Source organism: Oryzias latipes, chromosome 1, assembly GCF_002234675.1.
Source record: "Oryzias latipes chromosome 1, ASM223467v1".
Classification (NCBI taxonomy): Eukaryota; Metazoa; Chordata; class Actinopteri; order Beloniformes; family Adrianichthyidae; genus Oryzias; species Oryzias latipes.
In genome coordinates, this window is record NC_019859.2 from 10,105,524 (window position 1) to 10,387,677 (window position 282,154).

General features: G+C 39.8%; 15 protein-coding genes and 2 long non-coding RNA genes across 42 annotated transcripts; 8 read left to right on the forward strand and 9 right to left on the reverse strand.

Annotated features, from left to right (window-relative positions):
- Window positions 1-11,037: 11,037 nt before the first annotated feature.
- On the reverse strand, window positions 11,038-14,929 carry LOC101173766 (transcription elongation factor 1 homolog). 2 transcript variants are annotated; one of them, XM_004065688.4, is made up of 4 exons: window positions 14,828-14,929; window positions 14,419-14,553; window positions 14,260-14,330; window positions 11,038-12,609 (listed from the first exon to the last, which is right to left on the reverse strand). In XM_004065688.4, exons 2-4 carry the CDS (start codon window positions 14,532-14,534, stop codon window positions 12,545-12,547), a joined length of 252 nt encoding a protein of 83 aa, XP_004065736.1. In that variant the 5' UTR covers window positions 14,535-14,553; window positions 14,828-14,929; the 3' UTR covers window positions 11,038-12,544. The 2 variants fall into 2 exon arrangements, with proteins under 2 accessions (XP_004065736.1, XP_020557887.1); XM_020702228.1 differs by having other exon boundaries at window positions 14,419-14,550; window positions 14,827-14,902.
- Window positions 14,448-18,622, forward strand: pld6 (phospholipase D family member 6). 4 transcript variants are annotated; one of them, XM_020702205.1, is made up of 4 exons: window positions 14,448-14,674; window positions 15,872-16,047; window positions 16,558-16,787; window positions 18,077-18,622. In XM_020702205.1, the coding sequence occupies exons 2-4, from the start codon at window positions 15,881-15,883 to the stop codon at window positions 18,295-18,297; spliced, it is 618 nt and encodes a 205-aa protein (XP_020557864.1). In that variant the 5' UTR covers window positions 14,448-14,674; window positions 15,872-15,880; the 3' UTR covers window positions 18,298-18,622. The 4 variants fall into 4 exon arrangements, with proteins under 4 accessions (XP_020557864.1, XP_004065734.1, XP_020557857.1 ...); XM_004065686.4 differs by lacking the exon at window positions 14,448-14,674 and adding an exon at window positions 14,935-15,039; XM_020702198.2 differs by lacking the exon at window positions 14,448-14,674 and adding an exon at window positions 14,939-15,039 and having other exon boundaries at window positions 15,858-16,047.
- Window positions 18,623-19,352: 730 nt separating this feature from the next.
- LOC105353949 lies at window positions 19,353-73,281 on the reverse strand. Its single transcript, XR_002289940.2, has 3 exons — window positions 73,176-73,281; window positions 44,735-44,862; window positions 19,353-19,548 (listed from the first exon to the last, which is right to left on the reverse strand). It is a non-coding gene; the product is annotated as an uncharacterized LOC105353949 (long non-coding RNA).
- Window positions 19,429-30,264, forward strand: LOC101174001 (ras-related protein Rab-3D). The gene is made up of 5 exons (XM_004065689.4): window positions 19,429-19,591; window positions 22,197-22,430; window positions 27,277-27,395; window positions 29,334-29,458; window positions 29,555-30,264. The coding sequence occupies exons 2-5, from the start codon at window positions 22,197-22,199 to the stop codon at window positions 29,740-29,742; spliced, it is 666 nt and encodes a 221-aa protein (XP_004065737.1). The 5' UTR covers window positions 19,429-19,591; the 3' UTR covers window positions 29,743-30,264.
- Window positions 30,600-35,371, forward strand: LOC101174246 (tetraspanin-1). Its single transcript, XM_004065690.4, has 8 exons — window positions 30,600-30,730; window positions 31,760-31,843; window positions 32,420-32,632; window positions 32,764-32,838; window positions 32,961-33,068; window positions 33,223-33,357; window positions 33,443-33,535; window positions 34,818-35,371. The coding sequence occupies exons 2-8, from the start codon at window positions 31,787-31,789 to the stop codon at window positions 34,872-34,874; spliced, it is 738 nt and encodes a 245-aa protein (XP_004065738.1). The 5' UTR covers window positions 30,600-30,730; window positions 31,760-31,786; the 3' UTR covers window positions 34,875-35,371.
- Window positions 36,675-43,017, forward strand: LOC101159320. The gene is made up of 2 exons (XM_004065799.4): window positions 36,675-42,233; window positions 42,432-43,017. The coding sequence occupies exons 1-2, from the start codon at window positions 41,646-41,648 to the stop codon at window positions 42,729-42,731; spliced, it is 888 nt and encodes a 295-aa protein (XP_004065847.2). The 5' UTR covers window positions 36,675-41,645; the 3' UTR covers window positions 42,732-43,017.
- LOC111947534 lies at window positions 69,307-72,888 on the reverse strand. 3 transcript variants are annotated; one of them, XR_002873399.1, is made up of 4 exons: window positions 71,324-72,888; window positions 70,164-70,238; window positions 69,809-69,862; window positions 69,307-69,731 (listed from the first exon to the last, which is right to left on the reverse strand). It is a non-coding gene; the product is annotated as an uncharacterized LOC111947534 (long non-coding RNA). The 3 variants fall into 3 exon arrangements; XR_002873398.1 differs by lacking the exon at window positions 71,324-72,888 and adding an exon at window positions 71,054-71,313; XR_002873397.1 differs by lacking the exon at window positions 71,324-72,888 and having other exon boundaries at window positions 70,164-71,312.
- LOC101159559 (nuclear factor 1 X-type) lies at window positions 73,044-183,782 on the forward strand. Of its 12 annotated transcripts, XM_023955588.1 has the most exons (14): window positions 73,044-73,626; window positions 79,189-79,272; window positions 104,188-104,719; window positions 156,167-156,229; window positions 156,350-156,424; window positions 156,670-156,793; window positions 158,109-158,144; window positions 158,461-158,588; window positions 160,833-160,907; window positions 166,028-166,156; window positions 169,454-169,620; window positions 171,079-171,226; window positions 174,511-174,599; window positions 179,219-183,782. In XM_023955588.1, exons 1-14 carry the CDS (start codon window positions 73,624-73,626, stop codon window positions 179,231-179,233), a joined length of 1,668 nt encoding a protein of 555 aa, XP_023811356.1. In that variant the 5' UTR covers window positions 73,044-73,623; the 3' UTR covers window positions 179,234-183,782. The 12 variants fall into 12 exon arrangements, with proteins under 12 accessions (XP_023811356.1, XP_023811359.1, XP_023811374.1 ...); XM_023955591.1 differs by lacking the exons at window positions 73,044-73,626; window positions 79,189-79,272 and adding an exon at window positions 83,255-83,415; XM_023955587.1 differs by lacking the exons at window positions 73,044-73,626; window positions 79,189-79,272 and adding an exon at window positions 100,456-102,105.
- Window positions 183,783-183,887: 105 nt separating this feature from the next.
- LOC101174483 (vegetative cell wall protein gp1) lies at window positions 183,888-186,827 on the reverse strand. The gene is made up of 4 exons (XM_020702222.2): window positions 186,635-186,827; window positions 185,524-185,688; window positions 184,781-184,936; window positions 183,888-184,707 (listed from the first exon to the last, which is right to left on the reverse strand). Exons 2-4 carry the CDS (start codon window positions 185,677-185,679, stop codon window positions 184,648-184,650), a joined length of 372 nt encoding a protein of 123 aa, XP_020557881.1. The 5' UTR covers window positions 185,680-185,688; window positions 186,635-186,827; the 3' UTR covers window positions 183,888-184,647.
- A 226-nt stretch (window positions 186,828-187,053) lies between these two features.
- On the forward strand, window positions 187,054-191,434 carry LOC101174724 (RING finger protein 11). The gene is made up of 3 exons (XM_004065692.4): window positions 187,054-187,491; window positions 189,330-189,496; window positions 189,592-191,434. The coding sequence occupies exons 1-3, from the start codon at window positions 187,393-187,395 to the stop codon at window positions 189,761-189,763; spliced, it is 438 nt and encodes a 145-aa protein (XP_004065740.1). The 5' UTR covers window positions 187,054-187,392; the 3' UTR covers window positions 189,764-191,434.
- Window positions 191,435-191,525: 91 nt separating this feature from the next.
- On the reverse strand, window positions 191,526-193,327 carry LOC101174976 (heme oxygenase). The gene is made up of 6 exons (XM_004065693.4): window positions 193,219-193,327; window positions 193,032-193,088; window positions 192,634-192,745; window positions 192,336-192,551; window positions 191,980-192,252; window positions 191,526-191,904 (listed from the first exon to the last, which is right to left on the reverse strand). Exons 2-6 carry the CDS (start codon window positions 193,079-193,081, stop codon window positions 191,737-191,739), a joined length of 819 nt encoding a protein of 272 aa, XP_004065741.1. The 5' UTR covers window positions 193,082-193,088; window positions 193,219-193,327; the 3' UTR covers window positions 191,526-191,736.
- A 973-nt stretch (window positions 193,328-194,300) lies between these two features.
- Window positions 194,301-200,030, forward strand: LOC101175216. Of its 2 annotated transcripts, none has more exons than XM_011474193.3 (7): window positions 194,301-194,593; window positions 195,855-195,938; window positions 196,649-196,679; window positions 196,849-196,952; window positions 197,155-197,502; window positions 199,645-199,767; window positions 199,873-200,030. In XM_011474193.3, the coding sequence occupies exons 2-7, from the start codon at window positions 195,855-195,857 to the stop codon at window positions 199,915-199,917; spliced, it is 735 nt and encodes a 244-aa protein (XP_011472495.1). In that variant the 5' UTR covers window positions 194,301-194,593; the 3' UTR covers window positions 199,918-200,030. The 2 variants fall into 2 exon arrangements, with proteins under 2 accessions (XP_011472495.1, XP_011472509.1); XM_011474207.3 differs by having other exon boundaries at window positions 194,304-194,593; window positions 195,855-195,923.
- Window positions 200,031-201,378: 1,348 nt separating this feature from the next.
- On the forward strand, window positions 201,379-210,997 carry LOC101159796. Of its 3 annotated transcripts, none has more exons than XM_023955583.1 (8): window positions 201,379-201,834; window positions 203,592-203,920; window positions 204,081-204,191; window positions 204,654-204,776; window positions 207,946-208,465; window positions 208,558-208,617; window positions 208,715-209,049; window positions 209,181-210,997. In XM_023955583.1, the coding sequence occupies exons 2-8, from the start codon at window positions 203,594-203,596 to the stop codon at window positions 210,573-210,575; spliced, it is 2,871 nt and encodes a 956-aa protein (XP_023811351.1). In that variant the 5' UTR covers window positions 201,379-201,834; window positions 203,592-203,593; the 3' UTR covers window positions 210,576-210,997. The 3 variants fall into 3 exon arrangements, with proteins under 3 accessions (XP_023811351.1, XP_011472520.2, XP_020557327.2); XM_011474218.3 differs by having other exon boundaries at window positions 201,379-201,830; XM_020701668.2 differs by lacking the exon at window positions 201,379-201,834 and having other exon boundaries at window positions 202,548-203,920.
- Window positions 210,998-214,558: 3,561 nt separating this feature from the next.
- On the reverse strand, window positions 214,559-219,740 carry LOC101175459 (T-cell acute lymphocytic leukemia protein 1 homolog). The gene is made up of 4 exons (XM_004065695.3): window positions 219,239-219,740; window positions 216,897-218,305; window positions 215,851-215,948; window positions 214,559-215,352 (listed from the first exon to the last, which is right to left on the reverse strand). Exons 2-4 carry the CDS (start codon window positions 217,652-217,654, stop codon window positions 214,835-214,837), a joined length of 1,374 nt encoding a protein of 457 aa, XP_004065743.2. The 5' UTR covers window positions 217,655-218,305; window positions 219,239-219,740; the 3' UTR covers window positions 214,559-214,834.
- Window positions 219,741-243,450: 23,710 nt separating this feature from the next.
- LOC101160044 (forkhead box protein D1-like) lies at window positions 243,451-247,229 on the reverse strand. Its single transcript, XM_023955700.1, has one exon. The coding sequence runs from the start codon at window positions 246,325-246,327 to the stop codon at window positions 245,473-245,475; it is 855 nt and encodes a 284-aa protein (XP_023811468.1). The 5' UTR covers window positions 246,328-247,229; the 3' UTR covers window positions 243,451-245,472.
- Window positions 247,230-247,467: 238 nt separating this feature from the next.
- zglp1 (zinc finger, GATA-like protein 1) lies at window positions 247,468-253,797 on the reverse strand. Of its 6 annotated transcripts, none has more exons than XM_020702277.2 (5): window positions 253,610-253,797; window positions 251,223-252,451; window positions 251,036-251,148; window positions 250,314-250,407; window positions 247,468-247,956 (listed from the first exon to the last, which is right to left on the reverse strand). In XM_020702277.2, the coding sequence occupies exons 2-5, from the start codon at window positions 252,290-252,292 to the stop codon at window positions 247,824-247,826; spliced, it is 1,410 nt and encodes a 469-aa protein (XP_020557936.1). In that variant the 5' UTR covers window positions 252,293-252,451; window positions 253,610-253,797; the 3' UTR covers window positions 247,468-247,823. The 6 variants fall into 6 exon arrangements, with proteins under 6 accessions (XP_020557936.1, XP_004065851.1, XP_020557930.1 ...); XM_004065803.4 differs by having other exon boundaries at window positions 251,223-252,563; XM_020702271.2 differs by having other exon boundaries at window positions 253,558-253,797.
- A 109-nt stretch (window positions 253,798-253,906) lies between these two features.
- On the reverse strand, window positions 253,907-257,183 carry fdx1l (ferredoxin 1 like). Its single transcript, XM_004065696.4, has 5 exons — window positions 256,962-257,183; window positions 255,977-256,025; window positions 255,181-255,287; window positions 255,024-255,111; window positions 253,907-254,950 (listed from the first exon to the last, which is right to left on the reverse strand). Exons 1-5 carry the CDS (start codon window positions 257,146-257,148, stop codon window positions 254,794-254,796), a joined length of 588 nt encoding a protein of 195 aa, XP_004065744.1. The 5' UTR covers window positions 257,149-257,183; the 3' UTR covers window positions 253,907-254,793.
- Window positions 257,184-282,154: the final 24,971 nt, after the last annotated feature.

The window sequence follows — 282,154 nt, forward strand, 5'->3', positions numbered from 1 at the left end:
AACATTTTGCAAAAAGAACACTACATTTAATTATTGCAGCTGCTCAAATCAAACAAGTTGTGCCATAAAAGTGCAAAAGAGAATTGAGTTGTTTTCCTGTCTTTGTGTCTCAAAAGCTAAAGCTTGAACTTCCTCTCAGCTGCACACTTTGTAATCATTCTGCTCAGTTAGTTCACACAACAATAAAGAAAATAAACTGAAATAAGTGGAAGATCCTTTGCTTGATATGACTTCTCATTCAGTTAATGAGGATCATTGAAAGCAGTAAAGAAGCTGCAGGCGGGCAGAAGAATCAGATTGTCACTGAGCCCAATTTTTTTTATTGCTTCCAGCTATTAAACGTAGCATTAACGGGTAACATAAGAATTTGCTTGGCAGTATTGTCAGCTGATAATGTGCAGATGATTCAAGTGTTAGTTTGTTTTCACAGATCTCTGTTTATCAGCTGCAGCTTCTTGTGCTGAGAGACCCACTGTTGAATTGAGGAATAGTGAAAAAGGGAAGAAAACATAAAAAAAAAACGGCCAAGGTTAACAAACATGCCAAGCCTTTTTTAGAATGTATTTTAAAGGGTAACTGGGATGTCTCCAGTTAAAAGAAATACACTTCTTTCTTAGTTTAATTAATATTGAGGATAACTTGATATTAATGCGACAATATATACACATTTTTGTCACAATAAGAGATAAACAACTATGACTTTTTGACCTTGTTTGTGCAAAATCTGCTAAAAAGACTAATATTACTGTTTTTTCTCAATGAAAATAAATTATAGACCCCAAACCATGACAATACTTTAAAAAGATATAACACATTTTATCAAAACTGTATACTCTATTTCATTTCATCTTAAATACAAAATGTGAGCTCAAAAGGAAGCATTGGCTGAGCACAATGTGCATTCCAACCACATCATTGATTTAGATAGTTTTCAAATATAGCTGGAAGCGGTGCTAAAATCACCTTAATGAACAGTTTTGGTCTGCTTGTTTAAAATTTCTTTGTTAATGATGCAGATAAGGAAAAACTGTTTTTATAGTGTTCAATTTTCCTTCCAAAAGCTGCTACATCCAACATACGATAGTGAAAAAGGAGAAGAAAAATCCCTGAGATCAAAGATCTCGTTTTTAGTTGAGGTGCATTCAGAAAGAGAAAAAAAGAAGAGACACAAATAATGTCTGTAACACAAAAATGGGCTTTCCAAAGAAAACAGAGGTTTTCGAGCTTTCAGCTTTCCTTTCATGGAGAAGAAAAGTCCCTCCATCACATCTATTCAGGTCAAGTATAATCTCCTGGAGACAGATATGTCATTATCCAATTCTGCTGTTAAAAAAGGACTTCAAAAGAACATGTCCAAAAAAGTCGGATATGAGTATTTCTGTTTTCACGTTTGCTCAAGTGTGGTCTCTGTATCAACAGACTATATTTCCTTTTAATGTTTGAAACACACACTAAACATCACAACTGTTTGAAAATTTCTGAATAATTCATAGTGAAAATCTAAAACTTTGGAAGAATTGTGTAGTGCTAAATAGGGATGCAACATTTCACTTTCCCCACGATTCAGTTCAAAACTCAATATATGATTTGTGTTTTACAAACCAACAACAAAAACAAAAAAAAATGATTCTGGAAAAAAATTTTTTTTTTTTTAAATTTACAAATAAACAAGTAACAATGAACAAATACCTTTTAGTTGGGTTATACTAAGGGTTATACTACTAAGCCTGTTGTGATGTAATTAAACAATAAATGATAAATCCTTAAATTTAGCATGACACTGTTTGACACTTTCGACGGAAACACGTGTAAACGTATGAAGTGAAGATGCAGCGATTCACTTTCCCCACAATGCGGTTAAATGGTGTAACATAACCTACTGTTCTGTTTTAAACCAAGAATTGTGGCAGAGTGTTAAATACTAATAAATATAAGCAGACAATGTTTAAGGAATAACAATTTGAAATGTTCCACTTTCTTCTAAATGTTTGGAATTTTATAAATCGATAAAAATGAAAAGAAAGCAAGAACCTTGTCCCATCTGTGCTCCCCTGCAAGCTTATAGCCCCTCACAACAGCAAGCTGACAGTAGGATTGCAAACAAAAATGTCGAACTATCAAGTTTTGAGCCAATTGTCAGCTCAGATGTAGAAAAAAAAAGACATACATGAATCTATTTGTTAGAGGGGGATACATCTGCAAGTGGATGCATCAGATCGGGGCTTGATGTAATAGCATTGACATCACACCTGCAATCTTTTTCCAAAGGATTTTTCCGTCTACTCCTGATTCACAATTATTTGAAAAAACGCATATTTGGAAATGCAAGTTTAATCATATTTTTCTTTAGATACGCCTTTTATCATGAGGGAAATGCCTCAAGAACATGTTAAAAAAACAATTTTCATCGGAGTGGATCTATAAGGATCATTAATGTGGACCCTGGTTGACGCTGAACACACTACAGCTGAGATAAACCAACCTTTGCCCTATGACTCAGTGTTCATCAGTATTCTAACCCTTTTTGTCACACGAGCACTCCGTGTTTGTGGGAAAGAAAGAAAGAGAAGAAAGAACGATCCTATCCAAAAGCTTCTTTCTAAGAAAGACATACAATGTTTCATAGTCAATTACAAGTGCTAGTTTGTGCCTTGCTGCAATCTCCCAATTGTTCTCAGTGGTCTGCCTCAGACAATTATGAAGCTATTAACCCTGAGAGTGAATGTGACAGACAGAAAGAGAGAAAGACAATGAGAAACTGTGTGGCTGCTGATTTGAGGAAATGTTGTCATTTATTTTTGTGGCCTCTGGCTCCAGTGCGAGTGCTGGCCCCTGTGAGCTTTAAAAGATCAGCATCACATGTCTGCGCCCCTGTCACTCGTTAGAAGAGAAAATAAATAATGACCAAAGTCACTAGACTGCATGAGGTGTTTACGAAAGCCAGTAGTGTGGACTTTAACCGAGCTTTCAACCTCTCTGTCATGCACACATTTCTGGTTTCAGGGAGAAGCTCCATTATAGACCACCGGAGGAGGAGAAAATAATAAAAGGCAAAACCACTGATCCTGTGCAGTACTTCCACTAAGGGAGAAAATCAATTGAATGCAGAGGTCCCATTAGGAGTAGGATTAGGTGTGGGATCACACGTGGACACCGGAGGGAATGCACAAAGCTCTGCAGGGACCCTGGAGGAAACACCCTGAAAGACAAGGCTTTTATGAGTGCACCACTAATGAAATATGTGTTTGTGTGTGTGTGTGTGTGCATGTGATGCAAAAGGTCACACAACTAAGCTTCTACTTCAACAAGATCCATCTATTTTCTAATCTTCTTTCCAGGTAGGTTTCAGGTGGCGTCAAACTCCAATGTGGGTATGTCAAGTAGGTGGTGTAGAAAGAAAACTGTGCAAAAACAGGCTTCTTAGACATAGATCAAACTTTTTACCCCATTAGCAGATTTTCTGTAACCCTTGTGCTGTCCTAGGCACTTTAACGTTGGGAGTTGGGTCATCTAGACCCACTAGACAGTGCGCTGAACCTTTTTTCCTCAATGATTTGTGATCTTCACTGGTGTCCATGGATTACATGAAATCTTTCCACCTTTATCCACCTTTGTCATGGTAGGGAGAACACGTCAATGCAAGGGGGGGGGGGGGGGTCATCTAAGATAGCACAAGGGTTAAATGTGCAAAAACATAACAAATAAAAAAAAGAACAATGGAGTAGAAAACAAAACAGTCTCGCCAAGAAATCTTATTTTAAGAAAAAAATGCTGAATTGTATTCCTATTAAAAAACCTTCTTGCAAGACAGTCTACTGTTCCTTGAAACATGTTTTGGTTTTTTTTTCCGTTTTTTACAGTGGAAATAGAAGAAATAAAACAGGAACAAAAATGATCAGAGCTCTGAAAGATCCATGATTTAGACGTACAGTAAATGTAGTTTGCAAAAGATTTAGATGCTAAATTACTTCATCAAGTACTACTTAATGCAAAACATAAAAATCTTAAAGTTGTATGTGTCGCTGAAGCAGTACCTCAGGAAGCTGCAACCACAATGTTGTGGAATAGAAATCTGTCCTTTCTGTCCCAAAGGAGGATCCAAAGTTTCTGGGATTTAAGAGAAAAATAATGGAAGCACTAAACTTCATATTCAGAAAAGCAACATGAGGAAAAAACAAAGATAAAAAGGCAACAGTTGCAGTTCTGATCCCCCTGACCATATAAATATCTTTATATCTTGATTATTAAGATTTGGGGCAGTTGGAGTGGTGGCAGATCACACACAACCTAGACTGTTCACTTGTTCAAAAAACACATGATTGTAAAACACTGGTCATCCCTGCTCTTCATCCTCACAGATAAATTGCTTGTTTTGTCTAACAACAGAGGATTGTACACCATGACACAAAAAAAATTATTGCTTGAACTAAAGTCAACAACTTTAGAAACCACTAAATTCCATTTTTTCCAGCCTGAAACCATCAACAAGTAGAAGAAATAACACAACATTAAGTGTCTTAACTAAGACTATCAGAGGAAGTTTACTCGACCGTGGAAAAAGGGACACTGTGTGCAGTCAGAGAGGAAAATCAATCAGCATTCACTGTGTTAGTGCCAAAATCTTTGTCTTGACGCGCCTACCAGAGCTCCAACGTGACTTTTTTTCAGTCCTCGGATCCCAGCTTGGGAAGAGCTGCACTACGGGGCATGCTCTCCGGTGGCAGGGCTTGGAGAGAGGCAAAAAGGAGAGAAAGAGAAAGGAGGAGAAGGCGATTAGAGGAGGAGGAGGTGGAGGAGGAGGAGAGGAGAGGAGAGGTGAGAGGTTGCGGATGAGCTGCACAGCGGAAGGGATGCTGCCGCCGCTGCCTCTGCTGCTGCACAGGCTCCATCCCAGCATCCCTCCCTCGAAGAAAATGGAAAAACAAGGAGTGGTTATGTGATTCCCCACACAAGCGGGGAGGCGAGGCACGCACAGCGGAGAAAGGAATAGCAGGGAAGGGGTGGAGGAGGGGGGGCGTTTCCCTGTGCAGCATAACCCATTCTCACACTTCAGTTTGGATGCAATCTCTGGCATATGGAAAGGCTGCATCAATGGTGAGTAACATTTTTGTTTGTTTCCTCATCAAGACAAAATGATCATGGTTCAGCTCACAGCTGACCCACCTCTCATCACTTTGGTCTGCTGTGACTATAGCAGAGTCTTTGTTGAGAACCCCCAAAGTGAGGAAAACATGACTTGTAGACTGAGAGGAGGTGGTTTGATGAGGATTTAGTAGCCAAACAGGTTGCAGCTTCCGCGCCTCTCATATGACTGGTGACTGCAGCCGCTCAATGCTTCACCGCAGTCCTCCTGAGCAGCCTGTTGGATGAATAGAAAAAGATGCTTCAAGCCCCTCCAGCTCTCCCTGCAAAGGGTTAAACATTCAATCCACGCTTTGCCACTCTGAACTGGGTTCTCCTTGTCAGTGGGAGCGGATGTATTTACAAACAAAGAAAGCTTCATATCCAAGTCTGTCACGTACAGAACAGGTGCTGGCTATCTGCAATTTTACAGTGTGTGGTTGTCTGCTTATCTGGGCCAGTAGGCCAGCCGGAGACATGTGCACCAAGGCTAGGCTAGATTAAAGAAAGGAGCTTTGTTAAGTTTGTCACTTAAAGTTTCAAAAAAGCTTCAGGGTGGTTTCATTATGCACACCAGTATGATTTTTGTTGCAATAGATATAACTTGTTCATTTATTTTTTGAGGGAGTCTTTTTAGTGGCTATGAGACTATTAGGATGGCAGAAATGGCTGGGAAGATTTGCCATTGCAGGCAGAAGCATAAACATCCTCATAAAAGGACATTTAGTTCCGAACAATTAAGCAGTAATGTGCGAGCAGCAGCTCAGCATCCGCTCAGTTTCCGTTTCCATCCCAAGCCTGTCTTGTCTGCGCCTCTGGCGCAGCCACTTGTAATTCCACGTCCTATCCCAAACACCAGGTACATAAAAGGATTGATAAGTCTGTTTGCGTCAGACATAAATATGAAACACAGACAGATTTGGTTTCATTATGCCCTCAAGCTGGAGCCAGTCCACTTTCCATCAGGAAATGAACTTTCTTACAAATGCAGACCAGATGTCTTTCATCATCAAATAAAGTTCTTACTAGTTTATAAAGCTGTTATTGGGGATGAATGTATAATATGTGGCTGCAGGATGGGTTTGCATGAATGAGATGCGCTCTCAAAACTGTGGCTGCAGGCACACCCTGATGAGTTCATGCTGTCACAGCTTAACCTCCAAGTTCTCAAGGGGAATAAAAAAGGAAAAGAGGGGAAAAAAAATACACTGAAGCATGTCTTCAGATCAGATGAAGGCTTTTCCATGACACAGAGCACACCCAGGCTGGTCCTGTGTAGTTAGCAGGGCAGCAGCAAGGTGTATTTTTACACCAAATCTCTGACACCTCCGTACATCTCTTCACAGCTCGTGGTGAGAACAGAAGACACGTCCACTTGAGTTGTCATCATCTGCAAGCCAGACATGGACAGTTGGGATGGAGGAAGAGGGCGAGTGGGAGGGAGACGAGGAGAGAAGACTAGAGGAGTGTGGGTAATGAGGGAGACGTCAAAACCTTCTCGACTTGCTTTACAGTGACAGCGGGTTGAGAGGGGAGAGGACTGTCAACGGCGAGTGAATTTCCCGTGTCAAGTTTCATGGGTTCAGCTTTGAAGGCACACAGACAGGAATGTATGCTTCATGTAACGCAGGTGTCTGAACGGTTAAATGAAGCTGATCTGAGCACCAGAGGGATGGGCAGGTAGGGATGAAAGGGCAAATCTTGAGTAAGAGTGGGAGAAAAAACATGCAGGAAGGGTTTGTAATGATGAGGGGGGAAAGGTTAGGAGGGAAGGCAAGAGGAGGGAGAGTCAACTCCTGCTTGTAAACTAGCTTTCAGTTTTCCACGAGGAGCTGTCTGTGGTGCTGATCCGACCCCCTTCTGTTTTTTCAGATGACCCTCCTCCCTTTTTTGCTCCACAGCTGACAGCCACACACCCTCTAATTGGCAAGTGTGGACTGGGAAGAGTGTGTCTCATTCTCCGTGGGACAAAGCAAGAAAGACGAGTGTGTTTTCGGGGGGGAAAGGACATTTGGGACGTATTAAGAACAGAAAGAGGCAGACAGATAACAGAGGGGGCATGAAGGAAGACAATGAGTAAGGAAGAACTGATGGAGGTGAGAGCTGAACATCTGTGCTTGGAAATCACTGCCTCCTCTCCGCACAGAGTAACACACACTGACACTTATTTGATAATTGGTAAGGCTGGCCTCTCCCTGAGCGCCTGCCTAAATGACTCCTTGATAGCAAAAGGAACTGGGCTGTTGGGAGCCTCCTCCGTTCGTTCAGTCCAGATCAGGTGAAGAAGAAGGAGAGTTTTTGTGTTTTGACGCGTTTGTCCAAAAAGCTCACAATAAAGTTGTTAGTCTGACTGTGAGCTCAAGTTGAAACTGCTTGAATAAGATGTGTACGGTGACCTCAGCGAAGGTGCCGCGTTGCCATTTCAAGGATAAATACCATCTCTTTTGTCTCCTTGGTTCTAGGTGCTGTTGTTAAAGATTCGCCTCCACACAGACCTCCTCCCTCTACTCTGCAGTCTCATTCAGAGGAAAGCAGCTGAGAGCACGAACACAGAAAAAGAGCTCCAGAGCCGAACGGAGGGGAGGTGGGCTTTATTGCTCCGGTCTCGACCACGGGTATTCTTGGGTTGATAATACAGATATGGATGTTATTGCTTGAGAATACGCGTAGTCGAGTGGAAGCTCCAACATCGGTCAAAAGTGCTGTTCTTTTGTGTGAATATCACTCCATTCTGAGGATTTCTATAGTCTGTGCTTTCCAAAAGTCTTTTGAATAAAGAAAGATGCATCAAGGCTAACCAGATTCCTAATTCAAATTAAGCCAGTGGCAATTATTTTTATCACAGATCCATCGCTGTAAGTTAGTACACCTGTGGAGCAAATGAGTTTGTGCAGTCAGTTAGACTCGAGGTCTCCTGCAGAGAGCTGGCATGGTACAGGACATCCTGCTGGCCTTGCACCATGCCACCAATCTAAACCTTTCTGCATTAGTTCAGGGAGTTTACCACGAAAAGTCCGCAGACTCTGACATAATTTCAAATTCCTGATTGCATACCTTTGTTAGTTCCAAGAAATCCTATTATTTTATCTGTTGGTGGGTGTCTTTCAAAGCCCTTCATACAATTTCACTAAGGCAGAAAGATCATTTTTTAGTTTAAAAAAAATGGTGGCAGATGGATTGGTTGCAGGTATTGTTTTTTGTTTTTCAACAGTGGACTAAAACTGTGCCTAACTATCATCCCTCCCCACTGATAACTTTGTGTTTTTGACTTCCTGGCTTCAAATGAGCACATTAGGGCTTCGTGCCCATAGCGGTGACCGAAACCTGCAACATGATGACATGTAAAGGCTTGCTCTGGTGGCTGACATTTCAGCATTAGACTCAGCTGACTGCCTGTTAGGATGGGGATTCAGGCTCACGTGCAAACAGGACTCATGTAATCAAAATGCCGGTAGGGATATAAGAATTTGATGGATATCATGAAAAACTGACAAAAAAAAGGACATTTAAATGCACTTAGATTGCAGCCTGGAGGTCCTTTTGCCAATGGGGAAATAAGGGATTGAGTGCTTTTATGTGTTACTATTTTTGGTCCAGAATGATGGATGTTTATGCTTTTTATTGATCACTTTGAGCTGAAGGTTTGCAGAGTTTCTTGGACATGCATGTGCGTTGCTTAATCAGGTGGCAATCACGGATGGAACAACAAAATAAACGAATCCTGAGTTATCCTTTCTTACATTCGCATTAATGCCAAGTATTATAAATTATAAAATCAACATATTTGCAATTTCAGCAATAAATTTGCATTGGGTAACCACTCAGGACAGATTACACTTTTATCACTTACTCTGCCACGATTGCTTACTACTGCGTAAGCAAATCTGTGACAGTACGTCAGGATAATTAATACAATTTTCCCTCTGACGTCGCATGAACTTGTTGATCGGGCAAATGCTCTGTTGATGTGTGTATTTATACGAGCGTGTATGTGTGTGCTTCTAAGCAACAAAATGACTATTGTGAGCACAGCTCCAGGTGCCTAGCAACCCAAATCGCTCTGTTTCCCTGGCAACAGTTGCCTTGCACTCACTGTGTGGGTGATTGGCAGCCTTGACAACGGAGACGGAGTGACACTTGACCTCGCGTGCTGAATGGGAGAGCAGAAAGGAGCGGCGAGAAATAGAAGAGAGGGGGAGGGAGTGGGAGGGGACAGGCAGAGACAGAGGAGACACTAAGTGATAATCATTCTCCATTGTAATCATCCTCCAGCATGTTTCATAAGACGTCGTCAATACCTCTCCAGCTGGGGTCCATCATCAGACACAATACACAGAGCAGAGCGCACATGCATGGACACACTCCTCCTGGGTGGAGAGCCCAGGCAGGCACTCCACATCTCATCTATTATCACTCAGCTCCGTCTGGTGCATAACCTCGCTACACTGTGTCTTCTTTTATTTGTGGTCTGCTACATACTGTGCTCTGCAGGGATGACGGGGGGCTGGACTGCTAAAACTGTCTCATGGTCATACATGCCACAAGACAGCAGATTGGAAGCTGGAGACAAAGATGCTCTTCAGCACTTTTAAATATAATTATAGTAATTATCGCAATGAGATTTTTTTTTCCCCCCCAATTCTCCCATTAGCAGGCTGCGGGTGTTCCTCCTAACATTACTGTTTTTGTACAAAAAGCATGTTTTTTATCGCTGATAGATAAGTAAAGCAGATTTTAGTGTGTGCTGTTGGCATTGCTAAGAAAAAAGATTTTTTTTCATCAATTATAGTAAAATTCAGAACTAACTTTATTAATCGTTGTTAGGTTGGTTAAATAGAAACCCCCACCTCCCTAATATCAACTTACCAGCTGGTAACTCCCTTTAAATCAAGACATTTACTGTTTAAGTCAATAATACTGTATATAAATAACAGATTAAAATGACAAAAAAGTTTTATTTGAAGTAAAATAGAAGTATTGACATTTTTAACATAACTTTCCAATATTTGCTACATTAAAGTCAAGCTTTTCTACTAAAATGGTTAACCACAAATTAGGGAAACATTGATAAAAAATCTGGAGTTTACTAGAGGTGTAATGATCAATTGACTTAATTATTGAATTGATTTCAATTCCAACAATGCAACCAATTTACATATGTCTGAAATTGTTAATGAAATTCCCTGTATCATTGTTCCCAAATGAAATAACTCAATTACGTCGACATTGGAAAATACAATTTAGGCTGTGTCACAATTAGTTTATTTCACTATAATGTCAAAAGGACTAATTGCCTCACAGCAGACAACACAAATGGGGTGGCAGCAAAAAACTGATCAAGCTATGAGTGTGTGGAAACACTATATTTTGCAAAGACGTGACTAGACAGTGGTAGAATGTTCTAATAAAGTTCATTACAAGAAACACAAGGAATCTGGGAAACTTCACCTGCACTGTTCTGCACCCAGGTGATTATCTCTATTTAAAGTTTTGGTTTAAGATGTCCTGGATTGATTTTAGGTCAATGATTCAGATTATTCAAAATGAAACCAAAGAACTACTATACTATGAGTCTCATCTGCACCCACAAATGATATGAATTGAATTGTCAAATGAATCATTACACCCCTAGTATTTACCCATTTTGCACAAAAAAAAACAAAACACATTGCCTGTTCTCCAATTTACTGGATTTTTTTCTTTTTTCTTTAGCAAACCTGTATTTTTTTTAATCCAGTCTAAAAACAGCTTATTAAGATAAAAGGATGCTATGAACAAAACGACTCAGAAATGTCTTCATGATTGGCTTTTTACATATAAAAATGTGCAAATGTCCCTGCTAAATTCAACTAAAAGGGAAAGAGATCTGCGCACAGAAAACATGAGATTCAAATTAAGTCAAATTTCTTTTATTTCTTTGATGAAAATTGAAGTTATATGTTTACAAGCGAGCTTCGTTTGATGTCGCTCTTGTAGGAAAATAGCATTAAAGTGTTAATTAAGATTACAAAGTGTGCACTTCTGTACATGCATGGTTGTTAAAAATCATTAATCCCTCTTTCAAATGGTTATTTCATTACATGGTAATATGCAATCACACCAGAAGCTCAATGGAGTATGAACAATTCAGAAGCTCAGCATAAACCCCGTCCATTTTTCTGCTACTTTCTATTGTGGGATGATCTAGAAGTTGATACAATAGTCTGAGGACACAGAGGGTTTCTAGTAATCATGAATAAAAGCAGCAGGGCAGCGCTTCACTGACAACCAACAGTATGGATTGTTTCACACTTGCACAAAAGACTAGGATCAATTGCTGCTTTTATTTGAGATGCTTAAAGTAATTGCAGCGCATGACTTAATCCAGCTTTATTGGTGACCTAAAATGCATCAACATTCACCCTGAGAAGCCCCCGTCTGTCATGATTTTATAATTGACACAAAATATGCAGACTGTCTGAATGCAATTGTAGTCTGAATGTACACAAGTGGTAACATTTTGAACTTTAAAATCAAGGTGAGGTCATGAGGACAAACAGCGTTTAGCAAAGGGAATAGAGAAACAGCATGACCATATACAAAAATACTGCTTAAATGTTTTAAAAATGTCACATTTGTATAATAATTTAGCAAAAATGAATCATATTTTCTGTATTCTTTGATGTGTATCATCGTTTTGCATCAGACCCCTTTGCGTGATCACCTGTTTATATATTGCTTCAGTTAAATGTTTCTATTTAGTTATTGCATATCTAAGTGACCAACAAATAAAAAGTTACTTTTCCTCAACTTGTCTGACGAGTGTTTGTTTCCCACTGAGTGAAATTCGGATTCTTTCATGCAGTTTTGGTGCAGTCAACACTTTTAAATGAAACTAATAGAATCTGCTGTCTGGAAAATCAGTTTGAGCACTGCACTCTAGCGACCTTTAATCAAAAATGAATGCAGTCAAAATTCACTTTTTGCAACAATTAAAACAGTGATATCAATTTGGCCATAGATCTACAAAATAAAAGCATGTTTGTCTAGGTCTACTTAACTTTACCACAGCCTGACATGGACAACTATTGTAAGCTAAAAACCAGAACCTAAAAACTTGAATCCAAGAGATCTAAGAAACTATTACAAAAAAAATAAGATCTAAAGATAAAACAGGCAACGCAGCAAAGGGAAAAATGATGGAACACATCCTAAGTCAATGTGGAGCTATGGGTCACAACCTTTCTTAGGGAGAGAAAAACTCTTCAATTAGAGAAATACTTCTGAGCATTTCTGTGCTGTAAATCTCTAAAGACCATAAAAATCTGTCAATAACATAATTGAAGGTCTCAATTATGTTCTGACTCGCTCCAAGTGGGTGCACCCCCTTCATCCACATGCTCATCCTCTCCACGTTCACGCGATGCCTCCAGCTGGATGAGGACTACTGGTTGGCTGCCTCGCAGGCGTCTATCCAATCGCTGTACACGTCCACCGGCTCTGACAGATCTGAGGGGAGTTGGATATAGGAAAAGAGGACTTCTGCCATACAGAACAGGGGATCATATTAAAAAAAAACAAAAAACAAGACAGTAGTCGGATTAGGGTTAAACGTAAACCAAACAACATGTCATAAAATACATAGTAAAGCAATTAACATCTTTTGATTTTCTGTACACAATTTTTTTTCTTCTGTAACAGAACATATTTTGCAATTTGTGTTGCTGTTGATAGATTTCCGACAACCAAAGTATGATGCTGTTAAACTCCTGTCTAAGGGCTTGTAACGGATGCAACATAAAGGCAAAAGGAACAAATTAGACGCCACAACGACTCGATCAAGCCTTCATAGGATCAGCCTCAAATTCCTAAATGTCAACTCCCGTTTGAAGTAATGTGATCGGGTCAGAACCCGTCATGAACTCTACCTCCAGCCACACCCTTCAGCAGGGTCACAGCGGGAAAGGTCTGACCACACCCCGTTCACCAACTGACTAAACAAAAGGTCCCTTATCTCCTGTTTACGGCAATTACCGGGTGTGTAAATATCATGACGGGCATTTGTCAGTAGGTCAGCTGTTGTGCACTTTTCCAACTCCTAAAAATATGGTGCCTCGACAAAATCATCAAAATCGAAAGCCATTAGCATGTACTCTCACAAAAAAAACTATCAACCACACAAAAAAGCAAACCCCAAAGCCATATATCATGAGATGAAGAAAATTGGCTACCAAATATGTCACAAAAGCCAGTTAATATCCCGGACGAGCCCCCAATGTGTTACACTCCTGTCTAAGGGCTTGTAAAAGGATGTAACATAAAGGTAAAAAGGAACAAATTAAATACAGTGACTCAAAAACTCACAGACAAACCCAGGCTGAAAATAGGCTGGGAATTTTTACAGAATTATTTTTACAGAAAAACTCAAAGCTACACTAAAACAACCAAAACACAAGGACCAAAGCCTCAAACAACCAAACAAACTAAAGCTCTGCTGCCGCCACCCCCCATCCCAACCCCCAGCTGTGGGGGGGGGGGGGGGTCCTCAAAAGATGATGTGGCAGTATTTAAATCTGGAGCTGGACGTCCTCAACCAATCAGGTGCTCCAGACAATTTGGGAAAAAGTCTGCAAACAAAGACAGGAGGGGAAAAAAAATAAAGACAGCTCTTTAGCCAGTATTTATGTCAGTTCCAAGAAATCAGGAAGACACACTAATGATTTAGTACATTTTGTTTACATGTTATGACATAAATATCTTAATCCTGCATTTTTCTTTTTAAACCAAGTAACGTCACGCAAGTCACCAACGTAGGTTGCACATATTTAGTATAGAAATGCAGGAAGATATCGTGATAAAATTCTCTACAGCAACAAAGTTATATTAAGTAGTGTTTTGATGGCGAATGTGTAAGGGACAAACAAATAAATAAGGAGCACTGATGACTACAAACAAAAAATATGAACAACTAGGATGATGAGTTGTTGCTCAAAAACTTTGTACTTCATCTATACAAACTCTGTAGTTCAAAATAAATATTTAAAAGGACTATCAATTAATAGTAACATGTAATGCTGACTGCTTTGCTCACCTTTTGCAACTCTTTTCTCGAATGGGAAATAAGTTTCACAGTTTATAAGAAAGTGTGAAAAAGGATACAAGTGATGGGAGTTTGGAACTCTTCCAAACACACAGAACACGATATTATCCCAGTATTTCTGCTTCTCTCCCTGCAATAGCACAAACAAAACAGCTGGTATTCAGAAAAGCAGTCACTTTACCTGTTGGGTTTTCATTAATTGTAATTAATTAAATTACATTTTAACATCACATGACTTCTCGTGGTTGCAGAAGGGGCAGGTGAACTGAGATTCCAGGTCCCCAGTCATCTTTTTCTTAGGAGGAGGCTTTCTTTTTGACTTGCGTCGACCCATCGTATCTAAACTGTAAAACCTGAATGAAAGAGACAAACGGGAAACACTGTTGGCACATGCTCTGCCTGACAGAACATCAGCCAAGTGGGAAAACTTGACTGAACAGACTTATAAGCTGGCAGCTGGCTGCTCTGCATAAGGTAAGCTAGTCGGCTAACGTTAGCATGTTTGTTGTTAATCTTTAAAACTTAAATCACTTTAGTCGTGATCCAGGAAATTTACTACAGATAATATAACTCCTAAACCTTTACTAGTGAACGTTCGGTGTTTATTTTGATATCTCTTTTTTTTACCTTTAAGTGTTGGTCGGAAATACACGTTGTGCTAAGCGAATGCAACCCCTAACGTCCGGCACACTGGTAAAACCGTTCGACGTACCTGATTGGACGAGAGAGTGTGCTTTGTAGCTTCTCATTGGCCAATTAGAATGTCAATCAATTTGGTTGGCTGTGACGAAACACTGTGGTGATTCAAAACACTACTGGAGACAGAAAACTTAGTGAAGGTGAGCCTTTCTGAAAATCCGTTACAGTTTGACTGAGATTTTTGTTGTCTGTAAACTTTCTTGATGGTGCCGTTTGACGATAGCAAATGTTTTCCATTTGTAGTTATATTTTTGAGCACAGAAACAATGAGTTTAATGTGATTTCCCTAATCAGAGAAGACATTCATTAACGTTTTGTGAAACTACTACTCACTGTGTTAGATTTTTAGCCAGCCGCCAGATTAGTTTCATCAAACTGACATATTGATTATTGATTAGATGAGAAAATCACCGACATCCATTTTTAAATTTTGTTTTACAGTTTGGATCTGCTAGTTCTGAACTAACAGTCCTATAAGAAAGAAGTAAACATGAAAAATGTGAAAAAATGAGTGAAATTATTAAAAGTGCGCAGTGAGACATCTATTCAAGTCTTTAAATTTAATTAAATTGGCTATCCTTTACAAAAACAATTAAAAAAACACCAATGTGTCCATCATTTTTTGTGGATACTACTATAGCAACATATTGCCAGATTAAATAATTAATATTGTTCTACAGTTTTAATTTAGTTTCAATGTGAAATTCAAATGACAAACTTGATTACACAGAAATACCTTCATATTTTTGAAACAACATTTTTAATGGTGTACTTTTGCAATCTAATATCAATCCAAACACTGAACACTATCCGTGGATCAAAAACCTGACATCATGCCAAATTCTTCAGGTTTTTGTTTTTTTGTCCATCTTGTGTACATAGAACAGTTTTTTTAAGTCCTTTGATAATAATCTGTGCTAATAAATACTAAAATGCATCTAAATTTCTAAAATTTTAGTTATAATTTGTTAGGTGTCAAGGATGTGGACGTTGAAGGTGGTCGGCCTGGGAGCTGTCGCCGTCTCTCTCAGTGTGGAACTTCTCAGGCTTTTCATTCACTTCAGGGCTAAAAGAGCCATTAACAAGGTCCTCTTCTTCCCTTCTGAAGTCACCTGTGTGGAGCACTTCTTCAGTCCCCTTTCAACTCAGTAAGAAATGACACAGATGTGTGGAAGTTAACTTTTCTCTGTCTTTTCAAAAGTGGGATTCACAGATATTCTCCTAACCGCCAGAGACAAAAAATACATAATATCCTGTCAGTACATTTAAGTTTTTTTCTCTGTTTGGCATAAACAGGATGGATAATTTTGGGGATTTGATACATTACATTTGGAGAAAAAGAAATTACTAAACCATTAGCATATATATCTATACGGACAACTGCATCTAAAAGAGAACACAAGTGTTGTCCTCAACAGTCCTGCTCTACCAAAATTATTCAATCAGCTCTCATAGATTTGTTTAAATACTGAAAACATAATAGTCATTTCTTAGGTAAGGGTTTATGCGTGCACATTTGGACACAAACAAGGAACAATTTAGCATATTTTAACAACACTGGAAAACTGACTGGACATTACTCTAAAACCCATAATTATGTGATGATTATATGAGCACTTAGCACAGTTTATTACATTTCTTTTCCCCCACATTTCTAGTTCCTGTTTGTGCCCGCTGCCTCATGGTGTAGAGACATCTTTCTCTCGTCTTCTTCACTACATCCTGTCTGCCTCCTCCTCCCTCAACGTGTGTGTCTTCTCCTTCTCCGAAGTGAACCTGAGTAGGGCCCTACTGCTGCTGCATAGCAGGGGCATAACCATCCGAGTCCTCACTGACAGAGATTACTCTGCCATCAATGGCACCCAGATAGGGGTCCTGCGTAAAGCTGGTGAGAAGAACCTTTTCTTTTTTCGCAAAGTTTACACATGTCTTTAATTTCTCTATGTATCCAATTGCAAATAAATTTTCAGAGAAAAATGGCAAAGGCAGACAAACATGTCCTTCTTTGAAATATCGTAAAAACAATATAAAAAGTTACACCAACCTTTGAAACACCAGTTTAATAGACAGGTATGGCTGAGATACGGGAAAGATGATGCTGGTCTTATTCAACAGGAGCTCTCTCTGTGCTCTTAGACCTCAAGTATCATTGTCAGTAAGTCCCACAGGATCCATACTGGTTAGCAGTGACAAGGGATGTCAGGGTCAGTGGAGGTTGTCTGTGCAGGGTAATGGCGCTCTGAAAGATTTGTGCCTGACTCATGCTGTCCCACTCCATTTCTCAGCCCTCTCTGCATTTAATAAATCACTGCAAGTCGGTTCGGAAAGAATTAAGTAAGTACAAAGCTGGCAACCAGACAGCAAATGTTATTAGGCAGAGTGTTTCAGAGTGGGAATGTTGACTGCAAGAAAAAATAAAATCCCTTTTTGTACCCAGATGCAATTCATAATTATCTTGCAGAAACCATTTTTTTCTTGCTGAATGGAGCTGGCACCAGTGCAGTGTGTCTCAGTTTCCGTCACTGGTGGACATAGCTCAGTGGTTGTGACACGTGTCTTTTGTGAAGGGAGACATTTGTTAATGTGAATGATGGCTTTAAAAGGGACATCCTAAGGTCAAAATTGGAATGCCATGGATCTTTTGTTGCCTCTTCCATTTATTCTTTTTTGTCATCTTTGTCTGTCATCATCTTCCAAAAAAAAAAGAATTCTCCTACGGTTCTCATGGTGTCTCCAGTCCAAGCTTTTTTTTTTTTTTTTTTATAAAATAAGGAAAATTTTGCAAGTAAAAAAAAAGTTTTCCACTTTTTTTCATTTTGAAAATTTCTGATCATCTAAAAATTTTGTTACAAGACTTTTCTTAAACACAAATTGGTTTGCTTTAAAATATAAAATGAGATGCTTAAATCCTACTAGTGTAAGTCATCTATTTTGTTTTATTTGTTCTTATAGCTTCTCTGAACATCCTCTTGGAGTTGATATCCAATTTTCAGTCATCGATATCAACCTTTTTCCAAGTTCGTTTATGCTTCAATGAACATCTAAATTCTCCTTGTTTGTAGCATCTAAACACATGTGCACATTTTACAGTTGGTCTGAATTGTTATGAACGTTAGTTGACACATTTTTTTTTCTTCCACTCTCTATTGATTCTTCTTGTGACTAATCCCCACCCAGGGATCTGTGTGCGGTGTGATCGGACATCTGTTCACATGCATCACAAGTTTGCAGTGGTGGATGAGCGGCTGCTCATCACAGGCTCCCTCAACTGGACGCAGACAGCAGTGCAGAGGAACAAGGAGAACATTCTCATCACTGAGGACCCAGAGTTGGTGCAGCCCTTCGTCAAAGAGTTCCAGCGCTTGTGGCTGAACAATAATCCAACTCAACTCAACTAGAAGCAGTGATTGAATATTATTTTCAGAAATTGAGAGTTTGTGATGTTTCACTGTCAAATTAACTGGGCCAATTTGGCCTCAAAACAAGATTGATGTTCATATTAAGAGGCTGGGTTAACCTTTAGTTCAGGAGGACAACGTTATGTCAAAACAGCTATGTTACAATAGAAATTCATTGGTTGTTATTGTTGTTTACTGTGTGAGTCCATGGGCCTGATAATTCTCCAGTATGTGATTTATCAGGCAGACTGGCATTTTAGAGTTCTGTAAAGCACTATTGATGTTTTGTTGGCTGTTGGTTTTAACAATAAATAATTTAACACAATTATTGTCATATTTCATTTAAGGAAACTTGTTAGATCACGTTTTTTCCCCCCTCTTTTTATCTATCTGAAAACTTTTTACATTTTTATTTCCATTATATTGTTGTCACTTGAGACAATTGTCACACATCTGCTTGCCACTTCCTGTGCGGATGCATTTAGACAAATTTAATGAGCCCACAGAGCTTTTTGATTTTACCACCTGCAATTCTTTTTGGCAGTAAGTTAGTAAGGATTTTATTTTTAAGTGTTTTTTGTTCTGTTGTCTTTTTTTTAGTAATTGTTGTTAAAACAAATAGCTGGTCATGTAATATAAAGGTATATAAGTAAAAAAAAGGACTTACTTTAACTTTGCGTAACGTATTATTTTCCATTAAACAAAGTTATCTGGAGGAGGATGCGAGGAAAGGTGCGAGACTACTCCGGATGTATGGCCACACGAGAACCCTTCAAAGTAAAATCCATATACTTTTTTTCTAGTTAACAGCAAGAACAAATGTTAAAATGTTTGAAAAAAATGTTGTATAAAAATAGAACTTTCAATTAAATGCATCTTTGACCTAGATATAACCTTGACTTAAATGCTATTTAATAAAATCAAGATTAAGCAGGGTTGGGTGCTCACACACAAACAGGACTGAAACAGAAAAGTGAAATTTAGAATCTTCTAAAAATATTCAACGGTGGCCCAGAAATTCGATACAAGCACATTTTCATTTCTAAACAGAGAAGAACGATGTCAAGTCTTTTATTTTGAAAACGTCTACCGGAAACACAACTGTAACGTTACTTCTGGTTTAAGCACAGTCCTGTTGATGTCCCAGCAACAGGCACGTGCCCAGTTGTGGAGATCCGGGAAGGAGCACCTGAACCGGGGAGGCTGGCGGCAGCAGCAGACGGCCTTCGACTCTCAGGTGGATGTGGCAGGCTGAGGGAAGGACGGAGGACACAGACTCATAAGTGCATCTGAGGTAAAGGATTTGTATAAGTTAACCGAAGAAAAGTTAGTGCTACAGTACTAACGCGCCGTATGGCGGCTCATTCATTGGACCCAGGTGACGCCAACTATTACTTACTGCAATCCCACTTTAAATCAGTATTTTTGGTAAAAAAAAAAAAAAAATCCTGTTCTTCCGAGTCAGGATAAAAAACAAAAGTAAGACCCTGATTCTTTGCACAAGTTTATTTGCTACCTGAGTAAGTTTATGCGTTTTAGTTTTAAAAAGTAATTGTGTGAACCTCCACCCAAACAGTTGTAGGCAGTTTTTATTTGTGCATTGTCTGGCGCATGCGTGGATGTTAGTGTTTGCTGAGTGTACACAGCTGCTCCATTCCTCCTGGAAGGGGTATAATGCTGAGCTGGTCTCCAGAGACAGCTCATCAGCAGACGGGGCATGGGGGAGGATTGCTAGCCCATCTCTCAAGAAGGAAAATGGTGGTGGTGAGGGGGTCAGGGGGTGAAGGGATGTGTGGATGAATGGATGGTTAAGCCTCATCATGATGCAGGGTGAAGGTGGTGATATATTAGCTGGAGTATGACAGGGATGATGTATAGATGGATAAACGTGGGTGAGTTTAGGGAGATTGATGAGAGTGTGTGTGCGTATTTTTGTGTGGGTATAAGTGGGAGTTTCATTGAGGGGGGGGGGGGGGTGTGTGGATGGTCAGACGGGTAAAAGATGAAATGCACAGGCGGGCTAAGACAATATATTTCTCCCGGTCCGTCTGCTGATGCGGTAAGGTTCTACAGAGACTTTTAATGACAGATGGATGCTGGCATAGATGACTGATAGTGGAAGATACAGCTGAAGGAGCACCACCCTCGCTGTCATTCACCGCTCTGTGATGAGCCCTACGAAGAGGGAAACACAGACAGTATGTCTTCTAATTAACCGTTAAGCGACCCTGCATTAGATCTGTGAGGTACTGCAGCTAAATTATAGTTATTTATCACTTCCAGAAGGACGTTGTCAAATATGTCAGTCCGGCTTTGCTGAATAGTTCATTTTAAATTGAAACAAGTTCATCAAGACTGGAGGAATGGTAGAACTATTAGGGACATATTGTAGCTTTATCTTCAGCTGCTGACACACCTCATTCAAGCTGAACACACTTGAACGCAAGTTTAGCCGATAGTACTGACACTGGAAAAGCAGGGATGGGCTTCCTCTTCTACTGTTTACTAGGACATGTCCTACAGTTGGAAGAGGCTTGGTGAGAAATATTGAAGCCGTGCAAATCTTGCACAAGGCTTTTTCTTTCCCTGCTCTATTCCCATGTAAGAATGTATTCATTTCTACCCCATGGCCACTTTACAAATGGTTTGCACTTTTGTGAATGAAAAGAGATGCTATCCATACGTCACTACCAACAGAATCTACCAGAAATTGAACACAGAATCCCTAAACATGTGTTTTTGCCCCTTGACATAGGCTATTCATTATTCGCTTGAACGTGCGTTGCTAAGGGCGATCACGGACATTATGTCCAATCAAAATAAAGATAGCAACTAAAATAAAAACTACATGTTCCTCTCCTTTCATCTTTTGATCTATTTTAAAAGGGGTCTTTTAATTATGCTGATTTTAGCTAAAAAACAATACTGTTTTCTCGGACAATGTTTCTGCAGAGCGGCAGGAATTAGAAATGCACTTTTGAATTGTGGACGGAGACTTTTCCGCTAAATAAGCTCCTCCCCTGGTTCCTGTCAACACTCCGTCCCGCTAGCTTACAGTTCCTCACAACCCCAGGCTAACATTAGCGGTGGAACAAAAATTGCGAGCAGTTCTGAAGCTATCTAGCCGTACAGTTCTGAGCCAGCTACCAGCTCAGGCAAGGAAAATGAAGGCGTACATGGATCTAATCGTTCATAAGTGGATGCATCAGAATGGAGCAGAACAGCATGTGGAATGCACGTTGTATTTTCCATTACATGACTTCAACCTTTTGCAAATATCTTTTTTGGTCTGCTCCTGATTCACAATGATTTAAACAAAATCAACCCTCAGAAATCCAATTTCAGTCTTACATTTTTCTAAAGGAAATGCCACAAAAACATGCTGGAAACACCAAAAACACAATTTTCATTGGAGTGGGTCTTTAAGGCAAGCAGTTCTCCTGTCTCCTTTTAAAACAAAACAAATGCTCTTCATTTGGTTCTTTATCATTATTAAAGCGAACCTCCTGGGTTTTGGATCTGACCCTGCACACATCAAACCGTGCAGTATTGAAATGAGGAAAACAGAAGCATTTTCGGGATGCACTCATTTGCATGTCTATTGCCTTGATGCTGCTTTCTGCTGAATTTATCCGTGGCTTTGCAGCTTCACCCACACAAGTTGGAGATTTTGTAAATGTAGCTTGACATCTGCAACTAACCTCAGCTTTTGTTGCATACGAATGGAAGAAAGTAAATATTTAAGTTTCTCACTGGAACGTCTGAGAAAAACGATGCAAATCAATTTGATCTATTTTTGATCCTTTTTTTTTTTACGCCTGGCTAAAATGTAAGAAAATACCGCATCCAATGCCAGTTTGAGATCTATCATTTCTGTTCTGTCCCCCTTTGTCCGGCAGATGGCTTTAGCCAAAGTTCCAGTGGCGGTCCAGGAGCAGAGAGATGCCGCCGATCAGAACTTTGACTACATGTTCAAGCTGCTGATCATTGGCAACAGCAGCGTAGGAAAGACGTCTTTCCTTTTCCGCTTTGCAGATGACTCCTTCACCTCGGCGTTTGTCAGCACAGTGGGAATTGATTTCAAAGTCAAAACGATCTACAGAAATAACAAGAGGGTCAAGCTGCAGATCTGGGTGAGATGATGAAATGCATAAAAAGTATGTTTGCTTTACCTCTCAGGCAGTCTGGGATCAGTGATAATTAGAATTTAGATGAGTCCTTTTTTGGTGCCACATACACTTTTGCCTGCAAACAGTCAAAAAGGTCTGTGAGGAGGATTATGATGAACAACTCATATCTATCTATGTTTTAAATGTATTCTAATGTATTCCCCTGTCTTGTTTTTTTTTAACTTGCATGAACACAACAAGATCACCGGTTGATTATTTCGAAGAACAAAGGTGACTTGTATACTTCTCCACCTCAACCTGCAGTTTTCTGCATGCATACCAAGCAGTCTCCAGGTTTTTTCTCTACTCAGATCCTGAGTGTTTGAAAAAGTTCAGGAGTTTACTGCAGGAAAAACCTGTCTTCTCATGTTGGTGAAGGTTCTCATTTATCCGTGACGTTGTCTTGAAGATGACTCAAGGCGTCTTCTCATGTTTTCACTCCAAAGGTTCACTTCTTCTTCCTAAAACTCTTTTCCTGAAGCAAAAAGCAAAAGTTACCGGATCCAGATCAGTTCATCAAGTAACCGTTAGATGGTTTATTACATTAGCTCGCCAGTCCCCATGCACTTGTATGTAAAACAAGAAATAAACATACTTAAAGTCTTCTGGACGTAAAATCTAATTTCATCAAAGGTTTGATGAAAATGTTTTAAGAAAACAGATTTTAGGACTCAACTTTTAAGATATCTCTTGGATGAATGAAAACCTTCACAGACAGATACTTAAAGTCATTTCTCGTCTCTGAGATTAGATTTGAAATACAAATTTAACTGTACTGGGAGAGATTTTTTTTATGAACTTCATTGTTTTACCCAAAATTTCACTTAAATGATGTTTTTACTGACAGGTGGTCAGCGCTATATCGAGAGTTTGTGTATCTTTTCTTCTGACATGATTCGATACACATCTCAATGTGTTCCATGAATCAATGCATACAAGATTTGACAACTTTGTGGTGATACAATACAGTTCATTTCTTTTACCTTCCTGGATAAAATCTTCCTTTAGCATTTAAAACTATAAATGGAAATGCCTTTTAACAGAGAAACAATTTTTTCTTCTTTAAACAACAAAAAGTCGTTGACATAACAGCTTTTAACATTCAAACCTGGGATTTTGAGTCTTTTAGACTGTTTACTTCTTAAAAAAAAGTGTCATCATATTTCTTTAGTTTGCAGTACAGTGATCCCTCGCTATAACACGGTTTACTTTTCACGGTTTCGCTACGTCACGGATTTGCATCGTGCATTGTGTTCTGCATTCTGATTGGCTAAAAAGTCACTCCGCTTCTTCTCTACCTGTGCGTCAATAATGTTGCAGTTTAATATGTACACGTTTGTAAATCAGGGCGCCAAATTAACAACACGTATGTGCAAATCATCTTGCAATTTCGAGTTTCTCTAAAACCCATAGAAAAAAGAGCGACAACAACTGCCAATCACCATGTTCTTCTCCCGAACAAACACAGCTGCACCGCGGGCTTCAAAAGGAGAAAACACTGCAGAGCAGAGTCAGGATGCAGCAGCTCAGTCTGAAGAGCAGTGAAATAAACCTGAGTCACTATTTGTCTGACTGTACTTTGTATTTTTTTCATAATCATTTTAAATTTTCTCCCGTTTAATCCAATACTCGGGTCGCGGTGGGCGGGGCTAATCTCTGCGATTTGAAGCCTTCTGTTCACATCTATGATTAAAATTATTATTTGACAGTACAGTACAGAAGTTATTTGTTGAAAAAAACATTTCTAAAGTACTTTTTTTTTAAACAAATGCTTGAGCCCGTAAAATGGTTTGTTCTTTCTTTTCAATGTATAATAGAGTATTTAATTGTAAAAAAAAATGATTGAGGTTTCTACTTCACGGATTTTGCCGATCACGGGTTCTCTTTGGAACCCCCGCGAAAAACCAGGGTTTACTGTATATAAAAAAAATAAATTAAAAAAAATCAAGATTAAAATTGTATTTGAGTATTTCTTTATTCAGAAAGCTCAAAGTTGTGATGCACATCTTAGTTTTTCTCGTTGAAGCTGGAATCTGCCTCAAAACTTGACGGCTGGATAGCTCCAATATGCTCACTATTTTTGTTGCACCTCTAATGTTAAGTTGGGGTGTGAGGGGCTGTAAGCTATGGGTGTCGGGAAGTGGGGGCGGCACTGCTCCGTGTCAACAGTCCGCCCAAAGCTCAGAGGTGAATTTCTAATGAACTACTGCTGCTCTGCAGAAACTATATCCTAGAAGAAAACAGTTTTTTGTTTCGTCTTAAAAATGGCATCATCCTAATAATAAAAGACCACTGGGAACGCTTTTAAAATAAATCAAAAGATTATCCAAGGGGGTCATTAAAATTCGCAGACATGAACATTTTAAAGTTAAACACCGTAAATAAAAACAACAAGGAAAAAAAACAGGTTTAGCTTGTTTGGAATTGTTAAAAGAACCACGAACCACCAGTGGAGATGTTTGGTCTCAATACACAGAGGCATGTTTGGTGAAAACAACGTTTTAGCAGGAAAGGACTGAGGAGTGACGATGTGAGCTTTTCTTATGGCCAAAAAATGGAACCCTCCAACACCCAGGAAGCTGCACACGGCACCCTTCATTTCAGGGTTTTGTCAGCTCGAATACAAGACGGATGCTAAGGTTAGAGCTACATGTTATGAGAAAAACTTGTTTATGATTAATATTGCGATGACGGTATAACCTGCGATACACGAGCAAATAGCAAAACAACCAAAAAAGTCATTTCCATTTCACTGCAACAGTTTAATTTAAACAAGTGTCAACATGCCTTAAATTATACTCCAAATGACGTTTGTCTACATCTAACATAAAAGGGCTCCATCCGATTTGTCTGATGCATATTGCACAGCTTGATATCGCAATAACAATAAATTTTTGATTTATTATGCAGGCATAGCTAAGGTTATAAACCTGAACATTATTAGTGAGAACAACAAATTCATGATAAAATCTCAACCACTTTGAAACCTCTAAAAGGAGCTGAAAAACTGTAATGAGCAGGTGCATTACATGGAGGAGGTCTAAACTGCTTAGCAACAAGGTTAAGACATAAAAATAGAAATAAATATAGATTTTTTTTCCAAATGTGCTTCAGAGTCTGAAGTTGTTTTCTTTTTGTAGTTTTTGTTCATTACAGGATATTTCAATCTATTTACCCTAATTTTAAGACCTAATCTTTATTTTTTTCTCATCACTGCAGTTAGATGCGTTTGTAAGAAAACATATAGATGCTGAAATGAAAAACTAAAATTAATCTAAAGAAGAAATCAAATGGTTAACAGGACAGGAAAGGAAATGTTAATCATCGCTGCACCTCAAGTGACCCCTCCCATCAGCCGCCTACATCGCCACTCCCAGAAGACACACAAAGATGCAATGTTTGTTCTTGGTCACACCATTGGATACTTTTTCTTTTCTTTCCTTAAAAAGAAGAAAAAAGAACACTCTGATCTCCGTGTGCTCTAAAAATGGAAGCTCCTTCCACCAACATTCAGAAACAGATCCGTCTCCGTGTCATTCCGCTGCACAGAAAGCACATTCATGCATCTTTCATGAAGCCCGCCGTCTGGGGACAATGTTAAACATCAACTGTCATAAACTTCAGAGCGTGAAAAATGAGTTTACATTCATGACGGGCAGCTGCTTGGAAGAGGACAAACTTGGGAATGAGGACCAGGATAAAGAGCTGTTTGTGTAAGGTGACAACCCAGCGCTGTAGGCCACTGCAACTTTTGTTCAAGATTGATGTCAAATCATCTACAAGTCAACCCCATCAATTATCCAAAATAAATTACAGCTCAGACTCTGATTAAATGGAAGCATTACTTTCTAACAGCTTTGATCACTAACAAAACAATATTGTATGTTAGAATGTGGAAAAAAAGAACTATAAGTGTGTTGCTTTATAGAAAACAGTGTTGTAATTCTAACAGCCTCATCTGCAAGTTAGTCTCTAACATGCTTTAAACTTTTCTTTTCCCCTTAAAAATGCTCACACAAATGTCAACAAACTATAGAAACACGTATACAGTATATGTTTTGGAACATGAGAAAAATGCCACAAGAACATGTTAAAAACACCAAAAACATGACTGTCGTTGGACTGGGTCTTTAAAGAAGGGACGGAGATTCATTTCTTGTTTGCGTGTTTCTCCACGCATCGTAGGCTCAAACCATCGGCTAGAGCTTCACTGTTCAGAAGAGCAGCAGGTGTCTTTTACTGATTTTCATCTGTGTTTTATTTTTTTATTTTAACAGTAGAGCGATATCGCTTCCTACATTGATACTTCAGATCAGCCAAAGGTTTGCACATCTGAAGATGATCAGCTCATCAAATGCATTTGATTAGCTGCACCTGGCTGCCACTGCTTCTTCCCTTGATTCACATGTAAACATGTGGACCAAAAACACAATCACGGCATTGCTTTGGATAGTGGCGCATATTGGAATCAAAAGGACATGCAAGGTTGCCATGGAAGCTACCGAAAAGGGTGGCTTATTGATTAATCAGAGGGAATAAAAAAACAGGGAAAGATGGCAGACGAAATGTGTTTAAAAAAATATTTTATTTCTTTTTTTAAGCCAAAAGACTGAAGAAATGGTCAAGAACGGACAATAGTCTGTTTTAGATTTGTCCACCATGCAGTAATATAGTTGCATGAGATCACATCATGTTTAGTTGCAAAGGAGACGAACTAGAATTAACGCTCTTAGAACCAAAGCTAAAATAAGACATTGAGATCCTTCCCCTTTATTGGATAAAAGCTCACATAGAAACGCTGTGTTTGCAGGACACGGCAGGGCAGGAGCGCTACAGGACCATCACCACAGCTTACTACAGAGGAGCCATGGGATTCCTGCTCATGTATGACATCACAAGCCAGGAGTCGTTCTGTGCCGTCCAGGACTGGTATGTACCTCTGATGGTAGAAATGGTAGATATATAAAGTTAAACATCATACTGAACAAAAAGTACAAAACCTACAGGAAGAAAAGTCTTGTTTGGGTCATTATGACTAAATACATACACCATGTTTACTACAACTACACTTTCTGCCAGCCCCCCATCTCAGAATTGAGTTTAAAATCCTTCTCCTCACTTTTAAATTCTTCACCTATCTTTTTGATCTCTTCCAGTTTCATCTTCCCTCCAACACCCTTATGCTCCGCACACACCAGGCATGTGACGCGCATTCAAAAAAGCTCTATACGGCATTCGTGAACACGCTGTCAGCATAATGGCCTTCACACTGGATGAGCTGGGAGGGGCTTCTTCTTCCTTTCTTTTTCTCACTGTTTACCTGTACATGCACAGTGCACCTACAGTTGGAAGAGGCTTGTTGTAAAATACCAAAGCGGTGTGAAACTCGCTCCAGGTTTTTTCTTTCACAGCTCTATTCTGATATATCATAAAATTGGTGTCTCATAACTCTGGCTGGGCACAAACAGCAATTATTAAATTCGTCCCCCCCCCATGATCAATTTTGAAACGGTTGGCAGTTCTGTGAACTAAAAGGGTCGCCATCCATACATCACTAACAAATCCGAGTCCCTGATTGGGACTGCTTCAACTTTCAATGTGCAGTTGCATACACTTTTCATTGGAAGTGGTCGCTCAGACGCATGTTTGAACGTAGCTTCACCTCTTCCTTAAGTTCTCTCCTTTCCAGCCCATCAGCTCATCTTTCCACCAGCAGAGCTGCTCCTCAGCCTGGAACTGTCTACCACATGACATCTGCACCATTCACCCCAACTTAGTGTTTAAATAAAGGTTCCCCTTTTTAGGCTGGCTTTCAACACTGAACGGAAAAAACAAACCTTATTTACTTTTTTTCACATTATGTATTTATTTTCAACATAATTGTATGCTGTAGTCAACCTTTAGGGCAACAATTTCATAAAAGGCTATAAATAAAATGCATTATTCTTATTATTCATTGTTGTTTTAGAAGATTTGTTTGGCGTCATTACCTCTGGGTTGCATCACCCCCTTTAACAATCTCCTGCTTTTTATTCATGCTGAACTCAACATTTACAGTGATGAGCATTTGAAGGTTTTGATACTGTTTCTGTCATTTTGTACGTGAAACCAGTTAGCCCCAGTTAACTCCTGTAACCGAGCAGTACAATGCATCCATTATGTGGTTTAGCATTGGCTATTGAAATAATCAAGGCTTTCCGTTAATGGTCCAGTTCTAGGTTTATCCTAGACTGACTGAGTTTAGAGTTTAAGTCCTCAGGTTTATGACCTTACCTTATGAACTTAACTGCCCCCTAAAATGTGTAAAAACATGACAGAAATAAAGACGAGGAATACAGAGGTTTTATCAAACTTTCATCAGCTGATGCTGCACGCCACGTCACAGCAGCAGCTGAAAGCTGCCATTTAGCAGGCTGAAGAATAAAATCTGCAATTTGTAAGTCTTTTAAGGTCTTTAAGGCATTAATCAAAGTTATTTGATGCAAAACCTCTCTTTTCAACTTGAGTCACCTAGACTTTATTTTATTAAAATATGAAATATGATTTTCTTTCTAAGAATGCATATTAAAATGGGGAAAAATGCCTAAAAATGCTCAAAAATCTGTCTTGCCACATTTTTGATTCTGTATAAATCTTTACAAGTAAATTCAAAAGTTATTCACCATAATTGTTTCTCTTCCTCGATGAATCGTAATTATTAATCATTGTGTATAGAGATAAATCTTTTTCCTTTATACCTCAACAAACTCATTTCTTCTTTAATATCCTCCCACGGCTCTCAAACATGGCTGTTTATTGAACATAAACTGCATGTGAGAGCAAGTGTGTGAGGCTTCAGAGCCATCTCAGACGTTGCTGTGTTTCCAGGGCAACTCAAATCAAGACGTACTCATGGGACAGCGCTCAGGTGGTCTTGGTGGGGAACAAGTTGGACTTGGAAGAGGACAGACAAGTCCCGAGACAGGATGGTCAAAGAGTGGCCACAGAACTGGGTGAGCACTCGAAACTCGTTTGTCTGCAAGAACATTCAAAATTGTTGCATCAGTTGGTCCATTTTAAAAAGTCTCTCTTCTTCTCTTGCTCCACAGGCTTTCAGTTCTTTGAGGCCAGCGCTAAAGACAACATCAATGTGAAGCAGGTCTTTGACAGGCTAGTGGACGTAATCTGCGAGAAGATGAACCAGAGCTTCAACGGCGATGCCAGTCCATCAGTGAGCCAAAAGGGGGACGGGCTGCAGGAGCAACCCCCTCCGAGTCAGGGTGGATGTGCATGCTGATTTTTGGAAAAAAGGTTTCTTGTCCCATGCCAAACAAAGATATCCCCAATCTGTAGAAATATGTCAAAGTAGTTCTGTTCAAAAGCTAATTTATTCTTTTTTTTTTTTTTTGCTGGTATACCAAAAAGCTGCAACTGTGCAGTCTCCATAGCATTCAACATTAGCAGATTTAACTGCAGTTGCAGTGGGAGCACTTGTTGCAAGTCATGAAACGGCACTGGGATTCACTGCATCTGTGTCATGCTGCCCTCTTGTGGACTGTATAGGAAACGCTCCAGTATGACATCATTTCTTATCTTTTTTTCCCCCAAAAAGTCAAACATACTTCAACACTGAGGTCATTCACATCCCTGGTTGACCGATATCAGCAGCCATAAACCACCTTTTTGTCTGTTTCCACATGATCTCTTCATTCACACGTCTTGTTTTTTCATTTGTATGGTTGTTATTTCTTGGTGGTTCAGTGATTCCTCTGTTGGGTTCCTTCAGGGCTTCTCAGAATCAAGATTAAAAGACATAAATCTAAACACCATGTGTCTTTATCTGCTTTTATAAAAATCTTGTTTTGGGTATGTCAGTTTTTTCTAAAAAAAAAAAAAAAAAAAAAGTACGTAAATCAAACTGATTAATTATTTTTTTTTCTTCTTTTTATGGGGAAAATATGTTAATTCTGTTGTTGACCAACTTAAAAAAAAATACTCATCACTTTCTGTTGTTTTCCACAGTTTATAAATGTGTTTGAAGCTCAATGTGAGAATATATGTTGGTCATAAAAAGCTTAGATGGTAAATGGACTTGGGTCACCAGGAAACATTTCTTTTCCTGCTATCAGTAATAGGAGTCTTTATGGTCAAGCTTTGTGACGTGTGGAGGTAAACTCCTGGATGATTGTGAAACCCATGGGGAAGATAAAAGGGGCAATCATCAAGCTGTTGAGCAAACACTCCTCTGAAATAGCAGACATCAGTGGACAGTACTGCAGTAACAGGTATGTATGTCATCCTCTTTCAATCTTTATCTTAAATGTCCAACAAAATGTCATCTGAACATAGTTTTCTTTACACTTAACAATGTAAACTGGTAGAGTTTCACCATCTTTAAGTACAGTCGGGTATATTTGAGTCCCTTCCTGTCATTTTTGCGTCTTACACTCACATTCTATTGGTTTTGGTTGGAAAATTATCTGACATTTAAGTAAACGTGATCATTTTTACCAATTGAGTTTTTAGTGAAATTTTCGTTAAATTATGCTGAGGTGTTTTAACAAATTAGGCTGATTTAAGGAAAATTTTAGCCTAATTTATTTGAGTCCTCATCCAAAATCATCTAACATCACATTGAAGAACACGTTTTATTGTCTTTTGGAAACAAGTTGACACAGATGAGCAAGAGCAGGTTTGATAAGGGAGGTAAAAACATGCCAATAAATGTATAACGTGTTCCGGGAACAAGCAGAAACTGTGTTGTGCAAGGCTGGGGTCAAAGGTTTGTGTGATGGGGTTTTCCTGTACACCGAGGAAGCTTCAGAGGGTCATATGATTTACCAGAATCAAATTATACACGCCTCGCTTTTGAAAGATGCTTTAATCCTTAGACAAAGAAAGCCACACCTCTTCATAAAACTGTGTGTTTACAGGGGAATACTTTATTCAGAGATAACCAAATAGATTTATTTCCTATTGCAAACCCCTATATAAACGGAGAGATCTAGCATCCAGGAAAAGCTATTTTAGATATCAATATTTTGAGTTATTTTAGAGTTTCAGCAGAAACTCTAGTTTCATTTTTGAATATGAGTTTTGGTATTTATCTAAGATTCTATTCCTGTCTGCCTTCTTGTTGGTCAGTTTGGTTAATGAATAACCAAAACAAATGCAGTTTGAACCACACTGGTGCTTGCTTGCACTTTCAGTCAATTTCTGTCTGACTGGTTAAAAAGATCACCAAATACCAGGAAGAATCAGTCCCTTTTTAGTGTCTTGTCTACATTAAAAACCTTTTTTTCCTGCTTTTACAGTGTAGTGAAGAACAGAAATCAGCCAAGATGTGTTGCTCCGGCTTTCTCAAAGTTATGATGTTCATCTTCAACGGCGGCATCTTTGTAAGTTTGGAAAAAAAACAAAAACTCCACTGTTTTTTCTTTGCCCTCCTGTATTTCCTCACCTCAGATGAGATGCACTCGGAGGCTAAGCAGCATTCATGTCCTTCTAAATGAAACATTTATTTTATGCAAAAATTCAGCTGTGATGTTTTCTGGAGCACCGAAAGTCTGAAATGAGGAAATCAGCAGTTTGTTACAGGAACCATTGTTGATTGTGGATCATTACCTACATTTAAATAAATCTATAAAGTCATTTTCTGCTTTAATAGAGTAGAAATATTTTCAAAGTAAAAGAATAGATAAGAAGAAATGGTTCTATTTATTCAATTTTTATTCATAAATTATGAATCTAAACTTTATAAAAGTACTCTGAATACTATTAATCATTACAGATATCATGAAACGTTTCTGGATTTTACCATAGTAGTCCCTGAATCTCTTGTGGCAGATCTCTTCATTGTTATTTTAACAGTCTTTTACTAGCTGATAACTTCAGCACAGACTGTGGATCTATAATATAGAGGATTTTAGTTTGTAGTGGTTTTAAATGCTTGCTCTTCTTCTGGTTCTCTGCAGCTAGCAGGTGCTGGCTGTCTGGGTATGGGGATTTGGTTGAAGGTGGACAGCGGTTCTCTCCTAGGATTACTGGAAGGCATTGAAAATGGGGACGGGCTGGACCAACTGGTCCATGTCGCCTATGTGCTCATCGGGGTGGGAGCTGCTCTCGTGATCATCGGCTTCCTGGGCTGCTGTGGAGCCGTAAAGGAAAGCAGATGCATGCTGCTGACGGTGAGTTTTCTGGGTTTGGATCAGAGGACGGACTCAGGTTCTGTCGTGATTCAGTCCCTGTTATGTCAGGAACTTCTATGAAGTGGTAATGCTGCAGCCATTCTCTAATGAGGGATCTTCTCCTCCTTCAGTTCTTCTGTATTGTGCTGGTCATCTTCATTGTGGAGGTTGCAGGTGCCATTGTGCTGTTTGCTTTTGACGGATTGGTAAGTTTTCCAGAAAAGTCTTTTTCAGTGACTTTGATTAAGATCAAGTTTAGGATTTGGAAAAACTACAAGCTTCAAAGACTTTGAAAGTCTGAATAATAATTGCGTTACCTCCATGCTAGGCTGATAAAATCCTGGATAATGTGGAGAATGAGGTGCGCTCAAAACTTCAGACAGAATTTGGGAGAGATGAAAGTCTGACTTCAGTCTGGGGCTCCACCATGGAACAGGTATAGTAGTTTTTACACTTAAAATAAACCTATTTGTTTAAAAAAAACTATGGATTCCTTGCAGTTGTAGCCTTAAGGTCAACAGGTCCTTTATTTTTGTAGCGCAGGATAAAAAGAAGGGTCAGGAATGAACATGTTACCGTTTTCTTTTCAGTTCAAGTGCTGCGGCTACAGGAACTACACGGATTTTACTGGCTCCCCTTTTAATGTTGTCAGCGGAGAGTATCCGTCTCCATGCTGTGGCAGGTCCTCTGATAGCTTCTGTAGTTTAAACGAAGTGGAGACGTCGGTGAGGAACTAACTTTTTCGTTTAGAGATCATTTTTCTGTCCTGTAGTCTTCTGGTCATCACGAACAACGATTTTGCTGCTGCAGGACATTCCTGGCTGCTTTGAGAAGCTGAAAGAGTTCCTGGAGGAGAACGCTCTGATTGTTGCAGGAGTGGCTCTGGGAATCGCTGCACTTGAGGTAAAAAGCAGTATATTTGCAATATAATGCTATTTTTCAAAGTATTCTCTATTTTTAAACACGCTTAGCTCACGTTCTTGTTTTTCATACTCATTTGTTTAAAGAAAATATTAAATCTCTTGACCTGTTTGACCTATCTGTCAAACTTTGGTTAAATATGAAGGTCATTTTTTAGAAAAGTTCAGCTTCTAAAAGAGATTGAGACGATTTATGGATCTACAAATAAAGGCTGTGTCGTACATTTTTTACATTTTTCCACGCATGAAATTCGGTGTTCCGTGATACATGCGTGATGCACGTCATTCACAAGTATTTCTTGCGTTCGTCATTCGCTGATGAGGGCAGATGTCCGTCGAGGGTTTCAGCCGACAAGTCTTTGCATGAAGCAGTTTTTCAGCTGCTCTAATTTTTTGATCGGTTGAAAATTACGCAGTTCATGCACATTTTACGTAGTTTATATGCAATTATCATGTAAATCTTATGCAATTGTGCAGGATTTTTCCAAGATGCAGATGCAAATTTTTGGCTTTCCACTTATGTCCAATGGACTTTTCACGCATGTACTATAGATGTATAACTTTTATATCACGTATACGGCGCACATATCACATTCAATTTACCGTAATTGACGCACGAATTATGGACCAGATTTGGCTTTTGTGTAGATTTGCACGGTTTATTCGTACTTCTTCCGTGGTTTTAACGTGGTTCATTCGTGATACATCTGTAAAAAGTTCATGTAAAGCGTTCAACCTGTCTCACTTTTTGCACTTATATTCACGTATGACCAATTTTCATACATGCAAAATGTACATAGCTGTTTGACACGGCCTTAAGAGTTTGTTTCACAGATAACATTAACAAAAAGTTTTGGTTTGACACTTATAACTGGGATTAGACTGAGAGACAAGCATAAAATAACACAATTTTTGAAGTCCCTTGTCCTTTTATAAGAAGAACTTTTGCCATAGTTTGTTTTCCATTTACTTCTTCCTGCATAGATGTGCAGATTATTCCACTATGCTAACTTGGTACCCAAATAAAAAAATAACTTTCATAACAAAGCTGTTTTATTCCCTGTAATAAATTAAATCTGATGGATTTTAAAACAGTTTGTTTCGTTTGTTTAGTCCTAAAATAAATTTATTTTCTAATATTCACAATTTGTGTAATTTTGCAGATTATTTTCTTTCTTTTTTTTAACATGTCCTTTCCAAATACAGATTATATTCAACATTTTTTTTTTTTTTTTTTATAATTTGTTAATTTTTTCTTTTTTCAGATTGCTGCCATGGTGGTCTCTATGATTCTGTACAAGAAAGCCGGAAAGAGGGATTAAATCCATTATGTGGAAAAACGTCAAAGCACTTAATTGCTGTAATAAAAAAGGAAAACCTTTATGCACATTTGCAATTTGTAAAACTTCCACAGAAAGATAAACATTTGCTCATTTGATGCTCCATATGCATTCAGACCTAAACTGTGAGAGATGATTTTGTTCACCATTCAACTAAAAATGTTTGTTTGTTCACATTTATTTAGGGGTTTATTTATACTTGTCAAAGGATTTTGGTCACCTGATGTCATGTGTGCTGATGCATTTGATAGAAATATGTCATGACGCACAGTGTGATGCACAATAGTGACTTTGTGTCAGTTGTTTAGCATAAATCTTATTATTATTGTAAATTTATTTTTGTATTTGTTGATTATGTTGGGGCAAAGAATAACAGAATCTGGGGTTATTCTGTCAAATCTGCCATGCTTGTGTCTTTTATGCACATTGTTTATAAAAATGCTCTTACAAAAGTTAAGATTAAAAACCTGAAAAACAAAGTTCCACTCATTTATAAAAGGATTAAGAAGAAAAAGAACTGTTTGCTTTTATTTTAAATTAGAATCTTTTGAGATACCAGTATAACTCACATATCAATGAGTTTACTCCAAATTGTATCATTTTCTTCCAGAAATGTCACTAAGTGTTTATCATATTTCTCCAGAATTGCATTAACTTGTTGACATTGTGGCTCATAAAAACTAAAAGTTCATTAGTTATTTCCTCAATCGGCGTTCTCCAAGAGTCAGCATGCTTCTGAAAAACTGCTTCAGGAAGAAAAAGTATTACAGACTGTGAATGATTTCTTTTGGCAAACAAATCCCACGCATGTGAAAACGACTCTTATTGCAATAACTTTTACAGGGTTTCCATCAAAAGTTGCGGCTGCCGCTTTTGAGGATTAGTTTCTTCTGATGTCAGACTAAAGATGTGTTAGTCTGATTTATGGTTTAAAGCAGGAAGTTGTAAACATGGATTAGCCTTTCTTGGAACGATCTTCTGTTTGACTCTATCGTCTAACTGTACAAGAAAACATTTGTCTACACAAACTTGGAGTCGTTTGGTATGTAGGCTAGTTTTATCATCATGTTAGGGCTCATTCATTTGACACACAAAAGAGAATCATTCACAAAAAAGCCTTAAATATGCTACTAAGTCGCAGAAGTCTTATTAGGCTGGAATGTCATGTACCCACTCATCTACAGTAACTCGAATAACTCAGCAAAAATTGTGAGGATGTGACCCAGCATCTGAACTTAGTTTCTGATGGTGTTGATTCAGAAAAATGTAGTGCAGCAGGACATTTTCTTGAGTGGTTTTGTCCATCATTCAACTACTCGGAGCAATTTTTATTGCTCAATTTAAGTTGTCATGATGGGTGGGTCTGTATGCCTTCCTGTCAAAGTAAACAGCGGGTTATTTGTTCATCAGAAAGCTAAGAGGTTATAGTGTATTTAAAAGAGAAGGACATCACAAAAGACTTTAAAGACCCAATCCAACAAAAATGGTGTCTTTGCTGTTTTTAACACGTTCTTGTTGCATTTTTCTTGTGATGGAGGACATATTTAACCCTTGTGCTATCCTAGGCACTTTAACATTGGAAGTTGGGTCATCTAGACCCACTAGACAGTGCTCTGAACTTTTTTTCTTCAATGATTTGTGATCCTCACTGATGTCCATGGATTACATGAAATCTTTCCACCTTCATCCACCTTTGTCATGGTAGGGAGAACACGTCAATGGAAGGGTGGGGTCATCTAAGATAGCACAAGGGTTAAAGAAAATTAAAATTTAAACAGTGTTTTCGAGTATTTCTTTATTTAACTCGGAGGCAAATCAGGAGCAGATGAAAATATGCAGTTTAAAAAACATTGTAGTGGTACAAACTACAATCGGCAGGCCAACAGCTCCCTTCTCCACCCCATTCCGAGGAATCCGCTTGTAAAACATAAATCCATGCACGTCTTTGTTTTCCTCGTCTGACCAAGCATCTGGTTTAAAACTGCAGCTGGATAGCTCTAATATTACTCGCCATTTTTGTTGCATTTCCAGTGTTATCTTGGTGTTGTGAAGGGCTGTAAGCTAGTGGAAGAGAATGTAAGCAGAGAATGTAAACGGAGGAGAGATGGGAAATGAGTGCAGGCTTACTCAGTACCAACAGTCCCGCCCACAATTCAGAAGTGAATTTCCAAATGAACTACTGCTGCCCAGCAGAAACTATGTCCTAGATAATGACAGTATTTTTTTTTTTTTGGCTAAAAACAGAAGAACCATAATAAAAAGACCTCTTCTCACAGTGAGAAGGCCCTGGTTGGGATAAAGGCTGGGATGTGCCTTTATGTGTAGAGTTTGCCTTTTCTCCCCATGCATGTGTGGGTTTTCCTACAGTCCAAAGACATGCTCCATAGATTAATGGGTGTCTCTAAATTACCCCCTAGTTTGCCCCTGAGTGAGTGTGTGGCCCTGCAACAGACTGGAGACCTGTCAGGGTGTATTCCGCCTATGCCCAATAGTAGCTGGGTTGTCTCAGCAGCCCCATGCTCCCAGCAGGGATTCAGCGGGTTCTTAAGATGTGATCTTTCTTATTTTTTTCTATTTTGCAAAACTTCTGAGCATTTAATAAAATAAATGGAATACCTAAAATCTGTCAAAATCTGTCTAATCTGTCACTTTGCTGCTGTTTGGTTTTCATTATTAAGATCTCTTGTATATTACTTTATCTTTACATTTACTAAAAAATGTTTTTTTTTCTCGCTTTTTCATGTGCAAAATACATTGAAAAACTGAGATGTTCTTGGCACCCAAATGTTCAGAAATAATTAAACACTAAATTTGGAATGCCAAGCGTTTGTGTTTTTACGTACATTTCTGTTAATTCAGGCTCTCCGTGCTCTCTCAGCTGGGATTGCTGCACATGTGGCAGCCAATTAGTGCAGTTAGTTCAGGTAATGAGGTTGGACCTGTGCACTAAATACTCTCAGTGGAAGTCAGCTGGATGCAAATGAACATGTACTTTTCGTCAGTACGGTCCTGCCATATGGTCTTAGTTCAAATTATGCCACACAAGGTTAATTTGGTACACTTCATGTAACATTAGCCAGTTCTGACTATGCTGTGCAGTGAGGGTGTGGGGGTTATGTTAGAGAGCTGTCATTGCTATGCTGCCAGTATTTCATTGCTTGACTTGTTCCATCATCAACTGATAAGACTACATCTTATGGCTGTGATAAAACAGAGACTGCTCTGAATTAAAGCATGTGACTGACTTGACTTGTGTTTTCTCCAGTGAAGTCACGGTGTGCATCCATTTAGGTCACCGAAGGTCTGCCACTTTCATTATCATTCATTTTTCCAGAGCTGCATACCTTTGGAAAACATTTTTCTAAAGTGGTAGACGGAAAGTGATTTATTAATTCACTACGTGAAGATTTTATTATTCCAATGCCATAGCTTTAGGTGACACACACAGCTGCTTTTTGCTGGTCCTGCCAATGTCTATTGGTTACTTAGACAACCTAAAAAAATGAGTTCTCGTTTCCATAAATACTGCTCTCTTTTCCCTGTTTTGTGTTTTTGCTTTTGTGCAGGTGTTTTACATTCAAAGAAACTCTTCACTCTGTGACCAATGTCTAAAAACACCTCAATAATTGAATGATAAATGTATTCTTGTGTGTTTTTACTTGGGTTTCACTGTTTCTATTTCTCCACTATACACCTTTTTCTCCACAATGCTCTTTGACATATATACACAGCGGGGTTGTCTCTAAAAAATAAAGTTGAAGTCATCTGTTAATAGTTCACCAGCTAGATAGCAAATCTTCCGTAGTGTGACGCAATTGCGTCATTTTATGACGTGGAAAAAATAATGCATTTCATTCAGCGTATATTTATGATCTTTTTACCTAGGAGAGTAGATTATAGTAAAAAAAAGGGACCCATAGGTTTGCTTTTAAATTCAAATTCGGCTTTATGTGTAGAGCACTTTTTCTACAGAACACCTCAAATTGAGTTACATAAATAAAATAATAATAATATTCTAAATAAAAGTGTTCATATTAAAGCCCCTGAACACACATGTACATTGTCAAAAAAAAAAATCCCAATAGTGCATAAAATCAAACTGCAACACGAGGAGATGTTCAAAAAAGTTACTTAAAAGCTAAGCAAATAAGATGAGTTTTTCATTTTTTGGTTAAAAGGCCAAAAAATGGAGGCCCTGACCTCCTCAGGCAGGCCGTTCCACAGACGAGACCCACGGTGCTGGAATGAGGCCTCACCGTGGGTTTTTTGTTCTTGAAGACAAATCCTTCTGTTTTTGTTATGTTACTTTCCTAATGTTGGTTTTTCGTCTTTTTGCTTTTATTTTGTCCCTTTGTTTTCTAAACCACTTATATTAACCTTGTGTATGAATTGTGCAATAGAAAAATCTCTTGCCTGTGTCAATTTTCATTAAATCTGACATCACGGTTTCCCTAAAAATTCCACGTCAAGTGTTAGTTTCTTAACGACATAATTTGTTCTCGAGGGTCTCCAAGTAACCCATTTTATATTATAAAAAGAGTCACTGAAGCTGAAAGAAAAACAGAAAGGTCTCATGCTACTAAATGTCATTTTAACCCTGCCGGAAATACTAACACCACAAATGTAAACTTAAAGGATAATGCTCTAAAAAAACCAGGTTGGCTTTCAGAACTTACTTTTTCATGTCAGGAATTGCAAACTTGTAAAATTTGTTTCACCATATTTGACATTTTACAAGGACAATAAAAGGCACGAGGATAGCTGCATCCAGAAATTGTTTTCATGACGTTTACTGCTTGGAAAAAAATAGAAGCATTTTCTTGTTTCCACTTCCAAGTTCAAAGTCGAGGTTAGGAGCATGACTGGTGTTATTTTTATTTTATTTATTTTGATCTGATGTACTATTAAGTAAGTCGGGACTTCTTGATTGCATTATCAAAGTGACCTAAATCCAGTATAACCATTTCCTGTTCTTTAAAATGTTGCCAACATTTATGTTTTTAAAATTCTCAAAACAGTTAATAATTTAAGGGTTTCATTAGAAGATACACTTGTATAAAAAAAACACAAATACACCTAATTCTAAGAGTACATTTTTCTAATTGTAATCTCTAGAAAATTTCTGTTACTGATCAGTTTTTCTCATTTTAGATATTTATTTGATGTAATTTCTACATGTCAGCTGGGCTGTTTAATAATAAGGTTATACAGAAAGCTCAACCAGTCTGTGTGATCTTAATAAATTAAATGAAATAAAGAAATGAACGTGTGTATGACTATCACAATGTGTTAGTGTTCAATCGTTTGTAAAAAGTGCCCCCTTGTGGAGACAAAAAAGCCTTGCTTCCAGAGAAAAAGGGCTCTTCACATTAATAATCAATGCTTCATGTTGTTTAAGTGTGGGCTCAGTAGATTTACAGATTTTAAACAAATACAATTAATTTAAAATACTAAACAAATAAAAAAATGTAAAAAATTGTTTACAATTTTTTTTTAAGTAAAACTAACTCATTTACAGTTGTCTATGCATGAACTTTCATTAAGCTTTCATTTTTAAATCTGTGCTGCAAAAGAAATACAGTTCACTAAATAGATGTATCCACTAACAGCTCATAGTTGATGGTTTGCACACACACTTATATGGTAATTCCTATTAAATGTAATTGAACTGTAACAATATTTGCATAATTCTGAGGCTTTTCTCCAAAATATTCACTTCACAATTTAAGATAAATTCTTGTTTTTACCTCAAGTCAGCCTCAAGTCCCCCATTTTAATTTATAGTTTAACAGTTTAAAATCTAATTTTACATTTTTAATAAATGAAGTTTTAAATTTGACCATATCCAAGGGCTTTGACACATTAACATTGGCTGGTTTAAATAATGTTGTTTTCATGCTTTTCTTTGAAACAATCACCAAAAATATATCTTCAGTGAAAATAATTTTCCTCAGATTCAAGTAAATCTTGCATCTTTCTACAGCTAACTTTAACAAAGCAGTAAGTCTGGGAAACAGAGGAGTGTAAACAAGAAAAAAAAAAGTGCTTTGAACACTTTTTGGGTTACACGAGAGTCAAACACTAGTCCCCTTGCAGCATTGTGAAGCCCGTGTGTGATCATGTCGCGGGTGATGGGGCACAGTGAAGTCTAACGGCATGGTGGCCGGGACTTGGAAGCTGCTTGTGGGAATAAATGAACAGGACGCAGCTTGTTTACATAGGAAACATAAACTCATCATTGCTTTACAATAAAAGGTAACAGGAACACCTGCCAACAGAGAAGCCCAGTTGATTCAACAGCAGGCTTCCTGGAATTGTTCTGAGGAACTCGGCTAACGTGAGGCTGCCAGGAGCTCTCAGTTTGTTTCTTCTGCTCTTTTAAACATGGCTTAAAAAAACTATTTATAGTAGCTGATCTGTATTAAAGAGGCAATTAACAGGAAAACACCAATTTAACATGTGAAACGCTAAACCTCTGATGCTGAACTGCAGCAATTTCCTAATAATCTAAAGAAAAAAAACAGTTTAGTAAATTTCCTGAATTTGCCTTGTGGAAGTTTTAGAAACAAAGAAATTAGATTTACCTTTCAGGTATTTTTTTTACGACTGTGTTTACGACACTTACCTGAGACGCACTCTCATCCACAACCTAAACTTGTAAGTTTGGTGTCATGTCTGATCCGGTGTGGGAAATGTGACACCTTGTTTGCATTTAAACGCGGGTGAGAACTGACAGCTTGCGGCATAAAAAGGATGTCTCCGGGACAACGTCAAAGCACTGACAGCAAGGTTGCCGTTTGGAGCCTTGGACCACAACCAGCAGAAGAGTTTCAGGATTTCTCATTAGTTTCTGCATTATTTCTCATCAAAGACATGACTATCATCATTAGAGTCCTTCTTTTTTTAAGCTTAACCTCTACAGCCCTTTTGTTTCCTTATAATTCTCTGCAAAAGGAGCCCAGGGTGGAGTTTGAGTCATCTGGCAGCAGCTCAAATGAACCTGTTCAGGGAATAATTAAAGTGGTGCAGCTGGACCCAGGTAGGATGAGTCCGTCCATGTTCTTCAGAAGAGGACTACCCCATAGGAGAGCAGTTTCCCCACGCTCCAGAGTCCCTTTCCCTGCCTTCCTGTCTCGTGGGCGGCCAGGCCTGGCCTCGGCACCAAGGGCCCCTGTGAGTCCGCTCCACAACCTGAGCCCCCAGAGCACGTCGGAGATGGAGCTGAAGAAGAAGCAGGGACTCCACATGTGGCAGAAAGTTATCGATAAAGGAGACAAGATGACACTGCCTGTTAACCTGAAGGATACCAAGCAAACCTGCACCGCAGTGTCTTTCGAGCAGGTGAGTGTTTGTTTTGATTCGATTGTCTTTCTCTGGATGCCAAAATCCCTGCAAGATTTCATTCACGTGGATAAAACAATCAACAAATGTTCCCCCTGTTGACAAATGTTTACTTTGCAGGGATGATTAGAATGATGTTTACTCGTAAAGCTGCTTCCATGTTTATCTGAAACCTGACCGCGTCTGTCCTCCTCCCAGCATGTGACAGCAGATGGATGCCAAACAGTCAGAGTGCACAACAAGCTGTGTTTCGGCCAGTGCAGCTCGCTCTTTGTCCCGTCTGAGGGGGAGGTTGCGGAGCCGGGTCCCGGGACTGGAGCCTTCCACCACCGGGCCCCCTGCACCCGCTGCGCCCCTGTCAAAGCCCGCACTGTCACCGTGCCTCTGAGATGTGGGGCTGGGGTCCGGGAGAAGCGAGTGATGGTGGTGGAGGAGTGCAAGTGTGAGACAAGCCGGGAGCAGAGGGCTGCCGAGGCTGCAGCTTCCACACACCTCTGATTGGATCTTTTGCGTTTAACACCAAATTACTGCCAGAATGGACTTTCCGGTATCTAACAAATGTTCCTTCATTTGTACGTAATTTTAGATATTTGACTGTCTGGACATTTTTCAGACCTCAGAATGAACTCTGGTGGTTTATCCCACCTATGACTGTTGACAAATGACCTGTTTTAAAGTCATGCAATTTTCTGTTACAACAGAAGCTGTCCACACTGGATTTTGAACTTGTTTAGATTAATCTAAACTTTAACTCTTGTTATTAAAAGTGTTTTTATCCTTCAAACCTTTTTCTTGTTCATTTAAAAAAGTTTAATTTAGTTTGAAGGCACACTTCTGGGGGATTTTTTCCACTTCGCGTTCAAGCTTTCAAGTGTCCGAGCCTATATTTTATTAAAAAGCCATGTTCTTTTGACTTTTAGCACACAGCACTTACATGTGAAAGCACCAAAACTCCAGAGCAAACGAGCTATTGAGCGTGGGTACTTAGCAGTAAGCAAACATAATTGTTCCAGCATGGACTGCTGAATTATGTATAGAAGTCACCTATTCTCATGCTCAATGCCTTTTCAGAGTGGTTGTGGGAATTTGAACATCCTTCACCACAGATGCACTTGAGCAAGCAAGCATGTGTGATTATGTGCGTCGGAGCTTTTTTTCCAATTAGGGCCCATAAAAGCTATTATTCATTTATATCCTGGCACCTGGGCCTGGTAAAGTGAACTCATCCCACACACCCCAACGTACATTCCCAGAGGAGCTTAAAGGAGGGGGCTCCTTACGTTGCCTTGGCATGCAGTCAAAATAACTGCTTAGATGGTTATTTGTATTCACGCGGGTTTTCTGAAAAAGCGCTCACTCCGCTATAGGGGGCTTGCATTGAGTCTGTTGGCTGCCATTAGCATGTGATTAGCATCTTGGTTTGATGGCTATATTTTCTGAGATTGATGGGACAAATATTTGTCTAGGTCTTAACTGTGGAAAAATCGGGGGCCACTTTTTAATTAGGAACTTTTCAAAATGTGTATCAGGATGAAGGGTTTAGTAGCGACTGGAACCGCAGGGCCTCCTTATTTAAGTCCATTCACAGAGAGAATACGTGCCTGTAAGAGTCTGTCTCCAGGTACGGTCGCACATTGAAGAAACGGTTCTAAATCTTCATCCTTTAACATTGCCGAAGGAGCAGTGTTGAGCGAGCAAACCAGGTCCACAACAGACTGCATCACTTAGCAAGACAGATGTTAGCCCCCTTCTCAGTGTGGGATTCAGCAGAGCACTCCTGTGGCTTTAAGGATGGCCTGGTTCCCATGGCGAGAGGAAAGAAGGAGCAAAAGAAGGAGGGCCCGCTGCCAAGTTCATCGCCTCAGGGATCAGATCAGCGTCACGGGGTGCTAAGTGGCCTAGTTAGCGCTTTAAAACACACAATGAGCTGCCTCCTCTTTCACTGTGTGAGCAGGCCTTTTAACTGTCAGAAATGGAAATGCTCAGGAGATGGGACGGGGTCAACCTCATTTTCAATCAGAGAGAGCTCAAAGCTTTAGTGTACATTAAAACGCTCATGCTAGATGTATTAATGCAAGAGACTTTGTACCACCAATTTTCTGCACGTTTGTCGGCGATTACACTTATTTTAGGTTGTCAAACAATCACGAACTAACCATCTGAGCGGCATTGGAAGGGTTAGGCCTTCCAATGTTTCATCAGCCACTCGGGGCTCTATTGGAGCTTAACCATGGTGATACTTTGGACCAGACTGGACTGCAGATCTGGCAGCAGCTAGAGAGCGAATGGGGGCCCCTCATGTGCTCTCCGAAAACAAATCTGGATAATGGCGGGGTTTGCCAGACTGAATCTATGCACGTATCATTATGACTTGTTAATGACAAAACCAGACAGAGTTTTCTCACCTAAAAGAGGACAGGGCTGCTGCCGATATGCGAGAGGCGCCTGCTGCGCGGCTAACATCCACCTCTCGTCTGACTCGGTGGTACACACATACTCACTGTGTGGCGTTGGTCTGGACCAGCTGGTCAGAGCTGGCTCTGCAGGAGATGCTGCCCTGGGCTACGCCTGCCAGCCTACTGCTATTCTGCCTGGCTGCCAGCCCACCTGCCAGGCTGTCTGCTGGATACTGGGGAGAACAAAGATAGGTGTAGACTTATCAACATCAAAGTCTGTCGCTGCAGTTTTGGTGTCTGGTCCTGCAACATTGCAGACAGCAAAATATTGTGTTAAAATGGAATATTGGAAGAAAAAAAAAGTTCCAGTCTGAGAAAAACAACAATAAAAAGGGCGACAAAGTGAAATTTATGGAGCAAATGTGTAAACATAAAAGCTCTGCTGTAAATTAAAATATATTTCTCTGTCATCAGCTGATTGGTCCTGAATACTAACAGAGCAGGTTCTTGCTTTAAAAAATGTTGTCTTCTCTAGTAGAATGGGCACATTCCAATACGGCAATTCCAAGATTCATCATCAAATTATGGAAAAACGTCTTAGGGAGTATGAATTCCACAGGTGTTGGTAACCTCAGAAGCCCGACCTCAACTCCTGGGAAAATATCTGGGATGTGTTATACAGCAGACCAGCTCCCTATGCTCTTTAATCTCACATGTGCTGAATACTTTAACTAAAATTAAGCAAATCAAAGGTTGACAGATGCGTCTGCACAAGTGATCCTGAGGAATAACACAAAATTGCTGGGTTTTCCTAACTCTTTTTTTAGAATTTCTGAGCAAAAGATTTGAAACATTCACTTTGACTCCCATTATAAAATGGAGAAAACTGCTGAAGTCAGTAATGCTACATAATGTATTTCAGTTTAACTGATATTCATTTTTGTCCAGAAATATTTTACTGCACCTTTAGGATTAAAGAAAAAAGTACCTGTTAGCGTATTTTATGCTTAAAAAATTGTGAGTTTTAACTTATTATTTTCCTTGCAGCTACTCCTTTTAGGGATCCCCACAGCAAATTACCCCACAGTTCACAATTTTATGGCAGATGCCCTTCCTGACCCAAACCTCTGCATTTACCCAGGCTTTTAAACCACAATGTGAAAATACTGCAAAGTGTGTCTACGTGGTTGCAGTAACATGGTGGTCCCAGCCAGTCTTCCATCCAAACCCCAATCCTGCCTTGCTTCAGAGATCAGATGAGATGAGGTGTGTCTGGGCTGTGAATGTTAAAGGCTTCAACTTCCAAAACATTCTGCTTTTGGAGAGTTAACTACTGCCAGCAAAGAAAAAACTGCTTAAACTTGTATCTAGTTTGCACACATTGTTTTGATTTTTAGTGTACTTTTTCTCGTTATGGTTTTTCAAAATTTACAGTTTTAGTTTTATTATGACTTCTGATCTTTTTTTATTTTTATTTTAAAAACTGTTTTTTCAGTGGCTTTCCTCACAACCATTTTTACTAATTTTCCAGTGGGGACACCTTACAAGTAAAGCCAGTTTTAATCATTGCCATTTTCTGCTATTTTAAAAAAATGTAGGACTTTCCTCCGTTGGTTTTGCATTAAGCTCAAATCTAGGCAGATTGAGCTATTTTAGGTTAAGCTTTAAAAGTATCTCAAATTCTCTTTTGCTAATTTAAGATTTAAGAGCAATACCTGAGCTAATTTGAATGTTTTGCTTTATTTAGCATTATTTGATTTTTATTTAATTAGCAATCAGTAAAACTTCTGAAAGTTGAAGTTATTCTTCTAACCCTTTAAACATAATTGAAATGCTTTCTGTGATTCTGTGACAATTTCGGTTTTAAGCATTCATACATTTAAAATACTTCACTTTTTAAATCTCCTGATTCAGATTTTTGTTGCATTTTCTCCTTTTAGCACTTGCATTTTAAAACAATGCACATCTTTGATCAAATAGCTCTGGGTTGACCTTTTTTTTTTCTGTCTTATATCTTTCCTAAATGTGAAATTCTTTCAGGTTACGCATTCAAAAAAGGATCCCCTGTTAAAACTTCCTGCCATCCCTAATCAGACAGAAGGGATGCTTGCCAGGTCTAATTCTGGTTACCCTTATAGTTGTTAATTGTGGTTATGCCGTTAATAGGTGTGTTACTTTTCTTCTACTTTAGCTCAAGAGTCCCTCTGATACTTTTGGAGTTTTTTCATGTGCCTTTTGATGCAGAAAGTCAGAAAAGCCCTTGATTGAAATCTATTTAGATCTCTTGAAATCTACTCTTTCATTTAATTTTTGCCAGAGATACTTTGGAGCTTAACCCCGTAAAGCCCACTACATCAAAGTCTTGAGAGAAAATTAAATTTTTTGAAACCTCCGGTAAAAACCACAAAAACAATTTTGCACTGTCGTTTTTCTAATGAGATGAGGATAAATAAAGACCAGTAATAATACATTTGGTTATTGCTTTCAATAATGCTGCAAAAAATATTGACAAAATTGTCAATACAGTATAATTTTTCATAATAAATTAATAATAGATAAGTTATTCTTATCATAAAGTGTTCAAAGTTAGCTAAAGTTTCCCTGCAAAAAAAGGGTTTTTGAGTTTTCATGGATGCAATGATTTTGTAGGAGCAAGAAAGCCCTTCTACTGCCTCAAGTGGAGTGAAAGGGAACTACAGGGAGTAAAACATTGACCAAGTTGTGTTCAATGGGTTTACAAGGAAAGTTTTGATCATTTTAATACGATAGGGATCTCAGAAATGCATGTATCAAACATTATATGAATGGTATTTAAGGGTTATGATAACATTTTTAGCAAAACAATCGAAAACCACATGTTGAAGTCAACAGCAGAAAAGAAATGGACTGTCCGTCGTACTGCCCTGAAGTTTTATAGGTAAAGAAGGCATGAAGAACTCTAATTCTAAGTGTATTGTATTGATGAAGGCCTGAATCCATATCCAGTTCATGTCTTCTGCATTGAAGTAAAACTTGAGAACGTTTTCTGTTGTAACACTTTTTTTGTTCAAATTAGATTAGCAAATTAAATCTGTGATTCTTTGTATTTGTTTGTCCTGTGAGTGTAATTGTGTTTTCCGTGATTGCAGTGTCGGGCTCTCTGTGAACTCTATGCTGGGGTGTGATGATAACAGTGAGGACACTGTGGCAGGTGTGGTTCTGCGTGCCATGCAGGTGATGGCTCTCATGCTCAATCAGCTAATGACTTCAATTAAAGTAATTAAGAGCTGGCAAGAGGACTCCTGCTTTCCCTCCGTCTGCCAAGTTATCCATTTCCCATCCTCTTCAACCACCATTTAAAAATGCCCACCTCATTCCGCTAGATGCAATTATCCGAACCAACACTACTTCTTTTCTCTCCCATGCCTACTCTTGACATTTCGCCACATCTGTCCTGCCCGTGTTCCTTCTGAGACATTTAAAAGAATCATGAAGCCTAAAATCAGCTAAACACTCCATTCAAGAAGCACTTAAGAGACCCTCAGCTCAACCCCCCATCACAGCTATGAACTTGGATGAGGTGGGGGGTAAAAGAGGAGTTTAAGAAGGAGAGAACCAAAGCCAGACCCTAACGAGGGATGGGATGACTGTTTTGTTTCGTCAGGGGCTCTTGTTCAGCAAGGAGAGAATTGAGATGACATGTCGCACATGGTTCTTAGATTAGGAAGGAGGAGGGGCCGGACTTGATGCAAGACTGGTGAAACTGAGGAGGGGGATGGGGGGAGAGGCCGCTGAATGTACAAAGAAGAAGGAAAAGGTTCCCAAAAGATGCAGTCACACAGGAGAGCTTCATCTTCAAAGTGAATTTTCCACCAACAATTCATAAGCTCCCATGAAACTTTGATTATGACCATGAACATGGCTTTGTTGCTGCTACAGGACTTCCGTTAGATTTCAATGTCAGAATGCACGTTCTACAAATTCCAACAGTGGGAAAGACTAATGTGAGCCAAGTTGGAGACACAACTTTGGCTACTGGGCCTGGTTAGATTTATCAAGATTTATGAGACGGCAAACATATGAATCACTGGTGTCTTGGTGTTCTTTTCAGCCATTGGAATCCCAGATACACATATGATGTGCCTGGATTTGTTACTGGCGTGGCCACACCGTCACTTTTCCAGAACCCCATATCGTTTTCTGTGAGAAAAAGAGCTTGAAACAAAGCGCTGGCCTGACTCTCCTCATGTTCCTCCTGTGCTCACCCGAGTGCACTTCTCCTTAATTCATTTGAGACGGTTAATCAGAGGACATGTAATAAATAAGATATGGGAAATATGTTTAAAGCATCCTATATTCTTTTCTTGGTCACTTGAGAACCATCAGTGATGCTATTGAGTGCGAATTGAGTGCAGACGCCTTGCCTTGTAAAAACCATCAGCATCAAATTCACAGCTGAGAACACTTTGCAGATCTGGCTTCAGACAGCATCAAGCAAATTATCCTGGTGGACTATCTGTTAGAGCCAGACTAGAGAATCACCTCCAGGAGTCTGTCACCACTTCCATGAAGATAAATGGTATCATTACACAGTGTCCATCATGCATTAGCTGGTCTGGAATTCACTTCTCTCATAAAAACTGGAAATGGCTGCAGATCACAGTCCGCCATCGGGCAAGACAGCAGCAGAATGCATGGCACACACGGTTTCCTCTGTTTTTCGCTGCGCTTGTAGGACTATTTATAACTAAACACTTCCTCATCTTGAGTGATGCTCACAAAGAGCTAATTTGTGTTCCTTCTGCCGAGTATTTTCCCCCGCTACCGTCAGAATTTGCAAACAGTCGTCCTCACAGTGGGCAAAAGAAGAAGACCACGATCTCAGTGTGAGAGAATGTGAAAGAGGAAGAGTGATGGTAAGATGGGGGGGGGGGGGGAGACAGACATTCACACAGGAGGCGGGGGCACAAGGAGGGGAGCGGTGAGCCAGTGTTCAGGGGAGATAGTCCAAGTGAGGAAGAGGAGGGGGGAATTTGTGGATGTTTATGCGGAGGGGTATACAGAGGAGAGGTGCAGGTGGCATAGAGCTGGCGCCGGCCTGGCCCACTGTCCCCTAGCAGTGCCAGGCTCCATCTGTCATCAGCAGGAACATCTGCAGCCCAAGGTGCCCTTGTCACCCAGCGTTAGAGTAACGACTTTGGCGTTTCCATTAGCCCAGGTCCTCGCCTGCCTGGCCAGTGCTCGCCAAAAACATGGCATTTGGGGTGTGAGCGTGTGTGCCTGTGAGTGTGTCTAGATATGAGATGAGAGAACCAAATAGGGGGAGGCAACTGGATTTGGTCGTAAGATTGTGTGCCCATGCATATGTGTCTGTGTGTGGGGGTGGGGGTGGGGGGGGGGGAGTGCCAAGCCAAAACAACATGGCAGAGCCGAGCGTTGACCCAGCTGGGCTGAGCCGGCATGTCGAGTCATGTCCCCTCCTGATGTGTGTGAGCCCAGCGCACTCGCTCGGCTGCCAGACGCCATCTCTGCTCCTCTTTCTCCCACTCTCATCTCTCTGTCTTCCATCTGTCCACCTCCCTCTCATCTGCCCTTTCTCCTTTACCTCTCAGTGCCCCTTGTAGCACCACCCCCCCTCGCTCCATCCCAGCACACTGAGTCCTCCCACACCCCGGACATACTAACATTCTGCCTCTTACTCTCATTTTTATTTTCCCTGTCCCTTAAAAACAGATGGCACTTCTTTCCCGGCCCCATCTTTTTATCCCCATCGTCATGCTCCTGCTTTCTTGTCCAGTCTTTTTCTGCATCCAGTCTGAGGATCTCTGGCACCCCACCTGTTTATGTTTTCACCAAATGTTTAATTCATAGTAATCATTAAGTTATTTTTAAGGCAATAAAATGTTTGTTTGTTTTTTGTACAGCTTGGAAAATATCAAATTTAAAGTGAAGTTTGATCTGTTAGTTTAGGTCGATTGTTAAATTAAGAAAAAAAACTTGAAAGATTCTAAAAGGCGGACAAAAAGGCCTGTCAAAAATTTAGAAACTCAGCAGTTCTGATTTAAGGGACAAACCAGGCAGTCTTGTATTTGCAAGACGTACTCAAATCATTAATTTTTAAAGTCCCACTGCAATGATCTTTTTTTGTCTATTTTCAGAGTGTTCCCACTGGTCTTTTATTGTAGTTTGTGAGTAACAATTACAAGCTTTTTCAAAAAGCATTTATTCTGATTCACTCCAATTTAAATTAAAAAGAAGAATACTCAGAAATGCTATTTTAATCTTAATTTTCTTTACTTATGTCCTTCATCATGAGAAAATTCTATTTTTAATTCTATAAATTAATTACCTTAATTCTGCATTTGGATATTTGATATTTATCCCCACTAATAATCTTTAAACTTTATTTGAGTAATAAGATTATTCAAGCTCAAAACATAAGCCATCCTTTTATCCTCAAACCCACACATGTGATGGTAGCTTCGTGTGTTGCAGTCACAAACAAATCCAAAGTTTTCCTGATGGGATCTGAAATAAATAGATCATAGAGTCACATGCTCAGTTTTCTGTTGGGCCTTTTTAAAGCCAGGTTTTATTGCTGTTGTTGTTGCCACTTTGACATCCCCCAAACCCCGGCCTTTCCAAAAATGGGCAAAAAGACAAAAGTAACAAACCACTTGTCAATCAAAAGACCAAATCTGAATTTGTGGACGTTTTTCATCTTCTGTTGTCATAAATGTATACCTAGAAGTGAAAAAAGTTTGTGTCTGTACAACAACATAATGGGAGCTGACATAAAGAAATCTATCAAATTAAAAATATTTACACACTAAAAACTCCATAGGCTGTTTTTAAACCCATCTCTTAGGTTAAAGGGGCCTAACTTTTTTCTGAGCTATTTTAACTCGGAAAAAATTTTTTAAAAACATGAATTGGGTAAAAAGGAAACCACTAGAACCCCCAAAATGAATATTGCTCCAGAATGTAAATATATCCCAACATAAAAAATAAAACAAGAATTGGGTTGAAGAAACAATCCAAGTGTTTTAAGAAAAATCAATGTTTGCAATCCAGAACATTTGTATACTTGCAGAGCTGCCTCATTGACATCAACAAGGCATTCTAACAAAACATTCAATTTAACCATAGAAATATTAGAATAAAGTTTTTTTTATAAGTTTTATTTTTATTTATTTTTTTTTTGGCTACAGTTCTACAAAAAGATTACTTTGTTACAAAGATTACTAACTGCACTGAATTGTCTTTAAAACTGTATCAGTGCTTCTTTTAAAATCTTATAGACATTTTATTAGGGGTTATATATTTTCGCTCTTTTTATTCATATACTGTATTGTTGCAAGCTGGACAACACTTTTATACAAAAGAAAAATCACTTGTACAATTTAGTCTGTTGTTTAGTAGCTTTATTGTGATCCCCATCTCAATCTATCAAGAATATAATTGGACTAAGTTTTACCTAGTGAGCAAAAACAAAACTAGATCTGCATGATTCTCGGACCATTCTGTACTCTAACCTCTACCCAGTTTCACTTGTCTTTCTCTGCGGACATTTCTGGCAGCAGATCTTTTTAAGAAATATGCCAAGACTTTCAAAAATCAGCCTGAACAAATTCTGTGTGAGCTGCCCTCAACTATTTCCTCAAAACTTGTGCTTTTGCCATGACGGTTAGTTTCTCATCTGGCAATCCAAGAGACATTCAAATTAAGTTTGTGGGAGTTCAAAACAAATACAAACCATGTTGGACAGTTCTAAAAGTTAAGTGGGAGGAAAGCTGGCTGTTGCCAACTGCTTTGATATCTAATGAAATACAACTTTATGATTTGAAGCGATAACTTAAGTGTTGCAGCATTTTAATGGTAGTCTTGGTTCTGAAACCCATGCAGTAGTGGTGGTGAGTGGTGCGTTGTTTCTTTGTAGCTCTGTGGTGGACTGGCAGGGGGTTACATTTGCTTTTCATTTTCATCTCATAGCAGACCTCAATGACCCCTCAATGAGGATTTGGGTACAGAAAATGAGAAATCATGGCAGATCCCTTAAAGTCCCACTCTCATCATCTTTTGAGCTGTTGGAAAAGCGTTCCCAGTGGTCTGTTAACAATGATTATGCCTAACGCAAAAAGCCTGTATCGTTTTCGAAGAGATGATTTCTGCAGGGCGCCAGTAATTTATTAGAAATTCACTTCTGAGTTGTGGGTGGGACTGTTGGGGTGGAGTAAGCCTCCTTAAATTCCCATCATCACTTTGTTTACATGCTTCCCGCTAGCTTACAGCCCCTTACAACCTCAACCAAACGTTGCCGGTGCAACAAAAATGGTGAGTAATATTGGAGCTTTCCAGCCGTACAGTTTTGAGCCAGATGCCGGCTCGGATGAGGAAAATGAGGACACACATGGATTTAGCCGTCCTCATGTGGAGTTTGTGGCCTGTCGACCGTTGGACCCATGCAACTGCTACAGACTTTTTCCAACAGCATTTTTTGTCTGTTTTCGATTCGCAAAAATTTGAATAAAAAAATACTCAGAAATGCAGTTTTAAGCCTAATTTTCCATCTGCAAGAACATGTCAAAAACACCAAAAAGTCCCTTTTCATTAGAGTAGTCATTTAAAGAAAGATTCATTTATTAGCATTTAAATTTGTGAGTTGTCTATATTAATTGCACCGCCTAAATGATCTTTTTTGCTTCGTACTGTAGCTTCCTGTGATCAGTTTCCTCTTTTTAACTTCCTGCATTTACCTTTTACACAGCAGTTGAGACGTCTGAGAAGAATCAGATCGTGAAATTTGCTCTGCGCCGTTTGCAGCCTCTTTTAAAAACGACTGAGATGTCTAAAGGGGCTTTAAAAACAACAATACTGCCAAGTTAACCAGTCACAGCTGTTGTGGTTTGTGTTAACTCCATGCATGAATACATTTCTTAGAAGGTGCGCTTCAGGCGACATGCTAGCTTCTGCACTTCAGAAACATAAATTGGCCTTTAGTTACACAGATGTCAATAAAATGACTGCTGTTAGTTTCTGCGCCACATGGTGGCTCTGAAGAAAAGTAATTCTCTTAATATTAATTAACATCGTTTTGGCAGCACTTGTGTCACTTTCAAAATGTTTATTAGAGAAACTTGGGCTTGTCAGAAAAAGATTATTATTTTTTTGTTTATGTGGGCGTGCATCGTAAACTCAGTGTTGGATTTATCCATCTGTAAAAAAAAAAAAGGCATGTTTTCTGAAGGGGCAATATCCAGGACTCATGAACTCTGAAGACTTTTCAGAAAGTCACACAAATGTGAACTTTTACTCAAACACACTTGAATTTGCAGCCTTCAAACGTTCGCTGCAGCTTTGTTCTGTGACACTCCATCCGGTTTTACGATTTATTTCGCTGTTCCTCATTTTCTGGCCTGTCCTAAAAAGGTTTTCTCATCTCTCTATCAGCACTTTAAAAGTGTGTGAAGATGGAGTGAGTGAGAAGAAAAAGGAGAACCCTGGTGAGATGAAGAAAAGGGAAGCGACAACTGCTAATCAATAAGATTTCTCCAGCCTTGTATTTTTTGTATTTTTTATCTTTTCCATCCCTCATGAGGCCCAAGGCTTTCAAGACGAGCCAAGACGAGCTTGGCATTATCTAGCACGCCTTAAAAAGAAACACCTGCGAGGTGGAAGACTTAAAAAACCAGAAGAAGAAAAAAATCCTGCTTTTCGCAGCTCTTAAAAATGTTGGCAAAGGTTCCATGGGTTTTTTCTGGGAACAAAACAGTAAAGAAAGAGCTTCCATGCAAGTGAAGACAAAAGGGGATGGTTTTCCATAGAGATGGAGGTGTCATTACACTGAGACGGTTGCCAGATTTGGACTTATCCCCCACCCCCGCACAGGTCCGCGTATCTATAACATCTTGGTTTATTATCAGTGCATGAGCATCACTCAGAAAAGTGAACCGCGAACGCTGCTGACAAGATATGTTTGTGGCATCGGTGAGAAATGGGAAAAGGGGGAATGTGCACAGAGACAAAGATGGAGTAAGCAGCCCAAACTGGAGGGGTGTTCAGGGGGGGGAATGGGGGGAACTAAAACAGATGGCACTCTTGGCATCCAGCTCTCTCCTAAATCTGTTTCTGCTGTTTTCCTCATGTGCACGAGGCTTTAACCCTGTGGTAACCTGTGTCCCAGCCTGACCCCGGACCTACACTAACTGCTGTATGTAACAAGCCTGCGGCGCCTGTTTATGAGTGCCTGAACAGGTTCCTCTCAGGTACACCTCCACCTGCACACACTTCATCAAGACAGCACAAGCAGATTTTTACGAGCCCGTCCTCCACCTTCATTCCGAGCTCAATAGAGCAGTTTGACTTAAATGACATTTCATTTTATTGTTATATATGGAGATTCTATTGAGAACCCTTAATTATGTTTGTTTGGTTTTTTGGGGGGGATTTGTTATGTTTTTCTTTTTGTCAGTGAATAATCTATGAAGCTATAGTCAATGTGGAAGGAAAAAACCAAAAATCGAGATAATTGCATTTTAGTTCATAACGTTAAAATTCATCTTCAATTCAGTTGTTTTAGAAGGTGCCAGTTCATAAAACTTCAAACTAAACTAAATTAAATACAGACATAACCCAATTCAGTTCAGATTTTTCCCATTTAAAACCAGATATTCTTAACTGCTTTCACTAATAACCTAATAATTATAAAGAGAAATGCCAGACCAGTGGTATGATTTTGGAAGTTTTACTGTTTTTTTAAGTTGTAACAAATAAATTCCACAAACACTATATGAATACCAGATGATTATTTTTCTCTCAGAACTTGACTTACTTCTTTTTGGACTTTGGTCTATTTTCTGCATGGTAGATTGAAGATTTAATACACCATATTATAAAGACACTTTTGTCAAATCTCTGCAACTTTATTCAATTTGCTGTTCATAATGACTTGGAACACAAAAATAAAATACTGTAAAAATTAAATAAATAAAAAAACAAGAATCAGACACGTAAAATTTTGCACTAGAGTTAATTTCACGTTTAAATAATATTTTAGTCTTGAGGAAAAACATTTTCCAGACTTGATGGGGAGTGGGGGGTAATTTTGAAGGACTGAGCACAAAAGTCATCATCTCCTTTCAGAGAAACATCCTCTCTGCTGCCCTTTGAGGCCACGTCCATGTCGGTGTGAGTGGAAACAGCCGTGCGTGGACTCTCATGCGTGCTCCTGTAGGCAGGCTGCAGATTTCAGCGGATGCACAATGCTTACACGAGGGGTGCCCGCAATGGTGTGAGCTCATTTGCATAATCTCCCATTTAGAGAGGGATGTGCTGGAAGGCGGCGAGGCTGAGTGCTTGTAGGAGGGGGGCGGGGGGCGGGCCGGTGACAGTAAGGGCCGGGATGTTTACAAAGTGTCTATTGTGCAGTCCCTGGATAGAAAGAAAAATGCCCTGTAGGGCTTGGTTTGTGTGTGTGTGTGTGTGTGTGGCTGTGTGTGGGAGCCACACCTGTCAGGAGAGCCTGAGGGAAGCAATGACACCCCTGTAATGAGCATGTTCATGTCTATATGTGTCTTTGGGGTGCGCGGAGAGGTGAAAGCATTAGCATCTGTGGACCATATCAATCTATTATGCCCTAATTGTTTCCCTTTATTAACTTGGCTTGTTACCATGCAATTTTCTCCTTCTCTGTCACACACACTCACACTAACCCCCACCCACTTTCTCCCACGCTCAGCAACAACTCCTGCGAGCAGCAGCAGCATGATTTCATTACTCCTCTTCGTCATGCCAAATAATAATCTACCCAAGACGTAGCAGGCCGATAGGATCAGACGGGAGAAGTAATGGTAAAATTTGATTTTTCTGGTGGGGGGAGAGGAGAGGAGAGGAAGACAAAATAAAAAGGCTCAGAAGTGCTGAAATAGCTTGCGGCTGTGTCTCCATTGCCGAAAATGTGATGCTCAGCAATCTGCTTAATATCCCCGCCGCACACGTTAGATAGTGAACATTAAAGAGACTGGCAGATTTGCTCTCTTTTGTTTTTCTAAGGCAACATGGGGGCACATGCTGCAGACTGTACGGATAATGATGGAGAACAAGAGGCACAGAGAGGTTTTAATTGAGGGGAGAGGGGGCTTAGTGAGAGCTAAAAGCTGGCATAGTTTCAAAATATAGAGGAATTTCAAATGTCTAAAAGAAACAGGTCAAGAGGAAAGGGTTAAAGAGAAAGAACTTTCTTAGCTAAATCTGATTATCTGACTCCAAAACCAAGTGACGAGATGCTTTCAGAATCCAAAAAGGAACTGTAAAGTTTTTTTTCTTCTTTCTTACAGTAGCTGGTGGAACAGTAGCAGCCTGGAGTCATCCTTCTATTAATGAGTAATTCCTGGGCTGGCCTGGCTCGGGGCGAGACACAAATCAGTGTGTGACCAGTGCAGTCAAAGCTCGGATTCAGGAACCCTATCGGAGCTTAAAGCCCTAATTCCACACTGGGAATTCTGCCATCAGTAACATAATAAGTCCACTATGGATGTCAGAGAGAGAGAAAAAAAGGTATTCTTGCTTTTGAGTATTGGCATCACAACCAGTAAAGTTTAACAGGGGAGGGTAAACAGATCAAAGACAAAAACAGCAATTTTTGACTGTTGTCCCAGCAATTCTACTGGATAATAATAATAAGACGTATTACACACAGGCTTTGTTTCCCATTCAGAGAGTTGCTTTCTTTTAATAAAAGACAGTGATGTACACTTCAGGAGGAACTCTCTGATGGAAAAAATCTGATTGGCATCAGTTTGTTCAAATTCTGACAAACATTACCCATTAAAATAGTATTTCAAACAACAATATTGTTTTCGAAACTAACTAAATATTAAGCTTTTTTACAAAGTTTCTGCAGAAATTGCTAACATTTCTTATTGGGGGGAATGAGTGAAATTAAAAAAAATTGTTTTGGAGGACTGAAACACAAAAAAATATTGTTTCCTTTGAAATGTAAAAAAAACAGTCTTTTAATGAAAATTTTCACATGTATGTATGTCACTTTTTTATTTACCTCAAATATATAGTTTAAAAATTTGCATAGTAAGTTGATTTAAATATGTTTAAAACAATTTGAGATAATATGAAACCCTGTCTGATAGTGATGGTTCATACAAGGGCTAAAACAAAAGGCTGATTCTTGTAAAATAAGAAACACATCAAGAAGTAAAGCAGTTCTCCCTGCACTTAAAAAAAAGGACGTCAGGCAAATTAAATGCTGATTTGTTCACAGGTCCAGCACGAAGAATAAAAGTAACATCGTTTTCCAGCCACTAGAGGCCACTAGATGGATACGATTTCACGGGGAAGGAGAAGCATCAGAGGGCGAGCAAAGGGCAATTTATCCTCAGCTTTTTGGCATTTTTTTTCACTTCTATTATAGGACTAGGGCTTAAAAGAAATATAATTTTATCTGGAACAACAAAAATGATCAAAAGTTTAAGATTGCTTCTTATTTCAGAGGGTGGTTAAGGCCTAAATGGTCTCCAATTTTTCCGAGGGTCGTTTAATCAGCCAAACAAGGCCCACGGCATTGTTATTTTTCTCTCCCCATACGCTCACCTGTACTACATTTCCTGAAGGCAAAATATCAGAAAAAGAAATCTGATTAATTTTAGTATTAGTGCAACTGTTTCTTCAGCTGCATTCATTACGTTTTTGCTTCGTTCTGTGTTTTTGTGCACTGGACAAAAAAAGCAGAGACTTACTGTAAAAAGGAAAGAAAGACATTAATGCAAGAATGAATGTTCACACACACATGACCCCCCTCCCCCCCAACACACATACACACAAACCAACGTGAGCAGAAACAAAGAGAGACGCCAGCACGAAAACATTAACCATCCGTGGAAATCCTGAGCCAATTTTAAAGTTTGCACTTGGATTGGAGACTCTCACGGGTAAGTTTAACCAAAACAAACACAGAATGTACTCGCAGAAAATGCACGTATGCTGTTACTCTTAGCCAGATCTTCTGTTGCAGAGTTTATTAATAATACGTCAAAGCCAAACACATGCTATGTTTTTAGTTTATGCAGCACTAAGACACAGAGCTTGAATGCAAAGTTCTGCGACTTGTTAAAAAATCTCCACTTTGTGTCTCCATTTGACACTTAACACCAAAATCAGAGGGACAGTTGGAATCATTTACCATGGATACATATGTTCTGTACACTGGTGAAGACAGCGGCAAGAAGCTGGCAGATAAAAGTTGAACTTTTTTAACAGCGTAGCTGCTCTGTTTTCTCAGTGCCTTAGTATTTAAGCGTGTTTGGCACAATGTCCATCAAATGTGCATGGACACGTGCACACTCACATACACAACTCCTTACTTTAAAATGTGCCAACTGATGCCATGGCAACCCCATATCCTCAGCAAGAGGTGGAAGTTGCGAGCCAACAAAGTGCCAGGGTAACTTTTTGAAAACCATGTTGCCCAGAAACCTTTGAAGCTTATTAAGTGAAACCAGTGGGGAGACAAATGGACAGACCGAGTGCAAGCAGCGAAAGAGGGGACTGGAAAACCAGAGGGAGAGCTGGGAGTGCATCCTGCTTTTGGGCCCAAGTGGGTCTTTGTTTTAGGGACGGGAACAGTGTGAGTCTGCATCACACACAGAAAGAGGGAATGCTTTGAATTTAGCTGCAGAGAGGCAAAATGATGCAGGGACAGGGGAGACCACATCCTCCCATTTGCTGACACATGAAGTACTAAAGATAATTTTAATAAGTTTTTATTGTGTGGATTTGGTGATATGTTTACTTTTTTATTTACTTTAATCATAAGCATAATTTACTTGATCCATTTTTTGGTGCCTGACTATTCCTGCTCATGTACCTGCACACAAAGTGCATTTTTCTGCATGGTTAGTGTGTTCATTTTTCTCCCCCTTTTTCCTCTCTGTGTAATTAAATCAGTCCATTTCTCCTGGAGTTTGCTTGCGGCGCCAGCAGCGCTGCCCAATGAGACGACGTTGAGCTCTGCTGGTTTCATTAGCCCTGATGGATGACCTCATGACAAGCATTACTCTCACCTGCACTTCAAAGAGAACCCACCAAGTTTGGATGTGTGACGGACCGAATGTGTGCGCGCACTTTCTGTGCCAAAGGGGACAAATCAAGCCGCAGTTTTTCATCTAAAGCTCCTGTGGCCTCCGCTGTGTCGCTGACTGGTATTTTTGTGCAGCAATGAGGCACTTTTTCATCTTTTAATCACATGTTTAAGTATGTGCAAAGCAGGACTGTGAGCTGGGAGTCATCTCTCATCTCTCATGCGCCGTTTGTGTGCAGCTTCACCTTTGCGCATGTGTCTGTGTACACTCTGCACCAGGGCAGGGTTCACCCTTACTTCAGGTTTTTGGTGGCAATTTCCATATTGCCTGGGGTCATATAGGCATAGTTCCAACTCCTGGTGCTGTGGGTGCCCGCTGAGGCGTGGGGAGATTAAAGCGGGGCGCACGGTGCCACAAAAGGGCCTGTCTAGTGCTTTTTAATTCCTCTAAATTAGGGCACGTTGCCAAGGCAGCTCCCTGCTACGGCAAACACTCCATAACTGGCAGCATAACTGCTGCTCAGCAAGACATATAGAGGCAGAGTTGGTGAATGCTTGAAGAAACATTTCGTTCATTCAGTCACTCCTTTTCACACACAGGCGCCTGCTTGCAATTAGTTTGTGCCTTGCGCTGGTTTGCAGGGAGACGGCATTCATGGTCGCTCCCTTCAGTCCTGTCATTCATTTGTTGCCCAAACTACTAGTGGAATTTGCATGTCGGTGTGTTTACATTCATGCAAATCTGCATACCCTAAGGCCAGTGGCGCTCCACAACAGACAGAGAAGGTGGACACTTGGTTGGTATTCCTGCCTGTGAGCATATATTTGTGGATGAGTGTGTAGATTTTTGCCCTCGGGGTTGTGGCGCCTTGCTAAAGGGCTGGTGTACAACCGGGGGTGGCATGACGGGTTTCCAAGGTCCCTTTTGTCTAATCCAGATCTGCTCTCAGAGGTGCTGTGTTGGCATCACTTCCCTCATCCCAGGGTATTGCGGTGTGTGTTGCCTTGGATCTCTCAAACCTTTGTGTTCTCTTTGATGCGTTATTTATTAGCGTCAGAGTTTAAAATCAAGATACAATTCTGCTTTAGTTGGCTTAAAGTAGAGCAACATTTCGCCCTTCTCTGAGTGAGCTTCTCTCAGGCCTTTGTTGAAACCCAGCATGTGCAGAATGATGCAATACTCAGGCCTGTCGAGTTGCGTGTGCGTCTGTGTGTGTCTGCATACAAACGCCTGTGTTAATCCCAGTCTCTCCCAGCATCTGGAGCCTTGACACAGTTTAAAGGGCTGGCTGTGTCCGCAAAGAGCTGGGCCAGTGCTCTCACACACACAGACACACAGCTATCTAGGGCACCAGAAGGCCCAGGCACCGCCAAGGCAGAGGCTGCCCACTTTGGCATCACGAGGTGGGGCCGCGCTGGCGCTTTGGGGTAGAGAGAAATGGCAAGAGTGTGTGGTAGGTGTTGGGAGAAACGAGGCAGAGGGATGATGGGAGCGTTTGTGTGTGGATGTGTATTTGTGAAGGGAGGGACGGGCACCTGGCATGTGTTATTAACCCTGGGAAAACGCCCATTCCTCTGAAGAGAAAAGGTGCAGAGACAGCCGCGTGGGTTCTGTGTGCGTAAAATGAGTGAGGTGGCCATGTGTGCGTTGGGCGCTGAAGACACAAACTCAAACCTTGGAGCGGTTCCTCCTACTGTTCTCATGCTAATGTCATTTCTGTCGTGGTTTGAAATACAGGTGCTATTTTTCATCCACAGCTTGGCACAGAAGACGACGGTTATTTTCCTTCCTTTCAGTCTCTTTTCTCCCTCTGAAGTGTCTTTCGCCAAACATCCAGTGATAATTCTTGGAATTTTTCGGGTCCTGTTCTCCTGTTTTAAAGCTCTCTGCCCCCTCCACAGACACCCCCACCACCACCTCAGTACCGTCTCCTCTACATAGCAGCACAGATGCCCACATTGCCCTGCAACAGCTGTCTCACCATGTGCCCGACCAAGTGTTGCCACCAAACGGAGAGGAGACGAAGTAAGGAGGAGGGGGCACTGGAGTGGGAGGGGGAAGGGTGTTGAGTTGGGATGGGAGGGATGAGGTCATGCTAATCTTTTTTTTTCTTTTACCCCAAAAGATTTGTTTAAAAACAGTCAATTTCTTTCTTTTGCTTCCGCTGCAGTATATAATTTGATTTTATTGCATCCTGCCTCCTGTTTCTGGGAGTCTCTCCTCTCATTTGGTTCTGGATTTGGTTGGGGTGATGGCCGGGGCCCAAACTTCTCCCCCGTCTGGTCACAGGAAGCCCCTGGAAACAGAGTGGAAAGAGGGTGGAGGGGTAGGAGCAGCGGTCACGGGCCTCCTTCTGATTGGTGCAGCCGGTTTACGGCACTCGTGGCGTTCAATGGCCAAAAGAGGGCCGCATAGTAACAGCGGGGCACGAACAGAGGGCATGTTCAAATGCGAGCATTGCTCCAACAAGTCAGGTGCCGGATCCAAACCGGATCTGGTGACAGAACAAAATGGAGGGCCAGGATGGTGTGCCGCCATTTTGGGGCAAAATATTTTCAGTCAGCATGCCATGCTTCCTAATTGTTTAGGAGAAGCTGGGGCAAAGCAGTGGCAGCAAAACGCCAACGGTAGTTTGTTTGCTGAAAAATTCTCCCCGGCGCTTCATTAATGACAAAACAATAAACAGTTTATCTTCTTCAGTGTGATTTAAAGACGCCACAGTCAGCACTAAGCCACCTTAAATATCCTGCAGATTACTAAGAAAGCATTCAAAGGCAGACATCTGTGCTCACAAAGAAAGCCTTACCTGTTCTTCTGAAAATTGAAATTTGAACAGTAAAGCAGCTTAAACGATGCCAGGACAGATGGATGTGACACTGATGCCACACACCTCCCTTGACGTCTTTACTGCATGCTGAATAAATGCAGTTGAGACCTTGAGACGCCTGATAAGAGGAGAGTGATGGAAAATAAAAAAAGAGAAGTGCACCATGAAGCAGCAGAGGAGTTCTGAGTGAGTGTGGCAGCATCCTCCTGGTGTATTTGTTCATTTAATTTTGAAGGGATGAAAGCAAACAGGCATAAAGAGGGGCAGATGTAGAGAGATCACAGCATCGTGTAGCGCATTGGTGGGGAGTGTGCCACACAGTCTGCCTCCTAAAGCAATAAATCTGAAACAGCATAATAGATAAACGCAATACAGAACACAAAATACCCTGCGAGGGAAAACTAATAAAAAACTGAGTGATTAAGTGGAATCAGGGTTCTTAGGCAGTATCTGGAGATGGGGGGCTGTTGCCATACAAAGACCAGAGCGGGCCAACACGACAGATGAGGCAGCATAGGGACGGGGGGCAGAGGAAACGAGGACTAAAAGCACAGGGAACGAGAGGCAGATGATGGAGGCGAGGAGAGGAGGGACGGAGTGCAGAGAAAAAGTGAGGGATGGACGGGGCAGCAGATCAGAGGGAGCCTCCAGTGTGCCTTGCTCTCCCTTTAAAGAGGAGCCAGGAAAACAGATTAGGAGTCCTCTTTTCTCCTGGGGGAGCGCGCTCACACAAACTCCATTCAGCTTCCCTCCTCCCCCCTCTTCACTGGAACATTAAAACTAAGTTATACAGTGCGACCTGCCCAGCCCAGTACAAATTCACCCGGTGTTGAGGCCGTCCCGTCTGAGCAGACGTCGGATCACCTCCCATCGGGTTGGACACGTCGAGGGGAGGGGTATGGAAATATACACTGACAAATACAGTGTTTTTTCACTATTCACGGTCAATATGCCTTTTGTTTTATTACCCATTTGTTTTTAAAAGTTTTTTTTAACCAAATTTCATAACGTTTACAAAACTAGATTATTATCAAATCCAAAAAACAAGAAAAAAAAGCCAAAAAGTTAGAAAATCCATCAAATTAAAACAATGATGTCCCCATTATTCATGCTCCTGCAAATGTGTGTTGCAGCTTTATCTCTTAAACTCCTGGAAGCGTGTGTGGCGTGATGTCAAAGCTGAGCCGAGTGTCCGACAGTGATAAAAAACCACACCGATTAAAACCCACACACAGACGGGCTGCAGCTCTAAATAATTCTGGGAAAGGTTATGTGAGTCTTCAGAAACTCAAACGGTTCTCACATCCTCCCGCTGGACTTTCTACTCCGGTGCTGCATGTTCGTCTCTCAGCTCTCACTGCTAAATCTGCAGCTGGACAAACACTGGACAGGTTGGACTCTAAACAGTGAGCAGAGGTGGACCAGAACAGATTTATTCAGGTCTTTGGATGAGCTACAAGCAGCAAACAGAAACATAAAAGCATGCACAAAATTTGTTGGAAAGAATAAAACCTTATTTTCACCACACAGTTTATTTCTGCATCATTGTGTATTTTTCTCTCCAAAGACTTGTTTACAACATGTTTATATTTTTCTCTGTAAACACACCTTTTTAAAATGAAACGCAATATTTTCACACACACACAAAAAAAAAAAAAGATTTTGCCCAAATCCTCACAGTCAACGACCTTCCATACCGTCTAATTTGCATTTTTTTTCCAGTCTATTTATTATGTTGCTTAAGTTTGGCACCAAAGTTGTGCAGCTGCCATTTTGTGAATGTGGAGAGCTTTTCAGAGAGATACTTCAGAACCAGTCCAAGGCCCGGGAAGTTAATGTTCCAACTCTTTTGTTTTCAGGCAAAACAATTGACAAATACAGCCGCCTGTGTGCGCCGTGCAGATTCCTTTTCCTCCAAAAGTATCTTTGCAGAGTTGTGACAAAAAGCAAAATCCCCTTCAAATCAAGATAAACTCAAAGTGAAATTTGGGAAAAGTTGGTGCCCACAGCAATAATTAAAAATAAATGTTTTGGTTAAATCAAGTCCAGCTAAATGAAACCACAGAAATGTTTCATTCCATCGTTGAGTAAATCCAGCTAACATTGCCTCAAATGACGCACTCTAGAAACAAAGCATCTTTTTTATTTTGTAATGTATCATTTATCACCACCATTATTTTGACATTTTGTATTTTTAACACTTTTCTTTTCAGATATGCTTTGAAAAAGCAATATAATTCAATGATCACATTTTAAATGTACTCCAATCTTTTCTACTTTAATTTTGTCTTAACAAGTAGGAAGCCTCATGAAGAAACACAAACTCTCCTCCACCTTTTTCTTTTATTGAGTCAAGGTGGAGATCATGAAGGTGAATGGGTCCTAAGCCGTGCTGTGGTTCAGTGTACAGCCACACGGCACAATCATTGTGCTTATAAGCTGCTTCATCCCAGACTTACTGTGATCTGGCTTGTCACAGCTGTCACCAGGCCAGAGGCTGGACACCGTTGGTGCAATGTCAACTCAACATGCACATCTTAGGCCTGTTTGGAGAGCAGGAGCACCCAAACAAAACCCCTACATGCACTGAGGAAATTCCTGACATGGAGGCCCTGAACCATGCAGGTTTCAAGCCAGACCTTCTATCTCACCGAAAAATACAGAATTTCCAGGATTTTAACAAACTCTTTCCTCTTATTTTTCTAATTATATCACTTTTTTCAATTTTTTCATTACTTTATCCTAAAAATAAATCTCAGTGAGAGCGGGGCGATTACAGTCAAGTGGGCAAAGCAAAACTGCTGCTTGAAAAATGTGCAGGTTAAAAAGTTTCTGTGAGTGTGGAGCGGGAATGCGCTGGGCGACAACGTGCTGCCCCCTCCACCCCTCTATCCCCTGCCAGGGCCGGGCATTCCTCACCCTTCCAATGGCCGGTTGGTACCCACTCTTTTTTCTCAGCCTTTCTCTTTGCATTGCACCAAAGCACAGACAGATCTGTGCTCTTTTTGTTTCCACACAAATGCTGAAAACGGCCTCCTTCCTCCTATATTTCCTTCTTTCTTTTTTTAACTGCCTCATCAGTTTGTTGTTTTGTTGTGGTTTTTTTTTTGTGGTTTTTTTTTTGCATGGCAGAGCATGCAAACATTGAGAGCAGGAGAGCAGGGCCAAGGGAGACCTCCTGCGTCCATCCGGGCTGGGGACTTGAGATTTGTAATGCTAGACAACACTCTGCAGTACGGGGATAAGACCTCGGCCAGCCCAGACAAAAAGGGCCTTGTTTTTCTTTTTTTTTTTCTCTGCAGCTTTCCAGCGCCTGTTGCGTTTTTTTTCTTTTTTGCATGGAGATGTAGAATTCCTTCAGCCGCGTCTTTCAGCAAGGAGAGGGATAACGGCTGCAGAAAAAAAAAAAGGAAAAATAATAGTTCCACTGCGTGTGATGTTTGGTGGCAGTGCAGAGTGTTTGTTGTGTTGCTGGGAGCCAGACTTTCCCTGAGCTTCACTCCAGCAGCAGCAGAAGCAGCAGTGGGCAGTGCGGCAGGCTGCAAGCAGCGCTGCAGTCCAGAGCCAGCCGAAAGTGATTTAAGAGACTGACTGGCATCAGGATGAGGCCTCCGGTTTGCATTTCTCATGTCTTGTTTGACTGTTGCTGTGCAGTCTTAAAGCAAACCATCAAATTTGCACACATGTGTAAATGTAAAACCAATATATTTAAATGTGAATGTTTTTCATTCACTTTTTCATTTTTTTAATTCTTTCCAAATAAAATCGTTCAAGGATCTGTTGGTATTTTATTTGCTCAACAGAAGTTTGGTCAGTTTTGATTTTTTTTCTCAAACTTCTGCATATAATATGTCTAATTTGTAAAATATTTCCCTTTTTTGTGTCAAAGATAATCTGTCATTTCAAAATGAATGATCTAATAAAACATAATAAATGCAAGCTTGACTTAATGACTCAAAGGAAGGATAAATTATTTGGGTCTATCACTAGGTCAAAAACAAAAATATTTCATTATTATTAATGTACTTAAAATTAGTTAATAATTGCCCATTTTTATGGTTCAGATTTTTTTTCCTTCTTAATAAAACATCAACAAGATTTTCAAAAAAAATACATTCAACAAATAATGTAAACCATTAGAAAACTCAAATATTTATTTTTAGATTTTCAGAGTTGCCCTTTGGGCTCAAAAAAAAAAAGACTGTTGCCTGAATCCTCAACATGCTGTTTCCCTGTGAGGTGTGGGGTCTTAAAGCAGCGTGGAGTCACAGCCTTTGTGGTCTGCAAAAATGTTCAGGGGTTCAGGGAGCTGCGCTGAGGCTTTCATTAACCCCACGCCTCTCCTGATTGACTCTTACAAGTTGTCCTCCGTGATTAGGGCCGCTGTGTGCCAACTAAACCCCTCACTTTAATTTAAAAGCATTTATTTTACTCTCTTTTGTTTATTTTTTGCGTCCCATTTATTTAAAAAAACAGAATTGTTTATTTTCTGCGATTTTTCAGGCTTTTATTTTGATATTTACTTTGATTTTCAGGGCAGAAAGTAATATTTTATTTTTTAAAAATCTGCTGATTATATTGTCAATTTGGTATTTTTTTTACATTTTAATGGGATCAATTGTTGTTGAAATTATTGTGACAATAAAAAAATGAGGTCAACCGCTACAAACATATGGTGCCTTGCATCACAAGAAGGGATTATCAGCTATTATTTAAGCCACATTAATGACAAATAATAATAATAATAAAAGCAATACGTTTCCTCTCGGTTGCGTTATGCAGATTTTCAGCAAACATTTTTAAATATTTCAGTTTGTATAAAACATTCATTCTGATGAGCAATTGAGGTCAACTTTTTAATTTAGTCATGAATTTAGTCACGCATTATTAATTAAATTTCCATCGCTATACGAAATTTTATTTGTTTTATATGGAATCATCACGTGGTTGAGATTGCTGCTTTCTGAACCAATTAATTTTCGCTTTTATAGGTGGAGGGAATTAAATGAACAACTGTCAATATATTTTTTTGTTTTTTATTATTTTTTATTTTATTTACACGTCGTGTAATCTATTTTATTTTCCTTTTTATTTTATTGAATTGTATGTTATTGTCACTGCATTAACACACCAGGTGTCAGGCCTCTCGCGTCTCTCCAACCGCAGTTGGCTTGTGCTGTATGTGGTCTCAGTGTGCGCGCACACTGACTTTTATTTGTACATTCATTAAGAATTAAGGAAAAAATTGTGTTGCGGTTTTTGCTTGGGGGGTTTATGGGCACTATTTGGGAGGTTTTCCAATCAACTGGTATGTTTCCAAGCAGGCCGTGGGGCACGTGCGAGCGAGCTGGCGACTCAGCAGCTTCAGCCAAGAAAACAAAGTAAAATTAGATTTACAAAATAAAATGTTACTTAAATGTTATTAAAATTATATTAAATGCATTAGTATACTGAAATCCAAATTTTCAATAAAGAAATGATACAATGATAAATATTCCATAGCTTTTGTTGTTTTACTATCAAATCTTTTTAGTTTTTCTGCCTGGAACTTTTTAGTTTTTCCTCTTCCTCCTTATATTTCAAAAGCAATAGAAATTCATTTTTAAGAGTTTAATTTCCAGTGATATTTAGTTTTTTTTTTATAACTTAATGGTTTTAAATACCGTGTGGTCACTTGTGGCCTATTTTCTGATGTCTGTTGTAAATTGAAAAACCAAAATGAAAGCTTAAACACACATATGTTTTCCCCTCCACAAATGCATTTTAATGCTTCAGTGAATAATGAAAATTATACTGAAACAAAAGACAAATTGATGACAGATGAGTAATTCATGTAACCAAATGTGTGGGGAGGCCAACGATGAATTATTGATAAACCGTCATATTGCAGGAATGTCATCAGATGTGAAAGAGGGCGGACCACGGCACGTGGAGGAAAAAGGGTGAGATTCTGCAGACAGAAACTGGGCGGTCTGGTGTTTTCACTGATGAGTCTGGGATCGATTGTTGCTCGAGGAAAAAAACTCCAACAAAAAGAGTTTCACACACAAAATTCAACAGTTTTATTTAAAAAATATTCTACTTACTACACTGAAAAAAAAGACCTGTTGGATTGACATAAAAAAATCATGGACATCGGTTGCGCGCAAAAAAATCATGTTGAACCAATATAATTATTGCACATAATAAAATCATGTTCTACCGTAATGAATGCTTCTTTGTTTCTGCACCTAATAATTTTACATTAACAAACAAGATTTTATTATGTCATTTACCATAATTTTTTCAAACATTTAAAACACTATTATTTGTTTGAAATTACATAGTTCATTTAATTTATAAATTATTGTAATAAAATTTAAATTGAAAAATAAAATTGCAGATTATTATTTAAAGCAAATACTTTCTTGTGCATTATGAAAATCCAATGAACATATGACACTGAACACAAATTTCAGATTTAACTTTTTTATTATCTAAACTTGAAAAATATGTTTACAGTGTAGCATAAAATGACAAATCACAATAAATTGGGCTTACTATTTTTATTAAACAGAAGATAACAGAGCCAAAGCAAACAGCTGGAATCCCTTCTTAGGAAAAAGTTAAACTATTTAAAGGTCATTTTATTCAAAGAGTCGGATCTTTAAGCCTGAAACCTTAGAAACCACTTTGCCTTACAACTCTAATACAGTTTTTTTTGGATTACCTCAAAGGTGTGTGACGGAATGTCCAAGGGAGAGAACCCAAGAGCAGGAAGAACGACCCAAATCCAATAGTTCACTCGAAGGGGCTTTAATGCCAGAGAACCATAACACCAGAGCGTAGAACGAAGATGCTCCGACACAGAAACAAGATCAGACACTGCATAAATAGAAAAACCAATCAACATAATACAGAACACCTGTGACCAGCGGGAGAGCTCAAGAAGGGAAGGGCCTCCAGGAGATCATAGCAGGAGCAAAGCCACGGGCCCCATGACAAGGTGTTTCTGAGATGAAGATGGTAATCAGATTTGTGCTGTAAATAAGGCCAAAAAAGCCTTGGCAACTGCCACTCAGACACTTGGTGGGTCGACCCCCACAGCCTGGGAGATGTGGACCACGAGAATGTCCTCTTCCTCACCACTGCCAGTTTCCATTAGGAGGGAAATTTCCACCGTGGTGTCCTCGATTGCCTCCTGGAGTGCTGCATGGTCTTCATTCTAAAGAACACAGAAGATATTTGTGTGCACAGTTCACATTTGAAGTTTAGTTAAAGCGTCTAGATTACACAACTCACCTGTACTTTGAATAAACCCCTGAACTTGCTTATATTGGCGAGAAGGTCAGCAGTCTGAAATACAAAGAGTCAAAAAAAATTTAATTCACATGAAAACTTTGGAAAAATACAATTCTTACCCTTGGCTCATCAATAAATGTTATAGTTACTGTGTTAACAAAATCATTATATCCTTAGTGTCATGTTAACAGAGATAGTGGGATAACCATCAATTTCATTATTTATTATGTATGTATCTCTCTGCATAAAAGGTGCGTGTAAAGAGTAGGGCTGGCAATCTTGATTACCTCCCGATTCTATGACAATCCAGGAGACAATAATTCCAATAATATATAGTAAATGCATGGTGACCCACCTGACTCAGTGAAGACTGGAGCATGGAGCCCAGCATGATCAGGGAGGAGCAGTTGGAAGTGTTGTGTGATGAGCTCTGTAAATTAATCAGGAAATAAATATAGTGACACTTCCACAGCTTTGTTGTATAATTTTACTAACTAAATATGCATTGGTTTGAAATCAATAGCTGCAAAAATATTCTTAAGAAATTAGACCAGAAAGAACATTTGACACCCCCCTCCCCCCACAGGATTCAAACCACGCTTAATGAGAACCCGCGAATTTTGAGATGGAAACTGCAAAACTAAACTAGCAGATCGGGAGTAGCTAATCCCCCCACCCATAAAGGATTCCCATATTAATTTATCAAATAGGGGGAATCTGTGAAGTAGTATTACAGACATTAATATAACTAAGGCTGTAAACTTTTTACGACACATTATACACTTGTTCCAAAAGGACATGAATATTTTCACTCCATTAAACTCTCAAAGCTAAAATAAAAATATGTTCAGCATCATAGAATGAAAACAAAGCTCTGATTGAAACCAAAGATTTATGTAAACTGGACACACCGAACGCATTCTGTGCACGAGACGCGCACGGAGAATGATTGACAGCTGACTGAGACAGAAGTGCGCTGCTGTTTGCTGGTCAAATAATGCTGTCCTTAAACTAGCTCATGGTGGAACGGTATGGAAAAACTAAATAATGACAATAGTAATGATAGCTTTTCACATTTTCCTTCAATTTCGGTCTCCACAACGCAGAATTTAGCAAAAAGAAATCCACTTAGTGACGATGAAAATTCCCCTGGCAGAGTTTCTGACTGTGGAAAAAAAAAACGCCGTGCCCGCAAGCGCCCACTGCCCTCTGTCAAAAGCGAATTCCTACGGCATAACTACTCACCACTCTTCCCCGTACATCATTTGAAATCACCGCGTTTACAGCTGAATCTGCCTGCAACGTGAAAGTACAATTTACCGCGCACACACACCTCCCCCTACCTGCCGTCCGAGGGCTGCGGCCGGCAGGGACAAAAGTGGCGCGCAGAGCCTTAACTTTGATAACTACGACAAAAGTGGATTACAAAGCTCTTCCCCGTGGAAAAAATAACACTAATGATACATTTAGGCCTTCCACTTTCTTAAATTAATTTGTTAGAGTAAATTAACTTACCTTTTTTAGGTTCCTCCAGCCAGAGCAGGTGCTTGTAGCTTCTCTAAAATGGCTGACTGCAAAGTTTCCCCTCCTGGAATTCTTCTTCACCGATGGGGTTTACTTATCCAAAATTAAGGGGCAAAGGATCAAGCAGAACTATTTCATGTTTTGTCAACATGATTTAAATACATAAAAGTAACACAGCAAGAAATTATGTGTGATTTTCAAGATTATATTATGTTTCGAAGGTAAACATAATTTGTTCATATTAAACAAACATGTTTACTATTTGTAAATTGAACAACCCCACTTTTCCCGTTTTTTCAGTGTATATCTTTTGCTTTCTTTTAACACTTAGTTTAAATTTGATCTTTAGACTCTTCCTGCCTTTCTCTTTCTCTGCTGATTTTATGTAAATGTGGTCATTTTCTTCAACAATATGAAACCACGTTCAAGTGTGCTCTTGGATTATGTTCCTGTGGCCTTAAGGATGGACTTTTTCTTAAACAGTACAGCTTTTGTCTGACTCTTCGTGATAAGGGCCCTTTGCAGGTATACTGTGTATTTGAAGCTTAAGTTCGCACTTTAGTTTCATGTAACCCTGCTGCGTCATTACGCGCGTTAACTGACCAGTGAAGGGGAAAAAAAGCCTAAAAACTCACCTATAATTCTGTTCATTTCTGAAAAGTATGCAGTTTCTATTCAACAGCTTCATCTGGGCAGAGTCCTCAGGGGACAGACAGGGTGCAGCCTGGACAGGTGGTCCATAAAAAGACAAACAACGTGCACATCGCTGTTCAAACATGGTTTTGGACTGTGGGGAAAAAGGGTCAAAAGGGGAAATGTTCTTATCCGATATAAAAATAAAACACACGTCTTTACTTTTATTCCATAAATAAATGGAAACCTATAAAATAAATCAAAAATAATAATTAACTTGACCAGATGATAAGGTTCTGGGCTTCAAAAATAACGTTTTTTTTTATTGGTTATGTGTGGTTTTCCCTAAACCAACATGTTGACCTTTTCTTTGCCCGATCTTTGCTCTGAGTTTGGAACATTCTGCATCACAGCAATCAAGACCCGGAGTAGCACGCTTCGTGGCCGGACGTGCCCTCGGTGACACCCCTGAAACCGTCATGTCGGCCCAAGGTGGAAGCCAGAGCAGCCCTTAATCCCCACAGTCCGCAATTCAGCCTCTACTCCTCCTGTAAAGCTCCCAAAGCTGCAGCTGCTCCCCTGGTCGCTCCAAGCTCACCGCGACAGACTGCACGCCGCTCGCTTTATTAATTATTCACCTGAAATTTCGGCGCTTCCACGCTGCCGCTCCAATCACCCCGCCTTGTACTGTAAACAACCGCCCCAATTATAATATTTGGTGTGCGCACATACTGCGGAGGTGAGTGACTTAGATGCAGCTTTTTTTTCTTATTTCTTGAAGGGGGAGATTGAAGAAAAAGGCAGCGAGCTGCGGTAAGAGCGCGCGCGGAGCTTTGTTTTTACGCACCGAGCGCGCAGTCGGAGTCCGGAACGGCAACACTTCGCTGCGCGGACATTAAAAGCGCGAAGTCGCGCGTTCGTCTCGTCAGCTTTGAAGAGGAGGCGGCAAGGGGCCAGGGGTGTCTGCCCCCCCCCCCCCCCCAACCTCAACCCCGGCTCACAGACACTTGTGTGTAATCCTACGTGCGTGCGCACGAGTGAGAGAGAGAGAGAGAGGGAGAGAGAGAGGGAGAGAGAGAGAGAGAGATGAGGGTAAAACAGATCGGGTGTGCAGCGTGGGAGATTGCTGCTTTTGGACACATTTGGAAACAGAACCTGCTCGACTCCAAATATTACGCTTGAAAAAAAATAAGAAAAGAATATAACTTACTTTAGCGCAACTCTCCCGCTATCCATCAGTTTGATCGTGTTATTTTTTTTCCGAGGGGGTTGTTGAGGGTCTCCCAGTCTGCTGGACAAGTTCGTCCACTGAAAGACGCACGTCGTCGGGACTTTTGACGCACGCGTCTCGCTGACTTCTTCCCGCTGGACATGGGTGCAATCTGACGCCAAGCAGCGGCAGACGAAGGGGCTCGGAACTGCTGTCCTCTTTTCCTCCAATCTCTTGCAAAGTGGACCCACTTTTGAAAGAGCCTCTTTTCTTCTGTCTGGGCCTGAGGCCCGCTTGTTTAAAGGTCCTTTTTTCTGCTTCCGTCAACAGCGAAGAAACCCCAGTCTTCCTTCTCTGTGCTCTCTCCCCCTCACTTACTTTTTTTGGAAGCTGAACTTTTAAAGGAAAATGGGGCATTGAGAGGGTTGGCAGATCTCCCCACGCTATAATGGTACGTGCTGTGTAACTCAATAGTTCCTTTCTGTTGCGTCTATATGGTGGTGTATAAGAGCGAAAACAAAACGGGGGTTTAGTGTAGTTGTGCGTCCCCGCAGTTTTTTCCCCCCTTCAGCCTTTTATTGTAGATCAGAACTTTGTCAACGTGCGTGATGACAGCTGCTGCACCACACCTGTGTTTGTGTGCGCGCGCGTCTCAACCTGCCAGGTTCACACTTAAGTTTCAATGTTCAACTCTTTTGCACAAAGCAAGCAATGATTGTTGGATGGTAAGATATGATTGATCACACGGTATGATACTGATATGATTATAATTCTTACATTTTTCCCAAGAAAATTTGGATTTTGCTGTTAATATGATGCAACTACACGTTTTTTTTTTGTGGTTGGTTAAAAACATCAAAAATAATAATTGAAAGATAGGATTTTGCGCAGTTATAGAATATCAATGATCACAAAAAGATTACATTCAGCAAATCCGATCAAAAGATATTTCTTATCATAATTAATGCCTCAATTTGTTAAAAGAAAATCCTCGGGGGCGCAGCGCTACTGTAAAATACTTGACCTTCCGCATGCCCCCCCCCCCCCCCCCCCCATCTTTTTTTTTTATCAATGGGCACTTCATTTGCGTAGCTGATGACACTTTATGGCGACTACAAGAGGGTGGGGAGGTGAGAGGACACACACAGACCCTCTATGTGCCGCACCATAGCAAGTGCAGAGACGACTTGGAGAGCGCAACTCAAATTAGAGCTCCTCTGTGCTGAAAATTGATCCGAAAATCGGATGATGACGATAGTGTTATCTCTTTTAATCTAGCAGAATTTAAGGGACGTGATCTAATAATTCATGATCTGTACTTCCTTTAAGCTCTAACCTTTTTATAACCAGATGATTGGTTTTGATCTTTTGATTTTGTCAGCTGATCTGACTCCGGATCTGCCTTGGATTATGCAGAGGTTTAAACTGACGCTGACATATTTTAGGATCTCAAACTCAGCAGAATAATCCGAAAGATGCCATGCTTTGCATGTTGTTATTGACAGATTGTATTTATTGGAAACGATAAAGACTCTGAAGAAGTGTATGCATATTTTGCACTGAAGACCTCAGGTGAAAAATATTAATCAGAAAACCTAAAAAAGTGTTTATGTTTAATTCTAATATTCCTGCAGTATAAATTAGTGACACTCTGCATAAAAATGATGCACAGTTTTCAGAAATACCTTAAATTTGGGATTTTCTGCTTAACAATTTTGTTTAACAATTTTAAAGAAATAATGTAAATAAAACCCAATCAGAATGGGATTTTGAGATGTAGGATATAACCTATATTAAATGGAAATGTGACAAAAAAATTTGTACATGAATTTATGCAAATTCTCACCATATTGACCAAAAATCTTGGTGTCTTTTCATTTTCTATTGATCAAATCAATTATTAATATCTGCACCCTCTGTCACAGCAGCTCACACCCCCAAAGTTCTCCACCACTCTGCGGTCCTTGGTGTGATGTTGCCAGTGGAGTGCAAATTCAGCAAAGAAAACTTCCCAGCGGCACATTTTCCAAAAGAGAAAAGAAAGCTTTTTATTGCATTTTCTAGACGTTAAATTTGCAATCGAAGGGAGTTGATGTGTTTAAAATGAGCTCAGCACCCAGCCTTCTTGAGTGTGTGTGCATGTGTGTCATAATGCAGCCTTGTGCTTCCTGGTCTTTGTGGTATACTCTGTTGTATTAGAACCATAACCACAAGAAAATCTCTTCACGGATCAGTCCTTGTGTGACACAAAGGCCTGATTGTGCTCGCGCAAACCTTATTGTTTGATGCACTTAGCCAGCGCTTGTGTGCTTGTAGAAGTTAAGTGTGTGTGGTTGGCCATGAAAAAGAAGAAGAAAAACTTGCATGAGTCCCCACGAAGGAGCATGGCGTTTAGTTACAAAACAAAGAGGATGGCTCGAAAGTGAAATATGGTTGCCCCCTAAGCAGAGTCACAATTTCATGGCATTATCTGCAAGCCACTGTATATAGCCTATCCTGTCGAGCAAGATTAGTAGCTGACAGGCGAGATGCCAGCACATGAATCTTGGGGCGTGCCACAAAACGAAACTGTTCAAACTTGTTTTATTATATCAGTTTTGTTTAAGAAGACCATTTATGTTGTTGTTTTTTTGTTTTGATGTCAGAAAATCAGCCAGCAATTCTTGGAACCGCCACATGATCACATCTGTTACCCAGCTTCACCTCAGCTCACCTTTGACTCCTGCCCCACACACACAGGGTCCCCATATTGATGGGAGTGAGGTGTTTTTGCTTAAGTCATCTGAAATACTTTTATAACCCGGCCCCCTGGAGTTAGGCCTCAGCGTTCACACAGCGTGCCTCTTTCGCAATTCCAGTCCCACTCTTTACTATTGTATAAAACTCAACTGCACACTTTAGCCAAATGCAATCTTCAACTCTGCATCTTGGCTGTACTTCTGGCCCCTCTAAGCCTTCAGGACCCACAAGTGGAGAGAAATAATTAGCACCACTCTGTTCAGCCATTCATTTATACTTCTTTTTTAAATACAGCCTTTCCATTTTTCATCTTCTGTTCCCCCCCCTGGCCCCTCCTGAGATGGTTGTGTGAAAAATCATACTTTTCCAACATTTCTCCCCAAGGTAGCTTTGGCAGGGGCTCACTCGCTGGCCATTTCTGCCTTTCATACTCTCCTCACATACCGTGGAACAGATCACCGGTGAGGCCCGGCGTCTTTGAAGTGGCTGCCATCTCACGCAGGTTTGCTTGGACAGCCTCCCACCCCCCAACCACTACCACCCTATTTTCATCTTGTTGCTTAAACTTGGCAGTGTTGTCTTCGGTGATAAAAGTGTGTGTTTAGGGTACAATAGTGGTGATAATAATTACACATTTTGAAAAATGGCAGTTTTGAGCCATCCAGAATGAACAGCCCTCTCGAACCCAGTCAAGGGCCACCCCCAGGTGCGTGAAAGCGCGGGAGGGTTTTTGTGTGTGCCGTCCTTGAATCTGAGTCTATGCACAGCTTCTCATGTGAGATACAGAGACGCAGGAAGCTGGTGAGGCAGATCATTGATATGCTGCCATACGTCAGCTTTAAGATAGAGCCATCTGAGAACAAAGTCCTCCATCGAGGCTTTTTTACACACAAAGCCCCATGGAGTGGTGTGTGCGAGTGTGCTCCTGTGTGTGCTCGTGCAAGTGTGCAAGCAGGTTTCGGAGATCTCACCTCCAAAGAATTTCGCCATATGGTCGCCAACACATACACCCAGAGAGAGACGGATAGAGAGCGGGCCAAGGAAGGACTGAGGGAGATGCAGGGAGGAAGAACGTGAAAGAGCAGTGTTCTCTTTTGTCAGTGACAGAAGCAGGAGAGGCGGCTTAAAACAGATCCTCTACCTTAGATCAGATGGTTCACACACACATAGGCACACAAAAATTCCCCATCTCCACATATTTGTGAAGTAGGAAAATCTGTCTCAATTAACACATTTGCATTGGGCGATGATGGACTCCAAATAGGTCACTCACTAAATCTCCCGCCTGCGAATCTTCCCTCTAAAATGTTAATTAAGGAGGGCTTTGAGATTCTTTTGCTCTGGGCTGGCCATATGGGCCGGGCATATGCTCTATATATATAGTACAATATATAATTCATACACTGCTGCAGGAGAGAGTGTTTCATGGGGACCAGAGTTTTTTTTTTAGAGGTTTTCTACAAAGAGAGTCAGTATGTTCTGGCCTCGTCAGTGGCAGGTACAGAGCTTAGCCTTCATGTTATTCAATGTTACACAATGGGACTGAGTTCATCAACACCTGTTTCTTTGGGTGAGATAAGGAGGACTTTTAGATTATCAGTTGAGAAATAAGAAGAAATCATCTACTGTTGTGTGTTTTGTTATGCTTTGTACCTTCAGGTAGCAGGTTTTTGTCATCACTGGGGTTTCTGGGTGTGCAAAGAGATTCTGTCAGTGTGTTTCCTCACACGCTCACAGTGTTCCCCGTGCCATGCAGGCGCCCATTCACCAGCAGAATGAGGCAAGGGCAAGCCAATGAAAAAAAAAAGTCCTTTCCCACCCGCAGCTTTTTGGGCACGACTCAACCAATCAGGCAAGACCGGCTCGTCCACCTGACCCTGTCTCTGCGCGAGAACGACCAATCACGAAGGTTCCAGCACACCTGATGCATTATGGTCTGTTTGTTGGTTGTCGATTGGCTGGTGTGGACCCCTGCACAGGTGCCGTGGATTTGGTCCATTTTTTCCTGCTGCCAGCCAGTCAGATTCGGCGCCTCACTGGCAGACATTTGGCATGGCGGAGTTTGGGTGCTTGCATTTTTTTGGTCATGTGCATGCATTTACCACTGTATTAGCATGTGTATGTGCATCACAGGAACTCAACTACTCCATTCCCACAATGCTTTGCTGCCTTATCAGCCGGCCTCTGTTGTTCTGTTCCTGGCTTCATGTGGACTCAACAATAGGCACCGTGTTGCCCCATCAAGAAGCCAAGGGCCCCTGCAATAAAAGGAGACAAAGAAAAAAAAACATGTTTATGGACTAATAAAGATGATTAGAAATCGCACAATTGCAGAAATATGGGAGGTTTGTGAGTGTAGATTATCTGTAATAAAAAGCTGAGGGGGAGTTGGGGGAGAGGGGGAGGCAGAGAGTGAGCTGTACAGACCTCTTATTGCGAAGGATATGAATAGCCTTTGTTTTCACCACAACTCAGGGCTGTGTGGTCTGCCAACGTCTGGCTCTTATTATGGGGCTTGTGTCTATGTGTCTGTGTAAGTGGCATGCACGTGTGCGTGGCCGTGTTTGTGTGCAAGGAAAAGAGCACATGGATGCGAGGGGGGGGGGGGGGGGCAATTATATTTTTGAGAGGTTGACTATGCATGTGTATTAGAACATTTTTGCTTACAGCTAGATCCACTGTTTTCTCTCTGCTCCTGTTCACTAAATGAATATGCCATGGGGTTTCAGGCTGGCACAGGCGTGTGCATGCTTTTTTATCCGTTAAAGTTGTGAAATGAAATAGGATTTCACAGGACGTCACAGTGGCTGTGGGATTTGGGCTCCCTTTGGCTAAGTAGAGTGGGATAGGTTGATCCAATCAACAGCAGAACTGCAAGGAGAGCCTATTTCACAGCTCCTGGCTCTGCCAGAACCCTGCCTGCCTGCCTGCCTGCTTGCCCGCCTGCCTGCTTGTCTTAGAATACAAATAAAGCTCCCTCAATGCACACCTACACACATGCAGACCAATTTCTGCTTAGACTGAGGATTTATGGTGCTTTGGAGCTTCTGTGAGGAAATGAAGTCATCGTGACAATTTTTACTATGAGAAAAAGCTCACAAAGAAGAGGAAAACCACTTTTATTGATGTGACAACAGATCAACAAATCCTTATAACAGACATGTGTATATTTTAACAGAATATTCCATCTATCCCAATCATAATGCCCTACAGGTTGTGTATGTCTGAGTGACAATAATGACATTTTAATAAAATGGTTTTCTCTTTTTTTAAGGCCACCGACACCTATCTGGTAAACGACGACCCCACAAGAGGCCCAGGGATGCCTGAATGTTTCCTCGTGTCTGATACGTACAGGGTATATACGCACCCAAAAACACACTCAAGCTCTTTGCATCACTATGTTTTTCATTATATTAATCAGTGATTGTCTATTTACCGAGCAACATAAACTTTCTTCAAGAAATTTAGTTTTACTCTTCTTTTTCTTTGTTCTCCATTTGGCGAGGGTGATGGCAGGGTTCTAGAAACGCCCCTCATGAGTGTTTCCTGTGCAATCATTTTAAAGTCCTACTCTGATCATTTTTAAAAAGCATATTGTTTTTTTAGGACATAATTTCTCCCGAGAGGAAGTACTTCATCAGAAATTTGCCTCTGAGTTGTGAGTTATTGGAGCAGAGGAAGCCTTCTCTCATTTCCCATAATCCTTGTGTCTACACTCTCTCCCATTAGCTTACAGCCTATCACACCCTCAATCTAACATTGGCAGTGCAACAAAAATGGCGAGCAATATTGGAGCTCTCCAGTCATACAGATGCCAGCTCAGACGAGAAAATCAAAAACGTATATGGATCTATTTGGCTGAATTTGAATTCTTCCCCTACCCCTCCGGCTTCTCCCTACCCCCATACATTTAACTCTCTTCAAACCGGACATTACTTCCACTCGATAATGTCATCAATATTCGCCGGTTTGCGCGTAGCTGCGAGCAATCGAAAAATACACAACATTAGTTTTACAACACTAAAATGTCATGCTAAAACAAAAAAAGTCATTACTTACATTTAAATGTAAAGTTCTGTGCTTAAGAGCACACCCACATGAAGAAATGCGTTTCTCGTCCACGTCACAGCACGTTGTGGATCACCCTTACAGCAGAGGGATACCCAGCCCTAAATCACTTAAAAAACACATGTTTGGACACCACTACAGCCACAAATGTCCCTTCAATTGGAGCAATAAGGAGAGGCCAGAGGGGTAAAGAAGAAATTCAGAATTGGACTTTGTCTGCAAGTGGATGCATCAGAATGGAAGGGAGCTGAAAGCTTGTGGTAGCCGAATATTTACGCCACTACTACAAGTTTTTTTAATCGTCATTTTATTGTCTGCTCCTGATGAATGAATCAAGAAATACTCAGAAATGCAATTTTAAACTTGATTTTCTTTACATATGTCCACCATCCTGAGAAAAATGCTACAAGAACATGCGAAAAACACCAAAAACATAATTTCTATTGGAGTGGGTCTTTAAAGGGTCAGGGAGGGGTGAAGACTTCTCATCGGTCTGGTGACTTGGAAGCAGAGATCCCGACGCATTGAGGAAATGAGCCCACATTCAGTGTTTACATACTTTTGTTAAGATGCTCCTAAATGCAGACTTTTAGTTAAAAGACTTAAAATTGATACCAGATTGAAATACTTTTCAAATAAATCCATTTTTACTTTTTTTGTCCAGATTTTCGAAAGTTGTATTCTATTGGGACACTATGAATTGTGTAGATAGCCTGATAAACTACAGTTTCGGCCTGAGCGCCACAGTCTGACATGTTGTGTTTCCCACTGAAGCTAAACTGCTATGACATCAGCCTAGCATAATAAATCTGAACATCTTCCCCCTGCTGAAAGCAAACATGGTAGAAATGCCGTAATCTAAACCAGTCTGAGTATAACGTATGACTGGCTATTAAATACAGTAAACACATTAAAGGCAGCAGGCGTAACACATTGCCGTGTGCACACACTCAGATTGAAAACAGACTCATGAAGTCTCTGGGATCCACGATGTGTGTGATGTGCTTGTGAGCCACAGTTAACCGTTTCTTTCTGGCATGATCATGACTGCTCGTTCCTAGAAAACATATAAACAGCAAACAATATTTACTCTGTACCGCGAAGTCAATGGCACAGTTATGCACGCTTTCCACTGACATGCTTCCTGCCTTTTAAGTGCAGCCTCAACCACCTGTCTCACACATTTAGCATGCTAATAGAAGTATCAGCATGCGACATCACTTTCAATATTTAATGGCATAGCCACAGGCAATGGTAAACAGCAAGTATATGGGTAGTGCCTTGTGTCAATGGGAGACCGCGACATGCTAACTTTAGACACGCCATATGGTTTTCTCATGTGCTCTTTAATGGCCAACGTAGTCCCAGAAACCACAAACTCTGCTCGCTCCAGGGGCTTTCAAAGGTGATGCTCAGACAGGACTAAAGCTTGGAAACCCAAACGCTGCAGCTTTGCCACAAGTCTTGTTGCTATAGTGGGTTTGTTAAACCTTGTTGTTCAAAATGCTGGGATGGGTAACTCATGCCAGACAGAAACTAGCAACAAAAACTTAGACAACCCGAAAGGGGCATTAAGCCTTTGTGCAGACAAAACAGGAGGACGGCTAAAGATTATACTACAGAAAAGAAGAAAAATGTCAAAAAGAAAGAATCGCTCCGAAAGAGAAGAAGGGGTGGACAGAAAAACTGAGAGGGAAAACGAGGGAGCACACAAAGGCTTTGGGTTTGGGCCGGTGCCGTGATGGGGTGTGGTTTGGAAAGAGGAGAGACTCTGGGAAAGGAACACTACACCTCAAAATGCTTCAGTGTCTTTCACATTTACTTACCCCCCCCCCCCCCCCCACACACACACACACACACCACCACCTCTTTTTGTTTACTTTTTTGTGTTTTTGCAACTGACCCCCAAACATTTCATGCATGTGTACGACAACGTTTGTGTTGTATATTAAATGCATGTGTGCCTGTGTGTGTGTGGAATGGATCATGCATGTAGGCTGAGGTCTCATAAAGCTGCACGGCTTCTTATTCGCCCCCCTCTCCCAACTGGAAAAAAAAAACCTGGCAATCAAGCTATGGGGTGACTTCAGCCCCAAAGTCACGCCCTTATAACAACTTAAACACTTTAACATGCACATGCACACACTGCTACCACACATGCATACACGAGGCAGAGGCTTATGTATAATTGCAGGCACTCTGCCCGCATATATGAGTGTGATTAGTCCAAGGAACTGGGAGCGAGGGAGGACGAAGCCAAGTCTGATTAGAAACAGAATATACTTCTTCCATACAATGCCACAATGGGACCGGTTTGGGACTATATATATATATATATATATATATATATATATATATATATATATATATATATATATATATATATATATATATATATATATATATATATATATATATATATATATATGTGTGTGTGTGTGTGTGTTTGTGTGTGTGTGTGTAGGTGTGGGTGTGTGTGTGTGTGTGTTTCGGTTTGTGTATTAAAAAATGACAACGAAAAAAATTTCTGAAAATTATTTTTTTTATTAGCTGAGCAGGTAACAATGAAGAGAAACCTTTAGTTAGCTTGAAATAGGTTTGGTGTAATGTTATAAAACAATGAATTTAAATCTTTGAATTTAACACAACATGTACCAGTTGGTCTGCAGTACAGGTGCATTGATGTACTACTCCCACAACTCAATTCAAAACATATACCATGCCGGTATATACAATATATTAAAACGTTCAGAGTCTAACTAATACAAATAAGTGTTCCCTGTATTTTTGATTATTTATGTTAGAGATGTCACCATTTGGTAAAAGGGCAGACGGACAAAATTAAAGATAAATTCCAAAATCAATTTAAAGCGAACTGACATGTTTACAGTACTGTAGCTACATTTTTTAACATTAGTCGTAAGTCTTAAAAAAGATGCATATATATAGTTCATGTCCTTAGATTAGATAGATAGATAGATAGATAGATAGATAGATAGATAGATAGATAGATAGATAGATAGATAGATAGATAGATAGATAGATAGATAGATAGATAGATAGATAGATAGATAGATAGATAGATAGATAGATAGATAGATAGATAGATAGATAGATAGATAGATAGATAGATAGATAGATAGATAGATAGATAGATAGATAGATAGCAAAATAAAGACATAGAGGGACGGGTGGGACAGAAAGAGGGAGGGAGGGAGGGAGAGAGGAGGGAGGGAGGGAGCAGGGGGAAAAAAACTTTCCTCTAAAGTTAGAGCGGCGCTTTCACTGTGAGCGAGGCGGGGTTACAGCCTGGACCGAGCCACAGCGGCTTTGCAATGCAGCACCGCAACGAACCTCCATCCAACTTTTTCATCAACAACTACTTCCACCTCTAGACACCACCATGTACTCCCCTTACTGCTTGACACAGGTATGGGACAGGGGGAAGCGCCGCTGGGGCGCTCCTCTTCTAAAGTTTTTCCGGTGTCGTGCGCCTCCGCTGTGTGTCTGTGCCGTCTGTGCTCTCCGCGCTGCGCGGTGTGTCGCGCAGCTGCCTGTCATTTACTGCGCATTAGGGACCTTTTTTCCAACTCTGCTCTCCTTCAGCAGATCGTGCTTAACCTCTTCCTCGCGTTCTCCCCCTCTGACGCTCTCTCCTCCTGTCTTTTTAATGGCTCTGCTCCAACAAGCTTTCTCGCGCGTCTCATTGCGCATGGTTAGGAGAGAAAATGGCGCTTCTCCCAAATCTATTTTATATAAAACGGAGGTTGGAGAAAAAAGGCAAAGAAGGGCTTTGGGTCCTGACAGCTGGCTACGATAGTTGCAAACATCCCGAGACGATAATAGGTTCAGTCGACAAATAGATAACTCTCCCAAAAGTTGGAGAGATTCTTCTTAAGGCAGTGGATTTTCTTCTCTCTTTTAGTTTTGCGGTTGTTGAGGTCTACCCGTCATCAGCAGCAGCTCCCGGGATGAGGCGTCCAGGCTTACTGAGGACGGTTCCAGATCCTTATCTGATTAAATGTCTCCCACCATCATAATAATTATAAATATAAAGAATATTTTTTAGAAATAAAGGCGGGATCAGGTGTTTGCGTGTCTACCTGCAGACACGCGTTGTGCTATCACCGTCAAACTACAGTTTACAGCTTTAAAAGAGGCGGCGAACTGAAGCAGTTTCAAAATATTATAACACATAAAAGGAATTACAGGTCAATAACTTCACTTTTTTTCTTTTAGTCTCACGTGTGACCTTTCATCCGCATATCTTTTTTATTACCTACATATTTTCCAGTGCGCCTGCTATCCTTCTGTTTCAGCCAGACGTTTTAATATAATTAAATTCCTTTTTATATTAATGTATTACTTCTTCTACATCCGTGAGCTAAATCTGATCAGGAAAATAACTTTAAGTAAAATCAAGGCTTCCCTTCTGTGGCTCAAAGGTCAAGCTTACGTGACCTTTATGATTTTTTTTTAATCCTACCTTTTTGCCCTAAAAATATGAATATAAATTTGGATGAAAGTAGTTTTGGTATAAGTGCACTAACGGAGATTTGGTGGAGTCACGGCAGAGTTAACAGGAGAGCAGCAGGCGCGCAGCTTCAGCCCGCCGCGCCTCCGTTTCTCCTTTCTACCGCTCGGATCCTCACTTCAAGGAAAATCAATGTATCTTTTAAAACATGGCCCAGAATTATCACAGCATGCCTTGATTGGTTTCTGATTTTTTTTTCCAAATTTAGTTTTAGTCAGCTTCATTATAACTCCTTCAAATTTGATCTTTAAAACATCTGCTTTCATTTACTTCGTTTTTAGTACGATCATGAGCTCCATAACTTCAGGCCTCAACCGGTACTCCTAGTGATCCACGGAGGTCACGGCCGGCCGTTCTCTTCTTCATAGTTGATTTGTGGAGTTTATGTTGTGCAGACATTTAACCAAATGCATTTAAAATCACTGTACAGCCTCTCGGGCCGTGTGTTGTAGCAACTGCCGTCATTCCTTTCCTCAAACAGCATAGTTTGGTGTTTGAGGAGCCCCGTGGAAAACGCGCAGTGCGGTTATTTCAGGCCTTCCAGAGCTCTGCTGCTTTTTTCTACTCATATTCTCTTTACAAAATAACATGCTATTGATTTGTTGAGGTTTTCAGCGCAAAGAGCAAACATTCTCCTATTTTTGATGAACATTTCTACCCTTTTCAAGGTTACAGTGACAGAAACGTTTCCAAATCAATAGTTTGATGTTTTCTTTCTACAATTGAACCCACATAAGTTGGTTTTGCTATAGACCCAAAGCTGATTTTTTTTCCAGGCCTGGTGGTATGAGGCAAAGGTCCGGATCGAGTTCCCTCTCTCTTTCCATTAATTAAAATTAATTGGCTGCAGGTCCTTGCACGCGAGCGCAGCGCGGACGCGTGCGCTCCATATGCTAGATGCATATCGATCTGCTTCGGCTGCTGCAACGGCGGTGTCCGGCCCCAGTTCTGGAAATCAAGAAGAACTGATTTGTTATCTCATATTTGCTATACAGCTCGCGTTTGCAATCAAAGGCTGGTATAAGATAACAGCAGGCAAACACAATGTTTACTTTATTCCGTGCTCTTTTTGGTTATAATCTGCTCCAATAATGCTGTGCGCTCAGCATCCCTCCCAATGTCACACACAGCGATGCGTTAAATCGCATCCAGGAAGGTTGCGCTTTTGTTTGCGCCCACGCCAATAGTTTAGTGAACATGCAAAACTGCAATAAACGACATCAAATTTATTATTGATGCTGATAAAAGCTTTTCTGGAGTGGTCTGGTCCGACCAGTCTCAAGTGCGCTTGGCAAACATCACCAGGAGCTTTTTTTTTATTTGAGACAGAGGTGCATTTACATAAAGCTTTAATGCGCGCCAAAGTTCCAAGAGTCACCCTTAATTAAAACTTTTATGTGCCGCTTTTTCGAATCAATTATTCCAGTTAAGCCTCGTTTATCCGCGCGAGAAACAGAAAAAAAACACACACACAACGACAGCATCGCCTCCCATCACCACTTGCCAACTGACGGTTTGCTTCAAACACGGGTATTAACAATGTGAGATTGCGTGGTTTGTGCTAAAAAGCATTCTCCCTCTTTTCTAGCTGAAAGCGCTTCATGTCCGATTTAATTCTTTAGGGTTTCAGATAGGAAGATCAAATAAGGCCTTTAAATCAACTAGGCCATGTAGTTTGGCAAAGCATTTGAATACATGATGGGGGAGATGCATTAAGGGATAGCAAATGGAACTTTGGTCTATTTTGAGGATAAAAACTTCAACAAAACAGCAAAGGATTATAAACGAGGAGGCTCAAGGTTGATTAGAAGTTATTTTTTTAAATGTTGCTCACAATTGTCAGCTGTCCAGAGACACCTGTCTTTTCATTGTAGTCTTCATCCCTTTTGGTTTATGACTCTCCTGTGTCACGCTTCGGTTCTGGTTTCACCAGGGTTGGAGTGTGCCAGTGTAAGCTGAGGTGGACCTGCGTGATCTGGTAACATACCAGGTTTTACCAGCGTCACTTTGCACTCATGTAGCACTAATCCTGCTGCGGCAGAGCTAGTTAGTAAGCACAGCACAGGCAGAGGAGAATGGGTTTGCTGTGGTGGATGGTGAGCAGGGTAAAAGTCGCCTGCCAACTGCAGGCGGGCGGCAGGCAGTGGGTTGAAGGCAGAACCCAGGGGTACACTGTGTTCTTTTTACTTATTCATTCTTTCTGCTGGAGACAGACCAGGTCCACCTTACACTGCCTGGCCAAGAGCGAGAGCTGGTAGGCAGGGACTAGCTGAGGACAGAGGGCCGGGAAGTGGGAAGGATGATAATATCAGCTGAACAGCAACTTACTAAATATATTAAAAGTACATTTGAAAAAAACGGAACAAGCAAAAATCCTTTTAAGACAGAAATCTTCTGCAAAAAATATTTGAAATCATAAATTAAGATATAAAACACAACTAAATGCTTTGAGAAGCAAGGGTCCTATGTGGGCTCAACCCAGGGGGAGCTAATGGACAGTCCCCCTCTGCCAGTGTGCAAATCTGTCTTAGAAGTGGGTTAAATCCAACAGCGTGGCACTCTGCTTATCCCTTATCTGTGCATTCTCCCTGACGGCCCATAGAAAACAGATTTATCACGCTTTATGAGGCAGTTGGCACAACAGGGTAAAAGGTGGTTGTACCCTGGATGGACTGGGGATCTGTTTGTGTGGTTGCATTGTGTCTATCTGTATGGTTCTTGTGCCTTCTAGTGTGATTTAGGCTGATCTGCTGGTGGAAGATGTAGTCAGGCCCTACAGCAATGTTAGACTTGGTCTCTAGCCTGCTGTGTGTATTAAAAAAAAACAGACATAGACACGTTACAGGTTGATAGACATAGAAGGGCAGATTAAGTAAAAAAAAAAAAAAAGAAGCTTTTTCTCAGGCATAGGGCAAATAAATTCTGAAGCCCATAAAGTGTTAAATTAAGTGGCCTGTTTTAGAAAAAGTTTGAATTTCATGTGTGAATCAGATGTGCCACAATGATTTGAACAGGTGTATGGCAGCAAGATGGGACCCCGATATAGCGAAAACATCGATGAAAGTAAGGATGAAAGAATGCTTGTGAATTACTCTTCTTTGCAGCTGCTCAAAGCTCTTTCTCCTCCTCTACTCCTTCCACCTCTTCAGTTAGCTCCCTTTCAAAGAGAAGTAACGGTTGGTGAGAGATCTGCATTGTCTGAGGATGAGATTCAGTTGTTGTTGTTGTTTGTCTCTCTCCGTCTTTTTCCATCCCCCCTTCTATTTGAGTCATTGGTGTGTTCTTCACTCTTTTTGATTTTTCTCAGAGCCCATTTTTTTGTGTGTGTGGTTAACCCCACTGAATGGGACAATGCAGCGTAGCGTGAAATTAAAGCTCTTAGTTAGCTTGCAGTTGCTCAAAAGAGGATTTTACACATGCGTGCATTCATCACCCTCCCGTACGCTATAGATATGGCTAATTAGAGGAAGTACACCCTGTGTCCAGCATTAAGAGCCCAATTAAGGCAGTAAGGAAAAACCTCAATGTGCGAGTCCTGGGCCAGATCCGCTCTGTAAAAAACGCCCTTGTGTGAGAAGTATGGTATCGCCGTAATCCAGGCGGGAAAATAACACCCTTACATAGGAAGTTTTATTAACATATGCATCTCATGCAATGGCTGAGTAACCCGAGAAAACATTAAAATTGATCATCCTGACAGGCAATTATGTGATGGAGAACAGATTGGGCATCTTCTCTTTTTTGGAACTCAGTACGGAGATGTCTGTTGTGCACGCTCATTACTTTGTGCATTTAAGCTTTAAAATGTTTGCAATTTATGAAAGCTGATATGCAACAAGCAAGGGCCCTAAAAACCTACAAATACATGAATCCAATTTTAGATAAATACTTTCTTTTTTATTGGAATCCCCCCCAAAAAACGTTGGCCTTTCTCATAAAATTTTCACGAGTGATACATTTGTTGAAGTTTAAAGTTTAAAGACTCACTCCAATGAAAAGCATGTTTTGGTGTTTTTAACATGTTCTTGTTGTTCTAGTTGTTCTCATGATGGAGGAAAGATATAAAGACAACTAAGTATTACATGGCGTTTCTTAGTATGTCTTTTTTAATCATTGTGAATCAGGAGCAAATTAAATGCATAATTACCTGCAAACTAATTGGTGGGCTACAAGCTTCCTGCTCCGCTCAATTCGGATGCATCCACTTGTAGACAAATAGATTCATTACGTCTTTGTTTTCCTCATCTGAGCTGCTGTCCGGCTCAAAACCGTACAGCTGGATGGCTCCAATATTGCTCCCCTTATTTGTTGCATTGATAATGTTAGATTGGAGTTGTGAGGGGGTGTATCTAGAGGAATGATGGGAAACGGGGGCAGGCTTACACCACACCAACAGGTCCGCCAAGAGCTCAGAGACAATTTCTAATGAACTACTGCCGCTCTGAAGAAACTATGTCCTAGAAAGTGACACCTTTTTAAAAAAAAAATTGGCTTAAAATGTCATAACCAAAAGATGACTGGTAATGCTTTTACAATAGATCAAAAGTTGACATTTGCATGTGCAGGAAAAACTGAACTCAAGAGGCTTCTAAGTTTCTTAATGGGATTTTAAAGAGTTACAAAAGTCAGCTCACAATAGTAGTAAAACTTGATTAGTTTAATTCTGCTGTATTTTGTCAAAAATGTAAAGAGTCACAGCTGAAGCTCAAAAAATAAAACACTTTACACTGAAAAAAATAATATAATGAGTTATAACCAGTCAATGAGAATGTCAAAGATCTCATTTCACCTTTGCCTCTTTTATTCCCTCCACTCTAGAATGGTATCTTCCACATTCTCATTGTTTGGTGACTCACAAAACTGCAGTGAGTTGGGTGGGATTTCCTGGGAAAAAGGCAGTGATATAAAGTAAATAAAATATCAACTGTTAAGAGTTCTAATAAGGCTAAAAAAAACACATAAAAATTATATGGACACCATATGAGTTGAAAATTTTTAAAAAATAATTTTACCAGCTATTTCAGAAATGACAAAGCCTTTTGGACAAGAGGTGAAACGTCTTCAACTTTAAAAACCAAGTCCAGATGACAACCTTAAAACCTACTACTAGGTTTCTTTTTTTTGTTTTTTGGTGTAAAAATTGACTTTTTAACATCAGAGTCAATGGGAAAATGTCCCCTTTTGACACCAGCCTCCAGTGGTCTTTTCAGCAACTGCAACATTTGGTTCTTCTGGGTCTGCACCAAATTCAGAAATGGAGGGTGGGGGGCTTGATTGAACCACAAGCTTAGAACAATAACTTCATGTTGTGGCAACAAGCCTTTTTTACTGCTCTGTCAGTCCATTTATTGGGCCGTGTTGCAATAAGTCACCCCTCATGATTCATTAGCTCCAACCTGTACTTTCTTGTCTTTACGAAACTCAAATTGCGTCTAGTCAACCTGGCATTCCAATCCCTTCACCTAAGGACATTTTGGTAGCAGCAGTGGCATGTGTTTTCAGAGGCCCCATTGACGTATGCTTGGCTTTCAAAGATTCATCAATTGACATCAGAGTCACCACAGCTAAAAGGCAGGGTGTTTACTAAAGAACAAACTGACGTACCAACTTTTTCAAACTCACTTTAGTTTTTAGAAGTTTGGAAAACTCTGCAACATCTGCAATTCGAGGTCATCACTCATGCAATAAAGAACATAAAAAAAAAAAGATTTTTAGTATCGTCATTCATTTTCTGTGGCCATGACACCCCACACTGTTGCATGTTGCAAATAAAGGTCATTTATTTTGGTTTACGTGAGCATTTGAAGCAAACAGAGTGATGCTAACAAATCTGCCAGACTAAATCAATATGTTTGACGATGGACAAAAAACGCCTAGACAGTCCATGTGCGCCACAACTTTAGCTTCCGTTACAACAACTAGACACTAACCCCCTCCGTCGAGTGCAGGACTACTGTTCGTGGAGGCCTGGTGGTCTCATTAGCTGCCAGGGAATTCAGTTGGTGAGTCAGACTTTGTAGAACAAAGTATGCTTCACTGTAAATCACCCCCCCCCCCCCCCCCTCGTCGACAGCACTGGCTGCCAGCCAAGGGTGGAAAAATCTATAAGCTGTTGCGTAACATATCATATCTTTACCTTGTTTAAACCCCTACGCAGCAAATGTGTGAGCAGCGAGAGAAATCAGGCTGCGTGTTTGAGCAGACAAACAGAGTGGTATTTTTGTGACCATTTTCCTCATATTAACAGAATCAAAACACCCGAGAATATAGATTCTTTTCAAATAGACTGAGCCGAATGTTCTGGGTTGCACTCTGACGCTAGAAGCAATACAAGGTTGTATAAACTGTTTTGTGATCCTATCAATGATTTAAAATCAGCGTTATGTTTTGCTTTCATGACCTTCAAACTCTATGGCAACACAAAGTCAGAGGTGCGAGTCCCTTCTGGTATTACTGAGGCTTTATACATATCCCTGTATAGGAAATGAGATTTAGCAATAAATAAAATACTGTCAGGCCTTTCATGTTTGCCACACCTCCCCCTTTCGCGGCCATATTTCAGCGAGTTTGGTGCTGTGTTTATGCAGGAGCAGCCCTCAGGCCTCGGCGTCGTCCTGCCCCTGAAGCTTCTTCTGCAGCTGGAGTGTGTAAACTCCTGATGGAGGGATTGTAGTGTTTTTATTGGATGTCTTTGAGCGGGGTTGTAGTCACTCACTTTTACTCTCTCCTGCTGAGCGTAAACTCACAAGTGTCATCGCCGCTGTTCTGCTCACACGCGGTCGCTCGAGCCGAGCAACACAAAGACCCAGACGTGCGCCACTCGCAAGTGTAAAAAATTGAAATTCAAAGTGAGGACAAATGTCTGCAAGTTCACAGCCGTCCAGATATCACATGCTAAGACTGATCCTTTTTTGATGGTGGTGATTACTATTAAATGGGCTGTAATGACTACTGATAATCCCCATATGCAGCTAAGCACCATAGAATCGCCAGCAGGCTGTTGTTTGTTAATGCCCCACTAAAATCTAAAACACATGCAGATGTGTGTGGGGGGAAAAAAGCAAACCACAAACCCAGCTTTTTTTTTAGTTCGTGCTCTTGCTTAATGTGCACTGGCTTGCCTGTGGAAAAAAATGTCAAAAAAACGTGAACATTTTGGATTTGGAGTCCTTATATTAAAACATTTTTTTCCTCTCCCCCCTCCTGAGCTGTGTGGAGAAAGAGGTCAAAGAGTGTCAGTGCGGTGATGGTGGTTTGGGCCTCGGCGATGACAGCTGGATGAGGGACGAGGCTTCAGCTGGTTGGGATAAAGTTTGATGCTAGCAGCCTACAGCTTCATTTTTCACCCTGTGCCATGCATATGTATTTGTGTGAATACTGTGTAAACGTTTGGGAGACTGACTGCTGATATGTTTGTGTTTATTGACTCAAAGAGACAGGCCGTGGCTGCGCGCACAGCAGTGTACGGGTGGCAGGGGTCCAAGCTTTGGGGAAACGTGTGTGTTTAAAGTACACACAGGCCTAATTATGCTGATTTAAGCATTCTTGCGGTCCTCCCTCTGGCTTGTGGTGTGTTAACTGGCAAAGGGGCGTCCAGCAGAGAGTGAGACAAGTAGAGAAAGTAAGTGAAAAGACGAAGAATAGTGATTAAAGAAAGGGTAGTTTAATTAAAAAAAGTGAGAAAATGAAAAGGGAAGTGATAGAAGTGATCTAAAATACAAGAGTAAAAGAATACATATATATGTGTGTGTGTGTGTGTGTGTGTGTGTGTGTGCGTGCATGATACTTGTTAAATGGAGGTAAAACATAGAGAAACGTCAAACTTCCAGACATTTTTTTTCCCGCTTCCTTGCAGCACAGAGCGCGCCCCCTCTTCATATTTATTTTTATATTCAGATGTTATGGATTGCTCCGGGAAAGGGCCGTCCCTTTTCCAGGCAGTGGAATTAATACTGTTTGAACATTTTCTCTGGAATTTAAAGAGAGGAGTTCAACTATGAAGTTGAGAAGTTTTTTTTTAAAGTTTAAACTTGATCATTTCTGGATATACAAGTGATAAAAACGGTTGTTTGTTGACTGCACGCTCTCTGACCTGTGGCACCTGTCTTTTACATTTGTGAAAAGTCTTTTTTTTCTTCTTCATCTGTTAATAGAATTGTGCTTGTAGCTCACATTTGTTCTTGTGCGTTTGTGTTCTCTGAGGTATTCCTGGATTGTGGCTGCCCTTGATAAATCCCAAACACCATAAAGTGCATAAAAGGTTTTGCGCGAGTTTCTATAACTCTGCAGAGCAGAGATTGATGATGTTGGCCGATGTGTGTGTGTGTGAGACGCCTTTCACGTAGATAATAAAGTCCCGCTAAAGAAGCAGGCAGGAGCTGTTCAGTGTCTTTAGGGTTTCTTTGTGCTGCTTGACACCGGATCTACTTACATTAAAAAAAAAGGCAAATGCACGTCCAAAAACTTTATTTTCTTTCTTTTTTCCTCCTCTTGCTTCATTTTTTTCTGCCCTTTCCCCTCTTTCACTTATCTGTGTCTGCTGCATCTCTTAACTCCCCCGACTTTCTCGCTCTGCCGCGAATCTCTCTGGTTTACCTCATTCTTTCCAGCCCCTTTTCGCTGCTCCTTTCTTTCCCTCAGGAAAGGGCCACAGTCTTATCTGGGATATGTTGAATTCGATGAGCTTAAAAGCCACTTTGCTACTCCTGTCTGTCTTTGCATGGAGCATAAAGGCTATGAAAAAAATGCTTTCTCTTTCCATTATTTACCCTATAAGGTGTTTCATAGATTCCTTCTGTGAGACGAATGAATATTTATGAATTATAAAACTATTCCAGAGGATACTGTTGTCTTCTATCTAAGAAATCAAATCTGTGTGGAGCTTCTTGCGATAACATGCCAATTTTCCTCCCTGCAAAAGGGAGTTTGCAGAAACAATAGGGCTGTTGTGTTCTATAATGCAATTTTATAAGGAAGTAAAAAAGCTAACCTCAATAAACGTTTATGCTTTTTATTTTTTTAGTACTGATGATATGGTGTCGTCTGCTTTGTGATTATTTGGCAAATTACTAAATAATATCCATTAGAACCTGGTAAAATGTTAGTGTTGAAACATCAGGACGTAAAAAATAATGTGAAAAGGGGAACAGAGTCCAGGCCCTTTCTGGATTGTGGCTGTGAAGGATGTGCTGGTTTTATTCTTAGGATCTGTGTGTGTTGTACATGGAGCGGCTCCATGGGTTTGACTCACAGAAAGACAGCGGTGATGGCCACGCCGAGCAGGGGGTGTCAGGCTTGGCCGGCGGTGCAAAGGCAAACCCTTGTGTGGAAGCCATACTTCACGTGTGTGTGTAGGCGTGTGCACGCGCAGACTTTCTTTCTGCGTGCGTGTCTTTCAGTCGTGACAGCCAAAAAGCCTCGGCAGCGTCTGACGTGGCAGCTCTCGCTGCTTTCTGTCCAGCTCTTTCTTGTTGGCTCACTTCTCTGTGATACTATCTTTCCATACGATCACTTGTTTATAAATGGAGACTGGCTGCTACTTCACATCCGACCAGCTTTGCTCAAGGTTTATCAACTTTCTCTAAAATTAATATTTTCTATAAATTAGTTTATTTCCATTTGGATCCTATTTATTCACACAATTCTTAGCACAATAGACCAGATAATGTAAAATGCTGCCGTCAATGGTCCCACATGCAAACTATTAGGCAGGTATTACCACTAAAACTGAAACCCACATCTTTCTATTTTCTGTTACTTACACCAGCTAAAGAAATCAGAGAATTGAAAATTTGGTTTTATAGCCACAAAACTGTAAATGCAATTGCACTTGCAATTTCATACTGAGTCCAAGCTCTACTTTTCTCGATTTGGGCCATCTTTTTGGTTTTTTTTCAGACCTGTTTGTGAGGTGCTGTTCTACTGAGGTGGGTTCTCTCTGTTTTATGTTCTCTCTGAGGACATGTACTTATTTATGGCTGTCTGCCTGTGGTGCTGTGGTGCTCCTGAGGTCTGAATGAGGTGCTAGTTTAGGCTGGAGAAGCCAGTGATCATGGTTGCAGTGGAGATAACTACTCGCACTGCTCTCCCAGAGGCGCCCGTCTCCAACACACGTCTATCAGTGTGATGGAGAGATTGAATTTAAAAAAAGAAAAAGCTGTGGTTGAGAAGATAAAACTTTCAGAATGATATATCTTGTTGTCCTATATTGTTCACACCAAGCCTTGTGTGGTTTTGAAAGCTCTTTGTTTCTTGCCTCTCCTTTATTTGAGCGTTTCTTCTGGCCTGGCACAGCAGTTGCTCCACGGGGAATATGCCTCTCCAAAACTGTCAGAGCGAACTTTAACCCTGACATTGCACGATCCATATCAAAAGAGCACCTCTCTTTGACATGAACTCTGTCCAGCAAAACAGAGAATAAGGCATAGTTCCCAGAGGGCCAGATGGACTGATCACTTTTTAACCCAGTTGCGTTCAGAGACACAGAAGAAGCCACTTGGAGCAGCCACCCACACTTGACCCTTATATCCACAGCTCAGAGCAGACAAGGCAGAGTGCACAGGCATAGGCCCAGCTCATATCATGCCACAGAGAGCAGGCCACATTTAACCCCCACAGTGCCAACCCGACGCAGCCAAATCTGCAGCTCATACGATAAGCAGAATTACTGCATGCTCATGTTCCTGATAGACGGGGTCACTGATGTGGAAACACAAATGTAGTGTGAACTTTTCCCCACACTCAACTGGACACAATAAACTGTGGCTACCTGGTTTTATATTTTTTTAGAGATACAAAACCGTAACTTTGTTCATTTTTTACAGAATTTAAAGTCCCACCCCAATTTTCTGTTGATCTATTTTAAAAGTGTTCCCAGTGGTCTTTTAATTATGATAACGGCATTTTTAGCCCAAATCAAAAACATGTGTTGTTTTCCAGGACATAGTTTCTGCAGAGTTCATCTAAAATTGTTGTGGGCTGGACTATTGGCATCAAGTATACCTGCCCCCACTTCCCATAATTGTTTTGTTTACGTGCTCTGCCAGTAGCTTACAATCCCAACCTAACATTAATGCTGCAACAACATGGCGACCAATATTGAAGCCATCAGCTTTGAGGCAGAAGCCAGCTCGGACGAGGAAAATGAAGACGTACATGGATCTAGACGTCTTCAAGTGGATGGATCCAAATGGAATGGAGCAGGAAGCTTTTAACCCGACAATTTAGCTTCTACGTCACAGCTACAAGATTTTTCTTACGACATTTTTCATCTGCTCCTGATTCACAATAATTTGAATAAAGAAATACTTAGAAATGCAAAATTGAGCTTAATTTTCTTTATATTTGTCCTCTATTATGGGAAGATGCCACAAGACCAGGTTAAAAACACCAAAAACACCATTTTAATCTGAGTGGGTCTTTGAATCAGCTTTGCTCCCACATTTTCACACCAGTGATACAGGTGTTTACCTGTGAATCCTTTCCAACTATTTTTTATATTTGCCAACCCTCCTGTCGATGAAGTACAGCTTTCCAAGTTTTTGTCAGATTTCACAGGACTGAGATACCCATCCATCTATTTTCTATAGCCGTTCATTCCTGTTCAGGGTCACTGGGTTGCTGGAGCCAATCCAGCTACTGTTGGGCAAATGCAGCGTGCAACCCCCGGACAGTTACTGGGGCATATAAATGTACAAAAATACAAGTGATTTGTAATTAATTTAAAGCTGAAATAGTCTTAAATATTATACACATAACAACATTTCCTCGCGACAGGCTGGCGTGTGCCCTGCAACAGTAGACAGGACAGGCTCTGGTGGCTCCTTCACACCGACAGAGAAACAAAAGGTTAAGAAAATGGATTGATAGCTAATTTTATTTCAATAGAAAAAAAATGTGATTGTGTGAAAAAAAAAGCCACGTAGCCCAAACTTTATTGAAACTATTGTCACTCGAATGAGTTTACAAAGATTTGTCAGTGCAGCAGAAACACAGGAATAAGCGAACAATCGTTTTTTTTCATTTTTTCAAAAAACAGTGAATAAATTCACATGAAAGGCATGAATGAATGTGCAAAAAAAAGTCGTTTTCCGCCTTTTTTGCGATCGTATAGTTGCAACCGAACAGCAACACAAACTGCTACACTTAAAAAGTGTCATCTTTGTTGGAGAAGTATTTACCCCTTTCAGAGGGGTGCCAAAGGGTGAGTTGCGGCATGAGTGGCTGGGTGTAGAAAGAAAGAGGGAGTTTCAGCTCTTGGGTGTCTGGCACTGGCTGAGGAATGAAGCTAAAGCATGGGTGAGGCGAGCCATCTACGAGCAAAGAAGTGGGGAAGGGGAAAGTATTTGAGGAGGAGCGGAGTGAGAGATACTAGAGGATGGATGGCAATTGAGATGGAAAGAGCAAAGGAAAATGCAGTGAGAGGGTGAGTGAAGCAACGTTTTGAAGTGCAGGAAAGGGGGAAAGTGTTGGAGGGAGAGCGCACAATGAGAGGTGAAAGGACTAAATGAAGGAAGGGAGAATAGTTGACAGTGGGAGGGCACCAAATGTATGTGTGAGTTGGGGTAGTTGTAAGTCATTTGCATAAAGGGTGAGGGCACTTTGCCCAGCTTTCGCAGAGAAGTTGGCATCTCGCCTTTACGACTGGCAGAACAGGGACCAGGGAGAAGGAGAAGAATGAGGGGGAGTGAAAGAGTGATGGTGGAGAAAGTCTCTCAATAGTGCATCTCTTGTGCGAGGACTTGCAGGCCTTGGCTTCTGCTGGAACAGGGCATGGAGGGAGGGGAGGGGGATATCGGGTTTCATTATCTGCTTGAATCCTGCCGCATTTGCTAATCAGGAGTTTCAAAGCCCTCGCTGCAGCTGTAGACGCAGGGCATGGTAGCCAGTCTGTGTCGCTGGCATGTGCCGACTGGAAAACCAGAGGTGTGTGTGTGTGTTTGTGTCAGTGTGTGGAGCTGCGCTTCACATAGCGACATTAAGTGTGAGACAGACAGTATGTCTTTCCTGTGCAGCTAAAGCAGTGCTGCCACCGTCCATCACACACAGATCATCACCCGGAGTCACACTGCCTACTTGAACTTATCAGGAATGGCTGCCCTTGTCAAGTGGAAATGCTGTGCTCAGTTTTATTGCGACGTCCTGTCGGAAAAAGCCACAGCAGCAATGCTAAATGCATTTGGCATTTGTGTATTTGGAGACACTTATTACACGATAAAAGTGCTGCAGTCTGTATTTATCTGAGTACGTAAATTCTGCAGCAACTTGGTGCTTTCTGAACACAGAATGAAGTACTTTTTGAAATATATATTTTTGCAGGTATCTACATTTAAAAACACCAAACATCTCTAAACAATTTCAACTGAAAAAGTCTGAAAAGCTCCATAAAGCTCCTGATTTGATGCGCTCACACTTGAGGCTGAAACTGAGAAACTCATCATACAAGCGAGAAGGCATTTTTGAGGATAGCGTTACCCAAGTCCGCATTCAAGTCCGGAGCGCAGGCTTGCTGTCGGTCCCTGTGTCTCTGGAGCTGCTTAACGCCTGCTCTCGCTGTCTTTCCCTCACAGCTTCATGCCACAAATCGTTTCCAGACTTTCACACATAGTAGTGCTGCAGTGTGTAAACAGCCGTAATTACAAATGATGCACAGTCACACATTTAAAATCAATCTGTAGCACTGAGACAAAAAGGAGCACAAAGGGGGATTTTTTTTTCTTTTCTGGGATTATAATGAATGAGAAGCTTTTGAACTGGATGGAAATCTAGCAATGAGGCAGTTTTAAAGAGAAAAATGATATAGCCTTCTGATGTAAATGACTGACAGAAGGGGAAAGACACTTTTCTCATATTTTTCTAAGTCCTTGGGATATTAAAGTGCATACTTGTCCCATCACCCCCAAAATATATTATTTGTCTAATTTACTTCCCCCCCCCCAATTTATTCTGCTAACTTTTATTGTTGTAGAATACTTCTCCTTAAATCTACTCATGCTTTTATTTTGGAAAATTACTAAAAACGCAAAAGTTTTTCCCTTCCGATTTATGACTTTCTTTTTTTAGGATATAGTGGGCATAAATCATGAGACTTATGCTACCCAGATAAAATCATTTTTGATTTAAACCCAGTTGGGGGGAAATTCAATTATGTGAAGAGCCAGGTCCACTGAGTTAAGCCTTTTAACCAAATATATATAAACCAGCTTTAGCTGTCATGACACACACTCGATTACACAATAATCCATTGGTGTCAAATGTTCATTATTAAATATATTTTTTTTGTACACAAAAGACATAAAAGTTCAATTCTAGGTGGGACACAATCGCTTTATCAGCTTTCTGTGTGTGTGTCTTCTATGAGTGCATGCAGTGAAAATTAAGAAACAAATGAAGCAAGCAATTTTTTTCATTGTTAATATTACAAACGTTATTTCAAGAGGATTTCTACTATGTCCCCCTTTTTATAGTAATTTTAATATATCTAAATGTATTATTTTTTCCCTTTTTAAAAGATCTGGTTAAACTTTATGATTTTTTTTTGGGGTCAAAATTAAATAATCCAAGTGTGGCAAGTGTGGCTGAAGAACCCTGCAGGATTTAGCACAATCTGATGTTCTGATCCCATGTTTCTATATTTACACCTTTGGAGTTTTTTTGTCCAGTATAATAAATATCAGAAATTCATCCCAGGTTTTATTAGCACTATTTTCAGCACTCTGGAAACAGTTCACGGTCAAGCTTGGAAATAATTTAACACTGACAGATATTAATCACGTTCAAACTGTGTTAAAGGCGACTTTATTAAGTGTTTCTCAGCGTCGGGCAATATGTAGCATTTAATGGAACATTTTTTTAAAGCCTCAGTCATTGATTTTTGTATTCCTTTAGGAATAGCGGGCCCGCAACTCCTTTTTCCATCCCTTGCCGCTCGACTTTGAACGCACTCCTGGACTCTTTGTTTAAGGTGGACTGGGATGTTCGAAGGGCCGTTCAATCAACCTTATTCCGGATTTAAAATATATGCTTATAATTGGAAACAAGTGCATTAATAGAATAACAAGAGTCTAACTTAATTATTTAACAACAAAAAACGAAGCATTTTCTGAACAGGCACGTGAGCTGTGTCCGTGAAAGTTGAGAAAGCTTGTGACTTGTTTGCCTAAACTAAAGTGTCTGCTTAGACAGCCATCAACGAGACACGGTGAGAACAGAGAGTGTGGTGTTTTTTTTTTTTTAATTTGTTATTTTTTATTTTAAATAACTTCCTTCAGGGCCTAATTAAGGTGGAAAGACGAGGCAGTTCCTGTTTATGAACAGAAATGCGTCAACAAGGGCTTCAAAAAAATAAACACGCGTAAATTTGTGCGTAAATTCTCTCTTTTTATGTCATATTTTGCTTCATTTTTATTTTATGTTATACCCCCCCTTTTGTAAATTGTTTAATCCTTTTCCGGCCCCACGATTGATTTAGTGGTGGTGGGTGCACCCTCTCCCTTATTAGAAGAAAGATGGCACGATGAGACAAAGGGATACAGAACCATGTATCACCCTTTTTTTATTTTCAGAAATGTTTTAACAGATTTTTTTTTTACTAAAACTTGAAATAAATGTGATCATAAAAAATGTCAAGAAAAGGGAAAAATTAAATCGTGTGGAGCCAAGCAGTCTAAGATTTCTGCCAAAAGAATAAAAGATTGTGTAAATTGTTCACATTTTGTGCATTTGGCAGTGTTTGTAAGGCATGAAGGATTTTTTTAGTGTTTTTATTTTTCATTTTTTACAACAGTGTTTAATAATGTGGATTTAAGAGTACCATTATGGTGTGTTTCCTTTTTTCCTAAAACTTTATATGAAGATTTAATGACTTGGAAGGGGATATGCAGTAGTGCTGCATGTTTTAGCAGATGGGCTATTTTTTTCTTCCAGGTGAAAACTGTCTTACCTATAAGAATATTAATGTTTTTAGAGCAAACGGCAGGATCACTTGGTAGATTGCACTTTTTTTCATTGTCACATCTGAGGGTTTTTTTTCAATAAAAGGACATTTCTACATCTTTACTCATTGAAAAAAATATTAACAGATTATTTCTTGGCTAATTTAATATTTTCTTTTGTCTCTATCGTATTTGTGTTTGGGTTTGAGGATTTTGTGAACAAGAGGCAGGAGGCCCAGCTCATCCCAGCTCAGAATCAGCGACCAGTCAGCCAGCCAGTCAGCCAGCCAGCCAGCCACCCCAACTAGTCAGTGAGCTTCCCACCTGGGTTTCCAACCAGTTACTCATCCAGCCAGTCACAGGGGCTAAAGCTTGTCAGCCAGCCTTACAGCCCACTTGCCAACCAGTCAGTAGATCAGCCAGTTATCCATGCTGAAGCTCCTGTGTTAGACCCCGACAGAAGGGGCTGGCCCCACTAAATCTGACGGTCCTGGTAGCCAACCAGATGACCCTAGCCTTTATAAGGCATTCACACAGACAGCTTGTCCCACTGAACAGCAGGTGGCTTCAAACTGCAATCACATAGCTGTTCCTCCAACTTTGTCATATGACAAGTTAGCTTTTTATAGTGACCGACTGTGAGGTTCCAGTTTTGACAATATCCTCGTAATTCCTGTGAGCCTCGTGGACTAATTCAAGTTTAATGGGCAGCACAAATCAGCACATGCGCTCCATTCTGGTTTTGGTTTTTGTGGAAAATGACATTAAACACACTTCTAATTACAAGAGAGAGATTGTTTTTTAACAGCAGATTAGGTTGAATGGGTTCTTGGTGAGATCTTTTTTTTTCATGATAAGGAGAACACATTGTCCCCCTGAGGCCACATGGATTTGCTGGTGAAAAGCAGACAAGATGCAGCATAAGGGAAGTACCCTTAGCTGATTTTCATCCTAGTTATGCTTTTTTCTGTGGCTCTCACAATGCAAGATAATTAAAATATGTTGAATCTGCATTTGGAAAACAGCTCTTCCGGTCGTAGCCAATACAAAGTAGGAGACAAAGGAGTTTGGGAATAACAGTGAGGGCATCCTCTGTTTAAGTATTCAGTTGGAGTTGAGCAGAGTGGGGTGCTCATTGGCTGCGTGCATGACGCCAAAGACCACAGGACGTTCCAGGGGCCAGTGAATTGTCCATCAGCCACAAATGGGATTAATCCTCAATTTTGAAACAGAAACTTTTAATGTGTTTCTATGTCTGTACTGTCTGGTCTATTAAAATGGAATTGAGAGCGAAGTGGGAGAAAGGGCCAGTTTGGATGTAAGAGTGCATTTTGAAACGAGAGAGCATGTTTTTGGATGGCATTTTTTGTTTGGGGGTGGGGGTCTTTTTTCTTTTCCCCCCTCCCTCCTCTCTTTGTTTGTGTGGTAAATCCAGGAGCAGCTGCCGGTCTCAGGGTCTAGTGGGATTTTGGGTCTGTGTTTTCTCATGCCATCTCATGCCAAGGTAGTGTAACGCGAGCACAGAGACAGAGAGAAAGGAGAAGGGTGTTTCTGGAGGAGGGGGATGCAGGGCTGGAGAGCGCCTCATCGGGATGGCTGTGACCATGATGGTGACGAAGGACGAGAGGAGAGTTGGGGATCTTCAGAGGGCTGGGTGGGTGCATGTAAAATTTATATCCTCTGGACTTTGCCTCAGCAGTAGATTGGAACTTGTATATTTGGCTAATGACGTGCCTTCTGCCTCCACCACACACAATCCACCTCCTTCCCTGCTGTCTACTACCAGCCACCAACCATCCAGACCCCCACCTCTTTGCTTCTCCCTTTGCCATCTCCCTCTTCCCTCCCTTTGAGTGCGAGGAGCTTGCGCATTGGCTGAGCTGTTTGGGACTTGGTGCCAAATAGGTGGGCCCTCTGCATGTTGGCACACACTCAGTCAATGGTTAGAGACGGAAAGTGGAGGGGAAGAGAGAGCCAGAGCAGGAGAAAAAGAGGGGGAAAAAAGAAGCTACACTCGGGTTTGCCAGCGGTCGTGCTCAGTCTTCCAACATCTATTCGGTCCTCTTGTTTTGTTGGTTTTTTTTTCCTTCTTCTGCTCCTCTGTCTGCACCCCCCTTGTCCATCTCTCTGCCAGTGCGTGACTCCTATGCAGATCAGAACTGCACCAATAGCACGTGCCATTTTGCCAACAAGATTTTTTTTTTATCAAGATATGTTTTTCAACCCATTTTTAAGGCAAAGAAAAATATTTTTTCGTGTTTTTGAACAAATGTATTCTTTTTTTTGCACAAATTGATTCAACTTCATTCTTGCTTGTCCAGCTTTTTCTTTTGCCAGAGAATTTGAAAAACTTTTCTTCCCTCTCCTTCTCTTGTGCTTCTTGTGCAGCACCTCCACTGCTCCTCCTGCCACAGTACCTCCTGTGTTCTTGTGCAGGTATTACACCTGTGCCCTTTTTGGCTTGCATCTTCTTTCTTAGATTTGTCTTTTCCCCCCGCTGCTTTTATTGGACAGTTTCTCAGCTTCTGTTTTTATTTTTTTGCTTATCTTTTCTAATTTTTTTGTTTTCAAAAATTCACAGCAATACTTGGTGCTCAACAATCCAGTTACTGCTCTGGCTTGGCTTTTTAAGTTTCAGTGTAATCGATGGAGTGAATTTATCATGAAAGAGCGAAATGGTAAATAATTCTTGCTTTGTGTATACTTTGTTTTTATAAATCAGTGCATTTTTTAAGCATATTTATGATATTTTAAAAATATAAACATTTGTGCCTTTTTGGTAGAATTTTTTTTTATTTAAGTGTGGGTTTGTCTATTTTGCCATTTCTTAGCTGTCATGTTTTTTTTTCTGTCAGACGTGTTTCACTTTTTTAAACACCAAACTAACTCTAGTTTGTTAATCGACTTAACTGATGAATCAATTTCTGTTCCTATTATCCGACCAGATCGATCTGTCTGAGGCAAGTTGTTAATCAATTCGACCTACACCAATTATTAAATAATTTCAAAGTGAGATCAATCAATATTTGACATTGGAATTTACCATTTGGATTTAGGCACGGCAGGTTTACTTTACTATAATGTAAAAATAATCAAGTGCATTACGAAGGACAACACACATGTGATGGCAGCAAAAAATGATCAAGCCATCGTTACAGTACAGTGTGTGAAAACAGATGTCCTGGATCGATGTTAAGTCAGTGAATTGGATCAAATCAGATCCTTCAAAATGACCAAATATCAACTATGAATCATGTCAGCAAACACAAATTATGATATGAATCGAATAGTTGTTAAAATGAATCATGACACATTCATGTTTGAGCAGTTAAGTTTAAAAATTTCAATAATTAAATAATAAAAACGGCCCAAATATATATGGATTCCAGTTGGCGTTTTTATCTCTACCCTGGTCATTCCGTCATATTCAGCAGTTTTTCAAAGCAGTGTTGTGGGTCCATGTTAGTGTACAGCATCCTTCCCTCTCTCTCTAACTGTCTCTCTTTCTCTCAGTCTCTTAGCACCTCTCGCTCATTCTCTCCGTCTGCTCATACGGAGCAGGCTCTGCTCCTCCATGCTGCGTGCCGGTGCTAACTGCCTGTCTTCTCTTTTCCCCTCCTCACCCCCACTACCTCTCTCCCCGTCCTTCTCTCCCCCATTCTCCCCATCTCTGTCGTCCGCCTCCTCTTGCTTCCCACCCTCCTCCACCCACCCCACATCCTCTTCTTTCATCCAGGATGAATTCCACCCCTTCATCGAGGCCCTTCTGCCCCATGTCCGCGCGTTCGCCTACACCTGGTTCAACCTGCAGGCCCGCAAACGCAAATACTTCAAGAAGCACGAGAAGCGCATGTCCAAGGAGGAAGAGCGTGCAGTGAAGGATGAGCTACTTGGGGAGAAGCCAGAGATTAAGCAGAAGTGGGCCTCCCGCCTACTGGCCAAGCTCCGCAAGGACATCCGGCCTGAGTTCCGTGAGGACTTTGTACTCACCATCACGGGCAAAAAGCCCCCCTGCTGTGTGCTGTCCAACCCCGACCAGAAGGGCAAGATCCGCCGCATCGATTGCCTGCGCCAGGCTGACAAGGTGTGGCGGCTGGACCTGGTGATGGTCATCCTGTTCAAGGGCAGCCCCCTTGAGAGTACGGATGGCGAACGTCTGGTCAAGTCACCTCAGTGCACCAACCCTGGTCTATGTGTTCAGCCACACCACATCGGAGTGTCTGTCAAGGAGCTGGACCTTTACCTGGCCTACTTTGTCCACACGCCAGGTACGTTACCACCTGCACGACAGACTGTTGTAAAGAAAAATGCCAACAACAAAAAAAGGGCACAGTTCAAATCCATATTTCTAAGTGCTTTTTTTGCATAATAACACACACACGGACACACACACACACACACAAGGACACAAACATGATAGGGGACCTGATAAGGTGCCAACAAAGTAAACTGAGGGGAGCTGGTAAATGACATTACACGCCATAAATTATTACACAATAATATAATAGGTAAATGGATACTATATCTTAGAACATTTAACATATTTAAACAGTTTAATGGGAAAAAACTCAATTTTTCTCATATTTTTAATTTATGTGTGTAGAACAAATATTAGGGAATAATCGTTTAAAGAGAACCTTCAAAGTATATTTTTTCACCCTTTTTCAATTTTTGGGCTACAATTTTGGAGTGAACTATAAAAAAAAAGTTTAAATTGTGTTCATGGTTGTAAATGAAGAATTTTTGGTTTTATCCAGACTCTGTTTCATGCTTTTTGTAGAAAAGAATTCACCTGGTTGGTGCTTGAGAACGTCTACATGTGTTGATCATCAGTTTAAAATGATGTTTTGTGAATGTTAGTTTAAAGGAAGCACATTTTATGATGACAAAAATGCGTGTACTGTGATTAGATCTTTTTAGTCGGGGATCATAACTTGGACACAGTCCAAATGTGCATTTTTTTATTAGAGAAAAAAGAAAAAAAAAACGCAGAGACTCGGCTGCTCTTGGAGAGCGCGCTGATGCTGCCCTGGCTTTCTGCATAACACTAGCTATGAACTGGACCTGGCTCCCAAACCAAGGCTTTCACACGCACACGCACAAAGGGCGGCAAAATTCAAAAACGTAAAACACAGAAAAAAATCTACTAAAAATATATGGCACACTTTTGCAGGTACAGCCAATTGCAGTTTCAGTCACAATTGTTTCCACACATCTAAACAGTGGACGCATTCGGCCAAGTACTATCACAGAGATTCAGTTTGATACAGCCAAACATTGTTGTGTCTCAGCCACCATTCTGGATACACACTCTCACACCCAGCCAAACATCACCCTTAGCTTCCAGTCCGTGGATTCTGCACACACTGCCAAAACACTAGTAGTGTTGTTTTCTTTTCCCTACGCTGCAAGAAACACAGTCACAGCAGCCACACACACTCTAAGAAAATACATTTCACAGCCAAATCCTCCAAATATGTGCTACTTCACCATTTGCTGGCTGGGAGTTCAAACACTGCTCATGCTCTAATATTATCTCAGCTGGAATTTTCTGGAAAATTCAAACCATGACTCAACCAGCCGTATAGTGTATATAAGACGCAAACTTCGGCGGCTGCCCAGATATACACAATTTCTTAAGCAAAAGTCTCATGTTAACCTTTAATATGCTGCCAAATGCTATCACAGACGGTCTCAGTCTTTGTCTGCCTGTGAAACACACACACACACCCACACACACGCACGCATGCATGCAGTCACGGTCAGGGCCAAACACCTCATGCAGTCTGAGCCAAACCCTGGCAGCAGCTCCAGCTTCACTTTGTTCGTCTGTCTTTGGTGGAATTAAATGATAAGTAGTTGGCAGTCTGTCTCACTATTTTAATGGTAATTCTTTTTTGTTGTTGTAAATTGTTATTCACATTTTCTTGTTGTCATTGGCTCAAAAGTTTTTTTGGGTAAAACATGAGAGCTTTTACAACATTATTATAATTTTTTTATTGTTTGATATTATAAGTGTTTTAAAAAATACATTTTATTTGGGGAAATCAACTCACTCTGTCTAAACAGTTTTGGGAGACATTTATTTTGAAATCTCTAGCTTTATTTATAATTCTTATAAATATAAAATAAATTGTTATTAATGAACAGGAGTTAATATATTATTTGTTTTTTCAATTTTTCTTTTTTACACATTCAAGTGCAAGGAAAAAATGAAAATGAAAATTCTTTCCACCTTCTGCAACACTTACAGTTCAGTTTTCCATCAGTCTCTGTAATGTTGCTGCTGTATTACTTTGGTTTACAGCAAAACAGTAAAACCCACTATCGTTCGCCGTTCATTCATGAGGTTGACGCACTTTCTGCTTTATCTTATCTGCTACAGTGTGTGTGTGCGTGCACTTTTATCGTCTTCCAGAGAGCTAATGCTCTCATTAGGCTGTGGTTCGGGAAACCCTGGGCTACACAGACACAAGTCTGGCGGAACGACGAAGGGCAAAACCCGTTCCTGCACATGCTCAAGAAGTCACAAGCCTTCCCACACCGTTGTCTTTGGGTTTCCTACACACATTTTGTGAGTTGAGCAATGTCTCAGCCTGTATTTACATGTCACCCTGAAAAGTGAGGCGTTGCAATGGGTCTCTGCGTCGCAAAGACATGAGATGCGATCGCTATTTGTTTTCTATTCGTTTTGCATTTTGTCAGACTTTAGCATCTCTGTCTTCCCCGCTCCTCTTTGATCTGGTACACACTTTTGTTTTGTCTCCTTAAACATCCCCTTTATTGTTACGCTCACAGAGGTAAAGCCTCTGCTGATCTCTTTTGTTTATATTGTGGAAGACGGAGACAGAGGGAGCATGGGAGAGACTGCTTGTTGGAAAGGAGAGGAGGCTATAATAATGATTGTTCTGTTTGGCAGCACCAGAGCCCCGTTGGTGTGGGAAGAAGAGAAAGACGTCTTGTGTTTTGTTTATGAAAGAGTGGCAAAAGCTGCCATGGGGAATCTCTAGGCCTGCCATCAGGCTTTCTCAGACTGTTCTGCCGTCAGCCAGCCTTTAAGGATCCTTTTCTGTAACGGAGCAGAACACACCACAGCAGAAAACACTGAATAAAGAAAAACATCATCGTTTAAGAACATCAGTTAAAAAAAATAACGTTTCCCTCAAGTGTTGTTGAACGTCTGATGTGTTATAATAGATGTTCATAGTTTTGGCTTTAGGTCCCACTCCGATCATCTTCTGATTTATTGTAAAAGTTCTCCCGGTGGTCAAGTAATTATTATTATAATGACATTTTTTGCCCAAAATCAAAGAAGGTGTGTCCTTTCTAGGACATAGTATCTGCATAGTGGCAGGAGTTTATTCGAAAATTTGCCTGTGGCCGAGACCATTGGCACAGTGTAAGCCTGCTCACACTTCCCGTCATCCATTTTTTTTTACACTCTCTCCCTTTAGCTTACACAACCTAACAATATTGGAGCTATCCAGCCGTACAGATTTCAGCCAGATGCCAGCTCAGATGATGCATAGGAAGACGTACATGGATCTATCTGTCTGCAAGCGGATGCATTGGAACGTAGCGGAACAGTTAGCTTGTGGCCCTGCTACAAACATTTTCTAATAGAACTTTTTCTGCTCCTGATTAACAACAACTCGGAGATAGAAATACTTAGTAATGCAATTTTAAGCATACTTTTCTTTATGTATAAGAAAAATGCCACAAGAAGATCTTAAAAATACCAAAAACACTATTTTCATCTGCGTGGGTCTCTACGTCCCAGGGGTTTGCCAGATTAATACACACTTCCTTCTATAACCTATTTATTTAGTATTGGAAACTGGATCCACCTTTACGGAATTTTGAACGTTAATGTTTATTTTTCAAAATAAGTTTCAACTGAAAAAAACCCCTAAATTTATGATTTGTTAAACGTTGGAAAAATCCATGAAAAAAAAGATCTATAGTTAGCTGGGTTTGGTTCCTATTCCTATTTTTTTCCATTCTCTTGTACATTGTATGTGTGATCACGAAAAGATGTTTCAAATGTGTTTCCAATCAAAAGTGCAGTACAGGAAATTTGCAGTCACTCTGAGGGAGGTGTGAAATGTGCTCGCTTTGCCATTTCTGCAGTGACCGCTCCACACTCCACGGTGCACACTGCCAGATCCCGCCTCCGTCTCACTACAGCAGTAGTAATGCCTTGGACGGTGCTGTGAGAAAGCCCAACGAAGTCCCGGAGCTGTGACCAGCTCCCGGCCAACTCGCTGACCACAGCAACGATTCACAAATAAAAGCTCACATCGTTCATCACGGACAGCTCCAGATTTAGGAGCTTTTAAAAAAAGAGGATAGTCGTGGGAGAGGAGGAAAAAATGAGCAATAAGAAAGAAAGAGGAGTAAAAAGGGTTCAAGATGATGAATAACTAAGGAGGTGATAAAAGTTGAAAGAATACTCTGAAAAACATCCTCATGGCTCAGGTTTTATCTTTGTTTTTTTTTGGTAAATGTCCTACTTCCCCCTGCCTAGATTCCTATGACACCTTTGTCGTGGAGTATATTATCCTTGTTCACAAGTTTTTTATGTCTTCAGCTTTTTTAAGTAAAGGAAATCTTGACACTGAAGGTTCCCGTCACTTTTGGAGGCTTTTGTTTTCTACAGTGGAAACACAGCTCTTGAGAAAAGCTCCTTTCACATGTAGACAGCTTTTGGCATCAGCTAACATTTTTTGATATGTATTACAATCAGGTCTGTCTTTCTGTTTTGCATCAAAAACACATAGAAAAGCAAATAGAAATCTGGAAGGGTTGAAATCCAAAAACATAGTTCTGCAGGCCACATTAAAAAAGTACATATTGTTAGTTAATGAGAATAGGTCAGCCAAAGCCCTGCTGCTGTTTTTTTCTTTCTTTTTGAATAATAAAAACGTGTCCATAGACAGACACAAATAGCTTGGTTCACAAAGTGATCCAAAAACCTTAGGGTCTACTTTTATCTCATGAGGCCACGATGACACGAGCAGAGTCCAGGGGAAAACAAACAAAAGAAACGGGAGAGTTGAGTCAAAGGCAATGCTGTTATGTTTGGTCTTTGATTAAATTGACCATTGAAAACTGGCATGCCTCTTGATACGGTGCTCTTACCCCCAGAGACAACTTGATGCCCTTTTTCGCCCCCCTCTCTCTTTTTACATCATGATCATAAGCTTCCATTTCTTTGGCAGCGCTGGACCCATGAGAGGGTAAAAAGCATGAACCTCACTGGTCTGCCCACATCTGTTTTCTTTTGTGTGAAGACTTTCAGCTTTGGGAAATGTGCTGCAAACCGATTATTCCAGTGACATTTAGAGGTCATCGTCTCGATGAAACAGACAAATAAGGAAGTCTGTGCTTTTTAGTTCTGGGATTGTTTAATTGTTTTTGTTAAAATGCTGCAGTTTTTTTTCCAGTATTAATTTAAAAGAAATATTAAACTGGAAAGAAAATAACAAGAGAAAAAACAGAATAGTCAATCTGAGTTTGTTATTTTTTACAATAACTTGTCTTAATTTTGAATTAATTAAGTTTTCTTGAATTTAAATCCTGTAAGCATATTTTAATTTCATCCACATGTGTAATATATATATATATATATATATATATATATATATATATATATATATATATATATATATATATATATGTATATATATATATATATATATATGTATATATGCATATTTTGTTATTTATATTAGGCTCAAACAAAAAACAAGTGCATTACATTTTTATAGGTTGTGTTTTAAGTATATATTTTTTTGTATTTTACTAGAGAAAAACAAGACTTTTGAGTCAAAATTAAAACCTAAACAAATAATTACTTAATCACTATGCACTTTTGAAATTTTCTCAATAAAAACCTTTTTTAAATATAACAAAATATTTGATTTCCTTACCAGAAAAGACAAAAGCCATCACATGCTTTAAGTCTAATTTTAAAACGAATTGTGGAGATTAAATTGTTTATTAATTTTTTTAAACCGGTAAAGATTAATATAAAGCATACAGCACCCCCCCCCCCCAAAAAAAAAGAAAAAAAGGCATTTTTAATTCGAGCTGAGTGGGGCTTTTTAACACTTTTATTTTGAAAAACATGCCTAAGAAAAGTGAAAAAGAATAGGAGGAGGAAGAATGAAAAGAAAGAGGTCATTGGGAAAAAGAGTCAGGAGCGGTTTTGGGTGGGTGTGAGGGGTGTATTGTCTGTTTTAATACTGTGTCTTCCCAGTGCCCAGTCTCTTTTCAGGCTTTTGTTGCGGCGCCAACCGTGAAATGTGTCTGTCCCCAAAAACCATATACCCACTCAGGAGGGTTTCCTGACCTCAGAGACAGAGAGCAGGAGAAGGAGCAGGCGAAAGAGTGCAGCTCGCTCCCAGACAAGCCAGCCAGAAAGAAGGGAGATCCAGGCAAGACGGCTCATTCACTGGGCTGCACTCACAGCAAGGCCCTGGCAAAGGCTGCTGAGTTTGGCTAATGCTGCTTTTCAGAACCTTGCAGCCGCTGCCGTGCTATGATAATTATAAGAATAATGTGCTCATCCCCCTAAATATAATGGTTTTTAATTTTTTTGTTTCTGTTACTTGTATTTCTCCCCCTGTTTTTTACTTTTCAAAAGGCATTGTGCCAGGTTTGTTTTGCTGAATATCAAGACGTGATTTTTGTAAAAATATATTCATAAATATTTTGCCTTAAAGATAACAAAATGATTGTATTAGGAAGTTTAACAGCAAAGGAGTCTAGCATTGAAAGTGAGAGGAGTTGTGTCGGCGGCCGTTTTTTTGGCACGATCCTATCTTTCTGTATGAAAGGCGCCAAATTTTTGCGCACAGTCTTTGCCAACCTCCTCCCTCTGATCCTCTCTTTCTTCTTTTATTCTTTTACTTGTTCTCTTTTTCTTTTATTCTTGGTGTTGAAATGAATGCCCTATCCTAGCCTCATTAGCACCCTGGACTCCTTTGCAGCCACAGAAAAATGTATGATAACCTGGAAGCAGAAACATTTTAGCTCTGAGAAGAACCTTTAGGGTTCAAACTATGACTTCAAGGATTTGAAGAGAAAAAAAATGTATGAAATGCAAATGGTTGTTTTAGAACTGAAATGTAGAAATAAAGAAACAGAATAAAACAGGAAAGGAGAAAATATAAATATTTTAGGAACAAGATCTTAATTTTTCCTCCTTGTTCACACTTCATTCAAGTCGATCGCCTTCAGCCGAGATTTTTTTTTCCTCTCATCTTAGTTTTTTCTCTGTTTTAAACATTTTACATCATCAGGCTTTCTTTGCATGTCAGGTTTTCTCATCATGCCACTCTTCCGTGTAAGGCAAAATCCTTTTGGGGGGGTGGGGTTGACTGAGCGCGCTTGCTGAGAAGCACAGCAGAATCCTGAGAATCAAATTTGGCATGCGGCTCTGTGAGAGAGGGTAAGCTTCAAATCGGTTTGGACACAGATCTAGGACACTAGACAGGAAAGAAAGCACAAAGACACAGGGATAGGGAACAACATCGGATTGAAGAGGGAGAAATGTGCATATTTGTATGAATTTGTAGTTGATGGGGGGAGCAGTATAAGTAGAGATTTAGATCGAGAAAAAAGGTGTGGAAGAACGTGGGGGGGTGGGGGTGGGGGTGGAAGACTCTCCTTCGATGTCGAATTGAATAACAGGCCGGTAAATAAATGGAGTGGCAGTAAACAAAGCTTGACGCTTTATCAAAAGACTCCATTCATCTGTTAACAGGAGAGTCTCTATTTTCTCCTCAGAGACAGTGAAAGGAGCCCACTGACTCAGACGAGAGGATGGTGCTTGTTTAGGGAGCTGGATGAGTTTGGAGTGGAATGGTGCTAGTATATGTGTTTGTTTAGCTCGAGCTTGGAGGGGAAGTGGAGCAGGTGGGCGACTGACAGAGTCCCAGTGCATTTGGGAATGTACAGTTATAGACCCACACTGTTGAAAAATAGTGTTTTTAACATGTTGCTGTGGTATTTTTCTGATGTTGAAGGACATGGATAAACGGAAGCTCAAAATGGCATTTCTGACTATTTCTATATTCAAATCATTGTGAATCAGGAGCAGACGAAAAAATGCTGTTTGTAAAAGCCTGTAGCTGTGACATAGATGCTACAATCGGCAGGCCATAAGCTCCCTGTTCTGCTCCATTCTGATGCATCCACTTTTAAACAAAAAGATTCATGGACATCTTTGTTTTCCTTGTCTGAGCTGAAAACACGTTTCAAAACCGTACGACTACATAGCTCCAATTTTGTTTGCCATTTTCGTTGCATGAGGAATGTTAGGTTAGCGTTCTGGGGGGCTGTAAGCTAGCGGGAGAGCATGTAAACAAACGGATGATGGGTAAAAGGGGTGGACTTACACCACACTAACGATTAGAGGGAAATTTCTGCTGAACCGCTGCCATTCTGCAGATACTATGTTGTGGAAAACGACACAGGTTTTTAGATTTTGGTTAGAAAAAGCAAAAATATAATTAAAAGACCAGTGGGAACACACGCTTTAAAAGTAGAAAGATGAAGTAGGACTTTAAGGGGATCCCAATTTTTATGCAAATCCCAAGTTATACTTTATACTTTGAAAAACTTATTTCAGTCTCCACAGATGTTTGTGTCAATTGTAAAAAATTGCAAAAATAAAAACTTATTAGCATTATAGAAATGAATCTGTATAAAACAAAGACAAAACCATGAGAAAAATAAAGCATAGAGTTAAAAGAGGCTTTTTTGTCCGTCCAGCTGTTGGAAAAAGTGTCTGAAACAGCTAGGTGAAAATCCAGTTATGTTAGTTTTTGTTCGTATCTCTGCCATGAATTCAGAAAGCAATTTTTTTTTTTAGGTTTAAGTTGTGCAGAAAGTGTATGACAGTATATATTTATGTGTCCAGAACACAGCAGCACAGAGGTTGGTGTCCTTTTTGGCAGAGCTTCTGTGCACGTGTGCAAGTGCATACAGCATGTGCATGTGTGCGCTGTCTCATTATATATGGTTATTTTTTCCAGACCATATGCTATGCTCTACTTTGCATGATTTACAGTACCACGAGCCAAGCATTTTTTTCTTCTCTTTTTTTTTTTTTTTTACTGAACAGTTCGTTTGAAAAGAAAAGAGTCTTGGGATCTTGGGGACACAACGGTAAACCGGCATCAGCAAGATGCTGTTCATCTTTTTCTGCCTTTGCTTTTTATTATTCAGCTCAGCAGTTATTAGTTAAGGTAAGGATGTGTAAAATAAGTGCTGGAAAGTGCCATCTTTGTTTCTGTTATTACAACTTTTTAATTAAGATGAATTCAGAGATCAGGGCTAGGTCGCCCCCATTTACTTAATGAAGTCTGTTATGAAGTGTAGGCAGCAGGTTGCTGTCATTCAAAGGCTTTATTTCAACGTATGTTCAATTGCACTGTTTTTCTAAGTGCCAATGTTAATAGCTCTTACTCCTTTTCACCAGACAATTATCATTTATGAGCTTAGTTTGCTTTTGTAGTTGTGGCCTTGTGTCGTAAAACATGAGAAGTGCTTCTGTCTCTTGTTACCTGACACAGCTAACAGCTGCGCTTCCTACATTTTAGTTCCACCTTCAGATGCCTTCCAATTCATTCACAGCCTTTGAGCTGGCAGCAACTGTATACACTCTCTGTATTTTATAGCTTATCAGTAATGACAAAGTACTGCATTTAGTTAATGCACCACTGCCGCCACTAATCATTTTCTTAGTTAACTTTCTAAAACATTGATTGTCTTTTTTTCTTTAGTTTACAATTGCTCTCAGAAACCCCCTTCCCCTCTCCTGTCCTCTGCTTTGCCTTTTTAAAATCCCCTCTTAGTCCACAGCCTGCTCCCCTTACATTTATTGGACCTGAATCCGACTGCCGTCATGGCAACCCAGGCTCTCGGGGAACCTTGTTTGGGTCCGGTCCAAGGTGCCTCCGGGGTGGCACTGGCTGGTGTTGTCTATGTAAATGGGCTGTCACTGTGGCGGGTTGCTAGGACAAGACAAGTGTGGGCCTCGTTCTCTGCAATAGGGATACTAGCTTGCTACCTTCCGTTCACTCTCCTCTAGCTAACATAACCCTACAATATTCATTGACATTAGCAGAGGTGGCCACAAGTTTTAGGGTTTGTACCCCAGGCTAAGCAGAGGAAGCATTTTACCAGTGCGCATATTGATGTGGTATGGCTTAGTGCCCAGTGCTGCATCCTACGTGAAAGAAAACTGGAGAGGAACATGAGAGAATGAAAGGGAGAAAGACGGCATAGATGCTTTCTCAATGTACGAGTGTTTGTTTTTTGACAATATATTTTATTATTATTTTGCACAATTTCAGTATTTATGCTCGAAAATGACGTGTTCTGCAGAAATTGTTTTATTTTCTCATTTTTGTAAAAAAAAAAAAAGATTTTTTTTTTTTTGCCAGTTTACCTTGTTTCTTCTGCATTGCCTTAAGTAACCGAGTGTTCCCTTTTGAAATGCTATGAGGACAATTGGTTGTTCCACCAGCTTATCATCATTAATGTGAAGATAATTTCAGTTTGACGTACACTGCCTAATTGTTTGTGTTTATTTGTGCTCTCCTCTGATACCATGGAAATCCTTTAACACATCAGCCGCATTATCCTTCCATGTGGATTAGCACCTGGTGTGTCTCCAGACACACGCACGCATAAGTGGAAATCTTAGTATTGTGTGGGTAGCATTAGAAGATACGGGTTCGTGCAACCCTTATCTTTGTCACAGCTTCTTCCTGTTAGGTGTTCCTGCTGTGGCACAATAAAAAAAAAAAAAACTGGAGGGCATTGGTGACTTGGAGCATCCTTAAACAACGTTCCAAAACCTTTGTCCTGCTTAGGGCTTTATAAATTTGCAAATAATGTCAACATACGATAATGGCATACAATAATTAATGTTTTTGAATAATGAGACCCGCTTTGGATGCTGTTTTTTATGTCTAGAGGAACCTAGAGGAGCATAACATAAAAGTTATGTTTTTTTAAATTAATAACAAGAACACAAAAATATTGTTTCCCTTACAAATGTTTTTAAAGATTAATAATTAACAAACAACAATAACTTAAAGGTAAAGCAAAAAGGCTTTAGGGTAATACAAGGCCAAAATATCAAACAAACCCCACCTAACTAAAATCTAATATCCTACTTTTTAATGAAAGAAAAAGAAAATCATTGACAAAACACGAACCTCCCTAGACTAACAGAAAAAGGAGAATGCATATGTGAAAGAAAATGGCAGTTCACCAAACTACACTAAACAAAATAGTACACAGAGTGGACCTGAGCTCAAAACCACAAAGTGCAACACAGACTACATGACAGGTGGAGAAGAGCACCAAGCTGCACAGGCACCAGGTTGCAGCAAAGCCCCCTTTGCTTTTAAAAGCTTCCTCCATCAACTCTGGTCCAATGGGAGCCACACCTTCTCAGGATCACACCTGTTAAACAACCGGACAGACATACACAAAAACACAGAGGTCCCACTCTGATAGAAATGAAATTCACAAAACACAGAATAAAAAGAAAACAAAACCAAATACGGCCACAGCCATAACAGATGCTTTGATTCTGGAAGGAAAGGGACATTTTTTCAGCATCCTGCCCTTTGAAAAAGCACGGATAGGTTTCATACAACATTCATTCATCTTCTGCCGTTTTATCCCTTTCGGGGTCACGGGGCTGCTGGAGCCTATCCCGGCCACATGTGGGCGAAGTAAGGGTACACCCTGGACAGTTCGCCAATCACACTCACACCTAGGGACAATTTAGAGTTGCCAATTGACCTATGATGAAGCATGTTTTTGAACAGTGGGAGGAAGCCGGAGACCCCGGAGAGATCCCACACATGCATGGGGAGAACATGCAAACAAGGTCCCCCATTGGTGTTCTGTTTCAGGTCCCCCAGCCAGGACTTAAACCGGGGGCCTTCTTGCTGTGAGACAAGAGCGCTAACCACTGCGCCACCATGCAGCCTTCATACAAAATATCATTTGAAATAAACAGGCTACAGAAGTGTTTTCCATTCATCTATCCATCTTCTTTGCCTGCTAAGGCCTGTGCAGGGTCATGGGGGTTGCTGGAGCCTATCCTAAGTACTTGAGTTCACCAGTCTATCATACTGCCATATTTTCTCCTGAGAGACAATTTAAGCCGAATCCAAATTTTTCCCCTACCCCTATGGCTTCTTCTAACCCCTACATTTAACCCTCTAAAGGGAGAGTTATGGAACCACAATGTCTTTGAATTCAGACTTTATTCCCACTTGTATTCAGCCTTAGAGTCACTATATTGGACTGTGGGAGTTCATGAAGAAAAATCCACAGACGCACGGGCTGTGAGTTATTGGTGGAAACCACCACCATGGCCCCAGTAGTCTTTTTATTTATTAAAGAATTGTTTTGGTAATCTATTAAGACAGTGAAATGCTTTTGTTTATGGCCTCACAAGTTTTACTTTCATGTTTTAGCTATTTAATTGATGGTTTTTCCATTTTCAATAACTTCCTTCAGCTTTTTACTCAAATTCTGGATTTTGTAAACAGCAGAAAAGTCGGGTAAAATCTGAAGAGATATAGTGTGCGGTCTTCGACAGTGCAGGGTACATAGTTAGTGTTAACTGGTACGTTTGCAGCATGAGTGGAAAGTCTTTGAGACCATAATTCCAGCTCTTCTCTAACTTTAGATAAAATTTATTTTTCTTTCATTGTGAATTTCTTCTTGTTTCCCCTGTCTTCTGCCTCTGACCTTAAATTAGGGCCTAAATCTAGGATGCTGACATGCTAATTAGCCCCTTTTTCTGCAATTACTGTACTCTCTCCTGCCATCTTTGCTGTCTGTCTCGGTTTTCCTCGTATTGAAAGTCTGTATTTTGGCTACATCTGTTCATCTTTTGAAACCTTCCCATTTCTTTCAGTCCCCCTGGAGCTGTTTGGTTTCCTACCCCTGGGTTTCCTGTTTTCATTTTTTTTTACCATCACTTTCTTGGTTGTAAACCAAACGGCCACCCACTGGTTCGGAGCAACATGCTGGTCAATTTGAGGAAACCCAATCCTGATTTGTAGCAGATTGCAATCTGAGATTTGACATTGAAAGGCCTCTTCTTAATCAAACAAAAGGAGTTGTATGTTATTGGTCGTTTGTTTCTGTCATGTTCTTTTACATTTTTACATTAAGCAATAGTTGATTTTAGGTTTTCCGAAATAGTGGGGCTTTTTGTCATTAACAATGTGTAATAATTGCATAATAATCACACATTAGCAGTAGATTCCTGCATAGATTTGCACAATTCTATCAAAGATCTACTCATGAATCTGTGTCTGACATATTGTGGTCTGAAAGTTATCAAAAACAAAACATTTAATGCTTTTTCTAACTCATTCTGGAACAGTGCATTACATACAACACCATTTATTTTCTTGTAACCCTTGTGCTATCCTAGGCACTTTAACATTGGGAGTTGGGTCATCTAGACCCACTAGACAGTGCGCTGAACCTTTTTCTTCAATGATTTGTGATCTTCACTGGTCTCCGTGGATTACATGAAATCCTGTTCACCTTTATCCACCATTGTCATGGTAGGGAGAACACATCAATGTAAGGGTGGGGTCATAGGGTAGCACAAGGGTTAGGCTTACTGGTTGCTGGTTGTGTTCAGTGTCTGGTGTCTGCTACTTGTCTGTGCTCTGACAGTCGATAACGTTAAACTAAAAAGCATTTTAGATGCTTATCATTCACACTTTTTATTCCTTGAGAGCAATGTTTTGTCTGACAATATCATAAAGTGTAGGACCCCGAATGCAGGACACCTGGGCTTGTGGTGGGAGCTTAGAGCTGTTAACAAACTCAAAGATGACCAAACCATAAAACAAGGGGAGACAGACAAAGTGAGAAATCTGTGACATGAGAAATCTAACTGAAAAGCCCTTCAATATGGTAAGGGGGATAATTAATAAACTGAAGAGAGTAATGGGTAATTATCATAGAAGAAGACAAAATGTGAAAACAGCAACATGACTTGACCCAAGGAAGACTGGAATTAAGGAAACAAAACAAACAAAAGGGCACAAGACTTTTTTGTGTGTGAAGATTTTCCCTCTGTGAAGTTCTATCAAACCAGACAAATGCAACTTTATTGTTCTATATATTTCTTATGCAGTGGTAAACACAGTGCTTTAAAGAAAGATCAAGTTTTTAAAATAGTGTCAAATAAAATATATTAAACATCATTTTTACAAAGAGGCACTACAGCAGTTATAGATGAGTGGTAGTGTTAAAAATAATCTACCGTAATATATATTTAAATAACTGTTAAAGTCCTTTTTAGGATTGTTTTCTAAATGTTTTCAAATATATTTTTTTCTGTTTTAAAACACCTGTAGTACCGTCAAGGGTATGCATATACTTATTTGAGAAGTGCTGGTTCAACAATCCCTCAGAGATTAAAACGTTGTGTATGGAAATCAGGAACTGTAACTGACAGGTCAAAAAGGGGTGCATTGCTTGAATACCTCTCTTTTTGCATAGAAATGTCTACTTTTAGCCTTCTTCCAAGTAAAAGTGGTTTTGGATGCAACCTTCTTGGTTTGCAATGTTAAGAAGTCCTAATTGACATTGATCCCTATTCATCCTTTGGGTCAGAACTAGCATGAATACCTTTATGTTGGGTTGAGCCCTGTTCTTCTGAAACTGGCCCATTAAGGATGAGGCATCAGTTTCTGAGTTTTGACTGTATGTGACACATGTGTGTCTGCTGTTGATTAAAAGTTGTTGTTGTTGTTGTAATTGCAGGGCTTAAAATGCCAGGTGGTGGATGTGTCCCACTAATCCCCTATCTAATTTCTAGGTCCAGGGGTGAAGCTCTTAATCCGAGACAAACACACGTACACTGACTCGAAGATCTGCAAAGAGACACATATAAATATGGACCTCTACTGCTACAAATATATAAGTTGACAAACACAGATAGAAATGGACACAAGGAGTTTTTTTTCTTTCATTTTTCTACATGAGTTCATCATTAAAATTAGAAGCAACTGCTGGTTTAATCTAAAAAGAGGAAATGTACTGGGCACACCTCCTTGAGTAGGTGCTCATATAGACATGAACTGAACTTTATGAGTCAAACTTTACTAAGAAAGTTTACTTTTGCTGTTTTTTTTGTGCTTCACGGCCACAAAAGAACAAACTGAATGCATGTTTTTTCCTGCCTTCTCATAGCTCCTCATATAGGCAAACATTAACACTTTTTGTTGTATATAATCCTCCTTTCTTTTCATGTTTTTCCTCTTGCTTTTGTTTTATTGCCTTGGGAAATGTACATAGGTTGTTGCTAACCATCAGATCATATAAAGGGGCACTTAAGATAGAGGAAAGTGTCAGAATGGCGAGAAGATAAAAGAGGCGACTGGTTGCTCCACCCTTTACCTTAGTTCACCCCTGCTCGTCTCTGCTCTGCGGTATGTGGGTCAGCCGCACACTGCACTCTGTGGATAGATACAGCATAGCATGGGGAGGTCGCTCTGGTTGGTTGAAGGAGGTGTCTGTGCACTTTTTTTTCTTACTGCTACAGTTTTCTCACTTGGAAAGGGTTTTACTTTTCCACACAACTTTTTCTATCACCAATTTTGCAGCTTAAAGTTAAACTAATGCTTGCATTTCCTTGTCTTCTTTATAAAGTTTGGTAAAATGTTTGTCCTTTTTAAGGAGCATGAGAATTTCTCTAATACATTTTGGGGCCTGCTAAGCCTGCTTTCTATTCCTTTTTTTAAATCTTTTTTAAAATTTTCCGTCATGTTGCTATCTGACTTTCTCAGCTCTCTGACTCTTGGTGTCAGGTGTAGAGGACATGTGTTTTCAGGATATCTGGTCGTTTACAGCTCTTGAACTAAGAGGGGGAGGAGTCATGCTAGAAGAACCGCCTATCCCCAGGCTTAGGGTCATCTCAGGTGAAAAGTTTCTGGGGCATGTGGGTTTGGCCTCTAGAGAAGGGGTGGAGTCCTGGGAGGAGTCTGCGAAGAAGGAACCAGATAGTCAGTTTGTTATAAAAAGACATATTAGAAAGGCAGCCTGACACTAAATTTCATTTAGCCTTCTTTAAATGAGAATATATATAAATGTTTTGGTTTTTGTGAAAACAAAATTCATTGGCTGGGATGCTGAGAAATAGGTAATTTCTTGCTTTCTGCACTGTGGACACTGACAGAAAAAAATATATATACATCTAAGGAGTGGGTAACCATACTGGTTTGAGGATTTCAATAGGATCAAGGAGGATGAATATCTGTCAAAAAAGACAACATTCTGGTGGACCTTTAGGAGACTGAGTTATGGAAAATAAAGCAAGAATTTAGCTAGAGGCTAGAGGTTACAAGTTGCTTGCCAAGTTTATATGTGAAGAGGAGTGAATAGTAGGGAGACAGGAAAGAAAAGAGTGTGAGAGAATTTGGGGAGGTGGCAAGCAAGTGAAAGAGTCTGCAGAGAAAGGAGGAATGTAAAAGAAAGATGGAGCTTCTCTGCAGAGCGGGTTTCCTGAGGTCACAGTACAGAATATCACAGAGGAATGTGGAATGCTGAATCGCTGCCAAGGCAAACACACCGGCCGCTTCACCACCACCGCCCCAATGGCTGTCAAGGGCTGGTTTACACACATGCAAAGACGCATCAACATTCAGGCATATACTGTGCACGTATGCAATGCTCAAACGAAGCAAACATGCGGCAAAACGATAATGCATTTGGCCCATCGGCTGCACCCACCAGTGGGGATTCACGGTGGTCAAAGACAGGCATGCTTTAAATTAGGATTTCTGCAACCATGATGACGTGACAGGGACATCTGTTAAATATGTTCAGAAAGTCTTTTCATTAGGTTGCATGTGTAATATAATGACCGTTATTATGGACCATGAAGGCCCAATTGAAAATCAGGGAGTTGTAAGTTATTACAGCTGTGTCGCACACAGACGCACAGGAAATACACACAAGTTCTGACATGTGCGTCTACAGTTACGCACAGAGTGAATGAGTCATTTAGTGCAGGTTGGGAAAACATGTTAAAACACACACGCTAAACCAGCGTTTGATGCTTTGTTAGGGATTTAGGTTATATCCGCCATTCGCTAAAAATAAATACAAAGATGAAGTGGAGAGATCCATTTTGAGAGTTTGAAGATTTACTCAGAAATCTGCAGACATGACAGTTCAGTTGCCAGTAATGTCCTTTACTTTTAAAAATGGGAATCATTCTAAATGATTTTAATAGATTCACTAAAAATCTGAGAAGTACTTTCAGACCTGAATGGCTCATTTGGAAAATAAGTTGTGGCTCATCGAGATTTGTGCACAGCAGTTTGTTTTAGTGCTTGCACTCATACTGATTTACATGCCTGCTTACTGGCTATAAAAATGAACAAGACAAACGGCAATGTTTCCGTCAGGAGTTCCTTTTTGAGCTGCAGCAGATTTAAAGGTCGTGTCTTACCGTTTTCTTTTTCTTCCTTTTTTTTTTGCATCTGTATGTGCATTGCTGCCTTTTTTCCCCCCAGCCTTCCCTCCCTTTCTCTTTTGGAGCACGCCAGGGTCAGAGGTCATAACAACTAACCCACTCCATAGTCCTTTGATGTGGTACACCACACAGATGCAGACACACGTTTGCAACCATGCACACACACACCAGGGTCACATTAAGAAAAACTGTCTTCACACTTCATGCCTCGTCTTGTTTGCTCGCTCTTATGGTGTTGAGAGTGACAGATTAAAAAATAAATAAATAAACCAGGAGGATTTTGCTGTTGTGCTTATACTTGCCTCCTGAACATTAGCAGAATTCCACGATCTTGTTGAGATTTAAATGTAGAAAGTATGGGGATTTTTGTCTTAAATAGTTAGTTTATTCCTTGTGCAGGAGAGATATTCATACATCTGCTATTCAGAACATCAGATGGTACTGTCTGCAGAATTTAACAGATTTTTTTTAAAGACCCACTCCGATCATCTTTTTATCTAATGTAAAAGTGTTCACAGTGGCCTGTAAATGATGAGGATGATGCTGTTTTTGCTAAAATCAGAAAATCTTTTTAGTTTTCTAGGACAGAGTAGCAGTAGTTCCTTAGAAATTTAACTTTGAAATGTGGGCGCGAAGCAACCCCATTTCCTTTTCCCGTCACCCAAATCTGAGCTATCTGTTTAGGCGCTCTCACACCCTAATACCCTCAACCTAACATCACCGGTGCAACCTGATTCACAACAATTACAATTGTTGTGAATCAGGTTCATCGGGTTTTTTACTTGTTGTACAATTACAACAATTAAAAAAATACTAATGAATGCAATTTTAAGCTTAATTTTCTTATACGTGTCGTCCATTAATGAGGAAAATGCAAAAAACACCTAAAAAATAAACCCAAAACATTGTTTCTTCGAGTGGGTATTTGAAGTTATAACTTTCTAAAAAACGATATAGCAGTTAAGTGCTTAGACATTAAAACTGAAGGTTTCTATTTCCTTTAAGCCTGTTCAATGGAGGTGGTGTTCCTTTTTCCCTTTCAATACATCTGTTCTTGGAGAACATTTATGCGGAGCACATGAGATAACGCAGTTGCAGTTAATCTGATAAAATCTGCAACCATATTTTCTGTTTTTTAATTTACTTTCTAAAATTAGGCAGATTCGTATATTTATTGGTCCCACAGAAGTTTATGTGAACTATTTTCATTTGGCCAAGTGTTTTGCATTCCCACATATGCATTTGTTTACGCAGTTGCTCACTCAAGTCGAGCCAGCATGCATATGTGTCATCTCGTCCACACCCTGCCATCTCACTCCCTCCATCCCTCTTTTTCTTCCCCTCACTTTTTGCTCCGAGTCGTGTCGCTAAGAAGCCGGCCCGAAGAGTCAAAAGTGCAAGTGAAGCTGATGAGTCACAGAAAGGCAGCCTCTCCCCCACTGTTTGTAAATATGTGGTTACTCTAATTGAATGCAGCCCCAGTTCTCAACAACTTTCTTCTTTGTGTGTGTGTGGCGGTTTTAACCGCACAAATCCACAACAACAAAAAATCGACACAATCATTTCACCGACACACGTACCTATTATCTCAATGCTGTTCTTTTTGTTTTTTTAGATTTTTTTTTTACATTTACCTCCCCCTCACAATATTGTGCACACACAATTTTAACATCTTTCCATAATTACAGGCTGTAAGATCCCGGTCTAAGAGCTGTGGTTTGGCTGGCCCTCCTCTCGTTCCATTAAGACACTAAGCAGCATGTGTCACTCAACACTTCAGCTTCTCCTCCCATTGACAGAAGCCAGAAGCCAATCATTTCTGACTTTAACGTAAACAGAAGTTTTTTTATTTCATTTTTTTTCTTTTTCTTTTTATGATTATTCTGTTTTTAGCCAAGGTAAATTAAAAAAAAAAACAGTATCATTTTCTAGGACATAGTTGCTGCAAAGCGACTGTAGTTCATTAGAAATTCACCTCGGAATTGTGGGCAAGACTGTTGGTGTGGAGTAAGCCCCACCCCCACTTCCCGTCACCCATCTGTTTATGCATGTTTCTGCTAGCTCACAGCCCCACACACGCCCAACTTAGCATTATCAGTGGAACAAAAAAATGGTGAGCAATATTGGCGCTATCCGGCCGTACAGTTTTGAGCCAGTTGCCATATCGGATAAGGAAAACAAAGAAGTATATGGATCTATTTGTCTGCAAGTGGATCTATCAGAATTGAGCAGAGCAGGGACCTTGTGGCTTGCCGTCATAGGTCCTACATCTCACCTACGAGCTTTTTCCAACAGCATTTTTTTCATTTGACCCTGATTCACAACAATTTGAATAAAAAAATCAGAGATATTCCATTTTGAGCTTACTTTTCCTTACATGTTCTAATCATGAAAAAAAATTGCTACAAGAACATGTTAAAAACATCAAACACACAATTTTTATAGGTGCTTTAAAATATAGATATTTTGCATTTCACCTATATGATACAGCTTTTTCCCACTTTTCTCTATAGGTTCTCATAACATAAAAAGGAATTCATTTTTGCAGTTTTCCTTTATGAATTTAACCCCTCAGCACTGTGAGAAAATCTAATTTACATTTGGGTGGGTGTGTTATTCTTTCTGTACTACCTGATCGGCATTACTGATAATCTGTTATTTTGACCTTTGACCCGAAACATGCTTTAACTAATCTACCAGAGCATAACGGAAAGTAAGCTCCACTAAATCTCCAATCCCAGCTTGTATTTATTCTCTTCTTAGCATCTTAGCACAGATTTAGTCATTTCACATGCAGGCTCTTAAACATTTTAATATAACTAATTGGATTATAGCCTCTTTTATAAGCCTAGAAGCACCTTGTGCAGAAATAGGTTTTATTTTAACCTATTTTTGCCTCTTCCTTCCCCTAACTCTTACCTTGACTTAATGATCCGTAAGAGTTTTAATCAACAAACAGGAGAAGATTTTCCCAGATTTATACTTATTGACGTAATCAAGTTCAAACTTTGCTCTGGCAGCAAGTTCTATATAGTTTTGTTAGAGCACCCCAATTTTAGCTTAAATACTTACTTTTTTGGCAATAAAAATATACCACTGCTTCAAGTAAAATTAGGAACTTTTTTGTGTCTTACCTGTAATGCTCTTATGAAGCCGAGCAGCTATGAACATGATGTTTTAATGTTGTGTGAAACTTGGCCAACTAAATATGTCATCTAGGTTGTTGTTACCATAACAAGTACCATAACAAGTGATTGATACATTTACTGATAAAGTCTGTTAAGAGTGAAAATTTGAGGGAAGCTACCTTAAAAGCACGTAAAATAGGGCCAGCTGCAGAAAAAAAGTGTCTAAATTTCATTTAGGCACTTTTTGATGTGTTTTGGCATGTCAAATGCTCAAGGCTCTACATTATGGGTGAGCATTAGTCAGGTGCAGATTCTGCCACCTAAACCTCCACCTGTAGCGGTCATTAGACTCCATTTCCTCTGACCTAAATCCAATTAGATACAGATTTCTACCTTAACCACCCATTTAGATTCATTACAACTCCAGCAGTGGCTTGGGCTCATTTTGACCCAACAGAACCCAGCTAGTGTGTGTGTGTGTGTGTGTGAGACACAGCCGTAGTAGCATTAGACTCCTGGCCTTGCCTGAATTTGGTAATGGCCGATTAATCGACCGGTGACAGTATCCCTCAGTCCCAAAGCAGCTTATCGTCTCTGGGGCACATCCAGAACACCCTGTGATTGTATGTTATTGCGCATGGGTGGATTGTTTGTTTAATACAATTCTGCATTCTTGGACTTTTTCCAAAGTCCAAGAAGAGGAGTTTGATTTGATCTGCAATTGGATAAAAACCAGTTGTCTTTGCATGGTCAAAAAAGATTTTGGGTGAAAAAAAACGAAATTTTGCAGTGCACGCACATTTGGATAAACACATGCACAAACATATCGGGCGTGACAGTAAACACAGTTTAAATCCACTCGAGGATTACAAATCCACTTACAGTAGGTCGATGTGACTATGTCAGTTGCAGATCACATTCTGATCTTTTTTGCCTTTTTAATGCTTATGCTTTTTTAATTCCCTCTAAAAATAAAAAATAAAACTGCAACACGGGCATGTTGAAATCCCATAGAGATATTGCAGCAACATGAAACATATGGAACAAGCATGCACATGCTGACTGCATACGGCCAGCCTGCTTTCTGTGAACCTGAAATCTAAAATTTAAGCTGCGCTTCAGAGCTGTTACAATTTTTCCGTCAGGTTCTCTCAAAGTGAAATGTGCATAAATTAAAGGAGAACTGAGAGAGAGAGAAAAAATAACAGTGATTTGAAGGTATGTACACCCATGTTTTTATTATATTTTCTAGTCGGGGAATATATTTTCTGAATGAGTAATGATGCATATGATATTGACTTTAACAACATCTGTTTATATGATTTAATCTCCCTCCATACCCATTAGACCTCCCCCTACTTCTTGGAAGGAACTGCTGCCTGGTTTGCCAAAAATAATCACTTGTTTGGTGCTATTTACTTAAATCTGTCAAAGACACACTGTTGGAGCCTGTGCTGTTATGGTTCTCTTTTGCTCTTTGAATACAGTTTGTGGGCTTGTGAATGTACCTACCAAGCACACATGGACCTGCCAATGTGTCTGATGTTCTATACTGTTCTGTCAGTTGAGCGTGAGAGAGCCTGATGTCCATGGCCAGTCGGTGGGCGCCTCCTCTCACTTTCAAACACACGAGCAAGGGCAGCCAGGGCCAGCTCTCTTCGGAGTGTGATATGCCTGAATATGTCTTAGTGAGTGAAGACACGGCAGAGCCACTGGGTTTATCTTGACGCGTCTCAGTGTGAGACTGCTTGGATGCTCGCCCTAGTTGAATGAACAGTGTAATTTCTCCTCCTACTTTATGAAAAATGATGAGCAACAGGGAAAATAGATGGTCGAAGAGTATTGGGGGGTAAAAAGTTGCCAGGCAAATGTCAGCTTGCACCTTGCCTCCCTTTTTCATTCTTTCAAAAATTATTTTTTCGTTCTGTCTCGGTTTTGTTTGTTAAGCCTCCTGACCCTTCTCTCTAACCATTTTGCCTTGTACTTTGGAGTTGAGAGGCACTGCAGGCATCTCCCACCTGGAGCCAAATCTGAAGTCATCCTGCAATATTCCAGATAGATTAAATTTATTCTTCAGTTGCCGAGCACCTCAGCAGGTTGTTGCACTCAAACAAACCAAAAATTCAAACAAGTCCCGTCCAGGCAGAGAAACTAAAATGTCCCCGTAGAAAAACAGTAATTCTTTAATAAAATTGAAATGGTATAAACTCACTAAAACAGCAATAAATGATCAAAATACTTTTTTTTTAAATTAATGGTGTTATAATTTTGTTCAACAGAAAGAGGCCATCATTTGTCAATGTAAAGACACATTCTCAGCGGGCTAAACTCAGGCTCTTGAACACGTGTTTAGACTATGGTGTTCACCATAGATGAGCAGGGAGGGGCTTCATTTTCTTTTGCTTTTCTACTGTTTACTGGCGCATGTCCGCCACCTACAGTTGGAAGACGTTTGGTGTGAAGTGTGGAAGTGGTGCAAATCTTGTGAATATATCTCTGGGATTTAGCTCTATTTCAATACATCACAACACCTAATCAGGAAAAAAATATATTTAAAAAAACTTGCTGCACAACGAAATGATAGCTGGTAATATTGAGCTAACATTGAAAAAATAGGTTCTTTCTTGCCTTTCGTATGTTGGAACACATAGTTGCACATTTGCATTGATCAAAATGCCCACAACAAAGAACTTGATAAAGCAAATAATCCTCTTTGCAGGCCTCCAAAATTTCCAAACCTTTCTGTAGTATAAAGTCTATTTATCTTATATGCAACACTATGGAGAACCTCCACCATGTAATAGTAATAAAACAGGTTAAACATTGTGGGATAAAAATACATTTAAAAATAATATTGTTGGTTTTTTTAGACAGAGGCAGCATTGCCTCCTTTTCTTTTGAGCTAACGATTGTTTTACTCTTATTGAAGGAAGCAATTTGTTACCTTTTTTATTTCCTGTAAACATGGAAAAAAAACTTTTTTAGAACAGGATAATACACCTTCTGCCAATATGTCTTGTAGTTCTCACCAGTTTTTGTTGTAGAAAAAGCATAGGATAATTTTGTGAAGTTTTTTTGCCTCTATCATTAATTTGAGATCCAAAGGAAATATGAGAAGATGGATGTGCTTTACATGCTGTATTTTAATTATTAATTAAGATATCCTTGTTGGGCGTATAGACCGTAAACCTTTATGCTTCTTACAGTTCAAAGTTTTATCCATCCCAACACAGAAACAGGTTGGAGGTGTATTGGTGTAGATGGAGCAGTGGGGTGCAACCTTATATATGTTCTTATTTTTCAGGGAATTTGGATTCCCCAACCCTTTGCAAAGACAATTATTTTAAATAAATAATGAATCTCTACCTAAAAAAAAAAAAAAACTAGTAAAATTAGATTTAATTAAGTTTTGTTTTTAGAGATTACACAAAAAAGTAGGTCTTTGATGTTTGGATGATGTTACTTTTTCTCCTTTACTGCTGGAAATCACAGAAGCTACATTTAATTTATGTTTGCTGGCAGCTCATTCTGCAGAAGCCTGTAATTACATGAGAAAAAGGTTATGTCTGTACTTTGTTTGGGTTAAGAGAAAAACAAGTTCTGGGCAAAAGTAACATGCCATGTTTTGCTGTTAGCAAATACTTCTAAAGATGAGAGTTTTTTATTTAGATTTCTTTAAATAATGCCGCAGTATCAACCCTGAAACCAAGTTTTTAAAATTACATTTAAATAGTGTAGTATTTTCTTATACCACTCTGACAGTTCGCATGCCCGCTCACCTAACCCATATTTTAACAAAACAATACTTTAATTCTAAAATGCAAACTGCATACATTATATAGGCGCAAGATTAAGCACTATAAAGAAAAGCCCGTTGATAACATTCGGATTCTAGACATCTACACGGAAGTAGTAACAGTGCAACAGTTCTTCCCAGTTGTCTGTGGTTAAACTTTGTAAAAAGACTGATCCAGTTTGGGGCTTTCAGGAATTTTTCAGCTTTCTATCGCATCAACTTTGCACCCAATGAATCAACAAAGTGTCCACAAATCTGCATAGCCGTCTGGTGCTACATTCACACTGGGCACGATCAAGAATGTGCACTCATGGTGTTCACACTGGACAACCAGGGAGAGGCGTTTTCTTCTTTTTCCTTTTCTACTGTTTACTAGCGCATGTCCGCCACCTACAGTTAGAAGAGGCTTGGTGTGAAATGTTAAAGCGGTGCATATCTCACAAAAATCTTGCCCCAGGCTTTTCTTTCACAGCTCTGTTCTGATACATGAAAGGATTAGTGTTATATAATTTCAGATCAGCACAACCCCCAGTTATTATTTTCTCCTCAATGATCAATTTTCAAATGGTTGGCACTTTTGTGAATTAAAAGGGACACCGTCCATACATCAATACCAAATCTGAGTCCCTCACTTTTCAGTTTGACCTGGTTTAACTTTCACATGCTTTCAGTGGCTGATCGTTTTGTACATAGAGCCTGGAAACGGTCGTAGAAACATCCGTAGCTATGCTTTAACAATTTTAACGCGAAAGACCAAAACGCCCATTTACGCACATAAGCGTGGATTTTTCACTCCAAGTGAAGGCAGTTAGCAGAGGCCGGTGTGAAAGCAGCTCAACTCCTGCAGTGCAACAGGGTCTCTTCAGAAATGTAGCTACTCTTCACATAAAAGCTTTATTTTGTTGTGTTTTGTATGCGTTGTGATGATCTGCTTGGTATTTTGTGAAATCAGTAGAGGTAATTTACAGAATTACAGTAGATCATTGGTTTCATTTGCAATACACAGTTTATACTATAAGTTGCAACTGAATTTTTTTTGAAAAGTTGTAATTTTTATTTAGAAAACCTATAAAGGACAAAGATGTGAGTACACAAACAGTTACTGGTAACTAAGACAAAGTCACTTGTTGGAATACTTTTAATATAACACTAAAAATCAGTTTTTTAATTATGAGATTGAACTTCAACTTGATCCTCAGTCTTTTTTCAGTCTGACTCCCCCTGACTCCCCCTTCACCCTCCCTCAGTTTTGGGATTAAGGGGCGAAGGCAGCATCAAAGGCCTGTCACCACTAGAGTTAATGGAGCGTCACACGTGTGCATTCACACACACAGAGCATGAGAGACAGGTCCTGCAACTCGAGATGAGGGCATTTGGAAATTTGCGATGGGGGTATTAGCAGCATAGAAAAGAAGGAGAGAGTGTTGCAGATGGGGTTAGAGGGCAGGATAAAGGAAGTATGTGTGAAAATTAAATGTTACAGTGCAGTTTTTAATAAGTCTGCATTTATGAGCATAAAAGACACAGCTAAGGGAGGTCACATTCGGATGGAGAGCCCTTATGAGGGACGTTTGTGGTCGTAAGAGGCAATGAAGAGAAGCACTTGTTCGGTGTAAAGCCTAATGTCATGCTTGTTTACACTTCAAAGAGGGAGTCCGCCGGAAAAGAAACTTGTGCTGTTATCAGACACGTACTCACCACAGGCAGCCATACATTATGTACATAACCACATGTTTTGACATGTGCCTTCCTGAAATATATGTATAGGCACACACGCACATACCGACGTAGATAGGTTAACAGGGTAGAGTTCCTGTTGCTTCCTTGATCAAACAATGGGGGCTCTATTACAAGCCTGACTGTGCCGGGAGAAAGAGAGATTCATTGATAAAGACGGAGAAAGAAAGAACACAGGCAAAAAGAGACGGAAAGGGAGAATATGAAGAAAGGATGATATTTTACTACTGAAAACTATGCCTTTCTTTTGTACAGAATGTGCAACAGACTAAGATTATGCTGTTTTCCTGCATCCTAAGTGCTTTGGCACAGGGATTTTCTTTTTCCGTGCATATTTGATTCACTCCTCATCTGCTTCTCTGCTTTGTGTTGTTCAGGAAATGGTAAACTAGTGTTTTTGCTCCGCAATGATTGACCCAAGCATGTATAGAGCCTCCATAAGGACGCAACCTCTGCTTGGAACAAGCCACCCCTGTGTTTCCCCTCCTCCTTCTCCTCCTCCTTCTCCTTCTGCATATCCTGCCTGCCCTGTCTCTCCAGGAAACGCTCCTCCTCCCTTCCTTCCTACCTCTCTCTCCCTTTTCACCCCCCTTCTTCGCTTCAGTCTGAGCTTTTATCACTTCTCTGACTCCTTCCTCTTTCTGTTAGGATGAAAGTGAGTTAGAGGGGGCGCAATCTCTTCGGGCGTAATTGTCCGCACAAGTGTGCGAGCGATTTTTCAACTGCGTGTTGTACACGTGCCTTTGTCTGTACAAGTGTGTTTTTGTATAAGTGATTAAAATTCTGTTGAGACTCTGGTGAGCTGGCTGTGTGAGGGCTTCCATTGAGTCAGAGCAGGTGGGCTCCTGCAGCTAATCACTCCTTCCTCCTGGCGACTAACTGGGTCAGGAAAAGGGCAGCTGACATACAGACAGGCCAGTGTCGATTGAGAGATAACTCTTGCACCGAGATTGTAGCAAAAAGAATTGGTTTTTGGTTTTATGTCCCACTCTGATCCTCTTTTGATGTATTTTAAAAGCGTGCCCAGGGGTCTTTTAATTATGATAATGTAAAAAAGTTGTTGTCTAGGTCAGTTTTTACATTAATTATCTAGAAATTCACCTCTAAGTTTTGGGCAGAACAGCTGGCACAGAGTAAGCCTGACTTCCCATCATCCCTTTGTTTACACTCTCTCCTGCTAACTTACAGCCCCTCACAACCACAAGCTTGCATTACCAGTGCAACAAAAATGGCGAGCAATATTGGAACTATCCAGTCGTGCAGTTTTAAAGCCAGCCCGGACAAGGGAAACAAAAACATACATGAATCTATTTGTCTGCAATGGATGCATCGGAATGAGGCGAAGCAGGGAGCTTGTGGCCTGCAGACTGGAATTGTAACAACTACAAGCTTTTTCAAATGGCTTTTTATTATCTGCTCCAGATTCGATAAAGGATATGCTCAGAAATGCAGTTTTATTCTTCATTTTCTTTATAAATGTCCTAAATCTTGAGAAAAATGCCTCAAGAAGATGTTAAAACATCAAAACCCCAATTTTCATTGGAGTGTGTTTAACTGTCATGAATCAAGTCTGACAAAGTCTAAAACTTGTCCAAAAACAAATAAAACACACAAGATGAATGGATTTTTGTGCAAATAAAAAGGTAAGTCAACTCAGCTTTAGCTTTTCCTTTTCTTGGTTGCCTCATCTTCCAGGATCCAAGGAAATCTTGGTTACGGGTACAACAGATCCAATGTCTTCCTCGTCAATACTGTTATTTTTCGCTGTTGAAAAACAACTCTTCTTTTGTTGCCAGCTGCACTTATAACCTGCTGATGGGTTTAATCATTAAATGTGACACTGACCTCTGCAGACTTGACGTGATACCTATTGTCAGTGAATAATGCATTCTTGTCTGACGTTCACCTGTGCCTGTGAATGTCACAGGGTCGCGGGATGTAAACAGCTTGCAAAACCGAAGCGTGCGGTGTTGGAACAGGTCACATTCTGCAGCTGCTTTCTCCTTGCTACAACACAACTGTAGCCAGTTTCAGCAGGATTCACTGATAGCCATGACTTTAACAGCTGTTTAATGTTCAGATCATTATCCTCTTCTTCTACACAGGTATGATTTCTATCTTTAAACTTCCCAGCAAAATTCCCAAAGTTCATAATCAGATCGTTTTTAAGTAAAAACTTAGATTCTCATGTGGAACGAGTGATTTTATCCAAAAAATCTCTATAGTTGTGCAAAGGTGTTCTGTTGAATGTATGTTGGATTTTTATTAGATTATTCTTACCAAAAAAAAAAGCATTAAAAATATGCAAAGTATACAATAAGGCATTGGTTATATTAGCTATTTGCTTTTTTATGTTTTTGTTGTGTCAAAGCAAAAGGCTTCAAGTTTGCAGAAGTTTTAACATGTCAGATCTTAAAAGTTACACGAAGAAGAAATAGAATCCCAACTAGCTGCAAGTAAAAATGTGTTGCAACTTGATTAAAGAGACAAATGTGAACAGGTTTTTTTCTCTGTTTTTAGCTAAAATGTGTGAGCAATTTGGTGTAGATGTGTGAGAGAGTTTTAGGAAATTAGCCAAACGGAAAAAAGTAAGATGAGTTAATTTACCACAGACTAACAGAGAAAGCAAAGGAGAATTAGGAAGGGAAGAGATTTGAAACTAAAAGACCACAGTTTTTTCATTAGAGGCAGATCAAGTGATCTGCTGGACCAATGTAAATAAGAAAATGACATAGATATTTGTTAGAGATCAAATGAAGTGTATTAAGCTGAGAATGCAAGGCTCCCCACCAACTTTTTGGACTTGTTGAACTGGTGCACCTAACTTTTCTTAACAAATGTTAGGTACCCCACATTTTCAACTGTATTGCATTAACAGCACAGTTTTACGGAGGCACTTTATGGTTTATAGTGGCAAACATAGATAGAGAGGGTACACTCGGGCAGTGCGTCTTGTTTTGTAGATGCTTTGAACTTTTTCAGTGTTTCAACTCCAAATGCATTAGAAGCAGTAACAGATGCACGGTTGTCAGCCATCGTCTTCTCACAGTCAGTACCAGAAACACAGTGTATCTTATTATGGGCTGCGCTGTATCTGAGCAAGAGAAACTGGTCAGACCACTCTCTTGGATTTGCATACACCACAGGAGATTTTATGACCACACACCCCAGAACCCCAATGCTTTAATATAGTTGACTAAGTTACCAGCAAAAATACTGATTTTGGTCATATTTATTATCCTCATAATCATTTTTCATTGCGTCTTTTTTAAAATATGAATCTATCTTTTATTCTCTCTCTCTTTTTTTTTCTCTTTGCACTGAAATCACATTAAAACGAACAAAGAGCAATTTCATTGCAGTTAAATAAGGCAAATGCAGCACTTCTTGCATCATGAACGCCATTTTCAGACCCTTAAAACTGCATTCTGAGCTGCTTCAAGCTACTTTGTTTTCAATGTGCTGCTTAGAACAGAAATGTAGCCAAATGTAATATTTCTGCACAATGCACGGGATCTGGGCACCATTTTTAATGAGTCCATGCAGCTGCGCAGTCGGAGTGAAAAACAGGCTCAGTGGGACCAAGTCTTTCTGATTTTTATAAAGATCAGGCCTGAACATTCTCAAAAAAACTATTTCTTTTATTCTGCTCTCATTATATAAGGCTACGTCAACTCTGTTCATTGGACTCGGGCAGCTACTCATCTGACTCTGACCACAGTATTACCCACACATACAGAAATACGGCCAATCAGAGGTAAACTCATGTTTCATTATCTCTGACTGCAGACCACAACATGAGCTTAATGGCGTGTCTGCTGTTAAACCACAGAGAGGCTTTAAGAGTGGCTGAGATGGTTGGGTGTACTGGTACGACCTGATATTTCATTGGTCACACTATTGAGAAATTAGGTTGCACATGCAACCATAATGGTTGCACTCTATACAACCCTGAAACTTTGGCTAGAAAGTGGACATTTCTTGATCTGGTTGAGTTTGCAAGACTTTTGAAGTTTTGAAAGTAAAGAGAGTTCATAGTGCTTTTTTCTGTCTTTGTAAGACAGAGACGCATGCGGATGGTATATGTGCAATATGTACCTCGCTACCCAAAAAAAAAAAAGAAGAAACAAAAAAATCCTTGAATAAGTGGGTTGTGAGGAAAGATGAAGGTCTGGTAATAAAGTAGAAACCCAACTCTATCTCCCTCCCACTTTTCATATTACCTATATCCATCTCCCTCAGCCCTCTCTCCAGCACTGATACTTTTTTTTTCCTGTGTTGCTTTTCTCCTTGTTAGGCTTAATGCCTGCTTACAGCTTCATTTATGCCTCATGCGTGGAAATTGGGTAGGGAACCTTGTGGGTTTGTGTCGTTGGAGATAACCAATGTGTGGGAGGTGACAAAGGTAGCATAAGCCATCGGTGTGTGTGCAGTGCGCACGAGAGTGCTAATTTTGTGTGTGTGTGATGTCTGCTTTAAGTGCAGGAATAGATCTCTGACAAATGGAAGTGCGGAGGGGTATGCATCTGTGTTTTTTTTCTCTCTTAAAAGCCAGAGGAGAGTTAATCTGAGCGAGTCATTCCTCCTTGTGTTTGACAGACTCAGTCTTAGCTCATCTGGTGCTGTTGCGTTCAATCTCAAGCAGTTGTTTCGTCCCTTGAGCTTTCAGTTATAAGAAACTGTAGAAAGGGGTTCTGGAGCTAGATATCCTGGTATGTTTCTCTCCTAAATAACAAATACAATGACATTTTTATTATATTTGATATTTTTCTAGTTTAAATACACATTTTGTTTAGATACTGCCATGTAAAACTCTCACAAAGAGCCATTTTGCTTTGCTTGCCTTTAAAGTTTCAAAACCCTAACAGACCCAATTGTTGTTTTGATGTAATATTGCGTTAGTTTGTAATTACAAAGCCTCAAGAATGATCACAAAGCGTAATATTTTTGTCCTTTCCGCTGCGAGCTCTTCGTGCCCTTTCTCATATCCTCTCTGTCACTCGCCAAGCTAAAGCGATTGCCCCCAATCATATCCGCTGCTGTCATCATAGCCTCTATATCCCTGTTACTTCTGAAAGTAATCCTCTCTTAACAATCCCTTGTTGCCTTGATTCACCATTAGCTAATCAATAAGCCCTAATAATCGCTATCAGCAATGAAGGAGCCAAAGCAGGAGGATATGCAGTTGTTAGTTCAGACCACAAGCTAATAAAAAGGCCTTACTGGGCCCAGGGCTGAACGCTGTGATTTCTGGCTGCATACTAAACTTATTTTGCCAGCTTAAGCTGAAACAGTCTGGCACAGGCTTATTGATCACGAACATTGATTAGAAGGAGACAGAGCTGTAACAGGCACAAAGCTGTTGTTGTGAACTCTTGCACGATATTTCTTCAACTTTTTATTGCACAATTAACCATACACTTTCATTCTTTTCCTGTATCTTTTTCTTTTTTATTTTTTTATTGCCAGTTGGCCCTGACAGGGTTGATCAATCAAGGCGTCAGTAGTTTTGCCACAAAACCCCCAAGTGGATTACATCAGTGCCTCTGTGAATGATGCTGCCTGCCACAAGCCCTCAGCGTGTTTCTGACTTTATGCAGCTCTTTTCTCAAACATTGGATATGAGACTCGTTTAGAGACATTTGTTGCTTGCCTGGACCTAGTACTCCACGTCAGGAGTTTTATCCCCTTTAGAAACATTAAATTTGATTATTTGCAGGAATTTTTTTTTATACTTTTTTATTATTATACTCTGCTTTTTTATGGCAAATAGAAGGAGCTGTTTTTCTGAAGATGAATATACCCTTCTAGAGGATTGTAAAATAGGATGTGGATGGTCTCCTGTTTAAATAAACTATTGGGGCAGATTATGTTTTCTCCCTTCAGTCTTTGAGGGTTTTTCCTGGAAGACTGGAAAAGCAACAACCTTTTAAAGAAAGAGCAAGAGGGAAAACTGATAAGACAAAGGTTTTTTTTAATGTATGGGTTAAGTGAAAGCAGTGTAAAGTGTGGGCTTTTAGACCAAGGCCACACATAAGTGAAATCATACAACTGAGTGTTGATGAATGGTTTCAATGGAGGTATAAACATGCTATTCAACATCCTCATTAAACCCAAGCAATTTATGTTAAAGCCCATATGGCCCAATGGATACAAGTGTGAACTCTATTTGAATGCATTCTGCTAACAATTCTTCCACACACTTTGAGTGCTATTTTTATTGCACCAAGTGCATCTGTTTAAATAGTCACACCATATGATGTTGAGTCCATGAAATGATTGTTGGAACACAAGGTAGCGCAGTTGCTCTGGGGCAGAAGAACAGAAGAACTTCTTAGGTCTGTTTTATGTGCCAAATGCAAATGCCGCCACGAGAGTACAATCCATTGCTTTCCCAAAGTCCAGGAAAATTCAGAGGGTTGTGTCAAGATGTCAAGACGGGTATTCAATGGAGGAGAAGGTTAGTTAAGAAAAAATGGGACACTTGGAAGTCAGAGGAGAGATGAGAAGAGTACAAGGAGATGCAGTATATATATATAAACACGCATCCTGCTCCGCTCCATTCTGATGCATCTATTGTACCTGCAGACAAATAGATCCATTTACCTCTTTGTTTTGCTTATGCAAACTGGCATCTGGCTCAAACTGTACAGCTGGATAGCTTTAATATTGCTCACCATTTTTGTGGCAATGCTAATGTTAGCTAGGGGTTGTGAGGGGCTGTAGGCTAGCAGCAGAGAGCGTAAACAGATGAGTAATGGGAAGTGGGGGCGGGCTTGCTCCGCATTAACATTCCTGCCTACAACTTAGAAGCCAGTTTCTGACGAACCTCTGCCACTCTGCAGAAGCATTGTACTAGAAAACAGCACAAATATTTTGGTTTGGGTTAAAAACGGCACATTTAATTAAAAAAACCACTGAGAAAAAACACGTTTACAATAGATAAAAAATGATTGGAAAGGACTTAAATAAAAAAAGTTCCCCTGAACTGACATGTATGAGTAGTTTTGTATCTAGTTTCTGATATGTTGCCACAATATGAAAGTAAGCAAATTGAAAAAATACCACAGATAAGCAAAGACCTTTGTCCATTTGTCACTGGTGCTCTCATTAGCCATTTTTATCCAGCTGTTAGACTGTATTAAGAAAAAGTCATTACAAGCCCACTTTTCTTTTCTTTTTTGTATTTATGTCAACGAGGTGGCACAACACTGTACGAGTGTGCAGTGTCAAACAACACTCTGGTGTTGTAGAATCAGCTGGTTTACAAAAGCTTTGCTGCCTGGAGCAGTTTAACTTGTACCTTGCCAGTTTTACACCTTTACATTTTTTTTGTCTTTGTGATTAAATCTCGTTTCAACTTAGAGATGTGTTACTTTTGTGAACCATTCTACCTCTGTTCCTGACGAACAAGCCAACAACACCCACAAAATGTTTATCAGCATCGTTAAAATGTCTCTTTTTCCTTCTCTCTGCCTATAACTAAAGCCATTCCTTTTTTTATTTTTTTACATTTGCAGTTTTCCAATGGGTCCTTTTCAAAAATAAAAGTATTGTAAAAAATGTAAACGTTTTTCTATTCAACAAGTTAAATCTGTATTTTTGATGAGCCATTACCCAAAGATTAATATATTTAAACATCTACGTGATGAATATGTCTTACAGGTAACGAAAAACTCAGTGTTTCAGAAAATGTTTTATTTTCCAATGTTTTCTCTCAAATTTTAAGCAGTTGTAAAGCAAAACTAAAAGAACAAAAGACAATGTTGAGGCTCTGGCAACCCCTATGGAAGCTCTCAACATTATTGCAAGAATTTTAAGGCCTGTGGTCAAAACCACCTGCAACCATCTGCCTGTCTGTGTGCTCCTCTCACCAGCCTATCCTTCACCAATCTAAAGAGCTTTACAGCAGGCTTGTGGGTTTTGGGCAGTGCTTTACTCAACATCAATCCTGCCTGGACAAGTGAAATGTCCTGAAATTACTGAAATCCCCCCAAAGCTGATATTGGAGGGATAGTGCAGGCTTATGTGTTCCAGTCGGATCTAGCTGGAGTTAAAAAGCGAGTTGTGGAGAGATCAAGAGAGTGATGAGAGATTCCCACTGTGTGATTCATTTAAAATCAATAAACCTGAATAAAAGTAATAGCATTTAATGTGTGAGAGAGTGGTCTTATATTGCATTTGAAGGCATGCTAGAAGATGAAAGGTTTTTGTCAAAAACAGGGTTATAGAGGGTGGCAAGGAGGTAATTAAAAGCATATTTTCATTATTTTATCTCACAGCACCAGTTCGTTCTCCTCTCTCTTGTTCCTTCCATCTATATATATTAATCTATGCATGCCGTAACTCTTCTTTGTGTTTATTTTCCTTCCTTCCAACTTCCTCCACTCGCCCATCCATCTATCCCTCCTCTCGTCTTTCTGTCAATTAGCTCATGTAAACTTTGCTTTCCCTCATTGTTTTTCCTGGAGAAAGTGACTCTGCTTTTGATTAGGCCCAGAGCTCAGCTTTAATACTGTAACTCCCCCTGCACATACACACAAATGCACATTCATGCTCTGCACTAACATCATACATCACTTCTTGCGCAGTCGGTTGGCCTTTGCTGCCAGACACTTATCGAGTACACACTTTTATGTTTCTTTCATAATGACGCTATCTTAGTTGTGCTCATATATTTTATGTTGCCAGTCCACAGGCGTGTAGAAACCGCAGCCCAACACGATACGAGTGTGGAGGTGCATGTCCGTAAACAAACACAGGCGCACAAAGGTGTGTTTTATTGGAGATGGACAGCAGTAGCACCTGTCTGCCAACTGTTTGGTGTCCCTTGGGGAGTTTCAGCTGTCTGACTGACAGGTGAGGAGGCCCAGGGCCGAGAGCCACAACACAGATGTCCTTACCCAGATGCTAAGGAGGGACAAAAATCCTCTGTGTGCGTCTGTTTTTGTGTCTGGTTGTCTCATTACTACACATCTACACTCTTGGGGTTTTCATAACTTTGCTGTTTTGTTGGGCTGAACCTAAAAAGGAAACAAAACTTGGATATTTTTCTTGACTTTTTTATTTTAACTGAATTTTTTATTTATTTAAGACAGTGGGTTCTTAATAGATTGTCTTATTTATTCATTTGCCAAAATGTGTTATTCACCTTCCACCTTTCTCCTTTTCCACCCTATACCTCTTCCCTCAATTTCTGCTCTCCTTCCTTTCCCTGTTGCTTCTCCCTCTTCAGTTCCCTCCATCTCCAGTTTTCCACATAAAGCTGTTTTTCATAGAAGCCCATGCAGCCTGGAATAGCATTCCCCCGGGCGCTTCAGGCTGAAACACTAGACTTTTCTGAGCGCAAGCCAAACAGATGCTGGCTCTTGGAGTCCCACCAGAAACAAGCCTTCATGCTTCTCTTTGTTTCTGTCTCTTCCACTCTTTCCTTATCTTGTTTCTCCCTTTCTCTCACTTTTATGCTTTTTGTCTGTCCTCATCCTTTGCTGTCCCTGGTTTCTCATCTTTCTTCCTGGTTTCCCATTCTCCAGACACTTTCTCACACTCCCTCTTCTGTCTGATTCCTCCTTGGTTTCTGTTAGGAGCAACATCTTAGTTTCCTGATCTCTTTGGGGTGTCGTCCAGCCTAATGTCTGAACACAAACGTCTGCTCAGCTTTCTGTCTATAATACTTTCTCCTTTGAAAGCCCCTTGTCAGGTGCTCATTTCTTGCTCCTCCATGTTGAAAAAAACCATGTCATTGGACACAAATCTGTTGAAAATTGTATTTACCTTTCTCCCAATCTTTCCTTTTTCCACCCTGAATTTGTTACTTCAAGTTTGGACTTTTTGTTTCATTTTTCCTTCTTCTCACAGTTTGTAAGCCTTAAAAACTTTGCTTTCACCTCAAGACCTTCACTTTTACATAAACACGTTAAACAGACACACATGTTCCTATGCCGTAAGTACTCATTCATGCCTGCACATACAATACAAACACATTTTCCATCACATACGCACACATGTATATTATTCTCAGAGGCCATACTTGGCGTTGCAGCTTTTGGCAAGTGTTCAGTTCTTTTCCTCTCTCCTGTGGCTCTCTAACTGCTGCCGTGTTTACATGAGCTGCCAATCACGGCCAAATCAAAAGTTTTCTTTTGTTTTTGCTACAGTTGGAGCATAAGGAGGTATACTACAAGTTGGCTTATAGTATTTCTATAACGGTAGGTGTCCTGCATTCAACTACAGTAGTTGGGGGAGGGGGGGGGGGATAATTATAAGCTTGTCTTAGTGAGCAGAGCTTTTTGGCCTAATTTAAAAAACGTTTCAAAAAAATTAGTACGGTCAGATAGGTACTTATTGAGGAAAAATACTTGCAAGTAGCAAACAGAGACACTAATTTTAAAATTGTGAAGAATTTTTTTACATCACCCACAACTAAATAGCAGTTTTAACCATCATACATCTGTTTTTGACAAAACAGCCACTGACTCATAGAAAGAACCCTCCGAACCCTTGGCACCTAAGCTTTTTATAAGGTTATGTAACATATTATAGTGGCTGCACTCAGCATTACATCACTGATCAGATTACAGGAGGATCAACTCACATACAATCACCACCACAGCACACCCACCGCTTCCTATTTTACTGCCCTACATAGTGTAAATGAAAACATTGATCTGTGTTTGGTAAAATTATAACATTTTCAAAGCTGTTGCTCATTTTTCTGATCAGTACATTTTTAAAGGGGCAACAGATGTTTCTGTTGATGATTAAAGCAACTTGAGTTTAGTGTGCGTTGGATCAGTTTGAGTTAAGAGTGTTAAATCTGTGCACAAAAAAGCATCATCAATGGAGATTTGGTTTGTTGTAAAGGAAAGTAAGCGCTGGCCCTCTACTTTAGTAGTAATTTTACAAGTAGTGATAAGTGTTATTTTACTGTTGAGGTTCTCTAACCAAAGCTAAGCAAAGCATTATGTTATACATATTAGCAATACTGGAAAAAATGGATGGACAAGTTTTCATGTGAGCACTCAAATGTTGTGTGATTGTGTGTACCAGTGGCTTAGCCAGGGCAGAGTACAGGGATGATGTGTGGAGTGATTGTGGTAAGGAAGTGAATTAGAATTAGAATTAGAGACAAGATGTTAAGCGGGATGGGCTTATAGGCTAAGCTTAGGCTTGATGATGGTTGTTTGTTCACACATGTCCAGCTGGACAGTCAATCAGTTTGTATCAGATTTGTATGAATCTGATTTCTCTCTGAAGATATTTGGGAGTTAGTTTGGACTTGCACAAGAAAGCAGACAACCAGGACAGAGATCTACACAAATGCAAATGTTATATGTGTGTGTGTCGCTTTGGTGACTTGTGCGCTGCAGTCACACACATGCTTTATCTGCGATCCAAACTCTGAAAAGACTGTGAGGCTCTGTAGTCTGGAAGAAGGCTTAGAATTGCCTGCTGTTCTCTGCCCAGACTGAGTGCTCTTTTTCGGACACAGACTAAAGATGCTGAAAGGTTAGGAAACGTGTGGGTGGACATTCATATAGCACATTATCTGTTTGTCTTTTCTGCCTGTTTTATCTATTACTCAATCATTCAAGCCTAGGGTGTCTTGCACACAAACGCTGGCATACGATTGACCCAACGTGGCCGCCATGCAGCTCCCCAGTGAGTCACTATACAACTGACAGATGGTGGTCTGCTTTATTGTACATCTACATCCTGACTGGTTTATATACTTGCCTGTGTTGGTGCCCTCACTTGTTTGTTCGGACTCCAAGCTGTTGGAAGCTGTGCTGGCTGCTAGGGTTACCACCATCGCCATGTGTTGGATCAGCTTGTTCGCATTATTTGTCTGTTGCGTTTTTCATGACCGTTCTTTGCATGGGAGCCAGAGGAACTAATTTATTTTTTTACAATGTTAATGACATTTAAATTCAGTTTTGTTACCAGTAGGAAACAGCATCCTATAAAGGCAATGTATTGTGTTTATTTGATGTATAAGACTATTGGCAGCTTTTTTTTGTTTGTTTGTTTATCTTGCATACGAATGAAGAAAGCATTTATACTTGGGTGCACCGCTGGTTGAGAGTCTTGCTCTGAATTTGTCATTTATAAAATTCAAACATCGATCCTTTGATGCTGTCTGCAACCCTGAACATAACAATAATTCCGTCTGCTAGGAGTTCTTATATATGCATCAACAGACACATCCAGAGAGGCAGTCAGACTTAGAAGCATAGGGTCACTCGCTGACAGGCCTGACTGGGTTGACGTTATGCTCACTGTTGCGCCTGGCTCCTGCTCCCTCACATGACTTCACCCTTCACCGTCAGCCTTCTCTCTGTTGGTCCTGACCGGGTCTCACAATGGATCCTAGTGTGTGCATGTGCTTTGGTCAAACAGTTTTTGAGCATCGCCAAAGGGTTTCTAGTTTCTTTTTTTGCACTCATTCTGTGAATTGTATGTTTGTGCTGTTCTGACAGGGCAGCAAACCCTCACACAGCAGACAATTTAATTTTCTTAAATTGATAGCTGTTTCATTTTTTGTGAGTGACATCATCAGATTTCTGTGTCTACATATCGGCAGTCCGTCTGCATGTTAGTAAGGTTATAATCAGTCAGGATCTACGTAGCTGCACACACATTCTTCTGTTTTTAAAAGAATTTACACAGTTAAAACACATCTGTCTTATACTTTCAATGGGTTTCATTGATAGCTGGCACACCCTTACTCACTGGATGAAGTAAGCCAGAAAGGTGATGAAAAGACCCTGAATTAAAAAAAAAAAAACTTGCATTACTTACAGTGGGTTCAGTCTATGAGGCCACTGAAGCTATCATTTGGTAAAAAGAAGAGATGGGTCCAGCTTTGATTTTAATGGAGCTGACACCTATTCAGTGTAAATGTAGAGGCCTGACTCCTGATGCTACATAAACAATGGGAATGTGATGCGCTTGGGGTTCTCGAATGTGCTGAACACAGCTTCTTGAATGCACTTTTACCACACGGTGTTCACAATGGACTGTTGCTACCTGATACTAGCGCGTGTACCTACAGTTAGAAGAGACTTGGTGCAAAATATTGAAGTGGTGAAAATCTCCTGAATCTTGCTTCAGGCTTTTCTTTCACAGCTATATTTTGATAGATGGAAGACTTGGTGTCATATCTTTCCATTTATTAAAAAGGATGCTACCAATACATCCCTACCTAAGCAAAGTCCCTTTATGCTCAAAATTTGACCTGGTTTACCTTTCTTTGTCCGTTTAATGGCCGCATGTTTTGTATTTTGAGCCCGAAAACTGATTTAAAAACTTGCATAGCAATGCGTGAAGGCAAGAGTTTTGCACGTGGAAGCTCGAAATGCATTCACATAGGAAGTGGTTGCTTGAACGGGTGCGGCCGAGGCTGGTTTGAACGTTGCATAAAAGTGAATCTATTAAGACCTGATGGGAAACCTTGAGATTCACAAATGACAAGTTAAGCTTTTCAAATGCACAGATTAGATGTTTTTTTATGTTTACACAAAGGAAGGAAGCCAATTCTTTCACATGTTAAGAAATGTTAGAAAAAAAAAGAAAAAAGATATGGTTATAATAAGGCTTAAGGCTTAATATGTTTTAAATTACTTTATAATGTCTGTGTAAAGATTATTGATTGATATTAAGTATAAAAATCATTACTTGTATTGCTTCTGGTTGTAGAGACACTTTTAACAAAAAATATGTTATTTAAATTGTAGCAGTTCATAGAACCGCTTTTTGAATTTCTCTGTGCTGAGTTTCCAGTTCAGTGTGTTCTCCAGGTGAACATTTAGCTACTGACTGATTTGTAATGATTGACAGATTTATTTTAGAATCCATGACTGAATCTAAAAACAGCAGTGGCTTTGTAGTTATACTAAAGTACTGTAACAGAATTAGCTTTGAATTTGTCTGCTCTCTAACTGTTTTCCTGCACTGACTTCTGCATTCACAAAGCTTAGAGACGGCCAACAGTGAAGCAGACTAAAAAATATGCACCAATGTCAGCCTAAATCCTTTTTGACATAGCATTTATTGAGTGAACATCCGCACATGTCAAAGTTTACTTTAATGCTTCGTGTAGTCTGATATTGTTGTGATTGGCTGGAACTTGTTCACACCCCTATTTAAAGACTGAAACACACTCACACACACACACACCCATGCATCTACGCTTTAAAAATGTTTGCTTAACTTGCTCTGTGTTGAGCTGTCTGCCTGGCATCATCCCCAACTCCGGTGCCAGGGGTCAGAGGTGACTACTGCTTGGCAGCTCAAGCTTCATGTTCCTCGGTTCTTCATGGTCATGTGTGTCTGTGGCTTGTCAAGTTGACAGTGTAATGTCTTTGATCAAGTTTACTCTTCAGGAGTTCTCTCTGTATGCCCGCTATGTACATTTCCTTTAAATTCCTCCATTTTCACTGTATTGCTCTGCTTGGCAGCAGATTCTTTCCTACATCCTGAATGTAATTTTTTTTCCTCCTTTTGATTCCTCCCTCCCACTGTCCTTTTACTTTGTGTGTCTTACCCTCCTTCTGTCCTCTTGGCACAGATCGACATGATTAAGTCTCTTGTATTGTTTATATTTCCCAGTGAGATGCATATTGTCGGAGTCCAGCCCACTGAGTGCAGCACTATGTACTGAAAGAACAGTCTCCAGTACTTGTCTGAAACAATCTGTGTTTTTCTGAAACTCAATAAACTCAAAAGCCTCAGACTTAATAAAGAGAAGCAGTTGTACTAATTGACATGTTTTTTTTAAATATGTAACTTTATATTAGTGAATTTCCCTTCAGATGGTTTGCTTTTCTGTTGTGCTCCCAAAAGAACAGCGATGCTTCTCAGAAACACTGAGATGAATGGATTCTCTCTTTATTTTCATAAATCCATTTCTCTGAGGCAAGGAGCTTAAGTGTTCCCCTGTAATTGGGCTTCCTGGTTTCCAGTCAAACGCACTTTCTAACTGACTTATTGGCTCATTGTTGTCTTCATAAAGTGGCAGATTTTGGTTTGAATTTTCATTGAAATGTTCCTCGGGAGAAACAAGCTTGGCTGCTGGAAAAACGTTTATCACTTATCTCAGTGGTGCTTTTTAGAGGGGGTGGCAGCCATGCATGATATCACTTTGAGACTGTCTGAGCATGTGTGTGTGTGTGTGTGTGTTGAGGATGTTTTCATACTCTTATCAGTGTGTCCTTGACTAGCTAGTGCAACATCCTTCCATCAGTGTAATTCGCTTTCTTTTATGTATTTTGTACGAACTCTGAGAAGGGTAAGGAAAGGTGCTCCCTAAAAAAAACTCTGAACAAGTGCAGTGGTAAATAAGCCAGCATGGGACAGAAAACACCTGGACGCAGCTTTGGAAGAGATTCGAAATGTGAAGGAGACAGGTAGTTACATCTGAAGATGAACTTTATTTTGATAGACACCCTTCCAACAAAGGCTGATCATTACCTTAACGCACCCCTTTGCTGGCCAGACAGGAAGTACATGTAACAGCCCCAGCACAAAGACCTACAGTGTGTATATAGGCCAGCAGGAAAAGGACAGGGGGAGGAGAAATCCAAGTCTCAACTCAGGCCCTTCCCTCTCTTGCTATTCTTTTTCTCAGCTCAGTCCTCCTGCTTTACTTTTCCTCTCCCAAAGCGTCTGTTTGCAAAGCTTCTTAAACTGCTATTTCTTCCGCTTTAAGTCTTTTTTTTTCTCTCCAAAGTTATGTTATTCCTTCTTTGATTTACTGATTTACATCCCTGTGCCTTTCAGGTTTTCTTATCACTCCCAGACTCTCTTTGTGGAACAGCAGTACTGATATGAATCCCTTTCTCTAACAATTAACATATTTTTAAGATAGAAAAGTGTATAGTTCTCAATAATAATTATAGTTTTATTCAAAAGTATTTTTTCCACTTCTCTTTGTTTCTGTTTCTTTTCCATGGCTTGCACTTCTCCACAATCTAGAGAGTTAAGTGTGAGCTAGCTGAGACGCCTGGCCCCAGGACTTGTTGCTTTATTTGCATTTCACTATAGTCTGAGTGTGCCAGGAAATCGCCACCTGGTGGTTATTACCTCCATCCGCAGCCTTTCCCTCAGTGTGTGTGTGTCCGGTGTTTGTGTCATGCAAAAGCAGTGTAGGTAGCAGTGGGAGAAAGTTAACAGCCGTCTTCCTTCCCCCTCCCCATGCTCCCCTTCTCCTTTCCCTTTCCGGCCTTTGTGCAGCTGTATTTATTTGGGCTGGATTAGGGCTTTGCAAAGACACTGGCCCTCGATACGCCCGGGGCCCCCCACCCCAGTTGACTCCTTTAAGCTGAGTAGAGATGGAGGGTGACAGGATAATAATGCTGATGTCAACACCACTTACAGGACAGTTATATCAGTATCAGCTCAGTAGGAGGACGTTCACACTCTGTTAGGCTGGGTTGTGAACCATGCTGGGGGCCCCCAACCTCGGATGCACTCACTCGCACATGTGTTGTACGCTCAAACTGCTGCAACTGAAACAGCACGTGTGTACATACGTGACACATTCTCACAACTTTTACAAATAACACAATTTTAAACTCGCATGAACACACATCTACTCCATAAATTCAGTGCGTGTACACTTTTCCAAGATTTTTGATTTTGCATTAATATTATTACACGAAAGTGTGATTACATTCAGCTTCAGTGAGCCAAGTCAGCGACACTTCCTCTCAGAGCCTTATGTGCTTTCTCCACCCGACATGTGTCGACTGGAGTACATTTGTGCAAGTGTGTTTTTGCATGTTTGCTTGCATATTCATGTAGGTCTGACGGAGATGCTGCGTGTGTTTGTGGATCTGTTTGAATAGGTTACTTGCACCTTGAATCTTTGCAATTCTTCCGTTCTTAGAATGGCTGATCAAAAACTAGTCCACTAAAGCACTAAATCCCAATGCCTACATTTGATCTACATACAAATACTGCCATCCTGCTCTAATGTTCATGTTTCTCAACAATTCAAGAACAGCTAAAGCAAATACATTTTGTTTTTTATTTCGAAATTAATTAAAAAAAAAGTTGATTAATACATTTCGTAAAAAATATTCATATATCACACATTCATTGGTTTTGTAGTCCAAGTCCGACATTTTTAAGTCTTAAATGAAAACTACAATGCAGATATATTGGGTTAAAAAAAGGGGTCAAAAGAAACAGCATGTTCCTGGGTTCCATAAAGTAATTGAATAACATTACTAAGTACTTAATGATCCAGAAACCTGCATCCACAGAGCAACAAGGTGAGTTTGGGGTTAGGAGGTGAATGGAGACAGAGAGGAGAAATGAAGAGAATAAATAAGGTTTGGGGCAACATCGGCACACAGCCAAAACACCTCGCTCCTGGCCTCAACACACACGGACGCACACATACACCAGCACCACCTTACGTAGCTTCACCCATTCTGTCAGAGCCCTCGCACTTTGTCTACAACCTTAGCTGATTGTGTTATCCTTTAACACTTATGTTTCTCTCCCCATCCTCCATTCACGAAAGCCTCAGTCCCCCTCTCCTTCATCCTTTGTCCCCCAAACTCCTCTTTACTTCCACATCTCTGTTTTTCTTCCCATCTATCCCTTCATCTCTCAGCATATCTCTCTCTTGGGTCTTCTTGCTGTAGCGCAGTGCTGTTGGCAGCGCGTGGGCGCAGGCGGCACACAGACGGGAGCACAGATGGGCAGCAAGCTGTGCAGGGCGGCCATGCACACCTGCTCCACACACACAGACACACACACAAACACACATGCACACACACATGAACAGGCACACAGTCATACACGCACACTAAGATGCAAATACACACATTTAGAGCCCTACTCTGCCACCTCACAACACAGCCGGCCTGCCTGGCACAGGGCAGTGTGATGCAGGAGCACAAATACACACAGACACACATGTTTATTTACACACACAGACACTGTAAAAGAATTGTACATACACACACCTAATATATATATATATATATATATATATATATATATATATATATATATATATAAAATCAAAGATTTACATTCTGAACTATAACTATAGTGGGAAAAAATCCCAATTTATTTGATTATGGATAAACTTGCACCAAACATGGAAACTTCTGTAACAATTAGAAAAACCTTTTGTTGTCGTTATCAATATTATGTAAGTAGCTGTGACTTTAGTAGTAAATAGATCCATCAAAAATGGCTTTTTTGTTGAATTACAACTAAGGACAAAGTTTATTTAAATCTTAATTTATTTATTCATTTATTTTGGTCTGTATTTTTTAATAAGTTAAAGAATATTTATTAGTTTATGTTTTTTATTTATTTTTTCTTATGAAATCTATTTGAACATTTTGCATTCAATAGAGAAAGACACTAAAAGGTCAAACACTGGCTCACCACATGGGAAGTCTATAGAAGCTTTCTGCTCACATTCACGACAACGATGCCTTCCACACGCTGATGAAGTCACATCTCTACACGTGACAAAAAATATGAGTTAAATGAAAGGAGCCTGAATATATAGTTACACATAAATATATAAATAAAAGAAGAAAAAAATAAAATAACCTCCAATAAAAGAGCTGAGTGAACATCTGTGTGGGATAGCTGGGGGGATTAGGAGGGTTTGGAACATTTTAAGCGCATTAAGGATTAAAAAAAGGTCAGAATGTTTAGCAACATACCGATAAACCTCTTAAGCGAAACCCAATTGGGAGGCTGTACCACGTTATCCTGTGTTTTGGGGAGGAGAGGGGAAGGAAGGGGGAGAAGGAGGGGGGAGTAGAGGAGCTGACATTTGTTCCAACAAGAAGGGAAATCAACACATTGTGGTGTTACACACATGCATATTGACACATATTTGGGCATACTCTGCGATGATGTGGCTGCAGACTGCACAAACTGAGTTGTTGGGTTTTGTGTTACATTAGGAAAGTGTTTAGTTACCTGTATGGTACAGCAAGGCTTTTTTTTTAACTTTGCAGACAGGTTTGACCCTGTCTTTGCTTTGATTTCAGTGGATTTATTGTCCATTCACTTTTTTACTCAATCTGTATGTTTTTGATTGTCTTAAACAGTGACAAAACCATCTTTGAAAAATGAATACCTTATTTTTAGGACTATATGTCATTTATTTTTTGCATAGATTAGCTGGTGGTGCAACTTAAATGTGATTTTTTTTTTTTTAAATAAATGAGCTCACATGTTTGTGTACATTAGTTTTTGCTACTGACAGCAATGCAGAAGAAGAAGCCCCAGCCTCGGTGGAGTTGTTAAGAACTGACGCGGATGATGAAGAATTAAGAGTTTAGTTGACTTGTTAGCTTGTTCTTCATGCTATGGCTATCTAAATAATTGTTCACATGTTGCGCTAATATACTAGAGAATCATTTAGTTGTTTTATAAACTTAGCTTCATGTATGACGAACAATGAAAACAAAGACTTACTTGTACATTGATCTATCTGTGTCTGTTCTTGGCCCCGTACCTCGTTAATTACATTTCTCTAAAAAATTATGACTCATCCTCTAGTGCGACTTCTATGTTTTGGCATCTGCGACGTATACTCTGGAGCGACGTACAGTCCGAAAAAAAAGGTCAATGCAGGATTTTCAGGTGCTGGTCGCTCAGCAACAGATGAAAACTCATCCATGAGAACAGCATGTCGAACTGCCACTCGCATCCTCACATCATGGATGTCTTATCCTTTTGTTATGTTACTTTGTGCTGCTGTGGTAGTTCAGGAAAAAAAAAACATCATTGTGTAAACATACAAGAAAAAAATCTTATTATTTCACAATTCACAGTGAAACCTTTAATGTGAGGAGTAAAAAAAAACTTTAAAATTGGCAATGAACCTCAAAAATATGGACTGAACCTTAAACAGTTTATAAGAATCGAGTTGCAAGGATAGATGGAACCATTGTGAGGGAGAGCGGTACTCAATACAAAGAGGTGTGTCAAGACTGTGATGAGTGGGGTTATTTTAGTGGTGGAAAGGCCATGGGATTTGCCCCGGAGCAGGTAAAGAAGTTGTGCAATCAGCAACAAGTGACAGCGGCAATGGTTAATGTACAGCCGCAAACATCCTTCACATCTGGACCCAACCAAAGCAGAGTCACACTCCTTTCAATGACCACTCACACTGATATAAACAGCAATGGTTAAAATATCCCTTCTGTTCATTTATCCGAACTGCCTTTCTTTTTGTTTACTTGTTTTTCCCCTACTAGGCGTCCCCATAAATAAGGGTGTCAGAACAAGAAGTTGATTTGAAGAGGAAACCCTGAGGACAGATCATTGGTTAAATCAGCTGGAAAGCATTAGATGCTATACACTTGAGAATAAGAACTTAAATTGGTTGATTGATCTAAATGTGGAAACCAAAGTAGTTCTTGTTCCAAAATTCAGTTTTATTTTGTTTTTTTAACTTGTGCCCCCTAGATAAGTATTGTCAATGTATAATATTAATTAAGCTTTTGTAGTGCATACGTCAAGAGGTCAAGATAGGGCTTTCTGAGAATTATGTTGAACTTTCTTAAAAGTTCTATGTGTCAAATAATGGCAGTGAAGGAGGGTCTGTCATGAAACAAAACTGACAGAGAAAAACAATTTATGAAAACAAAAATTCTACTCATCAAAACAATTCTGCTTCACATTGGGTTTTTGAGGATTGCTGGTCGTGAAGGAGGTGAAATTCAGTATACCAGAGGCAGGCATGTGGTAAATTCAGTAATTTAACAAATAAACATGAGACAGAAACAAGCAAAGCCAATGTTTGGGCAGAAAACCAAAAACACAAACAACCGCAAGAGGATGACAGACTAGAATAATGGCAAGACAAACTAAAACATGGCAAGAATCAACTGAAAGCAGAAAGATATACACTGAGGAATAATCAAGGAATGGAAAACAACTGTGGCGGATTCAAATCGAACCAGGTGTAAACATGAGAAGGAGCAGAAAGTCTAATAACTAAACAGACTAAATGCAGAACATAAAACACAGAAATCAAGTATAATTCTAAAGAACAATCTACGATTTAGACCGGCAATTTAACCCTCTAGCTGACAGGAAAAATAGCTCCAGATCCCGTTTGTCAGTGAGTCAAAAAGTCAGTTTCAAACACTGTTGGTGTTGCTCACTAATCCTCTTTCATGCTGCTGTGTTTGGATTTACCTTAGTCCACACACTGTTCCTAAATATCTCTGTTTTGTTACTCTCCCTCCCACTAATTATATCAAATATTAAGTATTTTAGTAGCGCTCCACTTAATAATCATGTTTTTGTATACGAGTGGAATTGTATGTTTTTAGAGGGATGTCTCTTTTTTTTTTTGCTAATGGTACATCAGGGTGTCAAGAAAAGAAAACTAAATTATTTCAACTACAAAAAGCATGATCAGTTTGAAGTGTTTTTCTAAACTTTGGGTTAAAAGTCAAATAAACCTAATTATCTCTTGCATTATTTGTGGATAAATCCAAGTTATTTTAAAGATGGACGATAGTGAGGTGTTTTTGGTGCTCTGTTAGGTGGACTTACTGTTAAAGTCCCACTCTGATCACCTTTTGATCCATTGTAAAAGTGTTCCCAGTGGTCTTTTGATTATGAATATGCTGTTTTTAGGCAAAATCAAAAAACCTCTGTCGTTCTCTAGGACATAGTTTCTGCAGAGCAGAGTTGTAGGGCAGGACTGTTAGCATGGAGTACGCCCGCTTTCATATCCCATCATCCCTTTGTTTATACTCTCTCCCGTAGCTTACAGCCCCTCACAACCCCAACATAACATCACAGATAAAACAAAAATGGCGAGCAAGGTTAGAGCTATCAAGGTTAGAGCTATCTAGCCATACGGTTTTGAGCCAGAAACCGACCTAGACAAGGCAAACAAAAGTGTACATGGATCTATTTGTCTGCATGTGGATGTATCAGAATGGAGCAAAGTAGGGAACTTGTGGCCCGCCGACTGTGGCACCTATGTCACTGCTACAGGCTTGTTCTAATGGCGTTTTTTCATCTGCTCCTGATCTGACATGATTTGAATAATGAAAGGCTGAGAAATGCAATTTTAATCTGAATTTTTCTTTAATTATATACTCCATCATGTGAATACAACACCGAATGTATTTTCATTGGAGTGGGTCCTTAAAGACGTTTCCTTATGTTTGGGCTAAAAGGAGCAGCAGCTTAGCAAGATTTTTTTTCCAGCATGAAGTATTTCTATAAAAACGGTTAATTTTAGACTTAAGACAGAAAATGAGAACAGTCTTTTCTTTCTGTGACAGTTTGGTTTAATCACTGAGCCCTTTTATTACAAGTACCCCCATTTTGAAGGTGAAGATGAGCTGGATGTTAGATTTGAGGTTAAAAATGGTTTTGTTGTGGAGGTGGACGCAGCAGGGCGTCTGATGGAACGGGGTGGGGGGTGGGGGTGGGGTGAAAGCAGGACTCTGACTGGGGTTGCTGTGGGGAGGGCTTTAGGGGGCTGCGGTGGGAAGATAAGGGGCTGGCTGTGCAGTTTGCAAACTCAACGAAGAGAGGGGTGAGGGGGTTTGTGGCTGCTGATGTAGCCCACAGCTTGCAGAGCAGTGATAACCAGCAATCAGACCTCTGTCTTGACTCCCTCTCACCCTGTCCCCTTCATTTCTCTGTACAGCTGCGTGTTTCACTGAACTGCATCAGTTGCACTCATTTCAACTGAGTGATGTTGTGACGTTTTGTAAGCAGTGTCAACTGAATGCAGTATCTGAGGACACAAAAGGCAAACGTTGAAATCTTCATCACTCAGGAAAATATATTTTATTTGCAGGTCCCTAGAGGACATTAGCAAGCTGTTTAGACAGAAAAGCACAGATTTTCAAAATAAAAGTTTAAAAGGAGCATTTTAAAAGATTTTGTTGGTTGTGGTGTTACTTTTATGTAACTCTTAATGTGGTTGAACTTGACAAAAGTATAAAATAGAAATTAGTTACTCTTTTCTGATACAGGCAGACTCCCATTTGGGGTTCGCCACAATAAATCCCCCCTCAATTCACATATCACTGGGCTTCAGGTTTTGACAGCAGATGCCCTTCCAGACCCAATCAACTGCATACTTAAAGACTTGAGACAGGAACATAAAAACACTTGTGTGCTCCCATTTGATTGCAGAGAGGAGCAGCATGGGCAATCAGTTAAAAATCAAAAAATCTTCAACAGTAACCGCATATATAAATGACACAACTTAAATAAACTATGACATCTAAAGAATATTTAGTGATTATATCTAAACGTTCTGCAGAAATGTTGTGCCTACTTGGAAAACATTCAAACACTTTTGGAAACATAAATTTAAGTAATTAAAAGATCATTTCAACCAGACAATTACCCTTCAGACAATTCAAGTCCTTGCAGGATCTCCTTGAGGCAACAGTTTTGCACCTTTGATTGTTTTGTGTATTTCAGCTCAGGTTATGCAGTTTATTGAAGAAAAAATTAGATTTCTTTCAAAGACACATGCAGCGAATACGCTGTTAGCCCTGTTTGTTGCGAGAAACGTGTGTTCAGTGACGCAGAGTCCTGTAGTGAAGCTGTACACGATGACAAGCACAAAAAAGTCCAGGGAAAGTTGTGCTGTTTTCTCCACAGCTTTCATTGGCCGTCATGTATGTTTACTCTAAGTGTGTACCTCAGTGTTGGTCCCTGCAGTAGTGCGAGTTTTAAATGTGTTTGGGTGTGTGCGTGGTACGGGCACAGCCACGTATGTTTTGGAGAGAGTGCTGTCAGTTAGCTGGAATGTGGCACTACCGCCAATGCTAAGATGGCTGCCAAGCTCTAAGATGGCTGCCAGGATTACACTCGGCCAGTGAGAGACACAGAGGAGTGAGACATTTAGCAAGAGAAGCTCTTTTTTTATTTCTCTCTGCTCTTTCTTTCCTTCGTTCTTGCTCTCGTCTGTCTCGCCTCTCCTTCTCTCTGTGGATAAGCGGTTCTTCGTAGGCAGACAGGTCTGTTATTGTTTCTTTTCAGTAATCTGTGGCTTAGTGTGGCTGCAAGGCAAGTGCTGCTGGCAGGAGTCTGCGTGCTGTGTTATCATACAGCTTGTATATAAACACCTTCTTCAGATAATGTTCTAGCTAGCTACAGCCTAGCTAGGCATGAATGGGCATCATTTCCCCATTCCCCACAAGTCCCGGAAAGACAGACCAAAATGATTTCACGAGAACTGGACTTTCATTGCTACTATAAAAAAAGTTTATCTTAAAGTACCACTCCAATATAATCGTTCCTGGTCTTTGAATTGCAGTTATGCCATTTTTAGCCCAAATTAATAAATGTGTCTTATGTAGTTTCTGCGGAGCGCCAGGAATCATTTGAAATTTGCCTCTGAGTTGTGGGTGGGACTGTTGGTGCAGTGTAAGCCTGCCCACACTTCCCATCATCCTATCTCTTTTCCTTCTAGCCAGGAATCCCTTGAAAAAGAGATTTTCAATCTCAATGGGACATTTCCTGGTTAAGTAAAGGTTAAATAAAAAATAAAAAAACATACTGGTGCAATAAAAACAGCTAGGGATAGTGGAGCTATCCGGCCGTACAGGTTTGACCCAGATGCCAGCTCAGACAAAGAAAAAAGAAGACATAACTGGATCTAGTACAGGTGGGTAAATCAGGATGGAGCAGAACAGGAAGCTTGAGGCCCGCCGACTGTAGCACTTACTTCACACCTATAAGTGTTTTCCAACTGCATTTTTTTCGTCTGCTCCTGATTCAAAACGATTTGAGAAAAGAAATGCTCAGAAGGCTGTCAAAAAAAGTTTCATTGGAGTGTGTCTCTACAAGCAAACTTTTTTCTGGATTTGCAAAGGCTTCCCAGCCAGTGACAACAGTATGATGTCTGTTTAATTGCCTTGCATCTGTATAACCTTAGCTCATTTGTAAAAACGTCTTTCCCCCCCCCTTTAACTTTATCATACACTAATCCTTTAAGTCATGTAGACCGGCATGCTCTACCCAATCATTTGATCTGCATATCAGAGTTTGTGTTTATCCACGGATTACAACACGTTTTAATGCATTAGGTAAAAATCAGAGAGAAGCGAGGGTGAGTGAAAAAGCTTGTGTGTGAAAGTCTGTGTGTGTAAGGTGCACTGTATATGGAGGCTAAATCCCCAACAGCAAGAAAGAATTAAATGGGATTAGTGTAAAGGATATGATTGCCTGGTTAGATACTAAATGGTGCAGCAGCACAGTGGAAAACATTGCACCATGATCGCACAGGGACAGAGTGGATGGGAGGGATTGTTCTTAGATACAAGGCTATCACACACAAATGTGTGAATTCACATATCGCACATACTTCATATTCTCTCTCACACCTTAAGTATCTCTGTTTTTTGGCATCATAAGCATATGATTATTGTCGATAAAGTTTGGTGCTCATGTTTTCAAGCAAGTGAACCAGATCCTAACCATCTGTCTTCCCCCCCCCCCATTTGTCTCTTTTCTGATATAGAATCGGGACAATCAGACAGCTCCAGCCAACAAGGAGACACAGACATCAAACCACCCCCCAACGGTAGGTATATACACAAAAACACAGAGTTGGATTCCTATTAATGTGAAAATTCATCTCTGTTAATAATGTTGGGTTTTTTTACATGCTAACTTTAGACTTTTTACCTCTTTTCCTGTACAGGACACCTGAGTTTTCAGGATTGTTTTGTCACTTCAGGAGTGTGGAATGTGGCAGAGCTTGTCAGAGTCTCACAAAGTAAGTTAAAAAGAAAAACACTTTATTAAATAATTGAAGATATGCTTGTCGGTTGTAGCAAGTATCCGCTAATTGTTTTAAGTTTTAGTACTTTAGTTACATTCATCAAATCATTATTGTGTCAAAATACTTCTTTCTTATTATAATTTACATTTTTATCTTCTTAAAAAAATGTAATATCTCAGTAAAGAACATTCACTTATCATCCGTATTATTGAAATGTCCACTTTTCATCCCCACCCCAGCTCCTGTAGCCACGGCATCAGGCCCTAACTTTTCACTGGCTGACCTGGACAGCAGTCCCAGCTACTACAACATTAACCAGGTGGCTCTAGGGCGGCGCTCCCTCACCTCCCCTCCTTCCACCAGGTAAGCTTTCCAGGAACAGGTTCTCCAGGGACTGCAGTACCACGATTGCAAACTGCACCGGCACAGCTGTGTGAAACCAGCACATGGTTTTATTTAACTGGGAACAAATCATGATACCAAAATAGCAACTTATTACCACTTGTATTTTTTAGAGCTTGTTGGTAAAATCTTAAGCAACATATTCTAAATGCCTGCATTTGAGTTTCTGTTTAGACTCTTATTTTTATATTAAAATTAATGATTTATAATCACTGGGCCACTCATAATTAGTGAATCCTGGTAAATTGTCATCATTGAATACAAAGAAAAACAACTGTGGAAGGAAAACGTGAAGTTTAGTGTTGTCATCCTATAACCTGGCTACAGTTTTGGAGCAGATTTTTGGGCCTCAATCTTTTAGATCAAACCCAGATCAGGAGATAATAGCAGTGTTTGAACAGGCTGCTGTTCAGCCTATAAATAAGGCAGATGAATCTCTTCTAAATCGTTTGTTACCCTAATGCTACTTGCAGCTGATTTTCATCTATCAACTATTTTATCAGATTTAGTTATTATATACTTGTTTCAGGTTTTCTGACCATTTTCCTTCTGTTTCACTACTGTGGAAAAATGGGAGAAAAGAATCTTGACAATCAAAATTGTGTAAAACCTTTTTCAAAATAGACACGTGCAGTAAAATACGTATACTGTAAGATCATCATATTTAGAGTTCCTCCAGCACCTTATGAATTATGCTTGCCCATCCATAAACACTAAATATATTTTCTACATAACAAAATTGTATGAATCATATCAATGAAGTTTTATCAAAAAATATGAAAAATTGCTGCTGCATAACTTATCTTTAAAAAGATATATTTTGAACTACTGATCTTGCCCGACCGCTTTAAAAGCTCAAGTATCGATCAGAGTTAAATTTCAGTTATTTTTAAAGTGTTATAGTTGTAAGGTAAACATGTATTTTTTTTAAAGAAAGGAAAATAAACTGATTTTGTCCATGTGTTTTTCATCAAACCTTTATCAAATTGCCTATTTTCTTTAATGCTTCTATTTTGAAGGAAAACAATTGTATGCAGAGTTCACTTCTGCTTTGACTTTCTAATGTTAACTTTTCACATGGTGCTATAGGCAGACCCGTACTTTACATTTGTGTAGTGGAAAAATTGTTTTTTAAATCTCTCCTCTAAAGTAGAATTGTATTATTTGTGTGTGTATGTGTGTGCTGTTTGTGTTTGTTGCCTTCCCCTCCATGAATGTGTGATGCTTGTTTCTCCCTCTTCTACCTTCTTACCTCTGTCCTCTGCTGTCACTTTAGGTCTGAGGTGGAGTTGTACGCAAACCTTCCACGGAGGTAGTTATGAACATCTGAAAGATATAAATGAATGAAAGACCATAAAAGACAAATCCTTAGACTTTCAATTTGTAGCTATCTCTGCTTCCTAACATTTCTGTTTCCTCCTTTTTATATTCACTGTTTTAACACTTCTTGCTCTGACTGAAGACTGTGCAAGATTGTTGTTTTTTCAATTAAAGATGAAACCTTTTCATACAACCACCTTTTAGTTTTCAGTTCTGAGTGTTGTATTCCTGAGTTTTTTCTTATTGTTCTGAAAAAGTATTTATAAATGGTTTTCACCCTTGCTCCTCTTTGAATTTCTTCCTCTCAGCTCTACCAAGAGGAAGTCCTTGGATGACAGTGAGTTGGAGAGCCCTACGGACGATGTTTTCTATCCCGGACGCTCACCTGCCGCCAGCTCTTCTCAGTCCAGTGCATGGCCTAATGACATGGATGCAGGTAGACACCCCTTACCATCTATCTATGCAAGCACTCTGAAACTTTTCCACCTTCCTGTCTGATTCTCACCCAACCATCCAAGTCCAAGCTTCGACTCCTCCAAACTCTTCCTCACATTCCCATCTCTTCTGTTTGATGATGTACACCACCCTAAAAGCTCTTGAAATGATCTCCCAACCCCACACTCACACCTGCAACAGCTCTGTGGCACGGTGAAGCTGCACCTTTTATAAGCAGCAACCAAAATATCAAAGAAGTAAAATATTTCAAGCATTTATGAGACCAAGGCATACAGGCATATATTTCACACTTCAAAAATTAAAGACCCACTCAGATGAAAATCCTGTTTTGGTATTTCTAACATGTTGTTGTGGTATTTTTCTTATAGAGGACATATATAAAGAAAATTAGCCTTGAATTTGTATTTCTGAGTATTTCTTTATTCAAATTGTGAATCAGGAGCTGAGGAAAAGATGCAAATTAGAAAAAGATTGTATTTGTGACATAGAAAATGCACTGGGAGCATCACAAGCTTGCTGCTCTGAGAGCTCAACAACAGGAAAGGGGGCAGAGTTGCTCTACACCAGTGTTTTTCAACCAGTGTGCCGCGGCACACTAGTGTGCCATGGGAGATGGTCAGGTGTGCCGTGGGAAATTTCCCTCATTAACTGATCAAAAAACATTTACCATCTCCAGGATATCAGCTCTTTGTTCATCCAAACAGGCCCTAATAAAGCCCTGAGTAGTTAGGAATATGAAAGATCGTAAAATACTTTTTTCTTTGTTTTCTTTTTGATTCTATCAAAGACATTTTGACAAGAATGACGGTACCACGTTTTAGCCGTAGCTTCAGCTGTTTGCGGAAAAGTCCCGTCCTTTTTACTGTCTCCACCAATCATTCTTGGAGGCTTAATCACACGTCATCAGTCTGACTAATCAGAAGTGGTTAAAGTCTTCACTTCCTTGTTCTGATTCTGCTCATAAAGTCTCTCAGTTCCAACAAAAATACCAGCTAATGCTCATATTTAGCGGTGTAGCTTTCCACTGAATCCAGTATCAGACCGTGGAACAAGTGAACAAAACAATGAAGCTCAGGGACGTGAGTCTTTCTGCCCTATTGTATCAGTTTTCACACTACATCTCCCATGATGCATTGGGTTAAAGCAACAGCGTCTCAGCGCACAATGAGTCTTTCGTGTTAAATGTCTTGAAACCACAACGAACACAACAGTTTTTAAATCTTCTAACTTAACTTTTATTACATCTTTTAGAAAAAACAGCTGCATCTTCCAGCTTTTTCTGCCACAATAATTATCAAAAAAATACATTTGAGATTGCGGAGGGGCTTTAGATCAATACAGACTAGGAGTTTCTCCTTTTTAATTTTTGGATGCTGGTGTGCTGCAGGATTTTAGTCAAGGTTAAAGTGTGCCGTGGCTCAAAAAAGGTTGAAAAACACTGCTCTACACCAAAGGTCCAACCCACAAATCAGAGGTGAATCTCTAATGAACTTCTGCTGCTCAGCAGAAAATACGTCCTAGAAAAAGACACAGGTTTATTTATTTTGGCTAAAAACTGCATCATCCTAATTAAAAGACTTTTATCAAAACATGATCAGAGTGGGTCTTTAAAGTAGGAAATGCTTGGACATCAGTGTTTTTGTAGACTTTTGCCATATTTCTGGGACAATACCTTAAAATGGTGCAGGGTTTATGGTTCATTCCCTATATTTTCAGTCACTTTTTTTAGGAGACTCTAAGAAACTTTTGCTCAGAGTCTGTGCTCTACTACGGTTAAATTTAACCAAAAACACAATAAGAAACCTTCTATAGCAGCTTTACTGGATGCCATCTGCCCAGTAGATTTTAGATACTTATAGAATCTTAAGATCAAGATGGATGTTGGTGATTTTTATTGTTTTCCATGAACCACTTCTTCAATGATTGATACCTAGACTCATCTGTTACCTCCCCCACTTATCTGGTCCACAGCCACTCACCGCAAGAGCCTCGCAGCCAACCCAATCCCATTTTTCCTTCAAAGGCTCACATTTCCCCATCCTTACCTCGAAGCCATTCTTCTGCCTTGGGTTAATTTGATGTTGTGAACATGATCAGTCCTTCTTTGCCTTGATCGCACACAGATTCTCCCTCCTAACTCTCCTTCCCCCCTGTCTTTCTCATTTTTTTCTCTCTTTCACTCTTCCCCTGTCTCATTGTTAACAATACCCTTCTTCACTTTCAGTGCAGCACCATTTGGCGAGTGTGCAGGAGAGGAAGATAAAACATGAAAACGATGGCGTGCAGTTTCCTTACCATGGTTAGAACAACATTGATTACACTCATACCTTCTTACTATCCATCAGCCTTTTTTGAAGTATAGTCGTTCCTTTTGTGTATGTGTGTACGTGTGTTTGCGTATGTGCATCTATACAGAGATTGTAGATCACTTGCATATTTCCGGAAAAGCATATTTTTGTGTATGTTTCAAACTGACTTGTGGGAAGTGCAGGAAGGGAAAAGGGCAGCCATTGAAAAAGTTACAAGTGAGCAGAAATGAGTTCAAACTTCATTCTGTGTGAAACTTGAGGCTACAAATAGCTTCCCTCACACTCTCCTGGCTACATATCAAATGTCAGGCCTCCCCAAGATACTTTATCTGTTTACACTGACAAGACCAGCAGGCAGGATCACTTGCTTTACCCATTGTTGCTCTCAAGTACACTCTTGGAGCCGGACTTGAACCTTCCAACCACATGTAAACAGAGGCAACCCACGCACAGCCATTACATTTCCTCTGCAATAATTTTATCCCACCCCTTTAGGTGTTCAGGTGCCCGCCCTGCATCCATCCCTCCATTGCTCACTCCTCCCTTGCCTCAAATACCTCTTTTGAATGCAAAACCCAACCTTCAGCTACCTCTCACACTCTCCACTCCTTTCTCGTCTCTAATTGACAATGTGTGCAGCAGAAAGGTCAGAGAGTACAGAAAAGTAGAAGAAAAAAATGAGGGATGGTGGGGAGGGAAAAGCCTAAAATTCGGAAAGTAAGTTGAAAGAGTGAGCAGTGTAAGAGGAGAAAGTGGTGATTGACCTGCAATGGTAACAGCTGATGAGAGAAAGGGGTTAATTACAGTGTTAAGTAGAGGAGCCAAGACTCTTGGTTACATTTTGCCAGTCTGTCCTCACTTGGGCCTCTGAGGCTGCTCCTCCACTTCTGCTCAACCCACTGTAGCTGTAAATGTAATTAAGAGGCTGCTCATCAGAGCCAGAACAGGGGCTTCTGCATGCCTTACTGCACCACAGCCTCACCTTCCATCTTTTTTCTTCTCTGGCTTTCTCTTCCTCTCCATCTGAATCACCACTTTTTTTCCTGTAGTGTGGCACATCATTCTGCACACTTTCAACTGAATTTGTCAACTTGAAGTGTAGAATAGCATGCAAATCTAAAACTTTTACCGAGCGAAGTAATACATTACATTGAATAAAAATGTGGCAAGGCAAAGGCGTTTTAATTGTCAGCCTTTGTGTTAAAATGAATTATTGGTATCACACCATTTTTAGTTAGTAATATGGAAAACAGTAGGAGTGCAACGGATCACAAAACTCACGGTTCGGATTGTGTCACTGTTTTAGTGGCATGGTTTGGATCAATTTTAAAAGGAAAAAAAACAGGACAAAATAACAGGATAAAAGCTTAAAATTCCTTTTTCAAAACATGTATATGTAATAAAACATGAACATATGTACACACACGCATACATATACTGGATAAAGCACCTTAAAACGTTTGCTCGATTTCGGGCACACAAAACACTAATGATGTTTTTGATCTCAATATATGTATATATAGATCTGCACAGATATGATCCGTTGCACCCATAAAAAACAGAGTACAAAAGTGGGATTTGTTCATCTAATTTTCTCAAGCAACTTGCAGCCTGCAAATTTTATTTAATAATTTGTGTTCATATTGCGGTGAGGTAAATGTAAACACACACAAACAGGTACCCTTGATTGCCTCTATTATCATTAGAGTAGTAACACACACACACACAGATGTATGAAGTTGCACTCATACAGGGGAGTCACACAAACACCGCTGGGTTCAGATGTAGACATGACGAATTTTTGCTCACATAGCTCACAACCCAGTGAGACACACACATGTAATACACACACACTCACTGGTCCCAGATGGTGTTTCCATGTGTGTGTAGCCTTGGGATCCGTGAGGATGCTGGAGACAGCTGCTCCACAGAGGCGAAAAAGGGTGGGGGTGAGGTAAGGGTAAGCAATCAAAACAGCAATGATTTCATATTAGTTCCAAATGATTGTGAAATTTTCACCAGAGAGCTGTGGGGGTTAGGGGCCTTGCTCATTGCCTTGAGTTAAACGTTTCATGCAATTGGGAAACACGTCTTCCTTTCACTGTTGCACATATGTGGTTTAGACAATTCCCCAGCTTTCCCCCCTTTTTTTAACCACTCCCCCTTATCTTCTCCAACTGTTTATGTGAACTTGTTCTATATTGTATGCTGTTTGTGTTTGTGTGTGTGTGCGTGTCTGTGTGTTCTTCAGAGGCGCATCTGGTGGCAGGCCTGTTAGTGCAAAGAGACAGAAGGGTCATCATGGGAACGCTTGATTAGTTGCCAGTGAAAAACTAAAGCCTGCCAGAATAGGAAACAGTGGAGTTTTTGGCAGGCACGCACACAAACACAATACAGACCACTGCACAGTTTGTGAAGTGATGAAGATTGTATCTAATATCTGCTTGGTGATGGAGACAATGCCACAAGTTTCTACATTTTCAATCTCTCTTCATCAAAAGTACGGGTGTAACTATACATTTTAACACCAATTCATATCATAATTTGCAGCTGACGATCCGATTCATTATAGATATTGGTTCATTTTAAACAAGTAAAACAATAATTATTGGCAAATCCATTCACATTTTAGTTTAATAAAGTTCACCCCACTTTTGTTTTTCAACATCAAAATTATACAAATAGAACATTATTATAACATAGTGGTAATGTTGTAGTAAAAGAAACCTACTCTACCTCGATCCAAATGGTATTTTCCTATATCAATTATAATTGATGTATTTCTTTTAAAACAAATTTATAATGGTATAGATCGATTTGATTGCCAACCCATCTTATTGGATCTTAGGAATTTAAACCGATTCATTGATTAATCGCTACACCCCTACTTGAGAATCTTTTCGATTTCCCAAAATGACAATCTTTTACTTCTTCAAAGTTGTGTTTATGTATCCAATTTGTCCCCATTTCACTTCCTCGGTCTTTCCCAGCTCTCCCTACAAGTATTTTCATCGCTGTCTCCCCATGCTACACTTGTACCCACCTTCCTCCCTCTAGTGTGACAGTGTCAAAGCAATCACTGCTAACGGCTGGTGTCAGAAGTAGGATTGGGGTTGTTTTCATGCTTGGAATCTCTCTGACAGTACAATACGCCCCCAGACTCCTGCTACATTTGGGGGAGGGAGGGTGTTTGTGTGTGTGTGCGTGTGTGTGTGTGTGGGGGGGGGGGGGGGGGGGGGGGGTATATATCTGGTAAAGACATAAATGGTTCACACGAATTCACTCCCACCTGCTTGAGACTTAACTCCTTCACACAGGGGGGGAAGGTTTTACACGCCCCCACACTCCCATAGACTTTCACACATCTCCAGCTGGAGAAGTGAGGCAGAATCTTATTTAATGCCTTGTTTGATGCGGAGCGGCCACAGAAATAAACCACAAAACAACAGTCAAAAAAAGTTGAGGAAGAGAATAGATTCACGCCACGCACTTGTGAGGACGATTAGAGTGAAAGTTGAAGGGGAGGATATGTGTCTATTGTTGCATCAGTTAAAAATGGAGCTCTTAGCCGTGCGTTCAGACATGTGTGAGTGCGTGTGCACGCAAGAGATAATGACCATATTTAATGTCTTATGACATTCCGATTTCATACGTGTTGTCAGAGCAATGCAACAACAAAAAAAGACACTGCTGTAGTTTCACAGGTTCTGCTTTGCTCTCTTGCTCCTTCACATATTTTCATGTCTCCCACATTCATCTCGCCTCTCCCTTTCTGTCTCCTCTCTCCATCCGTCTGCTTGTATCTCGCACTCAGCAGCTGCCATGTCCATACTGTACAGTGTGTGCTATTTCTGAATGAAGCTGTCTTCTTATGCAGCCAGCATGCAAGCTTCACTGTGGCCAGACCACAACTGGTTGAGCACGGCTTATTGACGGTCACGTTCATACACAGAGAAACTCTCTGAGTTTGACGCCTGAAAGAGAGAGAGAAACAGAAAAATGTAGGACTAAGAAAAAAACTGTGGTGTAGTATAAATTACTATAGCCACAGATGTTCTTTGGCATCACAACAAAGACTATGTTCAGTTTGGCTTTAGGTGTTTTGCTCCTTTTTTTCCTCTTTAAATATATGTTTTTAGATGTATTCTTCTGCATAAATAACTTGACCGTACTGCAGGGTGTTGGGTGTCCTACAGTCTCTTTCCTCTCCATAAAACAACCATTGATGAGCCAATAAAATTAGAGTCTTTTAAAAATCTGTCTTTTTGACTGGCTTGACAAAACATTATTGCATGGGCCCAGACGTGGAGATCACACCGACAAATCACTCAATGCAAAACATATAAAAGATCAGAAAAAAAACATTACATTTTAGAAATCAAAACAAAATTCCAGAAACCAAAACACAACTTCAAAAAAGTAAAACAAAATAAAAATGAAACTTTTCGAAAAACAAAAGTAATTCCAGAAATCAAAATGAAATGCAACAAAATGAAACACAATAAGAAGCCACAAAGGCAGATATTATGGGACATCGCTGACATCATTCAGTCAGCGATGTCCAATAGCACCTTTTCCGGTTTCTTACTATGTTTGGTTTTAAAAAAATAGTTCTTAATTTCTGGAAATGACCTTTGTTTTCCGAAACGTTTAATTTTTTTTTCCATTTCATTATTTTGCAATTGTGTTTTGGTTTCTAAAATGTAATGCTGTTTTTTTAATTATATTTTTATTTATTTGTTTTTATTGTAATTGTGGTCTTTAATATGTTTTTTCGTTGAGTGACTTGTTGGTGTGATTTGCACTTTAGGGCCACAGTACATTGTATTATTGGGAGTAAGGGAATGTGCTCATTTTTCTTCCACCATAAAAAGCACATTTTTGCCATGAACAGTTTGGAAGTATATATAAAAATCATGATTTTTAAAAGCCCCAACAAACAAAATTCTTTAAATTTAGTTGACTAAAGGGGCATCCGTTTATTGATTAAAACCACTTCTCTTTCCCCTCCCCCCCACATTTTCTTTTTTTTTCCTTTTTTCTTTTTCTTTTTTTTTTTTTTTTTTTGGTGACCCAATTTTTATTTTATTTACTTATTTTTTTCCGCCAGGACTGTCCTCGCCTGGTTCACTTAAGAAGCCGGGAAAGTTTGATTTCAACGCCCTGACTTCCCAGACGAGGTCCCCCCGCATGGCGTTCACACACCACCCGCTGCCTGTGCTAGCAGGAGTGAGACCAGGTGAGAGCCCTGCCATGAACCCAACAACTCAAGCCACCTCCCCGTCCTGTTACAACCTGAAAAAGAGAGAGAAAGGGATCCGCAAACCTGACCTTAGCCCTCCATGTTTGTACCACCAAAGTCCTCGTGACAGAAACCAAAAAGCAACTCTTCAGTCATGAACCTGAACGTGGAAATCCTAATGAGCGAAAGAAAACTTTCCAGAACTACATTTGCGATTTCTCTACGCAAAGTTTCACTTGTTCGGTGTTACTGTTACCATCATAGCTTGGCATTGAAACCTCTCTCTCTCTCTTTCAGTCTTTCTCCATCAATCCATTTGTACCCCATCTTTGTTTTTAATGATTCCATTGCATGGTACCAGTGCTGCATTCATGCTTTGTGACTGATATAACACATCTACTGCTTTATGCATTTGTTTCTGTGTTTTCATATGCCAGCTCATGCTTTTAAATACTAAATAGCGAGTACTGTTTACCGTATTTTTCTGATTAAAAGTTGCTCTGGAGTATAAGTCGCACTTTTGGCAAAAAAGTGCAACGCTTCTGAACAAACCCGCCAACCCGGTGTAGGGCTGCGTACACAACATAGGCGATTCATACGTCAAATTCGTGTCCGCTGTCTCTTTTTTTATGTCAAATTTGGTGCTCAATGCTTGTACAAAAATGTATTCATAAACGACGATTCCATGGTGGGAGAAGTTACCGTCAAGTTTTTTGCCTCATTGTTACATGAAAGCATTGACTGTATATGTCATTTACAATGATGTTGAGAGATCAGGTTTACTTAGTTTGAAGAGCTCATCGGTAATCACGTCTCCATGTCTGGGTTCATGAGATCATTCAGTCTTCTTTTTTTTGTTGCTTTTAGCGGTACTTCTATGACTCTGTAACCCATTTTGATGATTTGCCGCCCCGTAGTAGTCCAAGGAAGGAAAAAATAAAAACAAGAATGATACAGTCTCGATGCAAGTAAAGAAAAAAAATCATAAAGTAAATGAGGAGACCGATCAGATTCTCCTCCATGTTTGACTTGGATGCAACTTCTTCTTCTGCGTTGCTTTCAGTAGCAAATACTGATACACGTCTGCTAAAGGGCAACCTGTTGTTAGAGGGAAAATAACAAATATTTGAGCCTAATTATGTTATCATTCTTATTATAAGTCCCACCCCTGGCCAAACTATGCACACACACAAAAAACGCAATTTATGAAAAAAACAAAAAAATATGTTAATCTTAAAGGAGCGTTAGATATGTAAGTTTTACTCATCTTGCAAGCATGAGGAAAACTGTGAAATCTGCATCAGGGATATTTTTTATTTTTTGCGAGCAGTGCTAACACATTCATAAATCAACAAAATTCATCATAAATAGTGCCATAGAAATGGATATATTTCTCAAAAAAACACGTACTTGATCTAGCATTATACCAATGGCAAGATATTCTCTTTGGAGTTTTTCAGTCGGATGGAATAACCAACACGGGTTGTCTGTCTCTATTTAAAGAATTCCCAAAGTCTCAAGATCTGTAGTTTGCCAACCAATCCCTGTAGTTTGGCCTCACTTTTGAAAGACATAAATATGTCCTCCTCTGGCTGTCTCTCTCTTAATTCCATTTGTCTCTCAAAGGGAAAGATTGGTGCGGTGCCAAACCAGACCTGCCATGCGGAGGTCATTTGGACCAGTTGCCCAACATTTTGAGATGTACTAATTTTCTTTCTCTTTTCTTTTTTGAGAACTCCTAAAATTATGTTTAGAAACCATATTGTTCTTTTTTTTTTGGAGGGGGCAATAAAATCATGCTTTGAATTTTTCATCTTAAATCTAAATTTACACTCTTAAAACTAAATGTTGTCCTGAAAGTTTTTATGTAATAGATGAATCGGGCTGTTTTCAAAGATTTGTTTATTTGCCTGCATGTGTGTATATTGAGACTCTTGTGGAGGACTTAAAAAATGGCTGCTGTCCAAATAGATTGTCCCTCCAAGGATTTGTTCTATAAAGAGGCTGAGGGGGATGATGGGGAAAGAAGAGAGACGGCTCAAGAGTGGGATGGTAGGGGAGAATGAAAGGGAAGGAACATTTAAACAGCCACCATGCAGCCGGGATGGTTAGAGCTGTTAACTGTTGTTCCACAGGTCTAGTGAGTGCGGCTGTTCTGGGGTTCAGACAGGATAGGATGCATACTGCGTTTGGCTCTAGAAAGGCAATGGAGAGCTGCCAGATTCACAATAAAGAGACGCATGAAAGCTGGCATGCAGAAAACATACAACTGTATGTAAATTAAGACACAGCCATACAGAAAAAAAAAACACATTATTGTGCACATAAAACACAAATCAGCTCAAACCCCTAAAAGTCAAACAGGAATGTTTCAGTTCTGTGGGTGCAATTGACACAAAGGATGGTGTTTGACTCCAATAATCTCAAGTGCTTTTTCCCATGCTCCCTCACCTAGCAGCTTTCCACTTCAGCTTGGAGAGACACATTTGCAAAGCAATAAAAGGATCACAGCAGTGAAGACAGTAGCTCTGTGTGTTTGTGCGCCTGTTTGTGTGTGGCGGGCTGGTGGCTGATTGATGTCTCTGGGAGGTGTTTTGTGGTCACCAGAGAGCAGGGGGAAGATTCCCTGTAAAGCATCGAACTGCTGGGCAGAACCACACAGCAAAGTTATGCTTCTGATTAATTACACACCACTGACAAACAATAAACTAAAAGTGGAAAAAGCCAGTGTGGGCTAAGCCAGTCATACCCCTCTGGTGTGTGTATATGTGGGTGAGTGAGAAAAATGAAGATGCAACAGAAGGCAGAAAATACTGTAACACTCTAGCACGCATGTGGCTGTGAAAGTGTGTGTGTGTGCGTCTGTTATGTTACTCAAAGTACATAGAAGTCTAGAAGTGTTTTTTTTTTTTTTTAAATGAACAAGAACATATTTCGTCCCATTGCTACGGATAATTGAAGTAATTTATAAGCAGAAACAGCTTTAGTCAGTCAACCACACAAGAAAGTCATTGGCAATAATTAGCCGTAATGACAAACGGGCTGTATCCTGCCATCTGTCCCTGTGTTTGGTTAAAATATATGATGATCCTAATGCTGTTTTAAATGTGCATGTTTTGAACATCATGGCAGTTAGTCATATATCTTATCATCTGTGCTGAATAAAATTGTGTCAGTATGAGATGAAATCTCATAGTTTTTTTTCCTCCGCTTTTGGTCTCCACTCCTCACGTTTCTGCTCCTCCACCCCTTTCCTTTCCCTTTCCCTTTCCTTTTGGTCTTTTTTCTTGACAGGGAGTCCCCGTGCCTCGGCCTCTGCCCTGCACTTCCCCTCTTCATCTATCATCCAGCAGTCCAGCCCGTACTTCACCCATCCCACCATACGCTACCACCACCAGGACCCGCTTAAGGAGTTTGTGCAGTTTGTGTGCACCGACGGCACTGGACAGCCCAGTGCCCAGGTAAGGGATTTGATGCTTTGATGCTCTGCAGGAAGTGGGGGTGATTATAGGAGGCTTTGCTACAGCAGTTTGGGATTTAAGAATGTTTTGATTGCAAGTAAAACTTCTGAAGATTTGCATGTGGAGTGCAAGGAACTTTGAAGATGGCAGGAAGCTAAATCATTTCATTGTATATCCTAATATATGTGAGTCAGCTCAATAACTGCACGATAGCAAAGTAAACCAGTTCAGCAGGAGTAGTTTAAAATGAGGACAAAGAAGGCAACCAAAGGAAACTGTAAGGGAAGAAGCTACCCCGTCTTTGACTCATCACTATTGCAGGGCAATGTGTTTGCTATCTTCTGAAGTTAGCTGCCAGGGTTCTTGCTTGTTAGATATTTGAATAGAAAGGCTGACTTTGACAAAGTGGCAAATGGCATTGGATCTGTTTTAGTAAAGGAAAGCAGTGTTGAGGATTTGTGCACATCTGGATTTTTCCTGTTTGCAGAGTAATATGTCTTTTTAATATTCAAACCCAGTTATTTAGGACTAAAGATGATCTCTCAAGCTGTTACTACAGTGCATCTAGTAGCTTTAGTGGTACTTTTTAGATGGAATGTACTTTCTGTCCATTCGGTTACTTGCTGTCATCTGTCAAAACAAGTTGTGGTAGAAGGTCAAGGCATCTTCAAATATGCAACCACCTTTCGCCTAAAACTTTCTAGATTGATGGAAAACTGAAGAAAATGTTCAAGAAAAATTGCGTTAATTGAAGTGAGAGACGAAGGATGTTAAATGAGAAGACAGAGATGGGGTGTTTGTGCGGTGCCAGAGGGATTAGAAACAAGGCAACCCCGACAACATTTCTACACTTTGCTAAAAGGCAGATGTGGCAACACATCAAGCGTTGAAGTGGAAATCAACTGGCCTTTAAGACACATTCTGGAGTGCTTAACGTTGACTTAAGGACAGAACAGTGCTGTAAACCTCTACTGTAAACCTTTGGCCTTTTGAGCAGTTTTAAGTGATTTGTTTCATGCCAGGTCGTCCTTTGTTAACTTAAAACATAAAACAACACTGGCTTTTTTTTAAAGCTTTACACATAGCTATGCACAGATACTCCGGCATACAATCACCATTTACTTTTTCTTTCCTTTCGAATCTAACACGGCACTTCTCTTAACAGTCCCTAATTCTCCTACATGGTCGACACCATTGTTCTTTTCCCCCTTGTGTGTGAAAGCGTTCACTTTTCAATTTTTTCCCTCACTACGTTTGAGTAGTGTTCCATTTTCTTTCATTTTTTATACAACAAGTCTCACAGTGTGGATGTGTGTATGCTTGTGTGTGTGTTTTTTTTGGATTCTTATTTTTTTTTCTCACATTGTAGAATCAAAGGTTTTATGTTGAGTGTGCGTCTCCAAGTACACTGTATGCAGGGGGTGTCCTGCTCACCCTGTTTGTATGGTCCATCTGCAGCCTAATGGAGGTGGCCAGAGCAAAATGCCGGGCTCCTTCCTGCTGCCCCCGCCACCCCCGGTGGCACGCCCTGTGCCCCTTCCCATGCCCGACTCTAAAACCTTCAGCACGCCCACTGACGGCGGACTCAGCTCACCCGCATCTCCGTGTAAGTCACCCCCCACTCCCACTCCCCTTTATAAAGCAGCATTGATCCCAGAGTCTCCCTGAAGACTTTTCATAAAAAACAAAACAAAACTGGCAGAAAATGTATCCAAATATATTTTCCCTCGGATACATCAAGCCCATGAGATACAATCCCCAAGTAAGCCCCGGTACTTTTATACAGCTTCACATACTGGCTGTGTTCTGTAATGTTGTCGATAATCTAGTGAAAGAGAAAATGTTGGGGGCTTTTATAATATTCAGCCCCTATAGTTTTACAAAGTGCAGTTCCCTTTGATCTCAGAGAATTTCGCTGTAGGTTTTCGTGAAGACTGCAGTCTGTTCAGTCAGCAGCCTCAGGAGCTTCACTCTTGGTCTGTCCATCATCTCATAGACTGTACACTCCTTCAAGCAACAAGCAGCTCTAACAAAAAAAGAAGCCACGCCTTTGCCAGAACAATGATCCTCTTTCAAGCTACCCTGTAGCCCTTTTCAGACTAACACATAAACTCAAAAAGGAACAGAATATTTATGCTTCTCTCAGTTCAGGTTAAAGACCCACCTAGATGAAAATCATGTTTTTTTAACATGTTCTTTTCCCATGATAGATGAAATATATTAAGAAAATTTAGTTTAAAATTGCGTATCTGACTATTTCTATATTCAAATTGTTGTGAGTCAGGAGCAGACGCAAAAATGCTGTTGGAAAAAGCTTATAGGTGTGACATAGAAGCCACAAGCTCCCTGCTCCGCTCCATTCCGATGCATCCAATCGCAAACAAATGGATCCATGTACACCTTTGTTTTCCTCGTCTGAGCTGGCATCCGGCTTAAAACTGTGCAGCTGGATAGCTCCAATATTTCTCTCCGTTTGTGTCGCAGCGGGAATGTTAGATCGGACTGGGGGGCTGTAAGTTACCAGGAAAGCATGTAAACAGATGGGTGACGGGAAGTGGGGGCAGGCTTACTTCTCACCAACAGTCCCCTCCATAAGTCGAATTTCCAATGAACTCCTGCTGCTCTGCAGAAACTATGTCATAGAAAACGACGAGTGGGACTTTACACAAAGTAAAACTACCCTGGAATTTGAAGTATCTTTGAAACAGTTCATTTTTAACATACCATTATATTTGTTAAAAAATGTGAGAGTTGAAAACTTAAAGAAAAAAAAAGTGGGATTTTACTAGCTTCTGTTTTTTTGGAATACTTTTCATTATAATTTTAAAGTGTGCCGACCATAGGTTGAATTGGAGTAAAGGCTACAGTTTTTCTGTTGGATCAGCACAAATTCTGTATTAAAAATAATAAATACATTGTAGGTGCTGCAGATAATAGTGGAAAATAGTTTATTTTTGTTCGAATGTTTTGACAGATTTTAATGAATTGGATCGCTTTTGCTGCTTCTTTCAATAAAATGACAGCAGCATTTCAAGCTGGTCAGGTGCTGGCAGTTACAGGTAAATGTTCCCATCTGCCAGTACGGTTCAATAACAGCGTTAGGAACTGTGGCTGCGAAAAACGAGCTCATGATGCACGGTGTCAGCAACATGCCTCGTCATCAGCTTTAAGAAAATTCCAACCTGTCTGAAAAGGGCTACACTCTTTCGCTTCCTCTTGTGCTTTGAAGTTCAGTCTTCTCTCGTCTCCCCATGGCTGCAAACCACCTCTGCCTCCATTCACAAACTTTTCTCTTTCTTATTCTTTTTTCCCCCTCTCTGGTGTTGGATTCCCTGCTAGCACCACTTGAGGCAGTGTAGTCTTTCCCTTCCTTGTTTTGGATGTGTTTTGTAGTTTGTAAGAACAGAGCAGAGCTTGTGTTCTCTGTCGCTTCAAGCCTTTGATCAACACAGACTTTCCATGTCTGTCTGACAGCTGCAGTGAAATTCACCCCCTTTCCCACCACTTTCCTTTTATTTTTTTTTGCTTTCTTCTCTCCTTTACTTGACATGCTCATAACCTCTTTTCATTTTTTTTCTTTATTTTCTCTTAGTTTTCTTTTTAATGGAACAAAATTAGGGCAGTTGGCGTGGACTCCAAAAAAGACAACATGGCCCACTTTACCCATACAATCCCCTCGCTACTTTTCTTTTTTTTCCACAAATCCCACCACAGTTTGAGATTGAGAGCAACAAAACAAACATTAAAAACCACAGAGTAACAAGAACACCCTATATTTATTCTGATTTAAAAACAAAACAAAAAAAATGGAAACATTCTGGCCTGTCTGAATCAGTGCTGTACCAGGGGAGTGGGAGAAAGGAGTGCGATCAGAGAGCGGGAAAGCTTTGGTTGATGGTGCGGTACAAGAGTCGGGTCATGGAAGAAGCACAGCTCAGAGTGGGCACTGGACGGTGCAAGTGTGGCTCCTTCTCCTCTTAAATCTTTCTCCTTTCTCTCCTCCTCTTTCTTCACTTCAACTCTCCCTCCTCTCCCTCCTTCATCCTCTCCTGAATTAACATGTTGCTCCTATTTATTTATATCAACATCCATATAAATAAATATGGGACTCTCCACCTTGTTTTTTTTTTTTTTTTTCCATCTCGGTGACTGTTTTAACTGTAATTTTTTTTTCCCTAATAATTTTCTCCCTGATTCTCACAATATCTTAATGAAAGTCGTGGAACACAGGCAAACACGAGCATACGACACACTCACTCATGCTTCAGTTTCCAACCCTGTCACTGTCACCCCCTTTACATCCCCATTCACTCGATTCATGTGCAGCAAAAGCTTCAGCCATCATGACGGAGTCCAGTGATCACAACTGCCCTAAATTTGATCCTGTGGCATTTCTGAGTGGTGCCACTGTCCAGGAAAGAGGCTCCCCTTAAGCTATTCACCTTAAAGGGAATATTGGCTTCCGTTAGATATGAATAGACTTCTTCCCTTGGTCACCAGGTCCTTCGGTGTTAAGTCCACAGTGAAGCCTCACTGATTTTCAATAATCCTGGTGGCTTATTTTAAAGGCCGGGGGCTGCTGAGGAGCGTCTGTGACAAACAGCGCAGAAAAACCTTTTTCACATTCGCCCTGATCATTTCAGACAAGACCCTCCCACCCTAATTAACGAAAAATGGTTTTATATAAGAAATTGACTAAATGGAGTAAACTTACCCATGTGACCAATAGGGAATTGAGTAATTAAACAGTATGTAGACACAGCCTTAGCATTGTCACCATGATTTTATGATAGAAAGACGACGATGTGGAGAGCATCAGACTCTGCTATAGGCTGAGTGTGTATGTCTGTGTGTAAAAGCATGTACACACTTGTATCTCTCTGTTTATAGCATACTCCACGCCAGGCTCCACAGCTCCCACCCGGTTTGTCGGCATCGGAACACGGGACAACTTTCTGAATATCCCCCAGCAGACTCAGGTACCCTGTCAAACAGCGCTCATTTATTTTTACATCCACATATCCATATCCTTCCTCCTCCTCCTCCTCCTCCTCTGTTTTGTGTCCTTTTCTTCCTTTCCTTTCACCAAGCCCCAGCTCTCCACTTTGCTGTTCCTTATTGCGTTCTTTCCAAACGTCTGGGTTTTGGTGAACATTCGTTGATTGTGACAAAGTGAAGGCTGTGACACAGAAGCAAATCTCAGAATTTAATGAAACTATAAACAAAATTCTGGCTTTACAACACTAATCATTGACTGTATATGAGGGCTGGACTGAGTGACTCCTCCCTCCTTACATTCCAAATAGCAAGTTCCTGCTGGGTCCAAGAAGCCAAAATCCCATAGACCTCTATTGAGATACAAACAGCTATTGCTCAGTCATTCCATTTGTCAGAATAAGCATTCGTGTTCTCACTAATTCTAGATTTTTTTCATGATATTTTTTATTGCATGTTGTTCAAGTTATAAACTGACCAATTAGGTGTGGACTTCTAATAAGCTTACTTGTAATTGGCGTGTATGGTTGCCATAGAAATGGTGACTCAGACCGATCAGACCAGTCACTCCTTACTGACAAAATCTGGCTCCAACATGGTGGTGTCCATATTTTAAAAAAATGGTGACTGAATTGACTTCATATCCTTGAAGCCGGACATAAACCATTTTTTATGGATGGCATCACACTCACTCTGTCCAGTTCTCATATACAGTCAATGACACTAACAGCAACCAAGGTGATGACTTTTTTTTGTCCTGTATCGCGCCACACTCTTCAGCAAAGGAAGATTGCAGATAAGTTTAAAGACCCACTCTGATTAAAATTGGGTTTTTGGTGTTTTTAACATGTTCCTCAAGCATTTTTCTCATGGTAGAGGACACAGATGAAGAAAATTAAGCTTTAAATTCCATTTTATAATGTTTCTTTATTCAAAGCATTGTGAATCAGTAGCAGACGAAAAAATGCCTTTGGAAAAAGCTTGTGGCAGTGACATAGGTGCTACAATCAGCGGGCCACACGCTCCCTGCTACGCTCCATTCCGATGCATCCACTCGCAGACAAATAGATCCAGAACTTCTTTGTTTTCCTCGTCCAAGCTGGCATCTGGATCAAAAATATACGACTGGGTAGCTCTGACATTGCTCGCCATTTTTGTTGAACTGTTAATGTTAGATTGGGGTTATGAGGGGCTGTAAGCTAGCGGAAGAACGTGTAAACAGGGTTGGGCTCACTCGGTGCCAATAGTTCCACCCACAATTTAGAAATGAATTTCTAAGGAACACCTGCCACTCTGCAGAAACTATGTCCTAGAAAACGACACAGGTTTTTTTTTAATTAATTTTGGCTAATAACATCATCATTTAAAGACCACTGGGAACACTTTTACAAATGATCAAAAGATGATTGACTTTGAAGAAATTGTTAAAAGTAGATTTTATTTGTTTTTCCTCACAGCACATTCAGTTGTTTGCAACCTGTCACAGTTAGACTGCAGCAGAGTGCTGCTCGTGTACAGCGTCAAGGCCTTTAGTTTCAGTATTGGTTTACAGTGCCTCCACCACAGTAGATTCCCCACAGTGCATGGAAACCTTGCCAGTTACTTTCAGCTCCAGCCGTGTTGATTTATCTCTGCACGGCCCCACAGTGTGTGTTAGTGCAGTCTGTGAGGCCAGCAGTGCAGTACATTGTGGTTTTAGCTTTGGCTGGGCTCTGCCACTGGGCTGCAGCGCCTTGGGCTCCCCTCCATCACCAACACAACTTTTCTCATTAGGGGCTAACCACACCTGCCTGCAGCCAGCTCAGCCCCTTCTGCCCTTCCCACACATGGAAACAATCTGCATTCCTGCTCGGCACGGCTCTGCTCAGCTGAACCCCCCCACCCACCACCATCACCACCCTTTTCCAAACTACCGCCCCTCCTTTCACCCACCCACTGCATCAGCTGCCCGCTATCCTTCTCTCCTCCTGCTGCTTCCTGAGCTCCCCACCTGCATCACTCTTCCACAGATGCAGCTCTGGCACTAAAGGGGGGGAGGGGGGGGCATCCAAACAGCGTCCAAATGTGCTTTAATGCATATGCACATACACTTCAAGTCTGAGCCAAAACTTGTGCCCCTCATTCCCCTGCCAAAAAGGAAAATTAATTATAATAATGCTTAAGAAAAAAAAAGTGCTTTTACAATAGCTTACATCTGCTCAGAGACTGCTTGTCATTTCCTGCTGCTGGTTATTGAAATTATTACAAAATCTGCACCTAAACTAGTTTGCCAGATTTCTATGAAGCACACTGAGAACCTGGGCATGAGTACCAACAGCTGCGGGTTAGATGAGCCTAGTAGGTCAGCAACAACCTTAGCCAGAGTGACGAGCAGAGGCCTCCGCCTGTCCTGCTGTTCTCTGGCATATGGCGAGGTTCAGACGAGGGCCCTGCCAGCCTGCCTCACTGCTGCTGGCCAACTAGCCAAGACAGAAGGACAGTGTCTTCTCTCTGGTGTCAGAGCAGCACGCAGAGAAAAGCTGGTCTGAGGAGCTCTCTGGTGGTGAGGCCTCTGCAATGCAAGCATGAAACGCTGTTAAAAAAAAAAAAGAGGAGGGGGTTGCTCAGAAAGCAGGAAAAAAAACGGAGGCAGTTAGTTTGAGTTTGCTGCCCTCCACAGTCACGTCCAGGCTGTCTGGTTGCTGCTGGCAACCAGACATGATGTCATACACAGTTGAACTTGGACTTGGGGGGTGAGGGGGGTCACTTTCCGCTGCCAAGGATTACATTAGGAGAGTTGGAGGAAGAGAGGAAGGAAAGGATAAGTGCAGGAAAGGAAGTTTGAGTCAGCTTGAGGAAGAGTAAGCAACAAACTCCAAAACGAGTCAAAGGCGGAGGGGGAGAGACGGAAGTTTAAGAGGTGAAACTTTCTTGCCTGGATGCGCTTCGGTGAATCGCTGCTCTCCGTCAGGCAAAGACCATGGAATGTCAAAGGCAGCCAGAAACAGGCTGCCGGCCTGTGGCAAAGCCTCTATTCGACTCTTATCAAACTGAGAGTCTATGACCATTTCTCGTGTAAACTGGCAGCAGAAAACAAATGGGATCACCACAAATCCTGCTTTAGATGTTTTTGTTTGCCAAAAAAGAAAGTTCTTCTCTTGTTTAAAAAGTGAAAACGGTAAATAAATATTAATATTAATTGGGGGCATAAAGAATGGGTTGAGAGGGACCTAGCTGCAGACAAGATGGCACCTGAGATCATTGGCTAGAAATGGAAATTATACAACTAACCCTAACTCTAAAGTGTTCGCAATTGAAAAAAAAAAAAAAAAGATATTAAAGTTTAAAACAGAGAAAAATCATAACTGTTAGTCGCCCGTGAAAGTGTGTATTATTTTCTAGTGATATGGGAGGACTCCCAGTTCCAGTCGAAGACTTCTGGTTCTGGCCGTTGATGACTGCAACCAGGTCCTCTGGAGTTGGTTAGGCCAGGGTTCTGCAACCGTCAACACCAAAACTCTGACCAAAACTCTGTATGAGTCGCAAAGTCTTTCTCTTTAAAAAAAAATTCTACTCTGCTTCTTAGGTATTTTTGTTGTTCATTTTCTGTTTTTACACATATAAATGAAATATTGTTTTTATCCTTAATTAAAACTAAAAATTATATATATTTATATTATAGTTTTCTAAATCTAAAATTGTTTTTACTTTTGACAAAGGGTTATATGAATTCCCTTTAAAATCAAACACCTTGTGCAACAAAGGATAATTCTGCCGGAAATGAAATCCAATCCAATCCAGCCCTAAACAGCCTTTTCTCTTGTTATACCTTTGAGTGCTGTCAATTCTTCATTTCTTACTAGTGCTGTTTATCTGAATAGAAGTACGAATTAATTAGATTATGATCCAATTGAAATATTTATGAAGCATGTAAAAATTCAAAAACTACCCTATGGGCAGCAACTAAATATTGTTTAGCGTTATAAATAAGTGCCTTCCACTTTTTTCCAATTATAAAAAAAAACGTACAAAAGTTCAAACATTTTACCAAAGTATTAAAATCTGTTTAATCATGGTTGCTCACATGGAAGCTCTTGATTTAGTGTAATTTTAGTAGTGGTGTGTAAAGCTTTATTTGACCTTTTTAGAAGCACATCAGGCATAAATTCATATAAATGACTAATTCAATTTAAATCAATGCCAGAGTGCCAAAGGGCTAAAAGAGCCACACGTAGCTCCGGAGCCTCAGGTTGCAGACCCCTGGGTGATATTCTCGTTATTTACATTGTGAAAAAACACCTTAAACTATGAAATGCCTTTTTTGCTAAAAAATGTCTATCTATGACCTAACTTTTCATGTTTATCTGAAATGATTTTTTTCCCCATTTCTAGTTCTGTAATGTTACAGGTCCTCAGTGACATCCTTGGATTTTGTGAATCTTCTAACCTAAGCTCGTATACAGCAGCTAAAATATTTGCCATATATTTGCTCAGTTTTATTTGATCAAAAGGTTTTTCTGTCATGATTCTATTTTCTTCACTGTATGCAGCAGTTGAAAACTGGACTGAATCAACTGAGAGGTGGGAAACACTAAAAAGAAAAACTTTTCTGCTTTCTCCACAGTCCTGGTTCCTCTGACAAGGCATCTGAATCCACAGCTCACGTTGTGTCATAGAAATTGGAAAGCTGAAAAACAAACGCATCACCGTTGATAAAGAACAAACTGCTGAAAAGGTCTTGAAGGTCTTTCTCGCCAAACACTATTGAAAGTACTACTACAGAACCCCGAGAACTCCCACAGCGCCCCCATGAGGACTCCCACTTCAGCACGTCTCAAACAGGAATGTTCGTCCCCGTTCACGCAGGAGGCTTGAATGAGATTGAGCGGACAGACTCGGAAGAATACACAGGAGAGGAAGAGGAAGATGAGGAACAAACTCTGAAATGCCAGAATGGAAACACAACATAGAAAGCTGACAAACGACCAATTCAATATTTGTTTTTTTTCTTCTTCTTTTAAAATATATATATATATAGATATATATATATATCTATATATATGTATATATATAGATATGTCGATATTTCTCTTTTTATGTTGTCTCCACAATGAAACTCCATGCATTGGCTAAGAGATCCACAAAAAAGGGTAGTTCATAGTGGCATTTGAAAGTTCAAAAGATTGTCACCCAATTTGCACGCATCCATATCAGTGCATTTCTCTGCGCATTTCTCCTCCACTGTCACACATAACACTCATCGCCATTCAAGCTCCTCCCCTTTATGGCGCTCAGGGTGGAGACAGCTGCACACCTGTGTGTCGCCACACTCTGCTGCTTGATTCGCTCAGTCCTGAGCCTCTTTCATTTCCGATTGGCCAATCACAGTGACGCCATCTGATGGTGTGACACGTATCTGCACTAAAGCGGCTGTTTTTTTTGTTTACCTGTCAAATGATGCGGGTGTCCTGCTGTGGGAGAGGTGACCGCCATGAGGCAGGTGCGAGCGAACACCAGACAGAAAGACATAACACTAACTTTACACGTGCTCCTTCGTCCCCTCACCTATGCACTATTGATTTTTAAATAAGGGATGAAAAGTGTTGCACATTGATGATCATATGAGCGATGGAAGAAGTGGGCGAGGCCCGCTGCCACTGCAGGGCTGAAACTGTGCTGAATTCGGAGTCTTGGCCCCAAAATGCGCAGCACTACGCACACAGACGCATGTTTGCAGACCTTCTCCAGAGCAGGCCGTCACACAAAACAACCCCTTTGTTTACTGACACACATGCACACATATTATGTGCTTCATATCACCAGCTTTAACTTGGTTTTCAGGCATACTCTGGCTTTTCTTTCTCTCCAAGATTTTGTTTTTGGTTTGTCTCTCCTGGTTTGTTTTTGAATTGCATTTTTTTCCCCTCTCAGATTTCCGTAGCTCCGTAACAGCAAATCTCTTCCACAGGCAGCACAGTACCAAGAGCTCTTCACATGCATCACTTGTGTTGCTTCACCCGGCATCCCCCCTTTCTCCAGATAAATCCAAACGAGCACACAAACGCACGCACGCACGCATACGATGCACACCGACGCCACCGAAAACAGAATTAGAAAGGGAAGCCTTTACATTTGGTTCTCCACATCGCCTTTAAGGGCTTTTTTTTTGTTCATTATTTGTAATTTGAATTTGAATTTTTTTTATCTATGTAAATGTTCACCATGAAATTGTTGTTACTTTCATCATGACAAGATATTTACCTCACAAAATAACTGGACTGCCTGGCTGTTGGTTCTGTTTTGCAGGGATAGTTAGCAGGGAATTACTCTTTCTAGAAACATTAGTTCTATGTACTAAAAGCATATATCTAAACTATAACAGTATAAGGAAGTGCCTCTATTCCCCCTCCCATGTTTGAGCTAAAACTTTGGGGGATGTTGGTGCATGTGGAAACCATTGGCTGGATCTTTATAGAGGACTGCAACAATTTTTTTTTTTTTTTTTTTGTAAAGACAGAGAGATCCTATATATTTATGATATATGCTCCTTTTGCTACACACGCTTGCTGGCAGTCTAGTTATTTTCTGAACTCTCTCTCCCCCTGACCCACAAGCCGCTTCAGTAATACCATGAATCAAAAGACGCCATTGCCATCTGCAACACAGCATTATGACATGTACATGTCAAAAATCGACAGTAGATTTGAAGAAGTGTTTTTTTTTTCTTTTTGATGGAAAGTATTATTATTGAAAATATGTGTCGATTGAGCCACGTGCAATGCATTGGGTAGATCATTGTGTTTGTCTGTTAGAGATTTTTAAGAAAGCTTAGAGAAAAGAGAAAAAAAATGTAATTGTTTTAAAGTCTGCACGCTCCAGGACTCTAAACTAGAGAGCCATGAGAAATCCTAGTCTTTGTAAGTTTGGGGGTATTTGTTTTCACTACCTTCTTCTCTTTTTTTTTTTTTTTTTACTGTTTTATGTGTAATCATTTGTTAATAAATATGCGGGAGGGCTGAAGGAAAAGAAAACCTACATAAAAAAGAAATTATCATCAGATGAAAACTGGTGCTTTAATGCTATAAAAATACATTCAGACCTACGAATAATTAAAAAAAAAAGAGCAAACAATTTAGGAAAACAGCATTATTCCTCTATCTCTCTATTTGTATTCTTCTCTTTTTGTATCAAGTTCGGGGAGACACCCGCCACACAGAAGGTAGTTGGTTTCAATCTTCATTCGATCTCCTTTCTGAGAAGACCCATGTGCTCTGCCAGGAACTCACCAGCAAAAGTCAAGCCACCCGCCAAATTGACTTCTTCACTATCTCCAACTCCCATTAAGCCCACGATAGAGATCCCTTTACCCTGTGCAGACAATTAACCCCCCGAATCCTCGTGTCTTATCGTCCTCACCTGAATGGAGCTCATCTGCTCGTGCTCAGAGTCCTCCTGTTCACGAAGCGCGAGTGTTGAGACCTTCTGTACACATCAAGGGGGCAATCGTAGCTCATAGTCAGGCAGAAATAGCCATTTTTGAAGCAGGCAGTAAAAGCTGAGCCTCTCCCCCTGTTCCACCCCCCCGCTCTGTAAATGATTCTTATAGTGCTCGTGCTGTAGTGTATAGTTTCCCAGCAGTTAAAGGTTGTCCCCTTGAAAGTGCCTTTTGTTCACAGACTCCATTTTGTAATCCAGGTCGCCCCTTTTGTTTTCAAAAATGGTTCGAGGTGGCAGGTTGTTCCCCAGTGCCCCCACATGGGGGGGTGGGGGTGGGGGCAAGAGGTCGTTGCCAGTTCAGCGCTTCGGGACAACTTCTTCCTCCGGCTTCAAATGAATCCCCTCCATTCTTCCTCCCTTCTCTCCTTGATTCATTTTCAAAGCTGTGTATCTATATGTTTATATGATATATATAGATATGCACCTTTGTAAAGTTCGAAAAGAAACTGGTGTGAATTAGTTCTTTACTTTTTATTGATAAATGACAAAAAAAAAGTTGGAAAAAAAAAGCTTAAAAAAAGTCGTTCTTGTTCAGCTTTGGCTCTTTTTTCTTTTCCTTTGTCTCCACTGTCTGTTTTCTGGTAGACACTGGAGTAGTCTGTAACTGTGTGTCCGTCACTCTCCGTCTCTCGCGCGCCCTTCTCTGCTGTTGGGAGGGCGGGAAAAAAATAAGAAAGAAAAAAGATATTTCGGGAAAAAAACAAAAACAAAAAAAAAAACCTTTTTGTCTGAGCAGAATGCAGTTAGCTCACATGTTATTCTTGTCTGTATGCTTCACATTGTATTACCATATCCATCTACTTCAGCTTCTCCATTCAGCAGCTAATGTAAGTGAACAAATTACACGGCCGGGCTTTTGGGGGTGTCCTTGGGTGGATTAGGAAGAGCCAACAGGGGTTCAAGGGTTTGGGTGCACAAGGTTTACACGGAGGATCAACAGGGTCTGGAGGGCTGGGTGAGCTGCTTTGGGAAGTTAGGACGGGGCTGCTCAGACTAGAATAAGAGTTTACTCTTTTGTTATAGCTATTTATACTTTGGCTTTGTTTTATTCCCCTTTTTTTGTTTCCTTTTTAATTTGGAATTCAAATTTGCTATCAGGGTATGCTGTCGTTAAGGCTCCCTTTCTGGACGCCTTGGACTGTAAAATGGAAGCTACAAGCACCTTATAACCTGACGTGTCCCACATGAGGCCCAAAGAGGAAGCTGCATTACTCGGATGAAATCCCACATCAATTGAAACAGATCTTTTCAAATGAAGTATTGTTTCAAATGGGTTCCACACAGTAGAACCCTCAGCAGTATTAAAACACACCAACTAAATGGCTAAAAAAGGCACACGTGACCCCTGACCTCTCAGACTAAAGAGGACTAAGGGGGAGTTCTGCCACTATCTTCCTCTGACCACCTCATGCTGGACAGTCCTGTGTCTTTGTTGTTTATTTTGTTGTTCTTAGATGTGTATGGTTATTGTGGGGGGGAAAAAAAAGACAGCAACCCAGCCCCCCCCCCGTCCCTGACTCCTCGGTCTTCTACGCCTCTGTCCGTGCTCTCAGTGCAGCACCACTTCATTGTGAGAACACCCCCAGGGCTCCAAGTGAAATGCATGTGTTAATTACAGTTTCTTTTCCATAAGAAGAAAAACAGTTTGAGAAGAGCAGCACCTGATTGAATAAAAAGGATGTTCTTGACTGTACCTCCTCGCCGTGTCTCGTCGTTTTTGTTCTCCAGAGTTTCAATGTTGCGCACAAAATTGCTTTGAACCCGTTTCTAAAAATACTGACCAAGAACGCCAATAGTTATAAATATTTTGCACTTTATTTTAAATAGGACGAAATATTAACTGTAGGTGCAAAGTTGAAAGATAAAATTTGAAAATATGTAAAGTGAAATAAAACAATTAAAATCAAACAGAAAAAATGGTACAAAGGTAAACAGGCTTATCCACTAAGGCCAAGGAATTTGTTTGGACATAAGGATGTGTGGTATCCTATGACTCCACCCTTACATTGACGTGTTCTCCCTACCATGACAAAGGTGGATCAAGGTGGAAAGATTTCATGTAATCCATGGACACCAGTGAAGATCACAAATCATTGAAAAAAAAGGTTCAGCGCACTGTCTAGTGTGTCTAGATGACCCAACTCCCAACGTTAAAGTGCCTAGGATAGCACAAGGGTTAAAGCTGTTTTAAAGCCTAAAAACTATTATTGCACAAATCTGAAAAAATAATTAAAAAATAAGAAAAAACTAGCTAAATAACATTAAACATTCATACTGCTACAGGAAGTGAAAATAATTATCTGTTGGGACCCGGAATGTAGTCCTCATTCTCAAATTTGTAAAAACGTTTAGCCTTCTGGTTGTGCAAGCTATAATGAAGTCGCACATATAACCTCTGCACACAGACGACAGTCAGCACTAAAGTGTTTTACCTGAGTCTGTTTCCAATTTCCATTTTTCACAAATGCATGCATTGTAAAACATCATTTAGATGTTTAAAAACAGTATATTATGAATCAGTCCTATTTATTGGACCCGTTGTGTGGAAGTTCCAGTTCATGGCAGCTGGACATCTTCGTGCTCTTGTGTATGATCCTCTTCCACTGTAGTCTCATTCTGCAAAATAGAATGAAAAAAGGTTTTCTTTCTGAGACTTAAAAGCTCTCGTGTGTTTAGAAAGATGACGCACCTGCAGGCTGCTCAGGGCCTGTGCTGCGGGGCTGGTTTCCTGCACAGGTGGAGGTTTCTTCTCCACATCAGGAGGATCGTCACCTTGGCTGTCAGATGGTGGTGGAGATTGGGGTTCGTTTTCTTCTGCGAGCGGTGAGAATGTTGCTTCCTCAGCCTATATGTGCAAAAAACACTTCATTACACCTGTGAGCATCCCTCTCTAGAGCAGGGATGGGAAAACTACGGCCTGCCTCCACATTTGGTCCGGCCTGCCGAAGAAATGTCATAGAAGCATTTTTTTGTTGTTTTTTTTCTTTAATCTGACCCCACGATTGCTGCTTTCATGTGTGCTTTTAGGTTACGTGGCCCTCACAAGAAAACGTTTGGGGACCCCTGCTCTAGCATCTATGTGGTGTTGGAAGGTTAGTAGTTTTTTTTCATTCAAACACTGCATGAGTGCTGCATTTTATCTAAGTTTGCGATTTACCCAAGGTAAATCAAATGGTGCAAACTAAAGCAACACATTTGAAATAAAAACTCAAAATATCCTTTTTCAAAACATATTTTTTCAGTCAAACTGTTCATCCAGATTCCATGTTATTTCTTTCTCTTACAAGGAGGATTACCAAAACACTGCGCATCCGCTACTGGTCCAGCCCTCCTATCAAATTTTAGAACCCTTCAAACCCCACCATTCGAAAAGTTCCACCCCCGGTTCTGGACTTTCTGCTGTGTTTGTGGGAGTCCGTGGAAGAGACTGACCTGGGAGTTCTGATCCGGTTCGTAACCCGTTTCCTGGACAGGAGGTGTCGGACCATAATTAAATGGAATTGCAGCACGCTGAGGGATCGGTGGAACACGGCTTTGAGAGGTCCTGGTTTTCACCAAGGTGGGGAGGGGTGGGGGTGGAGGGATCATACTAGTTTCCTAAATGTAGGGGGGGGGGAAAGAAGCAGCATATTTTGATTTTTTTTTTATTAAAGAATTTTATTTGCTTATGCTTTCTGTCCAATAGAACATAAATGTAAGCTAGTAACACTTCAGCGTCATTTGTGTTTCTGCAGTTTGACATGGAGTGAAATGGAGAGACATCCTTTCAGTGTGTGAAGGCCTCACAGTTTAACAGGTGTTAAACAGGTCATTAACAACCTGACCCACCTCTATCCTAGAAGTACATCACTCCATCTTGTTTAAAAGTTTATATAAGGGGACATAAATGTCCTAAGTATGTGCCTACACACTCCAAAGACCTCATTATCCTCACAAGCTGCAGGAGAGTTGAATCCTTTGATGCTAAGTATGCTGAGCTAGCTAGTAGGTAGCTTTAACAACTAGCAAATATAGAGAGTATAATGTCCACGATCAATAAGTTTAGTCAGTGAGGGTGATCGTCTCCAATCCACAGATCCAGACTTAAACAACAAAAAGTCTGGGATCCGCTCATGTATCTCTGTGCTCTCCATTAGCTAAATTTAGCAGCCATACATTATGATACAAAGATGTTTTTCCGTAGACAGCGCTCATTGTCATTCCGCACAGTTTTTTTTTTTTTCATGACTCGAGCCACTATAAAGTTGGAGGGAGTGGCCCACCTTCTTTACTTCCATTTGTTGTGATAACAATAACACGAACACGTTATGTCATAATTTACGGAAAACCCAAATACGAGACATCCATCTATGTTAGCAAGCTACGAATATCAACTCCATAACAATATTTGTTTTAAAGTAGCAAAAAAGCGCAACGATATTTATTTGTTGTACAAATTCAAAAATGCTGTGTCATACGCAAAAACTACTAACTAAAAATAAAGTGTACTTAAGGCAACATAAATACTTTTTTGCAAGATATATGTTGTGACTTTAAACCTTACCGTTTAATGATGCGCACAACTTGGGCAGTCACCGGCTAAACACTGGAACCGATCAACACTGGAACCGGCTAAACACTGGAACCGATCAACTTAAACGCATAGACTGCTATGGCTATAACTCATTGGGTTAACGAACCGTTGCTTCCATATAAGACAGGGGAACATTTGTTTCTTCCTTTCTGGTTTCACTCTTCATGCGCAATGTGCAATACTGCCCTCTATCGACTGTTGGATACGTCGCTGAAGTTTTTATTATTATTTTTTTTTATTTTTTTTAATTAAGAAATGTTTCAACAGTACAGTATTATTCATTTCGAATTAACGAAGGTTGCCCTTTTTTAAAAAATTAATTCACATCCAAAGGTGTTTACATATTAATAATTCACACAAAAAAGAAAGAAATGCATTTTATTTTGAAAATACATCTGAGCTGTTACCTAAAGCGGATGTACAGTTTTAGAACTGTCCTGCTTAGAGTACTTCCGGCGTTTATTTAGTGTAAACACAACACACAGCTGGATACACAACAAATATCACCTTGAGTACAGAGTTTAAAACCCGTGTGTCCGCCGTCGCGATGAGGTTTCCTATTCCCCATTTTCGTCCACAGAAGACAGCGCTCTTCTGAGAAGCTAAATTCCAGCGACAGCGACCGAGCTAAGCTAACGCGAAGCCAGAAACCGCTCGCGCTTGTCTTCAAAGTTGGCTCAGTCTAGCCCGTTTAAAAAAGCGCCCTCCTTCATGTTTGTGTCAGGTCAATGGGAAACTGTCTATTTTCACAAGGTGCGGATGACCTCTCGCCTCTAAACGAGTCTGAGGGGGGCAGTCTGCCCGGAGAGCCGACGGTAACACAACAGGTGAGCTTTAAGTTTAAGGTTGTATTAGTTACCTATTTTTTGCTGGTTTCCAAGTACATTTTACTATATATACTTTTTTGCATTATATTGACTTGTTTTTTTAAGCCACCAGAGAAAAGTAGTACATGTTATGCAACCAGTCCAAAGAATATATGAAACTTAAAAGGCTTAAACGATTTTAACACAGTACATGTAAACGTTATGTGTGAGTTTTAGAGCCACGTGACTCTGATTACTTTATCAATTTAAAGACTATCAATATTGGTGTAATTTTATTGGTCAGCCATAGTTTTAAAGTCTGGAAATTTGTCACAATACCTTCTTATATTTGCAAAAAGAAAAATAACTTCTTGAATATTTACCCCTTTTTGAAATGTAGTTTCACCTTTGGAGCTCATGGAAACCCTGACATTTATAATGCAACTAAAATTTTATTTAATATAGTCCTCTAGTTGACTAAATTGGGAATTTAACACAATAAATGTGTTATTGTGTTTAGTCTATTTATTTGTCTTTTTTTTAGTAGGTCAACTGAAGTGAAATAATAATTAATTCAACCAATCAATTGTATTTGAAGAGCTCTCATAAAATGCCAGAGCAACCAATGTTCTGTGCAAGTAAAATGTAGATATAAAAAATAAACTAACAATTGACAACTATGGCCTGCTAAATCTGCTCACTGGAGTAAATTCAATAACATTAACTGAGATCAAATGGATGAATGCTTTAATATGAGAAATCCTTAAAATAAAGGCAATTTTCCAGGCATTTCCAACCAACAACAACTCCATTTTTTTTATCACCTAAAGACATGCACAAAACCTAGTGTGTTTTGTTTGTGTTGCTGATTGTGTGGTGAAGGACTTTTATAGCAGCGTTATGTTTGGCAAACACATGACTTTTCTGAAAACCCTAAGGGGACTGGAGAATAAACTGTGGGTGTGGAAAACTATCACCCAGAAGGAAAGTATATGCAGTGGAATATTGATGGTTTTGCTTCAAAAAAATCTGTTTTTAATCACTAGAATCAGATGTTTTTAATACAGTATATTTTATTTTGAGCATTGCTGCTGTTTAGTGTAATGAACAGACAAAGGTCTGGGAAATAAAAGAGCTACCTCTCCAAAATGATAAGATCCTCTGGTACCAATGAGGTCCAAAGTCTTTCTCTTCTTTCCATTTAAACCATTTACTTCTGATCGCAAAATAATCTTTGATTTCAGGATCTAGTGTTGACTGTTGAGGACTGGTGTCTTTAGTTGCACTACTGGAAATTTTTGAAGTCCTGTAACCCGACTAATATCTCAGAAGGTGTTGTGAGATTGTGCAAAGAAAGTGTTGGTTTTTCCTCAACAGCTGCACAGGCTTTAACCTGACTAGCAAACCCCCCCCACTGTCTTATCTGACTCCAGGCCTGATGACTATTCTACTGCCGACATGGTTATCAGGTTTATGGCGACTCTATAAAGTCCACGCAGCTGCTGTCGCTGAAGCAGAAGGAGGGCAGAACTGTTTGATGACATTTTCATAGATCATTAAAATGTGCATTTTGGAGCCGGTTTAGCTCGTGCTGGTTTGCGGCGCCTTCTGTCCGTGAAACCCAGGTTCAACTCCGGGCTGCTCCCTGTTCCCCTCTCTACTTCTGTGCCGGTCCCAAGCCCGGTTGCCTTGAGAGGGTTGCGTCAGGAAGGGCATCCGGCGTAAAACATTGCCAAGTTTACCATGCGACTCGTTCGCTGTGGCGACCCCTGATGGGAACAGCCGAAAGAGAAACAACATTAAAATGTGGTTTTGTATTGATAGATAATCCAATCTGTTTGGTTCGAAATCATCTCCAGGAGCGCAGCCAGCTGGAGTTCCATCCCAACCCTGGAGAGAGTCGCCCCGTCAGCCAGCTGACCGAGGAAGAGCAGATCCGGATTGCCCAGCGCATTGGACTCATTCACCACCTTCCCAAGGGCATCTTCAACCCCGGCTCTGACCCCTCTGAAAAGAAAGTGATAGAGTACGTTTAAAGGAAGGCGTGCCTCATGTCCATATTCATATAACTGACAAAAATCATCAAGGTTTTGACCGTGTCCTCAAATCTCTCTTGTGCAGGTGTGTGATCTGCATGATGGATTTTGAGTATGGAGACCCCATTCGGTTTTTGCCCTGCCTTCACATCTACCACGTTAGCTGCATCGACCCTTGGCTGATGCGCTCCTTCACCTGCCCCTCCTGCATGGAGCCCGTAGACGCAGCCCTGCTGTCCACCTACGAAACCAACTGAGCAGCCTCCCGCTCGGCTGCTCCCGCCTAGAAACAGGCGCACCTCCGTCGGCACGCCTGTCCTGTTTCTGCTCCAACAGGTAGCCCAGGTGGCGTGGGACGAAGCAGGTATTTATAGACCGATGTGAAAGGGGGTTTTGCAGAAATGCAACGCTTAGGTTTCATACGCCCGTTTTCTGGAGGTGTGAAAGTGTGTGCCAAATGACTTTAGATGAAGAAAATAGACGAATATATTAGAAGAATGTTGCCCCACATCTGCTTAACGGGCAGGCTTGATTTTTGAAAGTGGTCTTTGCTTCAGGTGTGATGTGCAAATGTCACCAGAAAGAGAAAACATGAAGGGAAGTGAGAATGTTCTTCAAATAGTTGTGAATGTCTCTGAAATGCGATCCCTCCCCCCAACGGAGGGTGACCACGCCAATCTTCTTGAACAAATTGATACTGTGAGGTCCCACGACATTTCAACGTTTACAGTGCTGGGATGCAAAATGCTGTCGTTTGACAACTTATAAGCCTTCTTGAAGCTCTCGTTTTTGAACGGTTTGTTCTGTAGATCTTTTTTTCTTTCTTTTTTTAAAAGCTGCTTTTCAAGAAAGTTAATCTAAGTTTTGCCTTACCAGATAACAAATCCCAGCCTTTCACCTTGGGGTTGCTTTTAATGTCACGTTGTAAAAACCCAGTTCCTCTGTGTTCCTCTGTGTTCATCTGTCTCTAACATTTACACAATATGCTGTGCAATCTCCTGGAAGCACCTTGATTTAACCCAAATCTAAAAACACTGTAGAACTCAGATGATTGAGTTTCATTTCTTTTTTCAGTCGTTTATGCTGCTGTTGCCTTGAACCTGAAGATAGCTGAGGATTTTTTTTTTTTATTAGTAACCACGCATTTCCAAAGTTCATGAGCGGCAACACAGATCCTTCTATGATCTCTCAATGTAAAGCACACACATTTTTTAAGAATTTTGAAATAAATGCTACTAATAGAGGGGAATGTAAATGTAAAGCAGGATTTTACATAGATTTGAATGATGATAAGGAGTTGATATTAATTTTACTGTGCACTTTTTGTGCCTTTTTAAGGTATATGTTGGTTAATTCATGTGAAGTACAATCATTTCTGAAATGGCTCATGTCTTAATTTAGCTGTCCTCTAGGGGGAGACAGATACCAGCCGTTCTCAGACCTTGGAAAGTTTTTCTATAGCATGGGTATGGTGTGGTTCAGTTTTTTGTTTGAATTCATTTACCAGCCAACATTTTTATATTAGGATCTGGTTTTCTAAGGCCAAGGGGAGTTGATTCCACAGGTATTGTTCACCCTAAGACACCACGGGATAAGAGTTATCGAATGACTTGACCTATTAAAAAAAGCTTGTGGGAAAATGTCTTTTGGCCAAAATAAAAGCTCGTGAGCTTTTATTTTGACTCCATGAAGTTAAAACTTTTTCCCAAAATATTTTAGCAAATGTTATCATGGTGACAGTAAAATATCACACAGACAGTGTTTTCTTTAGGAGAAAATCAAGGACTTCTCCTCCTGAGTGGAGCCACACTTTGTCATGCACCATGAATACCCATTATGGAAAAATATGAGATTAAGTCGGGAAAATACTGGCTGTTTTTAATTTATGCATGTTGAGAAACTTCAATAAAGATGGATACCGAGTCTCACCCTGTGTGGTTCTCACGTCTGTGACTTTGTGTACAGAAAATATAACATGTAGAGCTGAAATATTGACTAAAAAAAACATGCAGAATACATTTAAATCAAAAATATTCTTTTAATTAAAAAATATATTTACAGTGGTTTTACAGTGTAATCCATTTAAACACAAAGTGCTGCAGTGTCACAGTAACATTTACAGTTCTTCTTAACAGACTTGATCCATTTACAGAGATGTGAAATAACAAATGTGATGCATTTATAGTTAAATTGTTTCGGCCGTGCAAAGGAAAAACCTAAAAGTCTACATTTATAGAGCGTAGAATCCCACACTGACTGTAGCCAGAGCCAGAAAAAGCCCCAGCACCATCCTGATGAGCGGGACGTGGAGTGTTTTCGCCTCTCCTGACTTGAAGGTTAAAATCTTCTGCAGCTTGTTTTCTGTGACGTCCAGCAGCTTCTCAATGTCATCAAAGACCTGCAAGTCAAAGGTCATCTCTTGTCAGCTAATCCGGTTAGAATTTCCTTTCTCTGCTCAAGCATCACTTCTAACCTGGATGTTGAACTCGAAGGCCCTGACCGCCTCCTCCAGCACGCCGTTCCTCTGCTCCTCCGTCAGCTCCACGCTGTTCATTCGGCTGCGGTAGAGCTGCTTGAACAGGTTGGGGCTGGACACTCCAGGGAAGGCAAAGAAGGACAGACCCTCGCTGCTTTTCAGCCCCATGGATTTCTGGGCAATCCGACCAAGAACCTGGCCTCCAGACAGATCGCCGAGGTAACGGGTGTAAGCGTGGGCCACCAGAAACTCGGGGTACTCTTTGCCGATCTGGGTAACCACGCCAAAGACAGGTGTCAATGCAGTTTCACTCTACTGAATGGTTTTCTTATGTTTTATCATATCAAATGTACCTGTCTGAGCCTGTGACAGTATCTCTTGGTGGCGGCAGGAACAACTATTTTCTCTCTCCAGTTGGTGCCGTAGAAATACTCCAGGTCTTTCTCAATGGACTCCAGCCTGGCCAGTTCGGATGGAAAGTAAATGGGCGCCACACCAGCATGGTTGGAGTTCCTGCTCAGCTCTTCCTCCAGAGCTTTGTAGATCTCATACAGGGAGCACAGGAGGAGCTGCAGCGGGTGAAAAAGAAGGATCTTTGGTCAGATTAAGAGCTCGATTAAGAGCAAAAATCTGGGCTGCATATTTTCTAACCTTGTACTGTGGAAGCGTCACTTGTCCCCGCTGGAAGCTCAGCATTAGCTCTGTGTTTTCTGCTCTGACGTGACTCTCCTTTGTCACCTTCTTGATTTGTTCAGACAGATCCCTAAAAAAATAAAAATAAAAGGAGAATGAATCCCATTCAGGGCAGTATGAGACGCATGTGCGTCCATAATGGCAGCTTGGAGGACCATGCAGACTGTTATCTCAGGAGTACAAAAGTAAAAACCATCACTTAATGCGATTAAAATTCATTTTAAAAGCATCCAGGAACTTTATCAGAAAGTAAAATCCATTGCCTGTTAATAGTCTTGTCCTATAAATGGATCGTTTCTGTTAGTAAAAGAGGGGAATTGGATGTGAAAAGGAAAATCTCAGCAGTTTACTCTTACCTGTCAGCAGTCTGCTCTGTTGCTGCTTGAGTCTTCCTCTCAGTTTCCATTGTGATGCTGAAATCCAAGCAGTCAGAAACCCACTTTGAAACATCTCCACTTGTTTTTCGATCTCACAAGGTTTACGGTCTAATACGTGAAAATGAAAAGCATGAAATCTGAACTGTAAAGTCTCAAGTTTACTCACCAGTTAAGATCAACTCCTTCAGATTTGTTAGTCCTGGTTTTTCCTCTGGATGTCCTGTGTGGTTGGTTTGCCTTCTCTGTCTTTTTATACAGTGGTGGCTTCAGTCTCCTCCCTCCACATTAAAAAACAGGATCAGAGTCACAGCCAGACATCAGTTCAGTGGGAGGCACTGAGAGTTAACATGACGCAGCAGTTTTGAGAAAGCGCTGAGGGAGGGACTACTGGAGTTAGCATGACATCAGGAAATTTGCTCTTGGAAAACCAGAAGGGGTGGGAGGGGCTGAGAGGTTAACATGACTGTGCAGACCGAGATTCCAAAGTTGAACCAACAAGAGAGCTCCAAACATGACTCTGAGCTTTTAGGGCGCTCCAAACATGACTCGGAGCTTTTAGGGCAAAAATAAGAAGTTGAATGAGAATATGCAACACATTCTTGTTCAACTTTATGTATTCTTTATAAACAGATCTTTAGAAATATTACTAACTGATAGTTTTATCGTGTTTTGTGAACTCTGGATAGAGGGAAATGTTGAGATTTATTTTAATCGGTCGTCTGTCAATAAATCTGTAAATGCAGCGAAGATCAGATGAAGCAAAAAACCACAACTTGAAGAAAAAAATAAAAAACTACCAATTCTAAACCTGTTTGCACAACTTTTATTATTGTTTCATTTAAGGTGAATCAATCTAATGTGCTCTTATGCCTTGTGTGATTTTTATCAAAGTGTTTATGTAAAGAAATGTCTTTAATAAAAAAAATACAACAAACTTTGTTGAAGAGGACAAAAAGTTCTACGTATTTGATAGCTTTGGTTTTAGTGTATTGAGGTGGACTATCTTGGATTTTCTGGTGGTTTTATTAGACTACATCCTAAATAATTTGAAGCCTCGGACAACAGCAAACTTATATCTGATCATTTCTGCAAGTTTATTGTGTGGTTTCTGTACCACACAAATGTTTCCTAACTGGCCTTTAGGTATTTTTCAACATAGTGATTTTAGCTGAAACTCCTCCAACCTGGCAACAAAGCATTAGAGCCGCCTGCAATTGGCCAAGAAAACATGACTCAGCAGTCATGAAGGGGGGGCGGAGGTAAGGAAGGGAAGGAGAGTGCTAAACGTGAGACGGCAAGTTTTTCTCCAACAGACTGGCGGGCAGTTCGACAGACTTCGGCTTCAGTCGTGTATTTCCGTATGGGTGGAACAAATGTTCAATCAGCTGATCTGATTTTCGTTGGAAATTACGTCAACTTGAGAAATCCAGTCTTTCGACTCTTTTGTTTGTTGTTGTTGAAAATTTCGACGCAGATAATACATCAGAGGACGGTTCTGCAGAGAACAGTTTTAACACCAGAGCAGATTTTGGTGCAGAAGAGTAAGTTTAACTCAAACTTTTCATGTTGACCGACTTTTAATTCTTGGCCTCGCGCCAACACACCGCGCGCACCGGTGACTCATTACAGGGAAAGTAGGTTAAACAATAATTTTAACTATGGGAGCGCAGCACATTCAGTATTTTTTTCTATAAAAGGATGGAAATAGTCCCCCCCCCCCCATTTATTTTCTCCCCAAAATGAATTCACTCATTTGGAATAAATCAAATATTTCTGTCCTGTTACAAAAAGTAGTACAATTTCTGCTTGTCCTGGGAACTTGCTCTCTTCATCCCTAGTTGGGTTTGCAATTAAGTTTTATTTGAATTTCAAAACAAATATTACAATTTTCTTTATGTGTTGAAAGGGAAGTTTTAAAGACCCACTCCAATGAAGATCATATTTTTGGTGTTTTTAACACATTCTTGTAGCCTTTTTCCTCATGATAGAGAACATGTATTAATAAAATTAAGCTTAAAATTGCGTATCTGAGTATTTTTTTTTTTTAGATTGAAGTCATTGTGAATCAGGAGCTGACGGAAAAATTCTGCTGGAAAAAGCTTGTAGGTGTGAAAGCTACAACAAGCTTCCTGCTGCGCTCCATTCTGATGCATTATAGACTACTAGATCCATGCACGTCTTTCGTTTTCCTCGTCCTGAGCTGGTAATTGGTTTACTCTGACATTGCTTGCTATCTTTTTTGCACCAGTAATGATGGGTTGAGGGTGTGAAGGGCTGTAAGCTAGGAGTAGAGCGTGTAAACAGATGGATGATAGAAAGGGGGATGGCTGACACTGAACCAACAGTCCTGCCCACAACTCCAAGGTAAAGTTCTAATAAACTACTGGCGCTCTGCACCATGTCCTAGAAGACAACACAGGTTTTTTGATTTGACTAAAAATGTCCAAATCATAATTAAAAGACCACTGTGAACGCTTTAAAGTAGATGAAGGTGATCGGAGTGGGACTTTAATGAACTTTGTAGGAGTTTTGTCCATCTTTGATGTATTAAATTCAACTGCAGTCCTCAAAGAGACAAACACTTTCACATTTTTCTGAGTGATCAGAGGTTGTTGAGTTTTGTTATTCAATATTGACATTGAGTCTGTCACACATGAAGGTGTTTGGAATAATCTCTCATCCAGAAGGACAGAGACCAATACGAGAGTCCAGATCGTTTAAGAGTTGATTTATTCTTTTGCTAAAATAAATATTGTTTATTCCCTAATTCCTTGTGCCTCCTGTATTATTTTTTGGTAACAGATGGATGGAGAAACGGACAGTGATGGGCCCAGGGAAAATCAAGGACAAGAAAAAGGCATTCCGATGGAGGTGGAGAACCTTTTGGTAGATTCAAAGAACTCTGGTACAAAAGGAAACAAGGAGGGGGAATAAGAACCCTTTTCAATTTTTTTTTTTTTTACTGGAATCACATTTCAAAACTTGGTTTAAATAAGCTAATAATGTTTGTGTTGCTGTCTGATGCTCTTGAATATTTACTGATTTAAAATGTTTCTTTAGTTTCCTAGATATATTATTTTCAGCATACATTGTCATTCATACATACACACAGCTTGGTGCATTGAGCATTGGTTGTTCTGACAGACAGAAATATTAAAGAGAAATTCCTGAATTAAATTACATCAGAATGGGAGCAAAAAAAAAGCCAATAAAATCAGTTTTGAGATGCTTAAATTCTTAAACCTAGTTTAGGAACAAGCCAAAAACCAGCATTTTTATGGGTGTCTGCTGTTTAAATTTGGTAAATCCATATAAAAAAAAATCTTATCCCACAAGAGCCAGTGACTAGTTGGCTCATCTGCTTCAAGGTGTTCAGAGACGTTATTCTGAATTAGTTTGTTGTAATCCGTTTGTTTTTATAGAGGAGCAATTTAAATGTAGTTGTTCCTCCATCCCTGTCTTAATGCCACTCACTTGACCTCTATCTGAACTGATATGTGGCTCCAGGTGAAGTTGAACCAGCCCACCTGAAGTAAAGTAGTCTGCGAGTTTCACTGTGATGTTTCTCACATATTTCTTCTGTTTTACCCCCACAGAAACTGGATGGCACCAAGAAACGACACAACGGTATGTTGGTAAACCTTTAAGCTTAGATTGTGCTGTAAGATTTAGCCTCATTTCTTTTGTAATTATTGCTAATCACATGTCTGCATTCATATATATTTATTTACGCCCTTTATTAAAGCTCAACCATAAAGTAAAGGATTTCTTTTGCACCAAATCTTTGTAATTCCAGGTAAACCTGATGCCGAACTGCGCAGGTTAGACTCCTCTGATCCTCTCTCTGCTTGTGCAGTTCACATGTTTTCAGATGAATGGACAATGAGACAGGAGGAAGAGGTGAACAAACAATCAATTCTTTTATTTCACTGTTTTGAACATCAATGATAATTTTTCTAAACCAATCTGCGGAAAACAATCATAAAAACATGTTTTTTCAAAATGTTTTCATCCTTCTGCCTATACTTTTATGAATATCTTTTAATAAATTGTGTTTATTTTAGATCTATTTATTTTAATTCCTCTTTTTTTTATCCCCCAGATTAATACTAGCTCCCTGCTGGAGAACTCGCAGTTTCTTAATTGCCACAGCACTATGCTAGAAGGTCACACGGATGCAACTGAAAGGCTCTCCGACCCCCTAGTTTTGGGGAGGTCGGATCTCTCTGATCCCTTGCGCAAGGCTGGTCTTGTGGTACCAAGGCTCTCCAGCGAACCTCGCAGTCCCATCACTTCTTCATGCTTTGTGACCAGTCCAACCTCAGATGCCCTCAAGTTTGCCTCCAGAAGTCCCAGTCCACTGAGGGGAGATCCTGTCTCTGCTGCAGCTCACCTGCACCTCCTGGGGGAGTCCCTGTCTTTGATTGGACAACATCTGCAGGACGTAAATGTAAGTAAATCATAATTTTTAAATATTTCCATGAATTCCGCCAAAGTGTCCGTACAACTTAAATATTCAATGTTTAAGTTATTTGTTCACCAAAGGATAATTTTTTCTTATGAAATGCAGTAAATGAGCCTTAACTGTTGCAGATTAAACACTTGAGAGAACTTCACCCTCTTATTTTGCCAATATTGGAACCAAAAGTTCAAATGTCCCCACACAGTTGAACCTGAAGCCGTTCACGTGAAAACTGCGGCTGTTTGTCAAAGACTCTGCAAATATGAAATGTTTGCCACGTCGATTTTTGAAAGGGCTCTGGGGCCGTTGTGTAGTAAAATATAGGTCAAGATTTATAAACTGTTTTTTTTTCTGTTGTATTAACAGTTTTTTGAAAATTCCTTAAACAATAGATCAACTATTTAAATTTTAAACAAAATATTGATTAAAAAGATCAAACAGATTAGGGATTTTAAGTATTTCCGCTTTATTTATTGTGATTTTATTATGATTGAGCACAATGTCTTATATTCACGCGATATGTAAGCATATTGTGTTTTCTGGAAAGATGGTTTTGTCACTAATGCTTTATTTAAAAGTTTTTATTCAAATAACCAGCTCATTTAAAAAAAAGCCAATTGTAGCTATTATAAGTTTATCACGACGAATTCTGTTTCATGTCAGAAATGTTGGTATTTCCACATTAACTGTAGATGTCACCTTGACTTTGTTTAATTTAATAGTAAAAGAACTTCAACAATTCAGGGAATTCCACTAAAATCAAACTGTAAAGAAGAGAGTTATGTTGTTGATTAAGCAGAAGTAACTTTCTTTCTCACACTTTTTTTAAATCTGGAAGACATTTGCCCCCAGAATCTGGTAGAATCTGGTAGAAACTGGTAGGTGGTGCTGTTTGACAAGTTACGTCGATGCAAAAAGCTTCATTGTGTTTCACATGACCAAACAAAAGCACTGCATTTAGGCAGAACTTACTGAGTTTCTGTTTCATTCCGTTTTTTTTGTTGTTGTTGTTTGTCTTAGATGATGTAAAAAACACATTCAAACTTAACTTGAATTTCTTGACTGATCTTTTGTATTGGAGACTCAGAAAACAACATAGAAATGGTCAGCAAGTTCAGTAACTGCATGAGAAGCTCAAAGATGAATATTTTGACATTTAAATTTGTGTCTGCCTGGACCATTTTTCTTGGCAGACAGCACTACACTTATGGTAAGGAGGTATTATCATCATTTAGGAAACTCTATTAGTAATAAATCATTAAAACCTACATGCTTAATCTAATTTTTATTATTTTCATAATGGAAAAAAGTTTGTTCAGAAGCATTTGTTGTTTACATTGATGTTTTTACAAAACCAAGCCTCAACTTATAAAATTATTTTATTATTGATCAACGTGGTAAATTCTTATGAACAGCTCGCATTGTGTTTTGAACAGCCAGATGGTTTTATTTTATTTTTTTACGGGTTATGCCACCTAAAACAGAGAGTTTGTGCTGAATTACACAAAAGGTTATTTCCAAGGAAACACAAAGGATATCAATGTTTTAAAAACGTTTTTGTGAAATAAAGCTTCTTTATGCATTTAGTTGAGGTTTTGCACCATTTTTTTTTTTGCTTACAATCTTCTCTGTTTTCATAAATGCTTGAACATATGGTTGTGTCAATTTTTCAAGTCATTTTTCTGTTTTAATAATAGTGAGGAAAAGCAACAAGCAATGGAAGAGACTCAAATAATCCAAATACAGATAATTTTAGGTCTTTCTTACAGAGAAGCTGTAAAGAAAGTGGAGGTGTCAGTGAGTGCAGTTTCCTTCACCGTCAGAAGATGTTTTAAAATCTTAAAAACTTTCTCATCACTTCATTTTATGTTAGTTCTGCCCCATCATTTTCAAAATAGTTTCTTTAAGTAGAGGGGATGGTGTGCTGTCACATTACAGACTGATCAACTATCATCTCTGGAGTCCTAACCCCATAAAGCCTGCATTTATTTTGAATCATAAAAAAGTAACAACATGCTTTTGCTTTCAATTAGATGCTAAATTAAGTTAAGTTTGGAGCAGTTTGATGTGTATTTGCATCAGCATCAAGGGGTTAATGGATTTCACAGGTCTCTCTGTGCCTCTCTGCAGAAAACGGTGTGTTTGTCGAGTTCCTTCTCTTTACTTTTGGATTCTCTGCTGTGTGCCTTGGCTCCATTGATGAGCCTCACCTCTGAAATACCTGAGCTGTCGAGCTGCACAGACCGCACACTGGTGAGAAATGCACTCCTTCAGCAGCGGACATCATCTTTAAGACACTGCTATGACTTTACAAAGATTACAGCAAGGATTTAACATGTTTTTTCTTTCTTTTCCAAGTCCTCCTCTCTGGAAAACTTTGCTTATTTGATGCCCGGACTGTAAGTGACCATATTGGGACATGACGCAATTTTGGGCGGTCGCTAATTTTATTTTCCCATTATCATAGTAAGCATTATTGTATGTGCAATTTCACTTCATTAAACATTTAAAAAAGACACACAGATACTGCTCATTTAAAGGTATCTAAAGGTATGCTGAAGCTTCGGTCATGGAAGCTTATGTTGCATTCAGACATTACCTTGATATAATTTGCTCTTGTGACTAAACGTATTTTAAAGATTTCAATTATTCAGAAGCAGATCAGTGTAGCACTCAGGTCCAATCAGTTTAAATATTTTCCTACAATAGGTAATCTTCAGGAGCTTTACAAAGAAGATTTTAGATATTATTTTTTTCACTAAATAGTTTTAAAGAAAGTAGACCAGATGTGCAAACCTTCTCGTTTTTTTTGGGTCATATCACTAATTCTGAGGTTGACGGTGGGCAGAAACGACTCTTGTTGAGCAGGAACCTGCAGAATCAGGAAGGAGCATCGTTGACTGGTTGGAGTCAGATAACAGGAAGGAGACGCAAAAACACGAAAACATACTTTCACTTTGAAAGCAAGCAACACATTAGCAAGTGCAAAAAATAATATACGCTAACGGAGAGTGAAGAGAGTAGTGTTTATTACTGTGTACAGGGCATGAGAGCTCCGTGCATCATGATATGAGCCCCAGCCATCTGAAAGCTTTGACACACTATGCAAGAGTAAAGCATATTTTAAAACAATATTTAGTTATATTTATGTATTTATTTATTTATTTATATATTTATTGTACAATATTTATTTAGTTATAGCCCTCCTGATCAGTTAATACTTGTCTTCAACCCCTCACCCCCCCCCAAAAAAAACACATGAAAAAGGAAGAAACAGAAAAGACTGACCAAAAAAACAAAAAGGCTCTGACAAAGATGCTCCCCAATCTTACCACAGTGACCTAGAGAAATATCCTTCACCACAAACGATAGCCACTGGCTGCTGCCTTTTTATATGAGCAATCAGAGATCCTGCAGCCTGACAGCAAAACTCTGCTTTAAAGACCATGAAACACTGAAATCTTTGAAATAGGATGGAGCAGACAATAACGGTGTCCTGCAGACAATCACACGTGCTCAGAATAAAAGGCCAATTTCAAAACAAGCATTTAGGGTTAGTGCAGCGTTGGTGAGGGGAAGCCAGAAAACAAAAAGAGAACGCAGAAATGGAAAAGAATAAGCAAACTCTTCATAGACTTCATTTGGACCGCAGAATCTTGTTGCTGTGAAGGGATGCAGCCCTGGACAGATGTCCACTTAAGCAGATAGGAATTACTTTCAGTTAATGTCAGACATTCTCAATGTCCTGCAATCTCTCAATATTACTATTTACTGTGTTGAGTTTCTTTAACAAAAAAAAAACAATAAATCTGACACGTTTTTAAAATCAAACAAAAAACTAGGATGTTTTTTTTAATGTTTTTCAGCAGGTACATTTCTTTGATTTTTTTTTTTTTTTAGAAACGAAACAGGCAAGCTTCATTTCCTCATCTTGACCTGACAACAAAATATTTACTCAGTTTAGATTGCCAGTTTTTCACCTTAGCGACTGCAGAACCTGAAAGGCATCCTTTTTGGAAAGACACCCAGGAGGTCTGGGTGGAGCAGATGACACAGTGGTGGAGTGAGTCATTTGAGGTTAGGGCTTGAACCTCCACCTTCCCTTGGAATGCACAGTACTGAGCAGACGGAGAAACCTGTTGTACACACACGCAATCTGTGCGTTTGGGTGCATGTGTAGTCAAAGTGAAGAGTGAGACGGCAGCATATCTTTGTCTACGGAGACCCAACATGTTCTGAAGTTCTCTGGTTTGGACAGAATTTGGAGCCAATTGAACACATTCAGGCATCGCATAAACTGCACCTCGTCCAACACAGTAAGTATGTTTCCTGATTTAAAACTTGCTTACAAAAACATAAGTATAGTCCATAATCTAAGGTTGTTGAAACTTAAAAGACGGTTACAAAAATACGGAGCATACACGTTATTTACGACAATACCAGGCTCGCTAAAAAAAAAAAAAAGAAATTATAGGAATTTACTGTCCTATGCTAAATTTTTGCGCGTCATTTATTATTTATAACTTTAATTTATTGCATATTTTGATCATATAAAGGTGATTTAAATATTCCATGTAGCACTTTTGGGATTTTTTTCTTTTGTTGCTTTGGAGTGACTGTATATGTCAGTGTGAAAGTCTATGCTGAATGTTGTTAAACTGGACTGGTAGGTGTGGCTATTTAATAGCTGTGACATCTAAGGAATGCTTAATGCTCCACTTAAGTGTTGGTTTCAGTAAATTCAATGGCTGTTTTTTGTTTTTGTTTTACCTGTTCTTGAATTGTGAGCCAAAATCAAAGGGTTGAAAATGAAGAAATTACATGAAGGTTCAAGAAATACCAAAAAAGATGTGCTTTTTTTTGGTGTTGTTGTAAAATTTATATATTTTTTTTTACACTTGGTAATTCAGTACTTGATAGATCCACTCCAATGTAAATTGTGTTTTTTTGGTGTTTTTAGCATGTTCTTGTACCTTTTTCTTTTTTAGGAAATTAAGCTTAAAGCTTCTGAATATTTCTTAATTTAACTTGTGGTAAATCAGAAACAGACAAAAAAAATGCAGTTGGAAAAAAGCTTGTAGTTGTTCTGTACAAACTACAATTGGTCTTTGCTCGGCTCAATTCTGATGCCTCCACTTACAGACAAATAAATCCCTTAAACATCCTTGTGTTACTCGTCTGAGCTGGCATCTGGCTGCTGCTCCAATATTGCTGGCCATTTTTGTTGCGCTGGCAATGTTAGGATGGAAGTGTGACGAGCTGTAAGCTAGCGGGAGAGAGTGCAAACAAAGGGATGATGTGAAACGGGGAAAGGCTTATTCTGTGCCAACAGTCCCATAACCACTGCCACTCTGCAGAAATAATGCCCCAGAAAAATACACCGTTTTTTTTATTTTGTCTAAAAATGGCATAATCAAAACCAAAAAGACCACTGGCAACACTTTCAAAATAGATTCAAAAAATGATTGGAGATGATTGTCTTCCTTTAAATACATGCAGTTGTGCCCATGAAACTTTATGAACAACAAGCTTAACATGTATTTTGTTTTGTTTTGGTTTACTTTTTTTTTTTTTTTTTTACCCTGAAAATTCTAGTAAAGTAATTTTCTTTCACGACTACATCAACATAACAAGTGTTTCCTGATTACTTCAAACCAAACATGCATAGCTTGAAATGCTTGTTTCTGAGGAGTTTCTTTGCCAAATAGTTATTCAAATCAGCTGTTTGCTTTCTATTCGATGAAACCAAACAGAACAGATAACCTTTTCTCTACTTGCTAGATGACTTTTTATCTACTATCAGTAAAGAGATCCATTTTCTTTTTCAGGTGTTTATGTTTCTCAGTGTGGAGAATGTCAGCATATTGTGAAAAGAAAAGCATTTTCTATTTTTCTTTTTCTTGAACACGAATCCACAAAAACTTTTCTAAAATTTGCCTTGGAGGCAGAAAGTCTGCTGTCTTCTGAATGTGGAAAAAAACTGCTTTGGTTTTTTCAGTTCTCAATTGTGGCATTAAATGTTGATTATTAATTAGGAAACACATTTCATCCCTGAATTCTCCTTTATGCCATGTCAGGAATGAGTGAATACAAGAGGCAGAACTTCAACAGCTCCTCAGACCTGAGGTTGTTTCTTTTGGGGAACATTGGCTGTGGAAAGACGTCGTCTGCTAACACCATCCTTAACCAGCCGTCCTCTCGCTCTGCTGATGACCCCAAAAGCTGCAATCTACGAGAAGCCTTCACCGACGGCCGGAGAGTGGCTCTGGTGGAAGCTCCGAGATGGTATTGGGCCGGCGAAAAGGTGGACGACAGCGTCAGAAAGGAGACGGAACAAGCTGTGGCTCTGATGGAACCAGGACCACATGCTGTTTTGCTTCTGATCCCTGTTAACCAGTTTACTGAGGTTGGTTTTTCCCAACAGAACACGTGTATGTATTCAAGATTTGAAAAAAATAAAGTTCAGCTACCATACAGACACATTTTTGTGGAAACCCAGGCAGTGAAATCTTAAATTAAGCTTGATATCATACATTTTTATGTCTCCTTATTCTTTTTTTGTCCAGATGGAGTCTCGTGTGCCTTCAGAGTTGCGAGAGATGTTTGGGCAGGAAGTGCTGGATCACACTTTGGTGCTGTTGACTTGTGGAGACTACTTGATGGGAAAATCGGTTGAGGTATTGACAAATGTATAGGTAGCCTCTGCTTAAAGTCATTTTTATTTGATGCACAAGTCAGACACGAACCACCAAAAAGAATAAGTAAGTAAGGAAATGCTTTCTAAATGACTAACCCTAACCCTTTGCAGTTTGTTTTTGCAAATCTGCTTTCCACCAATTGGTGTTTTTCCAGCAAGTGGAAAGGATTTTTTGTGCACAGCAACACTTACCACTTTTGCAAACCGGTCTTAATAGTGCCATCAAATTACCTACATTCAAAAATTAGGTTTCATGATAGAAATGAAAGTCTGCAAATGTTTTATGTTATTATATTAAAAAGGGGGACTTTGCCTCCAAAGCCCCTCTTTCTTGTACGTTTATATATACTGTGTTCTGTTCAAGTGATATTTTAGTACTTTTCAATATCTTTTTTTAAAAATGTGTGCCTAAATTTACTCAAGTCAAATTGTTGGTTTGCAGGAATACCTGCAGAAAGAAGACCCAGGATTGAGGCAGATGATCAAGGGTTGTGGTGGAAATTTCCATGTTCTGAATAATCGTAACCCAAAAGACAGAGAGCAGGTCCGCGAGCTGCTGGAGAAGGTGAGCAATGCAGAATACGAACAACTGGAGTTTGCATCAACTTTGCTTGACATATAGTTGTTTGCGGGAATGGTTTGAATGGAAATTTGTCACAAAAATTTGAACACGCCTCATTTTCTACTACTTTCTATGTTTGTTATTGTTTGGAATTTTTTGATCTTGTTTAAAAAAAATCCAAGATGGCAGAAACACTTACACAAGTGAAAACAAAGACTTGTGGTAAATTTCCAAAAAAACAAATATCAAGTCAGAATGGAAGAAAGGCATGAGGTTTAGATGGTTTGGGTCTGGAACAAAAACCCCTGAGGTTAGGTTTGTGTGTCTTAGTGAGATGGAGTCAAAAGGGCTGGGCTATTCGAATGCTGCATGACTACGTTTAGATAAAGAGGGGCAGATTTTGATGGATTCATAGAAAACAATTTGAATCTCAGTCGAACTCAAACAGATTTGTAGACTTTATTGGTTAAAGTACAAACCTGAATGGATACTTAACAATTTTAAATAGTAAATATCGTTTCAAAGTTAAAACCAAAGTGACAAACTAGATAAAGGCAAACCAGCCTGACATTTATTTCAAATTTAAAGTAAATTAATTTGAAATTAATACTCAATGAAATACATATGTTGTAGAAAGATGCAAGAAATTAAAACTTCAAAAAAAAGATCAGATTTATTAAATTAATGTATTAGAATCAGATCTATTCACATTTACATTTTGTCCTATTTTAGATTATTCCTTTATGGAAATATAGATTATTGGGAATTCTGAAGTACTTTTTGTGTTTAGAAGTTTTTAGATGATTAGCTGCTTGTTTTTTTTTAATTGCAGACCTTGTTTTAAGGGTTAAACAATGTACCGAACTCTCTTTCTCTCCAGTCTGCCTTCACATGAAAACCTTCCATTTTTCTTAGCATTTTTGTTCTGCTTGAATCCAAAGCTGTGTTTTTGCTTCTTCATTTTCTATGCTTGCAGCAGAGTTTCCGTTTGAGCGGTTCCCTCTGACTCAAATTTCCACTTAGGTTCCCTTGAACATGTGCACTTCCATTTTCCTTTTTACCCTCCTAAATTCTTCAGAAATAATTACCCCAACAGAATGCCAGCTATGATATCAGTTTGCTGAAATGTGGGCGGACCTGCATCACTAAAGTGATGTAACCATCATATCTAGCACTTGGGGTGGGACGGGTTCCTGCCATGGTGGGGATCCAGTGCGCATGAGGGTGGTTGCTCCCGGGTTTTTGTCTGACAGCGGGGCTCTTGGAGGCCTAAGTTGGCCGGGCTGCGGCGCTGTCGGCCGCTGGCTCTGGGGTGGGGATGTCAGGCCTCTTGCCTTTGCTGGAGCATTCAATGTGAACAAGGTACACTCTAAGAAGCACACATTTTCTTTCAGCCCACCTGCTTACTACTTTTTGCACAAATATAGGCAAGGGTAATGTTTTTACACCCTTCTCCAAGAATATTGTTTATGCAAACTATGTGTGTGTATCTTTCTGTGTGCATAGTGTGTGAGGTAAAACTTCCATCATCAATGTTTGAATATACTTAAAACCTGTAAACAGTTGTGTTCAGACTATTTGTTGGTGTGTGTAGGTGAGAACTAAGTCATGCAATTTATTAATGACAGACACTCTTATGTTATGAGTCTGTATCATCATCTTAACCCTAACAGGGTTGCATGGGATAGAGCAGTGTTTTTCAATCAGTGTGCCGTGACACACTAGTGTGCCGTGGGAGATGGTCAGGTGTGCCGTGGGAAATTGCCTTCATTCACTGATCTAAAAACATTTTCCATCTCCAGGATTTCAGCTCTTTGTTCATCCAAACAGGCCCTGATAAAACACTGAGTGGTTAGGAATATGAAAGATCATAAAATAGTTTTTTCTTTGTGTGTATTTGATTCTATTAAAGACATTTTAATAAGAATGACCGTACCGCGATTTAGCCGTAGCTTCAGCTGTTTGCGGAAAAGTCCCGCCCCTTTTACTGTCTCCACCAATCATTCTTGGAGGCTTAATGACACGTCATCAGTCTGACCAATCAGAAGTGGTTAAAGTCTTCACTTCCTTGTTCCGATCTGCTCATAAAGTCGCTCAGTTCCAACAAAAATACGAGTTAAAGCTCGTCTTCAGCGGTGTAGCTTTCCACTGAATCTGGTGTCAGACCGTGGAACAAGTGAACAAAACAATGAAGCTCAGAGACGCAAGTCTTTCTGCGTTCGGTGGCTGTTTGCACTACATCTCCCATGATGCATTGGGTTAAAGTGACAGCGTCTCAGTGCAGAATGAGCCTTTCTTTGTAAACGTCTTGAAACCACAACAAACACACATCAAACAGTTTTTAAATCTTTTAACTTAACTTTTATTACATTTTTTAGAAAAAAACAGTTGCAACTTCCAGCTTTTTCTGCCACAATTATCACAAAAATGCACGTGAGATTGTGGAAGGGCTGTAGATCAGTACAGACTATGAGTTTCTCGTTTTTTTGTTTTTTTTTTTGGATGCTGGTGCGCCGCAGGATTTTTGTCAAGGTTAAAGTGTGCCTTGGCTTAAAAAAGGTTGAAAAACAGTGGGATAGAGGGACACATTCAATCTAGGTTAACCATGATATAAAAGTAGGAAAAATGCTAGAGAGGTGATACCTTTGCTCTACCCATTCTTTTGAAAACCTATTGGATGATATCAAGTCCAGCATATCATGTGATTTTCTGCTTGATTTTTATTTTTTTTACCCAGCATGAAAAAAAGGTTATGGTACACATGTTCCATTATTAATAATTACTATTGGAATTATTTTGTTTATCAAAACAAATGTTTTCACAGTTAAAAGGAAAATAAGTGAAGCAAATAATTCCAAAAATGAACCTAATTTCAAATTCTAACCGTTTATTTAAGATTTAATTTGGAAATTAGGGGGCGGGGACATGAGAAAATCTTTTTGTGTTTTGCAATTTTGGTATTTTGGAATATTTTCTTTGTAGATTTGGACTCATGACGAGTAAATTTATTCAGAGATTACATTTTTTAATATTTCATTTGTGTATTATTTAAAATAGGATGGATGGGACATACAATGTTCTTAAAGTCTGGAATAAGCCTTGAAATCAGCCTCCAAGGCTGTTAATGTGACAATTCTCAACACTTTTGTGACAAATATTACTTTTATTAAAGGTGGACCGCATGGTGGCGAAAAATGGAGTATTCAATATGAAAACTGCTGAAACCAGACAGCTGAACAGTCAAATCGAAGACCAAGAAGAAGAACAAGAAGAAGAAGAAGAAGAAGAAGAAGAAGAAGAAGAAGAAGAGGAACAAGGACAAGAAGAGGAAGAGGAGGAACAAGAACAAGAAGAAGAAGAAGACGAGAGATACTTGTTGGAATTAATGCAAGATCAGTTGCTGGGGAGAAGTGAGACATTAGCTTTGAACAGAATTTTAGGCACGGGTGCACTTGAAGTGGTAGTTGAAGAGGAGGAAGAAGAAAACGATGATGATGATGAAGAAAAAGAAGAGCCCATCGTACCTTTGAAAATGACAAACGTTAAACAAGTGATTAATAAAAGGGATGGAAGTATGGGTGAAGCTCGAGTGCCCAATGGGTTTCCTTCATCTCCAGAACCAGAGCTGCAATCGCATTCGAAGTCTTTTGATGACCCACAGCTGAACAGCACTCTAAGTTCACTGAAAGCAGGTACATGTCAATGCACGAAGGCACATCACTTTCTTTCCAGAGGTTACAAACAACTCACAATAGTGAATGCAACTCCTCCTATTTTCCTGTAGATGGAGGTCTTCTCTCAAAAATATCTGAGATTGTAACATCTTCAAGAACCCCAGCTTCCAGTAGGTTTCTTGACTTTGTCATCTTGTGCTATTCTTTTACATTATTTACTCTTGTGGACGTTAAAGTTTTCCATGTTTCTTTGAATTTTATTTGCAGTTGAAAGCAGAAGCAGCAGTGTTGATGGAGCAGCACCTCAACCGTCTCCTGTTTTTTCTAATCCTCATTCACCCATCTTCGTCTCCACCACTCAACCGTTGTCAAACTTGTCCCCCTCTGCTTCAATATGTTCTCCATCCTTCTCGTCCTACCCGATGCCTTCCGCTTCGTCTTCTCCGGAGCTTCGTCTGATTTTGCTCGGTCGATCCGGAGCAGGGAAGAGTTCAGTCGGGAACAGCATTCTGGGGCAGAATGTCTTCAGATCTGAGTCAGACAGCTTTACCGCAGTCACTCAGAAGTGTGAGAAAAGGAAGGCAGTGGTTGAAGCACAAAAGGTTTGTGTTTAAAACATTTTAAGCTTTGAATCCTTGCTTACCTCACTCAGAATTGTCAAAAGATTTCAATTTTTGTTTGTAGTTTTCTGACAAATAAAATGTTTTCTTGCTGTCTTTTTTCTCTTCTGCAGGTGGCAGTAGTGGACACTTCTGATTGGTTTAATTCAGAGCAAACCCCTGAGGAAGTGCGAGCTCAGATCTCCTCTTGTGTTGCACTGTCCACCCCCGGCCCTCACGCCTTCCTGCTGTGCGTCCCGTTGGACCAACCTGCAAAAACCGAGCTGCAGGCTCTGGAAGCCATGGAGAAGGTTTTTGGCCCAGATGCAGTGACAAAACACACCATTGTCCTCTTCACCTACGCCGATCGCCTGAGGGACAGTGGGATGATTGGGAATGGCGGCGTGGAGGCCTACATAGCGAATCAAAGGGGGGATTTGTTGAAGCTTGTTGAAAAGTGCAGGGACAGGTTCCAGATCATGGAGAGGGGTCAAAGGGAGAAGAAGAGTGTGGCTGATCTATTCACTTTGGTGGCGCTAACAGTGAAAGAAGCTGGAGGACAATACTTTTGTTCTCCTGCTTTTCTGGAGGCAGAGAACAAAGTGAAACAAAAGCAACTAGACCTCGTAAGAGAGAGGAGAGAAAAAGAACTAGACCAAAAAACTGTAAAAAAGGCTCAATTGCTCAGCCCAAAACGTAGGTCTTTATTTGAGACAGAAGATGAGCTTGAGGAAATGAGGGATGAGGCAGAGATGAGTGTAAGTCTGACTAGTATGGACTGCATTTCTCTACTTACAATTTCTGACTTGTCCCCTTCTTTTCTGAATTCTCTTAAAGAGAAAATGGAGACTAGTATGAAGATGCTTCCTAAACTGACGTCAGATAGCTCAGTGCGACTTGAAGAAACAAGGAAGCAGCAAAGCAGTCCGGTGTTGGCAATCCAACAGATGGTGGCAGACGGTTCCCTGTGGGGAAAGGTGGGATCTACTGCAGGTCATGTTTCCAGAGCGGTAGGAGATAAGGTTCCAAGGGTAGTGGCAAATGGTTCCTCATGGTTGGGATTCAGAGCTAGAGCAGTGGCAGGGAGTCCAATGTGGGAGAAATTGGGGGCTGGTACCAAAACTGGAGCTAAACTGGTGGCAGACGGGTCGTTAAGAGTTGGAGCCGGGATTGGTGCTGGTGCAATGCAGGTTGCACAGAGTCCCATGTGGGGCAAGATGGGCTCCGGGGCAAAAGCAGGGGTCACAATGATGGCTGAGAGCTCACTGTGGGAGAGAATGGGAAACGTTGCTAGACAGGTTCCAAAAATAGTGTTTGCAGCTGGGCTGCTAGGACTGGTGCTCGGTGTGTTTTTTGGTGGACTGTTTTGGGGAATTGTCGGAGCCGCTGCTGGATCTGCAGCATCTGAGATGACCCGACAAAAATTCATCAGCAGAAATTCTTCAGAGGAGACGTCTGAAGCTGCAAGAAACATGGAGAAAAGCACGTGCAACAGTGCAGATGGAGGGAAAAGTCTGAAATACGAATGAAGAACTCAATGTAGCATGGATTGAATACATACATTTAATTTAGCAAATTAAAAAAATGTACCTATGCTCAACTGACTCCATTAGAATATAGTATTTATTTTGTCATTCTTTTAGATACAAAAAACTTTTAAATTAAGTTCAAAGATTGAAATCCCCTATTCAGTTATGGATCGAACTAATTTGTTTTTGTATAAAAGCATCAGAGAGAAAAAGAAAATCCATGTATATGTTTATTTGCAGAACTTTTTTCTTAATTTGTAAATACCTCTTTTTAAATACCTTCTTTTTTGGGGAATTGTCTATATTATGCATTGTGTACATTCTATACTCTTTAATCTGTGCCTCATTACAATGAACAATAAAATATTTTTGCTGGACATTCATATGAACGAAATCCTACAAAATAAAACAAATTAAGGGTATCTTTTTTCAAAAACTACCTTTTTTTCCCCTCTTTTCTCAATTTTATTTCCTGTAAGTTGGTCTGATGGTTTAAATTAGGAACCTCACTTGAATGTTATAAACCTTAAACTTTGACAAAGCAGTAAAAAGAAATCATTACTGTTGTGCTTGGACTTGGATTACCCCAAAAACTCTTCTGTTGGTCAATTACAGGTATACAGTGTAATAGCACTTTCAAGACAATTCGGCTTTACCAGAATTCTCCGGACTAACTAGGCGGATTATGACTATCATTAAAAATAAAGCTCTTTCTAATTTTTTTTCCTGACAGCTTTTTGTAGCGCTTTGAGAAGATCTGTTTTGAACTGGTGCTTTATAGTTTGTTTTCTGGCTTAGACGCGTGGAAGTAGTATTATTATCTCTCAGTCCCATGTTGGCCGGTGTTGCCCGGCCCCTAAGATAAACGCCAAGCCTTTACAACCAACAGATCTGGAGCACCAGATTTTTACCGGAGCAAAACTATTTACATGAATTTCAATGTTGCTTGTCAAGAAGTCTCCGCCTTCACACGTTTCAGGAATGGGTGGACTAAAGACCAAGCTTCTAGTATCATTTCATTATTTTTAGGGAATTTTTTCTTCTCAATTTCCTAATTTTTCAGTAATTTTTTTTAATATGTATTTAGGAACATCCTATCTTTTTCTGTTTCATTTTGTTACACAAAAAGAAACCCACTCTAAAATGTGTTGTCATGTTCTGATCTATTTTTTTATGACAAGTAATTTTGGTTGGGTGTATTACATCGGGTAAAAATTACCCATCCAAATAGGATGGTGTAACTTTTTATAGCCAAAGTGTTTTAGGGTTAAAGTAGAAACAATTTTCTAGTAAAGTTAACAATCATTTAGATTGTGCTTTTGAAACTCATTCAGAGCAGTATGATAAAACAGAGTGAGATACAGTATGTTGATGTATTATGATGCTAATATCTAACACAAGGAACGCCCCATGTGTACTTTACAAATGTATTTTGTAAAAGCATTAGTGAGGAAAGATTGAATTAAAAAAAAACATTTGACCTCTGTAGTGGGGTGAAAAAAGGGAGGGGTCAGTGCCGCAGATGAAGCCGCAGCAGCAGTGTTGTGAAAGTGACTCTTCCTGTTATGTGATCCTGAAACCAAGTGCACATGGGTTCCCTAAACATCCTGATGGCTTTTTTCTGTTTTTTCTCTTTTATCCAACTCTCTCCCTTCTTCAATTAAAACGAACGCATACATACACCACCACACCTTCAGGAAGCTCGTTAGCCATCAATGAGACAGCACTAACTGTAGCTATATCCTGGCACCAGCGCAGAGCTGATCATGCACGCTGGTAGATTGCGCTGCTGCAGCTGCAACTTTCCCCCTGCACACTTTTTAGCCTTCCTCCACCAAGCTGAACCCCATTTTTAACCACATCCCACATCCATGCAGATCTTCCTCAGTTCAACCACACGCCCCAAACTGTTGGCTGTCACATAAATCTTTGTCTAGTTCAGCCGCATGTACTTTGCTTTTTTTGTGCAGAATTTGCCTCCAGGTTACAGAGCCCTGGATATGACGGGAAAAAAATTGTTCCTTCATTTTACTAATTTTGTGGGCACGAATTAGTGTTTTTTTTACAATGAGCATTAGCATTTCGTGACATTAAATTAACATTTTGTGTCTGAAAATGAGTATTTTTGGTACCAATTAGCATTTTGTGGGCACAAATTGGCATTTTGTGACATTAAATAAGCATTTTGTATGCACAAGTTGGTATTTTGTGGCTGCAATTGTGTACTTTGGAGCCACAACTGCAGCAGACTGACGACTTGTTCAGGGTGTACACTGTCTTTGCCCAACAGTTGCTGGGCTGGCTCCAGCAGCCCAATGACCCCTAAAGGGATTCAGCGGGTTCTGAAGTTGAATGGATGGAGTATGTAAAGATTCATTTTTGAAAATGTGGTTTCACTTAAAAATATTCACAATAGATATGCAAAGAAAGATTAGGGGGATTTCCAAGTGTGCTGACTGATCTGCTATGGAACAGTGCTTATTGTAATGGGCTTAGAGTAAACTTGGAAAGGGTCTGAATGTTCCTGAACTGAAGGCAACAAAACATTTGCACATATTGAGTAACTGTGCTGACAATGAGCAGTCTTTAGCAGAGTAAGAGGATGTTAAAAAAGGAACAGCAAACTAAGGCCCACTTTATTTTTGTCTGGTATGAGTGTGTCACAACTTCAGGGTATTGTCATCCACTCAGCAGAGACACTAAATGTGGCAAAGCATGTAGGATGTAAACTATATTACCAAAATAATTGACTCACCCATCTAAATGATCAGAATCAGGTGTCCTAATCACTTGGCCTGGCCACAGGTGCATAAAATCAAGCTCTCAGGCATGCAGACTGTTTTTACAAACATTAGTGAAAGAATGGGCCGCTGTCAGGAGCTCAGTGAATTCCAGCGTGGAACTGCCATAGGATGCCACCTATGCAACAAATCCAGTGGTAAAATTTCCTCACTCCTAAATATTCCACAGTCAACTGTCAGTTCCAGCAGAACAAAATGGAAGAGATTGGGAACAACAGCAACGAAGTGGAAGGCCATGTAAACTCATAGAGAGGGGTCAGCAGATGCTGAAGGGCATAGTGCAAAGTGGTCGCAGACTTTCTGCACAGTAAATTGCTACAGAGCGCCAATATTCATTTGACCTTCAGATTAGCCCAAGTACAGAACGCAGAGAGCTTCATAGAATCGATTTCCATGGCCGAGCAGCTGCATCCAAGCAGTGGTGTAAAGCACACCGCCACTGGACTCTAGAAAAGTAGAGATGCCTTCTCTGGAGGGAAGAATCGCGCTGTTCCATCTGGCAATCTGATGGATGAGTCTGGGTTTGGAGGTTGCTAGGAGAACGGTACATTTCAGACTGCATTGTGCCGAGTGTGAAATTTGGTGGAGGAGGAATTATGATGTGGGGTTGTTTTTTTTAGTTAGTTCCAGTGAGAGGAACCCCCTAATGCTTTATACCAAAACATTTTGGACAACCCCATGTCACCAGTCTGGTGTGAATAAACCTGACAGGCCTGCACAGAGTCCTGACCTGAACCCGATTGAACACCTTTAGGATGAATTAGAGTGGAGACTGAGAGCCAGGCCTTCTCCACCAGCATCAGTGTGTGACCTCACCAATGTGCTTCTGGAAGAATGGTCAAAATTCCTATAAACACACTCCTTGACCTTGTGGACAGCCTTCCCAGAAGAGTTGAAGCTGTAATGGCTGCAAAAGGTGGACCAACATCTTTTTGAACTCTATGGAATAGAAATAGGATGGCACCTCAGTTCATATGTGAGTCAAACCAGGTGAGCCAATACATTTGAGAATTTAGTGTATGTGAAACTGAAATAAAATTTATTTCATGTAATCTCAAGATGAGTTGAATCTTTTTTTAAGGAAAGTGTATATTTTTGTGTCCACAAAGTCACAGTTTGATGTTTGTTTGTTTATTTATTATATCTTAATGGATTCCAGCACTGAGGAAGGAAAAAGATCGATCCAGTTGATTGAAATGTTTAATCAGTTGGTCTTTGCATTTTCATAGCTCAGAATGCTCCAAAGCCATTGTCAGGTGTTGCATTGCTGCACAGAGTGTCACACAGTAAATTTGTACACTACTACAAAAATAAAAACCAAAACTACCAAATACAACCAGGAAACAAAATGTTCAACTGCTTGATTTCACTAAAACTGAAGCCTCTTTGGCTCGTCAAACACATTTGGTGTCGTCTGTCAAAGTCCAATTTTCGTTTTGTCTTGCTGCCTTAGTGGTGTCACCGCTCATCATTAGTGGATGCCACCATCCTTATTTGACTTTTGACCTTTCCCAAAATGCTGTGGGTAACCATAGAGGTCTTGACCCCGAGGCTTTCCTCACTGTCTGTGTCGCCATAGCAACTGGAGGTTGATGGGGAATTAGCCAGGGCAATGACAGAGTCTGTGGAGTCTCTATGGTTCGTCACAGCAGCAGCACGGGCTGTTTCTGGTGAAGTTATGGTCTGGAAAAGAGACTTTTGTTTGCTGCTCTCCGTGCCAACAGCAGGGCTCTCATCCTCTGCCCCTTCCTCCGTGGAGTTGCCGCTCTTGCCCTGGGCCTGGTCATTGAGCAGGGTGACTAAAAAGTCGATGTACTTCACAGCCAGACGCAGGATTTCATTTTTGCTGAGCTTCTTGTCGGGTGGGTGTGTGGGGATTAATTTTCTCAGCTCAGAAAACGCTCCGTTCACATTCTGCTGTCGCCAGCGCTCACGGCTGTTGGTGAAGACGCGGCGAGCCAGTTTCTGAGGAGGGCCTGTCAGAAATACATTAACACTGCATAAGAGCCCAAGATATTGCAAGATAACAGAATATATGTATGTTTTTTCATGTTAGGAATAAAAACATAAAGGGTTTTTCTGCTCTGATGGGTTGCCAAAACCTGAAGTAAAGCCACTTTGCAAGTACTTATTACTGAACCATAAAATAAATCCTTTAATCTTCATTTTTAGTCTCTAACATAGAAATAGTGGCCTTTATCCTTCTTTAAAGAAAGATTGAAAAGCATTTAATCCACCTGCTTTTCTGTTTTAAAAAATGTCTTACACTTTTGTGAATTCTATATTTTTTAATCATTGCATTACTTTATTTCTGAAATAAGTTTGACCTGTGTGATTTAATTTACTGTCTACAATTAATGCTTGAAATAAACCAATAAATCAAATTAAACAATAAAAAGCAATACTGTATATAATACTGTAAATATTGGTGTGTAAGGTATGAAAGTAGTTTTTGTTTTTTCTCAGACACCTACATTCGGAGATCTCCATCTCATATTGTGATGACGGCCTCCTCTTGATGCGACTGTTGTTGATGATGCTATAGCTTCCACCTGATGGTCCCAGGTAAGAGCTAGCCATAAAAAAGACAACAGAAAAACACCAGGGCGTCAATAAGAAACAGACAAAATAACTCACTAATAAGTGACGGTGGAGATTTTCCTACAATGAGGGGGTAATGATGTTTGTGGGTTGAGGGAAACCATGATCGGGGATGTGATAAGTTTTCTTGTGTTGGCTGATGCAGAACCTCAACCCCATCCTATACAGATTCTTTTTCTGACAGAGAGCCTCTACAAACAAACCAAAGGAAGGGGTGAGATTCTGTTACCAATAGAAAATCCTTCATCTGCCTTATACGGTGGATGCTTTTCTATTTTACCGCTCAAAACTGAGTAAAGTGCTCTTCGTTGAAAAATCTAATGTCCAGAAGGGATATAAACTCAGTGCTTTTCTTTAGAAACAAAAGCATGAAGCCACCACTTCCAGGGAAAAATACACTGGAGTATTATATTTTTAATGTTTTGCCTAATGGAATTATTATGGAATTATTTGATTCAACATTTATTTAACAAAAAGTCAACTTTCAATATATCTATATCTATATCTATATCTCTCTCTCTATATATATATATATATATATAGATATAGATATAGATATAGATATAGATATATGTATATGTAGATATATTTGTATATGTATTTCAAGAAATAGAGCATCAATGCAGCTACCTGTTTCACACAATGCAGTGCAGACACTGTTCATGTAATTGCTGTCAGGGCGATGGGAGATATGTTTGTTTGAAGCAGTAAATGTATATCTCAGAAAGTGACAGTAAAGCAGTATTTTTTTGCTTTTAAAAAAATCTTAAACAATCCTGTTAATCAGATACATTTATATTGTTCGTTGGTCTCTAGTTTCAGCCTTTCACAGGAGAATCAAAAAGGGATTAAGTTTCTCAAGTATATTGCAATTACTTTTATTATCATCAATTATTCATTTATTTGAGCTTATTCTCACCTTGTTAGGAATGGAGGTGCAGTGATGTACTGCTGAGGTAGCAGAAGCCCAGGAGAAGTAGAGGAGGGGCCTCCAGGTAACCCAGAAGCTGCAGGGTTGAGCATGGGCAAACATGTCTGCTGGCTGCTGCGAATGTCCCCATGCAGCAGGTTGGGAATTGGATGGAGGGCGGTCAGCGCAGTGTTTGGTAGAGGGAGAGGAGGCTTGCTGTGGCTGAGGCTGATGACTGGAATGTGCTGAAGAAGAGTTGAGGATGATGAGGACAAAGGCAGGGCTGCAGAGGTGGTTGGGGTTGGTAGGAGGCAAGGGGATGTCTTGGTTGGTGCCGGGAGGAGGGGAGGCGGAGAGGAAAGGGTTGGTGACGTGTTTGCTGATGCAGCTGCCCCAGTTGTGCTTTTTGACCAGATATCTTCTTCCTCGTCCATCTCCATGTTGGCAGGCTCAGGTGTGTCTGTCTTGTGATTGGTTAACACTGTTGTCAGGGTGGTGGGAGACTGAGCCGAGGGGGTGGTGAGGACATCCGTGCACCTGTTTTTTTGAGCAGGTGGACTTTTGACAGCATCCTTCGGACTGTGTTGCTCTGTGAATGGTGAGGAGGCAGAGGATGAAGATGGGGAGGAAGAGGAGGGATGAGGTGAGGCAGAGGGTTGTGTGGAGTTCAGTTTCTCCATCATGGTTGTGACGTGTCTCTGTGTCAAGCTCGTCCTCTTCCCAGCGTTTGCCTTCAAATTTCTCAGGTTCCTTTTGTACAAACTCATATGTTTATTTTCAGCCTTAAAGAGCGCTTTTAATCTTTTCAAATTGGATGCATACGTTTATTTAAATGTGGGCTTTTGCTTCTTTTTCCTCCCAAAAAAATATTATTTTCTGGACATTCCAAAAAGAAATTCCTCCAGTTTTCTTTGTCATTGTGTCTTTGATGGAGCTTCAGGTCAGAACTTGTCCATGTGTAATTCAAAAAACCTTAATGTCAGTTCTTAAAACTTTTTATAGTCTGTTCCGTGTGCAACACAATTAGTTGCTACATTTTAGCGTTTCTGACATGAACACACTCCATAAAACAAACGGTCACAGTGACACAGCCTCGGTCATTGCTGTCGCCTCTTCTGGCTCTTGTGCAACTGCGTGTTCCCTCAAAACATCCTACAAGGGTTTAAAAAAAATGTGCTGATTTCTACCTTCCTTGAATGTATTCGTGCTTTGGCACCGTTAACTCAGCTCCGGCGTGCAGCCACTTCACGTGAAGTGGATGGGTGTGTGTTTTTCTTAGGACACCCCAAGTGGCCAATTTCAGGCTTTCATTGAGTCTCTAGTGGAAGCTTCTAACTAGTCTGTGTCCCCTTTAGGACGTGTGATTTAAACTCCTTTCAAGATTGAAAAACATCCCAGATCCTTGAAGATTGGACTCTCTGTTAAAGCAAAAATAAAACAAAGACATCAAGTCTTCAGCAAATGAAAGAAACGATTCTGAAACACTGGTTCACATTCAAACACCAACATAAAAGCAGTTATTTTGGTGGGATGAAATATTAACTCTAAATGAGCTGTATCTGTACTGTGCTATGCAAAACAGACTTATAATTTCACAGCTTCTGCAATCATAATTGTTCCTGTTTTGTTTTTCTAGTCATCATTGCATTATACTGAGAAAATTATATTTTCAGTCATGCCTACAAGTGACAAATAAAAGCAATTTGGAACATTATAAACTTTAACCATATGCTAAAACAGAGTCCGCTGCATTTAGATCTTTAGAACAATAACTTCACAGTAATAAGCTGCGATAATTATTCAAAAGTTTTTATAAAAGCAGATCTTCATACAGTCTGTTTTGTAAAATATATAGTGAACTCTTAGAGTTGACTTTAAATAACACATAAAAATGTCTTGATAGAAAATACAAATTTTAAATTATAATTTACGTTTATTCCAAATATCTTTTTCGTGTATTTATCTCACTGTGTATTAGTTTGGCATGAATAAATTTGATATGGTGCGTTTCCCATAACCATTATTTTATCAAGGAATTTTTAAAAAGTCGTTTTTTTTCATACTTAAATCAATACTGTTCACAAATGGATTTATTTTATGTTTCTTTCAATACATATACATTACTTAAATTCTAAATTGTAAACAGGCTATTGAATATTTTTGTATATTGTATAGCGAAGGTCCCTTCACATGTCATGCATGTGCCATAAAGTATGCCGAGCAGAAATGTATGTGAACCCCTGGATCTAAAAAACAGTTTTTAACGACAGTGAGAAGCAACAAAACACTAGCGTACAAAAGATAAATTAAAGATAACCTGTTTGAGGTGAAATTGTAATCTGAGTACTTACAGACACATTTTGACATCCAGCGTGTCTTGTCTGCCAGTCATGCAAAGTGAATGCTCTCAGTGAATGCGCATGTTGTATCTGCGCAGTTCTTGACGTCGCCTCCGTCCTCTTTCTGGTCGCTGAAACTTTCAGTCGCCCCGGAAGAAAGAACTGGAGCCAAAGGGTCTGACACCACTTAAAAAGATCCTTATACTGTCATGAATCCTTTTTGAATTTATAAATTATTATTTAAAAAAAAAAAAAAAGAAGAGAGTTGAGACCAGGATTGTCCCAACCAACTAATTTCTTCTGCTATCTGTTGAGCACTTGCTCCTTTAAACAAAGACAAAGTGGGTTTCTATAGATGGTCTCCACCATCCGCCTCCCATTTGTCATCCTCACCTCTCTGTCTTTCACTGTCTTGTCTATTCCTATCCCTCCTCTTTGCCAGGAAGACACAATGCTTTAGTTGGTTGCCAGAGTCCTGGCTCTGGCAAATGAGAGGTGAGTGTGAGAGGTGGGGGGGAGAGAAAGGGAACCGTGTTGCAAGGAGAGTTTTCCGCTCCCTGCTGGACAAGAGGATGTGCTCGTACAATGTGGTGGCTGCTGATAAGAGCCTCAAAAGCTGCCTGTGCTCTGCAGATAAGGAACCTCCACCACCCCTCCTCTGCCCCCTCCATCAATACACACCGACATGCACACACACGATCAACTTCACACCTACATGCACACACACACATATGCCACACCACACTGGTTAGTCCTGGACATTGAAGGGATTGGAGTATTTCCAAGCAAATATGTGCCATAGCACTTACATTACAATCTGTTAAGCAGACAGTGTGACACGGACATGGGGTGCACGTGTGTCCAAGCACAAAGCCATAATGACAAAGTTAGTTCAGTCAGTCATCAATGGAGGAAAAAGTAATTTCCAACAATCCAACGGGGTGACAAAACCTTAGATGGTAAGATGCATTAACTCACAGCTTGGTAAATACAGTTGGGGAAAAAAAATTGAGAGCCCAATTGTTCAAGTTGTCCCACTTAGAAAGATGAGAGAGGTTTGTAATGCTCATCATAAATACACTTCACCTGTGACAGAATGTAAAAAAAAAAGGATCCAGGAAATCCCATTATTTGATTCTTAAGGAGTTTTTTCAAATAGCGGTTCAGAAAATAAGTATTTAGCTCCAACAAGCGAGCAAGAATTCAGCCCCTCACAGACCCACTACCTCTAGTTTGGTGCTAAGTTCACACCGGGTTTTGGCAATCCGCGTTCAAGCAACCACTTTCAATGAAAAGTCCATGTAAGTGTACATATACACACGTTTTGGCCTTCTGTGTTCAAAACTCTTGCCTGAACACGAGAGTTCACCCAAGTTTTAAAGTCTGTTTGTGGCTTGTACATGTTCATGAACATGCATCAATATTTACACCAGTTAAACTTTCACCAATAGGTTGTGTCCTTTTCAAAACACGGAAGTACCAACCACTTGAAAACTCATCATGAAAGAAAAGTTCATAAATGCAGTTTGTGCACAGATGGAATTATGTTGCACAATGTCTTTCATATGTCGGAATAGAGCTGTGAACGAAAAACCATGGAGCTAGATTCACAAAATTAGCATCAAGCTTTTTCCAACTGTGAGTACATGCATTAGTATTGGCCAGCAACAGTCCAGTGTGAACATCATATGTTGAAAGTGCGTTTAAGTTTGCCTGTTTAGCACGTTCTTGAATGTGCATCACATCACTGTATAAAATGCACCTGACAACACCCTTACACAGTCCGACTGCAACCTCTCCATCATGACCAAGACCAAAGAGCTGTCAAAGGACACCAGGGACAAAATTGTACACCTGAACAAGGCTGGGATGAACCAAACTACAATAAGCAAGCAGCTCGATGAGACAACTTTTGGAGCAATTATTAGAAAATGGAAGAAATAAAAAATCACAGACAGTCTCCCTTCACCTCAGGATCCATGCAAGATCTCACCAGGTGATGGGCCCACAGTAACAGATATTACTTTAAGTAACGCACTACATTGTCTTCAATTCAAATCCTGCAATTATCCAAAGGTCACCCTGCTTAAGCCACCAAAGGTCCAGGCCCGTCCAAAGTTTATCAATGACTGTCCAGATAATCCAGAGAAAGATTCCAAGAATGTCATATGGTCAGATGAAACCATAAAAGTCTTGAGTACAAACGCCATTTACCATGTTTGGAGGGGGAAGCATGCTGAGATGCATTCCAAGAGCACCAAACCCACTGTGAAGCATGGGGGTGGAAGCATCATGCTTTGAGACTGATTTAATGTAAACGACTGATCCGTCTTAAGGAAAGCATGAACGAGGCCACATATGGTGAGATTTCGGGCAAAAACCTCTTCCATCACTGAGAACAATGAGGGTGAAATGTGGCTGGATCTTCTAGCACGGCAATGATCCTTAACACATTGCCTGGGCAACAAAAAGAGTTGGCTACTTAAAAGCATTTCAAGGTTCTGGAGTGACCTAGTCAGTCACTTGGCCTTGATCTGCTGAAGAATCTGTGGAGAGAGGAGAAAGTCTGTGTCCAAAACATTACTTGCGGAGACTTCATGAAAAAATGGACCAAAATAGTTGCTTTGCTTCAGACCATTAGTCATTTTCCAACCAGGGTTGCATCACAAGTAATGGGGTGAACTTTTTTGTTGACCAAATAACCTTTTCTTCTTCGTGATAATGTATAATAAATCATAAAATGTGGTTCCTTGGATTATTTTTTTTTACATTCTGTCCCTCATAGTTGAAATGTATATATGATAAACATTACAGACCAAACTCATCTCATTCAGCAAGACAATGTACTGTACATCTGTCCATAGTCCTTAGTCCAAGCAAATTGCTTTCAATTGAATCCTAAGAGATAGCGGTGCAAAGTGGTAAAAGGTCATCTTAACATTTCTTTGTCTGAATGATTATTTACTGAATATCACAAAATTGTATTTTACTGAGAAAAGTTCAGAAAACAAGCTACATTACTATGTTTGCAAAGGCTCACACAGCAGATTGCTTATTATAAATATGTGGGTCATTTTTTTACTTTCTTTTTATGACGATCTGTGTCACCAGTTCCCAATACAGAAGTCATTGCCATGGTAACTTTCCTCTTCAAGAATTCTGAACTTCCTTCCTTCTATCTGTCCCACCCATTTCTTCAAAACCTGTCCACGTCCGTCTCTTCTGCCCTCAGGGTCAACACTTCTCTTACATTCTCTCAGTCATTTCCTTCTTAGACCAACTGAAATACAAACAGTTTCAAGCTTTTACAATCACCTGACCTTCAAAGGTCCTGGGAAAACTCTGCAGCTAGCTCAGCAGCAAATCTGTCATCAACCTCGTCATCATCATCATCATCATGGTCTTTCTTTTTTCCTTTTGTCATTGTATTACACTTTGTAATCATCAACTTTAGAGACAGGGGTCGGGTGTGTTGAATCAGAGAGCAGTCAATGTCAACTATTGCTGCTCACAATTTGTGTGTGGGCATGAAAAACATCTGTGGTTCTAGCTGATCACACTTTGTGTGCAAGAATCAGTAGCACCGTTCCGCCTGCAGATGCAGCACAAATTTGCCTAAAAATAAAAATATAACTGCCCAGGGGACAAAAAGAAATCCGTCGGGATCAGTTATTCCGGTCTGTCCCAGTGTGCTGCCCTGTTAAACTTTATTTAACAGTTAATACTTAATTAGTCTTAGCAAAATAGAAAGTTGTGTATGTAAAGAAAAACAACTCGGTTTCATTTATTGGAAATAACTGAAGTAAAAATTTAGAAAGTAAAGTTATGATCTAATTTGAATGAAAAAAAGAAACTTTAAATTCTAACTCTGTATTGAATGTTACTTGTAGTTGCAATCAGGAAAAAACAACCCAAAAAAAACTTTGCCTAAAACTCTTATCTTGCACAATTTTGACTAAGCATTTGACAACGTTTTGAAGTTCCGTATTCTTTAGCTTCCTCACAGTTCAGCATCTCTTCACACTTGTACTTATGTGTAACTTTGGTGTTATGCATGCTTATATAGCTTGTCTATCTATTGCTTAAAGCAAAAAAAAAAAAAAAAAAATAGACGGTGACTAAAATGTGTTGGGATTTTGCATTTAATTTTTTTTCAAAGCTATAACTAAAGGCATAAAGGAAGCAGTTAGTCTGTCTGCATCACTGAGCAGCTACAAGCAGCTTGCATTCTGGTTTTTCCCTTTTTGAAGGTCAAAAAAAAACCTGGACTTGTCAGACAGTCCCAGTGTTGGAAACAGACTTGAGACAAATTGTTGACTTTCCTTCTGTCATAGTTTGAGCACTCAAACTGTAGATGGGGAATAATAATAGAAACAAACGATAACAGACAGCTTCCGCTTTCCCCTTGAGTGAGGAAAAAAATCAAGAGAGGATTGTTTTAATCCCAGAGCGATCCTGCCCACCTGAAACGAGACTATCGATGGGGGATTCTTGAACAAAGAGCATGTGCTTGTGGTGACCAGTGGTCATTATGAAGTTTGCATACCTAACTAAACTAAGATCTGTTTCTGATCCTGGTTAGAGGGAAGGCATGTAATGATGCTGGCCTGAATTCTTAATATTTTTAACAATAAAAGAAAGCACAGTAGTAGGTTTAAAGGTTGTCACCTGGAGTTGGCTTTTAAAGTTGAAGATATTTCACCAATTGACAAAGCCTTTTGGATAAGAGGTGAAAAGTCCAGATGACAACCTTTAAAGCTACTCCTTTGATGGAATCTACCTGGATGAATAAGAGTCTTCATAGACAATAAATGAAGGTTAAAGGAATTAAAGACTGTTTGAAGAGAAAAGATAAAATACAATTAATTTAAGAATTGTCATAAAAGCAGACAAAATTGTGACAAAAAAAAGGGTCATCTTTGACAAGTAAAAATTCAGTTTAAAGACACACTCTAGCGTTCCCAGTGTTCTTCTATTACTGATTAGGCAGTTTTTAGTGAAAAATCCAAAAGCCTGTGTCATTTTCTAGGACATAGTTTCTGCAGAGCGGAAGTAGTTCATTAGAAATTTGCCTCTGAGTTGTGGGTGGGTCTGTTGGTGTGGAACAATCCCCCCCTCCCACCCTATTCCGCTGTGGAGTGGAGGAGGGAGCTTGTGGCCCCCCCGGTGTTTTTTCTACAAAACAAATCGGCTCTTTTTCAAACGACATTTTTATCTGCTCCTGATTCACAACTATTTGAATAAAGAACCCCTCAGAAATCCAATTTTGAACTTAAGTTTCTTCATATATGTCCTCCATTGTCAGAAGAATTCCACAAGAACATGATAAAAACACCAAAAACATGAGTGCAGTGGGTCTTTAAGGGGGCTGCAGTGGTTCACGCCCTGAAGGCGCCTGGTTTAAATTCCAGCAGGGAACCTTCTGCGTCTAGTTTGCATGTTCTCCCTGTGCATGCAGGGGTTTTCAACAGCCACTTTGGTTTCCCACCACAGTCCAAAGATGGGTACATTTGATGTTATGCATCCCTTTGTGCATATAGGTGTGTGATTGTGGCCCTGCAACAGACTGGCGACCTGTCCAGGGTGTACCCCGCCATCACCCGACAGTAGCCAGATTAGGCTCTGGCAGCCCCATGATCTCAAAAAAGGGATAGGGTGGGTTAGGAAAATTTATGGGACTTTGTTTTTTCTGGGTAACCTATTCGCACAAATTATCTGATTTATGTTGGTTGTGGAACTGACTGCATGCCACGTTGCAGAAAATGTAGTGGAATTTTGATTGTGTGGCATACATTTAAAGAAAAAGCAAAAGAAGCTAAGTAAGAGCTACTATTTCCCTGGATTTTATTTGACATGTACTCTCGATGCAGTGAGTCCCAGTATGACTTCATTAGATGTAGAGATTATACAGTATAGCTGTATAGTTTATTTCCAAACTTTTTCTAAATGCATTTTAACTAAGGCATCAAAGATTTTTTTTTTATATCTAACAGCACAGGACTTTATTTATGTAGGATTTATTTCTAAAGTATTTCAATGTTTGTTTTCTTTAATCAACTTTTCTGTTCTTGATTAACCTTGCAACCTTTATGTTTCCTGTTTGACGAATTTTACTGAAGCAAAAGAAGTTAACTAGACTCCTCCAGTATACTAACTAGCATGTTTTTCCCTTTAAGCTTTCATTTTGTCGCTGGAACAGTATGAACCAAAGACCAAGAAGACACAGTGTTAAGGACAGTACTTTTATATAGCCTTACTGGGAATAAATCACACCTGAATAGGACCCTGTAAGCCTGAAACCCACCTTTCTTCAGATTAGAAGCTAATTATTTTAATGAAAATGTTTTTTTTTTTTTTTTGCATTCATACAGCAGCCATCAGGCTTCATAGAAATTCTCATATTTCCTTAAAGCAGGGAAAAAACAACATTCTCATCGGATCTAAAACAAAAAAACTCAAAATGATCATGGAGTGAAGACAAGCCCATGCACAAGAAAACACACACACACTCCCTGAAGTGAGCTCCATGGCCACATTTCCTCCACGTCGTGTAAACACTATTGTGCGCCTGGCGATAGGGATCACTTGAACCTAATTGTTTCAGGCAATATTCACAGTGAATTTCATGGAGAAAGTGACAAACAATGCAGCGAGCACTAGCCGGGACAGACGCTCTCCCTGTCTTACTCTGCTGCGACAGATGTCCCCTCTGTTTGTTTCACTTGATTGTCCTGGGGGGGGAGGCTGATGCTAAATTGGTGGAAAAAAGAATGATAAGTTTGTGTTCTCTATCATTTCATCATTGAAATGCACACATTAAGATACAGCATAAACTTATAATGGTTGCTGTTTACACAAACTCCAAGAAATTAAAAGGTGTATTGATTCTGACCTTTTAGAAAACCAGATAATGTGGTTGAAAGTGGTTGCTGTGAGAATTCATATGATATTTTAGCTAAAGCACATAATGCAGAACTTGCGTGGCACCCTTTTGACTCATCAATGCTGCAGAAAAGCCAAAATGAAATGATTGTGCAGCTTAAGGTAAAAAAATCTAAAAATAAACTGAAATCATTCTAGGGGTACTTAAAGCATTAGGGGCATATCGAATTGTTAATTTAACAATTTTTGTCAAATGGTTGGTAGACTGATTTGGATTAAATTAATCTTTCCATCTTTTGTCTTTGACATGAAATCATTACGGTGGCCCTGAAGTGCAAATCCCATCAATAAATCACTCCACACAAAACCATATTAAAGATCACAACGACAATTAATGAAGCAAAAAAATAATTAAAAGACAACGTTTTGCTTTAAAAATCAAAACAAAAGTCACAAAACAATAAAAACGTAATATTTCAAAAAACAAAAGTAATTTCCAGAGAATAACTAAGTGTTAAAAAATGAAACAAAATAAGAAAAAGTACGGGACATCACTGATTGGATGATGATGTTTGAGTTTTGAAGAAGTGGGAAAGCAGAAGGATGTTTTCCCTGATGTGTGGTAAAGAGTTCATCGAGCAATCACTGAACTTTTGCAGTGGCTGTGGCCAAATGCTTTGATAAATATCTCCTGTCGGTAGATTTTGGCATTCCAAATGACTTCCGGTTGAAAAGGTGAACAAACGTTATCATCCAGTTAATTAATCTCATAATGCCTACAGTCTCTTTTCAGGTTTCTTGTTTTGTTTCATTTTTTTATCTCATTTTTATTTCTGCAGATTACTTTTGTTTTTTTTGTTTTTTTAATGTAAATTTTTTTTTGTATTATTTGCTTTGCATTTTTTTATTGTCATTGTGATCTTTAATATTTTTTGCGTTGAGTGATTTGTTGAAAGGATTCACACTTCAGGGCCAACGAAAAGTCATCATAAACTTAAAGTTCATTATTTCCATCCCGACTTTGTTTTTTTTAATTTAAGCTAAGAGAAGTGTTGTTTATAGGCTGCCTGGTGGTCATCGCACACCTCTCTCTGAAGCCACATGAATCGACACCGAGAACCTTTTGGACTTTCGACTTAAGGCTCATTTGAAAAAACAAAGTTGGAGCCAGGTCAGGTCACACAGCAAACATGACCTGGCTTGCTGAGTCTATGGCTGCAGTCTAAACTGATCCAACAGAAACAAACATATTACTTTTATGAACCTCGTCTTTTAATTTCGCATTTTCTTCAGAATTGCGCAAAGAGGTGTGGCCTTTTGATTGACAGGTGATCGTTGAACTGTCAGCTCCAGAGCAGCCTTGCTGGATGTGTTCCAATAACTGTTATCCTGTTTGTACGACTGTGGTGGAGAGGTAGAGCAGTCAAACTCTGATCGCATGTTCAGTTCATGCTTTACCCGCCCATGCATCGAAGCGTCGTTGAGCAAGACACTGAACCCCACGTTGCTCCCGGTGGTTATAGGTTGGCGCCAGCGTTCAACAGCGGAGCCACCGTCAGTGTGGGAATGAGTTTGTGAATGGGTGAACTGTAAAGCGTTTTGGGCCTTCTAGGGAGGTAGTAAAGCACTCTTTAAGAGACTACGTGCACGACAGAACTTCCGGTTAACTTCCGTGTTTCGAGTGTGAGGCCGACAACTTCCTGTTGGTCGTGTTATTGTTGTGGGGAGTTTTGTTGAGTTGCTAGTTTTGAGTAAAAAGGAGCGGATTTCGGGTAAAAGAGAGGCGTTTGGTGTTTCAACGCGTGACAATGACATCACAACACTGTTGTGTACCCGTGTGCGAATTTGTCAAAGTACAACAGTACTAATATAAGCTTTCATAGCTTTCCAGTAGATGTGTCGGTGAGAGAGCCGAATGGATGGTGAACACGGCGGGAGGACTTCACCCCAAGCAAGACTAGTCGTGTTTCGTATTTGCAGCAATCGGAAAGAAAATGCGTCATGTAAACACGCCGTTCGGAATACTTTGCCCCGGTCAGACTCGTTCGGATCAAAATTTCTTTCCGATCAAGATAGCTGGGTATACCGATCGTTGTTCATGTAAACGGTCATTCCGATCGTGTGTCACTATTGATCTGGGTTTACGTCATGCATAAACGGTGTTTCGCTGAGAGAAAGCTTGTGAGCTCATACGGGACCGACCAGCGGCTCTGCGGACGCCCCGCGTAAAGCCCCGCTCAGCTCTCGCCCCGCTGGCTCTCCCGTCTCTTTCACCCCTCACGAGGGAGATGCGGGGGGGGGTGCGTGCTCACTGACGTCTGGACCCGGCATCCGAGCTCTGCGTTTGGGCTCCGGAGCCAGTGGACCGAGTGAACCTCTCTGAATGAGCAGAGCAGCTGGATTTATTAATGTGTTTGAGGGGAGGGTGCTTTGTTACGTGTGCGTTTTGTTATGTGTGAGAATTCGGACTGCGAGCCGAGCCGCCGCTCTGGGTTAGCGGCTGCCAGACTCGCGAGGACAGAGCAGAGCTCGAGCGGCCAGCTTACACAGCCGTCACGGGGCAGTGTGTGAGCTTTTCAGAGCAGAAATGCCGCTCAGTCCTTAGAAACTGTTCAAAAAATCACGACACATGGAATTGTGCTTCTAATTGTGCCCCGACAAATAAAGGCTGATGTTGTTAGCCCGTGTTGTTAGCCTCTCCTAACACTGGGTTGTTCTTCAGTTCTGTTCTTCTTCCACAAATAAAGCACTGACCACAATGATTAAATATAAAATGAGAGCGAACAGGCACTTCATAATATTCATAAAACTAATAAAAGCACGTTTGGAAGATCGCCTCGTATATTACCGAGCTGCTGCATAAATGTGACAGCAAAGGTTTGTTTACGGGACACATTTCCTTTTCGGTATTTTCGACACGATATTTTGCCCGTAACCACGCACTGGTCGACAATCCCGTAGATGTCGTTCACGTCGATTTTCGGGAGACCTTGTTTGTAGAAAACGGGTGAAATTTGCCATCTTTCGCAATCAAAATCTGCCGTGTCGCTGCTATAGAAGTCGCAAGCCGGAAATGGTCGGCCTCACACTCAAGGCGGCGGAAGTAGAACTCCTTACTTTCGTGCACGGAGCCTATTGTACGCCATCTACCATTTTTATCTCCTATATTCCCATTTTTGGAAAGACTAGTGTGACGTCGTAGTCAAGACAGAGAGCAAAGTCCACAGAGCTAACAAATGGCTTCAAATAAGTCCAATACAAGCTTCATTGTCGCATGACATGACACTTCACACATCTTCCATACTGTCAATTTGCATTGATTTGCTATTTTTGCAACAGCCTTATTGCAATTCATCATTCATGGGACTCATGTCCTGAAAACTGTTGCATCCTAAAAAGTCAAATGAAGAGCAGACGTAGATGAGTTTAACCTCTTTGTTGCCCTGTGGAACTGAAGTCCCAGTTCCTGAGGAAAAAAAAGTCATCAATGAAGCTTTTGTTTTCAGTTCTCTCTGCATTTAAAGTTCGCTCTGATCTTGATTACAGTGACTGCACCTCGTAGTGTCGACCGCATGCCGACAGTCACACATTGCTCCGTTCCCAGGATGCACCTGGCCAAGGACGAGCAGGCGGATGTGAGGGACAGCTGCTTCCTGTTCACACTTCCTGGTTCTGCGGAGGAGGGGGGCCGTAGGGTGAGGGTAATACATGGGTAGATTAGGGTATTTGGCAAGGCCTTGTCCAAACAGGAAATTTCTGCCATGGCCACAGGTGTAAAAGAATCAAGTTCCATGTTTGGATGTGTAAAGTCTGTTTTAGCCTTAAAATAGGAACAGTAGCTAATAATGATGATTATTTTGTTTAAAAGGCCATTTCAAAACTCTTGAGGTAAATTTACGGTGTAAAAATATAAAACAGCACAATAAATACTATATATATAAAAGATAAAATCTATTTAAAATCTATATATATTTAAAAATATTTACATAAAAGTGACAAGGATGACTTGATCAGGATTGGTGAGCTAATCAAACTTTAGAGACTTGCTCAATAGTTTTCTTAATTGCACAAATGCCGAGAGCCAGGAAAGAATCGCAGCACTCCCATTGCAAAAGCTGAAACTTTTAATCCATTAAAATCCTAAGAACATTCAATATAAAACCACGTGTGAAATATTCAAAGGAAAAAAGATAATCTGGTTAGAAACTTCCCCAGGATAAGATTATCACAATTACTGATTGAAAGAAACTCATTCATCTGTGTTTGTTTGCAATATTTGGGAGCATTTCATCTTATAGAAAACACAACAGTTGTCTTGGTTTTAGAGTTAGGATGGCTACAGAAAAGTTTTTAAGGTGTAAATGTAAAGCTTCACTGGGCAGGAGACTAAACGTTTTGGCCTAATTCCATTTCCTATTGTTTGTTCGTTTACATTCCCATGTGTAATTACTTTCATGACATTTATAAATGTGTAAAGTTGCCTCCAAGAACCATGTTTCATACCGTTTTACAAGCTTTCGACTGACTTTGTCATTTCTCCGTTTCTTTCTTTACGCATCATTTTTTTCTTGTTTTTTTCTGATTTTTCTTTTTTGCAGCAAACATTCCCTAAATAAACAAGTTGACATATTTGCAAAATTAGGTTGGTAGGAAAAAAAGTGGAGGCTTTCAATAGACTGCAGGTATACAGATCTGTTAATAGGAAGGTGCAGTTTAAAACATTAAACTCTGTTGACCTTTTTGACATATGTGGCCTCCTTAAGGCCATTATGCTTTTAAAAAACAACACGTCCACCTACCGTTTGTCAATATATTTATATTTCTTCTAATAAAATTGCTCTTCTGCACATGTTTTTCTTTTTGCAAGTAAAGCAAATGGAAAGCTATGATTTGGACTTTTCCCACTAGTGTGTGAGTGTGTGTGTTTTAAAGCAGTGGCATATTTTGATTTCCTCTCCCATATTACTCATCATCAGCACTGCGGTCGTCCAAATTCCACTGGTGAGTGTGACCTGGCCCTGTTGTCACCCTTCGGCCTGTAATAATAGGAAAGACAGAATCAGTTTTCCACACTCCCCTCACCTTTCTTCAAAATAGATGTGTTCCTGTTTGGCACTTTCCCTCCCAGCTCTACCTGGTTTATTTTTTCTTTTTGTTCTTTTTTTTTTAAAGTTTGTGGTTTGTTGTAAAAACATTTATTTAATGTCTTAAATTTTGTCATTTGTTGCTCTGTTAAGGAAAATTGGTGGATCTATCCGGTCAGCTCAGTAAAACAAACACAGATCCTTTAACTACAGTATGTTCACCCTGGCCTCAGCAATGCATGTTCAAGCAGCCACTTCCAATGAAAAGTCTACGTAAATGTGCGTGTATGTTTGTTCCGGGCTCAAAACTTTCACGTTCTAACGTAGCTACGCAGGCTTTTATGACTATTTTCGGGTTGTTAGTACAAAATGTGTGACCATTGTGAGTTAAACTGAAACAAACTTTGACCAATCAGGGATTCTGATTTGGTAGTGACTCACGCATATTGTCTCATTTATTGCCTAGAAGTGCCAACCATATGAAAATTGACAATGGAGCGTCTTCCAACTGTACGTGGCAGACATGCGCTAGTAAACCGTAGAAAAAGAAGAACAACATGGGTCACATTTTTGGTGTATCTTCAGCTTTATATCTCTTAGCACAAATAACATAAAACTATTAAACACACCATCATTTCACTCAAAATGGCAATATCCCCACATTTTCTGAAACAGAAAATTTTATTGAACAAGAAATGCAGACGTACGTCTAAAAAAAATTGAATAATGTGAAAAATATTCCAACTTTAGTAACTTTTGTCAATAAATTATTGAAATGATATACTGGTGTTTTAAAATAGACATATCAGATCAATCAAAAACAAATATTATCAGCACAGATGTTGGGTTTCTGAAGAATGTATTAGTCTTCATTCATATACTATTTGCAAGGTTAAGTCTCCATTTGCATAAATTACTGCATCTCTGTACCACAGAGAGGAGGTTAAGTACTAAGATTAAGCAGCTCTATAAAGCATTTTTTTATCTTAAAATAGGACATTTTGTATCATAAATAATGTTTAAGGTTTTTAATTTACAAAAGCGCTATCTCAATTCTGTCTACGTTGCAAGCTGATGCTTGCTCTAAGAGAAAAAAAAATCACATCCTATTTTGTAACTTTTCTAATACTGCTGATAGGAACTCGCAATTTCTTTTGCAACACTGCATGTTAATTCCCAGAGGAATTTTAAAGTCCTCTTTCTTTTAAATGACCCTGTTGAGACCTTGTTTCCTGTCAGTTAGATGCTTGTCACAGTCAGTAAGCATCCTCTTTTTGCTGCTAGAGCTTATTTGCATAGTCAGACTTTTGTGTATTTTCCATCTTTCTCTTCTCTTTTTAAAATCTATATGTACATACATTATGTTTTTTTTGCGTTTTATTGTCATCAATTAATAAATGCCCTGCATGGTTGCATATTGGTGTAGTGGTTAGCACTTTCACCTCAAAGCAAGGATTCGGTTCAAATTCTGGAAGGAACTTTTTGGCATGGAGTTTGCATCTTCTCCCTATCCGTGTGTGGCTTTTCTCTGGGCACTCCAAAAACATGCTTCATAGGTTAAAAGGTGACTCGAAAAAATGTCCCTTTACCAGTGATTGTGCAGCCCTGCAACAAAAAGGAATCACATCCCAGGTGAATCCCCGCCTTTGCCTGACGATAGCTAAGATAGGCTCCAGCAACCCTATGACCCCAAAAAGGATGAAGTGGGTTTGAAGGATGGATGGATGTTCTGTCTTAATGTGCAGCAACTTTGTGACATTTTACAGTTTTTCTACGAATAAAAAATGCTGATTTTGCATTTTTTTTCCCATTCCTTAAAATTACATAGTATTAAAAAAACTTTGCCTCATATTATTCTGGCATGTGCAGGTTTCCAAGTTGTCATTTATTTCAGCTGGCCAAGAAAGATTTTGTTATTAGATTTAAGACCACCAGATGGCGACAGAGGCAGAGTTTTGTAAAACGTGGGGACAGTTTCTTAAACTGCCTGCCCCACCCCCCCTTTTTTTACTTCTTTTACTGAGATGATTTTTCATTTGTTTGAAATGTTTGAAAACGTACAACTTTTTTAAATGTATGTGGCACTGCTTTAAACAGGCATTCCTGCGTCTGAAATGTCTCTGTGAAATGTAAGCACAGATCTCCTTTTGTCCAGATGAAGCTGTAATTAATGCAATGCTTGGCCTCAAACGCACACGTTGTCTGCTGGTGGGCTGTGCTGCGCTGCAGTGCGTGTGGGTGGTCTAAGCCAAGCGGAGGAGAGAAGGATTAACACCAAGGCTGCCCGGAGGAAAAGAAAAAGGAAGGATGAAGAGAAAATGGGAGATGGAGAAGAGATAAACATCTGCACACCAGATGTGCTGTTCAGCATCCAGAGGTGGTTTATGAAACAGAGAAGGCATTGAAAAAGACTCTTGTTAGAGGGATCTCTGCTTTACGAGTGAACCGACCTGCAGCCTTCCTCTCTTCCTCACTCAGAGTTTTCTGCTTGCTCTGTCTGTCATCTGCTTGTATTTACATTACAAAAACCTCGAACATCCACTTGCCCTGTTTTCATCTCTTGCTCTGTTCCTGGAGGAACCTGCCATGATGCAACTTCGATTGCTGATCACCAGCTGTCAAAACACGCTCAGAGACTGATTTTGTTCCACTGCAGAGAAACACAAGAGTCTTTTTAGTCCTCTCGAGCAATAATGACATTTGGAACTTTTAAACCTGCTTTCCTTTTTGAACGTTTTTACATTAAAGGGCCAAAAACCCTAAATTTCTTTTGATCTATTTTAAAAATAGGTCTTTTAATAATGATTATGCCGTTTTTAGCCAGAATTAATAAAAAAACTGTTATTTTCCAGGACATAGTTTCTGCAGATTGGCAGTTGTTCTTTAGAACTTTGCCTCTGCCATCTGGGTGGGACCACCGCCTGCCCCCTTCCATTCCCCATCTTTTTCAAACAGCATTTTTTCGTCTGTTGATGATTCACAGTGGTTTGAATAAAGAGATGCTCAGAAATTACATTTTGAGCTTAATATTGTTTATACATATCCTTCATCCTCAGAAAAATGTCACAAAAACGTTTAAAAAAGTGATTTTCATTGGGGTGGATCTTTAAATCAGCATGACAGATAAAAAGGAGAGGGAATAATCCATTTTCATCTTTTTGAAAGCCAAATTTTATATTTTTCATTTTTATGCTTTATATTTTACGCAAAAAAACCCTAATACATCATATAAGAAGTGTACAGCATGTATCCATGTGTATAGCGACATAAAAGGCATTCTATTCTATTCTAATGATATGTGACCAAAAAAATTATAAACCATAGAATTTTACATTTGATTTGATTTTTGATTTGAAATGGTTTATTTCAAGCAATTAAGTAGAAATAATACACAAAAGCAATATAATCATCAGTTATACATTCATACAGTAACTAATCAAACTTAGGATAAGTAGACATATTAATAAATATTGCTTGAAAGGGAGTGGAAGGAAGCGAACTTATATAATCATTATACTATAACCGTTATACTATAACCATTTTATTACATGGTTTATCAATATCCGGTTCCTAGCTTTTATCAGACAGAATTAAGAATCATAAAGTATCAATAAAGCACATGACAAAGATGAATTACTTAATTATTATGCAAAAATAACTATTTCAGAAATCAATATGGCAAATGCAGATCAGTCATCTAAAATATATGCAGATTTTGTTACTTATAAAAGTCATTCATATGATTAAAACATAATACTACATCCGTAAAATAGACATAACACTGTTTCAGGAATTTTCATAGCAAAATTTCATCAAGTATCAAAAGTTAAAAAACATGTGCAAAATTATGTTACATTAGGAAAGATATTTGAATCAATTTATCAATTTTTGGAGCAAGTGAAGTAATATCAATGTCGATCAATTTAACCATTTTAAATAAGTGATTAATCATTAGTTTTACTTTTTAAGAATAAATGCGTGTACTGGATCATCCATAAAGTACACTAGAGTTCAAATATTGTTCTTTCAATTTAACAGTTTATATAACTTTTTTATAAACCTCCTTGAAGCCTGAATTTATTTTCAGCTATGATTAAATATCACTAATGTTTTTGTTTTCAAGTAGATGCTAAAGTAAGGTCATTTTGGAGCAGAAAGGTTTTGATGTGTTGGTGCATCAAAAAGTGTAAAGGAGTTACATTTTAGACTATTTTCTCTGTTTTTTTTGTGTTTAATCTTCCTTTTTTAAATATTGGTTTACAGTATTCTATACAGCCTTCACTTTGTATTGCCTTTAAAACCAATTTCTTTCCATTTACCTTTTCACTTTTTTGTGTTCATGGAGCGCTCTAAATGTCTTACTTCTTTCCTGATTGGTTCAGCATGTGTACGCAGGTCTGTGTGTGGTTTACAGCTGTTTGCAAAAGTGAACAATGGCTGAGCCCTCTCTGAAGCGCTTTAAACTCTGGATAAAAGCTTGGGCCAAATTAATAAATTTTAACTGGATAAACTTGCAGCTCGTACACTCCATGACATAAACGTACCCTCTTAAATGACAGAAAAGCAATGCTTGTTTGGCTACAGGACTCCAATTAAAGCAGACGATCATGTTTTCATACAACCTCTTGTTCTCAGAGGCTCGGCTGACCTCACTTTCATACTCCATCAAGACACAATAAACAAGCAAGCATGGGAAAACAAATGCCAGGGTTCATGTCTGCTCCGTCAGTGGCGAGGCTTTTTACCTGGAGCTAGTAAAATTTATTTTGGTAGATAATTGGCTGCAGTTAGGTTGTAGCCCACTTGTTGCTGTAATAGCTGTTTGTTTTTTCATAGTGGTGCGGTGGAATTTACTCTCCTGATTATGTCAAAAGGCAATAAACTTTTGAAAATGCTGGGCATGGATTGCTTTAAAAGCCTTGAATTTAGTGAGGAGTGTGAGGCCAGTGTTGGCTTTTTTTTTTAGCCAGTCTTTCTGACACAAAGAAAACGAGGACAACTCGCTAAAAAAGTCTCTTTCTGACAGCTAACCGTTACAGAAAGGAACAGAAAACATGTTTGCATGGCATTTCATCATACAGCAAAATAAAAGCAATGTTCTTATAATTTTTATTACTTTTAACCTATATGTAGTGGTATACAAATAAAATGTATTATTATTATCTATTATTATAACCATATGTATCACATTTGATATGTACATTTCTGAGATCCCTAACTTTCTAGAAAGTTCTAAACTTTCCTTAGAAACTCATTGGATATAACTTGGTTCGTGGTTTCTGCCTTGTAGTTCATCATCATTCCACTAGGAGCAGTAGAAAGTCTTTTCCTGCTCATTTCAAAATGGCTGCCTCCGTGAAATCTCCAAAACACTTTTGGCGAGAAAAGTTCAGCAAATTTTCAAAACTTTATTGTAAGAACAATTCAACTATTGGTGTTCTTTTTTTGTAAATGACTACATGCTGTATTGAAAAAAATGTAAAATTTGTTAATAATTAATTCTTTATATGGAAGTTACATCGTGTTTAAAATTTTAAGATCAAATTTAAGACAGAAGGTAAAAAGTGCTTTTATCTGAACGATCATGTCAATACTTTTGCATCTTAAACTAACATAGTTGTGACCAAAACTTACCAAATCACCCAATGTTTTGATATTGATTCTATTTATACCTCCTAAAAAAAATTAATTGCTTTTTTTACGGTACATTGCATCAAAAGGTATCTTAATTCCAGAAAATTTCTAATTTTCTAATTTTGATGTGGTGGCTTTACAGCAGGGGTGTCAAACTAATTTTCACTAAGGGCACACCAGCATAATGGTTGTCCTCAAAGGGCCAGATATAATTTATACATGAAACTAAATGTAATGAAAAATAAATGTAACTACTCCTTAATGCTAAATAACTCATTATTTATTTATTATAACGTTTTAAAGGGACAATAACAGTTGCATAGAAAACATATGTTTGCTTGTTACTCTAGCATAAATACTTTTAAATTTTGTTCGCTTATTGAAACCCACGTTCAAACTGTCCAAGTGAATAAAGAAAATAATATAAAACTGAGCTAGAAATAACATGTTACACGTGTAACATTTGACAAAAAAAGGCTGCACAGAGCCTTGCATCCAGCTGATGGTTTATGACAACAATTTCTCTGCATACACACATAAAACCTGCAAACTTTGAATAATTACAACAGCAGCTACACATAATATGTTATCAACTAAAGTCAAATTTTACTTATATGCTCTCGCGGGCCACATAAAATAACAAAGGCGGGCCACATTTGGCCCCCGGGCCTTGAGTTTGACACATGTGCTTTACAGGGTTAAAAAATGTTCTAAATGTATTTTTTGGTAAAGTTGTACTCTTGGAACAATTGTCTATTTTCTTTTCCTTTGACATTAAGATGTCACATCTTCATCAATTTGACCTGGTACGTGAAACAAACCATTGCTGCTATAGAAGCATTTACTGTATACGACAATTGGACCAAGTGGGTGTGACATTGTGAAAAATGGCGTACTTTGGGCTCCAATGAAACAATTCAATGCAGTCTCCATTTTTTTGTGATATGGACATTGCCATGTCGGAGCCAGACATCGACAGTAAGCAGTGATTGGTCCAAGTTGGTTTGAGTCATCATTTCTATGTCAACCACTCTCGCCAATCAGTAGTGAGCTTGTTGGTAGTCCACGCCCCTGCCACATGAAGGCGGGCTCTTGGGAAACTGTCAATTAAAAAAAATTATCAGAGCAAAAATGTTTTTTCTGACATATAGAATTACTAGGATAATTGGGATTTTGGCTTCTTGGAAGAAGCGGGTACTTCCTGGAGGGGGGTAGAGTCACTCAGTCCAGTTCTCATACACAGTCAAAGTGTAGAAGACAACTTCCTCATCCCCCGCAGCTTTTCCTGCCTTTATTTCTCCTCTCTCTGTCACAGTCAACAACTCTCACCTGTGCCAGGCACAGAAAAAGGCCTGCAGGTTTGGGTGCTTTAGACCAAAAAAGTCCTCAAAATTCAACACAAACTATTACCGTACATGTTTGTAAAAGATCTAATTGAGGTTGTGTTTTCAGGCTGAGAGGAAAGAGATTAATAAAGACACAAACTTTAATCTAAAACAAAAAGTTGCTGCATAAGCAGGAAGTCCAAAAAAGAACTGAACAAACTGACAGAAAACAAAGACGAAGCTGACAAAGAGGAAGCAATGAGGAGCTGGCACCAACAGAGGAAGCTGGATAGCATTATACAGACTCTGGGAGGTGAATCTAAAGCATGTGTGGCAATTAGTAACTGAAACTGTGAAAAGGAAGAGCAGAAAGCAAAAAAAAAAAAAACAGCTTTAAAATTATACACGACATGAAACCAAATCATGGAATCCAAAGACTCTAAGAGAAGATTGGAGGACATTTCTTTCCCATAATTTTAGATGGGTTGGTAAATTGTGTTTTTGGACCGATTCATAAAGATTCAGACATTATCCACAACTAAAAACAGTTCAAAGACTGTCAAATTTAGCCGTTACAGTCTCACATTCTGTGTCATCCCATCCTCCATCTATCCATCCTCCCCTCAGATTTGGATTTGTGTGTCCCCAAACAAATCTGGCCTCCACATGTAAATGCATTTTGCACTTTGTTCACTTATGAAAGGCATTACATGTGTGTGCTGCTCTCCACTTTCATATTCTCACTGTTTTTGAAGTGCAACCCCTGCTTTGTGTGGTTCCTGAGACTGTTCCACTTGTTTGTCTGAAACTTTGGAGGATTACAGTTCAAAGAGGCTGCTCTGAGCTTACACAGACGACTATGGCAGGACCCCCTCCTCCTCCTCCTCCCCACCACCACCACTATGTGTGCTACAAGTTGTGAATAACAGGGAATTGTGTTGCAGATTAATTTCAGATGCAGGTTCACTGTGTTTTTCAGACATTTTTACAGTAATTTATTTTATTTTTTATTTTATTGCAATTCACATTAAACTGCACAGAATTGAGATGTGCATGCAAACATAATTCATTGAGAGGTGAAAAACAAAATTTGATTAATAAATCAAACATTTGCATGTTATTTTGATTATTTTAATCTGATTTATTTTCTTTTTTCAAGTTGAAACGACTACAAGTTTTTGTTTGGCACAGCTTTGGCACAGCTTTGCACTTTTACCACCACTTTATCTCAGCAAAATATATTTAATTTGATTCATTTTTCCTCTAAGTGTGTCTGTTAAACCTTTAGACTTACCTCCAAATCCATGTCAGTACAGAGTGTTTAGAAAAATGATCATACGTGATACAACATGCACACCTGCAAACAGTTTGCTTTATGCAGTGAGGCAAAACGGGGCTGCTTTTCCTGTGTTGAAAAGATTATTTTAGTCTTTACCAGGAAAAAAATAAAGTGTGAATGCCATAAAAATGCCTCAGATACTGTATGACCATTTTTATCAGACTATTGTCTCGTAAGAGGTCCAAATTCAAAATCCCTCCCTGCAGGGCTGCTGTTCTTTCTAATCAGAAACAGCAAGCTGACAGCTGACCGACCAAGAGCGATGAGTGTTTAGGTTTCCATAGGAGCTCTTGATTCATCATAAACAAACAGCAACATGATGTACGTTCACTGCAACAGCAAACAAACACAGCTACAAGATGAGATCAAAAGCTCAAGTTTGAAAAAATATTCAAAAAAAAGAAAAAGGAGCGAGCAGCGAGGGTGAAGGCGAGGGTGTTTTATGGAGGGCAGAAAATCGAGCAGGGTGGTCCTCTGCTACACACCCAAGTGGGAGGTTTTCATCGCAGAAGCAGAAAACACACAAGAGTTTTTTTCACTGTAATCTCTCCACGCTAGAACTAGATGAAGTGTGCAGTAATGAGCGGTACAAATGATTATTACAAAGAGTGAACTATTCTTTTAAACGTATTCTAAGCATTAATTAGGAAAACCGTCTGAGCCTCCAATTTAAAACCATTTTACTTGTTAAGAAATGTGAATATTTTTACTAAAATGGAAGCCAAACACATCCACAAAATGTGATGTTGGTTCAAAACAAAACAAAGCAGAACAGAGAGTAATCCATTCTGATGGTATGGAGACATTTTTATGTGATCCAAACAAGTATTTTTCCATTTTTTCAGTTGCTGCAAAGCAATATCTTTTCATCTTGAATCTTTTAAGCACAACAGCAAAAAAAGGTTTAATGCAAAAGTCTCCACCTAAAATATCTGGTTGTTGTTTCAATAATGATTTTAAATGCTTTAAATGATTTAAAATGTTAATATATTTTTGTCAAGTTGACATTATCTGATAAAAAGTGCTAGTTACAAACGTTTTAATCCTTTTTCTTGGTTTAGCTCATTTTCCTCCATGGTAAATTAGTGATGATTTTCTGAGGTTTACACATTGCTGGAGTTTTTCCTACGTTTATTTAAGTACTGTGATGCCATTTCGGGTACACTGCAAACTGTTTACAAAGATTTAAAACTTTGTTTTTCAGACATTTAAAATATTTTACTAGGTTTTAAGTTAATTATCTTTGCTCCACACCTTTCCTAGCTCTTCTCAAATCAGCATAGTTGAGATTTGTTGTCTCATTAAGAGATAGAATCTAGAAATAAGTAAAGTGTTTAAAAAAAGAATGCAAATCCTTTTGCTCCATCTTGACAAAAGAAAAACTTGATTTAGGACTTAATAACTCAAATTGCATTTTTGGTTCAGATACTGTAAAAGGATGTTATTTCAAAGTTCAATTAATGTTGTCAAGTTAAACTGACATCTATTGTCATGATTTTGTAAACCAAAATTATATTTATGTTGTAGGAATATGTGCTAGTTTTAGATTTTATGAGGATTTATTAAGATGGACCAACTTGTATTAAGATCATATTCTCATTTTGTTCACATTTTGATCCAAAACGAGTCATTTTCTTATTACACTATTTTTTTTATCACTATAATTATAATGATTTTTTATCAATATTATCAAAAATTAATTACCAGTAGGTACACGAAAACCCCAACCATGCTTTAGAAGTAGCAACAAAAAATATTATTGGCCTAATGAATTTCCATTTGAAGTCATTCTATCAGCTTTTTTTAGTTTATTTTTCCCCTTCTGAACGCTACGGTGGAACATCTTATTTCTAGATTTTGATATAAGATTTCTTGTTAAGTAAAAAGGATTTGCTGCATGGATGGATTATTTTACTTATTTCTAGTGATTTTCCTCTTAATATTAGTGTTTTTTTTTCTGTTTTTCGGCTGCCCTTTCTTGCTATGTACATCCCCTATTTTCTGTGACTTTTTATTTCTGCAAGCCAGATAAGTATTGCAATTTAAATAAAGTGAGTCACAGTATTTGCTCATAACTGTAGTTGTTAGCTAATGTTTAGTTTAGAGTTAGTGTGCGTAAAAGTTAAAAATGGTGATGTAACCCTTGTGCTATCCTAGGCACTTTAACATTGGGAGTTGGGTCATCTAGACCCACTAGACAGTGCGCTGAACTTTTTTTCTTCAATGATTTGTGATCTTCACTGGTGTCCATGGATTACATGAAATCTTTCCACCTTTATCCACCTTTGTCATGGTAGGAAGAACACGTAAAAGTAAGGGTGGGGTCATCTAAAATAGCACAAGGGTTAAGGCAGCATTTAAAAAGCTGCACTTGCCTTTGACCTCTTCTTTCTCAAATTCACTACTTCTTTCTACGCAGCTGTTTTTGCTTTTTTAAATTCTCTTTTTGCTTTTGCTGAGTCAAGTCCTACTTCTCTGTCAGAGGTCTAAAAATACAATTGTAAAAAGTGGGTTTGGTTGTGCACAAAACTTGAATAAGAATAAAACCCGAGCTCATTAGTTACTTTCACAGGAGCCCCCTCCCCATCAGATCCCTGGCTTGGGTCTCCCACACCTGTCAAATTCACTTTTCGCCCCTAAAAAGCGAGTGGAAGCAGGCCAGCAAGGAAAAGACGTTTGGAAGAAGGATTGGTTTGGCAGTCGGGGAACAACTTGTCTTAATAAAATGCTGCAGAGGAACAAACAACATGACAAAAAACCTGTAGAGGAGCTTTTTAAACAAGGTTTTAACCTCTTATGTTGAATATGAATGCACTCACGATCAAAGCTGGCATTAATGAAGCCTAAGGGTCCTCTTTTCCTTTACTCCTGTTTATAAAGTGTTTTTTTTTTTCTATTTCTATGCATAAGTCCACCAAGAACAACATAACAAGGGTGATGCGCTCCGTGTTTTAATGAATTCACTCCGATCTTGACCTGCTATGAAAACAGTGTGTTTGGTGTTTTTAACATGTGGCATTTTTCTCATGATGGAGGACATTTGTTAAGTAAATTAAGCTCAAAATTGCGTTTCTGAGTATTTCTTTGTTCAAATTGTTGTGAATCGGGAGCAGACAAAAAAAATGTTATTTGAAAAAGATTATGAGTGTGACGTACAACTTACTACGGCAAGCTCCCTGCTCCGCTCCATTCTGATGCATCCACTTGCAGATCCATGTACGTGTTTCTTTTCCTGGCATCTGGATAAAATTTGTAGTTGTAAAGATCCATTTTTACTTTTTTTTTTGTTGCACTGCTAATATAGGTTGAGGCTGTGACATGCTGTAAGCTAGGGAGAGAGTGTTTGTACATGGATGGATGACTGGAAGGGGCGGTGGGCTTACTCTGCGCCACTAGTCCCGCCCACAACCAAGGCTGATTTTTAATGAACTAATACTAGTCTCCAGAAACCATCTACTTGAAAAAGACAAGGGTTGGTTTAATTTTGCCAAAAGATTGGGTAATTATAAAGAAAAGTTTTAAAACAGATCAAAAGCTGATTGGAGTGGGACTTTAACACAACTCTGATGCTGAGTCTTAGCATCAAAGATAGTATTGTAAGTGAGGGTCTAAAAAACAGACTCCACTGTTTGACCTGAGCTCAAAACAACTTACCTCTGCTTGCAAAGTCAGATTTTCAAGCCTCTGCTTTGTTACCTAAAGACAGAAATACAATTCTAAAAATATATCAAGCTGTGAGGTTGTTTCCACAGTTTCATCACGGGAAAGAAAAGATTTCTTTAAATTTCTGTGAACTTTAAAAATCTCGAGGACAAAAAACAAGACAGGGATTTCGAAATTGAATGATTTTTGTCCACTTGTTGGAGATTTTGCACCACGATTGTCTTAAAGTAAGAATTTCTAAATCTACGATCTAAATTGACAAAAGTAGAATCAAAAAGGAGAAACAATATGGTTCCATAAGATTTAAGAGGTTTACTGCAATAGCTTTGATCGGCTGATCAACACCAGACAGTGAGAAAAGCACAAGTTTGTTCAGTTTTCTCCGCTGGAAATTTCAGGTATTTATTAACACAAAAGCTTGAAAAAAAAAGACATGAGCAATGATCCAAAAGAAGCAGCTGTTGCAACACTTTATCGTACAAAAATAACAAATTTTAATAAGATGAGAATCTCGGCCAGTTTGCTCCAAAGCCAATTTGTAAAATAATTCCAAAACTATAAAGAGAGAAGACAGAGCTCGCGAATTGCATCTTAGATCCTCAATGGGAATATTTAAAACAAAGTTTATGAACTAAAACGTTTAAAACCCCTTTATATGATGGTTTATTTCAAACAGCAGTGATGCAAATGCCTCTATTGTCACAGAAGACAAGGAAGCAGAGGTTTGCAGAGCTGCATGTGAACAAGCCACAGTGCCTCTGGACCTCCGTCATGTGGACAGATTAGCTTAAAACGGGACTTGTTTTCTAAATTTCCTCTTACCAACTGACAAGCATGATTGGTCATGATGTGGGCTTGTTTGGCAGTACTTGGAACCAGAAACGTACCAGAATATTTTAGCAGCAAATGTGAGACAGTCTGTCCAACAGCTACAGCTTAGTCATGCAAGACACTGATCCAAGGCACAGCAGCAAATTTAGCGCAGAGCAGATCGAAAAGGAAAATAAGGTTTTGGAGTTTTCCTGCAGTGGTTCAAGGACACATGGGGAGAGCAAAAAACACTTCAGAGAACGGTGTTGAAGAAAGAATGTGCAATGATGTGTGAGACTAATAAACTCCATCAGGAAATCATAACTTCATATTTTTGCAGCACAAGATTCATATGGAAATTATCATTTAAAAAGGAAAATTATCTCATCAAATTGTCAAAACAGTTGTTACAAGATTTCCTCTTGTCAGAGAAGTTTTTTTTCACAGATTTTGCTCAAATATCCATTTGTTGTCAAAGGGATATTGCAAAGCAATACTTTACCAACATAAAAGGTTGTTTTTTTTAGGAGTATGCATAAAATAATGTTAAAGAAAGCTGAAAAAGAGCATGCTGGGAAAACAATCTTCCCTAAGAACAACCACCTTATAAATCCAGAAAGAGATTGCTGCACTTATTTAAAAACTCGATTAATCTGGAAGAAGTGTACATAAAACTTAAAAACATGATCTAAAGTAGACACTGGTCTTTTGGGGTGTTTGCCTTAAACTGAAGCCTCTGCTGCAACATTTGTATGGTAATGCAGACATGCACTCTTCCTCATCTGCTTTATATAGTGAAGATCATTCAAAGCTTGTTATACATTTTTTACCTGGCTTTTATTGTGTCCTCCCATGAGACCCCCGTGCATCACCTCTCCTTTAAATCAGTATCCATCTCTTTCTTTAGAAAAAAAGAAAAAAACAAAATGAGAAATCTGACTGAATCGTAAAAAAGTTTGAACCTGAGATGATCAAATTTGCATGTTTGATTAATGCTGCAGTCTGCGGAGCAAAAAGAACGTCTGCTTTCATCTGTTTGTTTTTTATTCCATCAGGCACTTTTTCAAACAAAATAAAGAGGATTTGAAGTATTAAACACTTTAAGCAAATCTGTTTTATTTTAAATTCTTTGCATCTCCATAAAAAAGTTTTATGCATTTTAGGAAGTTTTTCTAAACCACTTTAAGATGCAAATCTTAATAGATTTTAATGAAACTATATTTTCTTTTTTTTCCCCAATTCTAACCTTTTTTTTAACTTTGTATTAAGTGTTTGCACATTTATTAAATTCGTTTTTAAAATTGAAAGAAAGATTAAAATCTTTGAAGCAATCAACAAGAAGTAAATGAAAACATTTCATTCGTAAATTCAAATTTCATTGACACTAAAATGGTATTATTATTAAACAAATTCCAACTGAAAATATATTATACAAACATGATCAAAAAAACTTTTAAAACGTTCACTTTTTGCTTTTTTGCTCTTTTCTCCAATATAAAATCAACCATTTTAGATGAGATTAGATGAAATGTTCGTAATCCCAGCAGGTAGAAGAGGAAAGTATGACAGGGGGGTGCTGGGCATCACGCTGGGCAGCGCGGCAGAGGGCAGGAACGGGGAGTTTGGAGCAAAAGGCGGCACGGACACGCAGCGTCCCGAGTCCAGATGTTCAAACATGAGCAGCGACGGAGAATTCCCGGAGAAGAGAGAGGAGAGCGCTGGAATGATGCTGCTCACGACTGGGATGCTGGGGCCCACCTGGGACCCCGGGCCAGCTGCTGCATCCCGCCTGAAGTCTGGCCTGCCGAGACAGGAAGCAAACGCGTTCGCTCCTGGAGGAGAGGCTGGCGCCAGCCTGCGCTCCTGCGCCCACTGCTCCTTCAGCGCTCCCAAACTGAACTGATGCCTCTTGAAGCGTTTCCTCCTGCGGAGAAAGCTCCCATTTTCGAACATGTCGGCGGACATTGGATCCAGGGTCCAGTAATTCCCTTTTCCAGGATTCCCGGGCTCCCGGGGCATTTTGATGAAGCAGTCGTTTAAGGACAGGTTGTGACGGATGGAGTTTTGCCACGCGGGAAACCTCTCCTGGTAATACACAAAGCGCTGGCTGATAAACTCACAAATCTCACCTAGGGTGAGTTTCTTCTTTGGGCTCTGGAGGATTGCCATGGTAATCAGAGCGATGTATGAGTAAGGAGGCTTGGAAGCGCCTCTCCTGCCCGGAGCGTCCTGCGCGCGGACTCCTGGAGAGGTTGCGCGCCGCTCCGCGTCTGCGCGAGTCTCTTCTCTGCCATCTCCCCGGCAGTCCGTCGCAGCTTCCGCGTCGACGTCGGTCTCATCCATGGGTCTACGGTCCAGGGTCATGGTCCTGAGAGCAGCAGGGCCCCAGCAGGTGATCTGAGCGCCTGTCTGAATGACTGACCGCCCCCCGCCCCCCTGATTCCTCCTTCATTCACAAAAATCTGTCTGCACGTTGAAGTTTTTAAGCCTCCCCCTAACAGGCGTCCTCCTCTTCCTCTTCTCTGATGCGCACTGCATCTTCATCAAGAGGAAAACTAGCCTTCATAGTTGAAAAATGATCATAAAAAACAGAGACTGATCCAGATAATGAGGTCAACTGAGCCTCAAATGCATGTTTTATACTAAACTGAACTCCTAACGTCATCGATTTTGCTTAAATCGAGTTCAATTTTTAACAAGTGGTTTAAACTATTTAACAAAGTAACTTCAATAAAAAGAAACTTCCTTTTAAACATAAGTGAAACTGCTTGACTAGACTCTTTTAATAGCTCTTATAGGAGATGTGTGGCAATATTTAACATTTTTGGAAGGCTGCTAGAAAAATAAGTGTCGAATTCCTTCCTCAAACAGTCAAAAGAACAATTAATAGCAAAAAAGGTTTTTGTTAATAAAAAACACTTTTTATGTAAAGCATGTGCACAGCAGGTGAGTTTGGAAGGTTTAGGCAGGTACATCTCATAAAACTGATTTCTTTTTCTTTTTTGATTTTTTTTTTTTTTTTACGTCTTTGGCGTTTCTGCCAGCATTCCTCCTCGCTCCATGGTTTGGCACACAGTGAAAGAGGTCACTCTTAAGAAGACGTAATCCATTTCCAAATAATAGGTGCACTGTATCAATCTGCGGAGGGCCACCCACCTGGTCTGTGGTGCAAGGCGTGCCAAGGAAACTGTGGGAAGTCTTAAAACAGACCCCCCCCCCCTTTCCTCCTCTTATTGAATCCATGAAACTATTATTTTTAAGTAATTGTTCATAGATTTATGGCAGCAGTTGGTTAATTAAAGATCCTGAACACAAACGTAAAGATTTTTCTTTTTTATTGAATTTTGCAAACCACAACTAACTAGAAATCTTAAATATACATTCTTGTTTTTTAAAGAAGTGCACACATTTAACTTGTCAATTATATATATATATGTTTATATATATATATAAACTTAATTTACATGTAGAGTTATGTACTGGAGTCAGCACACAGAGTTGCTGTCAGGGTCAGGAGCAAAGTTTAATAGTAAACATAGTGACATTAAAGACGAGCTCTTACTTTGACAGTCTGTCAACATTAACCACCAGCTCTGATGGACATTTAGTATCACATTTGACATGAAGAGGAAACATTTACAAACTTTGTAAAGAAAGCACAACAGTAGAGCATCAAGCAAAAAAAATATTACTTTGAAACACCATCTTAACTTTAAGTGAATTTTAGACAAAACATTCGTCGTCCATGTTTTTTTTTTTAAACACTCAAAAATATGTACCAAAACAATGTCAACAGGGAAAAACCGTTTTTGACGCAGATGTGCTCATCACAAATGAACTACGATGCCTTTCTAGAACCTCTAGATCGTGTGTTTCCGCTGAGCTGTGGTGAGCCTCACAAAGTTTCCACATTTGAGGCAGCGCGAGTTGGAGTTGCCCTCTTTTCGAGGGATGTGCCAGCAGTTCAGACAGCGCACTCTGTACTTCTTATACCTTTGAAAAGATTTTTTTAAAGGGTTAAGTCACATTATTTCTTCACTACAAAAACAGGAAATGCTGCAAAACCAACAAAGAACTTTCTGCTAGAATTGCTACATTTGGTGAAAAGAAAAGCTCTTTTCAGAAAACTTTTTTTATAGCAGAGTAAGTTTGATTTAAAACTTTTGCACTGTTTGAATGAACATAGATTTACTTTGGCATAAAGCGTGAAAGGAAAATGTCAAAACTCTTAAGTTACATAAATAATAAAAATGGACAGCAGAATAAGGCAAACGCTGATCTGCATGTTTTTCTATATTTAAATCAAGCAGAACTAAATCCTTTCATGGTTTTCACATCCTGAATTTTTTTGGCAGAATCAGAAGCAGTAAAGTTAATAAAAGTTATTCTGGTGTTAGAACTTTTGGTCAAATCAGGATTTATTTAGATCAGAGCTGCAGTGACCCAAAAAGATATTAAAGAGGCTTAGGGAACAGATTTTCATAGCTTTTCCTACAATCAGAAACTAAAATACAAACCGGTTTTATCCTAATGAAGGCCACTTGGTTTATGTGGGAATTAACTTAAATAAAAATATACCTCACAAGAATATCTTTTTCCAAACTTTATAGAAACTTTTACAGTCAAACTGTGCAGAGTTTGGATTTGGCTGAAAAACCCAATTATACATCAATTATCAATATTTATGTGTATTTGATCCAAAAAGCAAATAATGCAGATTAATATGAACAGGAACAAAAGAGTAAACTCTTAGAATACACTGTTCTGATCTATTTTCTAATGTGCTAAATCTTGCTGTTATTTTTTAAAAATCATATTTTTTAATCAATACATTTCATTTTTACATGTTTTTAGATTGCCTGTTAATGCACATTTTACAAAACGTTTTAACCTTTCTCATAAACAACTGACAAATGTACGATTATTCACATTCTGTGTCAAATTTGAAGTTTTATTAGACCAACATAAACATTATCAGGGAAAGTTTTGAGCTCCTTCACTGTTTTACTGTTGAGTAGATCTAAAAAGAACAGAACAACAACGAGACTGTGCCCTTTTTCTAAATCTAAACCAGAACACAGATGTGTCCTTTTAAAAAGTACACAATTGAAAGTCTTAATAAAAGTCGTGTGAAAACCCATTAAGGTCACACGTTACATCTTTATTGTTAGCATTCTCCAAATGTTTTCTGGGTCACTAATGTGTATGATGGACTCTCAATAAGAAAAGTTAGGCTCACGTGACAGAAAAAAAAAGAATAATAATAATAATAATTAGACTTTTTCAACTGATGATAAAGTATATTGGGGCCTTTTTAAGTAACATGTAATGAATCAAGTTATTTCTCACAAAACAAAACTCCAGAGCACAGCTGACGATCTCAAAACTGGTTAAAGATTCCGTCAAATGAGGAAATGTTTTTTTTATAACCATGACTTGGTAAAAACAGTCATTAAAAAGTACGCAGTTTTATTGTCCAGTGGTCTCAGAATCATCCGGTAGCCCCTGTAAAACTTCTGGATTTAGAAAATTCCGTGTTAGGATTCTGCATACAACTATGAATGGTGCGTCCACTGCACCACAGCTTAAGGGAGTTCAAATGCAAGGTGCCTGAGAGTTCAAAACAATCGTCCCCCTCAGCCGTCTGAGCAGATAAACGAGGGGAAGGATTTTGTGTGTTTTTTCATTAGTCAATGTTCTACACTTTTGTCTTGTTTTTAGAACTCCAGAATATTTACCGTCTCCTAAGTTTAACTCTTCTGCAACTCTAAGCGCTGCTTTTGACCTCAATATAAGCTTCCAGAAAATATTTCTAAACCAATTTCTTTGAAGATTTTTCACTCTGCCCCGATAAATCTGCACTAGTAAAATTGATTTTATATGAGAAAAAAAAACATTACATGTCTGCCAGAACTATTAGAAAGGCCGTCAAACTTATGGTCTATTATCAAATAAACGGCTTTTGATGATCAGGAGCTACATTCTGACCATCTTCGTTAGCAGAAAGTGTTTTTCTTTTGATACTTCTGTTTGAATTTCTATTCAAATCTTTAATTACAACCGATGTTACATTTATTCAGTTTTAGTTCCTGGCTACAACTAAATGACCTTTTAAGCATAGTGCATCTGCACAATTAGAAGGACTGACGTTTAAATGTTTTAGTACATTTCTATGCAGTTCCTGAAAAATAGGTCCATAGGATTTTCACAAACATTAAAATCAATGAGAAGACTGAATGAATGTTACCCATTAGCAATCATTTGCACCAGTTAAGCCAAATGCTGTACTGCAAATCCAACCACCTTGTTTCAGAAAATGTGTAACATCCAAAAGTGTTAGTTAGAGCTACCTGATTCCACAAGCATTACAGAGGGGAGTCCCATCCTCTGCGTCCCTCCACATGGGGGTCTTCCTGGTGCAGCATGACGCACAGACTTTAACCTCTTAAAAAAAAACAAAAGGAAGCATATTTTATGTTTGCACTGCAAGTAAGACTTGTAATCAAACTGGCCACTTCCGAAAGAAAGGATATATATGTGGTTTAAAAAGGGATCAAACACAAAGATGTTTGTGGGAAAAACTGTAGGCGTGACGGATTCACATGTGTAAGATGCTTGTTTTATAGCATTTATACTGTGTAAACGTCAAATGTTAATTGAAAATTTAGATTTTTTTTCTCATCGTTTTAAAGAATTTGTCGGCATTCAGGCTGCAGTACTAGAGGTGCTTAAGACTGAAGTAAACATCCGGCTTTGGATCGGTGATAAATAACAGTCTGATGGTGTGTTCACACTGTATTGCTAAGCAACCATTATTACAAGTGACTTACTGATAGGATTTTCACTGAATTTTGTTACATTTTTACCGAGAAAGGTGCAATGTGGTTTGCATTTTTGTTTTACGTATTTCTCTAAATGATGATTCAGAGTCATGGCAGATTGAAGAATTGAAGTTAGCCTCTTCTTACATTTTCCTTTTTTTCCCACATAACATTTTAGGATTTTCGTTTTTCAGGCGAGGACTTCAGAACGGGACAGGCTTCTACAGATTGGCAGCAAAGATGTTACTCACTAGAGATGTCCACGGTAAGCTCATTGTCCTCATCTGAGCTGCTAGTTTTATATGACTTCTGCGACATCCGTGACCTCAGTTTTGGTTTTCTCCCGCCTCTGCGGAGCTCCTTGCTGTGGGGAGGACAAACGCAGCAGAAATGAACGAGTGAATTGTGCTGCAGAGGATCCATGTGGAGAACCACTACCTGTACTTGGAGGTTATCAGGAGCCGGCACTGCTCCCTGGTGTCATCCAGCTCTGTGTCCATCCTGAACGTCACTCCCTGGAAGTTTGGGTCTTGAATATCAGCACTGCGGGAGGGATGAAGCTGTTTTCTTCTGCTTTTGGCTCTCCACGGGTGAGAAGGCAGGCCGATCTCCTCCTTTTGCCCGTTCCAAATTTCTGACGTTGGAGTTGACACATCACAGCTGAGGGACTTTAAGTGGGCAGACCCGTGTGTTTCTTGACTGTTAGAGTCTAAATCATGTGCTGAGACCTCGTGGACTTCTTTTGAAAGGCTGTTGAAACTTTCTGCGTCGCCTAAAAGGAGGGATGCTGGTTGTGAAGAGGGCAGGATGGGGTTAGGAGGAGGCAGCTGAGTGATAACAGAGGACAAACTAATGTTTGAATTCTGATCTAAAGTTATTGCTGGTATGTCTTTTTCACTTGGACTAAAGATCAGCTGATCATCAAGAGATATATTAGTAGTGTGCACATGCTGGTCAGCATTATCAGGGTGGTGTAAATCTAAAATCCCCCTTACACCTGAAGATCTGTGGCTTTGTTCTAGCTCTCCGTTTCCATTGAACTTGACTTCGTCTCTGGGACTCCACAGAGGCTGAAAATAAATCACTGAATCATCTTCCTTTAACTTTGCCCCACCAGCATCCGCTTTTTCAGCCCTCTGGAGCTGCACATTGCAATCCCCCACGTCCTGCGCAGGATGTGCAGAGGCTGCCCTCTCCTGTTCCTCTGAGAGAACAGGAGATGCTGCGTAACGGCGCTGAGCACCGTCTCCACCGACTCCCGCCTTGGTTTTTCCCCCAGCAGCCAATGAGGCCGAAGAGTCACTGCAGTTAGCGGAGGACAACACCTTCCCAGAGACTGAAACCTGCACATCTCCTTGGAGGAGTCTTTCACAGTGCAGGTTGATCAAGCTCAACGCTTTCAGAGGACTACTGCATTCACGGCGGGCCTCATCTAGATGGGCGTTCTTGCTTCTGGGACTTTCTTCCCTCGTGTTTTTCAGGTTATTATGAGGCGTTATATGAGACATGTTGAGCTGGCAGGAGCTAACAGAGACTTGGAGGGAGCGTCCATCTTCAGTCTTTTTAATAAATACGGGATTCTTCTTCGACGTCTCCTTGCGTCTTTCAGGTGGTGGATTTGAGTCCAGCAAACTGGTGTGGGTGTGTGCGGTTAGCTTGGATACTTCCTGGAAAAGGTAGAAGAGTGCAGAAGGGGAGTCATTGTGTTCTAGTTTGCTCTTGCTTTCCTGGGTGCAGACAGCTTCTGCCTGTGGTCTGGTGCTCATGCTGCACAGTTTTCTGCAACACACATGGACATGCAGTCAAACAGAAACTGCTTTGCAGGTCAGTTAGTCTGTCTCCTAAGAATTAGACAGTAAACCGCATTCACTTTAGTGTTTCCTCTTTTCATGGAAGCAGTTTTTAAATGTCTTTTGTCACAACTGGAAAACAAAAATGTTATTAACTTTATAATCAGCGGATTAAAATGATTAGTTGGGTCTTTTAATATAATTGCAATAAAGGAGGGAAAATAAAACATCCTGAAATGAGAACAGAATGTATATCTTGTTTAGTTTTACTGGAAGACAAGAAGAAATGAGAACAATTAAAGTATTTAAGTATTTTAAAGCTACATAATACTAACAAATAATACTAATAATGTCATACATATCAAACAACAACATGGCATGAATATGAAATTGTTACAAATTAAAATTAGTTTCCCATAATCATTTTAAGAAGAACTCAGTTTCTTTCAAAGGTTACGTCACTTAAAAAAAACTTTATTAACTCACCAAACAGAATGTAGCAATTTTCGTTTTGAAAAAATGCGTTCTAGAATCCAAATGTTGCAATGTTCTGGCTTCTAGAACGTTGACAATTTTCGCGGGTGTTTGTGTCAGTGGTCGCGAGCGCATTAAAGATCAATGGCAGTGCGGTCGATTTAATGTATGCATTTAAAATGTATAAACTACTGACAAATGACAATTTCTGTTTAAACAACACAAACATTGAACTTTGGAGTTTACCTCACAGATGGGGATCATATAATTTATAATAAAGTGAAATGTTTTTAAAGTTGAATATTTTTTAATGAGAAATAAATAAACAAAGATTCCACTTATTTCGACGGTTAACCTTTCTTAGCCTAACAACTTACCATCACGCTTAGCCATGACATGATCTAACGACTTCTTAATGGTACAACCACAGAGATGGCCTGATCCATTTTTTTAAACCAACTTCACATAAATTCGATTGAACTACACTTCCCCAAGTTGAACTTTTTTACCCTTTTAGTAATCCAAGATCCCTCCTAGCTGTTCACTGCGCTTGATCCTCACCTTGGATCTTTGGATCCGTTTGACAATTACAAAGTTGGATTTGCGAGGAACTCAAACGATCGCGCGATTTGCTATGAATGGAAGGAGTTTTTTGGGGACAGGATGTGCACAGGTGTTTCTGATCTGGAGGATTACACCGTCGCTGTATAAAAGTCAAACCTGCCGACTTGTTTTATTCTGAGGTGTTTTGGTGAGGTCGACTTGTCTACAGGTTAGGCCTCCATCCTCACCAAAAAAAAGAAAAGAAAATATAAATATATATATTCCAAGTAAAAGAACCATTTTGAGTCAGACCCCTGGTGTTTAGAGCTCTCTTTTATTTCAGCATAATTTTATTGCACAACTTTAAATGTTTGCAATTAAGACACATCTTGATTTTTGCACAAAACGACTGCGGTACCGTCTGCAGGAGAGTAAAGTGGTAAAGTGAAGCCTACCAGCTTCCTGCTTTGGATCCAAACACCTGAAACTGGTTTACTCAAAATCTTAATCACCTTCAGCTGAAAGGAAAGAAAAATCTCATCCCCAGCCCACACAGTACTGTCGTCGTTTTGAAATGTTAGAAGTTTCTACTTTGTAAATTCTGGATTGTGGAGATTCCGCTTTAATGAATGGAATATGCGTCTTTATGGCTTCTTTTGTCTGGCTTAAAAAGCCAACAGCAGGAAACCAGCGGTGATGTGAGGGTACTTTGTTAAAACGCTGCTTTTAAATGAATGTAACACATGAGGAGATTGCTACAACGAGTGGACCAGGACACAAATGAACCGGTCGACATCCTGCAACATTTGTGCGTATAGAAGCTGTAACAAGGAATGCTCCATCCTGCAGTGCGGAGACTGGATATGCTCGGCAGTGTGCGTGGTTTCAACAGTGACCAGTCTCAGAGGATGTCTGTAAGATGGCCTGAGATACAAACAGATGCTTTATCAGTTCATCACTTCTCTTTTTTTTGCATATAACCATTTATGTCACCTCAGAAGATACGTAGTGTCCAACTATCCTGACATTAAAACTGCAGAATCTTGTCAGTTGGCGAATCGTGTTGAGAGAAGCTATGGACCATACTTTCTTCCTTCTGCCTTTTTCAGTGGCTCTCAAACGCGGTCGTCCATCGGTCTTTCTCACAGCAACCCCTGCATTTTAGCCTCAGAATCCTCAGTTTCCATGTTGGGTCCCTTGATTCAGTGAGGCTTTGGAACGTGACCGTCCACATAGAAGTTCCTGGTGATTTTGGGAAGGGTCAGCTCAATGCCATCGAGTTCTGGAGTGAGAACGATCTGACACCCCAGCCGGGAGGTCTCTTGAAGCATGGGCGCCATGTCGAGCATGTCATCCTCCCTAAAAAACCAAATTCCCAGTCAACTTTTATTTCAAATCGCAATTTTTACTCTGTGCGGTGCAGCCGACAGACCTCTCTTCAGGCTCCGGCAGTTTGTCAAAATGGGCGTCGCTCACATAAACATGGCATGTCGAACAGGCCAGGGATGCCTCACAAGCTCCTAAACACAACACCAAAGGTTAGGGAACAATTTGAAGAGCGTGGATTCATCGGCTTGATCGACTCCTACCTTCCAGATGAATTCCGTGTTTGTGAGCCAAATAAAGAACATTATCTCCAACTTTGGCCTTCACCGGAATCCTCCGGCCAGACCGGTCTATGTACACCACGTTGACTCTGAATGCACACAAGAAGACATTTAAAAACATTTAGATCTTGGAAACAAGAGTCCCTTTTTAAAAAATAAATAAGTAACAATCATCCAAAATAAGTAAAACATACTTAACCTGCTTTGGGCAAAATAGCATAGTCATAAAAGACAAAAGTGTACTTCTCGGTGGACAATTTAAGTTTCTGATTACAGGTATTTGGGATAAATCATTCCATGATGTAACATTCCTTTCATGGAACAAAAAAGGTTATCTGTCCCCCGAAAAAAATCAGAAGGTTTAAAGATTTTACCATTGTCTTGTTTTTTTTTTTTCTGTCATAAATGTCCCATTTGAATCAAGTCCTCACTGCAGGTCTAGTCCGAGTCAGTGCTTTGTCATTAAAAAAAAACACAGATTTTTTTTTTAAGTGGTGTTTTTTAGCATCTCTTTTTGGCATTTTTTCTCATGATGGAGGACATGCATTTAAAGAAAGTGAAGCTTCAAATTGCAACAACTCAGATGTGAGTTTCTAATCAACTACTGCCACCCTGCAGAAACTATGTCCTAGAAAACGACACAGGCGTTTTCATTTTTGGCTAAAAACAGCATAATCATAAGGTAAAGAAAGCTGAGAACGATTTGAAACTGGATTAAATATGATCAAAGTGACTTTAATAATCTCACCCACATAAAAAAAATAATAATCACACTTACACTTCCTCTGGGTCCTCTGCAGTAGAGCTGTCCTCTTCCCTACAAAGACCTTTAAAATACCAACAAAAATGTTAGAGGCTAGATTCAGAAAACAGCACTTTTACGTTATATGATGTACAGCACCTTCTACACACAAAAAGGAGGAGGGGTGCACCTCGGAAATCCTTTAAAACATGCATCCATGTATCTCCAAGATTAAGAAACCGATCAGGAAAAAATAAAAAGGTGTCACTTTAGATTTTGCTTGTCATGATGACCCATCAGAGTCTTTACTCTATAAAATGGAAATTCTATAAGTTATAGAAGGTTTTTTCCACCAAAATGTGCTAGCTGGTATTGAAAAAAATTTGAGTGATTGATTTTTCAGAAGTTTTTGAACACAAAATATTAGTCTAACTCTGGATCTCCCTGATACAAAAATGTACAATGGAGTAAAAAAAAAATTTAAAAAGTTTTCACAAGTGAAATTGTTAAACATAGTGGGTCCACAACCATGTAGGTATGTAAACATTGTAAAATCAAACCAAATAAAGAATTAGAATGCTACATGGTATAGAAATGGCACATTATTATTCATGCACTTGTATAAGTATTACCCTATTGTGCACATCCATCAATAATTATTAGACTAAGGAAGGTATCTCTGGTTTAAATTAATTATGAACTGCCTTTAGATTTCGTCTAAACCCCGTGACAGGTGATTTTGATTCACATAACACACCTACGGGAACATTTGACCTCTGACATAATGGAGTTTCAAGGAGATGATGGCATGATGGCAAAATTACACAACTGGCACGAAGATGTTTTTTCTGCTATAGTTATAGCACTATAAAACCAAACCAAACAAGTGGACACCAATAATAGCCAGCATTCTGAATCACTTTTTATTTATTTATGTTAAATTACTAATTTTAAATTATAAGTAGTAAACGCAGGGAGTTTCTGACTGAAGCTAACCGTTAGCAAGCTGCACCACACTCACCTATGGTCGTCTGTAAATGTCGGTTTGTGGTCCGGAAACTGTCAAAAGAGCCCCTCCTTTGTAAACTGGCGCTGCTGTTCCCACAGCTCTTTAATCTGTAAAATGGGCACGTGCTACAATCTGGAATAACTCGAGACAACCTCAAAGTCAGCCCCATGCTCGTCCGAACTGCAGCGGACGCCGCCATCGCTGTGTTTTGGTCACATGACTGATAGTAGCCAATAGGAAAATAGTGACAAAAACGTTGACATTTCTTCTGTGATTTGCTTTTCTGACAGCAGGGGGCGCTTGTGTTTGACTTTTATCTGAATTAATTTTCATAACAAACCCAAAAACTCGGATATCGATTCGGATCAATTTATACATTGTTTTCTTATCAATTCATCAAAATAAAGTCATATATATTTTTTAAATTAAGGCATCAAAATGGTTTAAAAAAATCAACACTTAATTAAGGTATACAGAAATAATAATTTGCACACTTTACATATCAAGTTAACTAACAATGCACAGTGATTAAATGTGAGTTTGATTTGATTTATTTCAAGCATTAATTGTAGTCAATACAAACAAAACACACAGATTTATATAAGTTATTACAGAAATAATTAAGTATGATGATGAAATGCATACATTACAAAAAAGGACAAAAACAAAGACCCACTTAAGTCACATTTGCTTAATCCAATACAGTGATCATTAACTAAAGTCAAGAAGAGCTTGATTTATTGCTTGAAAAGGAGTGGGAACAAGCGTGCCTCTATAATCCCACCCCTACTGAGTTAATTCATTTTTTTAACTTTGCATGAATTTTGTAATCCGCTTCTGATCAGATAGATTCTTTTCAAATAAAAAAATCAGGTGATTATTAATGATTGATGATCTTCAGAAAACATGATGTCAGTAAACGGTAACATGAATCACACACTATGTCACAGTTATGTAATACTCATTGATTATAATCAGAATACAATTTCATATTCATCCAGATATCATTGCTACACATTGTAGATCAAGTTATCAAGTCACAAAATCGACTACATATTGATTATCCTCAGAAAGAATTCTTACATCATTAACATTAATGATTCACACTTTGGGCAACCAATAATCATTGATCATCATTAGAACACATTATCACACTAAACCATTGATTATTGCTACACATTACACATTAAAATGGTTAATACATAATGGCTTAAAAGCTTAAATTATTGTATAAAAGTCCTAGGCCTTCCTTATATTTGTATTTATTCATTTACAAAGAACCAATCATTTTCAATGGTTTAAAGTGGTCTTATACAAAAGTTTTCCAAATGTTTAGCTTAAGATGGTTCCGATTGTTTTAACAAAACAGTGGTTCTGTTCTCCTCACTGTCACTGAAACCATAGTTAAGGTTAAATTAGATGAACTACAAAAACAAAAGAACAAATAAACCAGATTAGGTAAAAACACTCAAAGTGAGTTAAAGAAACAAATGTTTCTAAATGTATTTTAAGGTAATTTTACATGACAAACTCCAGATAAGCCAATTTTGTTCATTTACACACACTGATATTAAAAATGAAACACGTTTGCCAAACACACTGTGTACGTTACATAAGTGTTTGATCCAGGTTGCAGCTTTGACTTGTCTAAACCTGTTTATGCCACTGGTTAAGAGCGCTTGTTTGAACCCACATTTCATCCACCTGTTTTTCTTTCTTAACAACGGGGATTGATTGATCTTTCATTCAGATTGACTCCTGCTTAATATTAATCCACACTGTACTGATGATCATATATGTCTTCATAGCAGCTGGCTGGTGCTAAATACAGTATGTCTCCAGAGCTCCATGCTCTAGAGACGTGAGCCTGAGCCCCTATTATACTTTTTTTTTGGTGTAGCAGAGGAAGATTCATTTTGATAAAGAATCTTTTGAACATGTGACCAGAGTATACAGATAAACAGACGGGTGTTATGGCTAGAGTCATGACAAAGATTCCTTCTCTTCCTCCTTCTGGAATATGAAGACAATTTGTGTTAAAAATGAGCTGCTGCCAAACATGGGGTCATTTTGGAGCAGAATGTCGTGCCAAAATGTGTGGGGTTTTTCCTTTTTTTTATTGCAAAGTGGATGTTAATAAGTGAATGTTGAGTTCATCTTCTGGAATAATCCTCTCCATAATTCTTTTTCCACTACTGATTCCTCTCTCAGATCTCAGCTTTAGTTGATGGGAAAGCTCACTCTTAAAGTGGGAATTCAGATGCTAACCTCCCATCTGGAGCTGGCTGCAGGGGGTTCCTCCCATAGTGATGATCATAAAAACATGAATGGGTCCCTCTGTCTGCTTTTTTTATTTGACTGACTAGCTTTAAGATTGTTATTTTTTATATACTCTAAATCCACATAATGAAAGTTTTAGGGTGCGTTTTTCAGACGTCACTGTCCGGGGTCAGCAGCTGTGTGTGAATTTGAAACTCCTGGTATTTAATTGGATGCCTTTGTCCTGCAGGCATGTGTGCACAGACATGTGAAAATGGATGTAGTTACACGTTCAGCTGGGATTTATAAGGCCTCGCGCTGTTCCTCAAACTCCCTTCGCTTTGGGGCTTTATATCACAAAATGCAGTCAGTCTCTCAGGAGTGATTTATAACGCGCTCAAATGTAGCTTCAACCCAGCCTGTTCACCTTAAGTGGTATGCAGAGATTTTTTTTTTTTCCTTGCAAGCTATGATGATCTTAAAACTCTTGGGACCAAGTTTGTGCGCACAGTTCATGTTCCCAAGACAGATAGAGGATGGAAAAACACTGCATTTCCTGGTTGTCCTTTGGGTGCTCTCAGTCCGTCATGTCAGTGCTGCCAGTGTTGTTTTTACTTGTGAGCGTTTACAACCCATAACAGAACATTTGAGATCTCCAATCATGCCACCATACAGTTCAAATTATTGTCAGAATTCAAAAAACATTGTATAATAACCTAAGATCAGTGAGTGGTTCCAAAAGCTCAATAAACAAACCTTTGCTCATCAAATTGACTGCACAGCTGTATGTCAACATGATTCATTTGAGTTTTTTGCTCTTGAATTTGAATAGTGTAACAACCCAACCAGCTTTCTTGTTACTCTATTGGGTTTGCATAAAAAAGCTGTGATAAATGGCTTTAAGGTGGATGGCAGTTTGAGACCACAATAGTGTGTCCTAAGTTTTGTTCATTCAATCAGTAAGATTTTCTCTGTGCTTCACAGCTGCCTGATTTTATTTGTAAAGCACAGCTTTTCATATCCATGAATGTTTCGTACAAGCTTAAAAATCAAAAATATCTAGATCGAACTTGGAAAAAGTGTATTTTTAGACAGTCAAATCAAATCTGTCACATTAGTTTTTCTTTAGTTTTTTTTCTGGTTTGCCTTTGTGCTCTGTTTTAGCAAATTCCTTTAGAAAAAGAAATTATTATCAAATTAGAACGTATTTGCATACCAAAAACTAAATGCATCAATTTTAAAAATAAAAGTCAAATTCTTAATTTCTTTACTTTTAAACATGAATATCTGTTGGTTTTCCTAATTAAACATGAAATTGTCAAATGTCTGACCGTACCGAGTGCATCACATTGCTTATTTAAAGTGTTATATGGTGTCAAGTTGTCAACATTGTTGTGTTAACCCACCATACTGAACTGCGGCTGAGATTTAATTTGATTCCAGCTGCTCTGCTTTGCTCCGTTGGGAATGATCTGCCTCAAGTTATCTGGATTTCAGGAGTGGTGCTGTTTTTGAATGTTTGACAGATCAACTGTTTTTTTAAAGACTTTACTGGTTCAAAAAGTGCACAAAAACATTTGGAATTAAACAGTAATTATTTTCCCTTAGTTTGAGTGATGGAAAAGCTTTGCCTAATTTTATATCCACAGTGGAACCAGTGTGGCGCGGGCTGTTTCATCTTATCGGGACCTTCATGTTGTGTTTGAAGAGTTGACTGTAGTCATGTGTGTACCTGCATTGCAGCAGCGCGTCCCTTCAGCCTGATGACTCACAAACCTCTGAGGGCAGCTAATCAGAAACGGGTTCAAAAAAGTGCCGCTGTGCCCTTTCATGCTTCATCGTGTGGGAATGCTCGTTTCTCAGGTGAACACAAGGGAAACGTCTCATAAATGTGAGTAAAGCTTTAGTCTGGGTGCTGGCACAAACACATGTAAAAGCCATTTTTTTGCCATGAGTCTGGAAGCGACTTCCCCAAAAGTATGCGTCACATTTTCAAGTGTGAGAAAGCCCTTGCAAGCGTCCCCAGGGCTCACAGTTGTGTATAATTGATGACCTTTGTCACCCACAACACGACACAAGATGTTTTCTTTGGCTTGTTAAGCTGATTCAGACTGCAGTCCGTGCTACCACCGTCTGGCCCATGACAGATAGAACTGACCGCTGAAAGTTGACCTTTGACACCAGATAGGGGAAAGTGGCAAATAAGGGTCAGAGACTTGAAAGGTCACAGGGCGAAACAAATCATGTCAACAAACACAAACAGACAGAGTTAGCCCCTCTGATCAGGGCTCTTGAGGATTTGGTGAAAGGTTTGCGCGATAAAGTTAAAAATAGAAGGAAAGCAAATGAAATTTCAAATTGTCCATCTAAATTTCCACCAATTGTCTGCTATTTTTGAGTTGCAACTTTAGACAGGGGTAAATGTATTGTTTTTTTCTTTAATATTATGTTTATTATTAAGTGTCTAGTTTGAACGTTGATAATGAAAAAATGTTCATACGCAGGAAAAGTTAAGAAACTTACAATGTAGTCAAACATTTTTAGTGAGACAATAAAACTAATCATGACAAAATGCAGTATAAACATTTAAAAAAAGAATTGCAACACAAAAATAAACAATATGAAATTGCCATCCATTTCCAGTATATTGTTTTTAGAGTTGACAAAACAATAATTTATTCTTATTTGAGACGAGCAAATGTTTGAGCTTTATCTGGATTAAACTAAATCATGCAGGTCAAGATGGTCCATTAGATTTAAGTAGAAAAAAAACAGGCTTTATTTTGGTATTTTAAGGACTCAAAATCCAATATGGTTTCTCCTTCTTGACAGACTAGTAAATTCCAGGTCTTGAAGCTCTTGTGGGGTCTTTTGCTCTCAGATGACACAGAAATGTCAAGAGCCAAGAAAAACAGATAATCACTTTTTCTCACGACTTTGTTCCAGTTTCATCAACACTTATTCTGTCTTTCAAAAATGTTTGGTGAAGTAATTTTCATCAATAAAACAAAGAACAATGATAATAGAATAAAAACACATAGATATGTCAAATCTTTTTAAGATATTAATTCATAAATTAATTAATTCTTGACATTATAAATGCTCCTGATCATGTATAAACATGTATGCATATAATACACACAAACAACACATCAAATCCACTAAATATATGGAGTTTGATTATTCCTTGAAAGGGATGAAAGCGTCTGATGGCTCCAGACTGGATAACTGTCCATCTTTTCAGATGGCAGCAGACAAAGGAGGAGGCAGCAGGACCGGATTAGCTCATTCAGCATGCTTGGTCCTCTGTGGAGACATTCACTTGAAAATGCAGCCTTTTTCCGGGGAAAGGGAGTTTTCTTTACCAGGCAAGAGATTCCCTAAAGTTGTTATGAGAAAAGACAAACTTATAATCTTTCTTAAGTGTTTTTGTTCCCATTTGACACCAAACTTGAAGTGAGTTCTAGTCAGTAAAGAAAGATTAAATGACCAAACCTGAAACCATTCTGTCTGGTTCCCAAATAACAGCAAGACGGCGTCCCTACAGTACTAAATCCAAATGAGCAGAGGTAAAGTCAGTCTGGAGAATGCTAGTTGGGTCCCAGCCTGCAGCAGTTTACATTTTTAAAGTGTCCTTGGGGAAGGACACTAAACCCTCACATTGCCTCCCCATGTGTTCCATACTTAGCTTCAGGTTAACACGTTTGGTAAATGACCGTTGTGTTAAGTACAATAAAATGCTGTTAAACAGAAGAAAAAAAACATGCTGCAAAGAAAGTGGTTCACTGATGTGCTCCTAAAAACATTGCTAACTGTGTCAGAGGTCAGAGCTCTGTCTCCCTCTCTGGTCACCAGCGGGAACCGAATCCAAAGTACTCATGCACTGCATCTCCCAGCAACCCCAGCTCACAGTTCCTGGACACCACACCACATACCTGACTCTCATTTGCAATCACCCACAGTACACTTAAGCCAGTGCTTCTCAAATAGTGGGGCGCGCCCCGATGCCAGATGCGCTGTAGTAGCGGTTATAGGTACAGATCATACGGGCAATTGCTCGGGACGCAAAAGGGGGGTGGTGACAGCGGCTCCGTGCTTGGAAAAAAATTTGCATCATTATTGGTTTCCTATTATCTGTTCTATCACAGAGTTTGTAACAGCCTGAAACTGTGAACTGCCGTCCCTGCAGCTGCTCATGTCTCCTGTCACACACGCGGCTCGCGTGTGAGAGAAAGAGAGGGGAGGGGTAGTGGGCTCAGGAACGTGGACGCGAAGCGCTCCCTCTGTTGGGCAACACCAGGATCACCGTGTGCCTTTAGATGACTCTGCTCATGCTAATAATGTCATTCTTCTTCTTACAGGTCGGGGGGGCTAACGGGTCGGGGTCTCCGCTGAGGCAATCAGTGGTTGCCTCGGCCGGTTGGCCTCCTCCGTCCCGTCAAGGCCTGACCAGAGCTCCTCTAGGGCCGGCGTCTGGGGGAGGGGGCTTGCTCCGGGGGGGGCGACGCTTTCTGGCTCCTCTCTCTCTCTCTGTGGGGTGGGTGGTGCCGGGCCTGGGGTGTCGGCGCCTCCGGGGGTGGGGCCCCTGGGCTGGGTGGCCCTGGCCCCTTTGCTGGGGGGGGGGGGGGGGGTGGCTGGGGGACAGCTGTTTGACCACCGGGGGACAGTCTACCAGCTGTTTACCCCCTTCCTCATATAACCTCATATTAGGGTGAGGGGGTGGGCTACTTGGCAGTGGCCCCCGTCCTATGGTTGCCGTATGGAGTGGGCCCCCCCTCTTTCGGTTTTATTTGCACCTTAGACATGTAGGGTCCTTGGTAGGGGGGGTGCTTGGACATCACTGCAAGCAAGCAGCAGATGTCCTCCTGGCACCCTACCCGCCAATTTTAACCGCACCTTAGACATTTAGGGCCCCTTGGTGGGGAGGGTGAGGGGACATCACTGTGAGTAATCAGGAGATGTCCCCTTAGTGCCCTACTCGCCAATTTTAACTGCACCCCTCTTAGTACACACACCCCTCCCCCTTCAATATATACATTCCTACATAACCACACACACATGCACATACACACCCTCTCAAACACACATACACGCACACACATTTTGCAAGGAAGGTGGGACCTGGTTCCATCTGTCCCCTACCCCTTCCCTGGTGGGGGGTGCGGGCCCCTTGGCGACGGCGGCCGTGTCCCCTGGGTACCGGCTCCCTGGGCCCGGCGGTGCTCTCTCCGCACGGTGGGGGGGTTCATATTACACCTGAGCCGGGGGTGTTCGTGTCCCTGGGGGGTGGGTCCTGGTCCTTGCCCCTGAGCGCTGGGCACCGCCAAACTTCCAACAGTGGCCGAGCCTGGTCGGGCCATATTTATAACACCCCTTGTGGGCCACCCTTTTTTCCCCGGGGTTCCCCCCTCCTGGGCGGGGGCGGCGGGCCCCTGCCTTGCTTCTCCCTGGACCAACCGTGGGCCGGGTGGGTGGCTGCCTGGAGTGCGGAGCGGGTCTCCCTTGGGGGGTCCTGGCTCGTACCTGGGGTTGGGGCGGGGGGATGCCCGGAACTCCTGGGTGGTGGTGGGGTGCTCGTCTGGGGCTGTGGGCGTCCTTCTCCGGTGGGGCCCTGCGTTGGGCTCTTCCGGCGCGGCGGGGGGGCTGCTTTCCTGGTTGGGCTGGGGCGGCGCTCTCTTTCCCTCCGCGCCTCCCTGCTCTCTGGCTCTGTGGGCCTCGCGGCGGTCCTGCTGGCCCTGGCCTGGGTGGCGGTCTTGGTCGCCCGGGGGGCGGTTGTTCCCTGTCTGTTCCCGTGTGGCGTTGGGGGAATTCCGGCTGCCGCTGCGGCGGGGGTCTGGGTGTGGGGGTGGCTGGGCGCTCCTCCTCCTTCTTTTCACATTCCACCCTCCATTTTAGAAGAACATAAACACTCACCTGAGCACAGGTGTTAGCTCACCTTTGCACTAATAGTTTGCATGATTGAATGAATGAAAGATTTCACACTAGTTGGTTTAAAGGCATAGGTATGCGTTTGTGAACACTATCTGTTCTGTGTACATGTTGACATGTGAACATTTTTTGCGGCTAGCAGGTGTGTTGATAACATTTGAGTGTGTGCGAACAGGCCCCGCCCTTTTTGTACTATATTTGAACCGTACCGTAATGATAAACAACCAGTAAACCTGTCAGCTCTATGCTGCTTCATGGTCTTACCCCCCCCCCCTCTCACTATCACCCCCCCCCCTCTAACATCCCTCTCTCTTCTTCCCTTCTTTCCTTTTCCGTCCGGTCCAACACCAAAGATTTTCAAACATGGTTGAAATGAATAAAGTTTGGCCTCAATTACAAAAGGGGTTTATTCAGTCATACCTTTGGTATTGTCTGAAGATTAATAACCCCTCTTGTTAAAGTAAAATATGTCCAACACAAGAGGCCCTCAGCTCTCATCTGCCTGCCTAGCTGTTGGACAGGACAAGTTAAAAATAAATAATAATAATAATAATAATAATAATAATAATGTCATTCTTTATGAACTATTGTAGTCATTTTGATGATGTGTCTTTATTGTCCATCACTGTATTCTTTGTCTGCCTGTGGTTTAGTTGGTGTCAGTATTTGACATAAAGACAGCAAGTAATGCAGGAAAACAGCTGCACTTTACGAGATCAGATCAGATCAGATCAGACCCTCAGATCAGAACGTTTTTACCTGTTTCTTCAGACTAAAAACGTTCAATATATTGGTGCTGCTGTGTTAATATCAAGTGATCAATTTACATTTAATATTATTTATTGACAATTATTTTTCTCCGCATCAAATGGTTGGTCAAAATGTTTCTAGTTTAAACAAGGACTGGCAGATTTTTTATTTCAGGCACTTTAGGCTTCTTTTCTGTTTTAGACTGTAACAGGGTTTGTGTGGCAAAATACATGAATTATTTGTTGAAAGTCTTTTTATTTTGTTTTTTTCTTTTGTTAATGCTAAAAGATACAATTTTAGGTATAATTACACAATTTCTATAGATACTAAACTAATATATTATCACCGCAGCGAGTGTGTGTGTGGGGGGGGGGGAGATTAGGTGGGGATGTGAAACATTTTCTTTTTCCTAAGGGGGGGCTTGCAAAAAATAATTGATAAGTACTGACTTAAGCACTGCACTGAGCCTCACTCAGTGTGAAGTCTTATTTGTGCCACTCTGCCTTCGTTATCGAGCGGAGAATTCTGACACGGGCTTCTGTTTCATGACCCTGTTTTGTCTCTGACTCAGTTTGCCTGCCGCCTGCCCTGAATCCCGCCTGGATCCTGACTACCCCTGTTTCTTCTCTGATGCTTCTATGCTCATTATTGTCCCCTGCCTGCCTGACCCTGATTTAGCTTTGTGGACTTTTAGCTGTGCTAATAAAACCTGCTGCATTTGGAATCAGCTATCTGCCTGTTCTTGTGACAAACTGGATCCATTTTGGACATTTGCTCCTTTTTTTAAAATGTCAACCATTTCATGGTTATCATGGCAATTTATTAACTCCTCTTCTTTTAAGGCAGATAAATGGGAAAAACCACAGCAAATGAATGCACTGCAGCTTAATCTTGAGTGTTCACATTTGCCTTCATTTACCTCTATTGGCAAAAACTCCCTTTTTAGTGCATATGTGTGATTACTGAAGCTTGTGTTTTTAAATGCTGGTCAGAGTGAGATGTGCCTCTGGGGACCAGAGAGGTGTTAACTCTCAGGCAAACTTTGTTCCACATCGTCTGAGTCCTGCTTTTCACTGCAGCTGTAAATTTTCTTTACGTTTCACCCGCACGGTTAAGGCTGAATGAACAGCTCATAGAAAAGCAGTAAAACTGTATTTTATTTGCTGACATAAATTTAATTTAATGAAAAAGTGAACCACAATGAGACATTTTCTTAATTGTCAAGTTTCATTTGAATTTTTACCACAAATTATCACAAATTAACCAGAAATTTGGTTCAAGACATTTGTCATTTCTTATTATTTTTATTCATTTTATTTTATTTATTTTCATATTAAATGCTCTCTAGAAAAGCATAACCTCAAAAAAAAAAAAAACTTAGTCTGAGCCCATTATTTCCTCTGGTCATCCCACCCCCTCCTCTTCCTTTCCATGCATGATCCCACATCAATCATGACTGAAACAAAAAAAACAAAGCACAGAGCCAACTTCTCTTTTCTTGGCTGGTTCATGAATCAGGCGGCAGGCATGTCTGCAGAATACCCAGCCAATGCAGTGTTATCAGCGCAGCCTGCAGACTGATATGAACCAAAATACAACAAAACAGGAAACGTTTTTAATCTACAGCTCCTGTGCTTCTCCATATTTCAACTACAGAGAAGCGCACTGTCTTAAAATACAGTTTTTGATGAACAATATTTTAATGTTTGATGTGGTGTGCTATCCAACCCAGTTAAATAACAGGCTCTTTATAACACTGCAGTCTACATTCTGACGAAATTCTGTAATGTGGTTTTTACATATTTGATAGGTTTGTCTTTGCATCGAAGTTTGCATTGGATTTGCATGTCTGTATTGCTTGTGCTGTTTCCTGGCTTACTGGTGTTTTGTCTGTGGATCGGGGGGGGGGGTTATATCTTTGAGACGCACCCTACAGGTGATGTCAGATGATAAGGCTTGGTGGATCACAAAGAAGGTGCCATTTGGCATTTGTAATGAAGAAAATGAATATTAAATACTCATTTCTGAGTATTCCTTCATTTAAATTATTGTGAATCAGGAGCAGACATGGGGAAAAAACCCTGTTAGGTTGGGCGTTTTAAGAGGCTGCAAGCTAGCAGTAAAGCATGTAAACAGATGGATGATGGGACATGAGGGGAAGGCTTACTCCACAATGAATGCCTGCCACTCTGCAGAAACTATGGGCTAGAAAACCACACAGGTTTTTTGATTTAGGCTCCTGAACAACAGGAGATGAACAAAACCTCCATTCTTCACGGATCTCTGGGGTTTTGCAGCTGGCTGGACTGGAGGAGGATTAGGAAAGGACTAATTTATGATTAAGATGGAATGAAGATCGTGGGCTACATGTCAGGAAAAGTTATCAAGCTGTAACACCTAAAGTTTATATTTGATTTCAGGAGGCAACAAAAAAAAGAACGATTGCAGGAGTCTGACATTAATTTGCATTTAGGTTGAAAACTTGTTTGAAAAAAAACCTGAAAGATTGAGAGCTTTGTGAAAGTGATTCACAGTCTGCGTAATTGTTATTGTGGACTTTATGAAACCCTCTTTCCTCACTCTAACACCACACCCTCTCCATGACAAAGCTGACTATTTTCCTTTGTCCCCCTATCTGTGACCACATTGCACCACCACTCTGCTTGTTCACACACAAACATTTTCACGGGGACAGGATGGGGATGATAAAGGCTTGGCAGATGGCGGTTGAACAGTTTGGCAGGCTCGTTCCTGGAAAATGGACAGCTGTGAGCAGTGCGGCCTCTGATGCAGGGCATCACGGCGGCTTCTGTCACCGGGCGGTGTGAACTATTACCCTGTGGGTTTCCTGCTTGCTGTCAAATGTTTGATGTATACAAGTAATTCTGGAGTCACGTGTACTTTTTGACACCTTGTGCAAAACTCCGACAGACATGGGAAACAGTCTGCGCACATCCTAAAGGAGCCCATCCAAACCAGACATATGAGGAGCTGACGCAGTGTGCACAGGTGTGTCTGATGGCACTGTTGTGTGTTCCACCAATGAAAGGTAGGTTTAGTCATACACATTCCAAGACATAAACATCTTTTCCACATAAACAGTCAAATAAGAGATGACTTCCAGTTCACACGATTTAAGTTCACACCCCTGGAAATTACATAGTTGTTAAGTTGTTTCCCACAAAGTGAACAACTGCATTAGAAAAGGTCCTAATCAGTACACAAAGACAGAAACCCACACGCTCACAAAGAGGCCATTTCCACCAATTATCCGGGTTTACCTACCTCATCCTTTTTTTTTCCAAAAGGTAAATCTCAACATGCACAGAAAATGCTCCAATCGGTCCCAGTTTATGCATGTTTGGAGTAAAAACACAGTGAAGCTGAAATGGTAATTAACTGACAGGTTCACTAAAATCAATGACTGATCGCGGCAACAATGAAAAAAAAAAAAACCTTGTGTGCTTTTACTGGAAGCAAAACCACAAACAGATTGTGCCAAATATGCGGTTGCACAGTCATCATTTGCCACAGCCCATTTAGTGTTTTTCTTAATTAAAATTGCTGCGTGGATTGTGGTGTTATTCATAGTTCCTCTCATCAGCCAGGGGTCTAACAACACAAAAAAAATGTAAGGAGTGGTTTAGATAAGTGCATAAAGAACCCACGACCGTGAAGAAAGTCCCCTCATGGAAAGAATTTTTCAGAATTACTGAGGCATTTCCTTGCTACAGTTTCTCCCTGCAAGTGAGCTTGACTTTATGACTGTTTTCTTTTCATAAGGCCAATTTTCTGTCAAGTTGCATGACTTCACACAATCATGACAACACTTTTTTGTCCCTGGTCTAGGTTTTTTGTTAAAGTAACCCTAAAGGAACAGAAAGATTGTTTCTAAAACATGCTAAGAAAAAAAACTATCTGATTTTTCTTGTCTGGCAGTTAAGAAGAAGTCTTTTTTTAAGCTCAGATAAGTTCCCCACTGCTGGAAAAAGTCAAATGTCAGCACATACAAAAAAAAAATCAAATTCTTAGAGATGAAAAGTAAAATTGGAGATGGAAAACATTTCAGAACTTTAGAAGCAGACAGGAAATAAAACTGTTTTGTTTCTTTCCCTATATGAGGAGGAATACGGTAGTTAAAAACATCTGTGTTTGCTATTTTAGCAGAACACCATCCAGATTCTAGATTTTGTGCATGCTTCTACCCTAAAAGTCTACCGTCTGGACACTTCCTTTGTGTTTTTTAAATATCTGTAACCGAAGGAAATGTAAGTCTTTCCGAAAAAGACGCATTATCAAAAATGCATGTGAAAGATGCATGAAAAGACAAAGACATGCATGGATAAGAAATCCACTTTTTCCACTTGTGCTAAACAGCTTAATTATGCATTGAATAATACACTTAGTAATGCAATGTAAGTGTCTGTTAATATGTTATTTAATAGTTAATTAATCCTTAATTAAGCATTAACTAACTTTAATAAAGGAACCCTCATTATAAAGTTTTACTGTAAAACTGTAAGAGCTGCATGGCATAATGAACCATTTCGATTCTGTTTCAACTCATCAAACTCTTCACAACAAAAACCCAGATCCAATCCAGAACACAGACAGTGATGTCAATGAAGGGAAAGGCTTCATCACAAGTCCAGCTCCTCTTGGTGATTCATACAGACCAGACAGACTACACTCCTTTCATTTCTTCCTGACTCCCCCTGAGCTTATGATTACTTGTGCTCTTTTCCCAGCTCCCAGAAGGTTTCATGTTGTTCTGTGAAAAGACCTCAGCGTAGCCTCATGTAACGAGAAAAAACAACCAAAAATGTTTGAAGCTCTCTTATCTTTTTGTTGTTTCTCCATGCTTGTTCTTGATCTCCCCCACTTGGATTTCTATAAAACAGATACAGATAAATGAGCCAGAGAACTTCATCCATCATTCTTTATTTAAAAAAAAAAAAAAGCTTGTTTGAATCGGAACCTCATCTAAAGACATTTAAAGAATCACCCTGATGAAAATGGTGTTTTCAGTGTTGTTGACATGTCCTTGTGGCATTTTTCTTATGATGGTGATTAATAGAAGCTGCTACAGCAAGCCACAAGATCCCTGCTCTGCTCCATTCTGATGCATTTACTTTTACAGGGCTATGTCTATGAAGACTCTCATTCATCCAGGTTGGTTCCATGGCAGTAGGTTTAAGGGATGTCATCTGGACTTGGTTTTTAAAGTTAGAAGACGTTTCCCCTCTGATCCAAGAGGCTTTGTCAATTCTGAATTAGCTGGTCTAAGAGCTGGTATGTATGTGCTCATGGGGTAGGAGTCAGACCTGAAACTGGATGGTATTGTCAACTTAGCCTCCATGGTTTCGGGTCATTTAGAGTACTTTGTCCTCAGCTGGGGGTTGGGGAGCCAGTGACTCCCTCCCCAACAGGACTACATCCATGTATGTCTTCTTTTTCCTCGTCTGAGATGGCATCTGGCTCAAAACTGTGTGTCTGGATAGCTTCGATAGTGCTCGCCGTTTTTGTTGCATCAGTAATGTTAGGTTGGGGGCAAGTGGGAGAGTGCCTAAACAGGAAGTAAGTCAGGAAGTAGGGGCAGTCCCACCCACAACTCAGAGGCAAATTTTTAATGAACTACTGCTGCTCTGCAGAAACTATGTTCTAGAAAACTCAGGTTTGCGATTTTAGCTAAAACCAACATAAAGATAATCAAAGATGACCAAGAAAGATTTTGTGGGACTTTTGGTCCTTCTTCCTCTCGCATAGATGATGAAAACCAAGTTCTACCCATCACCCAGAGTATCAAGCTTATCTATGTCTGAAGGGTTTCAGTAACGAGCTGTTATGAATCTATCTCCTGTCCAGATCAAACACTCTATACATTGGGGGAATTGTTTTGGATTTTTTGCTATTTTATATTAATTTTAATAAGATAGTTGTGGGAAACATAGAATTTATGATATCAGTGTGCTTGTATAATTGTCCCGGCAAGCATTTGGGTGGGCTTCTCTGTTTGTCTGGAGGTCAGTGGGTTCTGTCGGTGTGAGGTAAATCACTTTGTGGGTAGGAATCCTCATGGACCGCACCTAGAAAACCACATTCTGGAAAGGGAGAGTTTGAACATTGGCACTGGCTCTCTGGAGTCCATACATCTCAAATTGCTGTGTTTTCTCTGAAACTCAACCTCATTGTTTCTCTCTGACACGAACTTTGGCAGAAACTATTTCTTTTTAAAAAGGGGGGGGTGCAAAGGTAAGGAAGAAAGAGGCAAATCTGAAAGATTGCTAGACACAGAGTTGGCCTTCATCTGTTTGACGCTTCGCAGTTTCCAACTCAAAGCCCACAAAGAATGAGTTCGGACCAGAGATGGGAGGGAGGGATAGGGAGCGTTCCAGAGGATTATGAAACTTGACATGGATGAAGCCACACTTTAATGAACAGAGCTTCTTGGATTTCTTGGTGGCTTTTAACGGCTCCAGCTGTCTAGAAAGACGACTCATGAACGCAGTTGTTTACATAGGGAAGAGGAGGGGGTTTGCTGGCTTTTACAGCTTGCAGTGTCTCTGATAACAGCATAGATTGGTTTGTTGGTCATTGCAGACCTAAAATTCTGCCTATAGTCTGCAATGAAATAACCTCAGCCTCCATGTACAATGTGTGGTAATTATGATTAATAACAGTCCAGGAAAGTAAGGCATGCCTGACGAGGTGTCCCTAATCAGCATATACCATAGTCACATATGCAAGAAATACATTTTAAATCAACTACTGGTAGTTCAATCTTTTTTTTTACACAGTTAAATAGTTTTTCACAAGAAGCGGACAATTTAGAATCTGGTGTTGTCATGGTGATGACTACCTAACCTGCACGGACCTCACTCTGCTGCAGCTGGTGCATGAAGACTCAATAGCAGAGGACAGTGGTATACGCCAAACATCATGTAAAGCAACACAAAACATGATTTCAGAGAGAAGTAACTTCTTTTGGTCTAAAAGACAAAACGAAAGTTTGTTTTAAAGAAAAACAAAGTCCACAAGTTGTTTCCAAGATCGCTGGGATTGCAAGAAATATCCAACATTCACTCTAATAATCAAAAGTGTATCGACGAACAAACATTTTTGTTTATTAATTGAACACGTATTCCCTCTGTGTCAAGCAATAAGGTAAGCAAGACAGGAAAAACAGGCAACCAACTATTTAAAATGAAATGCAACATTTGCCGTTGATGGTAACATTTGACTGAGACATTGGCATGTCTGCATCCATCATGGAGCTACTTAAGGACAGAAATCCTTTCTACTGTCTGCCTGTTATGATAAACTGCAGAATGATGTATGTCGACCTATGTTGCGAGTTTAAGTTGTTGTGATCACCAACTGGCGTTTAGACCAGCGCAATAATATAGAACATTTAGGCGACAGTATGAGACCGGAACGTCTGTTTTAGGTGTCCATTTTTACTTTTTAATGGACTCCCTGTAGCCAATCAAAATCAAGTAAGTATTCACCCAGACCATGGCTTAAGCCAGTGTTTTTCAACCTTTTCTGAGCCACGGCACACTTTAACCTTAAAAAAAATCCCGCGGCACACCAGCATCCAAAAATTTAAAAAAAAAGGAGAAACTCATAGTCTGTATTGATCTACAGCCCCTCCGCAATCTCACATGCATTTTTGAGATAATTGTTGCAGAAAAAGCTGGAAACTGCAGCTGTTTTTTTTCTAAAAGATGCAATAAAAGATAAGTTAGAAGATTTAAAAACAGTTTGATGTGTGTTCGTTGGTTTCAAGACGTTTAACAACAGATCTCCGTATGCGCTGTCACTCTCACAACCCAATGCATCATGGGAGATGTAGTGCATAAAACGGCCGGAGATTGCTTTTCGGAGCTTCATTGTTTTGTTCTCTTGTTCCACGGTCTGATACCGGATTCTGTGGAAAGCTACACCGCTAAAGACGAGCTTTAGCTGCTATTTTTTTTAGAACTGAGCCACTTTACGAGCTAAATCGGAACAAGGAAGTGAAGACTTTAACCACTTCTGATTGGTCAGACTGATGACATGTGATTAAGCCTTCAAGAATGATTGGTAGAGACAGTTAAAGGGACGGGACGTTTCCAAAATACAGCCGAAGGTGCAGCTGAATCGCGGTACCTTATCAAAATGTCTTTAATAAAATAAAATAAACGCAAAGAAAAAGTATTTTATGATCTTTTATATTCCTAACTCCTCAGTGTTTTATCAGGGCCTGTTTGGATGAACAGAGAGCTGAAATCATGGAGATGGAAAATGTTTTTAGATCAGTTAATGAGGGCAATTTCCCATGGCACACTTGACCATCTCTCACGGCACACTAGTGTGCCGCGGCACACTGGTTGAAAAACACTGGCTTAAGCAACAATCAGGAATTTACTTTTAAAGGTTTTTCTAAGTTTGGAACTGGTTTTATTGATTAATTTGACTGTGTTGAAGTTCAAAATTTGAAAGACCCACTCAATGTATTGGTATTTTTAACATGTTCTAGTGGCATTTGTCTCATAATGGAGGATATACAAAAAGAAAATTGAGCTCAAAATTACACTTCACAGTCTTTATTTAGTTCGTTGTGAATCCGGAGCAGACGAAAACATGCAGTTTGATGAAGCTTGTAGTTGTGAAGTAAAAGCTATAACGGCAAACTGCAAGCTCCCTGCTCTGCTCCATTCTGATGCATCCACTTGTCGACGACTAGATCCACATACCTCTCACAACTCAGATGTTAATTCTAATGAATTCTTGCCTCTCTACAGAGACTATGTCCTAGAAAATGACACCGGCTTTCAGATTTTTCATATATAAAGCAAAATCATAATTAAAAGACCCCTGGGAACGCTTTTACAACTAAAAAGAGGATCAGAGTGCGACTTTGAATATGAAAAAATGAAAAAATATTTACATTTACATGTTTTTAATACTAATTTAACAACACCGGATTGTTTCCATTACAATAGTCTGACTGAATTTCATTTAGAGAAAGAGAAAAAAAACACACTTAAATCAGCTCTGGTTGGAATTACTCATTGCTTGCAAAATGTTTTACTAACATCAGTGTTCATAATAGGGAGGATCTCTTCTTATTGTTTTATTTTTTGGGATGTTTTTGGGGGTTTTTTTGCGCACACAGCAATTCTTTACTTTTCTGTACAGCTTTGGTGTACTCAGAGTGCAGCTAATGTAAACCACAGAACTTAGGACACCATTAGAGCTCTGCTTCCCTGTTTGATGTCTGTGACAGTCAAAGGTTACACATGCCCAGTGTTACTCCCCAAAGATGACTCCTCTTCAAACTATGAAGAGAAAAGAAGCAGACCTCAGGGAGTCAAAGTTAGGGAATGCTATGAGTTTTTAATCCATTGGTCTGGACTTTGTTTGGTTATGTGAAACTTGAAAAGAAACCCTTTTGTTCCAGACTTTTGCTTTTTATACCCCATTGATAAAACTCACAGGACATGTGTCATACCTTTGCTGACTAGTTTTTGTTCTCCAACAAAAACTTAAACAGCAGTCTTTAAATTAAAACGTCTTGTCAAAAGAAGTCCAGCACTTGGGTGATGACTAATAGGAAACCAACAAATAATCTAAATTTATACTGACCTTTAAAGTTTAATCAAAAGGCTGCATCAGTCCAGACTGTGCAGCTCCTTTCACTTCAGAAACATTTTACAAATTAATTTTTAACTTAAGAAGCCTGAAAGAAACTAAAGATCCATGTCTTCAGTCATTGAAATTTATAATTTCATCCGTACGTTTTGTTCTTGCATGTGAACAATCAAACTCAATTTAATTTTATACGTCGATGCTGTGTTTGCTTTTCTAATTATCCACCCGAACACAACAATGTTTTAATTTTTATTTACATAGTAGCATAGCATTTTTTTGTCAATTTCAAAATGCATACATGTACAGAGCTTTACATAACTTACAGTTTGGCCAAAATGGAAATGCTTTTATTCAATGTTCTACCAGAATGTTTGTTATAAAATATTGATCTGCCAAATAAGCAATACTTCATAATGATCCATCCATTTATTTTTTTGCTTGCCTCTTCCATCTAGTGTCATGGATGCATGTCAGTTGAAAGGCAGGATGTGTCAATCATTCACATACAACCACAAACCTCACAGCTCCTCCTAGGGGCAGTCTAGGACTGTCAGTCAACGTAACACATGTTTTAACACATAAACCGCGGGAGAAAACCAGAGCAAAAGTGCACATAAAGACCTGCGTTACCATGTTGATTCAGTAAGGGATAAATTCATAGAGTTGGGGAGCCAGTTTAGCTCGTGCTGGTTTGCGGCGCCTTCCATCCGTGAAACCAGGGTTCGACTCCAGGCTGCTCCCTGTTCCCTTCTCTACCTCTGCCGGTTCCAAGCCCGGTTTGAGAAGGTTGCGTCAGGAAGGGCATCCGGCGTAAAACATTGCCAAGTTTTCCATGCGAATTGTTCGCTGTGGCGACCCCTGATGGGAGAAGCCAAAAGTGGAAGAAGATAAATTCATAGAGTTGTAGACACCCTTCTGACCTTACTGTATATTTACTGTTTCTTTCAAGTTTGAAGGACATATTTATGAAGAATACATAATGCTCCCAGTAAGAAGCCGATGCAACAGTTATACATTTAAAAAGAGATGTCTTGTAGCCCTCTCCCTGGCTTGGGTGGGATGTCACTTTGATAGATGCTAATTCAAGAATTAGAGTGTAGGATAAGTGTAAAAGAATACAGATACCCTGGCATAATTTTGGATTCAACATTAACTTTCAAAAGCCATACAATAAATAGTCTGTCACACACTAAAATACACTCTGTCAAATTTTAGGTCCATACGAAACTCATTGAAAACCCACGGAGCAAATTCTACATTAATGCAACGATTATGTCTCATTAACCCTTACGTATTTCATATTGTCACAAGCAAAGAAGACAGCTATTAAGCCTCTGGAATCTGTCTATAAACAAGCACATAGGATCTTTCATAGAAAATCATAATCCAAACTGCAAATTTACGGCTGTTTTTTAGGATCATAAATAATATGGCTCCTCCACCACTCAAAGTCTTGCAATGTTGAAATCAGAACAAATGAGTTGAACAACAAGGTCAACATCTAACGGCCAGTGAAGCATACCTAAAAGAAGAACTGCTCTGGGCCAATCAGCATTTTCTTTTAAATCAATAACTGAGTGGAATAAATGGCCAACATACTTAAAATTATGCTAAAACGTGCAAAAACGTGGCATGAAATTCAATTAAACTTGTTTTAACAAAACAGACATGTCAACATTAAACATCTAGTATGTTTCAAAGATTCTCACAGCGTTTCTTCTCAATCTCCTGTCTTTTATTATTAAATAGTTGTAACTTTTATGTAATCATGTATTGTTTTATGGTAATTAATAATTCTGGCATTTGCATGTCTTGGGGACTGCAGATGGAAGATTAGCTCTTAGAGCTATAGTTTGGTTCAAAGCATCTTTTCTTCAATTACATGGTCCCTGTCAAATAAACTAAAGAAAGAAAGAAACAGGAAAGATAATCTGCTGTTCATGTGTGCTACTTCATGTTTACACAGAACAGAATGCATGCACTTCTCTTTTACATGGTGAGCAGACCTGAAGATCAGCATCGTTAAGCACATAAGCCCCCTCTGATGAATGACTCATTTAGAAAAATCCCCAGACGCCAATTACCTTCCATTCAAGCTCAGATGTGGCGAAACTTTTCAAGATCCGTTTGGAATTTGAATTTTAAGCAGAACGCTCAAGGAGAGAGGCTCCACTCCAGCCAACTCAAGCGAATTTCTATTGGCCTATTGCCGCTCTGCAAACTATGTCCTTAAAAACAACACAGGTTTTTTGATTTTGGCTTAAAACATCATAATCATAATCAAAACACTTTCACAAGAATGATTGGAATAGGTCTTTAACAAAGATTCTAAACTTGTGTCAAGAAATTTTCAATTTTCCCACTGGTAAACCACTGGGCAAAGAAACAATGCATCTATTTATCTTTTTAGGTTAGCTGTGCCACACCACCATTGATTAAAATCTGCAATAAACTGCAAGGCACAAATGAGTAAGAAGTTTCCACTTTTCACAACAGAGGTACTCCCAATGCAGAACGCTCTTTAGTTGTTGGTGAAGGTTAAAGATGGAGAAAGCTGACAAATAGTAATCTGAATTTTTGAACAAACCTGATTTGATCTGTGAGTGTTTTCCAGTAATTTCGACCTCAAATTCCGCCAAAGTCTATGCAATTTGCAAAACAAAAAGTGGTCAAATTTAAAGCAGTCAAAGACATGAAATGTCTTTTTTTTTGTCTTGGCTGGAGCAGCTGGAAAGGAGAAATGCTGAGTCATGAGAAGTTTTGAAAAACTTGAATCTACATGAACTGCCTAAAGACAGCAGCAAGAGTCCCAATTTTCCCTTGAGAGTGCAGCTGTTTCCTTTGGATACTGGCTGTATCAGAAGGAACAGTAGTTTACATATCACTAATCAAATGCCAATTTTTTCTGCAGCAAAAGGAAAAATCTTTCCACCTGGCACAAGAAAACACTGCCAAAATCATCACCTCAGCATGTGGGTGACAAACAAGTCCAAGCAGAGATGGATATTACAATAAATAGGGATAAGAAAAAAACTGGCTTTGAAATTTTTTTTGATCCACCCTGCACTGCTTCCATCTTTCCAACACAAACTGACATTAATTTAAAGCCCCCTTTCCCTAAATCAACATAAAAATCAAGCTGTTATCATTCAAACTTGTCATGTTGAATGTGATCAGTCATGAATATCTGGCAGACAAAAACAGAGAACGTAAAAACTTCATTCAGCCTCCAAGACAAACCAGCCATCTCTATCATCTGTCTCTTGTCATTCCGCTCTCCCTCTGTTGCATGCTATGAGGCTTGTTTTCCAGGGAAACATCTGGAGCCGGGTGCTCCATCAGTGGCTCATGAGTGCACCTCCTAATGGAACATGTGAATGCGTTTTAAGATCCCTCTCGAACAGCTGCTATAAGGTCCATTACTGATCTGGTTGGAGAGCAGCAATGTGCCAAACGCGTCACACATTCTGGCCCAAATGATGCAAATTGATGTTGATGTAGATTTTGAAAGCCAAACCACAGGGAACACAAAAGGAAAGAGGAAAATGGCCAAGGAGATGAGTGGCTCAGAAGAATGGTGAAACATATTTGCTAATGAGACTGAGGCCTGAATGAGAGAAGACTGACCAATGGAGGATCCATGTGCAGATTTCTGAGAGGGGTTTCAAATTCCCATTAGCAACAGAAACCGCTGGAACTAAAAGCAATTGAAACACCAAGTTCTCGTCTGTCTTTTTAATGGACAGATGTTGACATGATATGAAAGCTCTTGCTATTATCAAATGTTTAGGAATGGATGAACAGTGAGGTGATGGGAGTGCTAACAAGTTGAAGTGAGCATGAAATTGTCAGCTCTCCTGGAAGAGCGGCTCTCTTGGCAAACAGCCTGGAGGGAGATTTGGTCTCCATCTGTTTCGACCGGACTTCACACAGCAGTACCAGAGATGAGGGCATGTTCAAGAGCTGTGACAGGGTGATCTCACTGGTGTGCGTTCCATCAAGAGGCTCGCATTCTTAAACATGGCTTCAAAAGCTCTTTCAAACAAGAGATGAGTCAGTTTGGTGGAAAAACAGGCTTGTTGCCATGACCTTAAGGGAGTGTTTGTACAAGCCAAACTGGGTCAAGCAAAACTAATGATCAGCAACACATTTAAGAAAAAAAAAAAAGAACAGTACAAAATTCTTTTGCAAATACTCCGAAAATTATTTAGGAACTAAGAAAAAACGCAAATTAGTAAAGCAATAGTTGGGTAACATTAGACTTTTGCTGATGATGTATTGACAAAGGATCAGTTCCATCTTTCGCATGTAAAAGTTATTATGAGCTTAAGAAATGTTAGAATTAAGAAAAGAATTGGACGGGACAGAAAAAAAACTCCACAAACCTGTTCTTCCTCGCATGATGGAATACATATATAAAGAAAATTAAAAAATAATATTCCATTTGTGAGTATTTATTTATTTATTCAAATCATTATGAATCAGGAGTAGACAAAAAATTGCTGTTGGAAAAATCTTGTAGGAGGGACGTATAGGTGCTACAGCTGGCGAGCCACAAGCTCCCCGCTCCACTCTATTCCAATGCATCAATTTGGAGGCAAATATACCAGAGAGCAGAGAAAAAGGGGGCAGACTGGGGTAGCAGCAAGACATGGCGAGAAAAAATGAGAAGTTGGTGAGAACGGAAGAATGGACTAGAAAAGTGGACAATAAACAACCCCCCCCCCCCCCCTATCCACCCCCATCCTGTTAAGACAACAGCTCACGAGAGAGACCAGCTGAGTTCACACACACACCACAACACACACATTCCCATCTATTACTATCCTCCGCCTCCAAAATGTTCTGTCTTGTTGCCAAGCTGTGGACCTGCTGACGTGCTGTTTGTGCATCTCTGCCCACATGCTTTTGGGAGGTAATTAAGGCCTTCGTGCAGATTGTGGGTTTCCCCCATCTGATCCTCCCAGAGTAGTGGCAGATTTTATGAAGATGATTGTTCGCCTCTGGAGCTGGATAATGAGGATGAAGGTTTCAAAGAAGATAATTCTCTGCAACTTCAAGAAAAAGAACAATTCCTGATTTTTTGTATTTATGTTAACTCCTACCTTCTCTCATATTTTTTTTTACCAATGTGACACTGCTCATTCCTTAAAGTCACACTCCATCATCTTTTGATCTATTTTAAAGCATTTCCAGTGATCTTATAATTGAGATTATGCCACTTTTTAGCAAAATAACAATAACCTGTGTTGTTTTTTAGGACATAGTTGCAGAGTGGTGGTTCATTAGAAATTTGCCTCTGTGGGCGGGACTGTTGGCCCTGAGTAAGCCTCCCCTCACTTCCCACTATTTATTTGTTTACATTCTCTCTTACTTGCTTGCAGCCCCTTACAATCCCAACCAAATGGTGAGCAATATTGGAAAAGTCCAGGTAGCTCAGAAAAAAAAAAGGAAAAACGTACATAGATTTAGTCGTCTACATATGAATGCATCAGAATGGAGTGGAGCAGGGAGCTTGTAGCCTACCAGCAGCCTCTAAATCCCTGCTACAAGCTTTTTCCAACAACCTTTTTGCATCTGTTCCTGATTCACAATCATTTAAATAAAGAACTATTCAGAAATACAATTTTAATTTTAATTGTTTTTACATTTGTCCTCCGTCATCAAAAAAGGCCACAAGAACATGTGGAAAGCACCAAAAACACGATTTTTATCTGAGTGGGTCTTTAAATTAGCATGAATAATCACTGTCTGTATTTTCTCTTATATTTCCCAAGGTTCCTCTTTATCTTTCCCCTTTGTGTCCTGCACTTTTCCAGCTCATCTCCTCTCCCTTCAGTCCTGATCTTGAAATCCTGCTTCTAAGCAAGGGGGGGGGGGGGTCTGGCAAAGGAAGCCAGATGACAACTCCCACAGGACATGTCAGAAGCACTTCTAAGGAAACTCGTGAAATCTATCTCCCCAGTCATCTTGCCTTTTATCCACCACACGTTCCTCTGCCTCCATCGGTTGCATCCACAAAAGTCCATGCTAACCACAAGCTCTGCCCAAAAGCAACCAGCTGTAAAAAGGGTTTACAGCAGTTAGCAGAGACACCAACTACCCTTTCACTAAGCCTCCACTGTTGTAGAGTGGCCGTTAGGGTCCCCACAGGGACTCATTCGAGACCAACATGATGCCAAGTTGCTCGTATTGTTGTGCTTCCATAAAAAAGTCCTACCAGTCACAGGGAAGACTCAAATGCCTTCCACTTTGAACACAAACAAATCACACAAAAAGAGTTAAAACTCCTAACTAATTTCTCTGGTCCTGTCAGTGCTCTGTATTGCTCTGTAATGCAACACGAAACATGGAGACTGTATTACTTTCAAATATGTTGGCAAAAGATGTCCTTAACTGATCTCGGATGGAGATAGAAACCAACTTCCCACAGAGTTTGACAATAAAATGTGTGTTAACTTGTCCCAACAAGTTGCTGAAGTCACTGTGAAAATGCAAATTCATCTAGACAACTCAATTTCTTCTTTAACATGCCCCTATGAACACTTCCATGTAATTCAGACAAATATATTTGATATCTGTGGGAAGTTTTGCTTCCTGACTACATTTTACAAGCCCTTTGGGTTTGTACC

What these genes read in the sequence shown, in the direction of transcription:
- fdx1l (XM_004065696.4), bottom strand. Translation starts at nt 257,148, where the DNA reads ATGGCGGCGTCCGCTGCAGTTCGGACGAGCATGGGGCTGACTTTGAGG. An exon ending in GCAGAGGACCCAGAGGAAGT is followed by an intron (nt 255,288 to 255,976) that starts GTAAGTGTGATT and finishes GTGTGCATTCAG; the next exon opens with AGTCAACGTGGTGTACATAG. An exon ending in ACACGGAATTCATCTGGAAG is followed by an intron (nt 255,112 to 255,180) that starts GTAGGAGTCGAT and finishes TGTTGTGTTTAG; the next exon opens with GAGCTTGTGAGGCATCCCTG.
- LOC101174976 (XM_004065693.4), bottom strand. Translation starts at nt 193,081, where the DNA reads ATGGAAACTGAGAGGAAGACTCAAGCAGCAACAGAGCAGACTGCTGAC. An exon ending in TGACGCTTCCACAGTACAAG is followed by an intron (nt 192,552 to 192,633) that starts GTTAGAAAATAT and finishes CACCCGCTGCAG; the next exon opens with CTCCTCCTGTGCTCCCTGTA. An exon ending in ACTGTCACAGGCTCAGACAG is followed by an intron (nt 192,253 to 192,335) that starts GTACATTTGATA and finishes GTGGTTACCCAG; the next exon opens with ATCGGCAAAGAGTACCCCGA.
- pld6 (XM_020702205.1), top strand. Translation starts at nt 15,881, where the DNA reads ATGTGGACGTTGAAGGTGGTCGGCCTGGGAGCTGTCGCCGTCTCTCTC. An exon ending in TTCAGTCCCCTTTCAACTCA is followed by an intron (nt 16,048 to 16,557) that starts GTAAGAAATGAC and finishes CCACATTTCTAG; the next exon opens with TTCCTGTTTGTGCCCGCTGC. An exon ending in AGGGGTCCTGCGTAAAGCTG is followed by an intron (nt 16,788 to 18,076) that starts GTGAGAAGAACC and finishes ATCCCCACCCAG; the next exon opens with GGATCTGTGTGCGGTGTGAT.
- LOC101175216 (XM_011474193.3), top strand. Translation starts at nt 195,855, where the DNA reads ATGGATGGAGAAACGGACAGTGATGGGCCCAGGGAAAATCAAGGACAA. An exon ending in CACCAAGAAACGACACAACG is followed by an intron (nt 196,680 to 196,848) that starts GTATGTTGGTAA and finishes TTGTAATTCCAG; the next exon opens with GTAAACCTGATGCCGAACTG. An exon ending in CAATGAGACAGGAGGAAGAG is followed by an intron (nt 196,953 to 197,154) that starts GTGAACAAACAA and finishes TTTATCCCCCAG; the next exon opens with ATTAATACTAGCTCCCTGCT.
- LOC101159559 (XM_023955587.1), top strand. Translation starts at nt 102,016, where the DNA reads ATGCAGGGCTGGAGAGCGCCTCATCGGGATGGCTGTGACCATGATGGT. An exon ending in CATCAAACCACCCCCCAACG is followed by an intron (nt 156,230 to 156,349) that starts GTAGGTATATAC and finishes TTTCCTGTACAG; the next exon opens with GACACCTGAGTTTTCAGGAT. An exon ending in CAGCTCACCCGCATCTCCGT is followed by an intron (nt 171,227 to 174,510) that starts GTAAGTCACCCC and finishes CTCTGTTTATAG; the next exon opens with CATACTCCACGCCAGGCTCC.
- LOC101160044 (XM_023955700.1), bottom strand. Translation starts at nt 246,327, where the DNA reads ATGACCCTGGACCGTAGACCCATGGATGAGACCGACGTCGACGCGGAA.
- LOC101174483 (XM_020702222.2), bottom strand. Translation starts at nt 185,679, where the DNA reads ATGATCCCTCCACCCCCACCCCTCCCCACCTTGGTGAAAACCAGGACC. An exon ending in AACCGGATCAGAACTCCCAG is followed by an intron (nt 184,937 to 185,523) that starts GTCAGTCTCTTC and finishes TTGCACATATAG; the next exon opens with GCTGAGGAAGCAACATTCTC. An exon ending in AGGCCCTGAGCAGCCTGCAG is followed by an intron (nt 184,708 to 184,780) that starts GTGCGTCATCTT and finishes TCTATTTTGCAG; the next exon opens with AATGAGACTACAGTGGAAGA.
- LOC101159796 (XM_020701668.2), top strand. Translation starts at nt 203,585, where the DNA reads ATGTCAGGAATGAGTGAATACAAGAGGCAGAACTTCAACAGCTCCTCA. An exon ending in TGATGGGAAAATCGGTTGAG is followed by an intron (nt 204,192 to 204,653) that starts GTATTGACAAAT and finishes GTTGGTTTGCAG; the next exon opens with GAATACCTGCAGAAAGAAGA. An exon ending in CAGTGGTTGAAGCACAAAAG is followed by an intron (nt 209,050 to 209,180) that starts GTTTGTGTTTAA and finishes TCTCTTCTGCAG; the next exon opens with GTGGCAGTAGTGGACACTTC.
- LOC101173766 (XM_004065688.4), bottom strand. Translation starts at nt 14,534, where the DNA reads ATGGGTCGACGCAAGTCAAAAAGAAAGCCTCCTCCTAAGAAAAAGATG. An exon ending in AAGTCATGTGATGTTAAAAT is followed by an intron (nt 14,331 to 14,418) that starts GTAATTTAATTA and finishes GTGCTATTGCAG; the next exon opens with GGAGAGAAGCAGAAATACTG. An exon ending in GTTCCAAACTCCCATCACTT is followed by an intron (nt 12,610 to 14,259) that starts GTATCCTTTTTC and finishes AACTCCCCTCAG; the next exon opens with ATCTGTCAGAGCCGGTGGAC.
- LOC101174001 (XM_004065689.4), top strand. Translation starts at nt 22,197, where the DNA reads ATGGCTTTAGCCAAAGTTCCAGTGGCGGTCCAGGAGCAGAGAGATGCC. An exon ending in TTCTGTGCCGTCCAGGACTG is followed by an intron (nt 27,396 to 29,333) that starts GTATGTACCTCT and finishes CTGTGTTTCCAG; the next exon opens with GGCAACTCAAATCAAGACGT. An exon ending in AAGAGTGGCCACAGAACTGG is followed by an intron (nt 29,459 to 29,554) that starts GTGAGCACTCGA and finishes CTTGCTCCACAG; the next exon opens with GCTTTCAGTTCTTTGAGGCC.
- LOC101159320 (XM_004065799.4), top strand. Translation starts at nt 41,646, where the DNA reads ATGTCTCCGGGACAACGTCAAAGCACTGACAGCAAGGTTGCCGTTTGG. An exon ending in CCGCAGTGTCTTTCGAGCAG is followed by an intron (nt 42,234 to 42,431) that starts GTGAGTGTTTGT and finishes TCCTCCTCCCAG; the next exon opens with CATGTGACAGCAGATGGATG.
- zglp1 (XM_004065803.4), bottom strand. Translation starts at nt 252,550, where the DNA reads ATGAGCACCAGACCACAGGCAGAAGCTGTCTGCACCCAGGAAAGCAAG. An exon ending in GCTTACCGTGGACATCTCTA is followed by an intron (nt 250,408 to 251,035) that starts GTGAGTAACATC and finishes TTTTTTTTTAAG; the next exon opens with AGGTTAAAGTCTGTGCGTCA. An exon ending in TGTAATGCTTGTGGAATCAG is followed by an intron (nt 247,957 to 250,313) that starts GTAGCTCTAACT and finishes ATCTTTTCAAAG; the next exon opens with GTATAAGAAGTACAGAGTGC.
- LOC101174246 (XM_004065690.4), top strand. Translation starts at nt 31,787, where the DNA reads ATGTGTTGCTCCGGCTTTCTCAAAGTTATGATGTTCATCTTCAACGGC. An exon ending in TCTTCAACGGCGGCATCTTT is followed by an intron (nt 31,844 to 32,419) that starts GTAAGTTTGGAA and finishes GGTTCTCTGCAG; the next exon opens with CTAGCAGGTGCTGGCTGTCT. An exon ending in GCAGATGCATGCTGCTGACG is followed by an intron (nt 32,633 to 32,763) that starts GTGAGTTTTCTG and finishes CTCCTCCTTCAG; the next exon opens with TTCTTCTGTATTGTGCTGGT.
- LOC101175459 (XM_004065695.3), bottom strand. Translation starts at nt 217,654, where the DNA reads ATGAGTTTGTACAAAAGGAACCTGAGAAATTTGAAGGCAAACGCTGGG. An exon ending in GCACCTCCATTCCTAACAAG is followed by an intron (nt 215,949 to 216,896) that starts GTGAGAATAAGC and finishes TTTTATGGCTAG; the next exon opens with CTCTTACCTGGGACCATCAG. An exon ending in TGAGATGGAGATCTCCGAAT is followed by an intron (nt 215,353 to 215,850) that starts GTAGGTGTCTGA and finishes TATTTCTGACAG; the next exon opens with GCCCTCCTCAGAAACTGGCT.
- LOC101174724 (XM_004065692.4), top strand. Translation starts at nt 187,393, where the DNA reads ATGGGAAACTGTCTATTTTCACAAGGTGCGGATGACCTCTCGCCTCTA. An exon ending in AGCCGACGGTAACACAACAG is followed by an intron (nt 187,492 to 189,329) that starts GTGAGCTTTAAG and finishes AATCATCTCCAG; the next exon opens with GAGCGCAGCCAGCTGGAGTT. An exon ending in TCTGAAAAGAAAGTGATAGA is followed by an intron (nt 189,497 to 189,591) that starts GTACGTTTAAAG and finishes TCTCTTGTGCAG; the next exon opens with GTGTGTGATCTGCATGATGG.